The sequence below is a fragment of the Neolamprologus brichardi genome, chromosome 20 (assembly GCF_056152115.1).
Source record: "Neolamprologus brichardi isolate AB-2024 chromosome 20, ASM5615211v1, whole genome shotgun sequence".
Lineage (NCBI taxonomy): Eukaryota > Metazoa > Chordata > Actinopteri > Cichliformes > Cichlidae > Neolamprologus > Neolamprologus brichardi.
Window position 1 is genome coordinate 9,860,214 of NC_142123.1, and position 267,287 is coordinate 10,127,500.

The 267,287-nt window shown below is 39.9% G+C and overlaps 13 protein-coding genes across 29 annotated transcripts in view; 7 read left to right on the forward strand and 6 right to left on the reverse strand.

Annotated features, from left to right (window-relative positions):
• Positions 1 to 49,943: 49,943 nt before the first annotated feature.
• Positions 49,944 to 53,845, reverse strand: LOC102787320 (transmembrane protein 26). The gene is made up of 4 exons (XM_006785743.3): positions 53,785 to 53,845; positions 52,249 to 52,471; positions 51,171 to 51,315; positions 49,944 to 50,678 (listed from the first exon to the last, which is right to left on the reverse strand). Exons 2-4 carry the CDS (start codon positions 52,440 to 52,442, stop codon positions 49,944 to 49,946), a joined length of 1,074 nt encoding a protein of 357 aa, XP_006785806.2. The 5' UTR covers positions 52,443 to 52,471; positions 53,785 to 53,845.
• Positions 53,846 to 57,275: 3,430 nt separating this feature from the next.
• Positions 57,276 to 81,071, reverse strand: gabrd (gamma-aminobutyric acid type A receptor subunit delta). Of its 2 annotated transcripts, XM_006785363.3 has the most exons (9): positions 80,593 to 81,071; positions 66,041 to 66,156; positions 64,038 to 64,105; positions 62,604 to 62,824; positions 62,116 to 62,198; positions 61,742 to 61,879; positions 61,171 to 61,326; positions 59,502 to 59,713; positions 57,276 to 58,339 (listed from the first exon to the last, which is right to left on the reverse strand). In XM_006785363.3, exons 1-9 carry the CDS (start codon positions 80,658 to 80,660, stop codon positions 58,013 to 58,015), a joined length of 1,389 nt encoding a protein of 462 aa, XP_006785426.1. In that variant the 5' UTR covers positions 80,661 to 81,071; the 3' UTR covers positions 57,276 to 58,012. The 2 variants fall into 2 exon arrangements, with proteins under 2 accessions (XP_006785426.1, XP_087689686.1); XM_087833560.1 differs by lacking the exon at positions 80,593 to 81,071 and having other exon boundaries at positions 66,041 to 69,782.
• Positions 81,072 to 83,659: 2,588 nt separating this feature from the next.
• cfap74 (cilia and flagella associated protein 74) lies at positions 83,660 to 138,394 on the forward strand. Of its 6 annotated transcripts, none has more exons than XM_087833855.1 (39): positions 83,660 to 83,766; positions 84,205 to 84,305; positions 84,444 to 84,524; positions 84,812 to 84,970; positions 85,805 to 85,903; positions 85,984 to 86,088; positions 87,074 to 87,247; positions 87,540 to 87,650; positions 88,410 to 88,512; positions 88,905 to 89,062; positions 89,238 to 89,454; positions 89,563 to 89,727; positions 91,728 to 91,886; positions 92,067 to 92,185; positions 100,183 to 100,249; positions 100,799 to 100,888; positions 101,244 to 101,429; positions 101,721 to 101,841; positions 103,220 to 103,323; positions 104,960 to 105,082; positions 105,212 to 105,333; positions 115,463 to 115,591; positions 122,475 to 122,559; positions 125,845 to 126,018; positions 126,526 to 126,659; positions 126,864 to 127,131; positions 128,118 to 128,252; positions 128,449 to 128,582; positions 131,109 to 131,243; positions 132,299 to 132,408; positions 132,511 to 132,566; positions 133,608 to 133,727; positions 133,886 to 134,041; positions 134,643 to 134,781; positions 135,171 to 135,325; positions 135,560 to 135,692; positions 137,311 to 137,447; positions 137,596 to 137,730; positions 138,019 to 138,394. In XM_087833855.1, exons 2-39 carry the CDS (start codon positions 84,214 to 84,216, stop codon positions 138,121 to 138,123), a joined length of 4,995 nt encoding a protein of 1,664 aa, XP_087689981.1. In that variant the 5' UTR covers positions 83,660 to 83,766; positions 84,205 to 84,213; the 3' UTR covers positions 138,124 to 138,394. The 6 variants fall into 6 exon arrangements, with proteins under 6 accessions (XP_087689981.1, XP_087689985.1, XP_087689987.1 ...); XM_087833859.1 differs by having other exon boundaries at positions 137,314 to 137,447; XM_087833861.1 differs by having other exon boundaries at positions 101,244 to 101,408.
• LOC148096911 (uncharacterized) lies at positions 95,983 to 113,543 on the reverse strand. Its single transcript, XM_087833862.1, has 2 exons — positions 112,783 to 113,543; positions 95,983 to 96,071 (listed from the first exon to the last, which is right to left on the reverse strand). The coding sequence occupies exon 1, from the start codon at positions 113,495 to 113,497 to the stop codon at positions 112,802 to 112,804; it is 696 nt and encodes a 231-aa protein (XP_087689988.1). The 5' UTR covers positions 113,498 to 113,543; the 3' UTR covers positions 95,983 to 96,071; positions 112,783 to 112,801.
• Positions 138,395 to 144,348: 5,954 nt separating the features above from the next.
• On the forward strand, positions 144,349 to 174,400 carry gnb1a (guanine nucleotide binding protein (G protein), beta polypeptide 1a). Of its 3 annotated transcripts, none has more exons than XM_006785361.3 (11): positions 144,349 to 144,736; positions 163,026 to 163,132; positions 163,754 to 163,792; positions 163,920 to 164,026; positions 166,883 to 166,946; positions 167,668 to 167,830; positions 168,924 to 168,990; positions 169,336 to 169,537; positions 169,980 to 170,196; positions 171,809 to 171,924; positions 172,075 to 174,400. In XM_006785361.3, exons 2-10 carry the CDS (start codon positions 163,076 to 163,078, stop codon positions 171,913 to 171,915), a joined length of 1,023 nt encoding a protein of 340 aa, XP_006785424.1. In that variant the 5' UTR covers positions 144,349 to 144,736; positions 163,026 to 163,075; the 3' UTR covers positions 171,916 to 171,924; positions 172,075 to 174,400. The 3 variants fall into 3 exon arrangements, with proteins under 3 accessions (XP_006785424.1, XP_006785423.1, XP_006785425.1); XM_006785360.2 differs by lacking the exon at positions 144,349 to 144,736 and adding an exon at positions 161,673 to 161,720; XM_006785362.3 differs by lacking the exon at positions 144,349 to 144,736 and adding an exon at positions 162,308 to 162,455.
• Positions 174,401 to 176,985: 2,585 nt separating this feature from the next.
• nadka (NAD kinase a) lies at positions 176,986 to 192,575 on the forward strand. 5 transcript variants are annotated; one of them, XM_087833847.1, is made up of 12 exons: positions 176,986 to 177,020; positions 178,463 to 178,639; positions 181,543 to 181,626; positions 189,590 to 189,719; positions 189,838 to 189,946; positions 190,053 to 190,138; positions 190,221 to 190,323; positions 190,468 to 190,610; positions 191,083 to 191,182; positions 191,541 to 191,698; positions 191,884 to 191,966; positions 192,358 to 192,575. In XM_087833847.1, the coding sequence occupies exons 1-12, from the start codon at positions 176,986 to 176,988 to the stop codon at positions 192,503 to 192,505; spliced, it is 1,356 nt and encodes a 451-aa protein (XP_087689973.1). In that variant the 3' UTR covers positions 192,506 to 192,575. The 5 variants fall into 5 exon arrangements, with proteins under 5 accessions (XP_087689973.1, XP_087689977.1, XP_087689975.1 ...); XM_087833851.1 differs by lacking the exon at positions 176,986 to 177,020 and adding an exon at positions 177,030 to 177,180; XM_087833849.1 differs by lacking the exon at positions 176,986 to 177,020 and adding an exon at positions 177,030 to 177,168.
• A 3,437-nt stretch (positions 192,576 to 196,012) lies between these two features.
• LOC102777622 (uncharacterized) lies at positions 196,013 to 218,305 on the reverse strand. Its single transcript, XM_006785358.3, has 9 exons — positions 218,166 to 218,305; positions 204,529 to 204,622; positions 204,220 to 204,394; positions 203,158 to 203,303; positions 199,643 to 199,819; positions 199,330 to 199,446; positions 199,101 to 199,187; positions 197,028 to 197,175; positions 196,013 to 196,823 (listed from the first exon to the last, which is right to left on the reverse strand). Exons 1-9 carry the CDS (start codon positions 218,177 to 218,179, stop codon positions 196,804 to 196,806), a joined length of 978 nt encoding a protein of 325 aa, XP_006785421.1. The 5' UTR covers positions 218,180 to 218,305; the 3' UTR covers positions 196,013 to 196,803.
• A 3,413-nt stretch (positions 218,306 to 221,718) lies between these two features.
• LOC102777338 (solute carrier family 35 member E2A) lies at positions 221,719 to 229,402 on the forward strand. 3 transcript variants are annotated; one of them, XM_087833944.1, is made up of 9 exons: positions 221,719 to 221,796; positions 222,607 to 223,082; positions 224,715 to 224,850; positions 225,025 to 225,152; positions 225,335 to 225,455; positions 225,535 to 225,588; positions 225,880 to 225,952; positions 226,056 to 226,201; positions 227,228 to 229,402. In XM_087833944.1, the coding sequence occupies exons 2-9, from the start codon at positions 222,815 to 222,817 to the stop codon at positions 227,454 to 227,456; spliced, it is 1,155 nt and encodes a 384-aa protein (XP_087690070.1). In that variant the 5' UTR covers positions 221,719 to 221,796; positions 222,607 to 222,814; the 3' UTR covers positions 227,457 to 229,402. The 3 variants fall into 3 exon arrangements, with proteins under 3 accessions (XP_087690070.1, XP_087690071.1, XP_087690072.1); XM_087833945.1 differs by lacking the exon at positions 221,719 to 221,796 and adding an exon at positions 221,803 to 222,032; XM_087833946.1 differs by lacking the exon at positions 221,719 to 221,796 and adding an exon at positions 222,052 to 222,304.
• Positions 229,403 to 230,596: 1,194 nt separating this feature from the next.
• Positions 230,597 to 234,600, reverse strand: slc25a45 (solute carrier family 25 member 45). The gene is made up of 6 exons (XM_006785356.3): positions 234,563 to 234,600; positions 234,446 to 234,489; positions 234,286 to 234,357; positions 233,996 to 234,175; positions 231,207 to 231,441; positions 230,597 to 230,892 (listed from the first exon to the last, which is right to left on the reverse strand). Exons 1-6 carry the CDS (start codon positions 234,597 to 234,599, stop codon positions 230,597 to 230,599), a joined length of 864 nt encoding a protein of 287 aa, XP_006785419.2. The 5' UTR covers position 234,600.
• Positions 234,601 to 236,691: 2,091 nt separating this feature from the next.
• Positions 236,692 to 241,624, forward strand: mad2l2 (mitotic arrest deficient 2 like 2). The gene is made up of 8 exons (XM_006785355.3): positions 236,692 to 237,031; positions 237,292 to 237,410; positions 237,509 to 237,580; positions 237,675 to 237,775; positions 237,878 to 237,972; positions 238,888 to 238,961; positions 239,045 to 239,137; positions 239,228 to 241,624. Exons 1-8 carry the CDS (start codon positions 236,992 to 236,994, stop codon positions 239,264 to 239,266), a joined length of 633 nt encoding a protein of 210 aa, XP_006785418.1. The 5' UTR covers positions 236,692 to 236,991; the 3' UTR covers positions 239,267 to 241,624.
• On the reverse strand, positions 241,484 to 242,791 carry smim1 (small integral membrane protein 1). Of its 2 annotated transcripts, none has more exons than XM_087833662.1 (3): positions 242,603 to 242,791; positions 242,254 to 242,431; positions 241,484 to 241,827 (listed from the first exon to the last, which is right to left on the reverse strand). In XM_087833662.1, the coding sequence occupies exons 2-3, from the start codon at positions 242,346 to 242,348 to the stop codon at positions 241,701 to 241,703; spliced, it is 222 nt and encodes a 73-aa protein (XP_087689788.1). In that variant the 5' UTR covers positions 242,349 to 242,431; positions 242,603 to 242,791; the 3' UTR covers positions 241,484 to 241,700. The 2 variants fall into 2 exon arrangements, with proteins under 2 accessions (XP_087689788.1, XP_087689789.1); XM_087833663.1 differs by having other exon boundaries at positions 242,626 to 242,790.
• A 6,552-nt stretch (positions 242,792 to 249,343) lies between these two features.
• On the forward strand, positions 249,344 to 251,808 carry tmem82 (transmembrane protein 82). The gene is made up of 6 exons (XM_006785353.3): positions 249,344 to 249,630; positions 249,737 to 249,806; positions 249,971 to 250,169; positions 250,333 to 250,747; positions 250,934 to 251,121; positions 251,610 to 251,808. Exons 1-6 carry the CDS (start codon positions 249,537 to 249,539, stop codon positions 251,688 to 251,690), a joined length of 1,047 nt encoding a protein of 348 aa, XP_006785416.2. The 5' UTR covers positions 249,344 to 249,536; the 3' UTR covers positions 251,691 to 251,808.
• A 3,400-nt stretch (positions 251,809 to 255,208) lies between these two features.
• spen (spen family transcriptional repressor) overlaps positions 255,209 to 267,287 on the forward strand; it is a 25,254-nt gene continuing 13,175 nt past the window's right edge. Inside the window, exons 1-3 of one of the 2 annotated variants that reach the window (XM_006785352.3) lie at positions 255,209 to 255,663; positions 258,344 to 258,664; positions 264,932 to 265,546. In XM_006785352.3, the coding sequence (XP_006785415.2) occupies positions 255,581 to 255,663; positions 258,344 to 258,664; positions 264,932 to 265,546 (1,019 nt within the window). In that variant the 5' untranslated portion in view covers positions 255,209 to 255,580. The other variant, XM_087833660.1, reaches the window with a different exon arrangement.

Below are 267,287 nucleotides of genomic sequence, written 5' to 3' on the forward strand. Positions count from 1 at the left end.
AGCCAGAGCCAATCATTCACCTCACGGTTCATTAACGGACTGATGAGACTGGGAGCTATGACCTAGCGGGAAGTAAAGACTGAAAGTACAAAACAATGAGTGTAGCTGTGGCTGAGAGCAAGAAAGTGGGATCAGCCAATGGCCCAGTAGGAGCCTGCATGCTGTGACGTCATGGTGAGCAAATTGCTGGCAGTTAGTATTAAAGTGACAGAAAAAAAGAAAAGAATGTTTAAACTGAACCGAAATGCAGCGCTCCCTCTGTCAAGTGAACGATTACTACAAACAGAAAACCTGTATAAGATTTTTATAAAAGTACTAGACTCTAAAAGCACCAGGGGGTTAGATTTAAAAAAAAAAAAAAAAAAAAAAAAACCATTATTCCATGTAGTATAAAAAAGTACAGAAGCTGATGATGACTAATGGCCAAGCCCTTACTACATGTTAACATTTTCCCCCAAAATGATATCTACAAAACAGCAACAACAGGAAATTGAGAAGAGAAAGATAAAGGAAGAAATGGCAGGCCTTAAAGAAGAAAAAATATCTACAATAGATGAACAGTATGTGAAGAGATTTCCTTAAGATATGGAAAAACAACTAGCGCAGATGTGACACAGGACCCGATTTGTACATGTGACCCATCTACTGTTCAAAGAAATCTCATCAGAAAAAGTCTCAGCATAAGGATGGCTGTCAAGAAGACATTCTTAATAACGGAATACAGGGAGAAAGGCTGAGATATTTACACAAGAACTGCACTTACATCAGTGGCAACGGGTCTCATGGAGCGATTAATCCAAATTTTACATTTTTGTATGAAATCTTCTTCAGTATATACAGAGGACATTAAGACATCTACAGTAAGAGATACAGCCATCTGTAAAACACAGTGGAGGCCATGATTTGAGAGTGCATTTGAGCCAGTGGTGTTGGGAATATTGTCAAAACTGATGGAAGCATGAACGCAGATAACTATCATCAGATTTTGATCTGCCATCTGGAAAGCACTTCAGCAGTTTCACTTTTCAGCATCACAATGATTTCACAAACACTGCCAGTGCAGTAAAAGCATACCTGGATAGAAGAACATACAATGGGACACTATCAGTCATGGATTGGCCTGCCCAGAGCCCAGACCTCAACATTAATGAAGCAGCGTGGGATCATCTCGACAGAGAACAGAACAAAAGGCAGCCAACATCCAAAGAAGAGCTTTGAATGTCTTTCAAGAAGCTTGGAGAACTATTCCTGAAGACTACTGAAAGAAGTTAGAAGAAGAGAGTTCAGGCTGTATCAAAGAATAAAGGTGTTTGTACCTAATATCGACTTTCAAGCTTGTTAAGATTGTACAATCTCTGTGTATTTCCATGTACGCTTGAAAATGTTTCAGTTGCTTGCTATTCTACATTTTTCTAGCAAAATTTAAAGAACTGAAGTGCAGGTTTTGATGCATTAAAGGCCAGCCATTCTGGCGAGACTCCAGGAAGTCACAGGTCCTTGAGCAGAAATTAGGCACATAATACCCTAATATGTCAAATGTTAACTCAGGTATGATGGATGTGCCCCGTTTTTTCCCCAGGTTTGTGCTAAGCTAAGCTAATTGGCTGCTCGCTTTAAGAGAGATAAATATGACAGTGCCGGCAATGTTTTCATTTAAAGAAGTGAAAAATGGGGTCAGCATGAGTGTAAGAAACACTAATCATTTTTATCTTGTGAGTTCAGTCAAGTGCGATACATTCCCATTTCCAATATTTTTAAACATGGCCTGAAGGATGACACAATATGAAAGCAATCAATAGATACTGCACCAGGAAACCGGGTGAAAGGAGTCTCTAGGCACTTTGTGACATGCTATATTCTGGATCAATGTGTGATTACTGTCATTAAAAGACTTCAGTACAGGAAGCCTAACATGATTATAGTAGTTTATATTGATTCCAGATTCTATCAAAACACACCGTTGAGCCTTCATTCTGTCCTCCTTCGCTTTAGCCTCCATTCTGGCATCTTTGTGTCAGCTGACTCAATGTTCGATCTTAAAGAGATTCATTTTTGGCCTCTCTGTGACTCTGCATTCATCTTCTCAGTGTGCTCAGCGATGTAAATCTTGCCCTGAAAGACAGCGTGGCTCTGTCCTATAAATCACCCCTCTACTGAGAATTTCGTCGTCTTTTCGCAGTTGTACAAGTAAGAACCTGCCAGGCACGGCCACATTATTGTGTTATGTTGTAAACAGTATTATGTGATGTGGCGTCATATCAGTGACACAGTTCATATTGTCTGTAATGCTATTGTTAGCCACCTGTCATAAGTAACGGATAAAATTTGAACACAATGTGCTTATTTCAGTCGTGTCTCCAAGTGTCTGGCCCTAATTTCTTGCTTTATTCTTAGTTGTGGCTAATTTTGTCTAAACAGCAGAAGTAGGCTAATGACTAAATCGTCAATAATTTACCCCCAAGTTTCTTTCTGCTTCTTTGAAAAAAAGCAGTGTCTGTGATACTCTAAGGAAACATTATGCATTTTTCCAATATTTTGTTTTATGGATTGGCCACGTTTTATATAAATCGACTGCATATTTTCACTCTCACGTGGTTCTCCTGGTTGCTTGTGCTATAAATGCCTGGCATGTACGTGTAATGCAGAGAGAGGGAGAGAGAAAAGCTAAGCTTTAAAACGCCAGGACAGTCAGAGGTTTTTATGTCAGTAATTTCATTGTTGTGTCTTTGTTGCAATCTTTTTGTTTTTTTCTTTTCATGACTACCTGTCACATCCACTTAGAAAGAGGTGAGGTGGGGTGCTTTCTGAACCAAAGTGCCCTTCAGTCTGCTCGACCAAGTACTCCCTGGGAATAAAACCAAAACCACAGGCTTCCACTCCATGAAACAATTCTCGCTGCCACTCCTCAGAGATCTTCCACTACAATCTATTGAATTTCAAAACAGACTGGCAGAGAGACAAAAGCTGAGGCCCTGATGCAACGTGTTTATTCCGGGTAATGAAATCTAGATTGCGACGGGGTCTTTGGCCATTTAATCTATCCCCCTCCCCGTGTGATTGTCTGTGGGCTTGTCTGCACATTTAGGCTCACTTCAAAGGGGTTCATATCGTGAAAGACTGCTGACAGCTGAAGTTGCCTTTTGGGAATTTGGAGATTCCGGGCCTTCTCATACTGACCCGCCACTTGCATTGGCAAACTCAAAGCAAAGACTTACTGACAGGCTATTCTAATACCGGGACAACAGAATGGAATATGTAATGTAATCAGCACCGGTAGCAAAATTGAGTCTAATGATCTCTCATCTTTATTTCACTTGAAAGACCGGTGTGCAAGTGCTTTATCTTGTGACAAAGCACAAGTATGTAACACATGGCTGTCCGTGCAGCAGACATACAACTCCCATGTATCTCAGATCAGGCTAATGCACAAGTGCGAATGAGACGCGGAGCTCTCCAACGAACACGATGTGCGCCGACGGGCTGCAGAAGCCAAATCCAACAGGAGGAGATGATAGGGTAAATCCACACTGTGGTTCTTTTCTGCGCTGCAGTGTGTCTCCGACTGCCTAATGAGGCCTTATTAATTCAGATCAGGGTGAATGATTACCTCATCATTCCCATTCTCCAGAGAGCTTCCACTCCCTCTATACTCTGCCCAGTATTTACAGCATGGTAATACAAAAGGCCGTCTCTAACCACGAGACTTGCATTTGCCATTTTTGAGCCCGAGTCAAACAATATGGGCTACAACACACCTCTAATATGTTCAAGTTATACATGTTCCTGTGGGATGCTGCAATTACTTGGAACTATTTAAAGTCTTCATAAATCACCGGTATCTGCTTTATGTATTCTCTTTTGGAGAGGCTGAAACTCCCACTAGCAGCAGATCTCTGGCAGTAAACACAGAAAACCCTCCCCATCTCTGTGCAGAGACTAGTTGCCTAGCAATGAAGTCTCTGATTTTATGGTCTTTGAGGCTTACATACACAAGAAAATGGCAGAAAAAAAAGGATTAGGTTTAGAGTACTGTAACAGCCAGACTCTCACTCTGATTTGCAATGTTATGTGGACATTATCAGGCCAGTGGTCTTTAGATAATGACCAAAAAAAGGAGTACAGACAAAAATACTGCATGACCAAAATCATAATCCTCAGTGAGTGGCACGCTGTACATTGACACTGCTCCATGGGTGACAGAACCCTCGCAGCCTTTTGACAGAGTTAATGAAATATTACACAAAAGTTAATCTCTGAGGTCAACACAGAGTTTGTTGTTAATTACATTTGCAGTAATCAAATTTAAAGCTTCATGGAGAGGAAAAGGATGGAGGTAATAACACCAGCTCAAATCATTTCCCAGATTACCTCAGTGGATGTTAACATTTCCATGACAATAGGTGTAGATTGATTGATTGATTGATTGGTTTCAGTGTGCTGAAGGATTGGCAGGAAGATTTCATGAGCCAAGCACTGGTTTGTAGTTCAACCATCTCAAAGACCTCACATTTAAATGACCTCTTCTGGTGTGTTTAAAACAAGCTTAAAACTTTCAGCTAACGAGGTGCTGATTTTTAACTTTTAACAAGTCTTAACTTGCTTGTTAAAGATGCCACAATTGGGTAATCATAACAATCTTCCAAATGAAATTGTAAAAAAACAATGCAACCAGTCATGGTGACATAGAGAGGAATATTACTCAATCACTGTTATTACAGACAGTGACCAAAAAACAACATTTTCTAACGTTTTCTGTCAGAGCAGTAGCGGTTTTTCAAAATAAACAGGTTTAAGCTAATTAATTGGTTTATACTGGGAACAGATTATGATAAAATAAATTCTATTGTTATTCTATTAATAAAAGCCTTAATTTTCTATGCTAGCATATGTGTCTGTGTATATGAGCACCAAGAAACAGTTAAATTAAAAGTAACTTTTTTTTTTGCTGCTCTTAAAGAAAAAAGCTATTGATGTTGACTGCTGTGGATTAGCTGTATTTGAATGACCCGTGGTAACATGGTTATAGCTATATAGTTTAAATTTCAACCTTGAAAAGAAAGGCTGAAATGTTGGAAGATATTGAAATAATGTAGTAATTCACTAACTTTACTTTTTTCTGTCAATAATACAGAAAGAATTTTTTAAGAATATTTTTTTAGTTTAGGCAATGGGGAAAGCAAAAAGGGACATTTATAATAACAATAGTTATGACATGGTATCAGTATGCCACAACTGTAAATGCATGCTACTATTCCTTTTGGCTTTTCTGCTGCTCTATACACATAATACCTTTATTAGCTTAAAAAATGTATACCATCATAAATTACAGAGTTTAGGACCCACATCCAGACACAAGGAGACAGGCAATCTAAACAAAAAGCAAGCTTTTGATTTTGGCGGGTGAAAAGTTCATCAGAAAAGCAAATGGAAGCCACCACTGTCTCGAAACACAGAGAGGTGAGTGCAACAGACACTGGGGAAAAGGAAAATCAGGACTTAAATACAGAATAGAATAGCCTTTATTGTCATTGTACAAAGTACAACGAAATTGGAGTGCCACTCCCTTGGTGCAAAATGCAATAATAAATATAAATGTAAAATATAAAAAGTACAATAAAACAACCGAAGTACTCAGACAATAATAAGTACGATATGATAGGATAGCAGCATAATATAATGATAGTATGAATAGCGGCATAATATAGTGACAATGGCAAGTATGGTATAGTTAAGCAGGTTCAATTGTTTTGTGCTTATTTACTACGGTGATAGCTCTGGGAAAGAAGCTATCCCTGAATCTGTTTGTCCTGGTTTTATGTGACCTGTACCGTCGGCCTGACGGTAATAGTTCAAACAGTTGATTACTGGGGTGAGAGTAGTCCTTAATGATATTGCCAGCTCTGCTGAGGTACCAAGAGCTTGCAATGGCCTCCAGACTGGGCAGAGAGCAGCCAATGATCTTCTGGGCTGTGTTGATGACCCTCTGCAGTACTTTCCTGTCTGCAACTGAGCACCCTGCATACCATGTTGTTATGCCGTACGTTAGGATGCTCTCTATGGTGGCTCTATAGAATGTCACCAGCAGCCTCTCCTCCAGGTTGTTCCTCCTGAGCACTCTCAAAACACACAAGGTTGTTAGCGGAAGTGGACAAAGAGAGGTAACGAGACACAGGTGACAATAATCAAAAACAATGAGAGAGGAAGGGAAATAAACTAAACACGAGACACTGGAGACAAAAAGAAAAGGGTTGACTCAGAAGGATAAGATGGGAGAAAAATAATGGTCTCATCTATCCAAAAGACACTGTTCCAGAAGTCTTGTGCTTTATTCAGACAAAACTTTGCAAAACTTAAGCCATCCTGCCATGTTGATTTTAGCAAGCAGACACTTTCAGCTGGCAACACTTCCGAATACGTCTTGTTCAGTCTTGAACTTTAACATTTAACATGCCAACTGAGGCCTGTCGAGACTGAGATGTAACTGTTGGCTTTTTTGCAGTTTCTGTGAGCGTTGCTCGGTCTGACCTTGGGGTTAGTGGGAAAATTGTGATATTGTGTACACCTGAATGCTCTAGTCCAGCAAACTGCCAAAACGTCAACTTTTATAGAAGTGCTCACACTCGCCGATGATCCTTTGATCAAGTGCAGCTGACTGCACCTGTGAGCTTACGAGCAATAGGGGTGTACTTAGTTTTTCACAGGACCGCATATGTATAAACATGCATCTTCACTCTGTATTCACACGTGAAGCTGATGATCATTGCAACAATATCGTGCTGATTCATTAATGAGTCAAAGTTATTTTTGGATCTTAAAAGGCGTTATAATGCCGTCAGCAAAGAGAGAGGTTTGAGAGGAAAACAGTTAACCTAGCATCAATCATATCTTTTGAGTTTTCCCTTCTTCTTGCTGATGATTAAGTAAGCGACACTAGAGCTTAATGCTCACTAAAAGACTATCCTACCGCTTAAGTAAGTTCCTTTGCAGTAACATAAAAAAAGCACGCTGAAGTATCGGAGATGCTTCTCTTCTTTATCTCATCCCAGCCTATCCAGCCTCTGACGGAACGGTGAGTTTGCAACGCCAAATGACTAGAGCAGTACTGTACAGCAGATGATTTGAAAATGCACTTTATGTGACACGTACCAGAAGAGAGCGTGAGAGTGCCTGCTTTGAGAAAAGAGTCTGCTGATGTTCTCCTGCATTTTTAATTAATTTCATCCTTACACTTCACCCCCACTGCATCTCCCACTTGCCAAAGCTCTTTAGCAAGCGAACCTCTGGGAGAGATGCTCCACATAGCATGGCTCCTAAAAAAGCTGGAAGATGACACAGCCCCTTTCAACTGGAACCATATATAATCAGAAGTGTGTGTGTGTGTGTGTGAGACTTGTACTTTTTGTTTTCTCTCTGAGCGCCTAAATGTCTTTACAAAAAGACCAGAAAATAACAGGATAATGTTCAAGTCCTACTTTAAATAGAAATCTTTTAAAATATAATTATCTCTGTATATACATAACCTTGTCTTTGGACAATCATTGGCTTTTGTATGCTTTAGTCCATTAGCTTAGCTAAACACATCTGAATGTGTTCCATTTTTGCAGACTATTTTTTCAAGCGTCAAGAGGCACATTATTCCCTCAAGAAAAATATGTCTCTTTTGTTTACTAGTTAAGAGATTGAGACATGTTTCAGAGCAGATATTGTGCCTCCTTTTCTCCTCCTTATGGTCTATTTTTGTTGGCAGCATATCTCTGGCTCTTTGAGCACAGACTTTTTGGATAATCTTCCAAAGTGTACTGTAAAGTTTTTCAATTGATTTCCTTCCTTCCAGTTGGCCTCGTTTGAAACTTCAGCAGTGTGTATGTATGTTACTCTGTGATTTAGTCACATAGAATTACCAATGGCAACCTTAAGGGGGGTGAATCAAAGGGGTTATTTTTGCTTTTTTAACCAGCAGTGGGGATTTCATCTTCAAAGGTATGTCCTTGCAGTCTAGCTGAAAAAGAAGGTGATGTTTAGAGAAACGGATCAAATTTTTAAATTCAGTATTTTCACATTTTGAGCCAAGTTTGCCGCCAGTATATATAGAAGGTGTTATCATCATACCAATGCGCTGGCTTGGGTTTCAGCTACCTCGAACATTTCATCTCTTTAGGTGGAGACAATGGTGAGAGAAAACTTGGAAGAAAATAGATGAATATTAACTTACGATGTGTGGCAAGAGCAACACTACGCAATTTAGTAGCCATATTCCCAGGATCCCACCGGCCTCCCAGGTAACAAATGGTTTCCTCTCACTTTAAAACATAGAGTTCTGCGCAAAAGTCTTGAGTCACCACTCATTTCTTTATATTTTCCTTCAAAGGAGACAGAATATTTAAAGTGGTCTTGAACAAAAGTTATTCAGTCTTTAAAAGTGTTTTGCTCTTTTTTCACTATTTTTCAGTCATCCTGTGACTATTTTCAGAGGAATATTGCTTTTGTTAAACCACCAAATACTGTCCCGTGAATCATTAAAGTATAAAAAAGGCATCAAACTCAATGGAAGAAACAGTGTTTTATCTACACTTAAAAGACACCTTACCAAAGAATAAAAACTTTTGCAAAAACAAACCAGTTGTTACAATTTCTTTAGTTGAATCAATGAAAAAATCCTAAAGTTAACACAGTGTGACAGGCATAAAAGCATTTTAGCGACAACAAATCAATTCACAAAGACCTATTATTCAAAAGTGTATCTTTAAAATTTTGGAAACTGCTCAAGTGGAGGACAAAATAAGACGTGGAAGTGCTGAAAAACTATCTACAGCACATGAACAGTATAGGAAAATCTTGTCCTTAAAGAACAATTAAGGACAAATCCAGCAAAGACCTCATACAGGATCTGTGAGATGCCTGTGGCATCGTAGTTTATCCATCTACTGTTCACTGAAGCCTCATTAACAGAGAAATGGTCTCAGTTGTGGAGTGTTGAATCCAAATTTTAAAGTTTTGGATGAAATCTTCATCAGTATGTAGGAAGGACATCAGGAGAGCACTGTAAAACACAGTGGAGGCTCTGTCATGGTTTGGAGCTGCGTTTCAACCAGTTGGAGATGTTGTTACAGCTGATGGCATTATGAACAAAGAAAAGCACAATGAGATTTTCAACAATTTTTCCACATGACAGTAATCCCAAACACATGTAATAAAAGCATATCTGTATAAAAAAACACACTGGAACATTATCAGTCATGGATTTGCCACAAATGCTCCATTGAAAATCCAATACCATTTTTGATCCCACATTTATCTTGACATCAAGTAACGCATCCCTTTATGTTAAGATTTTATTTCAGACTACTCGCCTTCAATTTTTATTTGTCCACTAGGTGGCACTACTTTTTAACCATTCAAAGCTTGCAGTTAAATATCACACTTTTTTCTGATTTCTCCAAGAATGCTACTGAAAGGATAAGTGTGTGCCGCTGTTGAGATTGGTCAATGGTGTGTGAGTGTGTGCACAGGCATCTGAGTATGTGTGGACGTGTGTGTGTGCGTAATGTCCACTTTCAAGTATTTTCTCTTAGAAGGCCACATCTCTGCATCATAAAAAACAAAATTGGACTTTATTTTGGCTCTCGCTCAGGTAGTTTATGCTGCTGCCCTGCAGCCATGGTTAGAAGTATGAGCAGTGCTGGAGCAGTCATTTTGGAGATAGCAAGACTTCACAGCACACAGGAGGCTCTGGAAATGATCGTGCACTCCGAGTGTGAAGATGCCGCCTCATCCTCCTCTAAGGACATGAAGGAGGCCTCCGAGGAAAAAACAGACCAGCTAGAGCCTAAACTCTGACTGATTTGAAGGTGAGAGTGGAGGGAAGATGGTTGAAGCAGTGACAGGATGGACTTCTCCATCTCCATATTTTGGCCTCTGACAAAGACTGCAACGCTCTGCTATGTCCCAGCAGCCAGAGGTTTGAGCCTGAGCCTGAGACCTACACACCATGCCACCAGCTATGCACTGCTGCTGATGGATGAAATCCTGCAGCAAATTGTGGCCATGACAAACCTGCATGGGAAACACTGGGGTGCTCATTTTGGATGGTTTACAGTTCAAAAAATCAATCAATTCAAATCTGCAGGGTGCTGCTGCAAGCCCCTCTCATCAGCAAATGTAAGGGCAGTTTGACTTTTGCATGAACAGAATAAAAAGAGCTGGGCGCACCATGTGGGAATTTTATATGCAAAGGCCACAGTGTGTTCATTTGCAACTTCTGCTCCACCGCTGCTGGAGTCCCTCTTTTTTAAAGGGTTAAAATCCCAAAACGATAATATTTAATATATTTATTAATATTTTAATATTTGATATTTAGATTTCAGGCTGAAGTAGTTTTAAAAGACTGTGATTCAAAATGGAAAAAAATATCACTCTATAATATTTTTACAGCAATTTTGGGAAGGTGGCATTTTTACGCTTTAGGGTAAAACGAGTCAGGATTTTTAAGGATCAGCTAAGATATGTTTAGATGATTACTTTTCATTTGTGCTTCCCTGATCCTTGATTTATGACTAAGTTAGTCTGGTTGCCCTAAATCAAACCTTGTCGCAAGGAGAGCAGCTCCAGTGTCCTCTACAGTACAGTTCTCGTTACGTAATACCATTTCTGCTGAATAAAATGAATGTTCAAAATCCATGCCCATTTCACAAACTGATGTGAAACTTAATATTAGAATAAGTTGAGGAGGTTTGGTAGAGTAAATGGGTACCGTAATGGACTGACTAAATTGGGACTGAGGCCTTCACAAGTATCGCAATACAAGGTCAGCTGCATGTTGTGTAAGTGTGTGTGTGTGTGTGTGTGTGTGTGTGTGTGCAGTGTCTTTCCAAGACAAGAGCGCGTATCTGGTCTTCGCACTGCAGTAGATTCTCAAGTGAAGGAAGAATCTCATTTCCTCGTGGCTGAAAGGCTCGGGATGAACTGATGCGCAGAGTTAGCAGCCCGTGTAAAATTGACCGTGAAAGTCGCTCATTTCAGATCAAAGTCAATACAGCCCCTCTTGCCTTGCCTGTTCAATGGCTTCAGTGCATTAGAGGTTGCCAGAAGGCTTAGAAGGGTTCTCTCTCAAAGCCATACCAGTGACCAGTGACACTGAGATAAGGGCTCCTCCTACGTAATGGAGAGGTTGCAGATGGACATATTTTGTACACATCAGCTTCAACCACGTCCCAACGTAGAATGACCGGATGGTTAACTAATGTTAGCCACCACTTAGAGCAAATTAAGCAAGCAGGTAAATGAAGAGTTAATTTTAAATAACAAAACCAAAGATTGTGAGTTCAGGATGTCTCTCTCCAGTGGAATTTTACCTCCGTTTCTCCGTTTTGCTTTGTTTTAAATGAGAGAATAATGAATTATGGTTGAAGTGTGAAAATATTTATGCACAAAATGAGAATAAGATGAAACAAAATCATTCAATTCTGTGGAAGGGAAATGATGCTTGTCCACCAAACTGTTTAGAGCAATATTGTGCTTCCAGAATAGATGCAGACACTGTTGGTGTATTTACTTTGCAGTGTTGTGAGAAATGATGCCGTGCAGAAAAGAACTTTTTTTAAACCTTCTTTGATGCTTTCAGAGTACCGCACATGGTGGCCACAAATGACAACATCCAGTCCCTATGGCAAAAGCAAGCCAACGCTGAATGTGAAAAAAAAAAATCAAAATGAATAATTTGAAAGTGACAAATATTTATCTGCAAATCTACAAAGAAAACGGGCTTATCATTAAAACATAGGATGAGTTCTTTTTAGTCCATTGGATTAAAAAGAAATTTTCTTTTTTTTTTCAATTTGGCAACTGACTAAAAGAATCACAAATATCCCGCAGGGTAACAAAATCGTTTTAGAAAATGACATGAGAGCTGTTAAAATGCATGAGGGTCTCAAAAGCTGCACAAAAGGAGTGCCATTTCAAAAACAGAAATGGCATGGGGAAATGAACGCATAGGGCTGTGCGAAATTGAAAGCATACAATGATCTTGACTAAGACTTCTGCTCTCTTTACGGAACTGGAATCTCTCCAGGTTCCCAGCAGCCGGCTGCATTTGCCTTCCCTCCATGTAAGTTGAGGGTTCTCACAGCTCTTCACAAGCCAAGCAATTAAAACATAGATACACTTAAAGTATGTCCCTTTAAATTGCCTGAAACACTTTTTAAGCTAATGTTCTAAATATCAGGAAATATTTAAATATTAACAACCAGCTGGCTAATTAACTTCAATTTTTAAAAAAACTCCTTTATACCAACGTTCTTGCAACAAACTACAACAAACTACAAAGTACTCCTGACTTCAATGGACCTTGGAGAACCTTTACACCAAAGCATGTCTGTAATACCTCACTGCTTTCTTCTTTTTTTTTTCTGTTCATCGAACTTCCTTCATTTCTGCATCACTGACTCGATCAGCATTTTGTTTGTTTCCACTGTCCAAAATGTTGAACAGGAAGCTAGATTGATTAATAGCATTTCATTTTTCCCAGCATGCAGTGTGAGAAACCCTAGAGTTTTCTGATATATGTCCTCTAATTAGAGCAAGCCAGCTAATGAGCCTCATTTGGGCTCGGAAAACTAATAAAGGAAATCTAACGCAGAGGTGATGCCCTGTGGCAATTAGATAATTTACCAGACAAGCAGTATTTTTGTTTTCAAGAGTGCTTCTTGGGGCGCTTCAATGCCAAAAAAAAAACCATTGTTAAGTGTCTTCATTACCTTGAAATGAATTTGTCCGTTATAGGCATCAATTGATCAAGATTGATCGGGCTAAGGAAACTGATGAAACTCCAGTCGGCGTGCCTGGCTGTAAGAATACCCTTGTTAAAAAGTAAAATGATGACCGTAATAATCTGCTTCACTTACAGGACAGTTAATTTGCTGAATTTACACCAAATTACATGAACAGCTGTTGTCACGTAAATTACACACCGAGAGAAAAATCCATTCTACTTCCGTTGACTGATGGGTTAAGAAATCACCTGTCCACATTCATATGCCGTAGCCTCCAATAGGTAGGTATATGCATTCACCAGCCACCAGTTAATACAAGTATCTAATCAGCCAATCACATGGCAGCAACTGGGTGCATTTAGGAATGTAGGTCAATGTACGGTCAAAACGACCTGGTGAAGTTCAAAACGAGCATCAGAATGGAGAAGAAAGATTTAAGTGACTTTGAACGCCACAATAAACGCTCTTTAAGTATTTCAGAAACTACTCATCTCCTAGGATTTTCTCTCAAAACCACCTCTTGGGAGAAAATGAGCAGCAGTTCTCTAGGTAAAAGATGCCTTTTTGATGTCAGAGTCCAGAGGAGAATGAGCTGACTGCTTCAAGCTCATAGGAAGGCAACAATAACTTAAACATTACAACCAAGGTATGCAGAAGAGTAGTAGTAGTATCAGAAGGCCACACTGTGTGCCACTTCTCTAAGCTAAGAACATGAAACTAAGGCTACAATTTGAACAGGGTCAACAAAACTGGACAAGAAAACATTGGAAACACGTGTCTGGTCTGATGAGTCCCAATTTCTGTGGCAACATTTAAATGGGAGGGTCTGAATTTGGTGGAAACAATTCAGTTCAATTCAATTCAGTTGTATTTATATAGCATCAAATCACAACCTCAAACACATTACCTCACAGCAATAACACAAAGGGATGGATCCATGCTGCCTTCTTGGTGCTGGTGGTGTAATGGTGTGGGTGATGTTTTCTTGGCACAATTTGGAACTTACAGTACCAACTGAGCATTATTTAAATACCAAAGCCCACCTGAGTATTGTTGCTGACTGCATCCACTTTATCCCCGTAAGCCCACAATGTTGCTTCCAGCAGAATAATGTGCCAAGAAAAAAAACTCAGATTATCTCAAACTGATTTCTTAAAAACAACAAGGAGTTCACTATTTTGTCACTGGGTTTCAGTCTAATAGAGCAAGAGATTCACATCATGGATGTGGAGCCCACAGATCTGCAGCAGCTGTGTGATGCTGTCCCATCAATATGGACCAGAATTTGGGTCGAATGTTTCCAGCACCTTGCTGAGTCTGTGCCATGAAGAATTAAGGGTGTTCAACCCAATACTAGCAAACTGCAGCTAATAAAGTGTTGAATAAAAAATGTTATCTTAATGTCTTACATTTTGATTGACACCATGTGATTTAAGGCAGGGAAATATACTTTATCGAATTTAAGCCTCATAAGTGATGCACATTCATACACCTGTCCTGTCAAACTGTTCAAGTTGTGGTGGTGTTCTTTGTGAATGCTTCATAAGTGCTATTTGAGTGCAGTAAAGGGTCAAATCATATGTAGTTAATATTAAAGTCAAACACTGATAATATTTTTCCTTGATTATTTGGTCACATCCATATTTTAGTCAATGTGTGCCCTAACCAAACAGCAGTGGGAGATTCTATCATTGTTTTTCAGACAACAGAAAGGTAGGTATGTGTGCCTGCTGCATGAACTGGTGAATCTATTGAACAGAATATATGAGTATGCAAAATCTGAAGGCAGGGGACTTGTTTGTTTTTTTTACTTGAAGCTTTCTGGTTTAGCTTTGTAGTCCAGGTTTAACAGGCCTATTACATGTGAGCAGGCTATGGCTGCTTGAAGGTAAGATTTCATGTTAAGAGCAATAGAGGAATGCAATGGCCTAAATGCGATCTTGAAGGTACCATAGTTTGAATTTGTTGAGCATGGTGTAAGACACTGACTTATTATCACTCTTGTCACTTAAAGAAGATTTAAGTGGGAACACAGTAAAACAAAACAAAACAATAAAAACCAAATTTTTGAATCACTGTGGAAAAAAAATCTGAGATTTCGAGCAGTTTATAGGTTTGGGATCAAATGCTGCTCTGTTACCACACTTTCTAACTGCTTGTTTCATTCATAACAATTTCAGTTGTCACTGGGCTTCAATTCAAAATTACAATTTTAAATCTTTCCTTCATGCACACATTTGAATTCACTGAACATATTCTGGAATTATCTTTTTCAAATAAAACAGTTGCTTTATTTTATTATATTAAAACAAAGCCACCCACGTGGGGCAACCAGGATTTAAAAAAAGAAGAAGAATTAGAAGAAGAAGAAAGTTTCTATGCTTGGTCCTAATTTGCTGCCAAGTACATTTCACACTGGTGGTGTTACAGATAATAGAACATAGATTAGAAAACTGATTAGTCTTCGGTATTTATTGCTGATGAAATTCAATTAAGAAAATTAGTTTCACTTTAATGGTTCACTTCATGTCTCCTTTATCATTGAACAGTCTGACCTAAATGTATCAAATTTCAAGTTTTGGGGCTTTAACGTTCTGCTTTTAAAAGGCAGCGTTTGTCTATTTTCCAAAAAGAAAAACAGATAAAATGAAAAATGCCTCCTTGGCCTTTTATGCACCACAGTTGTTATACACGCTGTCACATCAGGTTGTTTTAAGTGTGTTACAAAACGACCAATTCTATCTTCTTCCTGTATAAAAAACGAGTTGTGCCAGTCGCGGACACTGAATAAAGCTGAAGGCCACAGGAAGTCTGTGGCAGGGCTGTTGTGGCTCTCCCACTATAAATCCTTGAAGGATTACCATCACAGTTCAGGCAGGTCTGATGTGTGTACACTGTGTGGCACCAGCAGAAAAAGTCCAGGACATCTTGAGTTTAGAGAAGGCTGATGCTAAAGCTTCCTGAACTGATTGCTGCAGGGCTCACTTTTGCTCAGCACCATGGTGGCGAGGGACAACATAATCCTCTCACTGTTGAATGACTCAGTACGTACTTCTAAATGCGTTTGCGTCATAAAAAATAATAGATCAAATGCACAGTCTTCCGTGGTGTTCGGTTTCTTTCGCTCTAGGGCACTATATGCCGGAGAAATGCTGACTTCTTCCAGCGCAGTTTTTTGTTTTGTTCATCTTCAGAGCAAACACAGCAGTTCCATCATTTTTCCACATCTGTTCCTCGCGTTTCAAAACAATATGAAAGCACAAGGGAGGTTGATCACTGGAGTGTGCCGTTATATTATAACAGATAAAGGATGTGAGAAGTCTTGGAAGCTTTTGCAATACAATGAGATATGACCATGAGAGTGCAGTCAGAGTCACACATTAGGATTTAGACTTTATGTTTGTCCAGAGGAATGAAAAAAGGTTTTTTGGTCCCTTTGGGGCACATCTTGCCCCAAAGGCATAAGCTTTGTGAGATATGCAGGGACAAAATGATCAAAACCTCCACAGCTTAAAGGGGAACTCCACAGATTTTACACATCAAAGTTTATTTACAGCACACTGCATATATGCACATTGTAGTATAAAGCCTCATGCGGTTCTAGAGAGAGCTACAGAAAACATGTCAAATCACACCAAGAGGCACTACAATTGCTTGAAGAGGTGTCACGTAAGTCCTAACTTGTAATGTTGGGGTGTGGATTTAGAACGAAGCAAGCATACCCGATGTCTGCTTGGGGCTAGGCTCAAGCTACAATAGCCTGCTATTAGCACAAGATACACAAATCTATACGTGTAAATTAACACAAATTGCTTTATGAATAATGTAAGTGGGGGATTTTTTGTTAGTTTTTTACATTTTCCACTTAAGGCATAACTCGAATTGATCTTGAATTTGAAGCTTAAATTCCAAAAGAACCTGGATACACAATATCTCGCTTAGGGCTATGCTCAGGCTGCATTAGCCTGCTATTAGCATGAGATACTCAAATTGCTTTGTGAATACCCCCTGAGGGGGAGGGGGGGGTCTACATTTTACACTAAAGTCATAATTTATAATAATCTTGGGGCGTAGCTTCAGTAAAAAGCAAACACACCCAACATCAGGCTGGGCCTAGGCTCAAGCTACAATAGCCTGCTATTAGCATAACACACAAATCTATACATGTAAATTAACACAAATTGCTTTATGAATAATGTAAGTGGGGGGTGTTTTGTTAGTTTTTTACATTTTCCACTTAAGGCATAACTCGAATTGATCTTGAATTTGAAGCTTAAATTCCAAAAGAACCGAGGATACCCAATATCTTGCTTAGGGCTATGCTCAGGCTACATTAGCCTCCTATTAGCATGAGATACTCAAATTGCTTTGTGAATACCCCCTGAGGGGGAGGGGGGGGTCTACATTTTACACTAAAGTCATAATTTATAATAATCTTGGGGCGTAGCTTCAGTAAAAAGCAAACACACCCAACATCAGGCTGGGCCTAGGCTCAAGCTACAATAGCCTGCTATTAGCATAACACACAAATCTATACATGTAAATTAACACAAATTGCTTTATGAATAATGTAAGTGGGGGGTGTTTTGTTAGTTTTTTACATTTTACACTTACATTTTAAACTCGAATTGATCTTGAATTTGAAGCTTAAATTCCAAAAGAACCGAGGATACCCAATATCTTGCTTAGGGCTATGCTCAGGCTACATTAGCCTCCTATTAGCATGAGATACTCAAATTGCTTTGTGAATAATCCCTAAGGGGGGGGGGGTCGTCTACATTTTACACTAAAGTCATAATTTATAATAATCTTGGGGCGTGGCTTCAGTAAAAAGCAAACACGCCCAACATCAGGCTGGGCCTAGGCTCAAGCTACAATAGCCTGCTATTAGCATAACACACAAATATATATCTGTAAATTTGGTGAATTACGACAAAGCGCTTTGTGAATAATGTTGCTTTTTTTATTACATTATCATACAGCAGAAATAAATAACAACATCATTCATTTAATGACATGTTTCTGTCTAGGTATAAAATTGAACCTTCTATCTGGATCTTTAGCAATGTAAAAATGTTAAACCCCATGAGCGCATCCTTAAAGCACAGATCAAATGAATTTTCTGCTTCAGCAGTTTACATTTCAAAATCTGGCAACAGCTTTACAGCAAGCCTTTTAACTAACCAGCAGACTCTTGAATATGGCCCTCGTTTCTTGACAGATGTGGGACGATGATTCTTGCTGCCACTTCCCGCCCCACTTTCTTCAATGACAGTTTGTTGAGCAGCTTGAACAGAGTCATTACAATAGTCCACAATGAGGCGTAAATGACTGATTCACAAACACAATAGACAGTAAAATGGAAATATTACTAAGCTGTCAGTTTTTAAGTCAGTTTTTTTAGATTTTTCTTGTCATAATAATCCCTGCTGTACAATACCTCCTGACACCATGTTTGTTTATTTTAGCTCATTACAATAAGACTGAATGCACAATACTGTGCAAAAGTATTGAGTCACCTTTTTTGTTCTTCATATACTACTATGAAAATGCAAAATGCCTCTAGTAATTTATTGCAACGTGCAAGCACACATGGAAATACAGAATATCAGGAAAAGACAGTTTGTAAAATTCAAACAAGCTTAAAAGTCAATATTTGGCCACCACTTGCACACTTTTGGTATGTTTTGGAAGCGCGATGTAAAAGAAATGCAAGCTTATTTAATTAGATAGAACAGTAAATGTGCCATTTAATTCAGCAAAAACGTGAAAAACATGTATGCATTTATGTTAAAATAACAAACATTAAACAATAGTTTCTTTTTAATTTGTTTGTGCATTTATTTATCTTTCTGTGTAATTTTGTATTGGTGTCAGTTCATTCGATATTCTTTGTCTTTCCTGGTTTATTTTGAAAGCAAAGTGTGCTGTCATTGTGGATTTAGATTATGTTTTCCCCCTTATAGACTGTGGGCCACAATGGGATCATGTTTCATTTAGAGCATACTGTGCTGATGACAGCAGATAAATGTAAATTAATCATTTGCTTTGTATCATAATGTAAATGAGTATAGGACTCTCAAGTCAAAGAGATTTATATTTTCTGTATATTAAAAGCTATTTGCCCTTAAAAATCAGTTAAATCTACATTTTCCAAAAAAAAATAACGATTGTGAAAAAACAGCAACACTGTAACTGACTATCAAGGCCAGTGGGCAAAGCTAACACCACACTCGCAGGGTCTTACTTTTTAGCATTTTGTTGCACCATTACACACAAAGTACACAAACATTATGTCATTATTTACTGGCAAAAATGAGCTTTACAAAATCTGTTGATAACAGCGCCAACAGTTATATTTACAGGCAAAGCAAAGGCATCTAATTATAAACAAGTCAAAGGAGCTTGCAAAGAAAAGTGTCTGGACTTCTTTAAGTTACTTGAAGACGTTTCACCTCTCATCTGAGAGGCTTCTTCAGTTCTAAGGTCAAATGGTGGAGAGTCCCAGATATAAACCTGGTGGGAGTGTCCCCCCACAGAGGGACAAAAGGACCCCCTGATGATCCTCTAATCACCTGAGCCAAGGTGTGGAACTGGGTGTGGGTCCCAATCAGCCAGAGTTTCGGGTGAGTTCATTGTGAAACCTGGCCCCACCTTATCATGCGAATTCCTGAGGTCAGATGGCCCAGGGTGTGAGTGGGCGTTAAGGCATCTGGGAAGGGATCTCAAAACTGGATTATAGATGGCAGAGAGTTGGTGTCGTAAACCACCGCCTCTGTTCAAAGATGGTCGCTCACAGTGGACATAGATGGCTTCTTTCACTCGTCTTTCAAACCATCTGTCCTCTCTGTCCAAAATGTGAACATTGGCATCCTCGAAAGAGTGTCCTTTATCCTTAAGATGCAGATGGACAGCTGAGTCTTGTCCTGTGGAGGTGGCTCTTCTGTGTTGTGCCATGCGCTTGTGAAGTTTGGTCTCTCCAATGTAGAGGTCTGGGCATTCCTCGCTGCACTGTACGGCATACACCACATTGTTAAGTCTGTGTTTTGGCGTTTTGTCTTTCGGGTGAACCAGTTTTTGTCTGAGTGTGTTGCTGGGTCTGAAGTACACCGGGATGTCATGCTTGGAGAAAACCCTCCTGAGTTTCTCTGATACACCAGCTACATAGGGGATGACAATGTTGTTGCGTCTGTCCTTCTTATCCTCCCTCGCTGGTGTCTGATCTTCTTTTCTGTGCCTCTTTGCTGACTTTAAGAATGCCCATTTAGGATAGCCCGTGGGGGGACACTCCCACCAGGTTTATATCTGGGACTCTCCACCATTTGACTTTAGAACTGAAGAAGCCTCTCGGATGAGAGGTGAAACGTCTTCAAGTAACTTAAAGAAGTCCAGACGCTTTTCTTTGCAAGCTCCTTTGACTACGATGACCTGGATGACTGAGAACCTTCACAGACATAATTATAAACAACCACTTAGTTTATATATAATAGACCAGTGTGCATTTAGACCTGTTGAATGGTAGCAGAGCAATAAAAACTGGGCCCTGCACTATTAATCAATTCTAAGGTCACTTTCCGTTTTCTTGATTCTCTTACCCTAATGCTGACAATCAGGATAAGCTGGTTGAAGCTGGTTTTCGCCTCACTATGTGGTTTCACCATAGTAAAGTACACATACAGTACAGTTAGAAATCAAAACAGCTGCTGCAAACAAAATACCGATGTGAGTATAAGTGAGAGTGAGAGGAAAAGTGCTGTGCAGTAGTTTAGTATTAAAAGAACTGCATGAATGTGTGAGCGATTGTTTTGCTGCAAAACTGGAGAAGGCCTGATATGTAATAGGCTATTTGAAGGCAGGAGGGAAAAAAAGCCAGCAAAATATTGACTCAGCTGTCCAGGTGACTTGCCTCACACAGCCTTGCAGATGATGAAGCTGGATGTGGTAAAGTCCCAGGCTGGCATAGTTATGTGTGGTATGTGGTCGCGAGGGCGGTTGAAAGTACTGCCAAATACTCAGACAGCGCTGCAGAAGGCTGACGATAGGGAAATGAAACATTCAGTTCACAGGCAGCAGATCTGGTGGACAACTGCACACACACCCAAAACTCACAACATTTGTGGCATATGTCTGATAACTGCTTTTCAGAGTGGCCAGTACAGATAACACTTGTGCGACAGTCATGCTGTTTAATCGGCTTCCTGATGCACCTGTCAGGTGCATCTTAAAAAATACTTTTTGTCCTCAAAATTTGAAAGAAATGGCATATTTCTTTCAAATTTTGTTTCACTGTTTCAACTGTTTCATCTTTTACTTCAACTTAGGAAAAATATGAGTGAAAACAAAAGCACCGTGCTTCTGCATTTCATTTTCATAAACCCAAACACTTGGAGACCTTAGCTTGCATGTCTGGAAGCATATGGGGGAAAATCTGGAGTGTTGCATGCATGTAACAAGCTGTACAACAAATGTCCCCATTTCAGCTTCAACAAAAAAAATAAAAACAAACAACAACAACAACAAACAAAAGCTCTGCGGAGTAGAGTAAACTCGAGTCATGTCGGGTAATTTGTTTTGCAGGCAATACCCCAGCATCCATTTATGATTATTTTAAGGAAAATGAAACATTTGCTCTGATGAAAGCATGTGGAACAAAACACAAAGAAATGTCCAAAATGATGATTTGTGTCCCTGAAAAGACCCTAATTTCATACAGATGTAGAAGCTCATATAGGGTGGTATGAGTAATCTGACATCACAGCTTGACAGGTTGGTTCAGTTTGCGGTGTTGCTGTTGTTATTTAAAAAAAAAAAACACACAAAAAAAGCAAAGTGTTACTTTGTTTATTGCTACACTAATCGTCTCACACACGGATACAAACCGCTGTCCTAAAAAGGACATTCAGGATGTATATGACTTTTTTCTGACTCAATAAAAGAAGAGTTAAGACTTTCTTCAGTGTCATGTCTATTTTAAAGCTAAAATACAACATGAAGTTAACACACAGGAGAAGCTGATGAATGAATAATTCGTAATTATTCATTCATCATCTTCCAGGAATGGTGATGCTGTTTTCCAGAGAACTGCTTGGTCAGTAGGTGGTGATTTCATAACTGTTGATGTCTAATATAGGACATAACCTTCGGAGCAGGCTAGTTCTGAAGCAATAGTTCCCATGTCAGTATACCTTAGTAAGACATGATTCACCTTCCTAGCACCCAGGGTTGACCCTGAAGTTACCTGGATAAGAAAAAAATCCTTCTTTGTAGTAAAGGCCTCTGATCATGCACCACACCAACAATAGAAATACGGCAACAGCTCGCCAGAGCAGAGACAAAAGGTTAAAGAAGAACAAGACGGTACAGAAGGCTAAAGGTATGTAAATCAGCTTTAATCTTGCTGTAGCTGTTTTGACCTTGTACATTTGTCTATAAATGCTCGAGAATTCATTTTATGACGAGTCATAAAAAACAAAGAGCACATTCATTATTTCAGTATAACAAATGGGTCAGGGTCAGGTCAGGTCCCCAGGGCTAAGCATCCGGGATTACCTGGAGAAACAAGCAGGAGTTCTACAGAAGACAGGAAAATTACTATTTTTATTATTGAGTATATAATACAACAGAGAAAGTAACGAAAACCCATTTGCTCACAGACTGATATATTGTATATATTGCAAGATGTGGGAAATGCAGGACTCATTAATGGAGGAGCAAACTCAAAACAGCAGCTTTAATGCTGGAAAACTTCACATCCAAACACAAAGCAAAGCTGGGGCTAATGTGATATAATGAGACACCAGAAGCAAAACAAGATACACTGACATAGGGCACGGACTATCAAAGTAAAAAAGGAAACATGACACATACGCAAGGACAGACTCACAGACAAGGGTTTCACACTGAGATATAACTGACTCTGGAACAGAGGGAACATAGAGAAAAGGGTGGCCAGACATGAGACGTGGGACCAGGACAGGCACAGAGAAAACATGGGGACAGAGACTAAACACAGGCTGAGAAAAATACAAAGGAAGGAAGAACTAAGATCACTAAGCACAAACAAAAGATAACCAAAGCCAGGAATAACAATCATCAAAGAATATTAAATCAAGATCTGAAACACAAATACTGGGTCGCAGACTCAGTACTGTGACATACATGTAGATAAGTAAAGCTATAACTTTAAAAATGTCAGTTTCCTAATAAATATTTTAGTTTATTTTCTACATATGTGCAAGCAAGGTTTCTCTCAAGAACACTGAACTTTGGAAATGTGAAGCAAAAATTAGATTTGCTTTTAAAATACCAATATTTGATATCTAAGGTAAATCTATGGGCGTGCTGTCACAGTTTATGTTTACCAGGACTATGACAAAACTTCCGGTTCATGTGGAATGACAATGCAATTAGTAGCTTGCCAAAAAAAAAAAATGTAATTGTAATTTCTAAACAATTTCTTTTACAGACCAATGAACCTGTGCCTATCTTTACTTCTGAGAAACACTGCCTCTGCCACACATATTACTGACCTGCTGCCAATTAACTTGCTTAGGGACAAAAAGTTATTTTTAGTACCACTGACTTTCCAACCTTTTGTTGCTGGAATCAAATGTAAAAGCAGCTAATATTTTTCTTACAATTTTACACTTTTGCAGTTTAAACAGTATTTTTGTTTCCAATGTTATATTGTCAGTGTGTTTATCCACTTGCCAAATCATTGCAGACTGTTTTCATTCACATTTTAGAGACCATTCCAAATTTTTGGAATTGGGTTTGCTCGATTTCACTGCCTAGCCAGTCAATTCAAGTCTTTACTTGCTTCCTCAGTGTACAGGAGAAAAGGATTTGTATTGATTGGGTAAGCAGAGATATCTAGGTGTAAACAATATATATCAGGTCAGGGTAATTGGGGACAGAGATGGAAATATACTAATGAGTGAAGGGAGAAAGAAGAAAATGAGAGAGAAAGACAGAATTAGGAAATACAGGGGATTAGTAGGAGGGAAGTTAGTGCAGAGGGATGACTGGAAAGTTGGTGGATGCAGAGGCGTGGCAATGTCTGGGAGCAGTGGACTTTTTGACCAGACTGTTTATCACAAACTTGGAGAGTGAGGGGAAGAGAAGTGTACTGGTGCTGGTGTTCAAGAACAAGGGTGATGTACAGAGCTGTAGTAACAACAGAGGAATAAAGCTGATGAGCCACACCATGAAACTGTGTTAAAGGGTTGTTGAAGTTACGTTAAGAACAGAGGTGATGATCAGTGAGCATCGGTATGGCAGAGAAAGAAGAGCACTACAGATGCAATGTTGGATTTGAGAGTGCTGATGGAGAAGTGTAGAGAAGGTGAGGAGGAGTTGCACTTTGATGTTAATCTACAGAAAACAAATGAAGAGGGGAAGTGTGGTGCTGCATGAGGAAGTCAGGAGTGCCAGAGAAGTATGTGAGAGTGGTACAAAAATGTATGACAGCAAGAAAGCTGTGGGATGTCCCGTAGGAGTGACAGATGTGTTCAAGTGAAGGTGGGATTACATAAGGAACCAGCTCTGAGCCACTTCGTTTTTGCATTGGTAATGGACAGGCTGACAGACGAGGTCAGGCAGGAGTCTCTGTGGGCTGTGATGTTTGCAGACACTGATCTGTAGTAAAAGTAGGGTGCAGGTGGATGAGAGCCAGGAGATGTGGAGGTATGTACTGGAGAGAAGAGGAAAGAAAGTCAGTAGAAGCAAGACGGAATCCATGTGTGTGAATGAGAGGGAGACAGGTGGAAAGATTAAAAATAACGAAGGTTGATGAGTTTAAACACCTCGCGTCATTTTTCCAGAGCAAATAAGTGCACAAGAGAGTTGAAGAAGAGAGTGCAGGCAGAGAGGAGTGGGTGTTACAGGTTATTTTTGATGGAAGGATACTAGCTAGGGTGAAAGAGAAGATTCACAACCTGTAGCCAGACCTTTTAGGATGTATGGTTTGTTGACAGCGGCACAAAAAAAAAGACATTAGGCCAAGCTGGAGGTGGCAAAGCTGAAAATGTCACTGGGAGTAACCAGAATGGACAGAATTAGAAATGAGTGCATCAAAGGGGCAGCTCAGGTTGAGCAATGTGGAGACAAAGTTGAAGAGGCAAGGTTGAGATGGTTTTGACATATACATGGTTGTGAATATTTGGCTCTCACCAGGAAAAGAGGAAGGCCACAAGAAGAACTGATGGATGTGGCGAAGGAGGGAATGCAGAGGGTTGGTGTGACAAAGGGGGATGTTAGGGATAGGGTGAGATGGGGCACGCCAGTCTAGCACCTATGAAAGAATAATAATGATTTGATTGACTGCTCAAATGACACAATTAATTCAATCATGAGACATTTATGGCTCTAAGCTGGCTTAAGAACACATTAATGAATTAAACAAATAACAATGGCGTATTGTACAGCAGACAAAATTAATAATCACATGTAATGTATTCATGTATTCACTAATAGGGGATCTCATCATAATTTAGTTAAGATAGCATTACGGTGATTAAACCTTATTACCATAAAAAGTAATCACTAAAGGTCTGATGGATTCCTTTGTAATTAATTGTCCGTGATGTAGCCACTACTCGTGGTGACAGTTGCAGTGTAAACACAGCAGGAGCTCACAGATAAGGTGTTGGAAGACACAAAACACACACGGGACGAACTGAAGGTTGAACACCAGCAGTGAGCTGCACTGACTTTTTGGAAATCCACAGAAATAAAACAGATTACTATTTTAAATCTCGGGAAGCAACCTACACACAGAAAAATCAAGCCTCATAGTGTGTTTTTCTTTCACTGTTGCCAGGCGACCGCAGAATTACTGACGATCTGCTGTCAGTCACATGGCCAGCTGTTATTTATTGTGTTGGGTTGGTGTGATTTGGCTAAGCGAGTATTATATAAAACAGGAGAATGGTTACAAAACAGCTCTCTTTTACGTCCAAGCTGCTGTAGATCCCCCTCAAGGCCCGTTTCAGCATTAATACAACTGGTGCACAGAGAAAAGGAATGACAAAACAAAAACAATGAGTTGAATTTGTTTCAACTCAGGGCGCTCAAGGCTCTCTTCCAAATAATGCAAGCTGCCTAAAGCAAAGAACGGCAAGATGCAGCACAGCCAAGAGCAAGCATAGTGTTTACAAGGCCCAAGGCCAATACACGAGCCACTAGGTGAAGTAAACGGCCTCTATCACTACCACTTCCTGCTACTTCACACCTTCTTTGATTGCAGGTTTACACCTGTGAGTTCAACAATATATCACCATCTCTCAGAAAGGGCATATTCTCCACTAAACATACTGCACCCCTGCACTATCACAAACCACAGCATTTACTGACCAATTCCAATAGCAATGGACAGCAAAAATGATAAGGCAAAATCTCATGTGGGGTGTGCAATCTAAGCTCCATTCAAGACAGTTTTGCCATGTCTGCAAGCCCCTTTGCAAAACTCAGGTCCTTCCTTTTGAATGTCTTCTTTCAGTGATGCCTACTTTGTTTTGTGCTGGGTGCCTTGGTGGTGTCTTTACTCTAAGCCTTCCACTTATACATATATATGTATGTATATATATATATGTATGTATATATATATATGTATATATATATATATATATATATATATATATATATATATATATATATATATACATATATATATATATACATATATATATATACATACATATATATATATATACATACATATATATGTATGTATGTATGTATGTATGTATGTATGTATGTATGTATGTATGTATGTATGTATGTATATATATATATATATATATATATACACACACACACACACACACACACACACACACACATATATATATATATATTAGGGGTGCAACGATACTCGTATCGATATTGAACCGTTGGATACAGTGCTTTCGGTTCGGTACGCATACGTATCGAACAATACAAAATTTTTAATTTATTTCATCAACTTTTCTTCTGACCATTCTGTCTGTGTTGAGCGCTCAGTGGATCTGCGTTTGACTTCTCCGCCTAGGCTGCACTGTCGAGCGCAGATCCACTGAGCAAGACAGAAGTTAAGCTCTCCTTGCAACATGGCAAATTGAACCTCCCCCACCCTCATTCAGATCTGGCCTTTGGAACTATTTTGGTCTTCATTTGAAGCATGACCCTGAAGGTAAGCGCGTCATGGACAAAAGTAAAACAGTATGTCGGATGTGCCACGCAATGCTCAATTACATGGGTGGGAACTACTGCGTTAGCGCAGTTAGCTCGTTAACGTGTTGACGCCCTCCAGGCCCACACACGGGGCGATCCGAGGTAGCTCGTTAACGGAGATTTGCCGTGTTGTGGTGTTAACGTCATTTCAGATTAACGCTGACAGCACTAGTGGGAACACAATGAATATGACTGCACATTTACGCCGACATCATCCTAGTGCAAAGACAAGTGGAAGCAGACAAAAACAACAAGCACGCATGCTACAAACTTTACCCGAGTCATTTAGACAGCCGTTAGCACATGAGTCTCCTTATGGGGACCTGATATGTTTAATATGCTGCTGAGAGTATAGCCCAGAAGAAGCGTATAGTATAGCTTTTATTTTGGAAAGAGCCATTTCTCTGTAATAAACTCAACATTAAATTTAAAAACTCTACTTTTGAGTTAAAATATATATTTATAATTTTAATAAATGACAAATTAAGAAGGCATGAACATTTTTTTGTATCGAAAAAATATCAAACCGTGACACCAAAGTATCGAACCGAACCGTGAATTTTGTGTATCGTTGCACGCCTAATATATATATATATATATATATATATATATATATATATATATATATATATATATATATAGTGTGTGTGTAGATGGAAGGATGTGGAGTACCAAGAACAGAGCTATGCCTGCTATAGCTCTGCAGATGGACTCACAAATCTCTTCTGCCTAAAATAATGCTGACCTAACTGCGATGGGAACATTTTAGCGGCAGTTGGACATATATGCTTCTAAGAAGTAGGTGGAGAGGAAGATGAAGAGTGTATGTAATGCAAGTACATCCATCATTTGGCCACGGACAAGACAAACAAATGCATATGTTTTCTTTCTGCTGTCAGCTCTGTAGTGTAATAATATGTGAGTTTTTCATTTACAGCTTGTTCTACTGCCGCTAACTTGACTCAAATGACAAAGCAGCTTTAAAAATCCATTCTCTTAGAAGCCGTTGTTCTACTCTTCAGAGCTTTTTGTTTTTTCCTGATCTGATTCTTTAACATAGTCAACTTGTTGATTGCAACCTGGGGGAGCACAAAATTATTTTTTGGGTTTATTCTTTGTTTTTTCTTCCTTCTTTTATGAACACGTATTCCTGTGTTAGCCTCAGGCAGTTGTCCTCAAGTTTGCTTGTGTGTCCCTCACATCTCTGTTGCTAAATACGTTTCTTCGTAATCAGCTAATGCTGAAGAACTGCAGGCAAAACGCGAAGTAAAGTCTGCGAATTAGGGCGCCAGACCATTGACGTCCAATGAGGCATTGAAATGTTACCCCACAATTGGCTGTTTGTGACGCGGTTCAAGGAGATTTTGACCTCCTTTCCACAATTTAGCCAATCTGCAGCACGCTGCTTGTGTTCGCGGTGTCAAAATGCACGAAGAGGTAGCTCGTGATGTTCTGTAAGCCAAAGCGAGCGCTATCTAGGGGGTAAAGTGATTTATTCCATCGTGTCAAAGTGAGCTCAAAATCATGATGAAGAGTGAAGAGACAAGGGAGCTGAAATGATATTACTACCCCGTAGGAGCTGTTTGCACACTCAAACTATCCTCCGTTTTACTCTGCTTTAAGCCCAGGTTGTCAGCAGAAAAGTGCTGAAATATATCTGCTTTAAATATTGGCGAATGAATAATTAAAAACCTGAGCTTCACACGTCAAGAGGGGGTGATGTGTACATCGCTTTGAACATGCTGCAGAGAAAATGAATAAATACATAAATTGTGCCTTTGTGTGTGTATGTGCGTGTGTGTGTGTTTGCGTAGCATGCAGGCAAGGAAGCCACAGAATTGGAATTACACAGGGGGATGAAAGCCAGAGGTAATTTTAACATAAAGCATGAACTGTCAGAAAAGCTTTTTAAATCTTCAATAGGACGGCCTGTTTAGGCAGAGCATTTGCGAAAAAGAAAAAAAATAAGATAGATCCAGCCTACCTAACAGAGAGAGCAGCACAAACAAAGTCTTCCACTTCGCTGGGTTTCTTTGATGACTTCACAGATTGCTTTAGATAAGGTGCTAAAGGTAACGTTCATGATGATACAGCGGCGTGAAAGTGTTAGCGGTTCATGGCAATGTGAGCTGTTAAATACAGTTTCATTTTATGGCTTTTAGAGCTTTTCACCATCGAGCTGTAACGGATTGTGTTCATTGTCAGTAGTGTAAAGGATTTGCACCTCAGACTTTTAATGCAGCCTTATTCAGCAGTGGGTTTGAGCTGAGTTTAATAACACATTTGCTCACACATGCAAACATCGACAAAGATCAAGGTGCGGAGTCGCTCTCGTTCATACTTCCAACCAAGAAGCTGCCTTTTATGCCGTGTGTGTGTGTGTGTGTGTGTGTGTGTGTGTGTGTGTGTGTGTGTGTGTGTGTGTGTGTGTGTGTGTGTGTGTGTGTGTGTGTGTGAGAGAGAGAGAGAGAGAGTGAATGCACAGCGATGTCTGTCTCGCATCACTGCGATTTGTTGTAGTCATTTAGTTCTACAGCCGATAGCTCTGTGCTTGCTTCTCCGTCATGGCAACTTGCTCTCTCTAATTGGTCAACTTGGTTGTAGGAAGCTGTCTTTCCATCCTGTCTGCAGGTCAGAGTTTCCTATACAATCGCAAACTCAAAGTGAAGCTTTTATTCCACCTTCACAAAGGGAACAAACTGCATCGTGATGATTTCCCTTTTTTAATATCCGATCGCACGTAAATCAAACGAGATAAAGGAGAAGCATGAGCCACACGTGGAGCTGTGTTATTTAAAGAATCACACCTCAGAAATGTCTTCACTTCCAAAAATTGATTCCAGAATGGGCACTAAACACTTTTTTAACACTGTAGCACACGTATTTAACAGCTCCCAGTGGATTTGTTTCATTTAACCTAGTCTTTGACCCACTTTCAAAGAGCTTAGTGCTGACAACAAAAGAAGGGCAACATGACACTTCATATAAAGTTACTCCACCCAACTAAGAAGCCGCTACTTCTAATTCTTTTTAATTCCTCCTTGTTTGAGCAGCCGTTTGGTGTGTGTGCAACAAAGTCAAGGCCAGGGGACTGTCTTTAACAATGTAACAGGCCTGTCACTCACTCTGTGCACCTGTGTGGTTCCCCTTCACCCAAGGGTCCACCTCCTTCCATTAGGCTGAATAAATGAGGTGCCAATCAGACAGTTCAGGTTTTGACTCCACACAGAGCACAATAAGTGCCTCTGTCTGCCAGCTGGTTATGGTGAAATGTTGTTGGAAGCAGCCAAGGGGATTCACTTCACACTTAATGCATTGTTGAGACAACAAAGAGGCACTCACAGTTGTTGCGAGCAGGGAGTTGGGTGTCTCTGGTTATTTTCAGGGTGAAAGGGCCACAAAACTGAGAGAGACACGCAAAAAGTTACGAGGATTGGGAGGAAGAATGTTCGAAAAAGCCTTGCAATAAGCACAGATCCCTCTGGAAGCATGCAATGCCCATAAGTGCACACTTGAAAAAGCTTCAAATTTGTCCCCCTCGAATGGCTTTTCAGAGCAGTCAGAGGTACTGGAAGTATTCAAGCCTGCTATAAAACACACACCTATAACAGCATATTGTTTCATGTCCTTTGATTAGTGGCAGCTGATGATGATCTTAACACAAGCCAGACACCTATGATGAAATGTCCTAGAAAGCGAATGTGATCAAATGGCAGCTTTTTTCCCCCCATGTATCATGTGATCATCATAAACACAAAATATCACCAAGATTCACAACAAAGCAAGTTGTTTGTTGCTGCCTTACACTACCATCTACTCACAGGTCCCGTGCAATCTCTGAGAAGGATTTGCTTGATACTCACCTGCCTCCAACTCCGGCTACCTGTGGAATCCTAACATGCCACCTCCCATTTAACTGCTGTGCTTGCTATGACAGAAACAAGACATTTTAGCTTCCTCCCCTCATCCTTCCGTTTCTTCTGATTGGCTGCCCCTTTCAAACAGAAGATTTGAGAGAAGGTGGGTGGGGCTTCTCCGCTTAAATCACTATGTTAATTATTGCAATCATTGCATTATTGGATGCACGAATTTACGCATGAAACTAACAGGCTTAGAGCATTTCTGTTTTATTCTTTATAGCTAATTTTCTTCTTCATAACAACTGTAAAAGCTTGACTTTTTTCACCTGGATTCTGCTCAGGCTTAATTTTAAGGGCGTGGTCATTTCAGTTGACTGGTGTGCCAAAACTAAAACCTCGGCCTAATTCAAGACCCTAAGCTAGACATTTAAGCTGTGGTTTTAAGCTGTTTTAATGAAACTATCTAACAAATAACACAGCTTGCTGTAAGGTCCAGCCAGTCTGAAAATTTAGCATTCAAGTTTTGGTTAAATTGCAGCGTTTTAGTAATGTATCACTCAGCTCCAAGAACAAAGTATCAGAGTATATTGACCAAGAACGTTAAGATAGATGGATGCAGTCCATTAACTTTTTGGTTTAAAGCCAGTGGTTGATATCATGGTGTCAGTTATGGCTTAAAGCAGTCTGAAACCTGAGATTTGGTCTCACAGAGATCATTTTGTACATATGCTGGCCATTTAAATATAGCAAGGTTTTGGTGTAAACAAATTTCCGGAAAGAATGTACTATGAAAAGGAAGAAAAATGACTACCAACCTTTTTTCATTATTATTTATTCATTCGTATTTATTTCAAGGTCTGTGGGTCCATCTGTGGGTGGTTTTCTTTATTTTTCTTTTTTTGGGTGCAGCAGTTGCCCCATTCAGAATAGTTTTCTATGAATTTATTGTCTCCTATGGGAGACAATAAATTCATCTTATCTAATCACATGACACTGTTCCAGATCGGACTCACATCTGTCTGTCACATGGAGACACCGATATCTCACGCAAGCTTCTCTTATCTCTGCACTTTCCTCAGGTAATATGAAATATGAAGTCTCTATGCAGAGCAAATAAAAATGTGCTTTTGCATCCATATTATGTCCTTGTTCTGTTATTTGAAAGTAAAGAAGAAGAAAGACACCAAAGATATCAAGTGCAAGCCAAGTAATAAAACGAAATGGAAATGGCAAGACAACCTCGGCATGCAACACAGAACTTTACAGCAAGGTGACAGAGAGAAATCATTTAAGGTACAGGGATGTGCCATTGGCTGCCCTCTGGTCTGCTTGAGTCTTAATTCATGAAAAGCCTCACAGAGTTCCTTCCCTTCCACAAGTGGCTGAGGTTGGCCGCAGAGCATGCGGGAGCAGCAGTGATTAATGTGGTTATAAAACCAGTCGGCTGACTTTTAAGTGTTACATTAGATCATCCACTGAGGGAGCTCCACCATGTGCACTGGAGCGACACAAATCTGGGAGCTATGAGAAGTGCATCAAAAACAAGGCTCTTGTCAAACTTTGATGTACCCACGCTTAGCAAAATGAAGCGCCTCTGTCATCTGACCCAGCTCCGAAAATCCTTACTGCTTCCAAAGTGTTGTGTTATTGAGACATATTTGCTGTCCGTCATACGCTGAAACTGTACGCCTGCTCATTTTACATCAGAGGTTCAGCTTTTCATTTTAAAGAAGCAATAAGTAAGGCTTTTATATTCCCATGACCCAAAGTGGCAGTGATGTATTTGTGATGACTCAATCTCATAGCTTGGCAATCACTAGGAAAGAGACATCACTTTAAAACCTACTTCTTGCCAGATAGTAGAGCAAGAATCAATGTAGCAGCAACTTCAGAATCTTTAATGCATGGCAGCTAATTAGCAAACAAAACCCCAAACAAAGCAAATTCAGTGGACTGAAATGAAACACTTTGACTTGAACGCCTTGACTTCTCTATGCAGGAGCCTGAAAGTGGTTTCAAGTGATTACAAAGGTAACAGTCACATGGGCCTAGAGACTGCACCTGGCAACTACAACCATCTGGCAACCACAAAAACTGTATACTCACTGATTGGCTGAGAGTGGTTGCTGACAGTCACTGTGAAACCAATTGCTAAAGCCTCATTCACACAGGCCTACAGACTGGTCAGTGCCCCCCTGATAATCACCACTCTCCAGGGAAAAGTTTGTTCTGCAACTGGTTGGTTAATGGTTGCTGGGGGTTGCTAGCATGCAACTGGTTGCAAAGAAGTATACAGTGCTGCACTGAAAACGTCCTTGCTATTGCTTTAGGTGGTTGCCACAGTCACAGGTAGTTTGTGTGGAAGATGCTGGCTTGTCGGTGAAGTAAATTGATTGATTGATTGAATCTTTATTTTGAACATGTTAAAAAAGTACAACAACATAGAATTAAAAGAGACAAATAAACAAAGCAAAACAAAAAGAAAACGAGCAACCACAACTACAAATAACTTTCATGTTCAAAAAGGAGCAGGAAGAAGCATAAGCTTATTTAATCCCACCCCTTTTCCACTATCAAGAAATCTATAGACTACAGAAATACCTCCTTGCAATTACATTATATGTCATGTGTTTGTTTTTTTAAATTATTATTCTTTTTCTTTTCTTTTTTATATATATATATATATATATATATATACATATATATATATATGTTTCTATCTATCCATACATACGTATATACAATTAACTACAGCTTGTTTGCAGATGGTGGCACCACCCGTCAGCAGGCATTTTCTGACAACCTAAGCAATCACGGGAGTTTTCTAGTGCCACCTAGTGTCAGTCACAAACCTCGAGCAACCACTCGCTAATCCATCAGGGAATATACATTTTTCTCTAGCAACTGGATGTTGCCAGAGGCTTACCAGTCTTAAAGGCTGTGTGACTGAAGCCTTGGTTGAATTCAGCTCATTTGAACTGACTGTCTTTAGGCTTGTGGGGGTGAAGAACAAATGAGGCAGGGAAGTAAATTCAACAGCTGCGATATGATAGAAAGCATTAAAAACCCATAGAGTCTGTCCACTATTCCCAGTACAATAACCCGCAGTAAATTACCTCCTGAAGCCATTTGTGTACATGCACATGTTGCTAAAATCAGGCATATTCCATAAGAGCAAAGGTCTAAACTGACATCTAAAAAGTGTAGGCAGTTTCATATTGGGGCCCAACCTAAGGCAAGGTTGCACACATGGGAGCAGAGTGGTGCAATGCTTAGCATTGATGCCTTCCAGCAAGAAGGCTACTGCTTAAGTCCCGCTGGATGGCTGGGGCCTTTCTATGCACCTGTGCAGGTCTTTTCCGTGTACTCTGTCTTCCTCCCACTGTGGTGATTTTAAATTGGTGCGGATATGAGACAAAGTGCAATGAATTTAAAAAATATAGGGTGGATGTGGTTTGCACTGTAAAACCCTTGAGTGGTCAGAAAGATCTATATGTCTGTCCAGTCTATACTTGTGTAAGACTCAGGAGATAGTTATCCGAGGCAGGTTCAGATTTCTTTTACTCTACAAGCCACAAACACATGAAGCCTCTCAAAGGCTGGATTTGTCACACACATGCATAGCTAAGTTAAATAAAGGGTATATCCTGTTGATTTAATTGTGGTATGAATTGTTTGTTATTCACACAAATGTTTAAAAAAAAATTATCATTTCTGCTTCGCTGTAACGACAGTTGGCAAACAATGAAGCCGAAACAACAGGGAACTGTTGCATCTGGTCATGCAATTAGGAGCAGGTGCACAGATTCCAATTAGGAGAAATGACACGAGAGTAAGCAAAAAAAAAAAAATCAGACGTGGCAGAAAAATAATTTTCAGGCACTTATTGCACTGGGCTCTACTTAGCACACTGTGCAAAAATGTGCTTTATAAGGCAATCACGTTGCACAAGGTTATAGTCAGATCTACCTCAGGGTTCCTATCAGCCTTTGGGTTTTTCTCAGTACCAAAACTCAGGAAGCCTCATGACCACATCAGTTTATAATGACATGTTTGTGCCCTGAGAGAAGTATGGAAACACCATGTAAAGACAGACCCAACACACTGTCACAACTATGGGTTTTTGTCAGCACTTTCACAGGTGAGGTCTCTCTGTTCGCAGCCGGTCCCAGCACACACCTCGCACTCCATTCTCCAGCTTCACTATAAGAAAAGAGACGTCTCATTAAGCAGATCGTCACCACCTGTGGCCTCACCTGCCTCCCCCGCATCGCCCTCTTGAGCTCACTGCACCACCCCTCCCCTGCAGCTGAGCCAGGGACCACACCTCCACCACACACCTTAAAGTAAGTCTTGGGCTGCAGAAACGCTGAAAACATGATTCTACTCCCCTGGGAGCTGGGTTTGAAATGCAGATAAAAATGTCGCATATGTTGTATCTGCAAGTGTAACAGGGACAGTCTTGTATAGTCACTTTGCATATTTGGTTATGTGCAGCCTGGACAAGCATAATTAAATCTGAGACAATCATTACCAGGGCTATCATTAGAATTAGGCATAGTGACCCAGGGTACTGGGTCATACTGCACTGTAACAATAATAAAACTGAGCTGCTCTGGAAAAGTATGTTTTAATTCCTTAAAAAAAAAAAACTCTATGAAAATATTTTCAAAGGCCTGGGGGTTGTGTTTTTTCAATGTCCATCTAGTCCTTACACACTGTGACTCTTTTGTCTTGGCTCCATTCTGGTCAAAGAAAACAAGAGTTTAAAGTTCTAACTTTCAGCTTTGATTTAAGGATTTTTGCATCCACGTCTAATGAACTGTGTCGAAGCTGCAGACCTTTTCTTCTGTACGAGCCCTAAACCTCTCCCGGATATGAGTTTGCTTAAAGCTGAAGGTCACTACTTTAACCTCATATTCACTGATTCATTTCAAATCCAGTGTGCTTGTGCCAAAACAATGAGAAGCACACTGCATCACTGTCCTAACGTTTTCTGGTTGTGCTGTAGATTTGGAAGAGGTTTGTGAGTTGCGCTTCGTGTTACTTTGGGTTCAGTGGGGTTACTGATTAGACTGAGATTCAATTAATGAAAATGTTCATGCTAATCCCCCCCTCATTGCTTTTGTCTGCCAATTGAGCATGCTGCTGATTATAAATCTGGCAAATCTATAGCAATGCTGATGATTTTGCTAGCATCAAGTTATAATGACATGGTTCCTAAACTTCACCACCTTCCTTTCTTCCTTCTTGTCCCCGAGGCGTTAAGTATACAAATTCAATTATTTGCTCAAAAACAAAAGATCAGGAAAAAGAAATAAATAAAGGAGCAATCTTTTAGCTTGCTGTGGGGCATATATCACGACATGTCCTATAAGGAAACGATTCACTTTGAAAATAAAGCTTAGATTTTGGTTTGCCGTCTCTTGTTCGCTCAGGTCGTATATTCTTGTAAATAGATTGTACCGTGCAGGTTTATTCCCTGTGCAGAAGAGCAGTGACTCACTCATATACCAATGCACTTTGGGTTTCTTTGCTTGTTATCCAATACCAAATAATCTCTTTGAACAAAGTCTCTTATTGCTGTACATATTGGATTCAAGTAGGCCAGTATACTGACAGTGACATATGAGGCCTGGTCGCTTTCCCCAACCATTCCTTTTTATAAGCTAGAGCCGCAGCAGGAGTAGATGCGAGACGAGCCACATTACTGAGTCTATAATGTGGCTTCCATTCCTTTTCCTCTGTGCCTCTGCTCTCCGTTGTTGGCAAGCACACTGGGAATGTTGGAGGATCTGCCTTCAAAGGATTCTGCATAGTGTGTACCTGCATCCCGGTGCATCAAAGTCAGCCCATCAATTATAATTGGAGTAACATATATTAATAAGCATTAACCAGTGCACACTACGGCAACGCCCAGATGATTACCGGTGGTTTTTTCTGCAGCAACACGAGATGTCATGTTAAAGAAATCTGCACACAGAACATGAGTCTTGTCAGATTGTTTGAGATGGGCTTTGATTTTGCTTTTATCCTTGTCGGTCGCTTGTTAAGAGTGAGGCGAGGCTGTTATCATGCAATGGAAATGGAAATCAGGTCTTATGCCACTCTTATGCAATTGCATGGGAGGATGTTTGAGTGGGACATAAAAAGAATAGGCCTTATCAATTCACAGAAAGTGGGTTTCAAGGACAAATCCAATAATACTTTGGCGGCATATTAAGAATAGTATGACGGAATTAATGCAGCCAGATTATTTGGGTCTTACATGACAAGGACTTCAATCCCAATCCCAAGTTATTTTTATTTGTTTGGGTTTTTTTACTTTGACTTATGCAGGATCTATAAAAAATAGTTCCACATTTTGTGAAATATGTACCATGTTTGTTTCAGTCTTGAGGTTCAACAGAAATATAGACAGAAACCTTGAGGGACTAGTCTCGTGTCTTTTTGTCTACAAGGAGAGCAGCACCCCTGTGCAGCATCTCCAGGCCTCTGCACCTCTTACTGGACTGGCAACAAGGACAGACGCAGAACATCGTTCCTACCAAATACCACACTACCTGTATTTGTTTTGTTTAAAGTTAACATCCTTATTGTATTATAATCCACATAACACTCTATAATCGTATTTGTTGAGCTCCTTTATTTTCCTTTCAACCGTTTTCTTCCACTTGCACAATTTCTATCTTTCTTGTGCTCTTTTTTTCAGTCTCTTCTTCATTTGTCTGGATGTGTGTTGTGTGCGATGCTGATCTTGCTCAGGTGTGTGCGTGGTTCACGGTGGACTCATGTAGGCACACTTACCTGCTTGTCTTCTCGCTCCTCACTAAAATCCCATTGGTGTGCCTGTCTGGGACTTGACTGATCCACTCCCGCTCTGTCCCAGTCAGAGACATACAGTGGGGCAAAAAAGTATTTAGTCAGCCACCGATTGTGCAAGTTCCCCCACTTAAAATGATGACAGAGGTCAGTAATTTGCACCAGAGGTACACTTCAACTGTGAGAGACAGAATGTGAAAAAAAAATCCATGAATTCACATGGTAGGATTTGTAAAGAATTTATTCGTAAATCAGGGTGGAAAATAAGTATTTGGTCACCTCAAACAAGGAAAATCCCTGGCTCTCACAGACCTGTAACGTCTTCTGTAAGAAGCTTTTCTGTCCCCCACTCGTTACCTGTATGAATGGCACATGATAATTTCTAAAGAGGCTATATAAAGTGCTAGTGGTTGTGAGTGGTGGTTCAGTCCATGTTATTATTGTGTGTATGAGGGTACAGTTGTCCATTGTGTGTGTGTGTGTGTGTAGGTGGTTGTATCTCCAGTCCATGTGTTAACGTGGATCAGATGTCAGGAGGCAGAGTTCAGGAGTCTGACAGCTGTGGGGAAGAAGCTGTTCCGGTACCTGGTGGTCTTAGTCCGGCGGCTCCTGTAGCGCCTCCCAGAGGGCAGGAGGGTGAAGAGTCCGTGTGATGGGTGACTGGGGTCTTTGATGATTTTCCCAGCCCTTTTCAGACACCGCTTCCTGTAGATGTCCTTTATGGCAGGAAGTGGTGCTCTGGCGATGCGTTGGGCAGTTTCACAACCCTCTGCAACGCCTTCTGGTCCGAGGCAGAGCAGTTCCTGTACCAAACTGTTATACAGTTGGTCAGGATGCTCTCGATGGTGCAGCGATAGAAGTTCACCAAGATGTCTGAGGACAGGCGGTTCTTCCTCAGAGTCCTCAAGAAGAAGAGGCGCTGGTACATCTTATCCTGTATAATCACTGATAGCTTTGTTTCCCCAGGTTTTCTGCTCCAGGCTTTATGCTCACACATAAAAAGTAGGAGTTTGACACGTCATTTAACTCTTCTTCCGCACAAAATAGACTAATCAAGTGCCTCCTACTTCATACAAGAGGAACAGGTTACTGAGAGTTACAAAGGATTTAAAAATATGCAAAATGCAGCACGTGCTGCTGACATGAAACAACATAACTGATTTAAGTTAATATGTTTACTTTACTGCTCAGTGCACTCTCAGTACTGCTATTTTTTTCATAACAGTGGCACCACTGAACACTTAAACAATAAACCTGATGCATTTAAACACGATACACAGGAAGTGCACTTAGATCTGACACATTCACACAATGAAGCTGTAAAATGTTAATAGTCACTGATAAACACTTTTTTTTTAAAAATTGATGAAACTCCAGCAGTATTAAACAGACTTAGCAGCAGTATTTGGACCAGTATATGTTTTTGCATGTTCTTCATCACCATGTAAATCCTGCTGTGACGGTGCAACTCGTGCAGTTTGTGATACTATAACTGCACGTTAGCTGTTAGCTATTCCCATACGGCTTAACAGGTTTGCAAATAAAGTGTAATCCCTCAGATGAGAATCTGTGTTGTACACAGAGAATATCTGTAGGAAAAGAATTAGTGCCAGTGTAAGGCTTTGTGGAGACACTTTTAAACTGAAACTCTTAACATGTGGCAGGCTGTGAGGCAACAATGCTAACCACCGCACCATTGTGTTGCTATATATTTTCAAATCAGCTCAACTATATATGTATAACTGAATTCGATATTAAGTAGTAATCACTTGCCTTGGTGCAGTATCTTAAGTTCAACTCACTATAATATCGCATCTAACACACCAGTTTAAGTTTACATAGCTTGTTTAAGCTAGTAAAGATTACAAATAATATTTTATAGTTCTATTTTTTACATTTTCACTAATAAGGACAAAACTACAAGAAATCAAAATCATGCAGTTGTCTTCCTAATGGAGGCAAATGTGACGATGGGGAGTAGACTACATGAACCCACTATACAATATCTCAAACAGAAGCAATCTTCAGAGTAATCTCATTACTGTCATAGTTTCTTGTAATGTTACTTTAAAAAGGTTTCACCTATTCAAATTTATTTCAATGTCTGGCGTTGTAGACTTGCCAACAGGCAAAAGTCTGTTTCTGATTTTCAAGAAGACTTGGCAAATGTTCTTTCAATTCCTTGAGGGTACAATGAAATAAGAGAACATATTTATGTTTATTTGAGAGCAACAGAAGGAAATTGTGTACTTTTTGTGTGATATAATGCATGATGCAATGTTGTATTTATTCATTGATTGTATTTACAAATGTAAATTTAGTGTCCATTTTCTAACGGTAAAGGGTGACATTAAAAAAAGTGTTAGCTGTCTAAAACGTAATTTCCTTGTCTCTGATTTTTTTGCTCCTCGAGTTTCTGTGGAAGTGAAGTAACTCTGCTGAGAGACTTTTTAATGAGCATGTGCACATTAAGTGTAATTATTAGTTTGTTTCTAATTTGAGGAAGTGAGTGTGTTACATTTGCCTTCCCAACAAATATAACTGTGAGATGTTATTACATAAATTAAATATTTCTTTCCATGTATTGTACTTTGAACTTGATCACATTTTTAATTGTTTAATTAAAAGTTATTTTACTTCATGTTTGATTTTTTTTTTTAAACTAAATTTAATTTTAAAAAATTTCATAAATCCAATTTTTCATGGATCATTTCAGACATTTCCCTCTGATCTTTTCAGATTTATATGACTTGCAACTTCAATCATGAGTAGTTTTGCTTTTGACAATTTTTCACATTTATTCTGGTAGGATATTAAATGCTTTACGTCTTCGTTTAGAGGTCTTTAAGTATAGTTAAATAATCGCGTAAAGCCTACAGTGTATCACATGTAGATTACATCAGTAAACATAGAGTTTAGGCAATGCCAAACTTTTTTTATCCAAGTTGCAATTTGCCTGATACAGTTTATCTCACCATCTACAGGCGCAGGGACACCAGGGGCTGCATGCTACAATAACAAATATCTTAATGAGTAAAATATGTGTTTATTCTCTGAATCAAACCTCTTCCCCTCACCACTAACCCACTTCCTGAAATAGATCGGCTCCATTCACTCTCTGAAGTGTTCCAAAGAGAAAAAGCGCTTCTGGCTGCTCATGTCCTACATAATGTAATTATGTAAACCAAACGAAGAGAAAGAACCCGCACGCCACGCAATCTACCATGCAATCAATGCTACATAATCACTGGGAGGGCTATAAATGTATACCACAGTACGTGTCATGCGCCCGTGTGAGTGTGCTCTTAATACCGATCAAAACGGTTTCTATATGGATAAAAGTATTCGTTTCACAGACGATTGCCTTCTTCAGACCAAAACAGCAATTTTCTGTCCGTTTAACGAGACCGGTGCATCACTCTTTGTGAAATGCCTCTTGAAATCCTTGCTCATCATTCTGTTGTAGCCAGTGGACTGTTGCCATAATATCTCAATCTCACACACACAGACATCCCACTAATGCTCTGTATATTGCAGGCCAGGCACTACAGTTTCTACATGCATGTTTCAGAGTGCGTTACTCATATTAAAATCCAGTTAAGATCTAAATGTGGGCGGCGAATGAAAGGGGCTGAGAGGAACATGGCTTTCTTAGGGAAAAGAGAAACATAATAGTGGTTTTGGGTGGATGAACAGCTTTGCATGTCTTATCTGTATTCCAGCATGTCTGTAACACAGCTCATTGGCTGAGCCATTAAAAAGAGCAGGTTCCTCTCTCACACAGCTGTGATGCCTCCATTGATTATATTGACTCACTTGGGGACGACACTTGTGCCACTGCAGTGTGGTTTCATTTGTAAGTGGGTATAGTATAGTACTCGTTTGCCCCTGTTTTCAAGTGTTGCATTTTTAAAAGGGTGTTAGATTGGATACACGTGCATACAAAACTCCAGCATCATAACCTATTGGTGCCCTTAAAGCCAGGGGCATTTTTTCCTCAGCTAAGCCTGTCAGGTCGATCAAGGCGCACATGAAGTGAAGTGAAAGCATTTTCTCACTGTTGAGCCCTCTTTTTGACACATGTTCACATAACAGATCGTGCCAGAGCCTCACCTCCTTTACACGCACTCATTTTAGTTTTATGTTTTTTCCTTTTTTTAGATGACATGTGAGGAGGGTATCAAATTGATAATTCTGTATTGCATGATGATTCACTGCAGTTTCTCTAATTCCTGCTAATGCTGACTGGAAATATCTAATTTTTGCCTTTTTCCATAGCTAAATGTCATTTCTTCTGATGTGTTTTGTCAGTTTTATGACTTCAGTTTCATTTAAAAGCTATTTAGCTCTGGCTTATTGATGCAGTATGAAAGAATGGGAAAATGGGAAGTGGTATGAATTTAAATAATTTAAAACATACTGGCTGATACAATTTGTTCGAGTCTAATACGTCAGCATTTTGTGGTTGTTTCGCACTCTAGTAATCGGAGGATTTTAGTTGCAACAACAATTTGAGACATCGTCTTCTCACCTTGCAAGATGTCTAGTGGTATTCATGAGATATGGTGACAGAAAACTGTTGACAGCTGTGGCTGAGTTGAGGAAACTGTGAGAGTGTTGTTAACTGGTTTACAGAAATAAGAACTCAACTACCGCATCATCTGACAATGGCAGGACAGGAACGCACTGCTCATTAATAATGAAAGCTCCCAAGCAGAAATCAATAAACATGAGCACAATGGTAGGAAATAAAATGGCATTCTCTCTCTCACACACACACTCACACACAGACACACACACATTATTTCAGCACTTTATTCTACAGTGCGTCTGGAAAGTATTCACCACGCTTCACTTGTTCCACCTTTTCTCATGTTTCACCCTTATTCCAAAATGGATTAAGTCCTTTTTTGCCTCAAACATCTACGCACAATGCGGCATAATGACAAAGTGGGAAAATGTATTACAAATGAAGAAAATTAAACTGTAACATGTACGTTGGTATTCACAGCCTTTGCCATGACACTCAAAATTAAGCTCAGGTCCATCCCGTTTCCACTGATCATCTATCAAATGTTTCTACAACTGTACTGGAGTCCACCTGTGGCAAATTCAGTTAATTGGACGTGATTTGGAAAGGCATACACATGTCTATATGAGGTCCCAGTGCATGTCAGAATACAAACCAAGCCATGAAGTCCTCAGAGACTTCAGGAAGGATAGGTAGAAAAGCATCCATCAAAGCATCCTTCAGAGTGACCATCAGGAAGAACCTGATGGTCACTCTGAAAGAGCTCCAGCATTTTGGTTTGGAGAGAGGAGAACTTTACAGCAGGGGAGCCATTTCTTCTCACTCCAGCAATCAGGTCTGTATCTCAGAGTGACCAGACAGAAGCCACTCCTCACTAAAAGGCACATGACATCCCACCTGGAGTTTGCCAAAAGGCACCTCTTTGGCCTGAATGCCAAGAATCATATCTGAAGGAAACTAGACAGCCCTCATCACCTGGTTAATACCATGCCTACAGTGAAGCATGGTGGTGGCAGCAGGAACTGGGAAACTAGTAAGAGTGAGGGAAAGATGAATGCAGCGATGTACAGAGACATCCCCCATGATAATCTGCTCCAGAGCACCCTAGACCTCCGTCTGGGGTGAAATTCCCTAAATAACCAACCCGCCAACCGGTAGGTTCCCGCGCTACCGCCTCAGCCACCCTCTCCCAATCGGTCACAGTTTTCAGTCTCTTACCCCAGTGTGGAAAACCATGCATGTTTTAGCAAACTTAAATAAAATATAAAACACAGCTCACGGCTAAAGGCCTGCTTCTCTCGTGCGATTTCACTTGCAGATTGAACCTGTCACTGGTCACAAAGCATTTCGCAGGCACTGCTCTGTGTCTGTTGAAACGAATGCTCAGTTGCACCTAATTACTTCAAGAAAGCCAGTGACCTTGTGATGTTCACAGCATTGTCTCACCCAGCTCCAGATAAATTTCTTATCGCACCCAAATAATGCCTGTGGGATTGCATAGCACTTTTATCTACAACAGGAGATTTTCAAACAGGCAGCACACTGTTATTTTCTTTTCCCAGCACAGTTTGCTTCATGTAAACTAAAAAAAAAAAAGAAGAAATCCAAAAACCAAGCCAAATGTTTGCTAGTTGAGGAAGAAAGAGATAACTTTTGACCCACTTAGGGTCTGTCAATTTCATTTTTGTATGTTTTTGTGTGAATCTGCAATGCTCACCCCACATATGAAGAGATTTGCATTGTATTTGTACTTGGTCCAAATGGCAGAATGAAATCTTTCTGTTTAATATTTGCAGAAATTTCTTTTCAGCCTACAACCACTGCTTTATATTCTGCTCTCTGCAGTGGGCACCCACATCCAGGCGCAAGTCTTTAACCGAGAAGAAGTTGTAGGCTGCGTTGGTAGAATATAGTCCAAATGAGTCAGGAGTAGCTAGTCCCCCTTTCGTGGGGGACAGAATTAGGACATCAGCTTCACACTGTGGAGACAGCACGAGGCATATGGCTCACACAAAACTTGAGCTGAATTCAAAAAATGTGTTTGTTCATCGAGTCCTCTCAACTGTCCTAATTATGTCGTCCAGTCAGACAGTCGACTGTATTTCCTTATTAGAGCTGGTGTCCCGACGAGGCCCTGGCTTCTATGACCAGAGGCCATGTTGTAGATTGGAACTGGGTAAAATGGCAGCTCTCCCAACTCAGAGGAACTGGGGAATGGCAAAGGAGGAAGCCAATTAATATTTGAACAATACACCCTCTGTGGCCAGAGATTGACTGACTAAACTGCTAGCTGTCAGAGCAGTTATCTCCAATACCGCCATGTGGCTTGGAATTCACAATGCCCTGTTTAGAAAGGGATTTCACATCCGTTGCTCATTTTTGCATTCTGTACAAAAATGGGTACAGACACAATTAACACTGGGGATAAAAATGAAATGAATATAAATAAGGCTGAGGGACAACACGTCAAAGTTATCACACACCTGAGGAGCAAATGCTCTTTTCTAACTTTTATTTGTCTTTGGATCCGAAAGGCGCCGAAGAGAGCAAAGTCATTAGGAACCCAATGCCCTAACTTTCAATCGAAAGTGTTGCTGTAATAACCATTGCCAAAATGTTACTGTCTGAAATGACGCTCAAAACTGAGCATAAAAGTGTGCTTTACTTGTTTAACAAGGAGGCTTATGAGTACGTTTCAAAATTGTTTTTGCCAACCTGGCAAGAGTTGATTTCTGTATTTGAAGTCCTCCCCTTCAAAGGAGGTTTTTGAGTACATTAAAGTAGATTATAAACCAGTGAGATCTGCAAAGTTAAACCATGGTCATCTCAAGAGGTTTTAGACATGATTGCACAGTGATTATAGAAATCTCAGAGTCCGACTTTTAATAGTTCAGCTGAACCAGATGTTTTCTGTTGTTAAACTAGCCATTCAGTTTTGCAGAGGACTGGAATAGACTCCAGTTCCCTTGGATAAGTGGAAGAGGGTGGATGGATGGATGGATGGATTTTATCAGATTTTACCAGCAATGGTACAAATAAACACTATGAGACAAAAATCAACCTTAGAATAAGCTTAGATTTTATTATACATCTGTCAACCTTTAGATGATTCATGATGAGAGATCACCAGCCCTGCAGCGAATCCCCAGTTTTCCTTGTAAAATCAGGTGGCTTTTCTACCTATCCAATTTCCGTCAGCCTTTGAAAATAATCAACTTCCTGTAATACAAAATGGACCAATTTAATTCCACATGGGCTTAATCACTACCTGCTTTTATACTGGTTAGAATATTGTAAGGTTAATAATGAATGACTGAGTTGAGTACATATTCAAGCTTTAAGCAAAGAGATGTTAAATGATTGTCACGCCATAGCCTAAAGCCATTTTTGTACATGCACTGCAGCCCAACATTTCTACATGGGTACCACATTAGCCTCACATGCAGAGATGCGTGTGAGACCATAAACATCCAGTACAGTTAGAGCCTGCCAGCTCACTATTGCCAGTTCTGTGTTATGTCTGATTGTGCCAATCTGCGATGATATGAGAGCCGTCTGATAACAGTCAGATCTGTTCACAGCAACTGAATCCTGCCTCCTGTGCACTGCCTAAACCTAACTAAAAACTACCAAAGTTACAATATTTGACAATGAAAACTTTCAAATAATGTCTCGATCAGATTCTCCTGAAATATTGTGAACAAGCTTATATTAGCTGCACACATCCTTACCATCCACAGAGACAAGCTGACTGACCAGTCTGATATCGCGGCATGAAAGGGCAACTTCCAATTGGTTCACATTGATGTGCACTGCAGTAGACTAACAATTAGCTGTTCAAAAGATTTGCAAAGCCGTTTGCAAAGACAGGGGCCTTCCATTACTTACTATCACATTAGAATTAGATCGAAACCTTGATCTCTAGTCGGAAATCAGTTGTGTCACAAGGTAGAAAAGGAGTGTGATGCAATGCCATTTCAGTGTGATGTCAGACTAGCTAATCAGTAAACAACACTTATGAAGCTTTAATAGGGTTTTTTGACCTAGCTGTAGTCAGGAGCTGTTATAATGAAGTTATAGCACTGCAAAGCCTCTTAAGAAGGAGATCAGGGATGGTGCGTGATTCAAGAAGTAATTACTGTTTGCATAGTGTTGTTGGTCTCATTCTAATGTTAAAAAAAATAAGGTTAGATATGGAAAAATCACCAGACTTAAACCAGTGATGTAGCAAATCACAAAGTTTTCCATTTCTGGCTGTCATTGTTCTTTATCCAGCAGGTGTTAATTGCCTTATTTAGTGCCTTGTTAGCGTTTTAATTGTAATTTGTGTTTCAGGGTAAATGTAATCTTATTGGTGTCCAGTCAGTGTGGGCCCCACAGACCGCTGATCAATGGTGTGCACTCTCCACAGAAAGCCACGGTGCTGTCAATTACGTTGTTTACCACAGCTTGATGACCAATTTCATTGAATCTAGTGTCTGTTTCTTTGCGCTGGAGAAGTTAAATTGCTTTATTATTACTAGACCATCTGTTCTTAATAATTAACAGCATTAATATGTTAATCTCCACTGGATCGGGAAGGGATGATAAGGCAGAAATGGTGAAGTTACCGATTTGTCATAAATTAGACCTGCATGTTACCTCTGTGCCACACTGCTGATTCAACCTTAAAATCCTACACCATGTGGAAACAAGACAAACATCCCCTGATCCACAAACGGCAAAGTAAAGCTCATTAGTTTCCATCGGCGGCGGTGCACGAGGTGGTGTCAGCCGACTCCTCAGCCACCTGTCAAAAAGTTGTGGGGAGTTCATTTGAAGTTTGCCTTTTGTTTTCACTCTTCCTTGTCTGGTGTAACATTTCAGTGGCATTTTGACGGGTTTATCTGTAGGATTGGAGGCTGATGAGGCAAACCTTGGCGTGTTTGGACTTCCTGATTAGTTGACACAAAACAGGGAGATTGTGGCATGTGGTGAGAAAGCTCGGCGCTGTCATGGGAAATGCACCTGTTCAAGTTGAGTGAATTTCTCTCTGGCTTTGCCTCTGCCTCGCTTGTTCCTCGCTCTGTTTCTCCCTTTTCAGTGGAACTTGTGCAGCCTTCATGTTGTGGTAGACCTATCAATACCGTTTTTTAAGGAAAAATAGAGAAATCCCGATAAAATGGGGTAAAAGGTGTAACAGCTTACCACATTGTGCGCATTGAACTCTCTGCTCATCTTAACCTCGTCCCTGCCTCTGCAGAATAAATAAGTAAAAGCAGGTAGTTGTATTGATTACATGTAGTGTGACACATGCAGGCGCGTGAGTCTGAGCTTATGAGAGCAACAATGCTTTAGTGCTTGAACGCTGGTTGAGTACCTTCGGTGTGAGTAATACGCCCATCACTCCACCAAATGATATGTTGTCAGCAATCAGTCATTTCGCTTTGTCCTCAGAAACATGATCATATAAGTAAGTTTAAAGGACTTAAAGAGAAAATATAAAGCATGCAAAGACCTGATAAAATGATGTAATCAAAAAATTCCACGTGCATCAATCATTTTTCCCATGTGAACAGGACACAGTTAAATGCTTGTAAGGGCTGAATTGGAAAAAAAATACATCCATGTGCAGTGGAGTCGCAGACTTTGAGTTGCCACGCTCGCTTCCTCGCTCTCTATCTATGTAGGGCAGCCCGTGGATCAGCTGACATCCCCATCCTCCCACACACCCACACAATCTTGTTAAAGCATGCAGTTAATCTGAAGAGGAAAAGGACTCTCATCACAACCAAGCTTTCATCACCCTATTGTATTGCCCACATCAAGCTGTCACAGGAATATCGGATTCTCCCCAAACTCAGGTGCTTAGGACGAGCGGCATCCTCCCATTGGCTCTGTGTGATGTCATTTGCCTGGGTGTAACTTCGTAAACCGGGCATTATCTAGTACTAGAAAGCATAAATGACAGAATTAACATCCCAGTGGGAACTTTCTATTATTATTTTCTCTTCTTTTCTCTTAAAAGTCGACTCTGCCTTTGATATTTTGAACCGAATCGCTGCCACAGAGGAAATACGGCAGCGCTCTACAGGAAGTCCTCCAGAGGTGGCCCACAGTCATCGTTTTAGGGAATCTTTCCTCGTAATCTATGCATTGGACAACAGAGGGAGGAAAACACTCAAATGCTCTCTTCCACTCTCCTCCAGCACTTCACGGTTCTGTCGCTCTTTCATCGAGAGCTCGTTGAAAACAAAGAGTCCCAACTCGTCCAGAGCCCCAGCAGCTCCTATCATCACCTTGGAGGCCAGGTGAAGTGCAGCAATTTGATGAAAAACAGATACGGGGCATGTGCTGGAAAGGCCTCTGATTGAATTGCCACTCTATGCCACAGCCGCTCTTCATTCACAACCTGCGCAACACAGTGTTGCAGGCGCAGACTGAGAGGGTCATCACGGCCCTCGTTCCACAGGAGAGGCAATGTCTGAATGGGAGGTTGGGGGGGTGAGAAGGGGAGGGGTGCAGCTGTTTATCCCCCCCTACCCCCACCGTCAACCCCCCACCTTGAAGTGGCTCGAAAACCTTGAGACTCCGGGCTTCAGCTCAAACATTTCACTGTCCTTTTAGGCTCTCAAAGAGCAGTCTCGCTTTTGTGGGCTGTGGAGCAATATCTCAAAAGCACCTTCCATCTCTCTGTATAGAGAGAAGGCGAGAGCAAATCATGTTGAACTCAAACAACTCCCACATAATCACGAGTGTGCTTTTTCAGACATAATAAAAATGCGCCGAGCTCTCAAACAGACTTCCATGGTCTGATTGTGCTCAAGAGGAAAATGAAACCTTGAAAAGTGAAGCAAGCCTCTTCACTCTTTATGAAACGTCTCCACATCGACTGCATTTGACTATTAATTACAAGCCCGCTGCCCGAAGGTGCCTACATCTTTCTAATTCATTTATCACGTGCAGTCCTGCCACCATCGAGCCCTACAGAGAGACTCAAAGAAGACGATATTACACCAAAACCAGACAAATGCCTCCTGCCGCTGCTGCTGATGCTGCTGTCGTGTTGCTGTCTCACTGTTTTGGTTTTTTTCCCTCTGTGTAACTATAGCATGTATGTTAGAGTCAAGTAAACAAAGCAGATGCTTGCTGTGCCTTGGTTGACTTGGCAACACTGCCATCTCATGGCGAGCAGAACAAAACAAACAGCACTGTGCTTTCCTCATATATCTTTATTAGAAAATGCTCATCCACCAGCAAGAAAAGACACATCATCAAATTAAAAACAAATTTATTTCATAGAACATCGAATGCCATGATTACCAACCTTATTTGGTTAAAAACACAAGGACATATCATGATGCAGTCCTACTATTCCATATACTAAGCTCTTGTTTATTGAGACCAGTTTGTCGAAGTGTAAAGTTCCCCGATGTATTTATCTTGTTTCAGCTACCTTGTTATTTGCTTCATACTATTAAAGAGATTGACAGTTCTGTGGAACTGATTTTCTCGAGCAGAGAAAGCTCCCGTGATGGAAAAACCACTTTTATCAAAGGGAGTTGCATAAATTCATCTCTGATCTTTTCAATGGGGACTTACTCTCTTTTCTTGTGCTCTGTATCTAGTCGCTGAACCTCCAGAGAGCTGAGACTGTCTCCAAACGAGGCTGAGATGTAAGAGATGGCAGATGGGTTTAGACTTCATTCTTGGTGAAAGCTATTCCCTCCCTCCTGGGGGCCGGAGTCATGCCTCACGGCATTTTGAGCCTTTCTATACCTGGACACCTTTCTGATCTTCCTCCCTCTCTGTCCCCTTTTTCATGTCTATATGACAGCTCTGCTCTTCGCAACATTCGTCTTTACCCACTTCTTCTTCCACCTCCTCCTCCTCCCTGCTGCCCCCGTGGGCTTGACACTGGAGCACCAGAGCAGTGCATCTCTCCAGCCCAGATACCTGCTGCTCACACTGCACCACAAATATTCTGTAGAGCTCCAAAAGAACGATGAGGATATTCTTGCAGGTGAAGAAAATCATCAGCTGGTTGAGCACCTGCTCTTGCACCATGAGGTAGAACCGGTAGAGCAGGAACGGGCCATCTTGGAGTCCCACTGTGAGCAGCAAGCTCCAGACTTCGCTGGAGCAGCAGGAGGTGAATGAGGGTGGAGCCCCGGAGCAGCAGAAGGGACCACCCTTGCTGTCTTGAGAAGGGCCAGCCTTTGGGGGTCGTGTCTGAGTGAGAACCAGAGGAAACTGCATGAGCGCCCAAGAGAACAGGGCCAAGCCGATGATGACAACTGCCTGGTTGGTTTTGACTTCGGGCTCCTTGAAGGTGTCGAAGATGTCCAGGATGTCAGCACCCAGTCCCACATTCACCATGAGAAGCTGTGAGAGTTGGTCACGTGACATGTCCCCCTTGGGCATTAGCCAGCGACCCAGAACCAAGACTATCAGCATGGTTTGCTCCAGGCCAGCTACCCAGTTCTCTGGGTCCAGATCCTTAATCCCCTGGATAAATAAAACAGTGGAAGTCCAGTCATGTTGAAAGTGTTTGCAAGGGTTCAATGTTAATGAATAATCAAATAAACCAGCCATCTCCGCTCTGTTTTTAATATAAGTCGACTGTTTTGTGTCAAGGTTCATTAAGTTTGTCCTGAAAGCACCCACCCCTTGATATTCTACAATATTCCCAAAACGGGAATATCTTCACGTTTCAAAAGCTGCCACCCAGCCTTGAGTACAGCCATGGGGCAAAAAGCTCCCAAATCCTACATGAAAGAAATTTCACTAAGACCATCTCACAAGGGAAGAGATCTAAGAACTTTTCAAGCAGGAGCCTATCTGGACTTCATCTCTGTGTGTCTATTACACATTTCCTGCAACTAATAGTTTATCCACCCCCTTGCTAGATTTAAATCTTATCTGATATCAGGTGTTGCTTTAATGTGGCTGCGTGGAGGGTTGAGGCAGGCAGGGCAGTTTTGTTGGTGGGACGCCTACCGCCGAGATCGGGATGTGAGCCAGCAAATGAAGCTCATGGCCCGAGGAATTGTTGAAAGGCAGCTTGGACTGTAGCAGGCTTAGCTCCAGAAACCAAATGGACGGGATGACAGTACTGAGGTACAGGAAAACCATGGGGGAGAACCTAAAAGAGGATCACCAAAGGAGAGGGAAAGAGGGGGTTAGGTTATTTATAGAAATTTGCTTCTTCTTTTTTTTGCCACCCACTAAAGAAGAAAGAGTCCCTTTTTCCCCATAGGAAGCATCGAATTTCAGACAGGCAATTATTCTCATCATATATGCAAATCCCACTTGACAGTGCAAAGCCTTCTCCGTGAGGACAGAACTTCAAAGTAAGACTCAGTGAGAAAGAGAGAGGCCCGAAGAAAGCTCGCATCTGACGATGTTCAGTTCGTGAGCTTTTGAATAAGACATAGCTTGGTGTTGAATGAGGTGTGACACTAAATGCTCATATCCATTTGAAGTCAGTTTATGTTTTTTTTTTTCCTTTCTTTCTTTCTTTAAAAAGAAAAAAAAAAAAAAAGCTTGTTGGTCAAAAATGAGTCGAGCCAGAAGGAGACATTTCCTCCGTGAGTGGATAGGAGAGGCTGTGACATTGATGTGATGGTAGGCTCATATTACAGTTCAGTGAAAGACAGCAGTAATACAGCGGAGGAATATGTTTGTCTTTGATGGACAGTGAAAGAGAGAAAGAGCTGCGGATGATAAGAGAGAATTTAGTGGCACAGAATATTGCAGGCCTTTACAAAAGCCGCCTCGGGCAGATGGGTTGTAAAGAGTTTGCAGCTACAAGTTCAGGAGTTATTTACTCCCTAACACCAAACCGGTGTTTATAGGTTTATAAAGTCTGCCTGCATCTCACTCCCCATCCTCCCAAATCTGTTCTGTGCTTTGTACAGTGACCTTGGGTTTTAGAAAGGTGCCCACAAATTAAAATGTATTATTATTATTATTATTATTATTATTTAGGAAGAAGCAGAGGGCTAACATCTGGCTTAAAATTGACTGAGCCTCAGTGTGTTATGCAGAAAGGAAAATCATGTCAAATATGTTTTACCATTTCCACTCTGCATTACGGGTGCATTTCAGAGTGATGGCCATTTCCACACCCAACAGAGCCACGCCTGTCAGCAGCAGCCAATAGAGCGGCTCCTCTTTAACAGCTACAACTCGCCACACCGTCACCACCCCGTGGACAGCAAATATGAAGCGGCTCAGCAAGGCCAGCAAGACATTTAGGAGGCGACACATGGTACACCAGAGACAACCTGCAGAGATCACTTTAGAAGCACAGAAGTGACTTTATTATCATATGTACATTTGAATATTACTAGACAATGAAAATCAAATTTTTTCCGCGCTCCCTTCACACGTTATTTATTACATTTATTATACATCATTAGGTTTTCTGAAGATCACTCTTTGTTATTATGATAATTAAGGGTTTAAATTATTAGCTTAGATTTAGTAACCTGGGGGAAAAAATACTGTAAAAATGATGTTATTAAATTGAGACATAAAATGAAATAAAATTAAAAGAATCACAAAATATACAAAACAGCTACAAGTGAAAAATCAAATCACTTTGATCGAAAGAAAATTTACATTTGTTTATTTACAAAAACCTAAAAGCTTACAAGTTTACAACAGTGAGTCTTTAATGTTGTTTCAAACCTTCTACAGTGTTGTGTTTGCATTATTATTGCATTTTTGAATGCAATTATAGTCCCACATGGTTCCCGCAGAGTAAAGAATGGACTACTTTAAAACAATTTGATTTTTGCAATGAAAAATTTTGCGAAATAAAAGCCACTTAACTACACTCATCATTAACCGCTGCTCATCATCACCCAGTTCGGGCTTCATTATCAGTAACTGTTGCACAATGTGCGCAAACAGCCCTCGCTGTCAGTTAGTTAGCCAGGAGGATGAAAGCCTCTGAGCTTTGGGGGAAATCAAAGCAAGCAGTGATTAGTAAGGAAGAGTTAGACAAACTGATCTGCAGTCAATATTAAAGCACTCCCAGAGGCTTTGCACGAGCTTGCTGGAATTTGATCCCTGAATCGCCATGGATTATCGTGATGACTTGAAAGTGGTACCAAAATGGGAGCACCCTAGTTGTTATAAGTAGTTATAAAGATGCATCATGCCATACCTGCAGGTTTAACTCCAACCCTCTCTCACACCCAGTACCTCCCTTTCACAGGCAAATTGCCAAAAAAAACAACATAATTTCCAAATGTTGGATCCATATATATATATATATATATATATATATATATATATATATATATATATATATATATATATATATATATATATATATACATATACATATATATGTGTATATATATGTATATATATTATGTGACTTCTTAAACAATGTACAGAGTCTCTCACAAACTTTAGTCTTTATCTTGTGGATACAAGCAACACTTGTATGACTGCTTTTAACTTTTAAATGCATTCGCCTCAGTCAGCGTGTTACTGTTGTTGTGTGTGTCCAAAACCGAGCCGTGTGTGTTAGTGTTTTAGAGTTTGAAAAAGAATTCATGCACTATGTATTGTGCAGCTGCATGCAGTACAAACCTACAGGATAAGCCGGGAGTCCTTCTTGAGATCAGTCTCTTCAGTGTATTTTCCAAAAGTTTTAGATGCTGTGCAGTGGAAAGTGACAGTAGCCCAACAGTCACCCACAGTGACCTGCCCTCTGTGTCTGATTTATGCCTTTTAACTGACAGCCACCTCCTAGACCCTGCGGAAGAGTGAACATGTCAGAGGTGTGTATTCCCGCACGTACGTATGTGTGTTCAGTGGGGAGTGACTACTGTTCGAGTCCACTGGAGTATCAGCGAGGAGCAATGTGATCCGCAAGTGTTTGTGTGCATGTGTGTGTCTCCATCCTCTCGGTGCCATCATGTGAGATAAAGCTTCCTGCTCCTTGCGCCCACATCTTCATTGCCATCCGTCATGATGTCATCTCTCCTGGCCCAGAACAAAGTTATCTCCTTGGGAGAAGCCAGCCTGTCGCACTCCCTGTTCGGAGTGCACGCAGCCCTGCCCTGCTCCCACCCATGCCTGCTCTGTAACTACAGCGCTGGTCCTGATAACTGCCCCACTCCATGGCCTCTGTGCACACAAAAACATGGAGCAACAAGAGGAAAAGGAGATGCTGATGGGCCTCTGAACAAGCAACTGCAGGAGTGTGTGGGTATGTTACTGCGGTTGCATCAGAATGAGGATGCTGCGTGGGTGGAAGCTGTCCAGGAACGTCAATCTACTAAACCAGTGAAGCGAAGCGAAGACAGATGACTGACAATCATAACAGAGAGGAGATTGCTCTTCCCTGCCAATGAGGCATTTTTAAACCTGCAGCATTTGGTTGGTTTTGTTTGACTATTTGGGGACTGAGGAAGCTATTGTTTTAACATTAGCACCACTTGGAGTTTCATCATCATCATTAAATCTCACATTTGTTCTCTGTTCAAGCTCTACCATCTCTATCCAAAATATTTGCCTCTGAAGCTGCTGCTGCTGCATTCAGCAGCAGCTCATCAGCTTTATCGGTTGGGTGGTCTGAGTAGGTGCCTTTATATGAGGCTATCACTTTTGACTGAACTTATTTTCCTGCGGCATCTCGGGTGGAAAAAATGAAAAATGCAAAGTTAGTGACTGCATGACCAAAATAATGAGCTGAAAAGAAAAAAAGACAGATCGATTGAGTCATTGGAGTGAATTTAATCATGTTATTTGATATTTATTAATGTAAAAAGACTACTGATGCTACGAGGTGTGTCCCTACTGATTACTACACACAAAAACACAGCTAGACCGTGTGCTCTTGTTCCAAAACTGAGATGAGATGAGTGATATTCACACTTCTCCTGAGGCTTTGCTTATTGCATTGTATGAACATCTATAGTGCTGGTGGTAAGCAGACTGATGGAGTATACAGTGGAGTTGAAAAGAGGAGGTGGCTGCTCAAATGTTTTATTTTCATTTATTTATTTATTTCAAGCATTTATTTTTATCTTTATTTATTTATTTTTATCAGTTATATCCGAGAGCCTCAACTGAGATCGTCATGGAGAAGAAAGTCAGATGAGCACAATGATGGGCACAACTTAATTCTCTTCCCTAGGCTGGAGCCTATCCTAGCTGCCATAGGGCCACACCCTGGACAGGTTGCCGGTCTGTTGCAGGGCTAACATTTAACACATGCCAATCAAAATTTTGCAGAAACATATAAATATAGCCCAGAATCACGCAAAACGTGTAACAAACACGCCAGTCCATCGTGTCAATTTCCCGCTTTGCCTCTCCAAAACGTCAAAGGCACACATGCAGACGTTGCATTACCAGCAGGGGGGAAGTACGTTCAAAGTCCTTAATCATCAGAAGCGATTAAGCTGGTGGCTTTACGTGTAAATGTGTTAATAATGTCTGTTTAAATGCTTTCCTGTGATTATTTTCATGTTGGCTTGAAATAAAATATTTGTACTGCCACTTACTGCATGTGAGTGTCGTTTTCACACTTTAGAAAGGCAACACGTGAAATGGATGTTGTGGACCATCGTGTCTATCACACACTTTGCAGTGATATCGGGTTGGTGTTTACACCACTCTTCAGACTAGGAAGCTACAGTAATGTGCAACAGTGTTGAGCCAACCCTCATTTCCTCTGCAAGGAAAATGGGAAATAGGTGCAGTGTTATTGAAACATGTACAAACATACATGGAAATACAGTATATATGGCAAAAATAAAGTTTATACAATCCTAACGAGCCTTTATTCTCCAACTTAGTCTGAACTCTTGTCATTTCTTAAAGTATCTTCGGGAATAGTTCTCCAGGCTTCTTGAAGGACATTCAAAGCTCTTCTTTGTATGTTGGCTGCCTTTTGGTCTGTTCTTAGTCAATGCTTCAATAATGTTGATGTCCTGCTGTGGGGAGGCCGATCCATGACTGGCAGGCAGTGTGTTAGGGATCATTGTCATGCTGAAAAATGAAGTTGTTGTCAATCAGAAGCTTTCTAAATGGCATGGCAGATCACTGACTGTACTTTTCTGTGGTCATATTTCCATCAGTTTTGATTGCCAACACCACCGGCTGAAATACAGCCCCACATGCTGAATTCCTTCTGCTACGATCTCAGCTATTAGCTCTCTGGGAATCGCTTTGTTGGTTTTGTGTCTGTCAAACTGTGTTACTGTTGGTATTTTTTGTTTTTGCCACAGGCTGCTAGTAATAAAGTCCCAAAAGATACAATTTAAAACTGCTATTTTGCTTGGTTGTCTCTTATCTGTATACACAACATTGGTTCATCCCTTGAGTCAGGTGCCATTTTTGTGCTTGAATGATTCCTAGGTTAGTGTTAAGTGGCTTAAGAAATCAAAAAACTTTCCTCTGACATGGTCAGGTACGGGTGATTGAAAAAGCAGCCAATATCCAAAGAAAAACTTTGAAAGACCTTCAGAAAACTGAAGAACTGTTGCTGTTAATTAAAAAAAAATACTGGAAAGTCTGGCTCCTGAGAAGGAAAATATAAAGAAATGAAGTGTGGCTTGAGACTTTTGCACAGTATTGTAAATCCACATGGTCTGTACTATCTGTGGACACCACACTTTGTTACAACTGATTACAACATTCAGAGTTACTGGCTGATGTGTCCACCTTGAACCTTTCATCAAAGAAGCAAAGCAAACTGATAATTTAATCAAAGAAGCAGTTTCATTCTGATTCAAGAAGCTGAAATGCTCAAACTGGAGGTCACATAATACACTGTATTAATGTAGTGACTGAATAAGAAAACTGAAGAGCTGTGGTGCCTTCTAATCCACGAGTCTCCTGAAATCAATTTCCCAGTTCAGACAAAGGACAGGCACGAGTAGGAAATTATTAATAGAGCAAAGTATAATTGATAAGTTAATTATTCATAACCCCTTAAAATTTTGCATGTTCGGACCTGCCAGATGGGATTTCAAGCAGCTTCGTCTTCTTTTGAATATACCTAACCAACATGGATTTAGCTTTCAAGAGATCATTTGGCGCTTGGAGAGAGAAACACAAACACACACACACAGGTAGTGGAGGAAGTCCTTTAATGGCAAGGAAACAGGCAGAACTGGCAGAGGGAGATAAGACCCTCCAGTCGGTGTCCTAAACGTGAAAATAAACAGAAAAAAATGGGTGGGGGACCAAAGGAGAGGGAGAGAGAGAGGGGATAGCAGTGGCGGGACGGGAGAGGGGGTAATGAGTTCTCAGCCATGCAGAATAGCAGTGCACCTCATCTCGTTATCCTCTAGTCTGGGTGGTGTTTTTGCTTTGTGAGATAACAAGTGGTTCACTGATTGTGGAGTAAGACAGGCTAAGTATGCTTATTTGTATTTGTTTAGAGGAGAGCTTGTGGTCAGTGCGGCTGTTTTGGTGGACGTGAGGTCTGGTGTCTCGTGTTAAGTCGGCTTATATAACAGGTCGATGTGGAAGTGTTTGTTGTTAGTTAAACTGTATTAAATGTGTGCTGTATGTCTTCCACAGGCAACATAGTCCTTCGCCTTTGCAGGACATTGTTTGTGTTTAAATATATTTTAATCCTCTTAAAACTTCTTAAACTTCTACGTACTTCCAGTAATTACCATATTTCCATATTCACAGGCCATTATACTTTATTTTGTCTTTTGTCTGACAAGTTCTCGCCTTTACTGAAGGCTGCAGTATATTTCTGCTGCACCAGTCTGCCAGCATTAAAGTGGCACAGCTCCAGCAGTTTCTTATATACAGCTCTGGATGGCAGCCATTCGCTCAGACCCGCTGCCTCCTCTTCACATGGTGTACGCCACCCAGTAGATCACATTCACCACGGCGAAAGTGAAAGGAAACACGGCCCTGGCATAGATGTCGATGGTATCTGCATCAATGGGCTTGCAGACACACTTGGAACAGCACTTCTTCTTCTCTTCCTCGCGCTCCTCTGGTTGCCTGGATCTTCTCCGCCTCGGCTCCGTCTCCTCCGTTCCACCCTCCCCGGGAATTTCGCTGCTGGAACGCTGGGCTCGACCGTGGCGGTTGGAAATGACCACGCCCTGATTCATGCCGGTGACTGACAGGGAAAACAGAACCATTGCCTGTTTGCCGTTCTTTACAATAGACTGTGGAGAGGAGGAGACAGAGAAGCATCTAAGCATTTACCTGACAGAGCTCCATTCTGGCAAATTTGGCAAAAGTGACAATTCAACCCCTTTGCATTCATGAGGTCTACTACTATAACTTATAACTACTTTATAAGCAAAAGCTCTTAAGTATTTGGTCCATCCTGGTACTTTATATTTTATAACGCTTCATGTTTTTTTAAATAAACACACGACTAACCCTAACTCTGTCAGTGGTTAAGGTAAGGGTTAATTGTGTGGTATTAATGATTATCATCTTTTTTGGCAGTTTTGATTACACCGTACTCACTAGAGCATAAGCGATCAGACCAATGTTGTCAGCTCATTTGCAAAACGATTGTTTCTGCATTTGTAATAGACAATTAATATAAAATAAGTAAAGAAGAGGCACTTCAATCGTTTTTTGAGTGTTGATGTTGCATAGTTTGTCCACCAGAGGGCGCTGAGCTGAGTTGAGCGGAAGGTAAACAAGTAAATAAATAACTAAATAAAACAAAGGTTTGAGAAATCTGTTAATGTTTTGTATGTTTGAAAGAAAATTACATCGGCCATTTTATTGTAATATTATATTTTAAAATACTTTGATATCTGCATCAGTATCAATGTAAAATACCCTATATCAGTCGTGCTCGAGTATTTACCAAGTAATTGCCGAGATTGCCGTATTCAGGTTTGTCATTGCAGTTTCACATCAACTCTTTTTTTGGCTCCTTTTTTTCACAATCACACCACTGCAACATTTAATTTTAATCGCTTCACTGCTCTGACAGGTAATCTGGTACGTTTGATATTTCTGTACTCATAATTTTATAGCAGGTGCGGCCACTGTTATTCTGAAGGTTTACCTCAGTTATGATGGACACCAGCAACTTAAGAAGCTGACAGTATGATGAGAATCACTATTACTTCCTGTGGGGCGATCATCTATTTTCCCATTATGGTCTATAGAGATTCGTGTCCTGCTGAAGGTCAGTGGGATGGATGCTTGTCAGCACCAAGGCCTGATGTCCGGCCTAGGTCTATGTTTAAGAGGTGCACACAATTTAGTAGCAACACCCCCACCCTACCGCCCCGAAGCTCCATATTGAAAGGTCTGCTGACAGGTGTACATGACGGAAATGATCGAATGAGTGATCCTCACCTCGGAGCTGAGCTTGCTGGCCTTGACCTTGGCTTTCTCTTTGAGTCGGTAGTCAGCGTTGTAGTGAGCAAAGGCGTACTCGATGAGGGCCGCAAACACAAACACGTAACAGATCCAGAAGTAGACATCTAACGCCTTGATGGCTGACGCTCGGGGCAAGGACGAGCGAGCGCTTACCATCAGCGTGGTCATGGTTAGAACAGTTGTAATCCCTGTGGACAAGAACAAAAACAAAGCAAAAATTTGACTTCTGTGGATGTGGGGCTCTTGATTAGTGTTCTCAGACTGTAGGTTGGTTGGTCCCCTGCTGTAGTCTAGACAACAATATCTCAACAGTGTAAACTGTCAGTTAGGTGGTTAATCTTAGGTTTCCTAAGGGAACACTATCCCCTTTCTGTTAGTAGCTTTAAACAAAATGAGGAACAGGATTTTCAAAAATATTTGGTGTACATATTCATGTTACTCTCAGAGTGAATGTTGCTCGTGTCCCATCATCTGGTCCAAAGCTTTTCTTTTCTTTTTCTTTTCTTGCTTTAACTAAAATGTTTGCAGCTCATCAGTGATTCTGTTGGCACATTCTGCAGAATTTTAGTCTTGAGAGGACATGAACGTTTGACTTGTCTCATCCTCATGTGTCAAATTCAAGGCCTGGAGGGCCCGATCCCCAAATTTTAATTTAGCCTGCATGCAAATTTAGCATTTTGATATATTTTGGCCCACCAAGTTGTCTAGCTGTTGTCTGCATAGCATGTCCCCCAGTGTGTGCAGCCAAACAGAGGGGCACAACGTCGTTGCACTTGCAAGTTAATAAGCTGCTTAACACTGACTGAAACAGACAGGACCATCGAGGGAGGTGGGACCTGAGAAGCTCTTTAGCTGTATCCATACTACATCAAGAAATATATATCTTCTTCTTTGAGTAAAATCTCAACATGAGCAAGCAGAGGGGATGGTTGAGGCAGGTGGGCAATTTTCAGACGGGAAACTGCAAAGTTCGATTGCGAAATTAAGGTTTACGTGCAGTTTGATTTCATAGCAGAAGGTAAGGCTGCATGGCATATGTAAAATACTTAATCAAAAATCCTTTTTAATTAACAAGATAATAATAATAATAATAATAAATACATTTTATTTATAAAGCGCCTTTCAAGACACCCAAGGATGCTGTACAATAGGATAAAATACATAATGGAACAATGACACAATGAAGGACAATAAAACAAAAGCACAAGATAAAATTAACAAACAGTGGGTTCACAGTGAATATGCAGATTTGAACAGATGGGTTTTGAGTTGAGATTTAAACTGGGGGAGAGAACCAATGTTTCTTATATCTGGGGGGTAGAGATAACATATTCAGGCCTGTGAGGACATCTGTGTGAGACCTGAAGAAATATGTGCAGGAACTGAATTAAAGATTTATTATTTTGCTTTAACATCAGCATGTATTGAGCTATGTTGTATCCTGTGATGGTCATCAATAGGCTGCTATGAGTTACTTGTAACCACAATGCATTCGTTTGAATGTAACCACACACGCAGTAAGACTCTAAGAAAAGAAAACTGTCATTTATGTGGTTTAACCTTTCAGAGGACGAACGAGCACCAACCTTCACTGAAATAACCCCTTTCGAAATGTTCAATTATACTTCATCCAATTAATACTAACCTAAGGATACACGAGCAGGAACTGCTGATTGGCTGATCCAGAAGGACACCCAGGACATTGCAACCAGTAATATCGAAGGCATGTACGACTGGATGATGTAGACTCCTCGATTACGTCTCAGCTGAAAGCGAAGACTGAGCCTCGGAAAGCGGCCCGCTGTGAAGCAGACAACAAGTCAGTTTGTTTCAAACCAAACATGCTAATTATTTATCATAAAGAGGCCATTGTTCTTCACAGGCTCTGACGCTAGGCAACATCTTTTGCCTCGCTTTTGCCCCTAGTGGCACAACTTCAAGATTTAACGCATAAAATGGATGGTGTTGCAGCTGCATCTTCCCAGCAGCTACTGCTCTCATCTCCTAAATCTTCTGCCTGGCTCAGCGGCAAGTCTGCCTTGATGCATTTCGTCTACGAATAGAATACAACCACAGAAGTGCCTCTGGTTGAAAAAAAGAAGTCATGCTTCATGTCATGTAGAGTTCTCCAACACAAGAGGGACCAAAGTCCAAAACCACCACATACGTGTAAAACATAATACAGGCACAAAACAAAAGAAAAAAATGATGCTCACCTGATTTGAAATTCATCATCTCAGTGTCAAAGCGATAGTCCGTGATGGTGAACTGGGAAAGCTCTAATTTGTCCAAACCGTGAATGTGTCTCTGACTCTCCGACCAGTGATACACAATGTCCTCCGAGGAGTAACCATCTAGAAAAACAACAACAACAACAAAGACATTTACCCGTCCGGCCGACACAGATGTGCAGCGCGAGGTTCGCTCAACATTTAGCATTTTCATCCTGTCACAGACACTGTAACCTTTCACAAATGTCACCGTGCTCGCACAATGAAATGTTTCAGCAATAAACTGAAATAACATTTTTAACCCAAAAAGATGAATGTAGGAAGGAAGAAATGAACATTTAAGATCAATCCCAACTCACAGCTTTCCAAATCCAGCATGCATTCCTGTTCGTCCATGGGATACTTGGTAAGGTCCATGTCACACGCCACTGTCGAAGTGATTCTAGGAACAAAACGGCTCGCTTAATCAAACCCTGACATAGATGCTATTACAGTTTCTTCAATTTGTCATTTTTCCAAAAAAACCTAATTTTCTTTGATCTTCTTTTTGCATGTTCATCAATACATCCTTCATTATTTAACTCCTGGTATAAAAATCTGACTCTTTAACGAAAAGTCCATTTAGTTACTATTCATGCATTCTTATTTTTATTTTTTTGCTCAAAACAGCCTGCATCCAAACACAGCGCTAATGACAACTGTTATATTTAACCAAAACAGTGCAGTCTGATCAAAACAATGACGAAAGACAGTGAAAATTTCTGGTCTGCTAAGATGAAACTGCAGAATTATCTTATAATTTTCTGTAGGCAAAAGAAAGAGAAGACAATGATCTGTTTGTTTATACCGGCTACTATATAGAATCACTCCGTTAGGCTGCAGGCGGATCAGCTTGTTCTCTACGGTCACATCGTGAAACCAAGCAGATTTGGCGTTAACGATGAAGGTGTCGGGCAGCCACAGCTTGTCCACAAACCGACTGTCCAGTCCAAGAGTCTTGTTAGTGTGATTGTAGGACAGGCGGTCATCGTGCCAGCTCTGCCGCAGGAACACAGTCATGGTGTATTCCTGTCAGGAACACCACGGAATGCAAAACGGGAGACAGACTGTTAGGAATATTAGGTTCAATTATATTTACTTTGTATTTTTTAAAATATATTTAATTTTTTTTCATTATTCTGGACGGTTTTGGGAATAACTTATTTATATGGGAGAAATCGTTGGTGAGATTGTGTCAAAATATGAAATTATTTAGAAAAGAAAAGTAATTACTCAATAAGAATTTTTAGTAGGAAGAGATTTTGGCCCTTCAATTAATGATGAATGCAACATTTAATTAAAGGGTCCAAACACATTTCTTTTCAGACATAACCCTAAAACTGATATCACCGTTAAAATGCTATGCTGTTAATTATTGTTATAATTGCAAAATTGAAAAAGAATAATAACTCTTTTGTCACTATATTGTAGATTTGAATTAAATATTTCAGCAAAATGTGACACTGAACTTCCTACCAAACAGAAATATAGAAAGAAAAGAAAACACAAAAAGCCATCTTCAAACGCCTGGTGAGCCACACAAATGCAGAAAACACAACCAAAGAGTGAAATACCGCAATTAGCATCAAACAGCATAAACCACCAGAGAGGAGGCTGAAAAAGAAGCAAACAATGCTGGAGCACACATGCCGCACTGGCTGGTGACGTGAGTAACTACTGTGGTGCTTTTTTTACTATTCTGCTTGCATAATTCAGATATTTCTGCAGCAGTTCAGAGTCCGGTTGTGTTTTATGTGTCCTCACAGCATAAAAGCAATAAAGCACTTGGCTTTATTGTCTTACTTTGCAGCCTTTGCCTGAATACTGTGCACTTTGTGTTTGTGCTTTAGTTTCATTGCTCTTTTGGCTACCACACTTTGGACTTTATTTCAGATGTTAAGCAAAAAAAAAACATATTGAATTGAAGTGTTTTAAGATTAAACTCGTTCTTTCATGATAGACATGGCGCCGCTCACGATTACAAGGTTACGCAAAATGATATTTGTGCAAAACATGAATTGCCCCATTGGATTTGATATTTCACTTTACAAAATCCATGAACGTCTGAAATTATCCAACAACTCGCCCGATGTGTCACAAATGTTCACACTGAATGCGTTTAAACCTTCGAGTGGGATATGTCAGGATTATGCAAATAGTAAATCTTTGATCGTTGCGACAGTTGTGAAGTGATGATAGAGAATCTCGGTGCAGAAAGAAGGAGCGAGTGTCTGTTCTTTACCATGTTGGCTTCAGAGATGTGGTCAATGCTGGCTACTTCTATAGCCATGGCCACGTTCACGGGCGGACCTGCAGAGGAAATGGTGAGAAAAAAAAGGGGGAAACCTTTGCCCTCCCCATCTCAAACACCCACCCACGCCACTTCTCTGATTCCCATTCTGGTCCCTCCCATCCTAGCTCCATAACCCATCTGTTTTTCTCCCATCCACCTTCCTCCCACGTCCAAACACTCCTACGGTGCATAGAGATTAAGCATTATCCAGTTTAGCCATGCGAAGTGGCACATCACACAATGGGCATTCATAAACAACACTGGTCTTTCATGGACTTGCACAGAGAGAGCTTCTGCCAACATTCACACGCGCACACACACATACGCTGTAGCGTTCACTCAACAGTTTGCCATATGATTAGCATGGAGCGTGCAGCAGTCATCGAATGCTAGAGGGCAGAAACTACGGGGGGGGCTCAGTGATGCAGAACAGAAAGGCTATTTAAAATATATTAAACATTAAGGAATCATTTCCCATCATTCAACACCTCCCCATGCCATTTTGGGGTAATTTATATTTTCAACACCAAATGCAAGTGAATAGGGAGAGGTTTTCAGTTGTATGCTTATTGTATGTTGATGTAAATGGGAGAGTTTAGAGGGTGATGTGATTCTATTCTCCAGCGCAGGTACAAAGATGACTATAACATTTGTTAAACAGCTATTTTACCAACTCTGGTTAGTAAATATAATAGAAAATATTTCGCTGCATATTAGAATGAAGCACAATGTGTAGCATTACCATAGAAACGTGGCATTGATTTTGTTTGCTACCACCACTTCCAGGAAAATGTTTTACAACATTATCAGTTGAGAAACTTTGCATTTGCAAATAGGCTTTGCACTCTGGAAACCTTGGCAGCACATATTGATGTTTACAGTGGGAAAAGTTGTTACTGTATATTAGTCTCTTGCATTATATAAAAAAAAGACTCCACTTCCACTGCAGAACTAATCCTCCCTTACCGTTAAAATGATGTGCAAAACACGATGGACAATGAGAGAGATTGGAAACATTCAGACACTTTGGTTCATAATATGGTTTTCAACTTTCAAATCAGGTTTTGTGTAGTTATCAATTTTTCTAATATTCAGTGTTCAAGTGAGGCGATAACAAGATCCATAAATTTTTTGTAAAGAAAAAAAAAACATGCAAAAAAACCAATCTGTCTGTCACGTCTTTTCTTTACATCTTGTGCATCACTATCCTTACAAATTATATTTATCTTGCAGAAGCATTTTTCATAATTATCATATATTTAAGGCCCTGTTATTGCTCCATATTAATAGCATGGGGTGGGATTTGAATGAAAGAAACTGCCCCGAAATAACAGACATGATTCCCCAGTGGTCACAACAGCCTTCCATTTAGCTTCCATTTTCAACACATTAAAATGTGACATAAATAGAAATGCAGTGACCACACGATGTTGCATTATGATTCTCTGCATCATGCACAGGGTGGCATGTGTGTGGCGATAGCGGCACTCTTGCCCCACATTTTCACCTTTCCTCAGCTGAGTTAAGCTGTGAGATTGAGAAATCTATTGCTGTGGTCGTTGAATGTTTCACATTTGGCAGCCATTCTTAGCAAATTCTCCAGAGCAGCACACAATGTTTGTGCCACCGCTCCGCTCCGGCGTGTCCTTGAAGGGCAACACCCTTCATAATCCCTCCTGCAAAGCCTCTCTTTAATAAATGTTTTTTGTGCGTGTCCTTAACAAACTGTTCACCTGTCAGCATATGTATTTGTATGAGGTAAGCAGAGCCTTGTTTTAATGTCGTACAGGAAAAGCCAAACCAACGGCGCCTCTCAGGATAATGGAATTGAAAGATGAAGTGCAATCCATGCTCCTGTACTTAGGACTTCGGTTGGGTGATGCTAAGGATGGCTGTAAATGTGAGGCGGTGAAATGTAACCCAACACCACAAGCAGTAGATCTCATACTCACCTCCTATCCCAGGGCGAAAATTTCTGGCATAGCCCTTCATTAAATCATCCAGATTAGGTAACCAGGATATTTCAATGTCTGTACCTACATAGTCCCCAACGTCACTCAGCATGGCCCTAAAGAAAACAAACACAGCAGCCTTCAGTGGTTGTCCTGTCACACGTCCACAGGAAAAGCCTGGCAGAACTTCAGATAGAGTTAGTAGCATACGTAAAAGTACATCTCAAAATTTGACACAATAACCACTTTTTCAAACATATATAAGATTCATTATTTAAATCGTTAATTTTTCCTATTACGGAGTTCCACAGGATTCTGTGCTAGGACCAAGTCTATTTGGATTACACATGATTCCCTTAGTCAGTATTATAAGAAGGCATAGTATACATTTTCATCGCTATGCAGATGATACCCAGGTTTGTCTATCCATGAAGCTAGATGACACACACCAATTAGCTAAACTGTGGAAATATCTTAAAGACATAAGAGCTTGGACTACTTCTAAAAAGAAATTCAGTTATTGTACATGGTATCTAACCAGATACTCAATCTGAATGGCTTTACCTTGGCTTCCAGGAACACTGTGAGAAATTGTGGAGTCAATTTTGACCACGATACATCTTTCAATGCACATATTACACAAATATGCTATTTATCTGGATGATTGTAATTCATTATTATTGTTTTTTCCTAAAAACAAACCCCTCAAAAGCCTTCAGTTGATCCAAAATGTTGACGCAAGGGTACCGAAAGGGACTAGAAATATTGAGCAAATTTCTTCCGAATTGGCTTCTCTTCATTGGCTGCCTGTTAAATCCATAATTAAATTTAAAATCCTTCTTCTCACTTACCAGGTCTTAAATAATCAGTCTCCATCTTTTCTTAAAGACCTCATGATACCATATCATCCCAAAAGAGCACTTCACTCTCAGACTGCGGACGTACTTGGATATTTCAAAGTAGAATGGGAGGCTTTCAGGCCCCTCTTCTGTAGAGCCAGCTCCCAGGTTGGATTCAGGAGAGACACACCATCTCTACTTTTAAGATTAGGCTTAATACTTTCCATCTTAAAAAAGCATATAGTTAGAGCTGGATCAGAAGACCCTGACCAACCCTTAGTTACGCTGCAATAGGCCTATACTGCTGAGGGCTTCCCACGAGGCACAGAATGTTTCTTCCTTACTCACCTTTTTTCTTTCGCTATGTATTTATACACCACCTTGCAAATAATCATTATTTATTATTAATCTCTGACTATCTTCCAAAGCGTGTTGTTTGGTCATGGCAGATCGCTGACCCTCGCTAAGCCTGGTTCTTCCTGTTAAGAGGGAGTTTTTCCTTCCCACTGTCACTAAGTACTTGCTCTTAAGGCGTCATCTGATTGTTGGGGTTGGCTCTCTGTTATTTTAGGGTATTTACCTTCGAATATCAAACGCCTTGAGGCGACTGTTGTTATAAATTAACTGAAGTGAATTTCATTTGATTAAAGTAATTTAGACTCAGGTCACACTTGTATCAGTGTTGGTAACAGAGAACATTAGGGATCTTTGTGTCTAGTGAAGTGTACCCACACTTGACTATACTGTGGAAAAATCTCGAGCAACCTTTCATCTCTTTAAAGTTTGTTAAAAAAAGGAACATAGGTGCACTTAAAATGTACACGGAAATATAGTATATAAGGTAAAAACTGAATTTGTGCAATTCTAATGCTTGAAAGTTAATACTTGGTATGACCACTTTTATTCTTCAACACAGCCTTGGACAGGCGTTCTTATAATTTCTTTAGCTAGTATTCAGGAATAGTTCTCCAGGCTTCCTGAAGGGCGTTCTGAGCTCTTCTTTATATGTTGGCTGCCATTACCGTGGAAGTCTTTGTCAATCAGATCCTTTCCAGATGGTACTGGTGGTGGATCCCTAACACCACCGGTTAAAATGGAACCTTAGTCCACAACACAGTTTCCACCATGTTAGGTTTTTGCTAGATTTTTTCCTGTTTCTTAAGAAAATGGATTTCAGATAGTGGTATTCTACTGTATATAGATTTTAGACGTGCAACTTCTTCTTTTATCCTTCACTTGTCTAGTTGTCTAGTAAATTTTTAACAACACACTCCACTCTATGCTGAAATATGCCAGGTTTTCATGTAATAGCTCTTTGGGAATCAGCTTTTTAGTGCAAAAATACAACTTTGTGCCTTTTGAACTGTGTTAGTTTATCAAAAAACTGGGAGCAAATTATATATTTTGCATAATCCTGCTACTAGCAAGAAAATTGCCTCTTTGCTAAATTTTATGCTCGAATGATTCATGGGTGAGTTTTAAGTGGCTTAACAAACAATAAGAAAGTTCCTCTGAAAATGCTCAGGTCAAGAACTGGACTGAAAATGAGTCAGAAAGCAGACAGTGCAAAAAAAATGTGATTAAAAGACCTTCAGACTGAAGAAGAAGCCTGAAGAATTGTTGCTCAAGACCAGTTTAAAAATGACTAGAAAGTCTGGCTCTTTGACAGCAAATTATAAAGAAGTGAGGCATGATTCAAGAATTCTGCACAGTATTGTAAATGTCTAATTGTATCTGTGATCTATTGCCACTGTGATCTTTGTGTTTCTTTGTGCATCTCTGTGTGTGCCTGTAATATGTGAGAGACTTTCCCCTGCCATTCATACAAAGGCTTCTTGAGGAGGAGCCCTCTCTTCTGAATTGACGACAGTATAAAATGATGAAAGCCTCCCTGTTATGGCAAAACATAGATCAAATGTCACTCTCATAAACAATTATGCTGAGCAACTCATACAGAGCACGAGATTTATGTCCAGTCATAATCAGCAGTTCAGTTTTGTGTTTGTAAATGTCACCAGGTCCATCACAGCAGAAGTGACCAGGTTGTGCATCCAGACATGAAGCTGAAATGTTCAGAATCTGTAATCGAGGCCGGCCAGTATACAATTTGTAGTACCAGTACCTATATGGGGTGATTTATAAGCCAATATTCCGATATATAGCCCAATATTTTTTATTCTTTCAGACACACAAACCACAAAGAGTTTTCCGTAATATCACACTTGTAGTCATTTGTTTACTCGTTTACCTTCTGCCAGATTCTGCTCTGATCAGCTGGTTGTTGTTTTTCTGGTGTTTCAAACACCGTGTTGCCAAAAGGGAAGCTCCAGAGCATCCTTTGGTGGACAAACTGTGCAATGCTCCTAAAATGGTTGAAGGGTGTCTCTCCGTACTCCTGTTTACTTTTTCATTTTAATTTATCTCATCTTATCTTATTTAATTTAAGATTTTTGCAGCTGATCAAACACACACATCCGCACATGTGCAATAAGACTAAGTGCAATGCTCTTTTTCTGACAAAGTTGTATTTTTACTCAGTTATATATAGCATTTGTATTCTATTTTTATCCTATTGTATATATATTATTTTATATTATTTTATTTTATTCTATTGTATATAGTATTTTATTTTATTCTATTGTATATAGTATTTTATTTTATTCTATTCTATTCTGTACAGTTGTGTACAGTATCTTATTCTTATTGTATTCCAGTGTTCTCTCATTTTTGCTATATACCTTGGCACTGTCCACTTTCTGCTGTGACAAAACAAATTTCCCAAGTGTGGGACTAATAAAGGTTATCTTATCTTATCTTATCAGCCGTTATAAATTGGCAAATACCAAATGTTGGCCGATAATGCTGATACATTAGTCAGGCTTTACTTTTCAATAGAGATGGCACAATACCACTTTTTTATGTCCGATACCGATATCATAAATTTGGATATCTGCCGATACCGATATAAATCCGATGTAGCGTATTTTATAATGAATAAAACATGTGTTTTTTAATATCTTGCTGCATTTTCTATAAGTTGATACTCAAGTTTTAAAAAAACAAGCAAAACTAAAGCTATTCTGTTATACCTGTATGCAAAAAATACACTGCACCCAAAATATTTCATAGATCATCTAATAAACTTAAACCTGAACATGCTTCCTATTCTGGTATTTTAAAGAGTACAACCTAACTAATAGGGTTGCCAACTCCCAGCCAAAACAAAAGGGGAACCACCCCCCACCCTCCACCTAATAATGCTTAATTAACGTAATCGACTTTAATTTAATGCACGTGTTAAAAAAAATTAAATGCACAGAAATCAATTATTTTTCTACAATAATTAGATTCAACATCTTTCTTCAACAGAATTGCAGACTGCACAGACGGTATCTTCCCAAAGGAAAAAGTAGTATAGCTTACTAGGGTATATATTAGACTTAATAGTTACTATATACAATAATGGATTTCTATACATTTTACATCAGATGAAAACTTTGGTTGTAAGATTCAGATAATTACTTATTAAAAGCTAGACATGAGAATAAGAAAGAAAAGTATTTCTTTGTGGCCCCCTTTCCCTGTTAATGCCCTACCTGCCCCCCTGGCTAAACCTTGCTAGACCCGCCCCTGCACAGTTACCATTCTAACAACAGCTTATCAAGCTTAAAGGTACTGCTGTTGTGTATCCGCTGGTTTCCTCTTTCTGGTGCAAAGTGGGCCAAAAACAAACAAGAGAGACGGGAGTCGTGACAGAAAAGCCAATCAGCTGATCACTGATCAGTTTCATGATTGAAGTAGCAACAGGAGAGGGAGGGGGAGAGAGAGGCAGTCGCTCCATATATCGGTTGTTAAGCTTAACGTGGGAATGCTTTACAAACACTCAGAGATGAACTTACACACTTGCTTTACTTCTCTGGGATAACTTTCTCTGAGATGAAATGCCGGTTTGGTAGCGAGGCTCCAAATGCTGAACCAGACCACCGACAGGTCTCGCACGTCACAGCCGCTCTATCACGTGATGCATACTCCTCCGACGTGCTAAGGTTATGAGCCGAGTTACGGCGTGTAGCAAGTTTTGTGAGGCGCTTTTGTGATATTTAATGGATCGGATTACATTTTTTATTTCTCTCCAATATCCAATCCAGTAATTTAGGTCAGTGTCGGACCGATACCGATACGTAATATCGGATCGGTCCATCTCTACTTTTCAACTGTATAAAATTGGAGGGAAAATATTTGATGTAACAAAAGGTCCCCAAAAAAAGAGCAACGTGAGCTCAAATTGTTAATCGTTTGCAGATGTTTACACATTTACATGACATAGAGTAACAGGGTAATAGTCAAGCTCCAGCAGCTACCACCAGCTAAAAAGAGAACTCTCTTTTTAGCTGACTAAAGCAAACAATACATTTGCATTCTAGAAAGGAAAAGAAAGAGGAAAAAGAGAGAAGGAAAAGGCTAAGGGAGTTGAAAATGAAGTCATCCATGCCGGCTACACCTTCTACTTTTAATTTAGTGCTTTTATAAAAGACTGATGCTGCTTTAAATACAGTGTTTATTTATGAAAATGAAGGAACCTTCACTTTAATTATCATTTTTAGTCCTATAACTTGTCAGCATGTGCTTTTAAAAAAGATGGAGCGCAAAAACATGACATGTATTAATCACATGTTTTCCAAAACTCTCTTGCATCCTTGAATTATCCATCGCTGATTTAGGAAATCACATTTTCTTAAGATTCAAACATTAAGAAAAAATGTGTGCGTGCAATTTTTTGGTCATTTATTTTCACCCAAAGCAACTCGTCCTTCGTTTGTTTGTTTTCTTTGTTTCCTCTTTGCATGAAAATGATTAAATCCTGAATGTCAAAGATGCTGAATGTCAGCGCAAAATTACATCTCTCAGGGGCTTCCTTTCAAAAAGTTTTTTTAAAAAAAGTCTGTGCTTGTTTCAGCATTCAAAAGCCACGCTGATTAAAGCCTGGCTGACATATTTTTCCTCAGTCGTGTTTCCACAGCGTGCTTTTGTCCACAAGGAGTCTGACAGCAGATCCAAATCTAACAGCGTAGCCTCAGATTCCACACAGCGCATAATAAACAACATGCTGCGCCTCACTCCACGAACCTCCAAATCGCTGTATTTCACTGAAAATAGGCTCTCATTACACTGTGGACTTTTATTCTGAACAACATACCTTTGTGCATGCATTGTTTTGCATTCAGTTCAAACTGCCCCCATGCACTGCCACCTCTGTGTATGTGCCAGGAGTGGAATAACAGCAACATTTAAAGCTATTGTCTGTTTTAAGGATCCGGAAATCATTGAGTGCTGCCTGAGGGCAGAAAGGTAACACTGTGAGCAGCAACAGCAGGAGCCTCTGTGAAGGATTTCACAAACGTAGCACAGCTGAGATACCACCAGGTGGCAGTTTTGTATTCTGAAACACTCATACACAGATCCATACACATATATTTAGAGGGGAGTTTAAAAATGAGAAGTCCATGTTGAAACGAGGCATGGCTTGTTAGACATCACCATGAAAAACACACATGGAGATGAATCAAATGTTAGAAGCAAAGCTATCGTGCAAAATTGAAGGTGCTGACTGTTTTTGCTCTTTCTGACATTCAAAGGCCGGTGGTGGTGGTATCGACAAGGAAATGGACCGCATGGGGGGATTCGTGGAAGGTGTTCAGATCGTTCGACAATGAAAAGCCGCGAGCTGACCTTTGAAATCGGGCTGACATTTGAAGAAAGTCGACGTGCCAGAGAGCACAGCATTATTCCACGCTGCCGTACGGAAACTATTCACCAAAATGTAACGGCTGGTTAACTGAATATGAAATAAAATAAATAAATAAAAGTGCAACATTTCTGCCATGCCATTAACATTTTCTCAGTGGATCTATTTTGCAGAGGCAGATGTATTTTTAGTCTGGCAATCACTGTCATGACTAAAAAAAAATGGGAGCACTGAGTGAATTAATTAATCACTAAGTGACTCCTGGATTTCTGCGCTAATTGGGAGTTTCTAAATCTGGAAATAAAGAGTGTTTCTTTCAAGTCATTTGTTAACACACCAAGGTCAAACAGACCTCTGTCTGGAGAGGAGGAGAAAGCGGGTGGAAATGTATATCACACAAATCCTATAGTAGAACTCTATTTATTGCAATTTAACACTCATTTTACAGTTGTTAACTGTTTTAGGATTTAAAGATTTAAGGCCCTGGTGCCTTTATTCTCTGCAGTTCCCACACAGCTGTGAATATTTAGTGTGAAGGAGTTGTATGTAATAACTAAGACTCTTTTCTGTCATAGTGTAGTTGTTGCACAGCATCTTTTTTTTAAATTTTCTCCCTCTTTATATGATGGGGGCTGCTCGTGTGCAGCGCTGCTTCGATTTACTCTAAAACACATGCGAAGAAATGTTAATCCAAGGGTCCAAAATCCCGACTAAAAGCTTTTATCGACTCAATTAATCTGGCTTTACTGACTTACATATATAAATTTTCACATTTGCCACAGATTATTGCTTTTAATGCAAGCTGTTCTCTTAACACCAAATGTTCTCCTTCTCTACAAACATATCAGTTTGCTTAAGGAGGAAAAAAACAACTTCACTTCTTCTCCAAAGAAAAATCAAATGTATTCTGTTGAAAGACGCACCGGTCTGAACATTTGATTGCTTTCTTGGATTTACGAAACATTTGCGCCTCTTCATTTTCCCACCCCTCCATCCGTGACAAGCAGTTGAGAGGGTGTGCATTTGCAGACGCTCCTAATCCTTCTATATTTCGCTTTCATTAAACGTCTCTCTCAGGGCTCGGATCTGCCGTCTGTTTGTGAGCTAACATTAAACAGTTGGGGAGAGGAAAAACAAAGAGAAGCGTCTTCACTCAAATTTATGGTGTCTTTTTGCGAATGTAAAGCACAGCACACACCAACAACCCTAATCAGTATCGTATAATCGCTCAAATCGATATCTGGACTACCTATCAGCGCCCTGATCTAACTGTTTCTATTAGTTCTGTGGTGAAATGAATCAAACTGGGATAAATCTTAAATAAAACATGAATAAATAGATAGTTAAATCACTGAACAGCTGCTTCACATTTATAGGTGAGGGTTTCTAACGGTGTTCGCACTGCATTAGCAGTCATAATTAAGGGTTTGCGCTGCGCCGCCATGCGGCAAACAGATGTTTTATTGACCAGATTTGCACTCAAATAATGTTTGTCAGTCTTAATTGCATTCCAGAGCGCTCCATTTCCTTCTGCACATCCATTTTTTTAATACAAGTATCAATAGATAATGTAGAATGCATTCAAAAGAAAGAGTCCCAAATTTAAAAACAAACTTGGATTTGCTTTCTCTCTTTTTTTTCTTGTTAAAAGTATTCAAGTTTCTCCCAACATTTGTGTTTTTAAACATTAAAGTTTCTAATGTCTAAGAATATATATTTTTATACTAATAATAATTTGTGTTAGCGAGTGTGGATGTGTTAAATAGCTGCAGCAGTAATGGGTGGCATTGTTTATTTATCACTGCGAGCATTTTGAAAGCTTAAAAATTATTCTATCATTAAAACTATTTCTTCATTATGATGGTAAAAAGCAACATTTATCCCCATTAGACTGAGTTGGGCTTGGTGGGGGGGGGCGGGGGGGGGGGGGGGGATTGTTGTGATAACTGGGGGCTAAATTAGGGTTTGGCAGGTGGAGGAAACCCTGAGATCAGGTGTAGTCATGCAGCACAGGGAAAAGAATTACGTAATTATAAGTCACAAAGCCGTCTTTCTGCAAGGCTGTGATTGGCTGACCTGTGCGGCTATGCCAGTGTCACTGCTTTTTGTGGAATTAGCCAACTGAAGCAAGATGTAAACAGTTGTTTCGTGAGCTATATGGCTAAAGTGCCTGCTATGTTCATGCAACCTTTGAATAAAACAAAATAAAATTAGTATACTTGACAAAAAACATAGTTCAGCAACACGTCGTGTATAGATCGTTCCTTTAACCCTCAATGATTAGGACAAATTACTGCTTTATCTTTCACTTTATCTATTTCCTGTATGATAGTCTAGAATTGAAGTTTATCCAAACTAAAAAACAGGGAAAGGAATAGAAAAAAAAGAAAAAGATCATTTATGGTAGACTAAATTTATGTCTGAAACAAAAAAAGATAAGGTGCTGTTTCTAAATCTGTGAGCCTTGCACCCTTTCCATTTCTTCTCATTGATACCAAGACATGTGTTGCTCTCCTCCCTCTGCAGGAAGCTCAAAGGTCAGCTGCAAAACAGCTGGGAGGGATTCGATGTCTTGCTCAAGGGCACTTCATATGTATGAATCCTGATACTCTAGTTACATAATGGTGTCTCTAAACACAGGGCTTCTGTCTCTGCCTCTGATAAAAAATAAAATAAAAAAAACTGTGATGGAGTCTGTGGGATGATCATGCTGTACAGTGCTGCTGTTAGAGAGGTCCTTATCTGAACGGAAAATGCTGCAGGACTCTCGTTCAGGTCAGTGAATATCCTGCGCTATTTTAAAGAGCCCGAAGACCCGGAACATCTCCAAACTCGGATAGTTTGTCACGGACTAGCTTTCGTCACACATCACGTTGCCGACACATCACACCTCCGCTGGATAAAATAAAGCAAATCATTTTGACATTTGCTTTGAATATAATGATCATAGAAGGAACTGCAGGAAATGCACAAGAAATGCACTGGTTTCCAAAGCACTCACATTACAGTTTGAGTGTAACCAGTGCAAAATACCCAACGCAGAACTGCTGCATCACAGCCTTGTCTATTCTCATGGGGATTAGATACTGCTGGTATTTATCATTAGGTTAATTTCATTGCGTTTAACATACTTATCAAAGTGACATGCAAACTGCAAAATAAATTCATGTGTAATTATCTAGAAATTAATGAAATCAGCAAAACTTTCCTAAACTGTTTCCTTTTCCCATTTACGTGTGATACGTCAACATAAATTGAGTAGGCGGCTTCTAGCTGAGGAGCTGAGGTGTGCCTGCATCACCCTGTAGCCAGCTCACAGTCAGGCTTCGGAGCCAGCTCATGCAGCCGGGGGAACATGATCAAAACACAGCGTTACTGGAAAATGCAGTCTCCGGACGGTGGGGGGATTTATCCGCTGAGTCAGCCTCTCATGCGGATTAGTCAGGACAAGGGCTTCACCTGAGTGCAGGTTTAAGGACAAGTGTGACAAGCCAGAAAAGATGATAAAATGTGGAGTTTAAATCCTCCTGCATGAAGCAGGGGCAGCCACCTGCTCCTAAACTACACGTCCGCATGAAAACAAAGGTGGGGAGTGACCTCCTGTGCATGTCCTCCTGAAAATGGTAAATAATGACACTAAGATTCTCTTCCCAGGTGTGCTCTAAGCTAAACTGCTCGACTAGCAGTTAAAATACAATATGATTAGCTGCCTCGTGGGGCCAGGTCGACCTGCAGCAAGACCCCAAGAATAGGATGGACCCACACGCCTTACAATCTGTGCATTTTAGTCCATAAATGCCACACTTGGGCTCTTAAAGAGTGCTTTAGACTCAGCTTTGCTCTGTCAGTAATCCAACACTTTTCCCCAGGGGGTTAGTCAGCCTGCAGGTGAGTCTTTTGTTCTATTTGTGTTCAGTTTTTAATGCATTTCGTTTACAACAAAGGCCCTATTTAAAGGAGGCCTTATATACTTAATAGACTGGAGCTCAGGAGGTAGAACAGGTCATCTGCTAATCACAAAGTTGTCGGTTTGATCCCTGGCTGATCCAGTCTGGATGCCAAAGTATCCTCAGGCAAGATACCAAACCCCAAGTTTCTCTCTGATGCGTTCAGAGTGTGAATGTTAGAAAGAGAAGCATTCAGATATAGAAAAAAGTGCATGCGTATGAATGAGTGAACAATGTGTGTTGTGTAAATCACTTTAAGTGCTTAAGTAAAGTAGAAAAGCACTGCAGGAAAACCAATCCATTTACCATTTGCTCATAACTTGGAGTTTACTAAAATGGCTTTGTATTTACAACTCAAACTAATCCTTACATCAAATCCTTATCAACCATTTTAGCTCACTTCCTACTCTCTTTAAGCTAACTTTTATACAATTGGCTGCCCCTCGTGAAGAGTAGGTTTGAACAGCATGTCAGCGGGTCTTCTGCGCTCACAGCCAGCCACACCGTATTAAGGATATCCCTCTATGAGGACATTAAACTCTGAGAAGTAGAAAATCTGAGAAGTATCAAGCCTAAACTTTGAGTTCACAGGGATTATGTGTGCATTACTTCATTATTTAATATGACAATCCACCACAATTACCAGTATAAATAAGAGAGGAGAAAATGTAATGCATAATAGGACTGTTTAAATCTCTTTTGGTCCTCATTTCTTTCAAAGATTAGCTTTGCTGGACTTAATCAGTATTTTTTTTCTCCCCCGTACTCTTATTGTCACATTTCTTGGTCTTTGAGATATCGCTGTTGTAGCGCGCAATCTGTGAATGTCCTTTCAACCTCCAGTCAGCTGGTGATAACCACACACCGACATGCATGAAAGTATTATGTGTAATCTGGCTGTGCAGGCACCTGTGTCAGTATGTTCAGCTATCTTTAGTAGCACCTGCGTGTCACGGGAGTCGGGTCTGGTTAGAGTTTTGATTTATGTTCCTGTCTTTGTGACCAGATAGCAGCCTCGCTGTTGACTTATCTCCTGCAATCAGAGCTGAATGAAATCTAATTATAATAACACTGCAGACTCGACACTTTATATAGCTGCTGCGTCACAATAAATTCTTACAACTGGTAAACCACTGGAAGTCACGTTAATCATGTATATGGATTTTTTTTGTCAGTGTCAGTTCTGAAAAAATGACCTAGCTGACCTTTCAAGGTTTCGTTTCTTTTTAAAAACATGATCTTTGGCCCTTGTAATGGAAATCCACTGTGGACTGTGACAGCAGCAAGAACACGGGTGGAATTAATGACTAGACATACATATAACAGAGCTACCATTATTATATTAGTCACACCTTTGCTGGTACAAAAAAGACTAAAACACATTAATCCTTTTTCATAGTGACAAAAGCTAATGAAAAGGCTTAGTCTGTGTTTGAATCAACTCAACCAGTGTAGTGCGGTAAATTAACTCCCTGCCATCTTGTATGAATGTCAGTTCTGTACCGTTCCCTTAAAGTTTCCCACACTGGAAGAAAGCAATGCATCGCCCATTATGACAGGTTCACTGCATTTCGCTAACAAGCCCGATCCAATCAAAAAATCAAAAATCTGCAATTTGTAGACATGAAAATTTAAACTGTCATACAACACTTGCAGAAAATTATACAGCCGATCATTTGCAATATTCGTGCACTGAGGCAGAGGTGAATGAGGTGGGGATTAGCGTTAGTCGCTTTCTTAACTCACTCTGTATTCCAGGTGTCGTGCCAAAAAGTGACTCCTGATGTTTCGGTGTGGTTTTTATGTCTAATATATTTGCTTGTATTGGTAAATATCTGTAGACAACATGACTGACAAAATGAGTTAAATATAAAATAAAGAAGGAAAGAAAAAAAATGAGCTGTTTTGCAGCTTTGTGACTGTGTGTTATTCCAGCGCTTTTTGGTGCCTTAAAGTATGCTTATAGAACTGAAGTGTTGTGTTTCTTCCTATTTCTGCTGCCCTCTTTGTCAAATCTCTCTTGAAAACAACACTTTTAATATCAGTGACACTTTCACCTGCAGAAATAAAAGACGTGTAAAAAAGACATGTCCCTTTAGTGAAGTGCAGCTTCTACATTGTGACAGCAATGTTCTCCCTGGCTTAAAGTGACTTCATATTATTAATGAGAGATATGTTTGAGATATGTGTGAGAGAGTACAGGCCAACAACTTATTTGCAATGGTTTAAATACTACCAGGCACTTTTTTTGAAATACCCGAAGACCTAAATCTTTAAAAACAAGTTGTACATTATAGTTTTACTTTTCTAAAACGACTAAGATCATCCCTGAAAAGCTTAAGCATGATAGATTTTAAAAGCATTTGCTGGGCAGTACTTTCAGGGATGGATTAACACATATCTGGCACTCTATTTAACAGTTACCATTTCAAGACAATTTTTATCTCGGGCTACTGATGACCAAAGGATGATGCTTTTCTCTACTACGCAATAGCATGTTTTCTAGCCCACTCCTCTGTTACAGACATTATACAGTCCATTTAGATGCAGATTGTACTCTGTAAAGTGAAGGGTAAGTGACACTTCAGCTGTAAAGAAAAAACTGTGAAATTCATGCAACACCAAAGGCGGTGAGGTGCAACTTAGCTAAGCAACTTTTGTGAAATGGATAAACGAGGAGCTAAAAAAAGAGAATCAGGGTGATTCTGTGCAGAGCAGGAGCGAGGAAAGAAAGCGGCGTGCAGGTTTCCTCTGCAAAATGTGTGTGTGTATGTGCATCAGTGTGTGTGTGAGAGAGAGAGAAAGAGAGAGAGAGAGATGACACATAATGAGGTGCAAGAAAAAGCCTACACTCTGCATTGTACTGAGAACAAAATAATAATAACAGCAGTGACTGGAGGCAAGAAAATCCAATTACAATAGCTATTACTCCCTCTACTGGTGAACAGCCAAGAGGGACAATAGAGGTGATTTTCCCCAATTTCCCTCAAAGCTTAGGGAGCTTCACCCTTTGCCCTTTTCAGTGTGAAAGCAAGTACTGAAACTGAAGCTCTGTAGTAGATGTTGATTATCCCGCGAACTGAATGCCTATGAATGTAGGCCTCTGTCGAAAACAAAGCACTGTAAACTAGTTTAGACAGACCTGACCTGCTCCTGGGTGAGAAGATAATTTATCCTCAGAGTCAGCACAATGGCCCTGATAAATCTTTTCAAATGGCTGAAATCTGAACCGCTGCTGAATAGGACTGGATCACTCTTAAGATATTTTTTTTTACCTTATAATACACAACCTGGAATAATCCTACTTCAGAGACGCATTCACGACTGAAGCTCCCAGCAGCACCTACACCTTTTTTTTATTTAACCTCCCAAATTGAGCACCTTAGTGATATTCTATTTAAATGTACTGTGTTTACTACAGTATGAGGCCTGCGTCATGGGATCATCTGATGTATTTGATCCCTTACGTGGCAGATAATGTCACCCCCTGGAGGTTCGTGACATTATCTGACACACGCGCGCGCACGCAAACGCTTCCACTCAGCTGGTATTCATCACCAGGGGAGGGGGAATAGAAAACAATCACCTCTTACTATGCATATGCATTATGCAAATGGTGTCATCAGGTTCATGCAAGCGGGGAAGAAAGCAGACTTCAGATTGTGGGTGTCTATAAGTAGTTTTATGTAAGCCTGTAGAAGTCCGTTTATCCACGAGTGAACGTGAACGTGAGTTTTGCTAGCGCTGAGTCGTGGGAGGCGGTTGCACAACAAGCAGGACTTCAACTGACGCGAGACTTTAAATCAATAAGAAGAGCAGTTTATTGCTCGTAAACAGATGAATATCACAGTGCCTTTCCTTGTTTTGTCGTTCTAGTTTGTTGCTTTCTTATTATTATTAACACCGTTTATGATTTGACGGCTAACTTCTTCCGGAATATTCATAGCGCTCCGCAGTGGGAAGCACATAAGACACCTGCAAGAAGTTTAAAAAAACAAACAAAAGCACAGCTGATCTCACCTGGTGAAAATATCTCCTCCGACGAAGAGCAGAGCGAGACTCGAAAACAGGAAAGTTGGGATCTCCATTCCACACGCTGTTAGATTAATATATGCGTAATGCTAAGAGAAAAGTTCCCCCGCAATGTAATTCGACGACAAAGCCCACAAGAGGTTTTTTTTTTTTGTTAGCTTTTTTTGTTTGTTTTTTAGTTATTATTATTTTAGTGCGCTCTCCTCCAGATCCAGCGCCGCGGAGAAGAAAGTAAAGTGTGGTGCTGAAGGTGAAGGTGATGGTGACCCCATGGTCGTGAGCTCCCCGATTCCTCCGCGTCCAGGAGCGCACAAGAGAAAAGCGCGCTTATGAAAAAGATGAAGACAAAACTCCGGGTCCGACCGAAACAAGGAGCCGATCCACCGCCTGACATCCACCAACAGCGCAGAAAGCGAGTGAGAGAGAAAAGGATGGAGAGAGGCAGAGGGAGAGAAAGAGAGGGAGGGTGGGAGGGAGACTCGCTAATCTGTCGATCCCTCCGTCGCTTGGCCTCTAAACGTCAGATTGAATCTGGACACAGAAGGCGGGGGTGGGTGGGTGGTGGCAGGAATGGCATCATAAGCAAAGGACTTCAATATATTATGTAATGTTTGACACATTTGACTCATCTCCATTAGGTAATTAGTGGCTCACACAAAGTTGTGATTCTTTCTGTTGGAATAAGATCAAACTGGGAGGGGGGCTGCCCAAAGTGTGCGCAGAGGTCCTTTCTTTGGTGGGCAGAGTGGAGGTGGACAATAGTGTCGCTAGTATTGTTACCGAGTCGATACTAGCGCGATAGGACCGATATTTTGTTATTGTTTTTTCTTTTCTAAGTTCAGTATGAAGCCCACTCAACTGTCTTAAATAAATTATGAACCTCAAACACGCACTATGAAAAATGTCTGAAACTTTTTGTGTTGACTGTCACGTCTATTTTAGCCTGCAGCACATAAGCTGAACTAACATGCTTTAGAGACAGATACTTTAACATTCCAGGTCTCCAAAAAAAAATGAGTTTTAAAAAATGAGCTCACAAATCATGACCCATGCTCTCCTCCACACAAGCTGCCTTTATAGCTTAAATATATTGGTATAGGCAATAGACTCTGTATGTACTTGGTATCGGACCAACACCAAAATTTGGGGCCTTCCATCAATTTGCTCAGCATATTGAATTTATGGTGAGTATTGCCTCTCTAACTGGGAAATTTAAAAATAAAAGACATATTTTATGTATAGGAGTGACAAAAACAAAATGCATGTACTAATGCATAAAATAACAACTGTTTAGTTTAATCTTGTAATGTCCTCCTTCGCGGTGTAAATGTAATCACAGACTGTGTTTGTTGTGTTGCAAACCCAGCTGTTAAAAGCCTTATAGAGTGGATCTGGAATATGCCCTCCAAAACCTGGTTGCATGTGTTGCTAGGTTTTTGTGAAATAGGCCTACAGTATGTACACTTTTACATCCACGCCTCCACCCCAGACTGTTATATAATTCTTTTCTAAAGCACATGCAGATCAGACTGTTTCTCAGGGATCAAACATTTTCTGGTGTATGAGATCAAAGGCCACAGTTTCACGAGATTTAGCCTCTAAAGGAACTGAATAGAGATTAGATAAGACATCAGTACAGTAAGTTGACAGAAAAGTCATATTAGAGAATACAGGGATGGGAGGGATGAGGATTCCTACACTGGCACTCATGTCTTGCTCCTCCTCTACTTTCCTGTCATACCTACTTTCGAGTAACAAATTTCTAAAAATCCCTGGAAAACACTCATTATGTCTCATTAAGCAAAGCAGCATCTGCGAATATGGTCAGGCAATGCACATTCGAATCTGATGCAGTAATCCTCACCATGCAGACAAAACAGAGACAATGCTGTTTAAGAGGATAATATATACATCAAATACAAGTTAATGAAGTTGAACTAGTCATTAGTCTCTTTCTGAATCTGGTTGATACATTTTTCCTGAAGTGTGGTTGTTTTTGTTCTGTGAGTCCACTTTTCCAAAGTTTTGTAACTCAATTATTTTTCAAGCTCTTTCCATTAGGTGGGTGCTTATATTTATTGTCAACCGCACCATAAAGGTCAACATGGCCAGGGGCTGTAGATTCACTCCACCCTCCTGGCCACCCCTTCTCTTGGAGTTGGACTGTAAGGGCTTTTGATGTGGAAAATGTTAGACTGTCGTACACACTACAGTACATTTAACAGGACTGCATTTGTTGGATTCACTCATCCACAAACTCCTTCTTTTTCCTGTTAGGCTCCTTTTTTCACCATCATGTATTCTCTCTCTTATCTTTCTGTTTTTCTCCAGCTGAGCCCTCCTTAATATTGGCCGAGCTCCTTTTTCTACTGAAGTCACTTTTCTTCCCTTTATCTCAAAAAACAAAACAAAAAAACCCTCCCCCCATTCATCACAGTCACGCATCCTCACACTATTTATTTACCAGGCCTCCTATGGTAATACAACTTATTCCTCTAGGCCTGTCACATGACTTCAGTGTGATATACAGTAAGAACACACATTTCTCCCTCCTCTTGTGATTTCCACTTCAAAATTATGATGAGCTCGATGAAAGCTTAATAATGGCAAAAAGAAAAAGAAGCCTTGTGATGGTGCAATAACCCACCAATCTACTAGAAAATGCACGCCTGTTTCCCGTGGGGTTGTGCATGCTTGACAAAAGACTTTGCATAACACAGACTTATCATTCTCTCTAAATCAGCTGAGATGTTTTGTGCTCTCTGGCTTCTTGACTGTTGTCAGGCCAGAGAGAAAAAGACGGTGAATGGCAATATGCAATGTTGTAAGAAAGAAAGTCATTTTAGTTATTAAAACCTTTACATTTTTACATTTAGTGTTGAATTAAAGTCTTATAATGTCTGTAACAGTTTGTCATGTCATTACCGTACAACGACAGACTTTTTTTTGGATCATTTCGACAGGTAAATCGATTTTTGATGCTGTCGGTACTATTTTGCCACCAACGGTTAATTTCTGTCGCACCTGGAAGGTTTCAGCGGGCAGTACGACTCCACCCCTCGCGTCACGTTTCCTTGGAAACACCAGCAAACATGGCTGCTTTGAGAAAAAGTGATGTTGAGAAGCCGTTTTTATAAGAGGAGGAAAGACGAGCTACAAAAGGTAACCGTTTTTTTTTTTTAATGTTTTGTTTTTATCGCAAGAGTGACACAGAGCAAACACTGTATTATTATTATTATTTGCTTTAGCTGGCCCCACTTTCTTGCTTTTCAAGCTAGCTCAACTCGAATAAAATACACATCAGTTTTCTTTTAGGATTATTCTTATTGAATGTTGTGGTGCTTGGGACAAATGTCACACTGGCACTACGGAAATATAACCTAACCCTACTAAACCGCCAAAAAGAGCCGCTTAAAACTACCTTTAAATTTCAGCAATAGTGACCAGTTTTTAATATTAATTTATTTTCCTGTTGCGTGAAAGAACTGGCTCTCAGTCATTGAATGACTTCACCTGGATTTAACAGATTTGCTATGTCTATTTCTGTATGCCGTTATCATTAAGGCTTGCTCGGTAATGTAGTCCTGTGCCCTTCATAAGTAAGGTGACATGGAGGTAGAAGACAGGAGAAGCCCCGCAGAGGTGGAGCCTGACAGGTGTGGACAGCTGGATGTCCACCTCAGTCCAGGTGAGGACAGTAATACCAGATCCTGCTGCTTCATGTAGCTTTCAGGAAAAAAAGCCTTTAAGTCTCACAGATATACATTACTTTATCCATAACTACACCTATATAAAACAGTCATTTTTTAGCTTGAGACTGAGATATGCTGGTTTATTTCAGATGATCCAAATGATGAAACCTTTAAAGCCGAAGAGTCAGATGTGCCTGCTGATTTGGACTGGTTAGAAGAATTGTCTGAGTGGGTGTCTGCTATTTTTTTTTTTTTTTTTTTTTGAGAACTATTGGGCAGTTAAATCCAAATGGCAGTGTGTCTTGTATTCAAAACCACGGTGCTTGTTTCAGTCAGATATTGTTATACAAAGCAATAAAGTTCAATTTCTGTTTTTTATTTCAGCATCTGTTGAAAGTCTGTTACATCATATACTTCCATACATGAAAGACAGTCTGTGAATAATAGTGTGTGTATCTAAGAGTTTGCATCACATAAGGAGCCTTTTCTAAATGTAATTCTGCATCTGCCCCAAGAGAGGATGATGGTGTTGACGATGGTGACCTTGCGGCTATGGCTGACGGTTGTAAGAAGAGGAGTTATGCCGAGACAGCACGGATGTTCAAGCTGAGACGAAACCTCGACCAGCTGGACTGCTTTCACCGACAGAAGGAGCATGACGTGCTGAAAGCCAGGTCTGAACCTGGCACCGACAGACCTCTAGAGCTACAGAAGCTCCTTACCTACATTTTGTGAGCCTTTCTAGACTCCACACAAACCAGTACCAGTAGAAAAGCTTTTTTTATGAGAATTTAAAAAAATACACAGGCTTTTGCCCAGTCTTTTCAAAAATGTTCCCCTGTTTTATTCCATTTTTTTCTGCTCCTGCCCTTTTCACACAAGGCCAATCATATCTGTTCCAACTGATTCGGCAATTTGTAGGAAATGATTTCAGCCGAGGACAGAACATTTCTTATAATGTCCTTTCTCCCCACTTTCCTTCCGTCTTTTTATTTGTCTAGACCATGAGCCATTGAGCACCTGATGAACTGTGATGCAGTTCCATGGAAAATGTCTGTCATCTTCCTTTAGCACAGAGCATCAGCGGTCAGCGTGGAGTTATACTTCAGCCACAGTAAACGTGTGTTTAATGGGAACCTAAATGCACCTATCTTTCAACCTGTCTGCAGGCCTTGTCATACCACGTGCCACAATTTTCTTTTTATGACGGTCTTTTGCCACAGCCGCAGATTGTTGTGTTGCACACCATTAGACTGCAAAAGGAACATTGGGCAATTCAAAGCTGTTACAGTGTGTGTCCACTCTCAGCTTTCTAATATCTTCATTTGATTACCTTGTTAGGACACAGAATTACCTCCCTGTTGTTGCAGTGGCCTCAAGGAAATCCATTAGCCAGTGCTCTGAACGCATCCTATTTTAAGTGCCTTGAAAATGTTCACGTTTTTGGTGTTTCTCTATGTCAGCACTGCAGCTTGTCTTCTTTATCCTGTGTTTTTTTTTTTCTCCAGAGAAAAGCTAAAACTCTGTCAACAGAATATTCAAAGTTTGTTGGAGCAGAGGGATAACTTGGAGAGAGAGATAGAACAACAGAAAGTAACAGACAACAGGTGAGTTTAAAATAAACCAACTGGTCTTTGGTACTTTTATTTTGACTCATTTTTTTTGTCTTTCTGTTTAAAATTGTCAGCGTGGCTTTGTTTCGACTGCGAGCCCGGCATAAGCACCTATGTCAAAAGCTGCACAGTGAGGAGGAGCTCGAGGGCCACATCAACATTGAGCTGAAGCAACTAGAGTGAGTCCAAGAAGAAAACAGGTCTTGATCTAAGAGGCATTAGTACTGCTAGAAAAGGCCAGCAGCCTTATTTGCCGCAATTATACCACTGCTTTGACACTGAGAGCAAACACAGAGGGTGGGAGATAATTTTGTTGCAAGAACAGTGTATTTCTGTTTTGGGTTTTTTTGCAGTTGTCAGCATGTAACCAAACTGATTTGCTGTGTTTGGGTGTCTGATAAAGCTTCAAACTCAAAAATGTATTTTTCTAACTGGTCTTCATGGATTGTATTTCAGCACTTCAGTGGTATCCTAGAAAAAACACCCACAGCTCTGCAGCCCCTTGTGTTTTTTTTAGTGCACTTTTTAGTCATAAAGCCTGGTTACTCAATACAGTAATAAAGGCTGTAATCAATTTTGCTGTGTAAAAAATCTGTAAGGAATCCTTTCTCATTCTGCTGTTAGGAAGTGTGGGTTTTTCTAGAGGGAAATAACATACTGTAATGGTTTCAGTGCAGGTTTAGAAGCTTTTTAAACAATCATACAGCCAGGTTTAAGCTGGCCTCTTATTTGAACGACATTTATAAGATAAATAAAAATAACAGTTTAGAAATAGGATAGAATAGGAATAGTTTGGGTGTTTCACAGTGCAGTGCAAATCTCTGAGTGGTCAAGCTGACTATAAGCTTACAGCTTGTAATGAGAGTATTTCAGTCAGTTAAAAAAATGTCAGTACAAAATGTCTCAGAACAGTGTGAAACTGTTAAAGTCAAAACTTTGTATGGAAAGTGTCACCTCTTGGTGAAACTGCAATTGAAAGAAAAGGGCGTGTTTATATTTTAAGTAGAAGGATCTGGGATTTTTAATTGCATGTGTTTTCAGGGCTGACAGCTGGCTGATATTGAGGTGGTAATATTCATCGTATTGACTCTACAGATACTTAGTGTTTTTAGAGTTCTCCCATTCATTTTATTCCATCTGCATGCATTTGTCCTTGCTCCTCAGACTGGAGCTGAGTGAGGTGGAAGTTGAGCTTGGCAGATGCTCCTTGCTCCGGCAGGAGGTGCAGGAAGAGGAGCAGCTCTTCCAGGTTCTTAAAGCCCAGAAGGCAGCAACGAGGCTGCAGCAGGAGAGGGAAGCCAGCCAAAACCTGCAACTCAAGATGAAGAATCTGAGGGAGTATGGAAAACAGCCATATTTACCCTTCTAAAAGCTTTGCTTTTTCCCCTGATTTGTTGTCCTTATTATGCATAGAAAATTCAAAACAATTTGTCATTATGTGAATAACTAAGAGTGATGTGTTGCACATAACCTGAGTGAAATGACTCTTGTAGGCACATTTTGTTCCTTTATATTTAAAGCATGTGATTATTTTCATCCCATGGCTATTTTTCAGCTTCTATCACAAGCCAAAAATAGCCATGTGATGATAACACTCTGCGTGTAAGTGTCTGTGATTCTCTTCTGATAGTAAACAGGCAGCCATGCTAAAGAAAGAGAAGACTGAATGTCAGAGGAAAATCGAAGAGGGCCGAGAGAGCCGCAAAATAGCTGCCAAGTACTTGAAACAGACTGTAAAAAGGTAATCAGCTTTCAAACCAATAAACAGTGTCAGAGGGGTAAAACAAAGATGTGAATTATCTCAGAGGACTCATTGGAGAGCTGGCACGTCCTATTGATCATTCGCACATCCTGGCAAATTGCATTACAAGCAGAGTAGACATGACACTTGAAAGAGCTCAGATTCATACATCATTGATCTAGCTGAAAGTGATCTGAGAAGACAAAAAATCTATTCAAATCTTTTTCTAAAAATCACTAATTACTCAAGCCATTAGAGTCTGTTCTGGTGTATAATAATCTTGCATGATATTTCACAAATGTAAATTTTAGCACAATCTACACTTCAATTGAACCCATTGTGGAAATGTAGTGAGACCATCATAGGTCCTATTGTGTATTAGCTGGTGCCTAGAAAGCCAAAAACTATAAAAACTCCAATAAGCCAATAGTTGGCCTTGTGGAAATGCCATTTATACATTATGAACACACAATTTTATTAAAGGTTGTAAAAACTACACATACAATTGTATGTAAGCTTACCAAATATGTATTTGTCTGTGGCTGAAGATAATCTGAAAATATTTGCTGTTACTTCCAAGTTTATTCCACCTATAAGTTGACTTGAATTCTGTCCTTTTGTACTACTTACGATGTCACCAGTGTAAATTTGGCTCAACCTCGGGTTTTTAATGCCAGGCAATAATAGCACATTTGCTGTTTTCTCTCTGTGCTGTATTTGACATTTTGCGTGCTTAGTTGGTGTCCCCATTTCATTCAGGATGAATCAGCAGGAGGCTGAAAGGGAGCGGCAGAACCAGGAGTTACTGGAAAAGAGGTTACAGGCTGTAAAGTCATTGAAAACTAACATAGAAGCAACCCAAGTAAGCAAAAGAACAGCATAACATTGTGGTTGTTTCATTAATGATGAGATAAAAAAGCCTATGTGTTATTATTTTTTTATATCACTACTGTGCTTTTTGGTTACTATAACATCATTTTAAGTACCTAAATTAACATTTGCATTATGAATTATTTAGCAATGAAGCTATGAAGTCATAGTGATCCAACTAGGCTCACTTTGAATTGTGTGTGGATATATGCTTTGTTTTTGTTTATTGCTGTATTTTCTGATTAAACATATGATTCAAGGCAAATTGTGTGTCTAAAGAGAAAATGTCTCTATGTCTGATGTCTCTGCCTTCAAACAGTCAGTTCAGTCCTAAAGCTGCATGTGGTTAAGTATAGCTTTATTAGTCTGCCATTGTTTCCTTAGGAGAATTTACAGGTCCAGCAAAGCAGAGCCAGAGCTAATGCCCAGAAGAAGGAGCAGCTACAAAGACAACTGAGAGAATCCCTGCAGGCCCAAGGAATCAACAGTATCAAACATATGTACCAGCAGAAACAACAGCAGGAAACAAAACGTAAAGAAGGGTATGTCCTCTCCTCTACTTTCCTCTCCTATCCTCTCCTATCCTCTCCTCTCCCACACGCATGTCCTCCACTCCCACTCCATGCAGCAACGTGTGGGTGTTTTCTCTCACTGTGTGCTGAGGAATGCATGACCTCATTTCAGAATAATGCAGTGTTGTCGATTTACCCTTCTCAGGGAATTTCAGGAGAGCCAGAAGTCAAAAAGAGTGGAGATTGTTTCAAAAATCCTTCAGGAAGAACAGCTGACGAATAGGAGGCAGAGGAAGCCGGCACTGCTACTGCCCAAACCCTCAGCCACTGAGAAGTTCCTATCTCTGAGGAGGGCAAGTGAGAAGCTCCCGTACTACCTGGATTCTGTTCCCCCATCAGCTGCTGAGGAGAAAGCCACAATCGTGAGGGGGAATCTAAGATCTGAGATGCCCACTATGAAATGATTGCTTGGAGGGCATTTTGAGCAATTTATAATGAATCGTTTGTGTGTGTTTGTATTTGTCCAACAGTTCAGAGATTTCAGTGACACCAGCAGCTCCTCGTCATCGTCAGCTTGCTCCGATGTTGAGGACCTGGAGGGGACTGAGGAAAACGAGGAGAAAGTGAATCACCAGATCCCAACTGACAGCCTGGCTGAGCCTGAATTCTCCGGGCTGTGGGACCAACACATCAAGGTTGACTAAAACAACAGGCGACCGAAAGCAAACCTATGCAACCTGCTAAATTTAAATGGCCATAAATCACGTACCATTCAGCAGGCACATTAATATCCTAAAGATTGCACTCGAGACTCCTGCTGGTTGGAGCATGTGCATTAGACTGGAATGGGAATAACTCAGCATGGTCACAGTGAAGCTTGTTTTAGGCAGGTGAAAAGAGACGCCATACACATACACATAAACTCTGTACAAAGAGTCAGCAGTCAGGCCTCAGTGCTGAGGGAACAAGGTAGAGCTCTGTTTTTGAAAACTTGTATTATTTATTTGGCAATAAATAGCAGATAGTACTAATGGCATTAATAATGATTCTGAAAGCATTGATGTGATTAGTCACATCAGAGAGAGCACTGTTTACATTTTAGAAATCGACAGCTAGCCAATTTTTTTCCCATTTCTACATAAGCAATTGCAAGGCTTTCCATCCATCATACTCTAGGTCCATGTGTTTAGACAACAACTACAGCTTAGCCAATATTTTAATATAGAGATCATTTATTTCAATATATATATATATATATATATATATATATATAAAATAAGTCAAATTGAGTTGTGTTGATCATATCAGCATTGGCCTACAGTGACAATTTTGAGATCGTTCCATGGGAGTTGACGTTAAAGGTGAAAGTTTCTACACTAGCTCACTGACATGAAGATGAGAAGCCTCTGTGTCTAATCTGGCGCCCCAGCGCTCTCGAAATGTGGGGCGATGGACATCACTTCTCATTGTGCCGGTGCCTGTGAGCCCAGAGCGAGCGTAGCGTTGCAGCTCAGAGGTCTGAGCGAGTGACAAGCCAAGTGGAAGTGATCTCTCCTCCTAAAATACAGATCAGACTGACACCCCCATCAAAGGGTTCTTTTCAACACAGCCAGCACAACAGCAGAGCAGAGCGATACAATAAAGCTAATGAGATGATTCATGAGGGGGAGAACAATGATTAAATGTCAACACGTCACTTTGTAACAAAGTTATAAAAGTGCTCTACAGTGCAGAATAAAGCATGAACGGAATAAAAATACAAAACGCTGAATAAGGCAGCCTCGTAAACCACATCAATACCACTAGTATCAAATCCACTATCTTGATCCATAATGATATCTATCCGTTTTCTACCAATTATCTAATTCAGTGTCAGGGGGTTGGGGGAGAAGTGTATTATTTATGACATAAAGCTCACACACTATTTTTAGACAACTGTGATAACATGTAGTAAGTATGACTCTTGAAAATCAAGTTTTGGTCAGATATCCTTTATTAATCCTGACAGAGCAACTCATTCCCTCCATTTAATCCATCCTTACTAGGAGCAGTGGGCAGTGTCTCTGCAGCCAGTGCTCCAGCTGTAAGCATATGGTCAAGGGCACAGTGACAGGAGAATTAACTTAGCATGTTTTTGATGGCGAGAGAAACTGGAGCCAGAGTGCTGTGTACATGCCTGTGCCCTAAGGTGAAGGTATTTTAAAATAACCTCGTGCCCAAGTTAATTTCTGACACTAGAAAAACATGTTTGCTATTGAATAACAAAAACACCTTAAGAAAACTTTTTGGATGATGAAGTTACCTGTTGTTTTATTACCATAGAAACTCCTACATGTTCTATTCCAGGAATGTCAAACTCATTTTACATATTACAAGTGGACGGTACCATGAAACTCCTCTATCTGTTGGTGTAAATGAGTTTAACTCCACATTTAATCCTTCAGATCATTTAAAATAAGAAAAAGGAGAGCAATTTCAACAGTAGTTTCCCAGTTTTTCTGCGTGGCAGAGAAATGAAGGAAAATCTGTCAGGATGATTCTGGGTTTAAATTATAAGAAATTATGATCCAGAAAAATGATCTCACTTTTTTTTAATTTTTTTTTTTTACTGTGGATCCATTTGGCTGCAATCTTTGAGTATCTTGTAGTAGATTATTACAAATTAGCAGTTGTTGCTTTGCTTGTGTGGTTACAGAAAATGCCCAATGAGAATACTACACTGGTGCAAACACAACTGAGGCAAGAAAAACCTCCAATAGCGAGTGGAAAGCTCAATATGACTGCTAAAAGAAATCGTGGAAAAGAGTTAAAAGGGCCTCCATTCATTAGTAAACCAGAGGTCATCCTCTTCAAGGTATGAGGGTTTTTTTTCAGTCCCAAAACACAAAAATGTATGTCTTTATTTTATTGTAGAATCTTTACCTTAAAATATAAAGTGCTATAAGGTAACTGCTGTTGTGATTTGGCACTATATAAGTAAAACTGAACTGAACTGAATTATTGTATTGTATTATTGTGTTTTGGTCTATTTTAGGACTTTGATGTGGGAAAAATGTACAAGAAGAAAATTGTCCTGACTAATATCAGCTACGCAGTTATTAACTGCAAGTTTCTCGGGGTCTCCCCTCACTTGAAGAACTTTTTCACCATCAAGTAAGTTTTGTGTTTTATGTTTTTGTTGTTGCTAAAGTATTAATTATAACAGCTATAACAGTAAACAAAGAAAGACCTAAAGTATTTGTTTTAGGCAACAATTTTAGGAAAATCTTTCTAAAATTCTCAATAGGCAATATTACCATATTGAGGTTGATTCAGGAAGAGCCAATTACTCCAGTTCTACGAATCATGACAGACAAAGTAAATGTCTCTGAAGGGAAAACCAACATAACATAGCACCAAGCAGCCCACTAGAACCTACTGAATCCCAGCTGAGGACAAAGTAGATATATTTATCTCATAGAGATAAGAGAGACACCAGGAGGGAGAAAACTGCATTAACGCAGCGGTGTTGCTTCATGGTTGTGCTCGTTTGCGGGTTAAAGTATTGAAGTGGTCGGGAAATCTGGTTTCAGACATACATCTGATAGTGTGGCACCAGAAACGGATAAAATTCCAGAAATCAAACATTAAAGGTCTGTTGTGATAAACTCCCATATGTATTAAACCGTTTCAGTTGTCACATTGAAACATCTGGTCGCGCATCACCATTTAGCAACCACTTCTTGTCATTTTTTTTAAATATGATGTGGAGTGGTCGTGAAAGAAAAGCCTATCCTCCCACATATGGATGCCAGCTTGGATCACCACGCTCACAGCTCCTCTTATGAGGCTCAGCTACATGAGTCAGTCCATGTCTCTTCTATCTCCTCTCTATCAGCATGCCAGCAGCCCACAGGCCGAGCAGAGATGCATTGTTCTCCAGGTCACTCACTGTGTATCACTTTCCCATCAGCTCTCCCATGGCTTGATGTGGTTTCTTCATCTCTTTTCTTTCTGCCTGACTGAGTTGAAGAGTCTCGCAGGCTACAGCAGGGTCAGCTTGAACACTACTGATGCCGTTCTCGAGCTTTAGTGCAGGACCACTTGTCTGAACGTATCACCTTCTACATGCGAGTTCTCAATTGCAAACTCACATGTACAAAATGCACTTAAATACCAAATGGGTAAATGCACGCAGACTGTATACAACGCATAACACCCACTTCTTTTCTAGTATCTTCCTTTTATTTGAGAGAAGTAAAGTTGGTCGTCCCTTTGATTTTATTGATTTTACTTGTAGGTGCACATATTAGTTTCACATTAGCTTCACATTTGCAGACATCAGATTAGTTCTACACCACTAAAATAATAAACGCTGCGCCTGCTTTTCGTTCATTTTAATCACAACAAAATAAAAATAAGAATGTGTGAAAATTTTGAATTCATAAATTGTAACACAAAGCTCTAGTCAATTCAGTACATTCAGGCTTGCTGTTAATACAGCCTTACAAGGTCGGATATGCTCTATTACTCATTGTGGCTAACCTCCCATTAACCATCATGATACTACATGTCATGCTGTTGGATGACCATCCCCCAAATCCTGGACATTTTAATCACTTGATGGCTCATTAAATTTGTTACAGGAAGACAGCTGAAAATCTGAAATAACCAGATGGTAGGCAATCCGCATAGCAACCTATTGTATAAAGTGAGGAAAATGTATTCAGGCATATGCAGAGCAATAATAATATGAGCTCTCAAGGTTTAAAAAATAGCAGTTACTTCACAGCTGTTTGGTGTTGTTTTTGTGGTTTTACAAATAAAAGAATGCTATGTAGTTATTGTTACATACTCGGAAAGCCTTGGATCAGGAGTTGATGGTTGGTGTTTGCAAAATAATCTTTGAATTAGAAAAATGTAAATGCTCTTTATATTTTTCTAATTCCAAAACTATATTTAAAAAATTCAACTAAATAAAATAAGTTTACATTATATTTGGGATTTGTAGGCGACGGGGTAGAAAGTGAGTAAAAGTATATCATGGCCAGAGTTTCAGCAAAACAATAAAAATACTTGGAGTGAGGCTCTGTATGAATTAATTCATTCAAATGTTAACCCTAAACCTACAATTCAGGAATAAAATACATTATTATTATTAGATTACTTTCTCTTTGGCAATTTAATAATACATGCTCAAAAGGTACCTTACCTGTGAAGACATAAATGTTATCATACACTGATCATCCGTAACATTATCACCACAGACAGGTAACGTGAGTAACACTGATCATCTCTTCATCATGGCACATATTATTTGGTGAAATATATTTTGTCCAGCAAATGAACACTTTGTCCTCAAAGTTGATGTGTTAGAAGCAGGAAAAATGGACCAGTTTAAGGATTTGACAAGGGCCAAATTGTGCTGGATAAATGACTGGGTCAGAGCATCTCTAAAACTACTCTTGTGGGGTGTTTCTGCACTGCAGTGGTCAGTATCTAGCAAAAGTGGTCCAAGGAAGAAACAGTGGTGAGTGAGTGACAGGGTCATGAGAGGCCAAGGCTCGCTGATGTAAATGGGTAGTGGGCTCGTGTGGTCCGATCTAACAGACAAGCTACTGAAGTTCTGTGGTTCTGATAGAGAAGTGTCAGAATAGACAGTGCATCACAGTTTGTTGTCTATGGGCTGTATAGCTATGGAACAGTCAGGGTGTCCAGTCAGACAAGTCCAAAAATGTTCTTGTCTTAGTTTTTATGACGTTATAATAAAAATTTTACTACAGCACTGTTGGTTACATCATACTGCAGTCACAGTAGTGATATCAAATGGTTGAAATGATTGTTAAATTTAATATCAAGTTTAGAAGGTACTACTGTAAATTGTAAGCACCCTGTCACTGTATTTATCAGAATCACAAACTGCACCAGGATCATAAGCAAAACAGCCTAGAAAAAAAATGCTAAGTGGTGTCAGAAATCCTCGGTTTTACAAACTGAGTCACGCTCAAACATCCTGACGAATGAATGCACCTGTTATACACCCTCCCTGTATTTTTCAGTGCCTGTTGTGTGTAATTATTCACACACGAAACCACACAGTATTGAGATCAGTCGTGACAACTGAAAAATCATCACTGCTTGCCCAGCTAAAAACATTAGCACAGCTAGAGAGAGAACCAGGAACCAGGAACACACTAGACTTTTTCACACCAGCCCATGGTTCCCTGTACGCCCCCTGAATTTCTAAAATTGGCTTCATTTCCCCCGACACCCCCTGCCCAGCGTAGGTGCGTTTGTGCCACAATGGGCTCTGCTGTATCTTTTCACTACTGGTGCAAAAACCACAACAGCCTGGGCTTGCCACATTTGGTGAAAAGCCAGTGCATAGAAGTTGTGTTTTTGCAGTTAGTGCCACATCCTAGCATGTTACTGCAAATGACTGGCTTAGAGGAAGACACCCCTCTGTGGCGTGTATGTTCCTGAGATCAGTTGTGAGAGAAAGCCGTGGACTGTAGTAGAAATGGTGGTACTCGGCAAATACTGAGGGTGTGATCACACCTACGGTTTGTTTCATTTGGTTCAGTCGTTTGAAAGTTTGTTACTGACAAAACTATTCACAGTGGCGACAAAGTAAAAGAGGACCCTTTAAGCCCAACTGCAATTACATTTAATGTCGAGATTTCCTTAAATCCTGATAAACCCAGTCTGATGAAAACACTGAAAACCATATCAAACCTAAACTGAAATTTGGTCTATTTAAACCAAAAACTGCCATAAATACAGAGACAACATTATCACTTGCACTGCTAATTAATAACCAGTTCAAAAAGTACTGCTTTATATGTCATTTGACCTTTTTTTCCCAATTTAGACTCAAACTGTTTTTAAAAACCTGAAGTCTCATTTACACTGCATTGTAATGGATTTAACTGTACTATTGTTTAACTGTATATTATGCTTTTGTCTTGGTTGCTTGTTGTCTTGTTCTCTCCTTTTTTCTGAAGCAAAGTTTGCTTTCATGCTGTTTAGGAGGCACATGTGCATCTTTGTCTTCTATCTTCTGTGGAAAAAACAAAAAGAAAAACAAAAATATGAGAAAGTCCAGATGAGCCAAATTGGGCTTTCCCATGCATTAAAACATTAGCATTTTTCTCTTGTGCCTATTACCATACAGCAGCATACAATCAGAGGTATCATTCAGAGTGAGAGGGAAAGTTATTACACAGTAAAAATAGGATCCTACCGCAGTAAGATCAAATTCAGCACAGTCCTGGTCCAACCAGGCTTAAATTTTATTCACATTTTCTAAGAAAGAAAAAAAAAGATGATCCAAGAAAAAAAATCCTGGCTGTCTGAGAAAAGCCCTTAATAAATGAACTTTACTAAATATATGTGATATGTTCTCTTTGGTATAGTCAGTGTTATTCTCTTGCATTTTGTTTCTATAAAATATGGTCCTTTGTGGCTTCGGTTTGATTTCATTTGTTTTTCGTTACTATATTTGCATTTAACAGTAGCTCTCAACATAACGCATATGACTGACATTACCCATATGGAAAAGAAATAATAAAAATTTATCAAAGACTTGCATAAGATGTTGCCTACTTCATATAGTGAATAATGTAAGGCTTATATGATTTACTCATGAAAGTGGCCACTTTCTCATTACTTTCATATATTGTTTTAGGAAGTATCCAAAACATACAAGTTTCATTTATATAATTTTTCAAGTGATCTTATATCTGTTTTCACTCTTGTATGCTTTTCATACAAGTTTCACACAAGACAGATGCAAACTTTATAAGATTTATATATATCTTTTCCATATGGGTAACACTCGCTAACAGGCTGCAGCCTGAGACACAACACAGCAAGACTAACATAGAATCCTGTTAACGAGTAATTAATCAGTCCTGCTGTCAACGCAGGCTAGCGAAAGCATATTTTTACTTTAGCCTAGTTTTCTGTCTTTTACACGCACAGTATATACATGTATAGGAGCAGCTGCGGTTCTAAGACCTGTGCATAATCAGCAGTACTTACTTTTGAGCAAATACTAATAAGGTCTAAACTAACCTGCTGATGGTAAGCAAGCAAGTAGTAGAAATGTCTAATTTGCAGAAGTTAAGGTTTGTTTTGGTCATAGTATTTAATTGTGGCCTGGGGATGGCACTGGAAAAGTTACTGAATCGGAGAGCCAACTCATTAGAGACATCCTGCTGTGACAAAAAATGTCTGTGGACTTAATGGAAAATCATCCAATGGTTCTGGGGACAGTTTATCCAGACTCGGAAGCAAAAACTAATCCTACACCCACTGTCACCCATGAATGCCAAATGTATGGTGAGAATGGGTGTGAAAAGTCACAAAAGTCAGTAGGTTTTATCTTCCAAGGATGCTTAAACGTTTCTATGCCAGAACAAAGTTTATAGAATGCCGTCAGTGTCAGTCGAGCATTAACGTGGAGTCTTTCTTATATTTAAACTCAAACTTCGAGTTTCACCTGCTCTTCTAAAGGGCTCTATCATCCGTTTGATTTCTGTAAAAGATTTTTTCACACTGTATAATTGAAGATCCTTTGACAGCCTTATGTATTATGCTTGTATCCAATTGAAACCATCAAGTTGACAAAGTTAGTTTCGTCTTCTCAACTGCCTGAAAACTGTCAAAGTTCATTTCAGTGACTGACATGAGAAAACCACACTGCACTTAACTGAGTCTGTTGTTTTATTAATCGCCCTCTTGGTAGTCTGTCTGTGTCTGTCCATTCAAAAACATCCAAATATGAGCATCAGTCAGCGCTGCAGTTAGACTTAAGTTCTGTGACAGGCCCATATTTATTTCAGCCATCTGCCTGAGTGTCTTTTCAAGCAGCTTCACTTTGGTTTTTGATAGATTAAAAAAGTATAACCTGCCTAAAGATTTAGATAGTCAGCCTTAAAAAGTTGCTGCTTTTATATGTTGTCTAAAACTGTGAAAAGATTTGTGCATTATTGTACTTTGTAGCCACCTGATGTAAAGAGAACCAGATCTCACTTCAGAACAATTAGCACGAGAGAAAGATTATTCAAGTACTATTGACACACAGTTTTCATGCTTCTCAGTAAATTGCTTTCAGAAGTGGTTGAGTGTGACTATGAGGGTGTTTTAGCTATGCTGAACTGAATTATGGACAGAGAGTCCTTATTGATTTACTATAGTAGACGCCAATGAGGACAAAAATGTATAATTTAACTGAGAGTATAGTTAGTACTACTGTATAACAAAGCTTCACCACCTCAGTCCTCTTCAGTAGATATTACAGGATAAAAACTGTACAGTATGGCCTCATTTGAAGCGATTTATATAGGGCTGTAGCAGGCTTTTTCAAAGACCGCCTCATTCAGAATTTAATCCCAAGTGAACTGTTCTATTTTCCTTCATATCCCTTCATACCAGCTGTCTTGAAGCTAGGAAGAATAGCACCAATAAAGTAGGAAATCTGACCAGGGAAAAAAAGATGAATGTGCAATGTGACATTTACTACCAGATTTACTCAGGTGGAGTTCTTTCATAGATTTCCAGATCACAGTGGTGAGCTGGATGGCAGCTTCAGCCAGGCTGCTCCAAGTTTTTTACCTGGCAACTGGACCAACAACTTCAAACAACTGCCTTAAGCTAAACTGAATGTCCCTTTGCTCACTGGAGTTGATGATAGTGCACATTATTATACTGTGGTTATAGGTTGTTTGCTGTTTAACTGTTTTTTTTTTGTGTGTAGTATTTTTGACATGTGTGTGTGTGAGACAGTCAATCCTACAAACGAAAAACACAGATGTTCTCTTTTTAGTTCATCAAATAGAAGCCGAAGGGCTTGAATGCTTATGTTTCTTATTCACAAAGCAATGCAACAACCAAAACAACATGAACATATTTTACAAAAACAAAACATCAAAACAGTAACGGCACATGAAACTTGCTATAAAAACTAGAAGCTCAACATAAGCTTATTTCCATATTCTTTTCTTATTGTTTTGGGTCTGTATTCCTCGCGTCAACAGAAAGAAAGCTGTCATATTCATTCTGCTTTTTAACAGAGCTTAAAAAAATGGATGTGAGGCAGAGCGAGAAAAACTTGTATGAATCTCTTCAGAGACTCAGCTCTTCTCTTTTCAGACAAAGACGTTAACTTGGCACCAAGGTGCTCTCATCTACAAACAAAAATCCAGCTACGTCTTTAAATGTAGATTAAAGTTTACTATCACAGCAACAGGATCATAGTATTTTTCAAGCCCAACAACAATTCGTTTAGGATCTGGTATATATTCTGTAACTGTAGCTGACTCCTAATTATGCTCATAGTTGTGCGGTTCCAACTTCTTGTTTATTTATTGAATTTTGAGAATTCGCCTTGGTTCCCTGGCCGCCTGCCTGCTATATTTATATTGATCGTGCCTCTTCTCGTGTCTCTCAAAGGGCAGCAAGTTATCAAGCTCCTCGGGGCAGCATTAGGGTTTGTGCGAACATGTGCTGTGAGATACACATGTTGGTTTGAAATAGCTCACAGTCATGTTTGTTTCTTATTTGGAAATAGAATTTTTACTTACTTGTATGAATTCCCCTGCAATATAATAAAGATTAACTGCTATATTTTGTCTAACTATGGATTCCACTTTACATGGCTTTCATATAGAATAACATTTTTGTTTCACTTTGTTTTCTTTGGCTTGTCAAGTGAGCATCAGGTTTACTTTTGACATTAGCTTATTCGTTATAGTTTAGTATTTTATTTAGAGCTGCTAATCGTTTGTTGAAAACAGCAAATTTGCTGTACTATATTATTGCTGTCATACTCAGCCAGTCACAACAGATGGCTGCCCCTACCTGAGCCTTGTTCTGCTGGAGGTTTCTTCCTGTTAAAAGGGAGTTTTTCTCTCTCACTGTTGCCAAGTCCTTGCTCAAAGGGAGTCATTTGATTGTTGGGGTATCCTCTGTATCATTGTAGGGTTTTTACCTTCAAGGCAAATGCTGTTATACTTTAAATTTTGTTGCTAATCATACACTTCTTTATACCCCTACCAGAGCTTTGCATTAAACAGTAATATCCAATATCATGTTGTAATGTGATTCACTTTTTAAGCTGTGATCAAGAAATGAAAATAATCTTTAACTTTCTGGCATTTGTGTTTCAGCTTCCAGCCTCCTACTTTGTTATCCACCGGGATGTCATTTGACATGCAGGCTATTTTCCAGCCAATGGTTTGTAGCATCACCACTGCCTTTAAACATCTATACTTATTTTTTTCTTTAATCTTTATTTTCATCAAAAACTATTTCAGTGGTTATCACCTGTTGTTTGTTTTTAACTTTTTAAAGCATACTTACTGTACAAATACTCAAGAGTAGGGATGAAATGAAGTATTTCTCTGAAGATTAATTGTGTAGTATCTTCCCTGTTTTATCACATGGAATAACTTAAACACAACATGCTAAATAATTAGCCTTTTACAGCAGGTGGATATTTTTTGCTGGTCAAAGAAGCTTCTTCCCGATTTGCCATACACGTAATAGCGTGAGGTTGTTAATTATCCTTCTCTGTTTTCTGTAAGTGTCTTTCTTAAAAGGTTGTGTTCTTCCTTCAAGATGAGTCATCTTATTTAAGATTTGGTTCCACATCCTTTGCAGCAAACAACTCATACAACTCCTCCACTGCCCCACTCTTTGTTTTAGCATCAAGTTTTCTGCCGCTTGATCAAACATGAAGCCTTTGTTTTTGCTTACCACAAAATCATTATCTAATCTCTGCAGATCAACGAGGACTTGGAAGGAGAGCTCCAGTTTGCATCAGTTCTGGGTCCCTTCTTTGTGCCCATCAGATGCACTGTAAAGAAGTGTATTGTGAGTAGTGAGCTATAGCCAAAGTTTTTGGTAATTACAGATAACTGCTAATTCTGATTTCATAAGCTTGTGTCTTGTGTGTATTTTGTGATGTAAATTTCTTGTCCAGTCTTGCTGTAGCTTTTTACCCTTATAAATTTAGCTCTAATAATTATTTAGGGAAATGAATTTGTGGCTAAACGAATCACACTGCATGGTCACACCACAGAAAAAAACACTGACTGCCTTTTTATTTTTGCTCACTGTCTTATTTAATCAGCTTTTTGTGAAATAATGTATGTAAAACTATGTACTTTGCCTGGCAGCTGTTCACTGACATTGCTAATTACAGGATGTGACTATACTCTTTCTCTAGCTGAAGGTTGACAGCCAGTTCATTGACTTTGGTTCGCACGTTGTGGGCCAGACTATTTCACGGACCATCACACTGACCAACAAGGGTGCACTGGCCACGCATTTCAGCCTGGACAGCTCCACGTGTCTCAGTCCAGAAACGAGCTACGTCCAGATGCCACCACAGGTCTCTACCAACACATTTGAGGTCAGCTGTTTATGTGGACTGTAAGAGCTAATGTTTCTTGGATACATTAAAGGAGAAACTCCAATACAGCTAATAAAAAAAGTACATTGTTCTTGCTTTTTTTCCATATATATTATACTGCTATTTTGTCTGTAGATTGAACAAACAAAAGATTTTGAACCACTGAAAAAAAAATGGCATTCATTATTTTCACATGAGAGAATTCCAAAGCTTCTGTCTCAGGATGCCCATACCAGATATTATGGGTAAAAATAAATGAATATATTTGCCTGTTTGTTTGTCTGAAAAAAGGCATCCAGTCAAAACACAGCAACTAACAACCAGAACAGCCCTGAATCCATTGATGCTGAAGATGTCCAATCAAAGCTACAGAGTCAGGAGCTCTCTGCAGGAGAACAGCAAGAACAATCAGGTAAAATATGGACACACACATGACATGATTATCCATCACAGTTTGTGTCCTGAACTAGAAAAACTGAAATCTAAACTACAATACATAATAGCATGAATTCAAAACTGGGCACTCTGTCTTTCTTTTCCCAAATGATTGTCAGTGTGTTTTCCTCATGACAAGCACAGGACATGCTAAAATACCAGAATAGCAGTTTTTGATTCTTTGAGTAAAAAGTGCCCCAACGTTGACTGGAGAGACTATAATGATTTTAGTTAATTTGGTTAATTTGTGCTCTAGTCCTGCTTTTTGGTGATAAAACTTCCCTAGTGTTATAATCAGCTCATTTCTTTTGTCTAATGCATTTGTTTATGATCTTATTATTATTATGTCCTTACATACAAAGTATTCTGACTCTGATTATTAGCCACAGCGTTAGGCTAATTTGTGTTTAGTACTGTTTTCGCCAGGTATTTGCATGCTAACGCGCTAAACTAAGATGGTGAACAAGGTTAAATCAGTATATTGTATTCTGTCATTAGCATGCTGTGCAAACACAGCACCACCTTGGTGAGTGATTATAATATGTGGGAGACAGAGAGGCAGTGTTACCCTGAAACAGTCTCTGGAAGGAAAATGAGGACTGACAACATCTCCTCGTGGTAGATGATTTCTTTTTTTCCTCTGTCTCTCTATTCCTGTTAGGACATTGAGTCCTTGTAAGAACGAAAATAAAAGAACACACACACACAAAGTGGAGGGTTCACCTTGCTCTTACAGCTGGTGGCAACAAGGCATCTTCTCTTTCGTGTTCTCGCGGATCTGAAGTCTACATCACTGCACTCAGCACTTCCTGCTGCTGATGCTTTGATAAGCTGCTCAGTCTTTTGCCTCTGCTTTGCTGGCTTTGGAAATTCTGTGTTGAAGTGGCTCCGACTCTGTTTCTTTATTTTATCTCTATTGTCGAGAAAGGCTCTTGGATGTTGGACCAATTTTGAGGCTGTTGATGTTCCTTTCTGAAGCTGACTGTAGTACATTTTGTCCAATATGTTTTCTGTGTCACAGATTAGTAAATAAAGGTCAGATTGCAGATTGGCATAAAAATGTTCCACACGTGTCCAAGAGGAAAAACAGTGTTATTTGTCAGAGGGCCTATTTGTCTGGATTTAAATGATATTTCTAATTTTCCTCCAGCGTACACTAAAAATACTGCTACAATGAGGCCAAGTATTACTTTTTCTTACTTATCACTTATTACTCTGCTCTTTCATCAACCAATTACAGGTTCACCATTATTGTTTTAGTGTTAGTCCATACAAGGTGCCCACTTAAAGTAACTGCTCAACAATAAAACTTTGAGATGACTTGCCTTTGTGACTTTTATCTGTGTGTATGGCAGTGTCAGAGGGTGTGAAAACTGTTCCTGGAGCTTGTCTTTCATCTGATTTGGACACTCAGACAGACCAGACCCCCTCAGACTCCAGTGACATAAAACTAAAAGATGTAAGTATTCGGTCCTACTTCAAAAACTTGCTCATTTCCTATGTTAATGCCACTGTTTTTAGATTGATGAGTAATGTTTAATGGTAAGATTAAAACAAAAACCAAGTTGTAGCCCTAGCTGCTCTTGTTTATACATCTGATGTAACACAGTAGTAATGTTAGACAGTATGAACATCAAAGAGCTTTTAACCTTTAAAAATCATCAGGACCCATTATTCTAAAGCAGGGGTCCACAATCCCAGTCCACGAGGGCCGGTGTCCCTGCAAGTTTTAGATGTGTCCTTGATCCATCACAGCTGATTTAAATAGATAAATTACCTTCTCAACATGTCTTGAAGTTCTCCAGAGGCCTGGTAATGAACTAATCATGTGATTCAGGTGTGTTGACCCAGGGTGAGATCTAAAACCTGCAGGGACACTGGCCCTCGTGGACTGGGAATGGGGACCCCTGTTAAAGTATCCTTTTATCTATTAAATATCCAGAAATAGCATAGACTGGAAAATGCATAGACTTCTGTTAAGTAAGGTAACTATACAGAGTTTTGCAAAGTCATACCCCAAAAGCTCATTACGAGGTCGCAAGAAGCCCGGTCTTTTGTGCTGAAACACATTTTGCCTGGGCTAGTTACAGCTATACATTAATATTTATAGTCTGGTATACAAGTGTTGCTAGTATTAGTACTGTTATGTAATCTAGCTTTGGTGTTTCTGTGGTTTCATAGAAAAAACCCTCAGCTATTCTATGATATAGCTTTTCAATATGTTGTTTTTTGAGATTCAGTAAACAACATATTGAATATTTGACTGCTCTTAGGAAGATAGAACAAGACTTGAGGATAGTCTTGTAGGAAGAAAGTCAGCATGTCTGTTCTAATAGCGACAGGCTGAATTAAATTAAAGTATTGAGTCAAGGGCGAGGGCTGTGAGTCAGTCAAAAATGGTCCATCTTCTTTGGAGCATGAACCTTCTTCTTGTCAAATCATAAAGGGACTGCATTTTTATAGCTGAGGTGCCAGAAATCTGCCCAGATTCTGAAAGATTTTGAGTGGAAAGTCGACATTTTGTCACTATTGTGTGTCGTTGAAAGACTCTGCTTCTCTGTTTTGTTTTTAGCAATGATGCTGTGTGTGCCTTGTGGCCCATGTGAAATTCTAGACTTTTTCAGGGTTCATTACATCTCTCCGGTGGGGGGTTAATGGTGCATCACCTCTCCCTCTGCTATTATTGCGACTGTGTGTGTTGCGTGCGCCTGCATGCCCTCGGCTCGATCGTTGTCATTTTGACTGATATTTTCACATTGTGTGGTTGAAGGCTGGTGTCTTAAATGGCAGATTATCCATCAAACTATCATGATGCCACAGTACCAAGGCACTTGCTGCATCAGTGGTTTATTACTCCTTTTCGTTTATTACGCTCTCACCACCTTGACAGTTTGCCTTCACTGTATGTACATGAGTGTATGCCTGCATACCTTTTAATGTTACATAACTGCACCACAGCTTTCACTTTCTCCTTCATGTACAGGAATACCTTTGTGTCATCAGGTAAAACTAAACTTTTGTCAGTATAAAGATGTGTAACTACACATTTCATGTAAGAGAAGTGCAGTATCAACAGTATGTCTGTCCATGTTCAGGTACGTGGGGGAGAGATCGAGCCATTTGAAAGTGTCAAACTGGAAATTATTTTCACTCCAACCATTCCAGGAGAGACCAGACTGGACTTCTCCTTTAAATTCTCTGATAAAACCAGCAAACCAGTAAGAAACAGCTTGTTTTTAGTCTTGTGAATTACTTAGGGAGCACACACATTTTTAGGTTACAAAGCCATAGAGTAAATGAATCAAATGATATGTTTAGTGCACGTGACTGAGGACTCATTCAAACAGATACCCATCCATGTGAGAGGTGTGGCAGTCAGCATGCCTGTATGGGTACTTCAGCCCAACATTGACCTAAAGATCTGCATGTTTGACCGCCTTTATCAAGACACCATCATGGTCCAAAGCAGGTAAGTCCCAGAGCCTGAGATGGTTGTAATCCTTCTCATCTGGTCAAGCTGATGTCCAGCTGTTTCACATTTAGAAGGAGCTCGTTACTTTGTTTCAGAAGATCTACACATCAACCTCTTATGCACAAGTGACAGTTTATTACAGTTTGTTGAATGCTTACACAATGTAGTGGTCTTTAACACTAAGTATTGGAACAAAGTGTATAAAACCATTCGTTATCACTAGTTTCCAAGGTGATTTGCATCTGAAGTTAAAACAGTGACCAATTCAGAATTCATTAGATTTACATTACATCTTACTTCTACGTGTATTTTAAAAAAAAAAAAGCACAAAAAAAACAACACATTTTTTGTTTTTTGTTTGCAAAAAAAAAAAAAAACTTAGCTACAACTTGCCCCACTCTTGTAAGAATTAACAAGGAAATGTAGTAGTTATATAACTGAATACATTTTTTAAAGGATAATAATATTCAGTTAAGTATAGGACATCTCAAATAGTTTTGTATCTGAGACATTTAATGTTTATAGAAAACTAAAGCACCCTTGTATCCATATCTTTGTAATAATCATCAGCGTTATGTGTTGTATTGCTAACAAGGCATGCTATTCTGCATGACCAATGACAGCTAGAGTCTCAAGAAAATTTAAGTGTAACAGAGTTGTGAAGCTGACCTCAGCGTGGGATAAACAATGGCTTTTACCCTTCAGTCATAAAAGGCTGGTGTGTGTGTGTGTGTGTGTGTGTGTGTGTAATACTAGTTTAAGTCATTTTAATTACATGAGACTAAAGCCTAAACACTGTGTGAACAGTGTATAACAATAATATGACAGATTTAGACATGCAATGGTAATATGACAATATAAGGTACCTGTCTCTGGGTAAAGTGCAATATGAAACAACTTAGTACCATGTTTGTATGCATGTCAGTTAAGAGTGTTATTATAATAGCCACTTTTGTAGACATTTAACCAACGCAACATTATGCAACAGGTGGCCTGTTAAAGCGTCTTCATCACAATAAAATGTCTAATTTGGTAGAAAGACTATATAGATAGCCATGACAGCATATGGCAGAGAAACAGATTATGCTCTGTTCCAGTATGTGATGCTTGTTTAACATTACGGTGGCATTTAATACATAGAGGGAAAGATCTGTGTTTCTTTCTTTAGACGTTTTTCAAATATATGCCCAGACTGATAAAAAAAAAAGCAAGTGGAATTTATCTTTTTGAAAGTCAGTGGATGCACTAAAAGTATATGAGAACATATAAGCACATAGCTGTCTTTGTAAGAGCTGTGCAAAGTCAGTGTGATGTGAACCAATGCTTTTCTCTGTACTGCAGCGTATTACTGTGAAAATTGCCTAATGCACAGCCAGTAGACATGTGTTTCTAGGAAACAAGTCATGCAAAAAGAAGTACACTGCCCGGGTTTACAAAAACAACATAACTTCAGTAAATTCATAAACACCAAATCCTAAAAAGTGGTTGTCCCCTCGGTGTTTTACAAAATACATACAAGAGTGAGGCCAGCAGGGTAATGATTTTTACTAAATAACCCTTTCATCCACCCAGCCCATATAAGTCTCTTAACTGTTGCCTATATTGTTAGAATATTATTTTAACTGAAGGAATGAAATGCATCTTAAAGTTTTTATTTTTAACAAGATATACGAAACCCTCAACCTAGAAATGAGTGGTGCATGTCATATTCCCATTTTATTTGTTGCTATGCTCAGAAACATCCTTGAAATAGAGTTTGGAAAGTGGCGTGGACTGCTGATGTAGCATGCTGGCTTATCTGCTGAATGCACTACTAAAACTGCCTCATATACTCAGTCTCTGCCAAAACAGACATTTTCACAGCAAAACGGCTCAAGGAAATCCCTTAAAATTGACAGGGCCCGCTTACTTTTCAATCCAACATCAAACTCTCCGCCTAACTACGCTTACAGCCAAGTAGCGCTTTGAGACATTTAACAATTCAATGCGTGGATGAAATATAATAGAGATGAATTAACAGATAAATGTTCCTAAACAAAGCATGGCATCGCCACAGTCCTCTTTGACCGATACTGTAGCATAGAACAGAAGTAAATCCTCTTTGATTATGGATGTGATGCATTATGATGAGCACACGAGGTTAGGAATACACCAGGGGCAGTAACATTTGCAGCAGTGAGGTCCATCACCTAGCCAGTCATTGTGTCACATCATGTGGGGGAGGTAGTGCATGTGTGGGGGTGGGGGATTTGTGACAACTGCCATCTGGTGCACTGGCACACCAGCACATGTGACAACATGACGATGACAGTGTCAGTGTGAAGTGCAGCTTTTAAAGTTAAAAAAAAAATGCTAATGCTTGCACCAGCAAACCGTGCAATATGTCACTCTGCCTCCAAGACAATAATTTGAACACAAAATAGCTTGGCAGGCTTTTGGGGGGAAAACAATAGGAGAGCTGCTGCTTTCATCATGGAATTTGTCACTTTTTTTTTCTTTAAGTAGTTAGTAGATATCCCACAAGTCCTCCCAAGTTTGTGACAGATTTTTTAAGAGAAAAGCACAAAGCATAATTGAATATGTCCATCTTGTCTGTGAGCCAGTGATTGGAATATCACTCCTACTAATTGAAAGTATTTTTTTAGGAAGCTTTAAAATGTGCAGTGTTTGACTTTGGCTTGTGAGCCGGTGATTGGAATACTCTGAACACAGTTGGCAGGGTGTTTTCTTTTTTAATATTTCAAACACTCAGCCCGGACTTTCAAATACTCCTTTGCTGGCACCAGATGGGGAGTTGAGCGTTCCTGCCCAAACCCAGCCACAAAAACACAACCACCCTGCTTCTTTATTTCACAAAGCCTTCTGTCCTTGATTTTTCTCCCTTTTCTATATTTCTAATGCGCCAACTGTACCTTATCTTAGTCTCAGTCTGAGACCTGTTTAGTTTGGCCTGAGGAATGAGATCAAGTTAACCTTTTTTCTTTACTTTTTACGTGAAAATAGCAACATACAGTAAATACTTATAAAGAAAACAGTTCTTCTGGCAGGTTAGTTTTATTTATATATATTATGTGGGATAAAAGGAGACAGTGCCGCATTATGGGGACAGTTGCCTAGAGCGCTTGCCATGAAGACTTGGTCTCCCATGGGGCTTTGGGGTACATGTGGAGTATGCAAGCACAGCCACCTGTCTCTTTTAAGAAAAGGCAGAGCCACTGCTGCAGCCGTGGGCACTCGGAGTCCAGGCACTTGGTTATTCAGCACTCTATGTAGACTCAGCATGAGTAACCTCTCTGCAACATGACCTGATATCATTCCCACTAAACCTTGATGATTGTAATGAGTAGCATTATTATGTGGCGCTAATAAAAGAAAGTTTAACTTTTTAGGACTATTTTTACGGAGCCCCCAAAGGGTCACAGTGGGAGTTTTTTTTACAGACGTTTCATAGCCTGCTGGAGCTTCTGTGAATCACTCAGGCAGTAAAAGGTTGTGTTTTTATGTTGCCTCTCTTTGCTGCATTATTCTTGATAAGAGACATGAGCTCTTTTGTCCATTTGCCTAACCTAGCATTTACTTAATGTTTTTGGCACTGAAGAGTAGAAACTGATGTTAAATATAGTGAAAGAACGTGAAAAAAGTTACTAGCTAGATTCATTTATATAATAACTGCCTAAAACTAGCCCAGGCAGGCATCCAACTGCAAGTAGTTCCAGTGATTTTTATTTAATTTGTTATAAAGAATGGATTATTGTTAAACCCACAGCACATGCATGAGACCACCTGCATAAACTAAACCAAACCCAGAGGAAATATCATATCTATAGTTATATGTTATATATTGATTGATTGATTGAATCTTTATTTTGAACATGTTAAAAAAGTACAACAACATAGAATTAAAAGAGACAAATAAACAAAGCAAAACAAAAAGAAAACGAGCAACCACAACTACAAATAACTTTTATGTTCAAAAAGGAGCAGGAAGAAGCATAAGCTTATTTAATCCCACCCCTTTTCCACTATCTAGTAATCTATAGACTACAGAAATACCTCCTTGCAATTACATTATATGTCATGTGCATTTATTTATTTATTTTTTAATTATTATTCTTTTTTTTTTCTTTTTTTAAAAAAAATATATATACATATATGTTTCTAACTATCCATACATACGTATAGACACATACGCACATATACACATTTTCAATAACCCCATTAACACCTCAAAGGATACACAACCTACAAATATATATATATACCCATACCAACATACCCGTGCACCCGTACACACATGAAAATATTAGACAAGAACACCCTATCAAATCTCTACCTCTTCCCTGTACCCTGTAAAAACCATCTCCTTAAACCGCTTTTTAAACTGCGCCATGCTCGGACATTGCTTTATATCTTTACTTAGTCTGTTCCACAGCTTCACTCCACACACAGAGATGCAAAAACTTTTTAATGTTGTACGGATACGAGGATGTTTTAAATTTAATTCCCCCCTCAAATTGTATCCCCGTTCCCTTTTAGAAAACATTTTTAGAATATTGTCAGGAAGCAGGTTATTTATTGCTTTATATATAATTTGTGCAGTGAGAAAATGAACCAGATCTGTGAATTTTAGAATTTTTGATTTTAAGAATAGTGGATTTGTATGATCTCTGTAACCAGTTTTATGGATTATCCTTATGGCCCATTTTTGTAATATAAAGATTGATGATAGTGAACATTTGTAAGTATTGCCCCACACCTCTGCACAGTAACTCAAATACGGTGCAATCGGGGAACAATAGAGAATGTGGAGTGATTTGTGGTCCAGAATGTGTTCTACTTTACTCAAGATTGAGACACTTCTTGAAATTTTGTTATGTATATGATTTATATGAGACTTCCAGTTTAATTTATCATCTATAATCACACCAAGAAACTTATGTTCAAGTACTCTTTCAATTTCCACACCACCTATATATATCTGCACTTGTGCATTTTTAAGGGAATTCCCAAATAAGATTATTTTTGTTTTACTTAGATTTAGCGATAGTTTGTTCCTGTTAAACCATTTTTTAATTTTGCACATTTCTGAAGTAATTGTATCCAGCAGCTCCTTTAGATTCCCTCCAGAACAAAAAATATTTGTGTCATCTGCAAATAATGCTAATTTTAATATATCAGATGCCTTACAAATTTCATTTATATAAATAATAAATAATTTTGGACCCAGTACAGAGCCTTGTGGAACACCACAAGCAATGTCCAAGCATGATGAGGAATGGACACCCAGCTTCACAAATTGTTTCCTGTCACTTAAATAATTTTTCACCCATTGCAGTACAACCCCCCTGATCCCGTACCGTTCCAGTTTATTAATTAATATGTCATGATTGATTGTGTTGAATGCTTTCTTGAGATCCAGAAATACTCCAGCTGCATACTGTTTCTGATCTATAGCATTCGTAATCTCCTCAATTGATTCGATTAATGCCAGAGATGTTGATCTTTTTGATCTGAATCCATATTGACTGTCAGAGAGTAATTTATATTTATCTAAGAATTTGTCTAATCGTTTATTAAACAGGTTTTCTAGGATTTTGGAGAATTGTGGGAGTAAAGAAACAGGCCTGTAATTTGTGAAGTGGCATCTATCCCCAGTTTTATACAGCGGCACAACTTTAGCTATTTTCATTTTGTTTGGCACTTTTCCCGTCTGAAATGATAAGTTGCAAATATATGTTAGAGGTCCTACAATTCCTACAATGACCTTCTTGACGATTTTCATGTCAATATCATTATAATCAGTTTATGTTTTATATTTACACATGTGTACAATGTCAATTATTTCTTTTTCCTCCACTGATGTGAGGAACATTGAGTTAGGGTTCCTATCAATCAGGTTTTCACTACAGTCTACTGATGGCAGTGACTCAGGAATTTGTTCTGCCAGTTTTGGTCCAATATTTACAAAATAATGATTAAAGCTGTTGACCTTATCAGCAGTGTTTTCCATAATATTGCCATTGTCGATAAAGTATTGAGGATAACTTTGCTGTCCAGATTTATTTTTAATGATACCATTTAAAACATCCCATATTCCCTTCATATTATGTTTATTGTTGTTCAATATTTTACTATAATACTCCTTTCTACATACACGTATAATATTGGTCAACTTATTTTTGTATTTTTTATATTTATTTTCAGCATCTTTTGTTCGTTGTTTTAGGAATTCCCTATAGAGTGTATTTTTCTTTTTACATGCATTTTGTAAACCCTTAGTGATCCATGGTCTATCTGAATATTTGTGCTTTCTGTTGTATTTTATTGTTGGACAGTTTTTATCGTACAATTCCATGAATATTCTTAAAAATATGCCATATGCAATATCAATATCAGTTTCTTTGTACACATTGTCCCAGTCCTGATTTAATAGATCATTCTTAAGTGCATTCATAGTTTCTTCTGTCCTTACACGTCTGTATCTCAGTAGTTCTTCATGCTGATTTTTCTTATAATTAGTGTCATAAACTGCAAAAACTGGTAGGTGATCACTGATGTCATTAATTAATATTCCGCTCACAATGTTATTTTCCATATTGTTAGTGAAAATATTGTCAAGTAAGGTGGCACAATGTGGTGTAATTCTGCTAGGCCTGGTTATTTTAGGATGTAAACTCAAACTGTACATAGTGTTTAGGAATTCGTCGGTCATTTTATGCTTTTTCGGATTCAACAGGTCAATATTAAAATCACCACAGATAAACATAACTTTTTGATTTGTTTTAGAGAACATTTCCTCTATGAAGTCATTAAATACTTGAATACTAGAGCCAGGTGTTCTATATATACAGCTAATTATTACATTTTTCTCTTTTTCCTTATAAATTTCAATTGTTATACATTCTAATAAATTATCAATTACAGTTGTCATGCTTTCTACCACCTTGTAATTTAGGTTTTTATCCACATACACAGCTACTCCCCCTCCACTCTTGTTCCTTCTATTTACAAAATTCACTTCATATCCCTCCAGTCCAAAGTCCAGTCCTTTCTCTGCATTGATCCATGTTTCAGAAATGGCAATAATTCCAAATGGATTTGTCAACTCATTTAGATATTCCTTTATATTGTTGAAGTTGGCATACAGACTTCTGCTATTAAAATGGATTATTGATAATTTATTTTCCGTGTTGATGGTGTGCTTAAACTGTTCATCAGTGAAGTAGCAGCAGTTACTGCTGATGTTGTAGAAGAAGTTATTTTCCGGGTCTATATCCTTTTCTAAGTCTAGAACATTATGGTCTGTGTATCGAAATGTTTTCAGTTCCAGATTATCATAAAGAGAATTCCAATGAGTTATATTGATATTGTTGTCGGATGCAGATGAAGTTCTTTTGGACTGTGCCATGTGTTGTGTTGTGTGTCACGTCACATGTGTATTCATACCTCCAGAGTAAGTTGAACCTCAGTATTTGTCCAGCTCCTCCATATTTCTGATGACCAACACTTTGGCTTGTTCCGGTGTTCCATTGAGTTTAATGAATACTTTGCAGTTGGTGGTCCATGTATTTTGAATTTTTCCCTGTTTCTTCAAGTAACGTGCTTTCCTGGCAATGTCCGCATTTCTTTTTATCAGATGTTCATTCATGAATCCATCGGATCCTTTCAGTTTCTTTCCTTGTTTTAACAGTGCTGTTTTGTGTTTTCTGTTTGCAAATCTCACAATGATGGCTGGTTTGTCACTTTCATTTTTTCGGGGTAGAGGGTGGCAAGCCTCAATGTTGTTATAATCCACTTCCACACCTTTGGACCGTAGAAAGGTAACCACTTGATGCTCCGTGGAGTTGACATCTTCCTCTCCTGGCCCTCCTACATTGTCGGCGGCGACCGCCCGGGCGTATGACCGGGGTTTGATGCGAAGCCCCGTGATGATGACATCGTTCATCCGGGTGTACTGCTCCAAATCCGCCACTCTGTTCTCCAGGTACGCCAGCCGCCGATCCTTCTCGGCGTTCTGGATGCGGAGAGCCTTAACTTCCTCGACCAGGTCCAGGATGGCTTTCTGCTGTAGTTTGACAGTAGAAATCTCCTCTGTCATAAACTCCAGCGACTTCTTAATATCGTCACCTTCCTCGGCTGACAGAACTTTTTTCGGGCCCATGCTTGTAGCGTTGCCGTGACGACCGGCTAGCTAGTCGATGCTAGCGTCCTTCCTCTCTCTCGCCGCTACGGTTCAAAAACATCAACTTCTGAGTTTTCGAGAGGTCCCAAATGACGAGCCACCACTTCTGGACGGTTTCCCACACACGCTCTCTAAGTTTAGTATCCGCGGAGAGCTGCCGTTTTCAGGATATATGTTACGTTTGTCAACGTTTCTGCTCAGAGGACCTATTTAACACTATTTTCACTTTATCTTCACTCTGGTGATGTTGTTTGATAGTGTGGAGGTTAGGTCTGTGCGTCAAGTTCTTTCACGCAAAAAGGGAATGCCGTTTTGTTATGGACCTTCCTTCACTTCTTCAAACTGTTGTACATATTTAAAATTGATCATGTGCATCTTAAAGTTGGTGTTATGTAATTGTTTTGAGGATTTACTTGAAGCCAAATAACCTTTACTTCTTTTTTGCCTAAAATATCACTGCATTACACAGTATTAATACTTCTGTGGACTTCCACTAAGCATTGCTTCAAAAATGAACTGGTCACTGCCTGCCAGTAAAATCAAGACAGGTTGAGTTAAATGCCCATGTTAATTAAAATGCCTAATTACCCTAAATTGTTATGTATCCATGATTATGCCTCTGCCAGCAATTTGAAGGCTGTCATTTAGCTGGCATAAAGATAGCAACTTAATATCCCCCAAGTGTCCCTGTGAGTCCTTGCCTCGGGGAAACAACCATCTGGCTGACCTTCCTATTCAAAGTGGGCCAGTTCTTTTGAGAGGAGAATCAAATAATGACGGGTCCCTCAGTCTATTTGGCCACAGCTCGCTAAAGGCTCACCTTTGTGTCTTTTGAAGATGAAAGCAAGCACAACAAAATGTTATGTATACATGTGTCACCTCCAGCAAACTGTGTTTTTAGCTTGACTGTACTGTCATTGTTTTTTGAAGGTGTGGGCTGTATTGGATGTGTTGGAGAAATTCCCAAGGTGACGAGCCATTTATATCACAAGCCTCAGCTATAACTGAGGCTTGCAGCCACGGGCACAACCATCTGTTGAAGCTTGTGGAAATTAGGTCACTTAAATTATACTGATTTGGGGTAGATTTCTCCATAAAAGACATTTTCTGTGGGTGTCACTGAGACCAAATTCTTTCAGTAGCTACCTGCTGAGTCCTCAAAGGATAGCAGGTTTAAACAGGGTTTCATCATACTTTTGGTTATTACACTTGAAAGAGCTAAAAAAAAAAAAAAAAAAAAAAGGGACTTATTTGGAGGCATATTTGTCTGAGGAATCCAAAAACTAGAAGTTATAAAATTACCTGACAAACTTTACATTAACAGACTATACAATACAATCTGGATTCCTTATTATGATCAGCCCAGCCTAGTCTTTAACTTCAGTTTTAATTCATCTGACACCAAAATCATACAGGATATCTCAGTGCAATTCACTCCATTTTTTAGAGAAAAACCCAACAATTCCCCTTTGAGCAACCACTTGGTGACAGTGTGAAGACAAAAAGAATCTAACTTTTAACTAAAAAATGAATTAACCTCAAACAGAAGAAGTTTTAGGGCGAAATGTATAATATATGTACATTTCATTGCCATACAATAAGTAAGCTACCCTTCATTTAACAATTAACTTGAGAAAGTTAATGAGAAACAGGGAGTGTTGGGGAGGACTGAACCAATAAGCTCAACTCACTTCTGCTCATTATTAATTTTACCTCTTTATGAGCTTTTTAATGTGGTCCTCCACAACAGCCCCTGCTTCTTATGTGGACACTCAGACAGTTAATTGTCCATCCTGAGTATTTAACATCTGAGATCCACTTCAGATAATGTGGAACGGCCATCTTTACCTTTATGTCAGTAAAATAAAGTATTCTTGTATATTGTTGCCTGTGTTTTATATATCATGGATTATGTATTTATATGTATATTTTTTTGCATGGCAGAGCCAGCACAGCTTTGAAACTGACCTTTGAGGTATGTCAGGACATGAGGAAGCACATGGAGATCCTACCAAAGACCGGCTTCATCCAGGCTCAATCAAGCTTTAGTGCCCAACTGAAGTTCATCCCAAGGTAAGGAAGGACACACAGAGGATGCAATGATAATGGAACCACTGGAGCAGTGATAATCTTATTTTAGAATAACCTTGTTAAGATTCTATCAGCCTTCTATGAAAGTGCAAACTGTTTCACCCCAAAGAGAAGTTGTAATATATTTTTCATCCTGGCTTACAGTTTTGTGTAATCTGCTTCTTAAAAAGGGTAAACAGTTTTTCTGTGGAAGAACTGCTGTAGATTATGTACGCTGCACACTTAATGTTTTTAAAAAAAGCAGGTGATTATAGTAAAGAAGAAATCGATACACTGTTATGACAGGACAGTTCATGTTCATTTTAAAAGCTTCTAAGAACAAAAACTACAACTGTTAACTTAGCTAACTTATCATATTAGCCTACTGTTGGTGTTAGCTATTTTGCACATACAAAAACAGTTCAACAAAACTCAACATGCATATCAATTTCTGTGAACCAGATAAATCTTATTACTTAATACTGCTTTACCTGTTTAGCTGATATCCTTCTACTTATGCCCACTGACTAGGGATTATAGAAAGCTAGATCACAGGTTGTTGAAGTGAACAATGTTAACAGTGCTCTCTTGCTCTCCAGGCTGCAAAGTGGGAAATAAACTACCTGTTTTCTCTCACTCTGTTTTATCAACTACTATCCATGTACCTTGGGCAACTTAGCTTCCATCTGTGCCTCGCAGTCAGTGCTATAGTGGATTAATGTGCACTACAATTATTAAGTATAACACAGCCCACCATCTCAACCCTCATTTGCCAGCTTAAGCCGCCTGGGTTAATAGCTTTTGTGGCGGAAAACAATGAGCAAAATAGTTAAAGAAGCTGTGATGAGCACTCACTGCGTCGATTTTACACAAAAATTTATGCTAGCTTTCTTTTTGTCTATAAATCGTGTTTCCCTGTGTTGTGACTGGCTACAGAAATCTGTTGTAATATCGTTACTAGTTTACTACAACGCTTTTATGACACAATTCCCTTTTCCAAAGCAAGTAAGCGGAGGAGTCTTACAGAGTTACAAAAGGCAACAATCTGAAGCCTGTCAGCAGCCAGCAGGTCTAAAAGAGTTTCTACAACACACCTGCCCTCTAATCACAGGGGCATGAAGGCTTGTGATAATGGTTTCTAATGACTTTGAAGGATGTGGTAATTCTTTCAAGAACAATACAGGCTCTATATTTAGATGGAGAGGCAGGAGCTGAACTGTGGTTTGAATGCTAGGAGAGCGGACAAGGGGACCCTCAGGGCAAATATGAGAGGCGTGCGGTAAAAACTCTGTGTGGGTGTCAGTATTCTTCTGCCCACACTCCTTTTTTTTCTCGTTTCACAGTTCAACAGCCTTGCGTATTGATAACTGAAAAGACATTTGTGTATGCATAAATAAATAAATAACAGGAGGTCATTTTCGTTGCAGATGACAAAAGTTAAGGGCATGCAGTGGTCATCGTACAGTAGGGTGGCAGTAGAGGAAAGTGGGAAAATGTCAGTAATCTGGCTTAGCGAATCAGCAGAGGTTTTAATGCGAGGATTAGAGTCCAGCTTTACTTGTGCTGCTGCTGAGATGGTGCATCCTTCATGAGCACTAACACAACTACAGCTTCACCCCCTCCCTACTCTCTGTATCACACTTCATCACTCCATCTCTCTCTCTCTCTCTGTCTCTCTCTCCTGCTTCTGTGGCGTCTTCTCCCACTCGCTCACACATACTTCTCTTTTTCCTGGCCTATCACCTCTGTGCTTAATTATACTTCTTTCTCTTTGGGTTTTTCTCTCTCTCTGCAGTCCTCTGTTTCTGTGCTCTTTCACTTCTCCAGCTCTAACTCTGCATTTATTCTGCCTCTTTTTGTTAGTATCAAGCTCCTCTCATCCCTCAATGCATTCACGATTCACCACTGCTTATATGATGGTCCTGAATCTGCTTATATAACCTAAGACACCAGACATAGATCCCTGTGCTCTGAGTGGACAACACTGTTTTCACTGTTCTCTTAGTGGTAAATCTTGTTTATTTGTAGATTGTAGATCTATTATTAGAATATTAAGCTCAGCACGGTAAATTCTGAGAACAGAATATCACTAAGTGTAAGTCTGGCATTAAATAGTTTTGCTGTGTTGCTTCATTTTTCAGTCTAACATCGTGTGTTTATTATCCTTATTTTCTCTCAGGTAATTATGTCACAGTCTGACACAGACTGTATATTAACAAGATAATATAGATCCTGTTTAGAATCAGTTCTAAATGTGATTATTTATTATTTTTGTCAAGAAAAAAGGTATATGATCACAGATCAAGACAAAATGAATACACCTTTTACTGAATGTACACTTGTATTATGTCATTGATAGGTAGCAGATAGCTAATGGTATGTACATTTTTTAAGATTTTGCTGCATGGCCAAAACCTGACTGCCAGCTGTATACAAGGCATGTTGTATCGTTTTTTGTAGCAAGAGTGTGGTGCAATTGGAAGCGGCAGTTTCAACCAAGTGGCCTCAGTTAGTTGTTTTTTTACAGATCTAACAAGGACATGTTTGGTATAATGTGCAAGTAGATTGCAAGTTGAGTGAAGTACAAAAACAATTTGTGGCTCTAACCCTAAGTGTCACGGTCTGCTAGCCAGACCGTGGGGATATGGGGAAAGAGGACCCAGGCGCAGAGCTCTGTGTGCAAACAGTGCGTTTATTTACATTGAGAGCTGTAAACACAATAAATCCCAGTTGCTCCCTTGACTCCCGTGTGTGTGTGTGTGCTCCCCTCCGACGTCTGTGCTCGTGCTCCCTGCTGTTGTGTTCTCGCACACCCCGTGCGTGCTGCCGTTCTGGTCCACTCTTCCACCTGCGGGAAAACCACAGAAACAGCCGTCAACACCAACCCTGGCAGGCATACACGAACTGCACCGTCGTACGCTGACACACACTAACTTGAGAAGACAACTCAATGATCCCACGCCGGTGGGAGCTCCAACACTCTCCTAAGTAGCTCCCCCTACGAGCCCTGATCACCAACAGGTGTGTGGCAGGTGTGGCCAGTCCTCCTGCAGGGCCACACCCATCAGGCCTGCATGTGGCTGTCCTCCATCCTCCAGCCACACCCGCAGACACACATGTACACACCCACACCCTGCCTATACATATAATGAGTGGAACACAGAATAACACAGCATAGTGCACAAAAACACACATCCCCAAATAATAACAATAATAATAATAATGATAATAACATACAACAGTCAAAACTGCTCACGGACCCCCGAGTCCTCCAGAGCTGGGTCCGTGAGTTTCATTCCAAGTAGCAAAAAAAGCACCTTAAAAAGTCTTAAATCTAATATGTAGGAACCCTACTTATGATCAGATCAATCAAAAATCTTAATGAGGTGTTGTGAGACATATTTGGACACATCTCTTTTTGTAGTGTGAACTGTACTGTGCCATGATGTGTTGCCAACAAGGACATATCAGGAAAATATCCCGTTTTTTTTTTTTTGCCATGTGTCACAAAAAGACCTTGTCCTGACAATCTCAGCAGTTGGAATATATGTTTATTAGTGCTTAGCCCTTACTAAACAAATCTGGAGCTTGACCAGTGACAGATGGACGAAGGGCTGTGCGTGGAGGCCCTTTGAACTTTCACTGGAAGTGACATAGACAGACTGAACACGAGTAGTCAGTTGGACACCTTGGACACACGTGGTAGACGCAGGTGGAAACAGAGATATGTCTCACTTCCACTTGTGAGCTAAATGCATGAAATACAATTTTAAACTGAGTGTTTAAGGGTTTTGTATGTATCTTCAAAACACCAGTGAGTTTTATTAAACGATGATCTGGGTTTTTAAAAGATTAGCAGGGGTTTATGTCTCTCAAAGACATAAACCCGTTCTGTAGGTAAGTATGGTCTCAAAAGGTAGATTTTAATTCTCCTTTAAGATACCCCAAGGACCCAAACAGTGTCCTTCATCCACAGCAGAAACTCACATGATTGGATGGAAAACAAGTATGTTTCCAGCATGTCATCAAGCTGTGTCCCTGTATGTGTCATCTCTGTCATGGTTGGATCTCGCCTCCCAATCTGTTGATTTTTGGTAGGTTTGCTTTTGTGTTATGCAGTGGCGGTGTGTCATTTAAGATGGCATTGCCAATTCCTTCAGCCAGGGATTATCATTGGATTTCCAAGTCCTCATTAGAAGCACTGCTTTCACTCACTGTCTAATCCGCGCACACACTCACACACTGTTAAATCTGGATTCACAAATGACTCATAGCTTTCATTCTTTATACAGGTGTTTCCTTCTTGCCTCCCCTCCTCAGGCTTTTGGGAGAGGGTGAGCACATTCTTGCTTCCTGCTCCGAGGGATTGTGCTTAGCCTGCCCACATCATTCAGCATCTCTTCTTGCTTCAGCCCTCGCTGCCTGTCTTCCTCCACCTTTATTTGTCACATCTAGCCCACTCACTCTTTTGCCTCACATTCTTCCATGTGCAGCATAATCCCCTCTGTACTGTACTAAATCTAATGGTTCACATGTTTGTGATCCCGCTCGATGAAGAGGAATGCTGCTCGTTTGAATTCAGATGGACGCTGACGGAATCAGAGTGATTGCCATTTTGTTTCGTGACATTTGTGCCGCCCGATATTCGGTTCGTGTTAGCTCATTTCTGTTCGGCGGAGGGTTGTTTAGTCTTTTTACTTTGTCATTTACTGCCAGCACAAAAGCTACAATCACAATTGCTTTGAATTTGAGAGTTTCCCTGTCTTTTACATATTGTACTTTATTGTAACATACTAAATTTGTCTTGAAACCTTACACGCCGCACCGTTATAAGATGCATTAGCATGCCATGTGAGCTGGCTCTTTTGGTCCTAAATTTTGGCTTCTTCTAAACTCTGTCCCACAGAAAAGGAAAGCACATTCTTAGGTTGTGCCTGTGGAGAATTTCAATCTAACCCAGGGAAATTTGTTTCCCTGTTTTTGCTGATGACGTGATCATTTGAACAGGACTACTCGAATTAGTGGTTTTAGGTGTAATCTCTGAAGAGCAGGCAATGTCTCCAACCCTGGCAGTTCCAGCTGATAAAAGGGAGATTACAAGGATAAATTACTGCAGATTAGACTGAATGGTTCTGCCAGCACTTTAACTGCTAACGCACGACTCTCATCAGAAACGTTCACACTGCAGTGGGTTTCAAGATAACAAGCAAACAAAATAACTTCCGTAACTTATTTCTTTCCCATCATTATGTTTTTTTACTTAATGGTCATTTACTGTAATTCTCGTCCGCCCGTTTTTGCACAGTGAAAAATCCTTAAGCCTCTTAATCTGTAATCCCTTTCATAATCACTTTTTTTAATGGTGAAGAGAAGTCTAAATACGAGTGCAGACTGAAGAGGAATGTATATATTTTCTATGTGAATACATTATTTTTACTCAAGCGAAAGGAAGCGCTGTGTTGTAAGCTCATAAAGTCCCCTGAAAAACAGGCTTCCTTCTGTGTTTTTCCTCCTCACTGTTATAGATTAAAGCTGGTCATTAGAAAAAACACCTGCTGGATTGAACAGGTTATTTCAGTAGTTTCACTTGAAATACTCTGGTTATTTGCATTGCGGCTCGGTAGTTAGAACAACCATTTGAGTTTTACTGCATCTACTAATCTCTGAAGTACCATAAAGGCTATAGAGGAGAATTACTTTTGGACTGTGGATAATCTGGCTGCAGAGAGGAAGAGCACACAAGTAAATCTGTTTAGGACACTGACAAATCTGAAAGCCTATCCATCGACAAAATTCTCCCGAGCATATGGGCCTGGCGACGCCCCACCAGGCTTTTCCACTCTGCCCTGCCAAGCTAATTCAAGAGTGACTCTCCAGCAGCGATTCTATTAGCAGGCAGAACAAGAGTGCTTCCTTAAATACTCCCTCTGCACTCATTGGTCAACCTATGCAGGGGGAAAAAAAGGACTTTGTAATTGCAGAGATTTAATTTTGATGGGTGAGGAGGTGACCTTTGTGGGTTTTGAGTCATGAATGGGGTTGTCGTAGAGCAGTTTCTGGGACGTACGAAATACAAACCTTTCCTCGAACTTGAAGCTGACAGATTTGCTGAAGGCGAGGGTGGTTGTAGTGCTTTGAAAAGACACACTAGCATCTGGGGAGCCTTAAAACCAATGACATTTACAGCATTAGCTCTCAAGCCTTCAACCGGCATTAAGAGTGTAAAGAGGAAAAGACAGAGGGAGGCAGTTGAAAGGAGAGAAAGGGAGGGAAAGCGAGGAATAGCAGAGAAGAAAATTGAAGGATGTTAGGAGAAGGAGACAGGAGGTGGTGGGTGGATCTAAGACACAAACAGCATTTGACATTTGACCACTTTTCTTTTTTTTTACATGCTAATGAATTCTGCATACGTGCATATATGCAGTTTTTTACTGGTGCTAGCACGAGAGCAGCTCTTGACACTGAGGGATATTGAGGGACTGGAGTTTTACATAAGCCTGTGCATGACTACTGGTCCTCTTTGAATCATACTTACGTCTCCCATCACCATGGCTACAACCTACAGTAGTGTGGAGGCGCGCTCTGCATCTCTCTCCTGCTTTCCCCGGCGTGCCGATCCTACAGTCGTGGGTTAAAGTAAAGTAATGGGTCTTCAGGGTCTGAATCTTTCTCTTTCTTTCTTCACCGGCTTGTGGCTTTCGACAGATGGCATTTTTTGTATTTTAACAAAACAAATAAAAACGCATCAAAATCACTGTTGCGATTACCTGTTTGTTTTCAGCCTCTACTTGATGTCTTTGCTCTTTTCTGCTTGTAAACATGAAGATAAAGCTGTTTTTATGACAAATGGCGACTTCCTCACGCCTTCCTTTTTGCTTTCTCACAGACGCTCCCTGTCCAAAGATGCAAAGTTTTTTGACAGTGACACAGGAGTCCTGGAGGTTCCAATGACAGTGCAAGTAGCAGGCCAGGTTTGTGTCATGTTACGCACTATACACGTAAACTGCAGATAAGAGCAATGTGATCCTGAAAGCAGTGGGCTTGAACGTGTAGTGCAGTGCTAGTGTCCTACTTTGTCCTAAACAGAAGCGCAGCTAGCGAAGGTTGTAACCTATTTTGCTTGTAACAAGCTAAAATTATCTCCCGCCCCCAAGGCCCAGTTATTCCATGGACACTAATAAGCCAAGCATAAAGGTTATCCCATATAGTTTTGCTGAAACTGTCTGCAGTAGCACAAAAATGGTAAAGTAGGTTTCAGATGTATTTGTTATCCCCTTCTTTTATTATGGAGCACCTGTTGTGCGCAAAATTTGACTACCTTAAAACCTCTTGCCCACCAGCCAAGGCAGTTGTCATCTTTCTTGATTTCATCACATACATATAGAGCAGTACACATGTTGATGTAGTACTCTGATACTTTAGGTCAGGGGTGTCAAACATAAGGCCCGGCAGCTAGAACTGGCCCAGCAAAGAATCCAATCCAGCCCATTGCAGTGCTTTGGGAAATGTGAAGGAGGGGAGACCTCCCATATGGTAATTGATCCAAAAACATTGTAATTAAGTAAAAGTAAATAAGCAAATGACAGAAAACTTTTTTCATTATCTAAAAGAGAAATTTCTGTATATATTTACAGTGATTTCAGAGTAAAATAAAAAAGAAAGCTTTTTGTTAATTAACTTAGGCAAAAACATGCCAGTGCTTTTTCTGTCATTTTAAACATTTATTTCTTGCAGTTTAAGTCATGCTGACAGATTTCTTTTACTGACTACATCATCTACAAAAACTGACACAAACCATTGAAATTACACTTCTTTTTCTTATATTAGATATCTCACTGATTAAACACGTAGTTAAACATCTTTCAACTTACAGAAAAAAAGTTGGTCCAACCCACTTAAGACCAAAGCAAGCTGTATGTGGCCCACAGTGTAAAATGAGTTTAACATTTCTGCTTCAGGTTCTGCTCTGGCAGCGTGTTTGAACAAATTAATGTTGTTTCTGGGAAATATAGTTGGTTTAGTACATGATTCTACATACTAAGACGGGGATCTCAAACTTAAATGAGCTGTGGGCCACTGCTGGCCCTGTCATCTTACTGAAGGGCCACTTTAGTGTCCATGTAGCACAAAACAAGAAAACACCCACAAATATTTCCGAACATATAGTGTTTTGTTTGTTTATTTTTTCATTTCAAATATTGTATAATAAGACAAAACTGCAAATGTGAACACATTTTTTTTCTCACTCTTAACCAACTGAAGCCTTTCATTGAACTACCAAATAAACACATTGGTACTCTCTTTCTGGCCAGACACGTGGCAGCACTTAAAAACGCAAAATAAAAACGCTAACACAGCCAATCCCTCAACATGTTTGTACTCTCTGCTCATATTTCCTTCATGTTAAATAAGTTTTTGCTTTTTAATGAACTTATTTCTAAGAACTTCAACAACAAACAAATCCACCCTAACAAAAAAAGAAACTTCATGGGCCAAATTGAATTCGATTTTTTTACATCAATATATGGGCCGCAAGTAGGGGTGACGTGGGATGCAAGTGGCCCACGGGCCGCGAGTTTGAGACTCCTGTACTAAGATATCATGAGTGATGCTCGCTACAGACAAGATGCCAGCATCTTATCTATTGCTTGTTTTTTGTAACTTAGTGTGATGCATAAGTGAGACTCAGGTGTCTGTGATTTTGATTTTAAAATCACTTATCTGGCTTTCCTGTGTCTGGTATTTGACTGGATCTCTCGGCCTGTGTTGTCACTCTTTTGGGGGATTGTACTAAGACATTAGTTCATAAATGTATCATTATATATTCACATTAATGCAGCTACTGTTTACAAGGATATAAGTGGAAATTCAAGAGGAAATGAAACTGCAGCTGAATTCCTTCATATCATCAGACAGTGTTTATTAAAAACACAGAGCAGCTGCTTAGACATTCGTGCTGTGCTTTTGCCAGCTTTTTTTCAGTAAATCTAAATCTGGACAGTCTTCTTGCCAAATTGTCACCTTCCTCTACCTCCCCAGCCAGCGACTATTCACTGACTTTACTGGGACGTGGAGAGGAGAGGGCTGGGGCATGGAAGGGGTGTAGCTCTGACGAGAAGCCAAAGAGCGGGCCAGGATGTTCCTGTGATGCACCAAAGCTGTTGCCCCCAGCCCCTAGTCATGAGCTCCTGGCATTACACCATGAAAACACACACACATTCATACATACACCAACTGGTCACCAGACATCACAGCAGCCTGGAAATCAATGGTGCAGTAAACAAGCTCATCTGCTTTATACTGCTGGGGGGAAAAATCCTCAAAACCTGACAAAATTTAACAAAATTGCCTCTTGTCTAGTACAATTCACATGAAGTGAACTTAAATGCTGTCAGAGAATAAGGCTAACGAAGCTAATGAGCTCCAGAACTTAGTTTTTTGCATCGAGGAGCTCCAAACTCATACACATTGATTTGTTCACAAAAACGTGACACCAAATTTTATTTTGAGTGGATCTCAAACACATCACCCTGCCTCCATGAATACTCATTGGAGCATGAAATGTGTATTAATCCACTGCTTAAAATAGTCTCGAACAAATGTTCTGTTTTACTGCTGCCTGAGAAATATTTCCTGTAAAAGCTACAGAGCTCAGCTGTTCATGAAAGAGAAATAAAGACATGACCAGACCTCAAAAATTATAGACTAGGACTTACTAATTGTAAAAAATGTACTTAGGTCGGTGCTTTGTAAAGCCGACTCTGAGCCACAGCCCTGTTTTGGATTGCACACACACACACACACACGCACACAAACATAGACGCAGTTCTATCAGTGCTGGGTAATGAAAAATGACCGAATGCACAAAAATTGCTCGATTCTAGCCATGACTGATGTTAAACATCAATTTGATTCTTTCGATAATTCAACTGCATCTGTCTGTTAATTCACAGACTTGAGAAGTCTTTGTAAATTAAAGCAACATCAGTCTGTAATACGCCCATGTTTATTACTCAGAATATGATAATGTATAATTAAGATTTAAAATGTGATACCAGAACAGTTTTCAGAACAGCCCGTGGAGTTGTATTATATAAGCCAAATTTTTCTGGGGCAGGTTAGCGTTATTATGATAAAGTGAAATTAAAAGAAATTTCATGTTGTACTTAAAAAAGAAAGACAGATTTACCTTCACTGATAAAAAGTTGTTGTCTGTCTGGAGAACAAAGATGTAAAGATGCTTCATGTTTGTGCAGGTGCAGCCCACCCATTTCACCGTCCACGCCATTGTGACCTCCTCAGACCTGCAGTTTGACCACACCGAGGTGGACTTTGGCTACTGTTCCATTTACCAGTCAGTCAAGAGCAGCATTCGCCTCACCAATCTGTCCCTTTTACCCCAAGACTTTGGCTTCTTGGGTGTGCCTGAGGTACTGCATGAATGATGTGAAAACCTTTTCTTCTATTAAGTGTTAATGTGTTCGTGAGGTAGAGTTGCGTGGATCCAGATACAAGCATTGCTATCTTTGCAGATAATGTTATGTTTATGGAAGAATCATATTTAGTCCACATCCCACTTTCACTGTTTGTTCCATTCCACAGGGTTCCTCCTATTATTAAAATTTGTTAGGTTTGCATAAACAGTAACTTTATATAGCTCTTATAGTGTAAAGAGAGTGAACAGTAAACAGAGAGGCTGTTATCCTACATTGTTTCCTCATAATCCCCCGTGCTTAAGTAGACAATGTGCATCCTGTGCATGGATTGGCAGATTTTGCTGCCACCAATAAAAGCTACAACAGACAGAGGGATAATTACTTAATGTAAATGCTTTAAATGGCTACAGCAACCATAACCAGCATCAGAGTCTAAGTTAAATTTCATGAAAACATCCTGAGTTATAACTTTAAAGCTTTTGTTTTTTTCTCTAAATCAAGTTTATTGAGGTTCAGCCCAATGATGGATTTGGTACTCTGCTCCCACAAGAAACCCTGGAGGTTGATCTGATTTTTAGTGCCCAAACTGCCAAAGAGTACGTCTTTCAGCTCTGCTGCAAGTCTGGAATTAACAGGTTAGTTTTAAATCCTACACTGTGTGTAAATGAAGGACATTTACTCTTTATGGCATCATTGTGTCTGCTTAAACATTCAGTCTTTTGTACTTATCTGTTGATAGGACATTTTAATCACTGCCTTTACTGAATGTTGTGATCCCGTTTATTCAATTAAATCCAATACCTACTGATCCATAGCAAAAACATTCATTTTGTCATCAGAGATTTTCTGCTGTCTTGCCGAGCAGTGGGTGTCCACCCACCACTGGAGCTCTCCCATTTTCTGGTTCAGTTTGGAGCCACAGCAGTAGGTGACCAGTCCACTGCCATGCTGTTCCTGAGCAACCATCAAACGGGCCGTGACCAAAATAGACAACCAGTCTCTCCAGGGGTCAAGGCGCCTGTAATGCCCCGTTTGTTCTCCTTTGCCCTGCCAGAGGACTCAGACATCGGCATCAGTCCGTCTGCAGGACGCCTTCTTCCTGGAGAGGTGCGGTATAACACGTCTTATTAAGTTTACACTTATGTTAAAGGAACACACCACTGGTTTTATACATAGAAGGTTGCTAGTGTGAAGAAGACTTCAGATTTATAACAGTTAGACAGTCTATTTAAATCTACATAGTAGCTTATTCTAGAGTTAGCTGAAACTAATTATTAACTGAATAATTTCATGTTGTAATATCTGTAAAATAATACAATGTGGGCCATCTGTTTTTTTTGTCCTCACCACTTAAGAGTACACATCATCCAACTGTTCTTTTTCTTTTTTGGGGGGGGTGGTTATATTTGCACACCAAAATCTCACATCAGCCCCAAAAACAGATTAATCTCCTTCTGAATGCATTTATAAACCTGAATGGACAAAACCTTTTGTTTCTATAAAGAAATTAAACATTAGAGAAAGCGGTTAGTTTTCATTTACTACATCTTGGTTAAAAATGATCTTAATAAGCACAGAGCTAAGGAACCAAACCATCTGTGCTCAGAGGGAATTATAAGTGTAATGATGCTCTCTGCTGGACACCTGATGGAAGTGAACAAGCACTATTTATAGATATAAATGGGAAAAAAAAAGCTCAATGAAAACCACTTCTATTGGTTCTGACAGTCTAATTTTAAGTCTTATTTTCCAGATGACCACTTACCTCCAGACTCCAGTATTTTTTTTATTTAAACTTTATTTTCCAAGCAAGATATTAAGAATAATATATTTACAGTGACAACTTCACAAGTGCTAGAAGGCACAGAGATCCAGGGTAATATATCAGTCCGCTTGAATTGTTACAAACCAGTAACCCCAAAACAGGACACTGCTGAAAGCTAATTTCAACCTTAATATGAAGCAGAGGTTTGAAGTTAAAAAGTGATATGGTGTAGGAACACTGTAGCGTGAAAGAAACACACAGAAATATCCTGTGTTATCGTCTAAATCTGAGCAATTTCAGACATATTACCGTCTATCCTCTACCCCAGAGATGTCTTGTCCAGGTGACGTTCAAACCCAGACTGTTGGACCAGGAGATCAAAGAAGAGGCGCTCCGTCGTCTTCATCGAGCCAAGTTGCTCTATGAGAGTGAGCTCGAGGGAAACAGACTCGCTGAACAGGAGGTACAGCTTCACACCCACCTTCCCACTCCAGCCACTGTCCGCTAGTGCCAGGGTTTTTAAATGTGAACACATCTTAAGTGACTAAATGTTTTTTTTTACTTTCATAATCACACAGAACATTTTTTTTACAAGATGTAGTCCCTTCAGTCACCTACCTTAGTATGAACCCATCACTCGTGTTCATGTGCATTGTAAGGCAAAACTGGAGATCCCACTGGAACCTAGTAAGGGGAAAAAGGCATCGGTGAATCCAAAAAACAGCAAGGTGTCCAATGAAGCAGAGAAAGGAAAGCAAAGTGAACCACCAGATCCTGGCAACATTGTACCAGGGTAGGTTTCTACAGATTATTTACCCAATCTAATCAAACAGATCCAGTTTGCTGGACTGCGAATAAAAAATGTTTCTCTAATTGCACTTCCTTTTAAAAGGCTAAATCTAATGAATACCTTCTGAGATCCAACAACACTAGAATATCAACTACTTACAAAGCTTTTCTTTTTCTTTTTGTTGTTGTTGGTTTTTTCTTCTTATTCCAGTGACTAATTGATTTCAGCAGCATTCCCATTTCTTTTCATTCACGGTGATCACAAAATATATTCATTTACAAAATTCATGAACCACTCATCATTTCCTTACAAGGAGTCAGAATTTCTTGTAATTTTTTAAAGTGGACTTGAGCAGTAGTTCTCCAGGCTTTATAAAGGTGTTTCAAAGGTTGTCTTCAGATTTTGGTTGGTTATTCACTCATTTTCTGTCCAGTCCAAGTGAATGCACTTGTGTTTGTTAAGCCACTTAACACTGACTTATGAATCATTCAAGGATAAAAAAGCCACTGAACCATTGTTGTGTCTACACAAAGGACTAGTTTTAAATTCTATCTTTAGGCACTTTGTTACTAGCAGCAAAACACGTAATTTTTTCTCGTTTCTGTTGCTGAAGCTGTAAAAAAAGCCAAAGATAACACAGTTTGACAGACATAAAAGTCTGTTCTTGCACCAACAAGGTCCGAAAAATCTGCATATCTCTACTTCATTTGTGTTGAATATTTTTAAAAATGAGGGAATTGGACAACTGGGGGGGAAAAAACTGTCTAAATCAGACCAAGGAAGCATCTGTAAGTCATGTCCTTAAGAAACAGGGAGAAAAATCCATCAAAGACCTGACACAGGACTTGAGAGATGCATCTGGCCCTTCAGCTGATTCGTCTACTGTTCACCCAAACCTCATCAAAAATGGTCTCAGTGGAAGGTCAGCTGTCAAGATGTAATTCTTAAGGGAGGGAAACAGGGGGAATAGGTTGCACAAGAACTGCACTGAGAATCAGGGGCAACAGATCATATGGAGTGATAAATCCAAATTTTAAATTTTTAATCCAAATATTCATCAGTATATATGAAGGATAACAGGAGAGCAGTACAACAGTAAGTGTCTACAGCCATCTGTAAAACATGTTGGAGGCTCCGTCATGGTTTGGGGCTGCATTTTAGTCTGTGATGTTTGAGCTCTTGTCAAAAACACGCTGCCAATGGAGTAAAAGGATACACAGATAGAAAAACACACAATATAACACTATCAGTCATGGATTGGTCTCCCCAGAGCCCAGACCTCAACATTATTGAAGCAGTGTGAAATGATCTTGACAGAGAACAGAACAAAAAGCAGCCAACATCCAAAGAAGAGCTTTGAATAATAATAATAATAATAATAATAATAATAATAATAATAATAATAATAATAATGCATTTTATTTGAGGGCACCTTTCAGAGGGGTTGAGGAGCTGTGGATAGATGGAAGGTCATTGACGGCAGATGAAAAAACAGCTGCGTTAATATTACTAATTTTCCTAAAAGTGATATTACGAGAGATACAGGTTTTGGAAGCGGTTATGTTTGCATCAAAAGAAATAAACATATGATCAGACTGGGGAAACAATGTGGCTTTACAATGGGTGGGGGTAATGCCAGAACAACAGACCAAATTCAGGATATGACCTTTAGAATGGGTAGGAAATTTTATGTACTGTAGAAGCCCAAAACTTTCCAGGCAGGAGGTAAAATCTCTGAAAAGAGGGATTTTATCATTGTCCATATGAATATTGAAGTCACCAGCAATGATCAGATTTGGAGAAAGTACAAAGAAATGAGTGAGAAGAGCAGAAAATTCATTTAAAAACTCCTTATATGGCTTAGGTGGCCGATAAACAGTACATATGATGGTGGGGGTAGATCCAGGGAGCTGTAGTGCAATGTATTCAAATGAATGGGAGGGAGGGGCAGAGACAGGGAGTACTTCCCAGTGCTTCCGGTGAATTATCGCGAGACCTCCGCCCCTCCCCGAGATGCGAGGTTGACAGGTGTAAACCAACTCAGACGGAGTGGAGTCATTGAGAGAAACAAAGTCATTGGGCTGTTGCCATGCCAAAGAAAGTCCAACTTACGATCACAGAGGAGATCGTGTACGAGATGTCCCTTACCAGTGAGAGAGCGGATGTTTAATAGACCAAACTTGATGCTGGAGTTACCATGCCTGACAGTAGGCTTAGTTGATCTAGCCAGGTGGGCCAGCACACTGTGGTCAACAGCCCAGTCAGTCTTGCAGGAAGGATGACGAGTTTTTGACCAGATGGAAAATATTGAGTTAGTGTCACTGATGTTGAATCTCCTTCAAGCCTGGAGAACTATCCCTGAAGATACTTAAATAAACTACAAGGTTTCCTAAGAGAGTTCAGGCTGTGTTCAAGAATAAACGAGGACATACCAACTATTGACTTTAAGGTTTGTTGGAATTGTACAAAATAAGTGCTAGCAACAAGGAGTCTTTTTATATGTTTAATTGTTACTCTTTTCCTTTTAAGGTCAAGTTGGTACGAGGAGGCCAAGGCCTCTCTACTATACTCCTTCAGGAAACGTTATAGAGAGTACACCATTCCCTGCTTTGTGTCAGACGGAGACCCTCCAGAGGACGACAAACTAGTCCAGCCAGCATGGAGGTCAATAATCAGCTTCCATATACACGTGTACAGCACACTGTAGGCCCCGTCATGTTAGGTTTTTGTCATGTAGAAGTGGGCAGATCCATCCAAATATAGATATCAGATTGATACTAGAGCAATAGGATCGATTCTTTGTTTTTATCCTGTAAGTTCAGTATGTAGCCCACTGAAATGTGTTATGTGTTGGGGGTTTTTTCTAATTAAATGACATACCACCTCTTCAAAAACCTAGTTTCGAAATGCATGAAAATGTTTAAAGTTGTGTTTATTTGTATTAACCATTTATTGTGGAAAGAAAAAATTATTTAGTGGTCATTGAAAAATCTGCAGATTGATGATGATTGGTCTCATAAATCATCACACACTGGTCTCCACTATATAATTTGCCTTTATAGGTTAAAAGTATCAGTATCTGTGTTGGTATTAGCAATCCTGACCCCGGTATTTTACTTGGGTTTGATTCTGCTCCCCCCACCTGTAATGACAACCATAACAACAGTTAGGCTCCCAGTTTACCTCTGTTTCTTCCTATTTCTGTGACGGTAACATTACCTTGAGATAACTGTGTTTTCATGTGGAGTTTTTGATAAGTTGAATAACTAAAATTATTTGACATCCGACTTCAAGCACAAGACCTGACAAAATGTGGTTGTTGACCTGTGGAGCATTTACTACTTTTCTTTTTATACAAATAAGTGTGCGTAACTAAATGCCTCTAGAGTTTTAATAGTCTATTAAGGGAGCATGTATGTCCAAGAAATAGAAGATTTCTTCAGCTGGTATAAATCTCAGAAATAGTTCAAAAAAGGTGCATTTCAAAAAAGTTAATACTCCAATCACAAAAACTTTGCTAATGGCCCCATCTCAGTTTTCTAGGTTGGTTTTGTGTTAGAATAATTATATTACAAGAAGGTATTCAGCTTCTATGGTGAAGATCATATTACACTTCTACATCTCTTAAGTCGTTTAAGTTTCACTTTAATTTTAAAAAAAACAAAAAAAACAACAACATATATGGATCTGCATTCATCAGATGTCCTTTACCTCCACAGTCCCTTCAATACGCTCTACTTGAAGCTTCAGTGTCCTGCTGTACAACCCCCTCTAGTGGTGATATCCAACAATGGCTGCAATATCATAAACTTCCATCAGGTGACAGTGGGTGAGTCGTTTATAAAAAATGTATAGTTACATTAAAAACGCTTAAATAATGCTGGATTTTTATTCTTATCTACCTTGTTGTATTTGTGTCTTCCATCTGTAGGAGAAAGAGTGATTAAAAGGTTTACAGTTCAGAACATTTCACAGGAATCTTTGGATGTATCCTTTGTTTTTGTTTTTTACAAAACTATTGATTACCTTGCTGACAGCTTTAAACATTTGTGATACTTGTGATATTCATAATACATATGTCATATGTATGTGGTTTTTTCCCTTTTCTGAATTTATCTGTGTGAAGGATTTTTCAGTAATGTGTATTATGTGCACACTGTGTTGCTTTATACACAGCAGAATTCAGATATTTGGTGTTTAAGTTCCATTTTGACTTTCAGAACTAAATAATTGTGCATGAAAGAGTCAGGTCACCCAAATTAGACAAATAAAGCACATTTTCTTTGTTATCTCCAGAAGAATTTATCATCACAGACAGGTGGTGATTTGAGGATATCAAAATCTGGAGAAAGGTGCATTTCATGGCCCATCTCTCAAACTCTCAGACACCATGGTATCGCACTGATTACAAGGTTTATAGACTGTGGTTTGGAGAAAACTATTTATAGTGCGCACTGTGACATTTGCCAGCAGCATCATAAATGAAATTTTGTTCACCATCATTGCATTAGGATGGAAGCAGGCTGTTGGTGTGTCTCTGGCGTTGAAGATGCTAACTATTAATCTCAACATCCACATTTCTAGTCTGGCTTTGGGGCTTTTGTTTCACTTCATTTCCTGTCTTAGTTTCACCATAATTTCTGTTTGTCTCTACTTTCTGCTAGAGACAAACAGATCTTATTTAGCTCGTGCTAAATAAAAAAGAAATTGCAAAAATCTGGAAAAGTCCTATCAGGGATGACATGTGAACAACAACAAGTTGAAGAAAAAGATGTTATGTGTTCAAATGGATCACCACCGATAGCACAGATTATGCGAATACTTCACCACCAACACTCTACAGTGAAACCTGAGATTATTCCATCATTTCAGATGTACCTGGACATTTAATCCAGTTCACCTTATGAATGCCATCTCTTTACATGTTTTACTTTCATGTCCACAAATCAAAGATTACAAAAAACAAAATCAATGCACTGCTTCTACTACTATAATATTCACCGTAGCTTTTCTTTAACCCTTTATAAGCTGAGCTCGTCGGTGTTCGACGTGTACAGTCCCTTTTCCCTGCTCAATGCTCTTAGATCCATAAGACCTGGAGAAAAACACACTCTGATTCTTGCCTTCAGTCCAACTTTGGGAAAAAAGGTGGGTTAACTATGTAAATGTTATAATTTAGCTTTGTTTTTTGTTACAAGTGACAAGCCGACCATCTGTGTTAATACACTGAGTCTTCTTTGTACCTGTTTATGTAAAATTAATCAAGTATAATGATGAACACACTCATCTAACCTGTACTGTTCCAGTGCTGTGACATGCTGGAGGTGCGGTGCCAGAAAATGACCCTGGAAATGACTCTTCTCGGGGAGGGAATAGTCCCTGCTGTCACCTCCTCCCACAATGGAGATGTTCTTGACTTTGGCTATGTGCTGGAGAAGGAGACTGCCTCACAAGTCGTGAAGGTGTGTGAAAGTTAATACAAACAAAAAAACAAAACAAAAAAACAACCAAAAAACTGTCGCTAGTTACTTTTGAATACTAATTTCTTAGTGGACTGAAAAAAACTCACTTGGTTAACTTTGATGTAATTTTATTTAAGTACATTAACTTAAACATATTTTATGATTCATGTAAACACTAAGTGGAACGAGTAAAAATGGTAAAAGGGGCAATTTTCATGTGTTAATCATAGTCAGGAGACTCACAGGTTTTATGGTTATAGTCATGGATGCGTTAGTATAACTCTGAGCCATTTGAAAACACTCACAGCTAAAGCTGATGCTAAATACGTGTTGGGTGTTTTCTATTTCTCTTTCAAATGGGTCGTTCCATATAGATCTCTCCTTAACCCTCCTGTACCTCCTTTTTCTCCTGGTCTCCCATCCCTTCTTTGCACTTCACTTCCTCTCAGATTGTTCCCGTATTTGTTGGACTATTTTATTTTCATCATCACGTCACCATTAAGAAAAACAAAGGCAGCACCATGCAAGATATTTTTAGACTACAGAGTAATGAGGGAAAAACAGCCTCGGTCACTGGCATTAAATCTCGTTCTCCCTGTAGTTGCAGAACAGCTCAGCGGTGCCAGTGAGCTTCAGGGTGATGCTCGCTAGTCTCTCTCCCTTCAGACCTCAGGGTGGAGCTGACCGGGTGGCCTTTCTGCTAGACAGATATGCAAACTCCCATGTCCACCCTGCTGTGGGTAAGATTTGTTTGGAGCTCCAGAAGTGAAAACAGATTGCAGCTTGTATTTTTAACACTTTGTCCGTATTTCACTGCTCATGTAGACGTGAATTTAGTTGACTACACATACTACTAAACTTGACCTGAACTTTAATACAGTATTACCTACTAGAAGTATTGTATAAGAGAGCACAAGTGTGCACCAAATAGCCCAATAGTTTAAATTTCTACAGTTTCATAAATTAAACCTAGCAGTTTTTGCATAATCCCACTGACAGACAAACACATATAAAACTGTAATAATGCTGTAAATGTTAGAATATTTGCTTAAAAAAACAGGAGGGTAATGTGCTCCAACAGTTCAATTCTTTCATACTGACCAAGCAACGTGTTTTCTGACTTGTGCAGGGACTCAGAACTACAGTGGGTTGAGTGTGTTCAGTGTGGTGCCAGTAGAGGGCAGCATTCCTCCAGGGCAGAGCCAAGAATTCACGGTCACCTTTCAGCCTGACCACCCGTCTGTCAACTACTCTGACAAACTCACCATAGAGCTCATGAATAAGGTCAGAGGGGCGCACACGTGTACAGATTTACACGCGCTTTCAGCTGTGAATGCATGCGTGCTCTCACCCTGTCCTTGTCCTCAATCACTGCTTATAAAAACTGATCGCTTGGCCAAGGCTAAAACACTGTTCCTAATGCATTCATATTATTTAGATGTCCTTACTGCAGCCTGGACGTCCTCTCTGGTCTTGATGATATAACAACCTTAACCCTGTGCCATTTCTGTCTCTCAGAGTAAAGTGTGTGTGATGGAGCTGAAGGGTGCAGCATCTTCACATAGCATGTATCTGTGTGGCGGAGACCCGCTGACAGCGCCTGTTGAATCCCTGCTCCCCCCAGTCATAACCAGTGAACCTCAGCTCACAGGTGGCATGATTCAATTTCATTGTTTTCTCTCCAATATGCTCTTAAATACTGGGAAAATCTTACACTGACACTGTAAAGATGACTGATATCTTGCATACACTTTTCGTGATTTACGCGAGCAAGGCCAGCGTATGTGATGAAGTAATTTATGCTAATCATAGCTTGCTGACAGCCCGTGCGCTTGTCACCAGCAGTCAGATCATATTTTACCACCGAATCCACGTGTGAAATAGTCGCACCTTCTCAGTGAGGTAGTAGTAAACTGTACTGAATCCAAGAGGTGTTGGGGCATTCAAATGCTGCTCCAAACGCCTCACTGACACTGAGCAAAAATTGACTTGATGAAATGTGCATATTCTAAATGTCTTGAATAAGGAAGTAGCAATTTACCATGGTGTAATTTATACAGTTTCATCGTTTCCAGCTGTGTTTTTAAATAATTTTCACACATATGCTATTTGTTTTCTTTCTTTTTTTTCTTCTTTTTAAGTAAGCAAGTAAGGTTTATTTATTAAGCGCTTTTCGTACACAGGCAGTCACAAAGCGCTGTACACAAAGGTTAAAATAAAGAAAACATTAAGTAATAAAATAGACAATATAAACAATGCAAATTCAAAACAATTCAGAAGTGTTGATTAACAGAAGGCCCATTTAAACAATAGTTTTTGACTGCTTTTTAAAGTCAACCAAACGTAGTTGTGGAGGTAAACTGTTCCACAGCCGTGGTGCCACGGACTGAAAGGCTCTGTCCCCTTTCGTCTTCAGTCGTGTACGGAGAACAACCAACAAACTCTGAGCCTGTGAGCGAAGACAACGAGCAGCTGTGTATTTTATAAGAAGCTTGGATAAATAATCTGGGGCCTGGCCATTTAGTGCTTTATATGTTAAAACAAGAATTTTAAAACGAATTCTAAAATCTATTGGGAGCCAATGTAAAGAATATAAAATGGGAGTAATGTGAGCACGCTCACACAGCATGTTTTTACTTTTTAAAGAGTGCAAGAGGTTTTATATTTTAAATTTTGTCATCTTTCTGTGCAGCAGAAATACAGTATGTGCCAAAAGCGTGTGAACTTGCAGTGTGGTTTCTTCGGTTTTTGCATATTTGTCACACTTAAATGTCACAGATTGATTTCAGCATCAGTCAAAGATAACCTGAGAAAATACAAAATGCAGTTTTTAAACAATGATTTAGGGAAACATTTTATCCAATCATACCTGGCCTTGTGTAAAAAAAAAAAAAAGTAATTGCCCCCTAAACCTAATAATTGGTTGTGCCACCTTTAGCAGCAAGAACTCCAATCAAGTGTTTGTGACAACTGATAGTGTATCTTTTACATCGCTGTGGAGGAACTTTTATTGGAGGGTTTTTCAGCATGAGCGGCTTGTTTAAGTTCATACCAAAGGATCTCAACCTCAACCTGATTTAAGTCCAGATATGCGTAGGCCACTCCAAAAGTTTAATTTTGTTTAGTTTTTTTTAACCACACAGAGGTGATTCAAGACAGAGAAGTTTATGAGTTAATTCTCCCTGATGGTTGTGTGATCATTAAAGAGATGTAAGAAAATCCATGACTTGTAGTTAAAGAACTAAAGCCTCCAAAATGCCTCTCTTTAGCAGAGTCAGAGGTGACAGAGAGCCCCACCATTCCTGTGTTGGTGACCCTGAAGGCCAGGTGTAGCTCAGGTGCCATCACACCTGCAGTCAGGGAGCTGCAAGTGGGCTGTATCCGCTCCACACAAACCATTAAGAAGGTAACGTGCTGATGTTCAAGCATCCTGAAGCTTTCAGAAACAAAACCGACTGCTGCCACTGGTTTCATTGTTTAACACGGGGATTGAATTTACATTAGCACAGCATTCACTATCATGGTTTAAAGAGACATTTCTCTGTTTTTACCAGGGTGGTGAGTTTTACTGGGATAATGTGGCATCCCTGCAACAGCAGGGCTTTAATGTGGAGCCGAGCAAAGGCAACATGGACACAGGCCAGCGACGCGCCATCAGGATCACGTGGACACCCCACACTGGATACAAAGTAAGTTGTCTTTGGTGATCTGTGTTGCTGTTGATCACAAAAAAGTCATAAAAGTTCACTTCCAAGGAACTCAATATGTAGTTGAATAGTATTGCAAAGTTAAAGCATGGTTGTGAAAAATGGGTTCCAAAATGTGGAGGGAATATTGTTGATTTCAGCACGAGAAAAAAGTGTTATTTAAGACTTTCAGCAGAATTAGGTTTAAAATGTCTTCCTGTGTGAAACACAATGTGTATATACTTGTATGTATATACTGTCTGACAACATGTTTACGCCTGTGTGTTTCAGCCTTATGAGGTGGTGCAGATGTGCGTGCCTCTCACTTTAAAGGGCGACGGGATGAATGTTTACAGAGTCACCCTGATGGCTTTGGTCTCCACGACCGCCGATTGACCTCTAAAGGACTTGGATGATGGCCAGCAGGAATTTTGCTCACACATACTCTGACTAACCACAAATACACATATTCTGTGTGTGTGCAGAGCCAGCATTAACAAATAATGAGATCATTTGTTTGAACATTGTGGTTTTGTTTGAACATTAACTTGAGCGATTTCATTTTGCGTTGAAATGGATGTAGAGGACTGAACCAGTACTGACTAGATTATTGCAATTTCCACTTTCAAATGTTGTCATATTAGAAAATAAAAACACAGTTCTCGGTTTTTTGTTGAGTTTTTGTGTTAAGAATCTCATATAACTTCCAAAAATAGAAAGTCTAATAAAATATAGACATAAAAAAGAAAGTACACCGCCCTCTTCCAAGGTTTTACATATTAGAGCATATTAATAATCTTCTGTTTCTTAGTAGGTCTTAAAATGGGGTAAATACAAACAGCAGATGACACATTGTACTTCACACATATTCATTATTTATTAGCACAGCTTAGCTTTGCAAAACTACATCTGAACAACCACAAGACTTGTGACCCTTGGCACCTTTCAGTCGTAAACTCCTGTCTATACCAGGTCATACAGAAAATTATAACTTCATGCTGTTGTGTTGTTGTTGATCTGAAGTTGTACTTAATTCATTTTAGACCCTGAAAAGGAACAGATTATTTTTTTATTCTGTCCTGATACATAAAACCTTAGAATGAATTAAAGTGTGTAGGTAATGCTTCAATAAGCATGGATGTGTACTTATCATTAATTTTTTTAAAAGGAATTTTATTAATTTTCATTTTCAAACGATGGTGTTGCGTAAACAGAATATCTAATATAATATTTAAGGTTGTATTTTTTACTCACATTCCATGACTAATTTTGACAGACAAGCTAACAATCAAAAAAAAGGAACAAAACGGAAGAAGTTGTTTTGAAAACTTTAACTGTTTCTTCTGATTATACTACATCAATGTAAATATGGACATTCCAGATGTACAGTATATATTTGAGAGAATGATATCTGTATGAGGGAAAGTTTTTTTGTCCACTTGCTTTTGCTTTTTCTGTTATGTGTATATTTTTCCGTCCACAGCAACAACATTACATGTTACAGCCCCGTGTATCTTTGTCCTGGACAGCTACAACTGAAATTCTTCTTAATATAACATGGAAGCAAAACTATCTAAAACAAAGTGCAATAGAGCATAAAATGTTGCAGAGATATACTGTATCTAAACTATTGCTTTACACCTGAGTATACACCTGTTTTCACCACTAGGGGGTGTATGTAACACCCAGTAAGCAGCTGTGTTAAAACCGACATGGTAAAGGGTGTGTCAGCAGATGTAAGCCAGCAGATGTTCAATAACACTGCTGGTATTACACCCATGAAGTGAAAGGAGGCCAAGTTCACACCGAGGTCACACAAGGAGCATATTTGGGAAAGTGGATCTAAATGGGAACACATTAATAAATATGAATGATGAAATAGGATGAAAATGATACTAAGAACTGGGCATGTGAACTGTACTTGAAGAGTTAACTGATTAACAGTGGTTGTAACAATAAAAGTGAATGTAGCATTGCTATTATTTGCCAAGTATATAGCGGCATCAATCCAAAAATACAGGATATGATGAAAAGTGTTCTCTCAATCATCCAAATCATTGAATTCAGGTGCTCTATGGTCACAGCTGTATAAAATCAAGCACCTAGGCATGCAGACTGCTTCTACAAACATCGGTGAAAGAATCAGTCACTCTCAGGAGCTCAGTGAACTCCAGCACACTGATAGGATGCTGCCTGTGCTGTATCGTATCCAGTCATGAAATTTCCTCGATACTAAATATTCCACAATCAACTTTTAGTGGTATCATAACAACGTGGAAGTGATTGAGAACACCACCTCAGCCATGAAATGGTAATGGGGTCAGTGGATACTGAGGCTCATAGTGTGCAAAGATCGTCAGCTTTCTGCAGTCAGTCACTACAGACCTCCAAACTTAACGTGGCCTTCAGAGTAGCTCAAAAGCAGCGCACACAGAATGTGATTTCATGACTGATCAGCTCCTGCCTTATATCACCACACCAAGACATTTGTTGTTACTGTTACCGCACAACTTTGCGGTAACAGTTTGGGGATGGCCCTTCCTGTTCCAACATGGCTGCGCACCAGTGCACAAAAGCAAGGTCCATGAAGACATGGATGAGCGAGTTTGGTGTGGAAGTACTTGACTGGCCTTCACCCAACCCCACAGATCACCTTTAGGATCAATTAAACCTTGTGGAAAGCCTTCCCAAAAGAATTGAAGCTGTAATAGCTGCAAAGGGTGCAGATATTTATATATGCAACAGAATATCAAATATAAATATATTAGATGGTGGGTTTTGTCAATTTTGAGGCACAAAATTAAAACATGTCATGATAAAAAAGAATGTAGACCGAAGAAAACCTGAATCTTCGACCAACTTTAAACTTAATGACAGGCGGTTCTATTTTCTGGAAGAGGAGGAGCAAGTTAACTCATTTTGCATCTCCTTTATCAGGATGGCTGGTCAGTCAAAGACGATCAGATTACAGGTTTGATTTACTGCAGAGCACCAACTCCCACCAGCTCTTCTAATAGAATAACATCTTCATGCAGTTAAATTGTCAATGTTTAAGTCGGCTCTTTGGCAATGTGTTTTAAACATTTATCCACCAACAGTTTATCAAGTACTTGTAGCCAAATATTTTAACCATTCATTCATTATTTTGGGGAAATTGTCCAAGTAATTATCCATCTTAATAGTAATATGTGTCTTTGTGCGGGTGAATGCCGTGCCTGAGCACACAAGTAATAATATCAGTGTTGATATTAGTGCACTAGCTGTGATTTGCTCACCGATTCTTTAATTATTAAATGCTGTGTATATCAGACCTAATCCCTAGCAGGTGCCTGGTTTGTCCTGCGGCTGGGCTAGTAGATTGCACAAACCCTGCAAACATTTTCTCCACTTTAGACTTCACAGACTTCATTTGTGAAATATACACAAACACTTACTGTATGCATCCATGGGATTTCAAAATCAGTGCTAGTTGAGACAAAGGTAAACGGGCTCAGTGCAGTATGAATAATCAGCACTCACATCGGTCAGTTGCTCTGTTACAGTCAAGTCAAGCTCTCTCTTGACAAACTACACAGGATGTTGTACAATGTGAAGTGCAGGCCCTTTGTATGTGAACAGCAGATGTCAGTAATGCCTCACAGTGGACCAATAGGATTTGCCCTCTCTGAGAGATACATGCTGTAAGCATTTATCAGAGATTGTAAGAGATTATGCTAAATCAGATTACTGTACCCCAACCTGCCTATAAAAAGCAAGGTCATTATGAGCTTAGCCTCATGTAATGTCACCCGTTTTATGAAATGCATGAGATCATATTAGGCAATATTTGTGTTGTTATTTTGCCTCTTTTTCTAAGCTGATTTCTCCTATGATCTCTTGTTAATACTGTGGGATAGTGCTACTTACAGTCCCTGCTCTGCTAACGGTTGGAGTTCATGTGGTCCGTCTTTGTCTGTTAATGAATGTGACTTTTTGTTTTTAATCAAATCAGAAGCAGGACAGATCACTCTGTCCTTAATTACAAATTAGACTACATTAAAACACCACAGAAGTTATTTGTAACCACTTTAACAAGTGTTTCTAATGGGCTTTAAAGGCAAATTCATGCCTTCATAATACACTAAAATGTCTATTATTTGTCAATCCTTACACTTATCAGCACTGTTTATCATGTCCAATTTATCCCAATTAAATTAGAATTAGTTTTGAAACAGAAAGCACATCCAGCTTTGGACTGTTCGCCTCATCAAAAGGCTGAATGCAGACAATAAGCTTTCTCCCCTGGGTGCTCTCAAGCACTACTAAAGAAGCTTCACAACACATATATGCAGAGACAGGCAGGGGTGTATCCAGGGGCAACTAAATCTCAGCAGCATTAACTTGGGTAGATGAGTCCCAGTGGAAACCCACACCCTGAACACTACCTGACAGACAGTCCTAACTGCCAATGCGTTTTATTACATAAAAAGAAATCTAAACGAAGATATCAAATGCATAACCATAAGATAACAATTTATACCAATATCGCCCTTTTGTACACCTATGCACTTGAAGGAAAGCTTTTGGTGGGTTTTAAATCACATCTCTATGCAATACTGCATGGCTACTTTGGTGAAATTGTGAAATTAATGTGTGCTCAGAGAACAGAAAGTGTACACACAGAACAGCAGGCCTGTCCCGCCACCACAGGTTTTAGGGTTTACAAAAGTGAGATGGAATCAAATACACGCACTTGTGGAAATTCACATTTTTAAAGAGCATATTTACAGATTGTTTTAATAGACACAACTACTCTTATAACATTTCTAACTCCATCAGCTCATTCATACAAAAGAGTCTGTTTTTATGTAAAAGTACACATCAGTGTTTCAGAATGAATGTGACACATGCACACATTTGTCCAGCTCACATTTTAATTAAACTGAATTTAAACTGAACTTAATGTGCATTTGAAAAGACAACACTAAACAGATCTGGCACAAACAGAGAGAGTAGCTCTCTCTAGGGAACATTTCTCTTACAAGCCAAGTAGCAGTAGCTGTTGTCTTCCCCTATCCGACCGAGCCCGTGCACACTTTGTTGTCTCAGAGGACGACAAAGTGTTCCACGTCTCCAAGTAACGCCTTAACCCGCTGAGCATTAACCCCCTCTTCTGAGCACTCTACCTAGACTACTGGTGATAACGATCAAGTCATCTCTGCGCTGCACTGACGGCCCACCCATAAGCACTGAGTAGAGAAAGCAAACCCCTAATGATTTCAGTTTATATAATTGTGGTGAAGTTAATACCCAGAGAATATAATTTGTCAACAAGATTTTTTCCAGGACCAGCTTATACTAACCATAAGACATTACTGATAGATTAGCAGAAGAGAACATATTACTTGATACTTAGTTTTTGTTAAACACACACAAAAAAATACAGGGTCAAATGTACATGTTAAACATATATAAACATCAGATGTTGGTGTAGCAAAATCGTGATATGTACTTAGTCACGCACGCTAGCAGGAAAGTAAACATAACATTTGCCTGTTTTGGATTGCAAATGAAAGCGTGTTGTTCCTTTGAAACACTAGCTGCTTTACTGGCATGAAGGTCAGATTTCAATGGAATTTGATAACATTTTCATATTGCAAATACATGACACTTTTGGATATGCATCCGGTCTAATAAAATGCCAGTGGCACATTTATTTGAACTTTTTACATTGCTCATTGTGTATAACAACATAGCAGTGAATACAATAGTCACTAATGTTATTGCTAAAATGTATCCGTTAATTTGTGGTCAGTTTTCAGTATAAAGCAACTAATAATCTGTACAAGTTTGTATTCCAAAGTGACAGATCCTCTGGTACAAGCATGGCCTGGTGTGTAGTTGGTTGTTAGCCCTGCCAGATAAACACTGCTGTATTGCTGTTAATGCCTAATCGCCTTAAGTTAGCATTTACGTTATTACCAGTAAGACCAGTAAGAATAAATGCAACCCATTATTATTATTATTATTATTATTATTATTATAAGTGTAACTGGTCTTTTAGCCATTATATATCCATCATGCTATATTTTGTTTTCTACTTCAACAACACATCAGTTATTATGAAAGGTATATATAATTACATAATTTTCAACCATCATTTGTTCGCCAATAAATGTAACATTATTTGTATTGTTTTTAGCTTTTAGAAAATAAGCCCTTTAGACATCATCTGAAGCCTGGCTAATCTTTCAGTCATTTCTTTTAGTTAACTTTCTCTTTTGCTTCCAACTGTATTGTTTTAAATATGTTACTTTTCTCCAAAGTACTTTCGTTTCTCTTTATGTACACTCTTTAGTTGCCCCACAACTTTCCATGTACCTTTCAGCAGCTGCATTCTCTTGGGGTGAAAATCACTATTCAGCCTTGCCTTGGTTTCGAAAACTCTCATTCACTTTTCCAATTTTATCTTAAGTTTTCACATTAATCGAGTTTTAGAATTAAAAGCAGTGTTTTAGCAGATAAATTTCCCTCTAGGTACGTTGGAGATACCAAAGATGGCAGCATTTCCTGATCTGAAGTGGTCGCCGACCCCTCCGCCGTGCGTTGTGACGCTGCCGTAACGTGGGGTTTCCCAGACCTGAATGCAGGGTTACCGCGCCCATCTCTGCTGTTTGATGGCCGGAGGAAGAAGCGACTGAGATCCTGGCGTGAAGGAAGAAAAAGAGGGACGACGACGGTGGGAAAGACGAGAAGGGATTTTTTTGCTTTGAGTTGGAATTTGTGTTGAGACTGAGGAACGTTAAACCGGGACTCTGACACGCCTTGTCTGGGTGAACACCGTCTTGTCTCTGCGCCTCTGTGCCGGTGTGTCTCCCCCCTCGGCGGGTCAAAAACTGGGTTCGGGGAGTGCCGCTCCTCGGTGGCTAAACAAGCTAAATCTGAGCGCCTGGGCGGAGAGAGGAGAGGCAAGAGTTTGCTGTTTCCAGTCAATGTGATATAAACAACGGATACCCTCGATTGAAAGCGGGTAAGGAACTGTATTGATATTTGAAAATGCGCTTCAGGAAATACAGTAAGTCTGCAGTTCACTAGCTGCCAAGCAGGGACGGAGAACGAAAAGGGTTAAACTGGGTTGAGTGGCTCCTTCGTTAGAGTTAGCTGTAGCTAGCTAGACGTTTCTGCCAAGACGGTGAGTGGGGGTCACTGGTTAAGTTTCTCAAACAAAGTGTCGTTTAACCAAATAATATATATCTAATGGCTTTGTCCGGCAATGTTGGAGTTAATGGCCAATGCTAACCTTAATTAGCAGGGTGAATTGTGACAGCTCGTTAAGTTAGCCCGCACCCCTCTCCAACGTCCGGGTATCTTTCGCTCTCGTTGAAGAAATTAGCTACCTGCGTTAACCTGCTTCAGCTTTACTTAAGTAGCAATTTCCCCCCCAGCAATCGGGATGTAAAATTTATCAGTTGTTACCAGCATTTTTAAGCTCTTAAGGGGCCCTTTTCCCCCACATATTTCCTCTATAGGGTAGCCTGGGATTACCTGATAGGCTAATTGGTGGCACACTTGCTACTATCAGTTTATTGTTGATGAACCCTCGGCCAGCTGTTTAAGAAGAAACACAATGCTACTTCTCAAACTTACACAACTGAAACGGGCGTGAGCAGATTTTGGATTTACCACTACTCATACTGCAAATTCGTAGCATCATGAAACTGACAACGAAGGGAGTCTAAAAATGGCTACTCCACCAACAGAATCACTACCACCCCCACTATTCCGTAGCCAGTCCATACAAGTTAGCCAGCAGTGGCCACAGCCTACGTTTGCAGCCTGGTATGGATCATCTGGGTGTGTGAATTACGAATATGGCAGCGACTACATGCCTGTATCCATAATGAATTTCAACACTGGTGCTGTTGCTGATTTATGATTTTTAAGCACATTAGTTGTATTTTAGCGGCAGCATTTACTGTTATTTACATAATGTAACAAAATTCCTACTTAAACACATTTACTTGCAAAGCTATGTTAAAACGGGGTAGTTGAACCAAAAGCATTTATGTGAGTGAATCGAAACTAAACCGCCGGAGATGATGGCAACTGTATGGCACAGATATGTTAACAAATCCCACGTTTAATCAGCAGTCAGCCACCCAGTTCTTCAGCTTGGCCTTTCGTTATAATGCTCAGCGCGTTAAAGTAATATGAATTTGCATCGATTACCAAGCCGTAGGGCCGCTGTATGGTCGCGAGGAAAAGGGCAGGCACGGCTGATCTGATTGTGGCCATAGCCATTTTAGTTTCATGAGGGTTAACCCAGCGTCAGTTTGCGAACACAGTTAGGTTGATTTTAGACTTCTTCTTTTAACGGCGTGGAAACAAGATTGACGAGATCCAATTAGACAATCTGTTTATCTCAATCACGGCTCCGTTGCAGTGCAAGTTGTTAGCAGCTACAGTAACCGTGCCCAGTCGGGCCGCGCCGCTCCATAGTATCTCAAGCTCTAGCCCGGAAAACGGGCATGCTTCCTCAAAGGTGAAGCAGCATATCCCAGTCGGCACAATGCCGTAGGGGGTTAAGATAGAAATGAATTGGAACAGTTGTATTTAGCGGCGGGAAATGTTTCGTAAGCGGGTTCAGCGGCGAGGTTGGACGTGCTGTCGCAGGAAGCTGTGCTGTGCGCCTCCGACAGCACCGAGACGAGCTATATGAAGCCTGGCGCTTATACGGACTTTGGAGGCCAGCAGTATTTAGATACTACATTAGAAAAATCCGTGACCGCACGTAGACGATTTTCAACCGTTTTAGGAAAATTGGTGGTGTTTCTTAAGAGAGCTAGCCGTTTTTAATGGTTCACAAAGATGAATTCATTTTGCCAGTGTGCCCCCTCCCTCCGCCTCCTCGAATGAATGGGTTCCTGTATTCAGGGCCCAAGCAGCTGCAATGAACAAGATGGCGTTCAAAGCCTTTTTCATCACCGCTTTTTCTCAGACAGAGAGAGGCAGCTGCCGAGCATCGGATGGGTTTAGGCTTGGCAAGCTAGATCTCATTGATTATCCTCATCCTAAAAATGTGCAGAATGTATTTGCATTAAAACGTTTTCATGCTCATAGCATTCCTGGTCAGATTAATCCAGTATGTGCACCTCACTTACAGGACAACATGGTGGGGAAGGGGTGTTGTACATCTTGACTGTGAACCTGAACATCAGGGGATCTGAAAATTACACTATATCTTTAAATACTGTATATGAAATGTATTTTTTATTTAGATTTTAATATTATGCTTATTTTCTTAGATTTTTTTTAACCACACCTTAGGGAATGGGATGTTTCTTCTCAATCCTCACAGCTGCTTAGAGATGTGATAGAACAGATTACAGAATTTAAAGAATGAAAGATGTAATGGCTTCTTTAGATTTTTAAGTTAGTTCTTTCACATTTTGTTATTGTTGCAGTAACATGTATTCTGCTTATTTCCAAAACTTTACTTATTCTCTTTCTGTGTGCCTGTATATCAGACACATTTTGTGTATTTGTTTTTAATCATGCCTATTCATTTATTAGTCATAATTAGATTTATTTTAACACTGATCCAAAACTTCCAGTTCCAATCTCTTCATACTAATCACATCATACCTCACAACTGATTTGATGGAAGTTAAGTTTGGGAGAAATCTATGGCATTATTTGTTTTTGTATGAAGTGGTCTGGTTTTCCAGGCTTTTGGCCAGACCTGTAATAAACTACAAATAAAAGAGGAAGTTTATGCAGAACAGTATACTGTGAATAGTTAAGGTTTTATCTGTAGCACTTTTGGGTTAAGCGCAACCTGTATGCACGCCCAAAAGCATCCAGTTAACAAACCAAGCATAAAACATTGTTCTATTTATTGTTAATCAGCTCACATGACCTGGATGTGACCCACTCTATATTGGCACCCTGAATATATCCAGCACTGGTTTTCTTTGGCCCTGTTGGAAAGCAAGAGAAAAAGCTGCATGAATTTCTCCAGCATTTTATTGATGACTTTGCCTTGAAACAAGTCATATACGACAGGCCTGCCTAAAAGCATTAATTGCAGAATTGTCTGTTTGAGACTGAGTTTGTGCACAGTGTAGCTTGTCAGTAGCTTAGCTGTGAGTGAGTAGCACCACAAGATAATGACCATGTGTTTAAAACCTGAATAATTATCCCGTTGGCCTGGGATTTGGGTGGATGGGTGGGGGGATTGTCATCCAGTTTATTTATTTTCCCTCATTTAATCTGGGAGTACTGTATGAATGGGATTAAATTCTTAGATATGTGGATTTCAGTCTTTGGGATTATGTGGCTTTGGTTAGTGATAGTGCTGATTTATTTATTTATTTTCACATCAGGCATGATCCTGCTTTTCACTGTCCACTTTAAAAAGCAGATGTGCTGAGGGGCCAAATAAATATGGGTGTACATGCCTAGCCAAGTTTTAAATACACTTTACTATTTTGTACCTTATACAGTAAGTTTAATAATTCATCAGTTTATTATGCTCACTGTCCTGTAATTAGAGCACACATTATCCACCTTCCCTCTATAAGAACTTTAGATGGCACAAAGTGATTGATACTTTCACAGGATTACCCCCATACCCTCTCTTTGATAAAATACCTTTTTCATTCAAGTGTTGGATACCTGAACTCTCAAGATGTGTTGTATGTTTGTGACAGCCTTGGCTGTAACGTAACTTCTGACCAGACCAAAATGATGCAAGTTTTATATACTTGTGGCTCCAAGAGACCAAAAAGCAAGAGTGGTTGGATCCAACGTGGTGGTGGTTTTGTCTCACTGACCATTATGGTATATTATGATTTCTTAGTTAGTGACAGTCTCCACATCTTTGGTTTGCATCTGGTAGTTTGAAGTTTTGTTTTGTTGTTGTTGTTGTTATTGTTTTCAGGTAAATTGAAATGGAATTAAACTGATCAGAGTCAATCAAGAGTTTTTTTTGTTTTGTTTTGTTAGTTTTTTTTTTTTTTCTTTTACTCAATGAAAAGACGCATGAACTCACAGATTAGTATAGCATTAATGGTGCTGGACTGTGGGAAGAACCCAGAGCCCCTGGAGTAAACCCACACAAGACCAGGGAAAACATGCAAACTTAAACCTGCTTCAGATGAGCTGGTTCAATCCAGAACTTGTAGCAGTGAGTGTGGACACCATGACAACATAACTTTTCTATTGAGGTTCCAAATAGATCTGTAGTATGAATATATACCAGTCCCCATCCAGTGCCACAGAACATGTTTAATAATAGTTCTTTAATTACATTTATGGTTGGTAATCAATACATTTAGTCAGTAAAGCCCTATCACATCTAGACTGAAATAAAAGGCCTGCATTGAAATTAAATTGCCTTGGTTCAGTAGTTAGAGTTATGCATATCAGCCCCAAGTTTTTTGCATGTTAATAAACACAAGATAATTTTATATCCTGTTAATATAGGATATATAATGCTTTTGAGCAATTCCCTGGTTGTTGTAGCTGATGGGTAACCGCTGATGTTCAGGAGTTTTGGTGGTGGTGAACTCTTCGGACTTTGTAATGGCTTTTTCACTGTTTTCCAGTGGACTTCAAGTACCCTGGTCCTGTTTAGCATGGCCATTGCAAGTGTTATTCAAGTAGTCACAGTACTGCTGCAAAACTGAAACTTTGTTTCCTAATTTCTGTACAAATTTATGATAGTTTTTTAAAATAAAAAAACTGAGAAAAACTGCCCTTTTTGTTATAGAGTTATGGAGTTATAAGTATACAACTACTGTAGCCTGATCCAACTTCAGATGTTTTCCGACAGCCACACAAGTATTACTACAAAAAGGCTTTGTTGTGCAAATGCAAATTCAGGTATACTACAATGCTTGATAGAAAGCGTAGGATACATTATGTAAAGTTTGAGTTTCGGATTCAAGACAAGAAGGAAATAATGCATTATTTGCACTTAATTGAAGATGCAATTTTTGGGTAAATAATTATTTCCGGTATACCAAACTGACTCCACAACTACATAAGTACACAGTGAACCCTGGATTTCCTGTTGCATTACAACCCTACTTTTCTATCTACCTATATCTGACTTAAAACTTCACGGTGCCTGTATATTCATCTCAATTTCTTCAAAATAAAAAGGAATCTTGACACGTTTAACGGGGCCTGTGTAAAATGTTTCCTTTAAGGGAAACTGGTAGCATGCCATTTAACTGTTGGTTACAAGCCACAACAAATCAGTTTTCTGCGAGGCATTTTGGGGTTCTGGTTTCTAACACAGACAGTTTCATGTAAGAGTTGATGGAAAAATACTCAGAACAGTATGGGCATGGAACTTGAGTTATCCATTTGTACTATGCCAAGCTCCTGAATATGTATTTCTCTTCATCCACAATAGTGACTTTATCAGCGACATTATTTGTGAATATTAATTTTGAAAGACCATTAGTCGCAGTCTCTGCAGTATGCCCTCCATTACTATACTCATAGGTCTTGTTGGTTGAGCAATCTAAATCCTTTCTTCTTCTTTGTGTAATACAGCTCCTGAAAGCAGCTCAAGCGCAGTTTCATCAGGGTGTGTTGATCATCCATAAGCAAATGTGCAGCTAAAGACTGTGATGGAATCGCTGTGCTAGTACAGTTTTGTTCTAACAATATCTTTCAGAAGATAATAAGTTTCTTAGCATCCACTGGTGGAAGTTATCTAACTATTAATTGCATGCACACCACACATGTGTTTCAGCCATATACACATGAGCACAGATGCAGGCATACATTAACACTAAGTGTTAATAGAAGTCTCAAGGCTACAATGTACAACTTCCAAATTCAAATTTTAGAGCTATTCACAAAGATTATGAAACTTGGCACTGAGTGCAAATGCCAGCACACCCACAACAACAGCAGGGCTTTCCCTCTTTACCACAGCAAGGTTTATAGTGAGGTAGCCCAACAGTAGAATCAAAAACATCTGCATTAAAAGTTACTCAAATAGTTCAAAGAGGAAAATTTTAGCCTTTTCTAGTTGCAGGATTTTTTCATCAGCCATTAAAGCCTTTTTGAAACTTGGGCCTTTTACCCGCATGTCATCTGGAGGAACCTAGGTTTATATTCAGTTTCTGAGCCAATTTTCCTGTCTAAAAAGTCCCTGCTCAAGTTGTAGTACTTGGTAATGGCCCAGGAAGTAAGTAGTCGTTGATTGTTTATACACAAAACCCAGATCTGTTCTGTGCTACTCGCCCTGCTAGTACAGCTGCTTGCCAGGTATTTTCAGTGAGCTATGCATCTAAATGTATTGCCATAATTAATGTGACTGATGCATAGCAGAGAAAACTGTCAACATGTAGAAAATGTTTGCGTTAAGAACTGCGATGGCAACATGAAGCAAATTCCATGTCATCCAGAGTCCAGTTTGCTGTTTTATGTACAGAAACAGGTCACAGGTAATCCAGTGCCTTATCTAATGTAGCACTTGTAACTTATATCAAACATCTGTTTTGTTTTTTTTGTTTTTTCTTGTTTGGGTTTTTTTGCCCATCATTGGAAACTACTGGACACTCAGTTATAATTTAAAAGGCAATTTAAAAAAAGACATACATTTTAGGACTGCAAACTGAACATTTTTGTGTTTGCTACCTTTAGTGGCAATGCAGGCCAGCTCTCTCAAAAGTGTCACTACCCTAAAGTGGCAGCTACAGTGGTTTACACCAGGATGTTGCGTTTCCTGAACACAATCACAACTTAAATGCAAAATGATTTGCTTTTCTTGAGTCATGGTTTAAAAATAAATAAATAAATCAAAGGCATATTGGAGTTGGTTTTAATGCCTTACATTGTTATAGGTTATACAATTTAAAGTATTCTATTCAGTTCAGATCTTCCTCTCAGAAGACTCATACATTTTTGTTAACAGAATCATTGACACAGGCTGCAATCTGCTAACCTCACTAACAAAACTGTAAAATTTCAAACATAACAAAGTTATTATTATTTAAGTTATATTGAACATGATCTGTTATATAACATTCACCAATTGGATAAAAGAACATTTAAAAGTTTATTTGGTACTGTAATTGATTTATCAGTAAAGATTGTTTTAAGCAGTGGCAAGAACAGATTACTTATGAAAGGTGTGCAGTAACAAATAAAGATTTGTTTCTCAATCTGTGTCTTGGCAAACATTCTTAGTCTTTTTTTTTTTTTTTATAGCTCCAAGCACTCCCAAGTGTCAATATTACAGAGAAAATTCTTCCTAAGCCTTTCCCACTGTTTAGATTTGTGTATAGTTTGACTGTAGGTGCTGTTATGCTTACAAAACTTGTCACCGCTGGCCCAAAGGTCTTAGCCACTGTTTTGAATATTCAAAGTAAGTGGCACCAGAGCCGCTTGGTGACCCACGCACTGGCCATCACTGTCATCCCTTACACCGTAACCCTCCCACAAGCCCATAACAAACTCTGGCCGTCTTTTGCATGTGGATTTCACCGCCTGATCTGGTTTGAATAGAGACCATCTCTGTGTCTATTTACATTCTCACCCTTATATTTGACTGCAAAGGGAAAATGTGACCAAACCTGAATCCCGAGATGACTGGGAAAGACAGCTACTATTAGTGAGTGTTCTTCCTCTTCAAAGCAAGAAAGGCCACAGTCACTTGAGCAAGAGTGGGGTAGCTGTCATGTGACTCTTCACACACTTGTTCCTCTCTTGGAAGCTTGGGGAGAAAACACAGGGGGAGGGGTGTGATTATTAATGCAATCAAAGGAGTGTATTTTATGCTTTAAATAAAGTCATGCTTTTGGCTTTGGGCTAGCCTGACTTTCCCTCCCTTTCCTTTTTTTCTCCCTTTACAGTTTTAATTAACTATTAACTCATTTATATCCAAGTATGAAAAGATGGTTGTGCAGCTTTGTAGCAAGTAAATGTTAAAATGCATGAACTTTCTTGACATATACAATCTTATCTTTTTAACGGGCATATTATTTTCTCTTGATGCTATCGTCAGAAAAAATGCTGAGCATTAGGAATAGCTTTTTTTTTTTTTTTTTTTTTTTAAAAGGTTGAGCCTCATGTTTGATTTTCTGTTTTCTTGTTAGTAATAATCAGTTATATTGCAGAGCAGCTTATGTGCATTAAGTTTTTGTTTTGTTTTTGGCTAGGTTTGCCTTTTGAGAGCATCTTGTTCTGAAATGTGGTCTGAAAAATGCCTGCTATTTCTACCAACAATGTTTTCTGTCTAGCAAAAGAGCACACAGCATCATGGAATGTTTCACTAATCAATCAATTAAACACTACTGTCAGTCGCATTGATGTTATGTCCCCTATCATCAGACATTACCAGCACAGGCCAACCACATTGACGGTGCATGCATACGAAATCGTGTCCAGTAAAAGGGATGGTCCACACAGCATATATAAAGAACACTCAAATGTAGGGCTGGGTAATTGGTTGAGTTTTATTGTTATAAATTTTTCATTGTAATTGTGCAAATAAGATGAATCATTGTAAAAGGAAATATGTTTTCTTATGCGTTGCGATTTTTCTTTTCTTTTTTTAATTTAGGCGTCCCTTTCCCTTTTCAGCACTGCACCCTAAAACCCTAAAACCACAAACCTCCAGTAAACGGTGGATTGTTCACTCAGTAAGGTTAGGGTTACCCCACTGATGTTTTTTTTTGCAATAGTAACTTTACCAACAGACATTGACAACTAGCCAATTATGCTAAAGTTTTCTCTGCTGATTCAAACTAAAAAAATAAAAAATAGTTCCTTTACCATTTTTTACAAATTATAACAGACATCATAGTTATTGTTGTTGGGTTTTTTTTCCAGACTTTTATTTTGTGAAATTTCAATTAGATTTTGTCCAAGATCTTAAAAAAAGTGTAGGATATTAGACAAACCTTTTTTCTACAAATGAAATAAGGTTAGGCATTTTATTCAACATCACTCTGTAATTACACCTCCACAGCGTTTGTTTGCTGTGGGGTTGTTATGTGGTGATGAGCTTTTTCTTCCAGTTCAGACATTGCTGATCATGCTGGAGTTGGAGCCAATAATTGAACATTAGTCTAAACTATTACAATGCAAAAAGGTGTGTTTATAAAATTTCATTCATATCCAAATTAACTTAAAAATCTCCAAGTGTTCTTGAGGATTAACACTTTGACTGCTGCATTCAGGCTGGAAAAAAAGCAGTAGATGGGGCTAGTATTTAGTTTCAACTATTCAACTAACTTAACTGTGTTTTGTTTTTGTTGTTGGGGGGGGGGGGGGGGGGGGGGGTTGCTTTAAAATAATTAATTACTAGGTAAGCTATGTTATGTTGTTGGACATAGCATCCTGAGATGTGGAGTGCTTATGGATTTCCATCTCATGTCATAGAAATGTATCAAAACATCTGTTTTTGGCAGCTGTGCAGAGTCACACATGTTCATCCCCCTGTGATTGATAGTATTCTTCTTATGTCTACATGCCAGAAATCCAGGAAATGGAAAATTGAGTTCCACCCAAAATGGGTTGGTAGTGCAGTGGTCATTTTTATCTTATAGAGATTAAGCTGGATAGAAAATTTGTCTGTAAGATGTTTGTTCACACCTCCAGAGCCTTCACTTCTCCAGATTGGTCACAGTGTAGTGCTCATGCAGAACATAAATTCCATAAAGTGTTGGTTTTTTGATTGCATTGATTAGTACACTTTGAATAACAGAAGCAAGGAAATGGTGCATTGTGCCATTGACAGTATTTTGGGGGGGGGGGTTGCTTAAAATAATTGATATCTAAAATTGGCTTTAGTGGACTTGCCACATATTATAATTCTAAAGCATACATAGAGAAATATCTTGTTTGTGGGGATATCAGTCTGTGTACGTCCAGTATGAGTGTTTCAGAGGGGAAAAAGTATGGATAATAGTGAATAGTTGAATTTGTGGTACATTTCCAAAACTGTTGGGGTAACTGAAGTCTGTGTACTGTACTTTTTTCTTTTCTTTTCAATAAATCTTTCAGTTTATTTTTGCACCTCCACTTGCTCACTTAATCAGAACTGTGCCATCTTATACATACTCATTTGTAGCCTCAGGACTTTACTCTACATTCATTGGAGCAAAATGGGTTATGAGGCCCAAGGCTATTCATATTTAGTTCAGCCATTCTTGAGACTCAGAAAGATTTGTAACCCACCTTCTCAAACAGTGATTTAAGGACTAATCCCCATCTTGTCAACCTTTCCCCATCATCTAATTTATATCATTAGTGGCACAGTATAAAGTGAAAGTGCAGAAATATCCACAGTTAATCTTGCATGTTAATTTTAGTTACGTAAACATAAAAAGTGGTTATGCTCCCCTTTTCTTTTTTTTTCTAGTACCAAGTCCTGTGTTGGTGGTGGGTTTCACTATAACTGTTTAAGCATTTTATTCACTTTACTTTATTTTGGGGTTTTCTCCTCTTTCTCCTAGTGACTCTGCTGATGTTATCAGCGGTTTATGTTTGTATTCAACTTCAAACATCCTACATGACCTTCTGACTTATTTTCAAGTATGTTCAAAAAATGGTAATGGCAAAGAAAACATTAACAACTTAAAAACTAAGGCACTTAAGATGCTTAACAGTTTGTGTTAACCAAGGAGTGTCCCTATATTGGTAAAAGTAAAATGAATGGTCATAAAAATGCAAAAATCTCACTTTAGTTTTTTCCAAGTCAAATTATCAAATGTGATGTCAGTACAGTTATATACATTTTATTAAATCCTTGAAAGTTGAATGTGGCATATAAATTACACCAGTGCAGTAATAACAGAAATGGTCTTAAAAATAATATGGTATTGAAACTCTGGTATTTCGTGTCACCGGTGTGAAAACCATTTCATAGTGCATTCATTCATACTGATGATGGCTAGTCAGGGAAGGGGAAGGAATCACTTCCTGCTCCACAGTGCTGTAGCTGCCTTGTAAACAAGCCGCTCAGAGCTGAATGGTGTGTTGGAAAATGACAAAGTGGATGAGATTGGTGGAGCTTTTAAAAAATGTCCAGGAGCTATTCCCTTATGTCTTGTGTTACTGCATCATCACCCCCCTTGTCCTTTCTTCCTTTGTGACCTGGTTGTGTTTCAGTTACGTTTACAATGGATCACTACCTCACAGCACTTAGACAGACCCTCGCCCACCAGTAAGACTTAAAAATCATGCACTTACTGTATCTTTTGCCTGTTTTTATACTGGAACAAATTGAACTATAACATATTTAAATATAGAAAGTTTTACAGTTATATACGTATTTGAATTGGTATTCCTAAAGTTTTGTTTTTTGGTTATCCAAATGAAACAGAAATGTTCTAGAAATAGTCAAGATGTACTGTGATGGTAGTCAGTTGCGACAATCCTCAAATATTTTTCAGTAGACATACCAGTCACACAAATGTTTGACTGTTGTGGAACGTTAAAATTCTCAGTTTTGCTTTTACTTTCATTCTGATGTGGCCCAATGCCTTTAACATGATTAGTCTTGAAGCATGTCTCATTTATTATGCTCATCTCCTACAGTGTAACCAGTTGTGATGGCTTAACTTGATGTAAAACAGCAAAGGTTTAGGATGTTTTAAATGCTGTAAAGTTTAAAGAATAGACACAGGAAGAAATAAGGTAGCTCCTCTCCACATAGTTTTCTAAAAGCCGTTGCTGTTCCTAAAAGTGCATTCCCCAGGTTTTAGGGAAACCATCTGCCCTTTTTGAACCCAGATAAAACTTTTTTTTCCTTCCAGATATAAATGTTGAAATCAGAGAGGAATCTAATCACATTTTTGGGGAGAGTAGGTTTGGTATGATATGCATATACATTTGTATTTTCAGGAACTTTCAGATTTTATTTTCACACTTGTGCAGAAACAACGGTGACATTTTTTTTTACACAGCCTGCGTTTTTAAACCAGGTGTGATTTTTAGCAATGTAAAACTATCCGCACACACAATGATGCAAAGCACGTAACTGGAAATAGGTTGTTGGCGTAATGCTGCATGTGTTTTCATGCAAACACTTCAGTCTGTTTGACTGTAGTGTAACATTGTCACCCAGTAAGAATAAAACTGCAGCAAAGAAATGTCTTAATGCTCTCAGCTACACATTCTACTGTGAACACAAATGTTGTAAAATTACAACGTTCATTAGTATTTGTCAAATACCACTTACATGTATTGGGTATTGGACTAATTAATCTTTCTGTCCAGTTCACGCTAAACATGTTGGATATTGTGCTGAGGACCTGGCGTTGGATTTGAGGATTTGGGCGTTGTTACTGTGAATTGAAGTTCACTCGGCTTAAATCCTTTGAACAGGTTTGGGAGCCAGTCTTTTAAATGCTTGCTAAAAATATTTCCTTTCCTCGTTTGAAGTACTGGATAATATTGTTTGCATATTGCCTTTTTGAATCAGTTGTCATACTTTCATCACCCCACCACCCCCCTCCAAAGTAAAGTCCCTCCATAGACTCTGACTTATCAATGAGTAGAGCTATCTTGGCAGCTGCATTAGCAGGATTCTTCCATGTATAGTTTTTGCCCCTCTATGCTTGTGTGGTTTCTCCTCCAACAGCTTAGGACAGACTTGGAACACTTGTAGCCATACGTCTTCAGTTCTGGTAGACTTGTTGCCTATATGCTGCCTACAGTACCAAAGGAAATGAGTACAAACACGTTTTGAGAATTTTGATATTGAATGGTGACCTCCTTATTCACAACTACCATACCTGCATGGGAAGTGTTTGCAAAATGTGTGAATTATAGCTGCAGCATGCACCACCATTACTAAATTCTCTTTTTGTAGGAAACATTGTACTAAAATTCAAACATAATTATTTAAAAAGGGGAAAAATAAATGGACCACGCACAATTCAGTCCTTGGTTGGCACATTTCCTTTGCGATTTTAAGCATTAGACTCAGCGGATGCTAAAATAATCAAACCTTTTTCTTTTTTATAAAAATCTTTATAACACATATTAACTTGTATCTATTTGTTTAGTCCTGCATGTGGGATGTTTAGTGGCCATTTGTAAATTATGGTTACAAAAAATATCCAGGTTACACTATTCTAAAATAGGCAGTGTACTGGAAGGTCTTGTAGTGCCAGTTAACATAACATTAAATGTAATGGCTGTTACAGTAATAACTCTGTGACATCACATGGAAGGGTCCATGGGCTGCCAAGCTAAGAGTAAATACAGAAACTGACATGATGGTTACAAGTGACCTGCCCCACTGCATCCTCAGAGCCTAGCCTTTTGCATTAAGTCGGTCTTGATTATTTGTTTACCAGCATAGGCCAGGTCTAATCTAAGTCAGACTGACCTAATTGTGTGTGAAGTGCTAGCCTGTCCTCTGGTGTTGTAGCTCTCAACACACTGCCTCCTGCTGGATCTCCACCCTCCCCTCGGTCTCTTTGATCTGCTTCTTTTTCTTCTTCGATTTTGTATTCACCTTTAGCGTAATGCTGCCAGTTATTATTTCCAGGGTAACCTGTTTCCATAGCCTGGTTCAAAAACATAAATGGACAATGGCAAACACGATTGTAATAGAAGAAACCACCGAGCAAGTGTATTTGTAAGTGTGTGTGTGCTGTCGCCACATCCGCTAAATGTTTTGACAAAGGGAAGAGAGAGACGAGCACAGCTAGGGAAACACCCTTAAAAAGGAAACGCCTGCTTAGAGAATCTATGCATTTGTATCAAGGTGGAGGCTGCATGCTGACACAGATGATCAGTAGCTAAGGCACTGCAACAGCTAGACAGCTACCAACTGACTTGCAAGCAAGAGCAGCCCCCATCCATACCGTGCTGCAGCTCATACGGTTTGTTTCTACTAGCAGCAAATCTGCCTCAACCTAAGAGGCACATTAAAGGTCAAGAATTTAAAAACAAAAAACCTTGAGACAAGTTGGCAGGAACAATAAGACAAGTGAGATGGGAGCAGCCCCGAAGAAAGAAAAGGGTGGGGCAGCTGGTATCGAGGCAGGAGGGTGTAAATTATTTAGCCCACCACCCTGCCTTTGTGCCTAATACATGGCTTTTTGTCTTGGGCTCCCAGCTGGGCAAGAGTTAGAAATGTAAAAAATCTTTTTTTTTTTTTATATTTGGAATACCTGTTTATTCATTTTTAAGAAATTAGAAGAGGTATTTTGTTGCACCAGTGTACAGGCTTTCCACATTGTTTCTATTTATTTGTTTATATGTGCATTAGTCTTTATTTATAAGATTCACTTGTCTTTTTTGGCATTTTATTTGTGAATGAAAGTATGAGGTATATAGGAATATATCTGGCTTTTGGAAAGATTAAAAAAAAAAAACCAAAAAAAAAAAACCCAGTGCTGGATAGGTATAATCTTTCTTTGTTAGTCCTGGATGCCATGAAGCATATTGGGCCTTGCTCCCCTTTACCAAGCGGTTAATTAGCAGCTACCCTCCCAATTGTCCTCTGCTTGTTCACTCTCATTAGTTTAATCTGGCTCTGTCCTCCTGTTTGCCTCTCTTGTCTATATCCCCTTGTGCACGAGGACACTGTCATCACACGTTATCTTGTCTACCCCAAAATCTGCTGCCTCACCTCACACTAGACCATTTTGTGTATGTCCCTTCACCTGTGCTGCCTTTTTTTATTATGTCTTAATTAAGACATACACTTGATAATTTATCAGATGTTTTGATTAGTTTTCTCTGTATTTAGTGTTACGTGTCATTGGCATAAATTATACTAGCAACTTTTTTTCATTTTTTTCCTTAGTATTGCCATAGTCACTTCCAAAAAATCACAAAGGGAAAAATGTTCAAGAGTAAAAAGATGATGGCCTTTTTTAATGAGGTACGTCTTGTATTTAAAATTTAACTCATTTAAATTTGAGCAAACTCAAATTTGCTCTCTGAAATCCACAAATTTGTTCCTTCGCATGAAATATTTTTGAATTTTTTTGAGATATAGGCTCATCAACTAAAAGGGGGGGGGGGGGGATCAGATATTATACTGTTTAATGAAACACCAGCGGAGATGACATCTGATAAAAACCTATAAATCTGTATGCTGTGAAAATGGATGCTGTATTTGTGATCATTGTGTATGGGAAGAAGAAATACCAATGAAGTCTCTGTGTATGGAGTCAAATTACACTTCCTCTCTCCTTGTCAATGTGTTGTGCTCGAGATGTCGGAGCTGATAGGAGTGGCTGGAAAATGTGAAGTCTGCTTCTCTCCTCCTCTTTCTACTCCTCCTCCCCCACCACCTCTCTAAAAATAGCTGGCAGAAAGAGAAGGCAGTGAAGTCGAGGCTCTATCTGTTGGGCTGCCAGTGGTTTCAACACTCCCACCACCAGCAAAAGGGGGAAAGAGTCCTCTGAATCACACATTTTTTATGCTAATTCTAATCTCCAGTAGTGCTTGATATTATGTTTTTGCCAATAGACTTCTATAAATTTCTACCATTTGAATAAATTTAGCATTTCAGAGGCTGTTATTTTGGAGCTCAGACACCAAAATTTTAATTCATTCATACAGAAAATTTTCAAGGATCAAACCGTGAAATGTTCATGACACGCTACATTGATCCCCTGACCTCTGCCAACTCCACGTGTTTCACTTGCTAAAGACAGAAAGCCCCTAAAAACAAAGAAAGAAATGACAATAGCTGTAGGTCTCACATGAGAGCAACATCAGGACTAAACTCAAGCTTTTGCACATTTGAATGGTTCTAGCATATTATACAGCTCTGTTTTACACATACAGGCATATTATTTATGCAATATGTTATCTGTAGTCTAAAACGGTATACTGTGTAGATTACATGGATTTATTTAAATCTGAACCTGTAGGTTCCTTTTTTAGATTGCAGAAATCTAATATCGCTGTAATGATTATGAAAAAAGGCTAATATGTTTACATTGTCTGTGTTCCCATTTAAAAATGTGCAGGAACAAAGTTAAGTTTATTCAGAAACTGCTTAAAATACTTACCATATGTGTTAAAGATTGACAAAGAGCTCCAGAGTTCCCCCCGGATTGTCCTCTGTCTTACACTCATTTAAAATCTGGACAATTATTGTAGCTAGAATAGATGTTGTGGATGATTTGGAAGCAAGAAGGCTCGTGTGAACAGCCAACAATGTTTCACACAGCAGACTCACCCCAAAAGTTCCTAGGCCATGGGAAAGCAGTGGAGCTAGTATGTTTTGTTTTTTTGTTTTTTTTCGGGGGGGGGGGGCAGGATCTGTGGCTCATTGTATTGATTTACAACAATGGTGTTTGACTGTTGTAAAAGAACAAAGGAAGAACACTTTTGTACGCACACAAAAACTTTTAGAACATTAAGAGTCATAAAAGGACGATCCAACAGCAGTGATTGAATCTCAAATCCTTTCTTTTAAACTCAGTGCCCACCATGTTTTACTGCAATAGCTGTTAAAGGGAATTGGATCTTTCATGAGGTTTTATGGAAATGACTAAAATGAGAATAAATAAATGGAAGGATTTTTTTTTTTTAATTCAGAGGCTTTATAGGAAGGTTAATCGCAGCTGTACTGACTTTTCTTCAGCTGTGTTGCCAGTTGTGCATCCACTAACCATAACCTAGACTTTATCAACCAGTGGGATGCATCCTTGGTCTCCCTCACGCTTTTCAAATGCTTGTCTTACAGTTTAGTTGTGCTCAGGTTGCAAAATCTGAACTTGCAATATCTTTGCAAAAAGTCCACTGGTAGTTTTAGTTTCTTTACCCGTGATTACTTAAAGGGTTAGTGCAGAGAAGACAAGAATTAGCCTGTGATATTACCATGAGACCTTTTTATCAAGATTAGGGGGCTAAGAGGACTTGCTTAGATGCAGACCCATTTACAGCACTAGCCAATCAGGTGACAGGTAGCTACTAAGATGTCAGGCGCCTGAAGGGTAAAGTGTTCATTCAGAAGGTCTCGACACTCTTTAGGACAAAGGACCGAAACCCAGATAAACAGGAAGGTAAGATGTGTTTGCAGTGCAGATGGTAGTGTTCGTTAGCTCGTTTGACACACCAGGGAGTAATGATGCTTACGTTGTTGTCTTTAAATATTTAATTTTATAAAATCTTGAGTTTGTGTTTTTGAAGTGAAGATAGGAGAAACCCTAATGAAGACAATCACTTCATTTGTTTGAAATGTGTTATATTGAAATATAATACATTTCAATGAGATGGGGTCTTTTTTTGTTTGTTTTCCTCCCCACTAAGCAGGTGAATTGGTCAGCTGATTTGTGTTGGCACCTAAATTTTTATTGGTGCTGAAAGTAGCAATGATTGTATCACTTCAGTTAATCTTCTGTCAGTGTAGAATTTCTGAGCTAGGGTTCATTGTTGTTATAGTATTTTTCTTTGAAGTCGAATTTGTCATCTTTCTGTGGATAGTGAAAGTGTCTGTGTTAACCAGAGGATTGGGGTCAGCAAGATAGCCACTGCTTTTAGGATCATCAGCAGGTTTTGTCTTAACCGGATTTGGCTGAGGAGCTGAATCAACTGTGTCCCAGGATTACAGGGATGACATTGGAGGAGAGTTTAGAGTCCCGAGGCCAGAACGTTGACAGCTTTGTCAGTCCCAGCCCATCATCTCAGCACCTTGGGGTTTCAGTAGTGCAGTGAAACTGCTGCTTTCTTGGTCTGTCTTGTTCCTTTCTTGATATCTGGACTCTTGATCCTTGCTCCGTTTTGGCAGTCAGTAGGGGGTATGTGTTTGGCCTGCATGGCCTAGTGTTTTTTCTGTTTGTTTGTTTGTTTTAATGTATTTTTGCCTTGATTCTGAAGAAATGGTTATCAGCTGCTCATTGTGGCCAGATGTTTGCCCAAGGGTTTGCTGTCGTTTGGGAGGGGAGAGAGAACAAATTCAACATCATCCTCAAAATTGTTATCTTAAGCCTTAAGTAGCTGCCTAGTGCTTGTTGCTAGGTAACAGTTTCAAGCTGGCGAGGACAAGTCTTGAGCTGTCTAGAAAGCGATTCCCTGAGACTTTGTCTGGGCCTCACAGATTGGATTTAAAAGATACTGTGTGATCCCCGGCTTTTCTGTAACTAACAAAATGATAACATGTCCATAAATACATTACAGAAGACAAAACATCATTCCATTTTGGCCAGAATCACATGTAAATTTTGTGTACTAGTCAAAGTAATTTGTCAGCACCATATGTTTAATTCACATGTACTGTATTACAGCTGACTGCATTACTACTTTTTTTTTTTTTTTAGAAAGCAGCATGCGAAATGTATGTTGAGCATCTCGTTGCTTGTCTCCTTCAGATCAGCAAGAGTCTAGGCGGCGGAGCGAAGCGCACCATTAGCTGAGGAAAATGAGTGAACTGGATCAGTTACGCCAGGAGGCTGAGCAGCTCAAGAACCAGATCAGAGTAAGTCCTTCAGTCCCCGAAGTAACCTGCATTTGTTTTCTTTAAGTAGATTTATAAATCCAAATAACATTTGTCAGTGACCTCCAGGTTTCACACTAGTAGTGATAATAGGATATGTACTTCTTAGTTTGTCCTATTAAAGTGCTTCAATACATTTTTACAGGCTTTATCACCTGTAGCAGTACTGTAACGCATATTGTCACATGATCAAAATCAATGTAAGCACCACTAACACTAGCAAACAAAAATAGCTGTGGGATGACAATATTTCTGCAGTGAGTCTCTCTACTACATTTTACATGACTGCTGTGGGCAAGACGTTAAAGCTGCCTGCTAACGCTTGCTCAGGTTCCTCAGTAGCATCATTGCAGTGGGATGCCACTGAGCAGGAATCCAACTTGATTTACATTAATCTCACTTGTATTGCACCATTGTTTCTTATTTACTATTACTAAATGGATGTCGTCATTCCAGTGCATTTAAGATGTCGGACATTTATAGTGTAGTTAATTTTTTTAAAGAGTGCTTTAAAAGTAAGGAACCCCCAGACATGAAAGCATGCCATTTGCACATAAAATATTTTACTAATATTAAACTAATTTTACTGTCTGCTTTTTTCAGGATGCCAGGAAAGCGTGTGCAGATGCTACCCTGTCTCAGGTAAGAGCTATAGTTGTTATGATGTTGACTTGACATAATTTATGGTTTGGTTGGAAGGTTTTTAATACTTTGACTAATACATGATGGTCTCAAGGTGACTTTCTCTCTCATCTTGATCCTTTTTTAGATCACAGCTAACATTGACCCTGTTGGCCGAATTCAGATGCGCACTAGACGGACACTGAGGGGGCATCTGGCTAAAATCTATGCCATGCACTGGGGCTCTGACTCGAGGTAATCTCATTCAACTCCATTCTGTCCATTAACTAAATATTTTATCCCATCAGCCCAACCCCCACTGCCTAAATGCAGGAAATGGATATAAAAGCTTGCTTGGCTGTCTTTGTGCTGCTTACTTCCTCCTGAGGGTCCTCTTCAAACCGTGGCATTCCACAGTAACTCACCCCACTCTGAATCCCAAAGCAAGTCTTTTGCAGTCTGTTATATTAACATGTACTCACTGTTGTAAAATTTTAACAGTGGTGTACTGTACTGGTGCACATGCACAATATTAACACACTCATTGCCATGAATGGTTATTTCAGGTGCATCACTGTATCTTGGAGTGCTTCTACTGTGCTGTGCTTGTGTTTGTGTGCACTGGGGGTGTGGTATGTGGGTAGGGAAAATACTCAAAATGGAGTCAGTCTTTGTTAAAAACAAGTGTTGAGCCTCATAGCCATGGCAGATGAAGCAATAGTCCTCACTTCAGAAAGTGTATTCCCCAGAGCTGTACACACCTCTCACCTCAGCAATCAACAAGTTAATCACTGTGGCGCTGCCGTGCGTCAGTCCACAGAGAGACCACTGCAAAGTGCTCATTCATCTCATCACCCTGCTGGTCGTATAAGTAAGAAAAAAAAAAAAAATCTAACACGGTGTTTCCACTGTAAGAGCTTACTATTTGTTGAATCTCAATGGTTTATCCTCAAGAGGTGTTTGTGGGATTTTACCCAATCAAAGATGTTTTGAGCTGCAGTCTAGGCTAGAGTTGGTTCTTCATGTGCCAGACTAGGGTGAATTTTCTAGTTTGAGAAAGAAAGCCTTCCCTTACTTTCATTTACCAGCCAATAATGTGTAATTTTTCAGCATGCAGTCCTCAGTGTATTATGAATCTGTTATAAAACATCAACTGTCTGTAAGAGACAAAGTTTAATATAAGGGATATGATGCTAAATCCCAGAAATAGCATGAATATTTTTTTTCAAAAGCCTAAATGCATCTCAAAAATGTAAGTTTTTTTTCTCTTCAAAATATTAAGGTATTAGACGTTCTTAGAATAACACCTCAGTTATTAATTTAGAGCTAATTCATCCCCGTATATTTTTTCTTTCTTTTTGTCAGTGCATGTGAGAACACAAAGCACTGGTTTCATGTTGAAAATAAAGTAATTTGTTAAACAACTTTAAAGTAGAAGTTTGTACTGACTTCAACAAAGCAATTTGCGTTTTTTTTTTTTAATGAAATATCCTGAGTACTCAAATGTGACTAACTCGTCCCACGAGACGATCCTCAAACACATTACCTAAACACATGTTGGATCATTTTGTTGTTTTATGTAAAACATCTGTATTAGCCATCTATATTAGGCTCTTTCTTATTGCTGCTCATTGCATTTTCAGACCTCCTGTTGTATCATATCAGACAACTGTACCACAAAAGTGTATCTTATGAGAATGAGGTATGGGTGCATGACTGGGAAGCCATGAAAACGAAGTTGTTCGTAAAGAGTACTAAAAAATTGCCAAACACGTGCACTTTGCTGCGTGTGCTTGTCTGCCAGTCGACATGTACTCAGACCCGAAGAACTATGAGCTTCACAATTGGTAACTTTTAAATAGTTTCAGTGTTTTCTTTAAAAAACCACGTTTTCGCTTTTGAAAATATTGGTGGCTTCTTCTCAACCCTCAGAACTCTGCCCTAACTTGAAAGCAGCTCAAAGTCTTGTGTTGCAGTCTGCTAACACACTCTGTCACAGCCTGATATGAAGCTAGTATAGTTTACTCTTTAACATTTTTTCCCAGATCAAATGTGGTCATTTTTAAGACCAAGAAGCTGGTAATGATTTTTTTCCTGGACTTGAATTCCCAGCACAAACCTTTCGGTCCCAGACTTATTATCTGCTGGTGTGCGTATGTGAGCGTGTTCCTGCCAGCACAGTAGTTAAGATTTCCATATTCCCAGCAGTCATTGGTGTGTTCACTCTTTTTCCTGGTCCTGTGTGCATTGGGACCATCGCTGTGGTTACTCCTGTTGGGTTCACCCAGATAGCAGAGCAGTCACAGAGGTACTGAGGAGCTTTCTCTTGAAAGCAAAAAGTGAAATATATCTCAGTGGGGTTTTTGTTTTTGTTTTAAAGATGCTCCTCTAAACATACTTGAAAGTATTGGTGTAATTCAGCTGCTAGATCAGTCCAGTTGGGATTAGCACCATCCATTCTGCATGTAAAATTATGTAAATGTATTTATCACAAGTTTTTTTCATTTGTTTCGTTGCTTATGGATATATTTTTATCTGTCTAGAAAATGTCTATTCACTTACTTGCTCAACACTTAGCTTCCATGATGGTTCTTGAACAAGCCCCCCCCCCGAATCTCACCACCCACATAATTTACACAGTAAATTGAATCATGTGACCTGCATTGGTTTCTATCTTGTCCTGTTTGCTCACAGGAAAATGACAGCACTGGCAACACTACTAAACATGGTTAAGTGATAGCTTTCCTATTGTGTTGGCTCTGAAAGGATGGCTCATTGTTACCCCTAATTCCTAAAGCGCAACAAAATATGGATGCAATAAATTGGAAACGCCTTAAAAAAGTAAATCTAAACGATCTGTCTAAATACCATCTGAAATGTTCCGTTCTATCATTTCAAACCCCTTTAATATAGAATAAAAATGTTCAAGTAAGACAAGCCACATCCTCGCATACCGTGTGTTAAGCAGTGTTTTTGTATTGTGAAGGTCACGGATAAACATTTTCTGGGTAAAACTGTACTCTATATATATATATACATATGCATCACACTCTGCTAGTTCAAATTGATGACAGTCTTTCCCTTTATTAATCTCTTCTTTCTTTTCACCAGGCTTTTGGTCAGTGCTTCCCAGGATGGCAAACTCATTATTTGGGACAGCTACACCACAAACAAGGTAACTGAAACAATTTAAATGGTCAGCAATTTGGGGTGCTTTTTTAAGTTCCTGGTGTTTAACCAGTGAAATGTACAAAGAAAGACACACATCCTCTCTTACGTTGGTATGGGAAGTTTTTTTTTTTTCCTTGTGGTTTGATCAGTGAGCAATACGTTCTAATAATATTTTAAAACTGATAACACCAAAACACCGTGAAATGATGAGATGATGTCATAAAATGTCACGTAGTTGGTTAGCTTGTTCTAAAACCAGAAAGCTAAAACAAAACTTCTGTTGACCCAGAGCTAACCATCCTTTAATCTTGAGTTGTAAACACAGACGGGCAGAAGATTTTAGATGTCAGCAGTACATATAAAACACAGAAAAACACAAAGTGGGGCCAAGAGATCTGATGAGGTCGGGGTAGTCTAAACATAAGATGTGTACAGTCATCCTTCACCAAATTTCCAAATGAACTATTGTCTTTTCCCTTTCATCCAAGATCAAGTCAGAATAGAAATAATGATAACTCCCAGACTTCCATTTGCAAAATGTTAAGTTCATTGTAATACAATTCACAAGTGTTTTGTGTCAAGTAATGCTATTTATAGTGAATACTGTGCCCTTGAAAGGTTAAGTTAATACTGCAGACAGACTTTGTCACATGCCTGCCCCTTCTCCCTCTCTTCCATCTGTCACTGCATACTATCTAATATTAAATCTTGCTCCTCTCCTTCAGGTCCATGCCATCCCGTTGCGCTCCTCCTGGGTGATGACGTGCGCCTATGCCCCTTCTGGGAACTATGTTGCCTGTGGTGGCCTGGACAACATCTGCTCCATCTACAACCTGAAGACCCGTGAAGGAAATGTGCGCGTAAGCCGCGAGCTGGCCGGACACACAGGTAGGCAGGATGCTTCCATTAGCTTGTACCCATATACCCGTCAGTCCCAGGATGTTGGGAAAAGTCTCCCGTTCAGTCTGAAGCACAAATCCCTCAAGGGTTATGTCAGAAAGGGCATCTGGCGTAAAAATCTGACAAATGAAACATGTGGCCGTACCTGCTGCAGCAACCCCTTGTGAAAGAGTGCAGCCCAAAGTAGCTTTGATTTGTCAGCGTTCTGCAATCTCTGACAGGGGCAGTATAGGTCATGGCAGGACTCAAGTCACTTGATTTTTAAGACTGCATTTCTCATTTAGGTTTCAATTTGGCCCTCCGTTTGAGTAGATGGAAGTTCATATTTCTTACTTTTTTCTTTCTTTTTTTTCTCTTTTTTTTAAAACTTTTTGTTGCTTGGGCTTAAATGTGGTTGTGAGACTGGTAGTTTCATCTTGTGCGTCTGATTCTGTTGGTGTGTGGTCATGGTAACATGCTTTTGAATATTTGGCAAGTCTTTTGTCAAAGCAAGACTTTGCAGCCATATAGGATGTAGCCATACAAGTGTGTGTATGTATATATTTATAAAAGATCCCCCACCAAAAAACAAGTCCTTCTATAAACAACCAGTCGGTTATAAGCCATTATGTTGTGGATGTTTTTTCAGATCCAAAAGATACCAGTCATATTGTGCATCTGTCTCCCATTGTGTCATATACCAGCTCAAGCTACTGAAAGTGTTGAGCTCTTGGGCGCGGAGCATTCATCTGATCAGTGTCACATGATGCAGGAAGTGTGTCAGCATTTTAGTTCCAGTTCCTTTGCTATTGGGAGGGGTTTATAAACTCTGCCAGCTAGTAAAGGAAGAATTATGGAAGCAAGTCATGAACCAGGAGATGCCCTACAGCTTTTTCTCTTTTCTTTTTTTTATCTGGTTGTGAATTAGTCAATTCATCTCCCCCACATCCAGCTCACATAACATTCTCTGAGGGTGGGATGATGATTTGGGATGAGATTTCTTTCTCTGTGCATAGTATAAGGGGAGGAAACTTGTCTTATAGCTCTGCAAAATTAAATATCATATTATAGTTTTTGATTCCGTTTCTTTCGCTCCTCTCAGGTTACCTGTCCTGCTGTCGCTTCCTGGATGACAACCAGATTGTCACCAGCTCTGGAGACACCACCTGGTGAGTTGGGATATTGCAACCACTGCGATCAGTTCAATCAAGTACACTTTTTTTTTTTTCTTCTTTTAAACAGTTGGGTCAGAATTTCAACCTGTCAAGAGCTTCAATATTTTACTGGTTTCAGGGCCATCACATTGGCCTGTAAGTTCTTTAGGTTGTCTACAATATTTATGGAAATAAAAGTGTTCCTAATTTCATGCACTCATGTAGTGCTTTCTGCTAGAGAGCTACTGTTTAAATACAAGGTGGCTAATTAGTACATCTTTCTGGGCTAGATTCTGCTCATAGGTCAACAGTCACTCTGCAGAGTAAATGACAGTAAATCATCTTTGCGTTTTCTTGCAGTGCTCTGTGGGACATTGAGACTGGCCAGCAGACAACTACATTTGCTGGTCACACCGGCGATGTCATGAGTCTCTCGCTGGCGCCCGACACCAGGCTGTTTGTGTCTGGAGCCTGTGATGCCTCGGCCAAGCTCTGGGATATCAGAGAAGGAATGTGCCGACAGACCTTCACTGGCCACGAGTCGGACATCAACGCCATCTGCGTAAGGACACAAACAGAAACCTTATATACTAGTCATGTCAGGGTGTCAAGTCTTAAAGCCACTCAGCGGATTACAGAGTCAGATCTGTCAGCAAGTCTTGGGTTCTTGAGCAAGTCGAGTAAAATGACTGGATGACTTGGCTCTGTTTGTGTTGACCTTTTTGCTAAGTTTAACTTTAAAGCTCTTTCTAAAAAGGCTGAGGCAGCAATTTGAAAACAATTAACGCTAACTGTTGAGACTTTGTTTTAAATGAACGATCTTGATTTCATAGTACATAGTACTGCAAGTAGTATTCAGTAAGCTTTGCTCTAAAAGTGATGACTAGACACACTAAAAAAAGATTTGGTATGTGATATCAGCCCTTAAGTGTAGATAATTAGCTTCACTCTGAAAAATCGCACAAAAGTAAGAATACTTTAGATTCTCCTGCCCTTTGTTACAGTTCTTCCCTAATGGCAACGCATTTGCCACGGGCTCAGATGACGCTACCTGCCGGCTGTTTGACCTGCGTGCTGACCAGGAGCTGATGGTTTACTCACATGATAATATCATCTGCGGCATCACCTCTGTCGCATTCTCTAAGAGTGGCCGCCTACTGCTGGCTGGCTATGACGATTTCAACTGCAACGTCTGGGACACTTTGAAGGCCGACCGTGCAGGTAGGCACCATACGGAGCAAAAGACTGGAGCTGTGTGAATGTGATTATACTTCATTGACAAATGTGAACACAGCATTTCATTAATTTTTTTCTATAATTTGAAATCTTCACATTATGAAGCCTCTAAGGAAAAAACAAAACCTAAAATTATTATTGCTGATGATTTGATTCACTGCTGATGCTGACTCGCCAATATGCCATGAAGTCAATATTTCCACATGTGCTGCATTAGAGTGGCAGAAGGGTAGGGTCAGGACTCCTCGTTCACAATATGAAGGTACCTGTTGCTTCAGTTTCAGAAATATTTGCAATTAAAATTTTCTGATGTTGAGCATTATTCTATGAAAGTAGCCGGCATGCTAACAGCACTTTTGCAACTTTGCTGGTGTGGCCAGTACCTGCACAAACTTGTCAGTTGGTCTTTTACAGTTAGTTCTTGTTGAAGAGTCAGTAATCACCATTGTATTGACATATTCACCGTATGTAGCAATAAAGTCATTTAAATAGTTTTAAGTTGTTATTATCACTAGATCAGGCTGTGTGGCAAACAGAAGATTTTTGTCTTGGCGTCATAAATATTTGTAGTTTGTTGAAGTTACTGCAACTGTTAGTGAAAACACTGATAGGAGTATGTTTGTTCTTTTGTTGTGTTGCATTAAAAGTAGCGTTTGTCTTACAGCTTATACAGCTGCATCTATTCTGAGGGTTTTAGTTCTGTCAACATGGCGGTGAAGAGTTCACTGTGTGGTAGTTGTCAGGGAATGATGGATATGTTCAAGCCACCAAATAACCTTATAGCCTGCAGACACTGTTGAGGAGCTTCTATAAGGGGAGACACTATCATAAGTGCCGTTCTGGGAAACTAGGAAGAGAGTGTATTAAAATGCCTATTAAAAATTACTTTGAGTATTAAACCTAACACTATTGGTGCAAATCAGAGACGCGTCAGCAGAAACGCACTGCTCCTGCGCAAAGCTTTACTTGTGAAGGTAGATGCTAATCTGGTCTAATTGCACTTGCACATTGTCCCTGTGAAACCTGATGAGTTTAAGCAGAGTGGGAATAAATATTTTGTAGCCAAATGTGCACCGTGTAACATGTTTTAGTTATTAGTGTATCGTATGTCTTGGTTAAGCATGTTTGGCTTTATGTGAATACTGTAAAGTAATATTTCCCCATTAAATATCTGAAGCCAAACTGTAGCCAAAGGCCAATAGTAAGCAGGTGAGAGAGGAGAATCATCCCCTGTTCGAGTAGTGAAGAGCCCCCATGGAGGCATGAATACTTGATCTATTGACTGCATAGTGGAATCAGAAGCCAACATCTTAGCAGACAATTTTTCTTTTTTAAATATTTCGATCCACTGGTGTATGGAGTATTGATTATCAGTATATTGGGTCAGCATCAGCCTTTACTAACTGGTTTATAGCCTACTCTGCACTTTATGGTTTAAAACAAGTTTCATCTTGCCCTCTTTCACCTTTTTCTAAAGTGTTTCATCACGTAATCAGTTTCCAAACCTGCATCTTTATTCTCGAGTCTATGTTAGCCTGCAGTACCCGTCAGACAGAGCAGATTTGGTGCTTTGTCTCATCCTCTGCTGTCTTGGCAGGTGTCCTGGCCGGTCATGATAACCGGGTGAGCTGCTTGGGTGTGACTGACGATGGCATGGCAGTGGCAACAGGGTCCTGGGACAGCTTCCTCAAGATCTGGAACTAGAGTCTGAAGGTAGGTGTTAGCACCAGCGCCTCAGAGTTCATATTTACTGCCATCTGGGGGTTTAGATTGAAACTGCAGGCACCGGCTTAAATGATTTTAGTTTTGTGCACAGTCAGTAACTTTGCAGAGTAATAACGATAAAATGTTTGTTTTTTCCAGATGGCATCCGGACTCCAAAGTTGAGTGGAAGACCATTCCAACATCACGATGTTCAATTTTATTGCATATCCAATCTTTTCGAAAACACACCATGATACTGACTCCAAACACCCCCTCCAAAAAACTATCAAGGGCAAAAATTCTCTCTCTCTCTCTGTCTCCTTCTCATTTAAAAGAGCACAATTGTCTGTCACTCATTAAGCTACAAAAAAAGAAAAAAAAAAGCTTGGGGAATTTAGTGCTTTCAGAGTGGAACTGAGGGGAAAATTGTGCATTCCTCCTACGACCATGGTCTGGTATTGTTATAACTGAAAATACAAAAACCCCACCACCGCTGCCACCATCACCACCACCATCACCAAGCGAAATGTGTCCTGCGTCCTCATTATGCACAGGTCTGAGTGAAGGTTATTACATGGCAGTGATCTAACTCTTGATAGCTTTTTGACCATGTTTATTTTTGTTTCTTTGTTTTGTTTTTCTGTTTAGTTGAAGAGGTAGATCAGTGAACTGTCAGTTAATGTTTAAAATGAGGATCAAAGCTTTTATTTCCTAGTCTTTACACATTTTTAGAGAATGTTTTTAAGTTGGGAAAAATAAAAGAATCTCCAGATCGCGTCATTTTAAATCCAGCTTTATCCCACCGGAGAACAAAGCGAGAGAATTCAGCTTCAACAGGGAGTCCTCAAAGCCACTTCTGGCCCTTCTGTATATTTAGCCCCGTAATACTTTTACTGTCTTTTGTTTGGGTTTTTTTTTTTTTTAATTTGTTTGTTTGTTTGTCCCACACCACACCCCATTGTAGTCCACAAATCTGTTTGCACAAAAATTAAACTTTGCATATATACTGTCTAAAGGAAAAAAGTTAATTAACCAAGCACATGCTGTTTATGATGACGAATGCTCGTTTTTAAAACGGAAAACAACAACAACAACAAAAAAAGAAACCCAAACATTTTAACCATTCTTACACCTTTTTGTCTGGCAACAATGTAGAATAAAGATTAACCCATCAGATCATAATCCACCCTGCCCCTCGTTTTGTTTTGGTTTGTTTTCTGTTTATGCCCTCCCCTCCTTATCCTTTGTTTTTCCCCTGGTTTCTGTTGCCCGTGGTTGGGACCGGTGATGTGATTTGGTCAGGTAGAGAGTACCTCCACTTTAGCCCGGTTGCAATCCGGACGTTTTCTCTTTTAACAGAGGTGCCCATTCCGTGCTTGGAAATGCAGTTACTACTCTGTGAATGACATGTTGTATAAATCAATGTTTGAAAATAATGATATTGAAACTTTTTAAGTTAAAAACGAAAAAAAAAAATTTTGGTTGTCTGCCATGGGTGGGTTATCTCTTAGAATCGCATGCTGTAGAATTGCTTAAAAGGTGCATATGAAATTAAGTCCTTTTGATGTTTTTCTTTGAGAAAATAACCTGTTGAATATATCAATACGATGGTATTTATATTTTTCTTTTTCCTTTTTTCCTTTTTTTTTTTTTTTTTCTTTCTCCTCCTTTTTGTTTTTGGCTACTCCGTGCATACACGATTCAACTAAAATGTCAAAGCTATGCACTCGAGAAGCAAACCCTGCGACATTAATGGTTACTTGGTCCATACTTGGGAGGGATTCCACAAAAATTAAAGTAATGTAAGTGTTTAAATTGTACACACATACATACGTACATTCATTCACGTAAACATACACAATCTCCAATGGAACAAAATAAAATTTTCATTCCTTCTGTAGCAAACGAAATTCCATTTACAAAGGAAAACATTTTATAACAGGTTTTTTCTGTCCTTTAATAAAAAAAAAACGGGAAAAAAAAATCTTGCAGCATCTGAATGGCAGAAGTTTCTGTTGTTCCCTTCTTGTAAACAAACGCTCTTTCTTTAGCAGTAGTGACATTTTTTCCATTCTGTTTTTTCTCTGCGACATTCTGTACAAAAAAAATGTGCTGTAATTGTGCGTTAGGCCTGGAGTTGGCAAAAAATAAAACAAAATAAAAAAAAATATTACAAATTAATTAAATTCCCTTTCCTTTTTCTCTCTTTCTCTATCAAATAACTGTAGAGCTCTGCACCCCCACTGTTCCCTTTTCACCTTTTGTATTTAATTTTAAAGTCAGTCAGTGTACAACCGAAAGCTGGATGCAAGATAGAAACTATATTAAAATGTACTGTTATTTAAGATGTAATAAAAAGCAGTTTGAGATGACCTACTGTGTTGAGTGTGATTCACTTAGAGCATTTCCCACTGAAGCTAGAATGTTGCAGACTGTTTGGTTTCCTTGTAATTATGTTCAAGTCAATAAACAATTTCTTATCCACTGCTGAATCAGCCTGCCTCTTCTGTACAGTCATTAACGCACTCACTTTCCATTTTTTGTTCATCAGCACTTACAATGAGTGTGAAGGCACCTTCTTGTAGTGCCACTCTGAGTTTGAGTGTGAAGACTAAAAATGAAATTGCATACTGTGACTATTCCCAGCTTGAGTAACAGCAGCATACGTGTCCACGCTTGCTGAAAACATCAGCGTAATTATACACGCCGATCTTAAGTGGCGTGCCTTGCTAAAGAGCATTTCCCTCAGTGTTAGCAGTTTGCATATTACTTACTCGGTATATTCTCACACTTGCTGATCCCTGCTTCACCGATGGATGATCCGAGTCCCTTCTAATGATGTACATGCTTTGGTTATAATCCTTGACGTTTACTGCCCTCTACTGGGCAGACATCTGAAATACAAATACAGATTACTTTGTGTGGATGTGGCAGAGACTGCGTGACCATGAGCAAGTAGTTTTCCTTCTAGATGGTCAGCACATCTGTAACAACTCCAAAGAAATTACCGAGTCTGGTCTTTCTGATGACATGTTGAACTTGATAAACAAGTGGCAAAAAACAAATACTACATCAAAATGTACTGATTAAGCCTGTGATCAGCTGAAGTGTGTTGCTGCTGAGGTTTACTGCTCTTTGTGGATTTACACAGCTGAATTCAAGCAAATGTTTCACGAGCTGTCTTGGCTGATTTCCATGGTATACTGTTTATACTGTCTTTTTACTACACAGCACACAGTTGGTATAAAGATTCAGTAAATGAATCGAAGCTTAATCACTTACATCTAATTCATCTCTGCTACACTTGATGTACCCTTGATGTAATCTCTGACCATGAACACTACAGTCACTGTGGTGTTCAGTCCAAAGCAGTGCTTTACTTTAAATTCACTGAGCAGTTCTTACCTTTAAATCTAACATTTCTTCCACCTCCCATCCTGTCTTTTTTATCTTTCTCCATCTCTGAGGTTTCTTTGCTTCTTTCTTTTTCTCCCTGGGAAATGCAGCAGCTGAACCTTTAGCTGACAACACACCTTGAGTCAAACTGCATACAAATGGCTTGTGTGTGTGCTGACATCTGTCCAGCTGTTAGAAATGTTGCATTTGAATTTGACCTGCCACAGCATGTGTCTCTGTAGTGCGAACTAGATCCTGAAGTACGACACAGGCTCCACTTTAGCCACTGGTAAGTATAGTGCTGTGAATGATGCATAAATTATATGTTGTTGTTTTTTTGTATTTTATCTCTACATATGTGATAAGCTCCGGTGATGGCTACACCAACAGCATTGTCTTTTCTGTGTTATTGTTCCCTCCATTTAGGCTCAATGATGTTTGATGGAAATAAAAACTTCCCTCAAACATGTTAAACCTAAGTAACATAAAGTAATGTGAATTCTAGTATTTGTACTCCGTTATTTCCCACTTCTGTAAAGTTGTACTGATTGACTGAAGCACACTGAAGTGTGTAACAATTGCCACAGTATTCTTTATTTTTTGTTTTTGTGCAAAAGTCTTGAGCCACACCTCATTTCTTCATATTTTTCTAAGAAAATGGGAAATGGGTGCAGCGATTTTTGAAACATGTTTCAAACAGACACGGAAATAAGGCAAAACCGGAGTTTGTACAATTCTAATGAGCTTGGAAGTCAATATTATACGTTTTTGTAATTTCTTTAAGTAATTTTCAGGAATAGGCTGAATTCTATGGGATTCTTGAAGGACATTCAAAGCTGTGGTTTGGATGTTGGCTTGCTTTTGTTCTGTTCTGTATCAAGTCTTTTCTCCCCGTTTCACTTCCTTAAAAATGGATTCTTAACAGCCACCCTTCCACCAAGACTATTTTTCCTTTGCCAGATTGGATTTTTCTATTTGTTAAAGACACAACTTTCAGACACTGTTCATTTGTTGAAGAATTATCATTTCTCTCCCACTTGTCAACTTTCTTCTGTTCTTTTAAAGACACCATGCACACCATGCTGCATGTTAACTTTTCAGATAATAGCTAATTGAGAATCACCTGGTACATCCCCCAAGTAAGGTAGCTTTTTTTTTTTTTTTTTTATTGCTGAATGACTATATGAATGTTAAATGTCTAAAAAACAAAACATAAAATCAGCATCTGTCAAAATATTGAGGTACGCGGACTGGAAAATGAGTAAAAAAGTAATGCCCAAAGAAAAACCTTGAAAGACCAGAACCATTGCTAAAGGCCATTTTCAAAAATGACAGGGAGAGTCTAGTCTAAGCAAAATATAAAAGAAATGAGGGATGTTTTTTTTTTCCTGCACAGTCAGTTTAATGGAAAGAAACAGAATAAAGCGGAATAAAGGTTATTTTGCGGTTTAATCATTATGACGGGTGATAGAAATTTAAGCCTGGAGGCTTTAGTGGAATCATTAATCCAAAATAATCCCTTAATTCATGCAGCAGCTATATCTTTATGTCTTTGCCGTATAATTTTTTTTTTTTTTTACCTACAATGTAGTTACTTAATAGTTTGCTCCTGTGATATAATCTGAATGCTGTATATATAATCTGTGGTGCTGCAGCCTGGAGAGGTAGTCCAATATGACGTCGGCGCAGAGGGAGCCCGTGATTGGCTGGTCAGTATGAGGAAGTTGCGAGGCGATTGTTGATTCCTGAGAAGTGAGATGGTGTAACTATATTATTATCAAAGCGAATAATAATGGCGAAGTTCTGATCCTGCGGGATTTTGCCGCGCGCCAGATTTGCGTCGTCTCCCGTGACGGTGTGAGTAAAAAGGTAGCCGTGCAGCTGGATGATGTGACGCTCTGTGATCAGGACGGCTAACTGCTAGCTTAGCTTGGGAACTAGCTCAGTTGCCTAACCGGGGATATATCTGTGGTCGCCACCATTCATCCGTTTACATAGTCAGGCAAGTCGGTGGAGGTCCTTTTGTAGACCACACGGGACAGTTCGACTATTAGAAAAGTGATAAATCACAAAGAGAGCAAAGGCGAGGCTGTTAAGCGCAAGATAAACATTAACCTGTGTAAGCTAGGTTGCATCTTTTTCTCTAGCTGGCTGACGGTAAGGAAAAAACTTTAGCCAATATAAATTAGTTGAGGCTTAATTTTGGCATAACTTGAAGTTTTTACTGTTTGGACAGAAACTTTTATTTCAATTTAATATCGACTTAGAAAAGAGTGCATAGTAACCCTTATGTAATTTGGTGAACGCCGGTTAATGGGAGATGTAATATGTAAGATCGATAGAAATAAAATAAAATGAATAGAAATATTTGAGCGCGTCAGTGGATTTTATGTGACCCGAGCTGTAGACTCGCTCGTGTTTTCTTTATGTATATAATAGGTGGAATGATGTTCTGTAAATTTTTGCCTCTTTTGGACCATCAGTACAAAAGCTGGTTTTATTACATGAAGTTTGGCGCATGCAGCCAATACACTGAGCCGTGGTTGTTTCTGCCAGCTGAGCTGATTAATGGTTGCTAGGGTGTTAATGAACAGAGTGAGCAGATCAGGACAAACTCATTGCTGTTGATACACCTCATGGGAAGAGTGTGATTGAGGGGAGAGGGCGCAAATTAAAAAATTTGGCATTTAGAAATTGAAGAACAAATATATTTTATATGTGCAACTTTGCCAGCTCTTTCACTAGGTAAATATTACTAGCTATAGTCTATTTTTAAGTTCTTATGCTATAGTCCCTGTATCTGTTAAGGCTGCGATTAAATGTTATTTCAGCAGCTCTTTTGTGTGATCATTTTCTTTGGGTGTCAGTGGGGATGAATACATAAATTGGCACATTTCTTTTGATTCTGAGCCGATTGTGAGAAACACACATACTGTTGTATTTTCCCACATTCAAAATAACGTGAACAAAAGGCTTTGAAAATCATCTTCGACCAGCCTCACACAGTTGTGCGTCATCTCCCAGCATTTATTGTCACTTAGTTTTCATTCCTTTGTCGCAGTTTATATCCTGTATATTATACAGATCATATATCAGGTGTCACGCAAAGTGTGACACCTGATACTCACGAAAGATTGCTGTGTCATGTCAGTTTACCTCCAGCCTGGCTGTGTGAGATGGAGGGCGGAAAGGACGTGCGAGTGGAATCAGCCCCATACTCCTGCTCCACCTGTGATGGAGGGGAGGTGCCTGCCCGCAACCTGACTCGAAGAAACAGAAAAGTCCGCAGCTTGAGCACTTCCTCAGCCAGCACCTCCTTTGAATACAGGTAAAGCAGTTGTCCACACATGAAACTTGATTTTATCTTTTTTTTAAGGTGGTAATGAGCCATGTTTAAAGTGCAAAGTCAGAAGAACAGTATTACTTATAACTTCAACCCCTCATTTGTGTCTTTCCTTAGGGTTATGGTCGTGTGAGTGAAAAATTGCTGATTCACTGGTCAAAACCTCCTGCTTATCAGACACGTGACCCTGGTGCAGACTAACCTTTAAGCAAACAAACCACCAATATGCTTTAAGTTGTTGTTCAGTTGGTCAGCTCACTTTCATACAGAGCGTTGCTATAAAGGTCAAGATATTAATTCATTGCTGCTCACTAAATTTGCAGTAACTCTGTCACACACATACACAGATACAAACAGCCATGAAGAGGCCCGCTACATGTAACGATGCCAAGTGTTCAGCCTGAAACATCCAGATGTTTGTTTTTTTTTTTTAAATGGTCCATGTTGCCATGACTATAATCCAGTAATACAATCAGTTGACCTGATTGGTTAACCTGATTGCATTACTGCGCTACCACCTTGTAAGCAGATTGGAAAATGTTGAGACGCAATCACAGTTGCAGCAGCTAAGACTTTTGTGAAATGGATTTGTGTGGGTACCTGACTTCACGGAAATAGGATGTTTAAAACCTCTTTGGTTTGCTAACTGTTCGTGTTGCAAGGTTGTTTTTTTTTCAGAAGCATTAAGATTTAGGAGGAATTTATCCTAATTTGGAAAGGACCCTTTTCATTGTAGTGATATTTGTGGGTTGTAAAAAGCAAAAAGTGAAGTGGACCTCCTTGGCTGAAAAGTAACTAATGTGAGTTTAGTTAAAAGCTTACAATAAGACCAGAGCTTACGATAAGCTGATCACAGTTTGATATCTGTGTATTATTTTACTAATACAACGCAATACAATATCTTCTGTTGGAGTGGTTTTAAAAAAATGTTGTGACTCCACCTGCACTGTGATCCAGTGCTGGACTGAAATATTGATACATTCTCAGATTGCTCGAGAAGTTACGCAGAAGTAAAGCTTACGTACACAGCTGGTTGCTTGGGGACGTTGTAGGCTCTGGTAACCTAGGTGACCGTCTAATGCAAGGATGTCAAACTCATTTTACATCGTGGGTCAGATACAGCTCATTTAGATCTCAAGTGGGCCGGACCAGTGAAACTGCCCTTTAACTAAACATTTAGTCAGAGGTCAAGTACAGTTTTAGCAGCAAGTCTCAGTTCTGGTTAATTCACAGAATCTTTTTGGACCCACTATATAAAAAAAAAAAAAGATTTCTATAATAGAGAACCTTTCTATTATTTAATTGTTTATCTAACACTTAACTAGTTTGGTGTGGTATGAGTGGTCATGTGGAGGTCTTTGTCAGTAGGAAAAGCTGTAAAGCATTTTCCAAAGCCTTCCAGGCCAATTCTGTCCCCCTGGCCTTATGTTTGGTCACATGTCAATCAACGATATACTTAAGTCTCATTGGTAGTCTCTTCAGTCTCTCACCTGAGACTGACCTGAGCAGTCTTTTTGCCCATAGTTGCTTGAAGTCACTAAATGCCATTTACTTTTTATGCTGTCTGGTTGCTACCACCACAAATCCAGTGTGCACACAGCTTTACTCTGTTTCTGTACTTTAGTGTCAGAGCTTCATCTTTTTAGTTCTCTTCTCTTTTTTCCTTTGCCCATTTGGTGAATGTAAAAGTCTTAAAGTTGCATTACTTTTTGTTTTTTCTCCACTGAAGGGGAAAAATGACCCTAAAACAAGCTCACAACCACTTATCGTTGATCGAACTGCTATCACTTTAAAACACTTGCCTTTTCTCCACATCATCCCATTGGACTCCAGTTTTTTGGCGTTCTGACAAATACCAAAGCAGTGAGTGAAACAAGAGCAGCAGACTCCGTAGAGTTGCAGACTTGGTGATAACTGTCAGTGTTTTTGTCAGCGTGAGCAGCGTCTCTGGCGTTGCGCGTTAGTTTCTTTACATGTTTGTATGAAAATATCGTTCAGTGCAGCTTTAAGAGCGCGTAAACGGCAGATGGTGCATTCGCAGAGTGAGACGGCTAAGAGGATTTGTTGACTGAGTGATTCAGCATGAAGGCTGCGTTTGCACCGTCAGTGAACGCCACCGCTGACCTTTTGACCCTACACTCCAGTCACAATGCGTTAACAAAGCCTAATACAGACAGGTGCTTAAGATTTTCCTTTTTCCCACTGCGCAGAAAGCAGATTTCTGTGAGCTCCAGAGTAAGTAAGTGGATAAGTAAGGCTTATAAAACAGCTTGTCGGGCTTAATTTCACCAATGCACTGTTAACACTGCACCTACGACAAACAGACGCCCCAAAAAAGTCTAAATCTGAACAAAGAACATTTCAAGCACTGGGCTGTAGCGCCACAGTTTACACTTTCACCTATCAAGTGAAAGGTTACCAGATCGACGCAGTGACACAAATAGAGACTCTAGCGGTGTGTCGAAGCTAAGTAGACACAAAATAAGCAAATATCGGCTGATTTGTGAATTCTGTAAATTCTGAACTTCCACTTCTGTTTTGTAGACGTCTCCAACAGCCTTTGTTTCGCTTCCCCTTTTTTTTTCTTTTTTTGTCTTGAAAACTGAAATTAAAAGTGTAATTTATTTGGTGAAAACTTAAAGAGTTGGTAACTTGGGAATTTCTAGAGACTAGCATCGGCATCAAAGGGTGAGTGACATTGTCTGGTCTTGAGCTCAGCTTCCAGTTTCCTGTAAACGAGCAGATGACAGTAGAAGAGGTTGTGGGGCCAACTTATGCGCAGTTCGAACAAGATGAGATCATTTTAAAATGCCTTGGAGTCTTCATTTGCGTTCTTGCCCAACTGCTTGCCGTGTTTACATGTGAATGTTTTTTATCCTCTCTTTTAGGAGGACTCAATCACTTCATGGACCAAGCCCTGTGACAACATTCGGCCCCAAGGCATGCATGCTCCAGAACCCACATGCAGTAATGTAAGTCAAACAGCGAGAGTTTTTTATTGTTGTTCACCTTTGGAAGTCATTCCTAAGCTTTAGTTTCAGTGTGAGTCATTGTATAGTGAACAGTAGTGAGTTTAGTGTGTCTTTGCATCACTAAAACCCACCTGTACAACAAAGCATCATGTCACTGCTTTGAAATCCGGTTGGGCCTGTAAAGGGTTTTGGAGCAGAGAAAAGACCAGTGTTGCTAATGTCCTTATTTGCAATAGCCAATAAGGACATGAGTGGTCAACTTTTGAACCAGTTCTTTTACCTTCAGTTATGCAATCCTGTAGTTAACTTTGACGCCAATCTAGCATGTCAGTCTTCCAGTTTTGTGTAGTTTTCGTAGCACAATGGGTCTAAATTCTGCAGTCAAATTAGCGTTACAGGCTATAAAGGAGCTTTTTAGCATCACGGTGAGACTTGTGCCATCTGAACTTTTGCAAGTCCTTTCAGATCTGGATGATTTTAAGGCCTAGCTAAAGCTAGCAGCAGAGTCTGTTTTTCTGGCCTTTTTTGGAGAGGAACAAAGAAAAATAATCTGAAATAAGTGATTGTCACTAAGGAAGTGCTGTGGGCTCAGTATTGGTAATAAAAGCAACACCATAGTGTCATAAAGTACACATTCATTTCAGATCTCTTTTCTTTTTTTAAATGACCCATATAGATCTACTCTACACTTAAAAAAAGCAAATTTTTCTGTTTATTTTTAAAAAACAAAAAGCAGAAATGCATTTCTGTTCAGTTAAAAAAATAATAAATAAATGAAAGAGTAGAACTGTTTTTAATCCTTTAAGAGAGATTTAACACAAGCAAGGCAGGGCCAATACAGCTGACTGCTAATACACAGTCACTTTAGATTTCCATGTTTAGAGTCAGGTTTTACTTTAAATCTAGAATAAAGCCTGAGCTGAGTTTGATGCTCTGAGGCTGTTTTCATGCTGATCTTCAAAAGCAGGTAAATTCCTCAGAGCTCAGGTCGTTGAACGCGTGCACATGCAGCACATACTCCAACGTGCCGAATATTTTTTTTTTTTTTTAGCCAACGCCTTTAACAATGATTAGCTGAATGTTCGGACACCACACCACCATGTGCATACTAACTAATGAGTAACTTGATCAGCCGTCCACATTGTGCAGGACACGCCAGTATGAGGAAACAAGTGTAGAAAAAATGCAAACCATACTGTTAAGCATGTGTAGGCGTCATGACTGACATACTCCATTGTTTTTGAACTCCAGTGCAATTTTGCTGTAAAACTAGTTAACACAGCTTAAAAATCATTATCATACACTTCTTTAAAATAATCAGTTTATGAGAACAAGTCTTTCATGTAAATGTGCCAATTTCCTCTTTTGTAACTTCCAAGTGTAAACGCAGCATGTTGCACATCGTTTGGTACTTCACGTCTAGTCTTTATCAGCCGGTTTCAGTGCTTAAAGTGGAACCTTGAATCCAAAATGAGCTTTATCATTACACTAACATCAATCTTCGTTGTTGTGTTGGCGTTTATTAATTTGTCATCAGTGATTTCATTCTAAACAGGGCTTGGTTATTAGTGTTTGGGTGCTTCGTGATAATCACACATCACGTTGGATCACATCAGCGCATCTGCTTTCCTTTTTTTTGAATCCGTCTGACAAATCTGTCAGAGGCACGTTGGGTTTAGTGTGCTGTGAAATGCAGATTTAGAAAAGCAAAACGTGCGGACTAGCTGCAGGTTTGAGAGATTCTTTTTTTTTTTTTTTTTTTTTTTTTTTTTTTTCTTTTTTAAATTATTTTATTTTATTTTATTTTAACCTCAGATCAGTCCATGCTTGATTTGAGGTTTAAGGTCATGTGCCTTGACTACTTAAGAGTGTTTGATTGTTTGGCCTCATAAATTTCTTGGTTGCCGTGTCTGGATGATAAGTGAGTGTCCTGCTGCGCATCTACCTTTAAACATAACATGTAGCATCGAAGAACGCTGTGTTGCGTTGTTAAATAGAAAGAAGGGAACGTGAAGGTTCGAATAATGACTTTTACAACTGTTTATTGATCCCTTAGATTGAGCATATCAACAATGATTTCTGTTCAGTTCTTCTCATGTGGCTGAAAACAGCCTCACTGTTCTTTGTCCTGTGTGTTGAGCACAATACCCAGAATAAGAGAAGAGTTATGGGTCACTTTTACATTGCTGAACTTTATAATTGCTTGGCTATGTGACTCTTTCACTATGTTTAAGCTGTTACCATTTGACCGTTGTGTCGTTCTGAGCCTCCATAAACGTTAAAAATGATTTTAATTGACTATTTAGTAATACAACTTGCAACAGCATGCTTTTCTTTTTTTTCTTATGTTCCTGTGGTAATGGCTGGTTTCATGGACACAAGCACAAACTGTAATTTAAAAAAAAAAAAAAAGGCAGCCAGAGTGTAAGTGTCTTAAACCTGCATTCTACCTGAAGGTCAAAAAATGGTCATAGCTGTGGCTGCAAAAAGCTTTGTGGTCCTATAGACGTCTATGGGAAAACATAACGCTTTCCTAACGAGTTCATGGGCTCGGTCACTTGTATAACGTCCCACTCAATTTAAAAAATAAAAAATAAAAAAAAGAAGAGGAAGTCTGTTCGTTGGAAATCTTTGTCATTATGTTTCAAAATAGTGTTATCTACACACTCACTGGCCAAAAGGTGATCAGTCACAAACCATTAGCGAATAAGCGTAGGAGCTTTGTGGTCATTCCTACCCCTTTTTGTCACATCCTGTTGTTTGCAACCAAAGATGAAGGCGGCAGGACCGATCATGTCAAGGCTTCAGATTGGGTGATGTCGCCGTGGTTACGTCCATCTTTTCTGCTGTCAGTCTCTTGGTCAGTTTTTCTGTTGATACATTTTTTTAAAAGCCAAAGTTTCCTCAAATCTTGGATGCTCACAAATTTGCAAAGGAATCACCTTTTCAACTTTCATGTACAGGAATCCAGTAGTTTCTCTGCATAGAAGATTGCATGCAATCCAACATATTTTGATAATGTTGTTCAAGGCGTCAGCACTACTTGTGTCTTACAGTCTCTGGCATCACTTGTACAATATTTGATTGTACCCTAGATCACTCATCGTGCTGCAGTTATGAAAGAGTCTTGACATTCAAACTGTTGATCTCTTGACTCGATCAGTCACATAAGTGTCTGCGTTTGTTCAGGCAGATTAGCTCCCTTAAAGCTGCTCGACAGGTTAAAAGTAGCAAAACCAGACTATCTTTATTCCAAAGGCTGCACTGTAGTTATTTTCAGGATAACCTGGTTTCACATATTCAGTGTTTACAAGTGTAATGTTTGCACCTACTGTGGACCCTCAGCTGCTGTGACCAGTAGGTGCTATGCTTTAGGGCAGTAGGAAGAAGGAAATGTGATTAAAGGTAAAGTAGCACCAGTTTAGACCTTTCTAACTGGAAACTCGCGTCTTAGATCACTCTCTGTGGAAGGGTGTGGCTGTGAGAGTGCTCAAAGCAGATGGATGCAGCCTTGTTTCACTCACTGTCGGCTTGTTTCGGGGAACTGCAGACACATGTGGCCACATTGATACCCGACACCCTAAATCAGCCTGAAAACTTCACAGTGCATTGTTCTGAAGACCAGCCATGTTACTCCCTTTGTTCTGTGTTGTGCCTCATTGCTTTGTTGACTTCCACTTGAAAGACGAGAGCTGAGGCAACTGTAGTCAAATCCGAAGTACCGCTGAATGCACACAGTGCTTATGTCATGCCTACATGTGCTAAAACATAATCAGAACTTATGTTAATTTTTTCCCACTAAGTAGAGATTTAATTGAACCAAATTAAACCTGGCCTAGTACGTTTAATTCCTTGTGATCAAAACTACTTAATTATCCAGTGTTGAGACAACGCCGGTCTCTGCGATTCTTTTGGTCCTGGTAGAGATCACGCTGAGATGTTTCCATGTTTTACACAATCCTTTTATTACCCATTATTCTTACAGATGCATCTGGAGATCAGCACACTGCATTTCTATGCAGTCCTATGCTAAAGGCTGATCTAAAGAATTCCACACAACAGTTACAGTTATAACCTCTGGTCTCCTCCCCCCTAAAGTAAACACCCCCACAATGGAAATACACTAGTACAGTGGCCAAGGGTGCTGACACCCTGACCCCCATCTCCTTTTAAGGTAGTGTCTGTTTGCCCTTTGTCTGCTCCTCAGCCTCAGTAACTCTTGCTTCATGCCCTGGGGGTGGGGTTTGATTGTCCTTCTGCCCTGCACCTCAGTTCTTTGTTCCCATCCCAGGCCTATTTTCTATTTTGTATCCTTACACCCATTACCACAATATTATAATGCTGCAAGCAATCACAACTATATTCTCTTTAACGTTGATGTACATTAAGGAATCTATTCTCAACACCAGAGTGGCCGAATGGTAGTGACAATATGTTTAATATATTATTTTGAGGTAAAGCCCAATGAGATGCACCAAGTGTGATCAGTTCACACAAGCAGAGATAAGAAGTCCATGCTTCTCATACAGAGTGTGCATTACTAGCATACCAGTGAACGGTGTAGTGATTTACACATTTGTGATTGTGGGAGGAGACACAAATCCATTTAGGGTTGTCAGGAAGAGCATCTGGTGCAAAAATGGGCCAAATCAAACGTGCAGAGAATAAGAAGAGTTCAAAATGGTTTTTTGTTTGTTTGCTTTATAGAAATTTACTGTAATGTTAGTGATCATCCTCCATCGTCCACTAAAACCTTTCTAAAGGACTCCCAGAAATGCCCCCAAAATATTTTACAGCGGGTACTATTCATACACTTTGACTCAGCTCAGGCTTTTCTAATTATATCAATGCACACTGATGTGAAAATGTCAGCGGGGAGACTAAGGACAGCTAATGTCTGAAGGCAACTTCTTATTTGGTTTGTGCCTTATTTGTGTTTCCTGTTACAGTCACACTGTAGGTTCCCATTATATCATTGTGTGAAATGTGATTTTTATGCTATAATGTTTATCCTCTCAATAAAGCCCATATTGTTTAAGTGTCTCTCTGCTTACCGTAGAGCATGAGGAAGTTCAAATAGATCCTGGTGTAATGCCATAACCCAGAATTGCATAATTTCCTAACAAAAGCTCTGTTGATGTGTTTGATTGTTTCCTTTCTTAAGCTGATAGATCACATTAGTCATCTGTCATGCCCATTGGTCTAAGAGGCCTTTTATTGCATTGTACCAGGTCTATGAGCTCTGAGTTGTACCAGCGTGGTTTCAGTGTTTGAGATAATCACACCTGCCTGACAAGGAAGGTCCTTCCCAGAAATGGGCGGGTTCAGTACAGCAGAGTGGGCGGAGTCTGCGATGAAGTCAACTTTAAGAAGAGTGAGAGGTCTGATTCAGCAGCAGAATGCAACAGGAAGGTTTAGTGTTAAGTCCTCGCTGGGCCAAATATAGCCACAGAGGATCCATCAGCAGGGGTGGCGTGGCTGCTTGTTGTTGTTAGTTGTTTTCAGCGCATGGAGACACTTCCAGCCTCTCAGACTGCCGGTGGCTGACTCGCGACTGGACTTCAGGAAGCAAACTGATTCAGCTGCTATGATGTGCAGCTTTCAAGGAAGTAGTTAGAAGCGGAATGAACTGTTTTGTCAGAACGGGCCACGACGACAGAGCCCCGTTCTCCAGCTGAGTCATCCTGAAGCAGCATCTCCGTTACATGTGTACAGTTATGAAGTTCAACCAGTGTGTACTGCAGGACGCTCCCGCGAGCCACAGCGAGAACAGGGTCTGGAAATGGTGAGAAGGCTTTCTAGCATCTTCTGTGTCTTTCTCAACAGAGAGAACATGTTCAATAGGTGAAATATTAACTGGCATGCCACCGCTGCCAGACAGATGTTCAGAGAGTTGCACTGCAGTGACCTGCAGTGTGTGTAATATTAAACTGCTTCTTAAGTTTAGACAGAGAATTCCACTTTTTTTGCGGCCCGGTAACAGAAATAAACATTTAAAAGTTGTTGTTTACGTGTGCCGGGCTTACTGATTGAAAGGGGAAGGTCAGGCTGAGCGTGCTTTGAGGTGGTCAGAGGAGAAACTGTCCATGAATGGATCACAGCTTGTCGCTGCTTCAAATGCTAATGATGTTTTGCTTTTGTCTCATGTGATTGTGTTTGAAAGCAGGCCTGCACTGCTCAGTTTTAGATGTTGGGACACGTGTGTGTTCGGGTCAGTCAGAGCCAAATCATTCGAAATGTTTTACTACATGTAACTAGTCTTCTTGTTTTAAAGAATGTACCAGCCCTCACAGCCTTTGTAAGTAATCTGTGATTGTTCTAATTTTGAATTTGGGGGTATTTTGTCTTTACGTCATTTTAGGGTTTTTTTAAAGAAAGGGGAACTGAATGTGTCACTGCTTTTTCATCTGTTATGGTGGGAGTTTCGTAGGTGTGTTTGCTGTGGGGGTTTTTGGTTTTTTTTTTTTTTAAATTTAAACACTGGTCACTGTTTTATCATATGGGGTTAGTAGGAGTGTGTTGCTTTAACAGTGTGGCAGCTGTTTTAGAAGCATGTAATATGTCCTCGGGTGAGGATTAAAGCTTTAAGGATGTTGAGTCAATCTATTGCGTTGATTCCTGTGACATTGATTCAGAAGAAGTGAAAAAGCGGGTCAGTGTGGTTGTTGCTGCAACTTCCAAACTTTTAGTATTAAAAAAAAAAAATAGTAGGCCATGTGCATTTGCTGTTGACAGAAAGCTGGAAACTATATGTAGAGATGTAAGGTCTCAACACACTCACGGAGGGAAGAACCGTTACAGGCTGATGGAACAGCTTCAGCACCACAGATATGATTTGGTACTTTGTCTGATTCCTGTGGTCACCCACACATTCAGTGCTGATTTCACAGAAATACTCATGTAGGTTAATGGATTACTTACTAATTATTCATTTTTGTATGTGTTTGCATGTCCAACTGTATCCATGAATGCGCTGAAGTCTTGTCATGAGTAGTTTTGGAAGTTTTTGCACCAGGATAGCCGCATGATTTTATTTCATTCTTGAGGTCTATGCTCGCTCCACAGCTGAAATTGAAATGTTGAAGTTTCATTGATAACAGATAAGGGAGAAGTTGTTCTGTGAAAATCTATTTCTCTCGGTAATTTAGCCACCTGACTGTAACGAGGCTCAACACCCCACAAAAAGTCATGCTGATGCTAAGCTAATTAATGTTCATTTTGTTTCAAAGCTAATGCTCAGTCGGTGCATAATACTCCTATTGTATCATGCATTTTAAGCGGCTTTAGTGGTTTGATCCAAACGTATATTAAAGGATTTACTGAAATGTGTTGATGCGGTTTGATTAAAATCAATAAGGAAGGATTTTAAAAAGCTCTTATATGAAAGTGTGTAAAAAAAAAAAAAAAAAAAAGAGAGAATGTTTGACTGTGCAGTTATGCTACTGGTGACGGAGCCTGAATAATTTCTGTCTTCTCACTCCTGTAACTCTTATGCTTCTTGCATAGGGACTGCTTGTACAGAAACTAGAATCAGCTGATTGTAGAGTCATTAAGTTCCTAATATGTATGGCAGAGCTGTAACTAACTCAGGTCAGCAGACTTATCTCTTTTTAACCTGTGAGAGTTTCAGATTTTCATCCGTCCTGTTAGTTTCTACTTTAATGTTTTAATCAGATGTTTGGTTGTTTTTTTTCTTGCATGTTTTGCAGTTTTGTAAGGATTTTAATAACCGAGATGATCATGGGGTTGAGTCAGAACCCTGCAGACAGATTCGCAAGTGTGTGGCAGCAGAGCTAGACAGTAAGCCGACGTGTCTAATTGGATAGGTTCTGAGCGGCCTTAGTGGCGATGAACAAGAGGAATTTTCAGTTAGCTGATAAAAGATGTGTTGACTAAGATCTCGAAGCTCACGTCCCAGGCCCTTTACGTTTATGTCTTTGTTCTGACCTGTTTCTTTGTTCAGGCACATTCAGGATCCCGCCAGCCAGAGGCTGACGTGGAACAAACCACCAAAAAGTGTCCTTGTCATCAAGAAGATCCGAGATGCCAGTCTGCTACAGCCTTTCAAAGAGCTCTGCAGGTTCCTCACCGAGGTAACCACAAACCGAAGGGCGGGGGGGCAGCGTTTGTTGGTGGGAAGCTGCTGAGTGTTAATGTTATACCGCATGTCCAGTACAAATAACAGGCTCTCGATTGTCGTGTGTCATTTAGGTGAAAAGCATGATTGTTTACGTGGAAAAGAAAGTCCTGGAGGATCCAGCCATTTCAGGTGATGAAAACTTTGCGGCCGTTACAAAGAAATTCTGCACTTTCAGAGAAGGTAGGGACACCAGTCATCTCTGGTCCAGTTACATGAAGTGTGTATGTAACTTTTCTTTTTTTAAAAATAAGAGATTTAAATGAGTTGTTGTCTTCATATCTCTTAGATCTCGACGACATCTCCAACCGTGTAGACTTTATCATCTGTCTCGGTGGAGATGGAACTTTGCTGTACGCATCTTCGCTCTTCCAGGTATTCAGCCGGTCGCCCGCGCCGCCACTCTGTGCGTTTTTGCTTTTGCTGCTGTAAACATAACCGTCTCCTCCCATCGTAGGAGAGCGTTCCACCAGTCATGTCCTTCCACCTGGGTTCCCTGGGCTTTCTGACCCCATTCAAATTTGAAAACTACCAGTCTCAGGTCAACCAAATTATTGAAGGTTAGGAAACATTCATTAGTCTTTCAGCCTCCATGTTCGTATGACCAACTTGTACAAATCTTTCCATTCTTTTTGCGTAACTGAAGGTTTTTTGTGTGTGTTATTTTCCGTAAAGGAAGCTTAAAGCATTTGTACTGATTGCAGGTAACGCTGCCATTGTCTTAAGAAGTCGCTTGAAAGTGCGGGTGCTGAAAGAGAACTGGGAAAAGAAGGCCAGGGTGGACGAAAAGGGGATCATTTTGACCAACGGGGACATTGAAAGTAGCCGCAAAGCCATGCAGTATCAGGTAATGTGTCCACCTCGCATTGGGACATAGACATTCAAACTGTTCCTGCTGCAGAATGCAGATTCACCGACGATTGTCCCCCTGTAGGTTAGAGCTTCTGGTTCTCCAATAAAAGTTTTTGTCACATAACTGCAGGGTCCAGCTCCCCTCGCAGTCTCAGCCCGCGCTAAAAATAGGTCAAAACGGCTCTCTAATGCAGTTTGCTCGTCCTGACTCGACCGTCTTCAAAGAAGGCGCCTGCAGGCTGTTAACCTGCTGTTTAAAGAGCAGCAGGAGCAAACTGAGTCATTAGCGAAATGTAGCTCTGACCGCGCGTATCAGGTTAATGGCTTCTGACAAATATTTGTACTGGCACAAATCCAACAATGTGGTGCGAGTGGGTGACATCATATCAACAGACATGGGGGTTGTGGCAAATTGAAAATCGTTTGATGTGTGAATTGTTCTTTTTCTCCCTCCCACAAATCTGCAGGTACTGAATGAGGTGGTGGTGGACCGAGGACCCTCCTCCTATCTCTCTAACGTAGACCTGTTCCTGGATGGACACCTCATTACTACAGTGCAGGGAGATGGTGAGTGGCATGAGAGCGCGGAGACTTCGATGCCGTCCAGAATCAGGGCGCGCTGACAGTGAAATCAGATCAGTGCTGCTTGCTGATAAGGCTAACAACAGTTTTGCTTCACTATGTGCTTATTAATGCACTGAGCCATCAAAAGAGTGTAAAGAAGGGCAAAGTTCAGCCTGCATCTCTGACTGACCGTCACCTCTTAGTAATTCTTGTGTAGAAGAAGAAGAACTTTGTGCAGAAGCTTCTAGACATTTTTCTTCCTAAAATAAAAAAGTAGCCAAACCTTTGCAGGGACTCTTGGATATCCTGTTAAGTACCTGAGCTTCAGTGAAAATGTGCTTTTGCATCTCTGTCCACTCAGGTGTGATAGTCTCCACACCTACAGGCAGCACAGCGTACGCAGTGGCAGCAGGAGCTTCCATGATCCATCCCAACGTCCCGGCCATCATGATCACCCCCATCTGCCCGCACTCTCTCTCCTTCAGGCCAATCGTGGTGCCGGCCGGGGTGGAGCTCAAGGTACTGGCGAACTTGCCAAAAAAGCTCATTCATCACGTGCATTTGCTATTATTTATTTGTTTTAACAAGAAACAGGCAAGTCTTACAAGTAGATCTCGTTTGAATCTGAGCGGTAACGCCACGCACACAAAAGATGAAGCATGTTCTTTCTGTGACTTCTGCATTTTTTCTGCGTTGTCTCTCAGATAATGCTCTCATGTGATGCCAGAAACACAGCATGGGTGTCGTTTGATGGACGAAAGAGACAAGAGATCTGCCACGGGGACAGGTTAGTCTGCATGCCGAGGCCATGATATAGACATAGACACACACTTGATAAGTTTAACGCCCCTGCAGCTGCCTCAACACTTAAAGGCTTTGTTGTGTAACCTTATCAACCTGCCTTAATGGGCTTGAATCCCTGAGTGTCTCCTGAGTCCAATCCAGCTTCTTCCTTTATGTAACTCAGCAAAAACATAATCAGCTTTCTGGTTATTGGAAGAGAGCTGCCAGGATTCCTCAGCAAATGCCTGCTGTTTTCTTTTTATAAGGAAGTTTGAAGACAACACCTCTTTTGTTAAGACTGCAAACAATGAACTTTCTTTCCTTGTTCAGCCCTTAAAAAGTACAACTCCTTTCGTTTATTTATTATTTTTTTCCCATTTCAATTCTTGCTCCAGTATTACCATCACCACTTCCTGCTTCCCTGTTCCATCGATCTGCTTCCGGGACCCGGTTAATGACTGGTTCGAGAGCCTGGCCCAGTGCTTACACTGGAACGTGAGGAAGAAGCAGAACTACCTCAGCTCAGAGGATGAGGAATTCTGAGGCCTTCTTCGGGGTCTCCTTAAAGTCTTGGTTTTAGCTTGACCGTTCTCTGTGCCATTTTTTTCTTTTTTCTTTTACAGATAGAAGGTCTCACCAAACTCCCTTCAAAAAAATAAAAAATCTGTTATAATAGTTTTCAGTAAAACGAGGTTGCTACAGCCCCTCATTTCATCCACATTCACAGCAACAGTTTTAGTTCCCCCACCCCCTCACGAAGACAGCTTTCTTTTGATTGGCTGCACTTTGTAAACAGAAGGTTAGGGATTGTCTGTTCCCACTGACATCATAAATACCCAAAACTAGAAGGAAAAAAATGACCGAGCATTTAGAGCAGTTTGACGCTCTACCAGTGTACCACTGTGCATATATGATAGAAAATAAGGACAAGCATACAAGGTCCCTTTAATTAAAAAAACAAACAAAACTAATACTAAGTCCTACTTTCTAAAATACTGCTTCATCATTCTTGTTTTTTGGTAAACATTTTATTCACGACAGTAAAAAGCTAAATTCCTGTAACTACTGCAATTGGCTGAAATGTGGACGCTGCAACATGCCCTTAAAATTCAAAATATGACTTTAATAAATAAAAAATAAATGAGCATTTTTAAAAGCATTAGTTAAAGAAAATTAAACCAAATAAATATTTATTTTCTTTGTGAACTTTGAAGCATTAATACAATTTCCCAAATGTTCCCACTGGACGTTCGGTGTGTAAAACGATGGATTTTTGAATGGAGTTTGGTTCCACTATTACTCCAGGATCTGAATGCTGTGAAAACCTCTCCTTTCTTGAAGTTAAAACTTCAGCTTGTTAACAAAGTGTTTTGACTAAAAATGAAAAGGAAACGCAACACTTGAAGTGATCTTGTGCTGAAACTTAAAAAGGTCAGTTGTGGTTATCAGATGGTGGTTATCAGATGTGTCGTAGCACTTTTTAATCAGATGGCAGGGTAAAAGCTAGCTCTCTCAGTGGGGGTGATGGCAGAGTTGCACCTTCCAGGAAAGATCCAACTCTGGTAAAAAAAAAAAAAATATGGATGTAATGCTATTAATGAAAGGCAAATGTTGTTTTTAGAGTTTTTTAGTTGCATCTCATGAAGGAGCAGATTTAAAGTACATCTACCTAGCAACAGCAACACAACATTACAGACTGTGCCTTAAACACTGGTATCATTCATGTAAAGAAATAATATTTTTCAAGGTTTACACCACACTTAAAAAAAAAAAAATTTAAAATCACACATTTGCACAGATTTGTGTTTTTGTGCATTCTCATTGTTACCACATTGTGACTGTTTGTCTGCGCTGTTCACAGCACTTGATTGTCACTCGTTTGTGTCATTTATTACATTGTGTAATATCTCTACTATCAACCACGGGGTGAACACTAGAAGGCGGTATCCATTCCAGGCTAAGAGATCACAGATGTGGAAGTCTTCGTATTTCATACTTTGTATTTTTAAAGTCTGCTTTTTAAAATGTGCTTTAAGCCATAGTATATTTTATAGACCAATGTCTGTGGGCTGTGGGTGGTTTAATGGGCTGTGCGTGAGACTTTGGATCTGTTCTTATCAGTTTACCCCTGTGCTGCCTTTCGTGATTACTTTGAGGTGGCCTGCCTTACATGTCTGTTCGGGCTTAGTGCCCTGAAGTTAATATATATGTGTTGTGAATTGGCTCAACAAACTGTGTCAGGGTGAAAAGATGACTAGCTTTCATCTGTAACGCTAAACAAAAACCACCCGAGCACTAACAGCTAATTATTCCTTAAACCTTTGAGTATGTATATAAATGTAATGTTTGAATAAGATGTATTTTGTAAAGTCCATGTGTTTATTAACGGTTTCTAATGTATTACTAATGGATAATAAATCTATTTAGTACTTTCTTTTTCTTTTTTTACATTCTTTGGTTGTAAATTCTGTTTCACTGATGAAGACCAATCTGCTTTTAGTAGTTCTGCTCATCCAACTGAATTTCTAGCACGGTGTCATTGGACAGAAGTACAAACTGAGTTAAACATCTCTTGAATTGCATTCCAGGACAAAGTGAAAAATCTCATTTCTGACGTGGACGGTGGCAGAATTATTTCAAATGTCGGTCTGAACTGTTTAATCTCAGTTTAAAAACACACACGCGAAGTTCAGTAAGATAACCAGGCTTTGACGACTCTTCTGTGAAGCATTGTCAACTCTCAAAGTGCTTTTCATTTTTGTAAATGGGAATTTTGTATGAGTACACTTGTTAATGTTTCTAATATGGAGTCTGATATTTTTCCCAAAACATTTAATAAACAGGTTTAACCAACAACGGTCTGATCATGTGCTTCGACAAATGAAACCAGTTATATGATAAAATCACGGGCATTTGCACAGAGTTACTTTAAGTACAGTCCTGAGTCGCATCCTCCTCTTCGGGAATAGTTCTCCAGGCTTCTTGAAGATGAGGATGCGATTCAGGTGGTGTACAGTGGACCAAAATCTGATGGTACTCGAGATCCCCAACACCATGGAGTGAAGTGCAGGCTTCAGTGAGAAGTAGATGGATCAGCTGACTTCCCCCCTCTTTCTCAAGGACGTAACTTTCAGATAATGTTCACCTGCTGTAGATCAGTATTATTATTATTATTATTATTATTATTATTATTTTTTTAATCCTGCCACTTTTTTGTCCTTCGTCCTGTCCAGTTTCCTCAAAATGTTTAAGTACACACTTCACATCACGCCAGGTTATAGGTTTTCACCCGATAGCTCTCTGTAAATCACCTTTTTTATTTCAGAAATATTTTTAATGCTTGTCTCGTGTTTTGTGACGTTTCCAGCAACAAAGAGCCTAAAGAAACCATTTAAAATAGCTTCTTTTCCCAGTTGCCTGTTATGTGCAGACACAACACCAGTTCATCCTTTGATAAGGTGTTTTTTATGCTTGAATGATTCATGATGATTCAGTTTTAAGTGGCTTAACATACACAAAAACATTCCTCTGAAAATCCTCGTGTAAAAGGTGACTGAAAAGACCACTTTAAAACGTTACGTTGACGTCAGCCTGTTATTGTGAAGTCAAATGTTGTTGTACTTCTCTCCATGCCCTTTCATATGATACATGGTTTCTTGGGCAGTGACAATTATGGTCAAGGTCAAATACAAGGCCTGGTATATTGTTGTGAAGTTTGAAAACAATCCACTAAGAATTGTGGGTAATATAAAGTTATTAGTGGTTTTCACTTTTGGTCTGACCTTGAACTTGACCCTAAATTAAATCAGCTCGAGCTGTTATTGGTATGTACCATCACACAAAATTTGAAAATGATATATTGAAAACTGGGCGATACACTGCTAACGAACAGACGGACAAACAGAAGGATTACACACTCCCTCCCTTTGGAGGAGAAGTACAACAACGTCTGGCTCACTGAAAGCAAAATATGAGGAGTGGATCGAGACTTGCACAGAGCTGCATGTCCCAAAAAGATCAGTAAATCAAAAAGTCAAAGTTTTTGTTAAAATACTTTATTAAGAACTTTGAATGAAAAAAACAAGAGCGCATTAAAGTGCAGCAGACAGTTTAAAAAATATGTCAATAAAAACACGGCTAGTCGTGGTGGTCGACTGCACGAGTTAATTTACACATTTCTAATTTTAAAAAGCAAACTTAAATCAGTCAATAGAACTGTGAATACAATTTACAGGAAGAAATCACATTTTTTAAAAAGTGGAGGATGTTGGCAACGCTACAAAACTCGATTTAGGTGTTAAAATGCATATTGGTGTAAAAACGATTATATGAAGCTAGTTTACAAACGCATGTTGACAGGATACCAGAACAATCTACCTGCGTGGCGACATTCAAAGGAAATGTTTTAGTCATGCCACAGAGAGCGACAGAGCGTACGCTCAGCAGGGGTAAAAATGATGGAGCTCATAGACTCAGTGAGCCATGCTTAGCTAATACACATAATGCACTAATATAAAAGTGTTGGCACAACCTGGATAGTGAGGACTTTTAAATACAGAGAGCCGCATCGCACGTCATGATGCATGCACGTATTCAGGTACAGACTGATCATATCAGATGCAAACAAAGCCTGAGAATTCATTTAAATGCTGTAAACAGGGACGTCGTTGAAGCCAGAAACACATTAACATTCTTACAGTATACAGAACATGGAAAAATAAAACAATGCTGAGTGATGATTTTGGCACACTTGATGCTGAATACAAATGTGAGCTTCGCGGTCAGCAGCACGGTGCTTTAAGCCCACAGCGTGCAGCTGTTTCCTTGGTCTTGATGTTTTATCACCTGTTATGTGCAAACACTGCGAAGAGCAATAAAAAAAAGGATTCAGTATTCTGATGCTCAAGTTTGGCAGATTCAGGAAAACTCTGGTTTTCTTACAATCAACATCTCGAACAAACAAATTCAAGATATTTAGGAACAAACAGAAACTGCTAACTCGGTGTTCTGCAGATGCAGTGTTGTGCTCAAAGTAACTCTTAAGGTACTGAAGCAGTAAACTCACTTCTCTCCCTCAGGCCTTGTCCAAAGCTGTGTACCAGTCTGATGAGGCCCCAGAATAAAACCACTTTGATCACCAGTGAAATCAAAGCCCCGGTTATAGCAGCTGCCTCCACTGTGTACGTAGTGTCCTGGAACCATTTCTCTGCCACCTGCGATTAAAGCAAAATCATTGTTTCCCCGCAGGCGTCTGTATCTGAGCCAGCCAAAGAAGGGAACGCCAACATGCGGCGTCATCCTCACATCACAGAGGCGCTGTCCTCTGTGATGTGAGCAGCAATCGTGTCAGAAAGTGATTTTTGGGGGGTTTAATGGAAATACTGAAAAACACTGGAAAGTAACTATTCAAGTGCTACGCTAACTGCATTTATTACTGCACCTAAGTTACTCCCTGATGAGCAAACGCCCAACTTCACAGCATAAATAAACGGATTTGAAGTCTTGGAATAAAAAAGGTTTATACGGTCTATAGCTGTTTCCACTGTGTTGCTGTGCAGGACTCACTGTGAAAGGAATTATCTGCTTTTCACATTTCGTAGTGACAGAAAGACTGTATAAGATGTCACCTGTTATGCTAGCCATGTTAGCATCCCATTGAATAATACAGTGCACTCCGCTACCCAAGCTTTACATCTACTCTCATCCAATGATTGTCATGTCCACATTTGAACCTTGAGGCTTCAAAAAGGTAGCCAAGAAACTAACAGGTGACATCAGTGGCTCTGCCATCTGATATATACAGTCTATGAAACTACGAGGACTTTTACACCCCAGTGCCAACAAATTTTGGATAGTGTGTAAAATGTAAATTTAAAAAAATCCAGTGATTTGCAAATCTCGTAATCCCATAATAGAAAAATCATATTTGATGTTTGAACTGAGAAAATGTCCCACTTCTCATTTTGAATTTGACAGCACAGTGCAGCATCCCCTCTTCTTTTAACAACACCTGATATTTTGTCCGGGAACAGAGGAGATCAGCTGCTGGAGTTTTTTCCCATTTCTGTCTGATATAGGATCCTAGCTGCTCCACAGTTGTGGGTCTTCTTTGTTGTATTTTTTATTTCATCGCGTACCAAACTGGGGAACAACCTGGACTGCAGGGAAGTCACTACCACACCCAGACTCTTCTACTATGCTGAAATATCCAAGGCTGAAAAATCTCTTGCCTTGATGGGAGCATAAGTCCATTTTAAATGAGCTTTGGAGAGGAGAAGATAGTGGCCCTTCTGGATCAAGTTCATATTTGTGGATGTGTTGACAGATTTCTGTAATTGCTCCTGAGCCCCTGCAGTGATTTCCATGCTAGCATCGCACCTGTTTCTAATGCAGTGCTGCCTGACGGACGGAGATTTAGTCTTTGTCCCTTGCGCACAGAGATTTCTCCAAATTCTTTGAATATTTTGATGATTTTATGTTCTGTAGATGTGAGATGTTCCAAGTCTTTACAATTTTACATAGCAGAAGATTATTCTGAAATTGTTTAATAACTTGTAGATACAATTTTTTTGCACATCTTTACTCCTGAGAAAAGCTGCCTCGCTAAGAATATCTTTTTATACCCAATCAAGTTACTGACCTGTTGAAAATGAACCTAATTAGTTTCAAAATGTTCCTCCAGCTGTTTCTTTTTAGTGCCACTTACTTTTACAGACTTTTGCTGTCCAGGTCCAAACTTTCCTGTTTTATTGTAAATAAAGTTCATGAGATTTGCAAGGCATTGGATTTGGTTTTTATTTACCACATTGTCCCAAAAAACTCATCACCGAGTCACACTGGCAGAATTTTCTATTATAAATTCTCACAGATATGATAAAATGTGTATTGATCCTCAATAGAAAGATAGCCCCCAACAAAGACACCGGTCATATTTGAAGTGCGAGTTGTGTGACGTACTTTGGGACAATCATTCCTAAGCCATTTATGCAGGATTATTATTAGGAAGACTCACTTCATAAAGCACACTCACACAAACGGAAAAACAAAATGTGTAGTTAGATAAAATATCTGAAGGGAACAGCTGGCCATTAACTTTTTATAATTATTTGAACATATCTGGAGGGAAATCTCAGCCTACCGTGTACATCAGATACACAAAGAATGCCACCTGAGGAACGTTCTGCACCATAAAGATCCAAACCAAAACTTTCTTTTCCTTTAAAACCTAAAAAACAAAAACAAGTGGTTACAATTGGCTGCTCTTGAGCTTGTGACTGTTTAAAGTGCATCTATGTTTCTTTTCTTTTTTGGTTTATTGTCACTTGTGACTCTCTGCTGTGACCAGAGGATGTATAAAAAGGTCTCACCGCAACAGCGCCCACAACTGTAGTCAGGATGGCCCAGAACACTCCGACACCCACGATTATGTTGTTGGCACCAGTCGCGGCGAGGCTCGTTGTTAAGATCAGGACACACAGGCACAACTGAAAAGGTCACACCAACAGCACAACGTCACGAAGCCGCTCATCAGCTCTGTTAAAAACAAACTCGCCTCACTGTAGGATGCTGAACACCAAGGAAAAAAAGCATATGACGAGGAGCACGTGCAGGATGACATGCTGCACGTGTGAAATGCCAAAAATTTCTACTGTAAAAAACAAAAGGAGAACGTGCGTGTACCTGAGCCTGCAGGTCAAAGGTCACCATGGAGAAACACAGGTTTAGCAGGAAATACTGCTCTTGAAGGCACTCCAAGGCTCCGCCCACACGGAACGCCATCATGTTCGGTCTCCGGATGAGCAGCGTGGTGCAAAAGATGTGCACGACGCCCAGGGTGACGATGCACACGAAACGCACCTGCCACACAAACAGATCGCCGCTGTTCACTCAGTTTGTGCTTCAGGTTTGTGCACGGTGAAAAATTAAAGGCTCTGCAGTTATTACATCAAATTATTCTCTATCATTCATATCAGTCACCCGCCAGTAAAAAAGATGGTTCAGTTTGCAGAAATGTGGCATTATTCAGTAACTCAACACTCAGCTGCATGTACAGTAGACTGTCCGTGATATGAACTGCTCTTGTTGGGGCTTTGCATGCTTTTAAACAGAACACTGCAAACACCAACACACAGCAATAACCATCAACATGTAGTCTCAACATTCACTCATTGGATCACTCATTCACACATACAGTCACAGCGACATCAAGTGGTGGAACTGAGAATCATCTAAACGGGAAGTAATCGTTCACGATGCCTGCTGACATGTTTCCTTTGGGTTTTCCTTTTTTGTTTATTTTGTTTCCTTTCGTGTCTTAACAGCAGCAGCAGGAAGCAACGATGACACTATTCAGAGCTGACGCATACACAGTCGGGTCCAGAAGGATTTTGGATGACGGCACAAATTCGATTTCCTTTTTCTTTTGTACACCATGGCAGTGGATTTTAAATCAACCTATCAAGCATGTTTGAAGTACAGACTTTCAGCTTTAATTGAAGGAGTCAAAACTACCTGGAAAATTAAACTGAGCAGATAAAAGCTCTGGAGTTCATTCCAAGTGTTTAACTTGTGTTTGGTGAATTTCCCTGTGGAAATCTCTCAATATGGGGCCTGAAAGCATGTTGATACGACCAAAATCTCATATCCCGATAAAATACATTTCTCATCCCGAGAACAATATATATCACAAAATAGGGCTTTTTCTGTAAATTCTGTGAATCTCTGGCAGCCCCACTTTTGTCAAGTGTTTTCAGCTGGGCGTTATGTACCTGGAGTCGAGTGCTTTTGACCGATGCATGAAACTGCTGCGGGGAAAAGCCTGTTGTAACGTTTGAGTCTAAAGTTTATTTAGAGCATCTGACGGCTATTTTTTGCTTCTCATCCATAAGCTCTCTTCACACTCTTTCTCGTGATTCTTGCGTAGCTAGTAGACGAGGTTTGTCGTGGTTGAGTCTGTGCTGGGTACTGGTTTGCGGCATAATTTGCATAGTACAGTTTTCTGGTCCGTGTCATACTTTCATAACCAAACCATGTCCGTGCTACAGGGGTAGCCCCTCATTTAGGAATAAGGTCCTCGATTTGTTTTGTACAGTCCTTCTGTTTGGAGCTAACGTATTCTGCCTCGTTTTTACTGGCTATACTAGGGCTGTGCGATATGACCAAAATCTCATATCCCGATATAAGAATTCTATCGTCCCGATAACGATATAAATCACAAAAATGTAACATTTTCTGTAAATTCTGTGAATCTCGGGCAGCTCGACTTGCGGGAAGTGTTTCCAGCTGCGCGTCATGTAGCTGGAGTCGAGTGTTTTAACCGATGCATGAAACGATACATTTTTAGACATAAGTTGTAACAGCCGCTGTTTTCTTTGAGTATTTATTACACGGCGTGCTGCGGGGAAAAGCCTGTTCTAACATTTGAGTTTAAGGTTTATTTTTTAGCACCTGACGGCTCTTTTTTACTTCTCATCCGTAAATAATCTGCTCTTTCACATGATTCAGTTTATTTTGAAAAGTCTCAACAGGATCTTGAGCTTTATTGTGAAAGGTTTATATGGAACATAAACAAGCGGACACGAGATGCTGTTACCCTGGTTGTTGCTAACCACAACGCATAAAAACAGGCGCTTGTCTATCCATAGTGTGGTTATATTAAATATAAGAGAAAGAGAGGACTTTAAGAAATTAATATAAACACTACAGTGACCATCAAAACGGTGAAAAAATATTGCTGTAAACAGTTTATTTTGCGACTCCATGAAACAAACAATAGCGTAAAATGAAACATAGACATTTTTATATCATCATCCGATATATATCGTTATATCGAACAGCCCTAGGCTATACTGGTATTCTCTGTGCCCTAATGAAAAAATATTGCCGTAAACGGTGTATTTTGCAACACTACAAAACAATACTGTATAATTTGAAGCGACAGATGTTTCCATATCGTCATCCGATATATCTCATCATATCGCACAGGCCTAGTTGATAGGAGCAGAAGGAGGACATCACTAGGCTGAAAAATCAAAGGAAGCTTTCAGAAAGACAGCAAACACGTTTGGTGTGTCCTAATCAACAATCGGGCTAACTCTGAGCAACCACCGAAGACAACTAGAATGGATGATCGCAAATTTTTCCTTAGAGTTTAAAAATAATGTCATAACCTCAAAGCAAGCCAAGAACACGCTCAAGAAGATATCACTGTGAAAGGTGCAAACCACTGGTTACACTCAAGAACAAGAAAGTGAGATTAGACGTTGCCAGAAAACATCTGAAAGACACTTTGGACAGATGAAAATATGATGGGAAGAGAAAAGTGTGGAGAAGGAGAGAAACCACTTATGATCTGAAGCGTACCACATTATCCGTCAAACATAGCGTGGGCATGTATTTCTGTTTATTGATGACTGCTGACAGAAGGAGTACGATTAATGGAGAAGTGTACAGGGCTGTGCTCTCTGCTCAGATTCAACCAAATGCTGCAAAACTGCAAAATCAACCCAAGAGTTTCTCAAGGAAAAGAAACGAGACATTATTGAATGACAAGTCAGTCACCTGATCTCAACCCAGCGTGCTCGGCTGGAAAAGCTCTCTCCGAGCACGTTTTCGGTTACTGAAAACAAAACTGAAGGCAAAGAGACTCACAGCAACTAGCAATGGGAGGGAGCTGCAGTGAAGACTGGGAAGAACATCTGCATTTGGTGATGCTCGTGGGTTCTAGCCTTCAGGAAGTCAAAAGACATAAAACATATATATCTCAAATTATGTTTGTTTGTCCAATCACTGCTGGGCCTCTTAAAATAGAAAACTGTATAAAACTGGCTGCAATTTCTTACAGTTAATTAAATATTTTATGAAAAGAAAGCTGAATGAAGTCTGCACTTCAATCACAGGCATGTTGACTGTTTGATTTAAAATCCACTGTGGTGGTGTACAGAGCGAAAACTACAACAACTCTCCTTTTTGCAGCCATCGGTCAGTCACGCAGGACTTATGGAATATCTTGAAGTTTAATATACTTCTGTCGTGCTAAAGATGTTTTACTGTGTTTTTTTTTTTTTTTACATTTTCTCATATTGCTCATATTAACATTAGTATCTTTTCTGGTTTTGTTCTGCAAATCCAAATCAGTCAAAGTTCTATTTGCTTTTTGCACGAGAAATATTCACGATTCCCTCCAAACTCCTCACCAGCAGCTCCTCTTGGCCTTTCGTACCCAGCACGGAGAAGTTGACCACCGACCGAATCATCACTACCAGCACGCTGAGCACGAACGCCACCAGCTCCTGTCGGTTCTCCTGCAGCACGCCGCGGATAATGTAGTAGATGCAGAACACTGCAGGGGGCAGACAACAGGCAGAGCTCACATGCAAGACAAGCACTTTGAATAAAGATGAAGTATTTGTACTGTGTGTGCACACCGTTTCTCAATCATATAGCTTAAGGATATAAGTACACAATACAAAGTTTTTAATGAAGCTCTCTGTGTAAAAATGTTAATGATCATGAAAATCAGTTACTTTGCTACTCTGTTCATCAAACATCTCCTCAGAGGTAACATTTATTCTGCACTAAGCTCCACAATTTATTTGCTAATCATTGCATTTTGCTTTTATTTCGGTTTTACACAGCATCCCAGTGTTTGTTGGAAATGACGCTTCGAAAGCGGCTTTAACCTCCTAAGACCCAAACTCTTCCATGGCATGCATTTTTAATTTCTCTTTGATATTTGTGCTGATTGGGACCTGATGAAAGTAAAAACAAAGAATTACCTTATTTTTGTTTCTAAGAAAAATGAGAGCCACATATGAGGATATTCGTTTAAAATTTCGATAGAACAGTAGCAGTATAATGTCCTCGTAAGTGGATATCAGGCCCTTGTAGAGCAAGATTTAGTATTTTGGTCTAAATAACCCAAAATATGATGTCCACATATGTGGACGAAAGGTCATAGGAGGTTAAGCAAAAGTCACCATTTCCTCAAATCTCTACAGGGCAGGTAGAGAGTGCAGCTCAAGTCATTTTTATGGGAAATGCTTCAGCGAGCTGTAAACCTGAGCTATGAGGAAATAAAGCTAGCTCAGTTGACATAAATCATCACTGAACACATAAGCCACTGGAACCAGCTCCTTCCACTCAAGTTTTCATCATATGATTGCAACAGAAGAACTTCTGCTTTTTAAAAGGAGGTGGTGGGGGTGGTGATGAATGCTGCAAATGTCTTTTTTTGTTCTTGCCCTCAACAAACTCACCTATTCCAACTAGCTGGATCAGCGACACAGTGAAGTTGTCCTCATCGGACACGTCCGTGTCCGTGTGCTGCTTGTAGAGGCTGGACACGGTGAGGCCGAGCAGCGCCAGCAGAGACAGTATGGCGAAGCAGAAATAGACCTGCAGCAGGCGCGGCAGCTCCGACCAGCGCTTTATCTACAACAGCATGGAAAGGACAAAGAATGTGAAACAACCTGTGATAGCCACAACAACAAAAAAATCACAATCAAAGCACGACAGGAACGAAAACACGTGCTTCACTTCCCAGCACGGCAGCGCCAGTATCTCACCGGGCCACATGGTGTCAGGATCAGTTCCTGGTGTCTCGGCCTCAGGTTCGGAGACGGAAGGTCCGAGCCATGTGGCTGGTTGCCCAACAGAGGACTGAGAAGTGAAACAAATTTTACATAACTGCAGAAGATCATATTCATTCAGGTCACTAAACCTAAACTTAAAAAAGCACTGCTCACTGATAAAAAAAGAAACTCTAAATAAGCCGGGATCCTTCTTGCTGTTACATGCTGCACATTCAAATACAGAAAACATCCCACAGAGGAGGACAAAGATAACAGATATTTATGACAGCAAACATTTGAATGTGTCACTGGTTTCGATAACAACATTAATGCTTGCTCGGTGTCACAGTGAAAGCTGTGTCTACTTGTGCATTTCCTCCTATGAAATATCAAAGGTTTTCTTATCAGAGGACCGGATCATAAAATAAATATGTTTGCGGCACCTTACTTCAGCAAATGCTGAGGTCTATAAAAATGGACCCCAGGAGACGACAAACACACCCCACGTTACATGCGGTGTCCTCCTAAGGTGTGCTCACTGGTAAATTATGAGCAGAGAATCCAAAATATCAGAAAATCAGCTGTTCTTACACTGATACACAAAATTGATGAACATCGAGTTCTTGACAATTGTAGGCGTTCTGCCTGTTCTCTCTAATGTGGCTGAAAAACTAGTAGCCGATCAATTTGTCACTTCTTTAAACAGCACTTCTTCAGCTTTGCACCCAGTGCAGTTTGGTTTTTGAAAACAAGACGATAACTAAATAGAAACGAATGCACGAGGACAAAAGCTATGATGAAATGTATTGACACTTTCATCAATGAATAAAAATGAGATGAAAATATTCTGGAGAGATGAGATCCAGTCAGAACGAATTAAGTTGTTAGAAAAGTGGGATGAGTATGAAAGTTCTCCAATCAGAAGTAATCTCTGTGCGTAATAAGGTCAGACACACACATTCGATCTGCCCCCGGAAAACAGCACTGTTAGCTCCCATGCTCACTGTTTCACATGAAAACACAACAAAATGTCACTGTTTGCGAGGAATAGAAGAGTAGACATATTGACACATTTAGCATTTGATCTCAAGAAAAATATTACACATTGTAAACTGTGTGGAGCAACAGTCGCTGAAAAACTTCTCATATGAGAAGACTAGACTACATAATCAACAATCAAGCTCTTTGTTTAACTGTAGGTGTTCCTCAAGGCTCATTTCTAGATCCTCTTTTTTTCTTTTTGGTATATTAGTGATTTTCAATCTGCTTGTTGCAAACTAGTAGCACGTGAAAATGTGTATTAGATATGCTGATCTACCGTGTCTATTTCAAGCTTTGCCTCTCCAAACGAGAAATGGACACAGATGCAGAAGCCGCAGTAAGTTGCACTGAGTTGCCGTACCAGCACAGGGAGACATTTTATTGCAAGCCAACATGAAAATAATGACGGGAAAGCGCTAAAGCAGACATCACTAACACATTTACATGTACATATTATCTGCCTATTGTTACGGATTCAAATATTGGGAATGGATACAGGAGGAAAACCAAAATAACAACACTGGTCCGGCCGGGTCAAGTCAAACAATGATTTAATGAACACACGCGTGGGAGATGGACACCATACAACAGACAGCATCAGATCTCAAAATGGTGGAGCATTGATCAAACTCTTATAGCCTCTAGTGGCCCCCACCTAATCATCAGAGCCTAAACATTCTCATTCTTTCTCTCACACAGCGCCTAAGCTACGACCTTGGCTCCCTGTTTATCTGCTCCTGATGAGATGGGGCAGCATGCCCTGCTCTCTTCCAATCAGACAAATGAGACGATGACTTTCTGTGAACAGTATTTCCTATAACTCAGCAGTATAATGCATCATAAAACAATATCATTCATTCACAATAAATCAACAGTCTAATGTAATGCAGATCAGTTTACCAAATGTAATAATTATCACCTTCTTCTAATTCAGGAGCATAATGCAAACTGAAACTACATAATAATTCACAATCTTTAATTAGGGGTCTAACATGGCATAAAATAATATCATAATCCGACAATTCCCCCTGTTGAGCTCTTTAGACATAAAGAGCTCACTTACACCCTGCAATCCAGTGTTGCCGGGTTCATTTCTCCTTACTCCTCAGGCCTTTTGTCCCCCTGTTGGGTGAACCATATGTGAGATGACCTCTGTATTTACGCAGTTCAGATGCAAGAAAAACTTTTATTACAACAACAATAGTAGGTACAGATGATACTCCCATTACTCCCCAGTTCTCCCACAGCTTTATTTCGGTGCTACCTTATACCCTCCAAACGTACTCAGACTAGAACCTCTGTCCGAGGAGCTTTTAACCTTTATTTTATTGCTGTAGGCACCAGTGTCTCCCAGTCGGGTGATTCTCTGCTCTTGTTTCCTTCAACCTCAGGGGTTAGACAACCCTTCAGTCGTTGCACAGATCAGGGGATTATTCTGCCCCGATTTCAAACAATGATCTGTGTATTCTGGGATCACAGCTGTGTTCCCCAGGAAAAGGAACAGAAAGGTGTTCTCCTTATGACCAACAGCCTCTCGAACGTCGTTGGTGTGGTGTTCCTGGATTTCCGTCAACCCCTTCATGATTATTGCTGTGTTTATGGGATCCATCCTTTTGAGGTGACTAACTGGAGCCCAAAATGCCATGACACTTGAACCCAGTTGGTGTTTCAGCAGTCACCGTGTCTGTCTCTGCTGTGAAGGATCCTCGTATATCTGTGACCTCGTCTGGTGTCTGTTCCTTTCTCTGTAAGAGACAGAAAACCAAAACACCTCTCTTCCTAGCTCTAACAATCTAATGTTGCTGTGTAGTGATCTTTTGGTGATTCAGAATTTGTTTAGAATATTCAGAATGTCCCAAGGACTTATCCTAATTTAGTGTATGTGTGTGTAAGCGTGTTTGCATGTAACCCGCTGCACTCAAGGCATTTCTTACACTTTATCAGTCCGGACTATCGCCGAACGAAGCTTATGACCTTCAAAAGACCGAGTGCCAACTCCTTATAAGCACATTTGCAAGATATGTATAAAAATGATTAAAACCACTCATTCTCATAAAAAACATCAAAGACAAAGCAGCCATTTCTAATTCTAACATGTGTCCATTCAATGAAGCTAGAAAATTAAAAGAAAAGGTTAGTGACCTCATATCTTAGAAAGTGTCAGACTTTCTCCTATCCAGTGTCGTTGCTCCAGTCTTGTTATCCTGTGTTAGGGAATGAAATCAATTTAATTGTCATGTTAGATCTGTTCAACACCTGGCTCCGCCCAGAGCCTGCGTCTTCACAATTGTCTACAAACAAAACCTGTATTATTATGAACTTCACTTCAACATGAGCTTGTTGACTACTTTTGACACCTGTAGATAGAAGATTAACATGGGGTTATAACAATCACTGTAATACAAATGTTAATATGTCAATAGCTTCAATAAATGTTCAATGCAATGCTTGTTATATGATTCTGATGTAACAATAATGCTGATGCTAAAATAACAGTAAAACACACCCCTTTTTATCCCTCACTGACCACAGCAGGGGTATCTATGTTTTAATTCAGCCATGAAGCTCACCTGATTCATCACTGAGCCCCACCGGCACTGGCATTTGACAGGGTGGCGCTGCATATTCTTCCTTTAATGTCACTATTTTCAATCTGTTAATTAGAGTGCTTAAACATGAAGTAGACTACGTCCACAACAAGTCAATACAACTGTGAATGTGGCCAATTATCAATCTATTACCAATCAATAACAAAAAATAGCTTTCATTTTATGCATGCTTTTAGTCAACCACTCACCCAGAGGATCTCCAATCCCAGAAAATTCCTTCTCCTCATTTAATAAGTCTGTCCTCCTTCCATGCCCTGGTAACTGGTCCATCCAGAGCTGTATCATTATGAAATATACATACAACAAGCCAAACCACACTTTGGTCACACCAACCCTTTTCCGCCCTGAAGATGTCCAACGCCATCTTAGTCTGGACTGTCAAAGATGACTTTAACGCTGACTGTTCCGACAATCCATTTTATAACATTTCCTGGTCAGATTAGCCAATCCCTGCACACTGGAATAAACATAATCAACATGATCAACATTTTCCTGCGTGTTTTTTCACCATTTTATTGATTCCAATGCTCCATCCTTATGTGGTTTGTTGCATTATGTTTATCTAGAACTCCACTCTGTGTCTAAATGTTTGAAGAATTTTTCATGTTTGGGGTCAAGTTTTAAGAATTTGACCATACGTGAAATTAATGGTGTTATTGTAACATGGTAGACTAGTGTGCCTGTGTTAATTCAGCTCCATATTATTGTGTAAAGTTGCACTGGGTTGGGAGTGGTTTTTTGTGTGTGTCACATTTTGGTTAGCCAATGGCTGGAATGGGGTTGGACTAATTAGAGGCAGGTGTACTTGATTGCAATGATACACTGGTCTACTTATAGCTCACACTACAAACACTGCTGTGTCATTTTGTCTCTCTGTGCATGTATGTAATGTGATAATCTGATATGTTTGGGATGGATGGGTTTTGCACTATGAATTTTATACTTAAAGTGTCATTTTGTCTCTCTGTTCAGGCCACGGCCTATTATATGCCACAGCCTAAAGGCAGCAGAGTTTCAGAGGCTGGAGTGATCACTGGCTATATGCTTACAGGGTAGTGGGTCTCCAAGGACAACTTCTACCCCTGTTAAAGGCAACATGTGGAGTGCAACTGGCCATGTGGCATAGCTGGCTCTGGCCTTGGGACTGTGTGTTTTTATTTGCTTCATGAATGGGACACTGGACTGTTTTATCTTTTATCTCTTGATATTTTGTCACTAAATTATCTTTTTGAATTTTATTGACTGTCATCGTTTTGCCCACTACTGAGGCGGTTGGTCAGACCTAAAATCTTTCTTTGGGTGTGTTACATTATCACCCCCATCGGGGCTTACCTTTCCCACTTCTGATGATATTCCTCCCTATTCTTTGCAAGTACCCGCTTTTGGTGGCGAGAAACTGTTGGTGTGGTCAAGTGGGCGCTGTAAAAACAAAAGCTCAGGACAGAACAGTTATCAGCCATGTACTTCATACAAAATTAGCATATATTGAATTTCATATTGATCCTCTGAGTGTAATGGTACATTTTAATTTTAATTTATCAAAGCTAAACACAATAATTTTTCTTTATTTTGCTCTTGTTCTTGTGCAGCACCACATGCCCCTGTCGGTTCTATCTTACTTTTCTAAATTATTGACTATTTCAATGGAGAACCTATCTGACGTGGACCAAGGTTTGTCATTACATATCTCTATTTTGAATGTGACTAGTCTATCATTCCCCTGTTGGTATCAATAGAGTTTTTTCTTGCTTTTTCTATCAAAATTGATTGACTTTTTACAGTGGCCCGCTATGGTTAATAATAACATGTTCAGTCATGAGTGAAATCAAAGCTTCTCTTCACTTTAGCATTTAACATTCCCAACAATATAATGTGCTGCATTAATCGAAACACAGCTAATAAAACACAATTTTCTTAATGTAAACATCAGTAGCTCAAAATTAGCAACCGAAAGCAACCAAAAGGTTAAGTCTGCAGTTCACACTCATGTGAAGCTACAGCCTCCCCCCCTAGTCTCTGTCCTCCTATTCCTGCAAAAACAAAACAAAGCGAGACAAAACATCCACCCTTCTTTTACAGGCTGGGTGAATTGTTTGTGGACATTTACTAATCCTAAAGTCGGTACCGTTTTTGTCTCAGTGTCAAGTCAGTTTAAACATTTAGTCGTCAGTCCATCACAGTCCAGTCACATGCATACATTCACACACATTCATACCAGATATTGCTGATAATGGAGTCTCACGTGCAACCTATTCGAGGCTCCATCACCAGCAAGATGACGTCATCATTTTTAAAGGAAAACAGTTCCTTGTTTTTTTTGGACTGGATTGACTCGCTGCAATCCTTTTAGGCTCAGGACTTCTCATGTGATCAGTGTCCCATATAAGTGAATTTCTCCAGAGCCCATTATAATCATGGAGAAAAATACTTTGCGACTGTTTCTAGTAATCATGTTTTATAGCGCTTTAAAGTTCAATCTCTCAGGCCTGGATTAAAGAGCTGATTTGTTAAATCAGGAACTCACAAAATACCAAAATATCACCACCGGTGGATCACTCCTCTCAGATGTTCTTATTTCAGTGCACTGTAACAAAAGCAAAGACAAACGTAACCAATATAATACTCATATAATAACAAATACTGGGGCCCGTTAGAAACCTGTCCAAGCATAAAACCATCTTTCTCTCTCTTAGAGAAAGAAAACAATCCAAACCTCACTGATAAAATCAACCTAGTGTTAAGCAAAACCCAAAATCAACCAAAACTTCACCAGAAAGTTTTTCTCCGTCCCCGGACAATATTGTGTAGGAATACAGGTACCGTAACTTCTTTTTGCACTGACAAAAACATGTTAGACTTATTTGATTCAATAGTGGACACCAGTTGCACACAAATGTTTTGCTTTGGTAGAAACTTAAACAACTGAGTTAAATCAACACAACCTTTTCATATTCCGTAAACCTGTGCATTTTGAGTTCATATTACACGATTAAGACATGTTCAGATGGAGTAAGTTAAGCTCCTGGAATATTTTAATCCTTCACAATTCTGTCATTTTTTCAACACTATTCTCTAACTTTTATCCAAATTCTACTTGGTCCCTTAAATACTACATGTTGTCTTCATATTGCCTACGGTTCAACAAAGTCTAAATTCTGATCACCATAAAAATTGAATGGGTCTACACCAACTACCATCCTCCTATCTTTATCCTAATTGCACGAGGGCTGGGAAATAACTCTAAAGTGATAGGTTACGAGGCAGGGTGCACCCCGAACCGGTCACCAGTCTATCACCTAGAAACAAACAACCATTTACACTTACATTCACGGATAATTTAGAGTCATCAATTAACCTAGCTCTAACAGCTGCATGACTTTTCACTGTGGCAGGAAACCAGAATACCCAGAGAGAAATCACTGCAAACTAGCCAGACTGTGGACTTGCACCCAGGACCTTCTTACTGTGGAGCAACAGCACTCACCAGCATGCCAACAATGTAGGAAATACAGGGAAGCTATGATTTCCTGTTGAATTTTATACAGATCTTTAAAGCCTGAGGCAATTGTGTTAAATACACGTGGGATGCTTACGTAAATCCAAGGGCTGGCCCCCTTTTCTTCTTTTTATTTTATATTTTATTATTGTTATTATTTTTATTTTTATTATTATTATTATTTATTTTTTTTAGTGTGTTCCTCCTTCAATTAAATCTCAATCACAAAAATGTGGTGCTCCGAAGTAAGGCTCACACCGTTAATTCATAATTTTCACTCTGTACCACTGCTCCTTATCAGGCTGTGTGAAACACAGTAAACAATTCAGTTGAGGCCTTGAGCCATAAACAGACATCACTCACAGACATTGTTTTCATAACCAAACTGCTCTAGACCCTGTCCCCTAAATCTACACAAATGCCCTCTGGGTGACATGAAATGCATTTAACCAATTAACAATCAATGGCTTCTTGTTGTTGTAACAAATTCTGTATTTGGACGTTTGTGTGCAGCATTTTGCGTATCAGCATAGCATTTGTTAGTAAAGCATTCTTCATTGCAGCAGCGTGTGTGTATCACTCTTCATTGCACAAACATGTATGTGTGTATGTGAGTGTGTGTGTGGATCACTTCTCAATGGATTGAATCAGCATTTTGATTTGTGTGCGTGTGTGTGTGTCATTTCTCAGTCAATCAACGAGTGCATATGTGTTCATATGTGTGTTTCTCTTGCTTCTGAGTCAGTGTATGTAAATGTGTGTGTTTGTGTGTGTGTTTGTGTTCATCACTTTCCTGTTCTGGTGTTCTGGGTAAACCATGGCCTGAAGCGTGCTCTGGGGTCCTGCTCTCCTCCTTTTCAGTCCGTTTGGGTCCATTGGTGCTGCTGCCCAAAGTTCTCTCCATACTGGTTCTGACCCCAATTGAGGCAGTCCTTTTCTCCAGTGTCCTGCATCTTCTCCTTGTCCAGCTCCTCCTTAACTTGACCCCTTTTGCTTCTGTAGGTCTTTCAGGGTTTGCTCCTGCTGTTGGAGCTTCTCGTCAGGTTTGACAACCTCCTGCTCCAGCAAGCTCCGGGCTGATTTCAAGTCCTGTATCTGGGACTCCAAGCCTGACTGATGGGTTCGATTAGCAGCCAGCTCCTCCTGAGGCATGCTCAGTTTCTGCTCTGATGTCTTGAGCTCTCACTGAGGGCAGAAACCTCAGAGTCTTTTCCGTACACGTCAGATTGAAGTTTATTGATGTTTTCCTTGCTTTGCTCCACGACCTTCTGCAGCCCTGCTGTTCGGCTCTTCTCAGAGGTCAGCTCCTGGCTGAGCCTCGACACCTGTGCCTTCAGCTTATGTTCTTCTGCTGCTTTTGTCCAATCTGAGGTGCCTTCTGACCTCAGTTACTCCTCGTGTCTCTGGCACGCCCTTTTTGCTGCCCGATCCTCCATGTTGGTCCATCACTTTCCTGCACAGTTTTAATGCAGAGTTGTTAAGGTCAGCATTCTTTTGCTCGGCCTCACTTTTCATCCGGGCTTAATAGGCGTCTCGTCACAGCTCTGTCAGCTGAAGCTGTCTGGAAATCTCCCCCGTGTAGTGAAACGGGCCTTGGATTTAACGTTCTCCGTCTCCGCTGCATGAGATCTCTTTCCTGCAGCACTGTTGACATTCTCAGGCTGTTGTTGTGAGTCCAGCTGCTGTAGCATTTGGTCAGGGTCACATCAAAGATGGTAGAAGGGAGAGCAAAGATGGTAGAGGGGAGAGCAGGAGTCCAGGTCAGCCTCGGCTTTCCGGGCCGACAAAGCAGCCTGTAATTAAGCATAAAGAGAAAAAACAAAAACAAAACAAAAACAGACGAACAGGAAAATGATGTTGTTTGAAAATAATGTTGTTTTGGCTGTGTTATTCAGAGAGGGGCCAGGCCCTGTGTCAGCCTTCTCCCCCCCCTTTTTTTGTTTTTTCTCACTATATAATCAAGTCATAACCCACCAAGTTGACAGGACAACACAGGTACCTGTTAAAATTCTTAAGATCATGTTTAATAATTCAAAAAGGAATTTTATTTCATTCAGTAATCACTTGTATTAATCAATCACAGGAAAACATGTCACAATTTGACTCTTTTAACCACTAAATTTGTTGTTTCATCACTGGTTTGTGATTTACCAGTGTCTGTCTTTTTGAAGTCAAGTTGTTGTCCTGCAACCCAGAGAGTTTATTTGTTAGTAGTGGATAGACTTTATCATTTAACATCAGGTGTATATTAAGTTTTGCTGCTTTAACCTTGCTGGAAAATCTTCACGTGTTCATGAGTGTAAGCTGTTTCTTCATTGCGTGTATGTGCGTTTGTGGGTGGGTTATTTTAACTTTTTTCTCAAACAAGACATTTCTCTAATTGTGTGTGTTTTTAATTTTGTTTCCCAAATTTTGATTTCCCACCTTAAATAACAGCATTCCATGTCTTCAGCCAGGAATTAGAGCTTGCTTGTGAGATTCAGGGACACATGGTGCCAAAAACAATTCAGTGAAAAACTTGCCTGAAAATTTCCAGTGATGGTAACCGATAACTGGAGGAGAAGATGTCCTTTAAGCTTCTTTTTCGGGTGGGGACAAAGTGAGAGGTCGAGCTGTTAAATTTTGAGCCAGAGCTTGGCCTGTGTGTCGTCCCAATTTTATTAATCTATCCTTTTGCTGCTGTACTCAGGTCTCCTGGTTGAGAGAAATCCACCTGTATTAAGAGACTAAAACATTCATTTACTATTTTTCTGAAAACATCCACTTACTATTTCTTTTCTGAAAACATTCACTTACTCTTTCTTTTCTGAAAACATTCACTTACTCTTTCTTTTCTGAAAACATTCACTTACTCCATCTTTTCTGAAAACATTCACTTACTCCATCTGCCTAGATTTTACTCTCTCTCTCTCTTGGTGCATAGTTCACACAGTCAGGCAGTTGCCTTTTATGGGCATGCAGATTTCCGGTCACTTACCCTCAGCAGCTGTGAAGCCGTCTCTCCCATATCAAAACTCAGCCAAACATTAAACATTCACCGTAGTGATTTAAAACTTTATTTGTAATATTATAATCAGCAAAATCAGCGTTTTAATTACAGGCATGTATCATTATTTGCAAATTATACTTATAAAACTCAATAACACGCTAAACAGGAAGTCCTCTGTGGGCTTCACAGCAGCCACCTCATTTGCATGTTCACACACTATCTAAAAATAGCTCGCAGCGCTGCAGCGCGCTGTCGTCACACACAGCCTCGTTTCACACTCAACTCTATATTATATTACAAAGACGTCTTATATTTACAATCACTCTCAGGCCTGAAAGTTTTAGCGCCTACACAATTTTGACAAATTTAAGATAACGGGTCCAACCGAAGAAAGTCCAACTTTTTTGTAATCAATTAACCAGTATCAGACTCTAACTGTATCTGGCCTCATCTCTAAAATCCCTAAGTCAATTTACAGTGCCCAAAAAAGCGCAGATAAGGAGACTCTAACTCCTAGTTATTCTGGAGTGCCCCAAGCTCCACAGTGACCAACTGAACTAACCCTGTTCGCCGACAGGTCAAGGTCGCGCGTCCGCGGCCAGGAGGGAGCGTAACCTCCGGGCTATGCGCCTCTTAGTGGACTCCAACCACCGTTCTAACAAAATTTAAAATACTTTTAAACAACAGACAACACCCAAAAACAAGAGTATGACTGAGGCAGATGCAACGTTATGGACAATGGAGACTCTAACTCGCAACATGACCAACACAGATGCAATCTTTAGACCAATGGAGACTCTAACTCACAAAATGACCAATTCCCTATCCAACTACCTGAGACTCTAACTCAGTATTATTTTCCTTTACCTTGGGACTCTAACCCAGTATTATTACCTTTACCTGAGACTCTAACTCAGTATTTTTACCTTTACCTGAGACTCTAACTCAGTATTTTTACTTATAAGCTTGTTTCAAGTTTCAAAACTCATGAGATTTTTCATCAAAATCAAAACAGACACTCACCGGCAACTTTTACTGAATAGACATTTAATTTCATCGTCCAATTCAGCACACTTCGGATAAAATCAACAGGCCTGTGCCTACCTCTTTTATAAAGGCGCCTGTCCACTCAGTTCGATTGCCGGATAATGTCTGCCCGTCCGACCACCTCGGACCGTCCAAGCCTCCAAAACTTCCATCCCAATACCACAGGACGAGCCCCCAAAACTGTTACGGATTCAAATATTGGGAATGGATACAGGAGGAAAACCAAAATAACAACACTGGTCCGGCCGGGTCAAGTCAAACAATGATTTAATGAACACACGCGTGGGAGATGGACACCATACAACAGACAGCATCAGATCTCAAAATGGTGGAGCATTGATCAAACTCTTATAGCCTCTAGTGGCCCCCACCTAATCATCAGAGCCTAAACATTCTCATTCTTTCTCTCACACAGCGCCTAAGCTACGACCTTGGCTCCCTGTTTATCTGCTCCTGATGAGATGGGGCAGCATGCCCTGCTCTCTTCCAATCAGACAAATGAGACGATGACTTTCTGTGAACAGTATTTCCTATAACTCAGCAGTATAATGCATCATAAAACAATATCATTCATTCACAATAAATCAACAGTCTAATGTAATGCAGATCAGTTTACCAAATGTAATAATTATCACCTTCTTCTAATTCAGGAGCATAATGCAAACTGAAACTACATAATAATTCACAATCTTTAATTAGGGGTCTAACATGGCATAAAATAATATCATAATCCGACACTATCTTAATAGTTTCTTAATAGCCCAGTATTAATAGTTACTTGATAGTCTAGCCTAATAGTTTCTGGCAATTAAGGACCCTGGTATGAAGTACACTTACACTTCCTTCCTTAGTAACAACTTCTTGGCTTTAAATGTATTATCTCCCACTGTGGGTACTGCAACTTGTGCATGCATGTGCTTTTCACATTTGTGAGAAGAAAATTTGAAATGGACACAGTGGACCGGCGTGTCTATAACATGCTTTGTCGTGATATTGATTGGCTTGTTCTGGAGCTAATGCTCTTTGCTGATGATGTTGTTATATATGCATACAGTAATAATGAAACTGAAATGTTCTACCAAACTTCCGTGATTTCTTAATTGATATTAATTATTGTATTACTACACGGTCACAGTCTGGCTTTAATACTTTAAAACTATTACAGTCTTTATATAACAGAAGATTGGAAATATTTATTAAAATAGCATTATTGTTATCACTACTGTTTAATTTTACAGAAGCACAGTTTACTTGGCTTTGAAAATCTTGTTTAACACATGAATATTTGTCTTATTTATAAATTTTCACATAATTTGGATCCTCCACCTTTTAGTCATTACCATACTATTAGGGTAAATAGAAACCAAACTACACAGAATACATACGATATTTTTAAATATCAGTTAAAAACCGGAATTGCCAGCACTGAGGTGGTTTTATCTTGTTTCGCTTTAATACATCTGACTAGCTTTTCTCCTTTTACATTTCAGTTTACATTCCTGCATCCCCAGCAGGGCCTTGAGGTCATGTCATCAGGGCCAACTGGTTGTGCATCATACCAGGCTGAAAACTATACGAGGCAGAGCTTTTGCAGCAGTGGCCCCCAGACTCTGGAAGTCTCTCCCTCTGAGCTTCAGATCTGTAAACTCAAGGGTCGCTTTCAAAATGCAGCGAAATTTTTTTTTAGATTTGTATTTGGTTTTATCTTGAAAGGTGCTGAAGAAATATTTTATATTTAAGTACATGTACTTACATTGTCCCAATTAAAAATATACAGATAAAAATGCAGAAGTCCTTATTGTTACTGCTTATATAGATGCTTAAACAGTTAATACAAAGACAGATATTTCCCAGCCAGGTGAAATTACTCCGTTAGGTTGGGAAACTGCCAAATCTAGAAACACCATCCTGTAGACAGTTGATCATAACCTCGTGACTTACCAATAATTTCTACAGTTGAGGATTGCAAAACTAGTAATTTACCTTCACACTGAACATGAATCGTGCCCCTTAGTTGGGGCAACTAAAAAGACTGAGTGCAAAATACGTTTTAAGCATTAATGTGTCTTTCCTGTTTTGTTCCTCTGGTCGTTTATCTTTGTTTTATTTGGCTTGCATAAATATGACTTTATTCATATTTCTACAGAGGTTACAGTTGTCCGTAACCTCAGGTTCAGTCCTCCACATACAGAAGACTTGTTGAACCATAAATCCTCTACATTAGCTCAGGCTCCGTATAAAGCTTGTCAGATGAAGGCTCGCAGTTATAAATAACAATAAATAACCCGTTTATTGATGTTAACGGGTGTGTCCGGTTATAGCGAGATAATAAGGTGTACATCTACCAGCTGTCTGATTACATTTTATCACGACGCAAAAGCTCGGTGACTAACAGAGAGAGAAAGAAAAAGTAACTTTTACAGTTAAATGTACGAATTAAGCTGCTCACCTTATCTCGTCCATTTCCTGGCGGACTACAGCGCAGCAGCTTACATTCCCGAAACCTTTTCAGTTCGTCTCCACCTCCAGCCCACACAACTTCAGTTTCACATTTTGCAATGTAAACAACGGGAGCAGTAGCCTGGGCAAATTCTTCTTCTACTGCTTCATTTGTTGCAGCGCGAAAGTGCTGCTGCCCCCTCGTGGACACAAAGAGGTTTGCACAGATTGATATTCACATTTTCACATTTTATGAATTAAATATATATTTTAATAATTTATATACTCTGCCAGTCAAAAGCTTGGACACATCTTCTCATTAAATGCTTTTTCTTTATTTTCATGACTATTTACATTGCAGATTCTTATTGAAGGCATCAAAATCCTGAGTGCTGTCTAAAAACTGGACGCAGACGGTCCAGAAAATCAGAAGCTGTTTCGGCTTCTTTTTGTTTCACCTCTCCTATTTTTCCATAGTCAGCCCTCGGGGCCAACCGTACTCTAATTCTCTCATATAAATTTGCTAGGGCATTGTTTAGGTCTGTGCTTCCTGGTGCGTATGCTGCTCCCCCGGCGTTTGAGCCGGTATAATCTCCTCTAACTGTTCCTATTTTTAATCCTAATAAATCTTGCACTACTTGAAGCATTTCATGACCATTTAAATACCATTGCCTTCTGATCATTTCTACAGCGTCCCTCCATGGTATAAAACCTTCATTCAGTGGAGGAACGTCTTTCAGGACATTTCGTCTGTCTATTTGTGACCACGGACGGAAAATATGTATGGTTGGGCACTCATCTTGCTCTTTTTGTCCTTCTGTCCCTATTATTAGGCCAAATCTGGGGTTTGCCACTGCTACCATTGGGTAAATACCAGTGGCTGGCGGGTCGAGTATGTCTCCCCAGATGTTGGTCCCTTCTGCTTGTTGCTTTTCATTAGAAGTGGTTTTCTAAGACTTAGTCTAAGTCTTGCCCAGTCAAGATACCAATGTTCCCTGTGGCGTGGGTGTGGTCTCTGGCCAGCTGCAGAGGAGGGGTGACACAGTGAGCTCCCGGGGCGGCGCAGGGGCGGGGTCGACAGGTGTGCTGGGTTCCGACATTGATTGTGTGTCTTTTTATGTTGACAGTGACAGTCGGAGGTGGAGCGGACGTGACAGCTGCAGAGAGCGGGAGTGGCTGTGAATAAACCCACATCTCTAAATAAAAAGTTTTGCTGTCAAAATAATCGCCCCAGCGTATGTTTATCGGGTCAAACGCTACATTCCCATTTTGGACAGAGAACACAGATGTGAATGGCCATTGTCAGTGACCATCTTTGAACAGAGGGGGTGGCTTACGACACCAACTGTCTGCCATCTATAATCCAGATTTGAGATCCCTCGCCAGATGCCTTAACACCCACTCACAACCTGGGCCATTTGACCTAAGTAAATAACATCATAGGGTGGGGCTAGGTTTCACCCAAAACCTTGGCTGATTGTGACCCACACCCATTTTCACACCTTCGCTCATGTGATTAGGCATAGGATCAATCAGGGGTCCATGACCTTTTTAGAGACACTACCAATAGGATTTAAAAATCTTGGACTCTCCATCAATTGCTCTTAGAACTGAAGATGTTTCTCGTATGAGAGGTGAAACGTCTTCAAGGAAACTCAAAGAAGTCCAGACACTTTTCTTTCCAAGCTCCTTAGACTACAATGACCTGAATGTCTGAGAACCTTCACAGACATATTGCCTTGCACTTTGGGAGCAACACCCTTCAATTAGTGCAGGAGCATGAAAGGGAATTAGTAGTAGTTTCTTAGCAGCTATTTGACCATAAAGGCCTGATTCATGCAGTCTCCTCTGAACAGTGGATGTAGAGATGTGTCTCTACTCTGACTCTGTGTGGCATTTATCTGGGCTCTAAATCTGAGGTGCTGTTAACATGCGATTTTTCTAAGGCTGGTGACTCAGATGAATTTATCCTCAGCAGCGGAGGTGACTCTTGGTCTTCCTTTCCTGGGGTGGTCCTCATGTGACCCAGTTTCATTGTAGAGCTTGATGGTTTTTGTGACTGCACTTGGGGACACATTCAAAGTTTTAGTAATTTTCTGGACTGACTGATCGTCAGTTCTTAAAGTAATGATGAACTGGTAAGCACATCCAGCAAGAGACTACGACCTCTAACTCATGATTCACTGGAGTGGCCTAGTGTGTGCAAGAAAAGATTTCCCTCACTTTTACATCACCAACAACTTAGACTGTTTGAATGAACAAGGTGGGGTTCACGGTTTCATGTTGGATACCATATCCTGTTTGTCAGCTCCAACCCATCAGCTCATTCAGTTCTAAGCTAAAAACCACCAAAACCACCAAAACTATGAAAACTACACATGCCACTGGGCTAGAGTACTACTGATCTTACCACAGCCACGTGTGTTAAAATATAAATCTACTTATGTGATATGCTGATATCCATTAAATAAGTAGTTGAAGTCATCTCCAGGTCTGATATTAAAGCTGTAAACACCATATATAAGAATCAATTCATGACAAAAAGCACTTTGAGAGCACAAACATCCGCTAATGGAGCTCACTCTCTGTGCAGTATTTACTTTATAGTAGCATGTCAGATGTTTACTTTAATTACAGACATTATGGAGGAGCAGGTAATGGGCTATAGATATTGATTTGTAAATAAATGGAAATAAATATCTTATTGTGTAATGTTATACTACAGTATATTTTTAACTAACTGGGCAGCTCATTCTTTTTCTTGGTAATAATTCCTTCAAAGGTAAAACACACTTTGGGTTGAACTTGAAAGAAAGGCAGATGTGTAATATAAAAGTGAGTGGTCAAATGTAACATGATATTTGGATGCCAAATATAATGTTGTCATTAAAATCAAAGGCAGCAGAATTTCAAGTACAGTTTTAAAGATAAAAGGCATTTTATGAAAGTTTGACCTTATTTGAGCTTGAATGAGAGGTCAGGGGTCAAATGTGACTTGATATTTTACCTCTTTATATGGAAATTTCTTTATGTTGACACCACACATTTGTTTCCTACACACTGTTTATTTCTAAATATGCCGATTTCTCTGTCTTTATTGTCCATCCTGAGCCATCTTGGTAACAGTGCTAGGCATTATTTGTTTATTGTTTATTTGGTTATTAATACGTCTGTATTAATCGTCACCAATGAAATCAGAAAATTAAAAAATATGTTGTTCTCAACATTTTACAAACTTCACCACGTGTGCTGTTGCAGAAGTCATTTCTCTTGTGCCGACGGAAAGCTTAGAGAATGTATAATTTTTTGATAAGTGTCAAGTTTGACGTGAGCCCCACCGGAAACACGCTAATGGCAGTATGAAATTAAATGCACGATTTAATTAATTAATTAATTTTTCTCCAGAAAAACCCAGGATTTCTTAAAGACTATAAATAGGTTTGAAAAAGACGTTTAGAGAGATATTTATAATGAGACAAACTTGAACTCATGACCCTCTGAAAGACCGCTGCGTTCGCCGCTGCAGATTTTATTTTGAAACTTCCGATCTGTGGCTATTTCGATGTAACTTGACGCATGCGCATTGTTCGCAACCATGTTTCGAAGCCAGGTGCACAGCTGTACGTAACCTAGAAACAAAGGTAAATTCTCTGTAACAGCGGGAAGGGTGTTGCGATGTGGGTGTTGTCCGGTGTGGATGAGAGCGCGGTGTCCTCTGTGGGTGACGCCGCCGTGTTATATTCAGTGCAGCAGCAACAACCAGCAACGGCTGCTAGCTAACCTCAACTTCCTCCTGTGATAAGTCCGTTGCCTCGCTGAACCGCTGGCTTCTCAGTATTTGTCTGTACAAGCCTAGGCAGTCAGGTTACAGAGAGAGGTAAGAGCTGGGTCTTCCTCGTGACGTGATATTTTTGAGTAGTTTTATCTCGTCACTGCGAGTTTCTGCGGGAAGAAGCTAGTAGCCCCCCCAACCTTGTACGTGTCAACCTTGTTTGTGTGTCGTTGGCGGTCCTTGAAGCCTCGCTGTAACTCAGTGTTATCATCGGTTTAAGTGAACTTTGATCTGGTTTCATTCACCGTCTGTCCTCAGTCCTAGTCCTAGCCACATGTACAGCTGCTCCTTTCAATTGCAGGACTTTAGCGCTGAAGGTTAGTCGTGCAAAAATTAATAACATAACAAGCTGATTATGTTCATGTTTTCGCCAACGGAGGATACAGTAGATACGCGTTATATGCAGTGAATGGGCTTTATGTAACATAACACAGCTTACCGTGTTGAACAGTTTATGAAGTAATTTCACTGTGCACTTGTGTTTCTATGTAAACTATTGGAGCAGTGTGGGATAAATGTGCTTTGTTTGGTTTTTAAAGTAGGGCACAGCATTACAGAGCAGGGTGATTTATTTAAAGATGTTTTCCCTTCCCTGTGATCTTTCCTTTTTGTCCCCCAGTATCTGCAGCAGAGGACTAGTAAGGAAACACCAAAACAGGAAGTGATTTCCAATAGTCACAGCAAGACTGAGAGGTAGTTTGCTGGACCTTTCAGAGGATGGACTAAGAACCAAAAAACAAACAAGCAAACAAACCCTAAAAAACTGAGCCACATTAAGAGTCCCCCTTTTGGTGGGGCCCGCGGGGGGCCCTCTGGCAGCAGGAATAATGCCGGGCAGCAAGCAGCCACTCTGGTGCCTCTTGTCGCCGTTACGTAGCCGCCAGGAGCGAGTGGTGCTGACCCGCAGTGAGAGCCTCCCGGGGGAGCAGGTGCTGAAGATCACGGTAACGGAGACTACGGTGATCGAGGCAGAGTCCGGGGTGTCCAACTGGCGCTCCATGACCTATCTGGGTCTCTGGTACTTCTTCAGCTTCTGCACCTTGTTTCTGAACAAATATATACTGTCGCTGCTGGAAGGAGAGCCCAGCATGCTCGGTAAGAAGTAGTAAAATCATTCTGCTGCTTATAACTGATTAACTGCAATAATCACAAGATAAGAAACATGCAACTCAGTCATGAATCTTAAGATTAATGAAAAGCCATTGTGATTCAGATTGATGAAGGGCAACTTTCACATAAAACTCAAGAACGGCTTGCTGAGACAATACTTATTGTTTTAGATTGTAAAACTACTAGTGCAGCTGTGGGTAGGTGGTTTGGTGCTTTCAAGGAGATTTTAATTTACCAGTAATGAGGACCTGTGTGCAGTGGCGGTCCTAGCCTGTTTGGCGCCCTGGGCGAGCACTCCCTCTGGCGTCCCCCTCACCCCTACCCCACCCCTGGCTTTGAACTTTTCTTGTCCATCTTGGTTTTAATTTTGCACTCCAGTATGAACACCCATCCCCCAACCCGAGGATCACCACAACATAACCTAATAACCTAACCTACACCTTAGTTCACAGATTCGCTTTGTCTAGGGTTTATTTCTGGGATTTCACACAACCCAGGATTCAAATCATGAATACATGATGGACTTGGATTTACAACATTATGAATGAAATGTGCTCTATTTGGAAGCAGCCGGGCCCCTCCCCTTTCGACGGGTTGTGTGTGAGACTTTAAATCATCAAACTCTAAATTATAAATGTTAAATTGTTATTGATCCCTTTACCCCGAGTCCTAAAGTGTATATTTATTTTCTTACTCTTCTTATATTTATTGTTTGTTTACTTGCACTGCTGTAACTTGAGCCTCGTCGTATCGTCTCTCTATTTACTGTACTGTCTGTGGCGGAGATGACAATAAAGTTTACTTTGATTTCAGCAGCGAGCCAGCGCACCGAGGGCTCTCGCGCTCACTTTTCGCGTATAGAATTTCGAAAAAACATCGGTGCAAATTATAAGTCTGTATCATGATGTCTGGTGTTTTCGTGTTTGTTGGTTTGTTTTTATTTTGTGTTATTTTGCGAGCTGGTTATTAGATGCTGCTCCACCCAGTCAGAGAATCCCCCGCCGCCCCGCCCTCTCCTCCCTGTGCCGCAAGCAGCAGGCGCACCTCGCAAACGGAGGGCGCCCTTACTCCCAGCAAATGGGCGGTAGAAAACCGATCGGTGCCTATGCCATTCCCAATATGCGCTGGCATGATGTCGGGGCAGCATGAGTACGAGCAATTTTTTTTATTTATTTATTTTTTGCCAATGCCCGTGATGCCACCCCGGGCAACCGCCCGTATCAAAAACCGCTCCTGCCTGTGTGTGCCAACTGTATGTTAATGTGCATACCATTTTTGTTTGTTCAACTATGAACCGCACCTGAGCTGTTATACAGGTCGATACAACATGCTAAAGCAACATGCAGAACAGCACAGCCAAGTGAAAGGTAGTGTGACAAGATGACAGAAGTGAAATTGCAGTGACACAAATGATCCGGTGATCTGAAGTTTAGTTTAAATAGACAACTGTTTATCCCACATCAGTCTGATGTCAGCATTTTTGGCATGAATGTCTGATCATAGTCAGACAGGAAACATATTCATTACGGCAGTATTTTGAAGTGTTTTGTCCCACATGAAAATTAATGTCTGCCTTCGTTTTTTTTGTGTGTTTTTTAACTGCCATTTTCTTGCTAGGTGCTGTTCAGATGCTCTCCACCACTGTCATAGGCTGCTTAAAGATGTTTGTCCCCTGCTGTCTGTACCAGCACAAGTCCAGAAACGAGTACCCCTCCAACTTCATCATGATTATGCTGTTTGTCGGACTTATGAGGTGAGTTTGTTTGCTATCCTGTAAATATGCAGATTAACAGATCGAATGCATGCATTTGAAAGGAAAACAGATCTCACTGAGAATTTTGTTTTTTATAATTGCAGCTTGATAAGAAATTACTCTTGACTGTTGTTGCAAGTTCAGCACAGACGCCATCATTGTCTCCACTTGCAGGTTCACCACGGTGGTTCTGGGCTTGGTGAGCCTGAAGAATGTTGCCGTGTCATTCGCTGAAACAGTGAAGAGCTCGGCGCCCATTTTCACAGTCATCATGTCAAGACTGATCCTCGGGGAGTACACGGGTAAAGTTCACGTTGCTGTGCTGGCTTCAGGGCGTGTCTTTCATGTGCGAAGGAACGGTGAACGCCTTATTGGTGTTGGCGTGCCTGGGTGTAGTCAGACCAGTTAGGCAGCTGCAGCTCTGGTTGCTGGTTTAGTTTAGATAAACACGGTGATTCATTTCACCTATCCCTTTTGTGTGCAGGGCTGTGGGTGAATCTGTCCCTGTTCCCAGTCATGGCCGGCCTGGGCCTCTGCACAGCCACCGAGATCAGCTTCAACATGCTCGGCTTCTCCGCTGCTCTCTCCACCAACATCATGGACTGGTACTGCAGCACACAGCACAGCTTTTCCACCAGCGGTGTATTCCCTACTTTGCCCTAACTCTTGTCTCTCTGATCTCAGCTTACAGAATGTATTCTCCAAAAAACTGCTAAGTGGAGACACGTACAAATTCAGGTAAAATCAGGCTTTAATTTAAACAGGTAGTCTCACTGAGAGCGAGGTCTGTCTTTCAAGAGAGACCTGCGTACAAAAAGCATATATACAAATAGAGACAAACAGCTAGATAATAACAGGGCACATTGTACATGATCATAACTGAAGAAAAACAAGTGCAAAATGGATAATTAAACCCTTTAGAAGACTTCAGTGAAATCATTTAATGCAGCTTTTTGACTCTAAGCTGTAAAAGGCTGATGGGGTGAACACACAGCTCTTTCTTTTTTTAACTTGGTTGTCTTATTTCAGCCCTCCCGAGCTGCAGTTCTACACCAGTGCGGCAGCAGTCATCATGCTCATACCTGCCTGGCTGTTTCTTTTGGTGAGGCAAAACAGAAGTTCTTAATTTCCAGACTTGTTAGGCACTACAATACTTAAGAAAACAAGCGGGTAACGTTCTTGATGGTTTTCTGTTTAATTTCCAGGACATCCCAACGGTTGGGAAGAGCGGACAGAGCTTGATCTTTAGTCAGGACATCATCCTGTTGCTGCTTTTCGATGGTTGCCTGTTCCACCTGCAGAGCGTCACTGCCTATGCGCTCATGGGAAGGATTTCTCCTGTTACTTTCAGGTAGGACACAAAGTCAGAAGCACTTTATCCTGCATGCCATGAGTTTCTTGGAGGCCATAGTTCCTGCTACAGTTAATTAATTGATGTTTTGAACCGCCCATGCTTAGCGTAGTAGATAACCACTTGTTGCGTCTGCAGATTTTCAAGTCACACCAGTATCATCTTATCTTATCATCTCACCGGCACTGACTAAAGTCTGTTCTCTGCTATAATAACTTCTGCTGACTTTGACTGCACACTGTACAGCATCGATTTGCACCTCAGTGCTGTCTGTTTACAATAGACAAACCAATCCATTAGTGAGCGTATCTGAATCTACAAAGTCCAGCGTGTTTGGCTCCCTATCCCACCTGACAGATGGGATGTGTGCCGCAGATTCCAAAATAGCTTCAGTGAAACCACAAAATGCTTAAACTTTACCGTGCTCTGCACAAGAACACAAGAGACAGCAGCAGAGATGCTGAGGCGGAGCGTGCCCAGCATGGGAATGCTCTTAAGGAGCTCGTGCACACAACACTTCCCAATTTAGACCTTTTAGATTCTGTAGCTGGAAGTTATTAAAGTGGGCCTACTATACCCATTTCCAGCTCCATATATTTTTCCTTGGGCTTGAGTTGATTAATTTGGATATGCTTCACTGTTCACAGCGGGCCTTTGTGCAGGTATTTATTTCCATCTCTCTAAGGCGTCAACTGATTTAGCCCTTTTCTTTTGATTGGTTGTGCCCCACTGACGGCAGTTTGGTGAGGCTTGGAGAACATGTTAGGGATCGCTCCTTTCTTTGACATCAAGAGCCGAAAGAAGAAAAAAAAATGAGAGAAGGAGCTTTTAAAGCAATCTGACATGTCATGAGGATAACTTATATGTACGCTGAAATTAAGATTGGAGACTGTTTAATCTGAGAATTCACCGTTCTAACATTTATATGCAGATCCTAAGGATGAACATATAAAAGTCATATTAAGAAGTTTAAACTGGATGAATTTGTTGTTAACCCCAGTAATAATCATCCTCATTCTTCCTCAGTGTTGCCAGTACTGTTAAGCACGCCCTGTCTGTGTGGCTGAGCATCATTGTGTTCAGCAACCAGGTAACCATCCTCAGCGCCACCGGGACCGTCCTCGTGTTCATCGGGGTCTTCTTGTACAACAAAGCCAGGCAGTTCCAAAGAGCAACCTTACAGGCCATGGCTGCTGAGCAGAACCACAAACCCCTTCTCCACGACCAGGACTTCAAAGCCTCTCAGTCTCACTGAGTAGCCCGCTCTTAAAGCTGCAGTGCTGCTTGAAATGAACTGGAAGCATCAACAGTTCACTCCGTTTCAAGAGCTTCTGTCTTTCAGGGTTCCTTCAGTGTCACTGTTAAAGTAAACCATTTGATGGCTTGATGAGCTGTGGGTGTGTGACCGAGCTGTCAGCCATCAGTCATCCTGTGGAACATTCTCACCAGTATTTCTTTGTACCTGACCGGATGACCACTTTAAGCCTTTTTGATCCTTTCTTTGTCTTTTATTGGTCAGTAAAAGGAAGCTCAGGGTGTTTTTCCTACATTTGCATTCCATTACAGGCTAGTTTATCTCTCATCTGTGGTATAGCAGCTACTAAACGCATGGGAACTGCAAAGCTCGGACGCTGTAAGATTTAAAATTTTGTAGTGATGTTAATCTTCATTGTATAATCCAGTGTAAAATGTATCTTAATAGCGTCTGAGTGTAGGATGTATGAAGGGCTCCAGTGCCCGAGGTAGGAGGCCTTTTTTGAGGCTTGTCCAGCCAAAGCTTAAGACTGCTTTACACGTTAGTAATCCATGTGTAAAACACTTGGATGCCACATTATTGCATTCTGAGAATGCTCATCCTCTATAACGTTATAGCTTTTTTCACTTTTTTCACTTTTTTTTTGTGTGTACACATAAAGCTGACATGACCACTGATCCACGCTGGGATGGCAGCCCTGTTAATCTAATCAGGAAAAGAGGAGTGAAAGAAGGAATAAATGGACAAGCGGCTGTTTTTATACATTTATAATCTTTTTTAAAAACAGTTTATTACAACTTGGGTTTTATTTCTGTAGTTCTTGCCAGTGGCCATGAAGCTTTGTGTCCAGCAGAGCGCCAGCGGTATTTTCATTAATTTTTTTAAAATAAACTGTAAAATCAGCACTTGAGGCGTTACTGTGAGTGTAACTATGTTCCTCGATGACTTGGTTAACAGATGTTTATGCATCTTCTTGTTATTTTTGGTGATTTGTTAAACAGAAATGAATTTTAAACTGAAATAAAGGAAACACTACTTAATAAAAGAACCACAGCTGCGGTAGTTTTCCAGAACCTCTTTAGTGGGCACCATATTTTGTGTGTGTCTGCTAATCATCTGCCGTAAACATGGCAAACTTCTTGGTTCAGCTCTGCTTGCTGCAGTTGTAAACACTCGGTTCTCTTATGTGGTGACAGAAACTTGTAAATGCTCACTTTTGATTGTTCCTCAAACTAAAGGAATTATTTACCATATGTGGAAAACAGCTGATGCTTTCCAGGCGTTTTGTTTTTCTTTGTGGATCTTTTCCTGTAGAACTTACTCCACATTTTGCATTTAAAAAAAAACACAAACGATAAAAATAAAACCCAAGTTGCAGTAAAAACAAAAGTCATCCTGTGCTTGTCACTGAAAATTTACACAATCTAAGTTCCCCCTTCTGTCCTCGCTGCTTCTAATTTCAGCATCCGACCTGAAAGTGGAAGTTCCTCCACCCGTATGTAGAAAGTCGTTCTGACCGTACCCAGGACATGTCTGTCTTATTCATTTTAAGTTTGACCGTTTTTGCTGTGCCTCGAGAAGCAGCTTTTCTTCTTCTCTTACATGTTTGTGGCCACAGTTTAACCACAAGAGCTAACTGACTTGAACTTTTTGTCTTTACATTGAAAAAATTTTTTTTCTCCCGTGTGGGCTCTGATTGAACATTCAGACGTTAAGAATTGATCTTTTTGTACTAACCTTCCACTTTGAGTCTTTGAAATGCTACTTCAGGAGGCAATTTTCAACATGCAGATGCTTTTTTTTTTCAGTCTGTTGACCAGGTTCAAAGTGTTGAGGTAATGACGAGCTGTGTTTGGAACTGTGTAAATCAAAGGTGTAAATTTTTTTCCAGAGGATGTAAAAATGTTTGATGGACACTGTGCAGAAGATTAAAGTATTTTCTTTCACTATGCCGCGTGTTTAATAGTATCATGTGCTGTTAATTTACACACAGTGTACACGTATCCTGATTATGGTAATGCACTCACCAGCCACTTTATTAGGAACGCCCAACTCCTTTGAGTGGATAGGCAGGCTGCAGTAACTCTAATAATTTAAAACCAATGTATGCAGAAGAGCATCTTTGAATGCACAACAGGTCTAACGTTGAAGTAGATGGGCTACAGAAGCAGAAGACCATAGTTGGGGCCACTCCTGGCTACAATTTGCACTTGCTCACCAAATCTGGACGTTAGAAAACTGGAACATTCGGATGACAGATCCAGAATTAGGCATGGACACAGAAGCTTGAGTATTGCTGATCATGTCCATCCCTTTATGACCACAGCGTACCCTTCTTTTGATGGTTGCTTCCAGCAGGATAAAGTAATATTACAGTCTCAAACTGGTTTCTTAAACACGATGATGAGTTCACTGCACTTAAATGGTCTCCATAGTTACCAGATCTCAATCCAACAGAGCATCTTTGAGATGTGGGGAAACGGGAGATTGAAATCAGGGATGTGCAGGTGCGTGATGCTATCACATCAATCTGGAGCAAAATCCATTAGAGTTTCCAGCACGTTGCCCAATCCGGTATGTAAAGTGTACATGTCGTATATCCACTTTTTGCACGTGTGCACAAGATTTCTTCTTGAAAGAGTTATTTTAACACCGAGAAATATGTTGACAGAGCACTAAAGCATCGTCTCCTAAAGTAATAATGAAATCTTTCCTCGCCAATATTTACTTTTCTTGCCATTGCCTTTTCTGCTCTCGGGCCAATCCTTGAAGCAAACGGCACTGTACTTGTGGACTCAACGTTTTTATACAACATCTGTCACTCACCGAAAAAACAAACTCAAAAGGTCTTTTTTTATGGAGTCATTTCAAGTCATCGCTTTTATTGTGATATGCTGTTAATGCAGAAATGTTGACTGTAGCAGTTTTGATCTAAAGTGTGTATACTCGTGTAGCAGGAGGCTCACTGGCAGCAGCTAATCTTTCCTAACCAGTAGGTTGAATTTAAAGTGTTCCCAGGTTTCTGATGCTTTGACTTCTTCTACAGGCAGTTTAAAAACAGCATTTAGTAACTGAGAACATTCTTTATACTGAAATAGTCTCAAAGATATTTTATCCTTGAAGTCAGTGTCTCCATCCCTTTACTGTGAAGAGTGACTGGCTGGTGGTGGATAGAAAATCTTCATCAGGCTCTCGTAGCTGAGGAATGTGACAGCGTTGACCGGAAATGCTCTCAGGCTGTTCAGCAGGAGGCCTTTGAAAAACACCCTCACTCCTTCTTCCCTCACGCTCACTCTCATGCAGTGCAGGACGCCGCTGTACTCCCGCCCGCCGGCCCCCGACATCTGGAGCCGAGCTTTCACGACGTCCATGGGCGTGGCGAAGGACCAGGTCACCACACCTGCGAATCCACCTGCCATCAATATCGCAAAGGTGCCTGAGGACAGAGAGGCAGAACTAAGACAATACTGAGGAGTTTTCTAAACAAATTGTTTTCATTAAACTATTTGCCAAAAAATGTGCCAACGCTTTTCAAAGCAGACTCTCTCGTAGAGCCAAATATGAGGTTGATATAGTAAAATTGGATTCATGCGCAACAAACTGAAAGCCTTAAAGATTTAAATGACTAATTCCAGGTGAGCAGCTTTTGTGAGATGAAGTCCTTTTAAAATCTGTCAGAATACAAGAAACTATCCCACTATGATATCCAGTATTATGTTATGATTGTGACTTTGTAAGTTACTCTCTGACCTGGCTCTTTGCCATCTTGAGTGAGAGCCTTACGAGTGACCTCGTAAGGTAAGAAGTAGAGCCCATAGCAGGGGACGTCCCTCAGAGTGAGGGCCAGGCCTCCTCTGTACAGACCCCTGAGCCCCTCCTCCCTCACGATGACAGCGACGCAGTGCACGGGTCCGCGATATCGTGTTGACGTCGATTGACCCTGAAGACGCACCTTGACCAGGTCAATGGGTGCACAAACCGACACCTGAAAACAGATTTATGGGCTCAAAATGTGGTCATAAATATTTTGTACTTGTAAATCAGGATTTGTATGTGTAAAAAAAATTTGTGTATGTGTAAAAAAGATTTGTATGTGTAAAAAGAATTTGTGTGTGCGTAAAAAAGATTTGTATGTGTAAAAAGAATTTGTGTGTGCGTAAAAAAGATTTGTATGTGTAAAAAGAATTTGTGTGTGTAAAAAAGATTTGTATGTGTAAAAAAGATTTGTATGTGTAAAAAAGATTTGTATGTGTAAAAAAGATTTGTATGTGTAAAAAGAATTTGTGTGTGCGTAAAAAAGATTTGTATGTGTAAAAAGAATTTGTGTGTGCGTAAAAAAGATTTGTATGTGTAAAAAAGATTTGTATGTGTAAAAAAGATTTGTATGTGTAAAAAGAATTTGTGTGTGCGTAAAAAAGATTTGTATGTGTAAAAAAGATTTGTATGTGTAAAAAGAATTTGTGTGTGCGTAAAAAAGAATTGTATGTGTAAAAAAGATTTGTATGTGTAAAAAAGATTTGTATGTGTAAAAAGAATTTGTGTGTGCGTAAAAAAGATTTGTATGTGTAAAAAGAATTTGTGTGTGCGTAAAAAAGATTTGTATGTGTAAAAAGAATTTGTGTGTGCGTAAAAAAGATTTGTATGTGTAAAAAGAATTTGTGTGTGTAAAAAAGATTTGTATGTGTAAAAAAGATTTGTATGTGTAAAAAAGATTTGTATGTGTAAAAAGAATTTGTGTGTGCGTAAAAAAGATTTGTATGTGTAAAAAGAATTTGTGTGTGCGTAAAAAAGATTTGTATGTGTAAAAAGAATTTGTGTGTGCGTAAAAAAGATTTGTATGTGTAAAAAAGATTTGTATGTGTAAAAAAGATTTGTATGTGTAAAAAGAATTTGTGTGTGCGTAAAAAAGAATTGTATGTGTAAAAAAGATTTGTATGTGTAAAAAAGATTTGTATGTGTAAAAAGAATTTGTGTGTGTAAAAAAGATTTGTATGTGTAAAAAAGATTTGTATGTGTAAAAAAGATTTGTATGTGCGTAAAAAAGAATTGTATGTGTAAAAAAGATTTGTATGTGTAAAAAAGATTTGTGTGTGGACTTAGCCAAAAAAAAACCCTGCAAGTTACAAGTACGAATTTTGACCCTATTTTTCTTCCTTTCATCTGATTGGTCCTGATTGCCTCAAAGATTCAGTCCACCAAAAACAAACAAACAAAAACAACTTCTTAATGGTTTTTAATGTTTTTATATCCCTGGAAATAAAATAGGCCAGTGTGGCTGGTGCAACATAAAATACACAACTACTGCTGAAAGTCTGTATTAAAGTAGAAGTACTGTTAACAGATCCATATTACTTGGTGCATCAGGTTTTTTTTTAGAGGAGAAGATTAAAGTAGCGTAAAGCCCAGTCATGGTCTGCAGAGTAAATAAATCTCAGTTATGAAACATGAGCTGGTTTTTAATTTCCCTAAATCTCTTTTCTGATTCTGAGCTGCAGTCAGTGAACACTCGGAGGCCCCCTTGTGGTCAGATGTAACATTGCATGAACAAAACTTGAATTTCTGTGAAAGCAGTGATAATCCTGCTGTTTCAGCATTTACTTTGGCAAGAGCACCAGCTTTAATGCAGTTTTTTGTCTATTTGTTTGTTTTTTCTTTTGTTCTCTGCAGAATTACACCACCTAACACTGCTGTTTTCCCCTCTGTTGAATTTCTGTTGAATAAATGATGACACAGTGTAATATGTCATGTGTTGTTGTTCTGAAGTGCTATTTAACTCATTTTAAGACTTGCTAATGAAAATATTTTTTTAAATGTCCTGATATGTCAAAAATTGTATTTCCACAATATTTCCTCAAAATGTACTTTTATTAGTTTATTACTACTTCCCTTCTTCAGATGCATAGCTGACTGTTTTTGTTCTAACCTACATGCACGGTTTTATGACTATATGCCGCAACTTTAAATGGTTACATTCCAGTTGATTTCAGTCCCTCTGAATTTGTGCACGGTACTGTAGAGGATGCCACCACTGCAACAAGTCTGTTCCACGATCAGCTGTAAGTGTTATTAATCCAGAGTGGAAGCATTTAGGAAAGAGTGTGTAGAAGTTGCCACACTCTGACTCAATAACAGCAGCGCTCCAAACCTCACTGGCTTTAACATCAGCACAAAAAACTGTGTATGGAAGCTTCGTGGCCTTGGTTTCTGTGGCTCAACAGCTGCTATAGGTGTAACGTCAAGGTGATCCAATACTTTGAACAGATAGGATATCTTACATAACTGCAGTGCTATCACACTGCCAAAGCCTGTCCTAATGCAGTCACACTGATGCAGTGATGGCTGATAAAGTACTTCAAACGGACTTGGTCGAGATTCTTCTGTAGGTATGTTTGTATCTCGTGGCTTGCAGCTAGAATGTTGGTGTGAGCAGTGATTTTTGCAACGTGTGTGGTCTCCCGCAGCTCTAACAGATGAAGCTTTGTGCATACACAGTTGCACGGCAGTGACATGTGCAACCATAGAACATCAGGTGATCTTACCTGCACCAGGCCTGAGAAGCAGCCAGCAGTGAAGACCTGTGCAGCAGAGGCCGGTTTGCCTCGACTGCGCTGAGACTTAGTGAGGTAACCTAAAGCATTACTGTAACAGCCAAAGACAATGGAGTTGGAGATGCCAGTGGTCAGCACAGGAAATGCCATGCCCTTAAAGAATCCATGGAGCTGATGTGATTAAAGCATAAAGGATCAGTGCTGTCTTATCCCAGTGGAGCATTACACTACTTCACGTCAGTATTTCTTGCAAAACAATGTAGGAAAAATGTGGTACCCACCCCTTCATGAGAGTATGTTTTAATCACACAGTGAAATATCCCTTTATACACAGACTGGGCTTGGAGACGTACCTACAAATGTAAGAAGAGATGTAAAATAAAAAATAAGAAACAATTTGTGCATTAAGTCATATTTATTGGTTTCAAAGTGTCATGCAACCTTCACAGTGTCTAACGGATGTCCTACTGCAAGTCCCAGTGCACCTACAACAACCAACAACAACATTTTATTTCTCCACAATCAGCTGCTGTTCTCTTAAAAACAGGATTTTCCTACCTGAAATGCTCCCAGCTACAAATTCCAAGAGAGGCATGACTTTTACAGTTTCAAATCTGCAAGAAAACCACAGTGTTTCAAAACTCATAAAGATAAAACCTAAAGATGCAGCTTTACAGCTGTCATAACTGAAACCGATTGGTCTGACAGTCAAGGGGGTTAATGTGTGACTTGTTTTGGAAATGGTACTCTATGGGTGTTGTATCAAAATCAAAGTCCAAGGTGAAAATCCCACAACAAATTTTTTCATGGCTCAGAAAAAGGAATTTTCAGGAGTGATTGAGAGCACAAACATATGGATTCTGGCCTGAGTTAAGGCAGTATGGCATTTCACACACATTCCTCACAATCTATTGGTATTTCCGATAATCTGATAAACAAAAACTTTTATTATGCTTCAGTGAATGAACATAAAAGATGGTTTTGAGGGTTGCCAAAACAATAAATGGTAACCAAACCTTATAATTTAGCCACGTTTAATCTTTGTGGATTGGTTAAAATACAATAGCGTGTTCAGGAGGACAGTTTGCTTTCCAGTTCTTTTTTCTTCTTCTTTTGCATGGTGTTTTTTAATATCCAGTTCTAGAAAAAATAAAATAAAATAACAGCACCTTGCCTACCTTTAGAGCTGTAACATCCTACGAATAAATTTGGTCACAACTCATGTCATTCTTCGCTCTGCGGTCAGAGAATCTCAAGTCCATAGACATAAAAGCCCACTTGTGTCACATGAGGATTTGGCCGCTTCCCAAGATCGCTTTAAATGTGCAACAGAGAGTGAAGAGGACTACCCCTCTGTTGGTCTTCCTTGGTCTCTTGTGTTCTGAGGGCCTCTGGATGTCTGGAGTTTTGATCTCCTTCATACCTGCTTCACGCCCTGGTGGACACCCTCTAGCAGATCATTACATGAAGGAACCTTTTAATACAAGCGCGTTCATGCTCACAGGTGTACACACGGGTGCTCACACACACAAACTACACCCTTTTTGGCTCCTACCTTAAAGCACACTGCGCTGTCGATATTACGTGCTGCACAATAATGTTTAACACTTAGTATTTACTGTTATATTCCCATAGATCATCATGATGTTGTTTATCCCTTGTTAAATGCTTGTTTTCTTTTTTCTTTCTCAACAGGTGATATATGTATTTTTGTCTGCTTATTTTGTTGGTTTTTGTTTTTTGCCCTTTATCCCCGTCCCTCTTCTCCGCTGTTTTTTTCCCCCTCTTTCTTTCTCCTTTTTCTTTTCCTCATTCAAGTCTGTCCCGTATCTAGCAAGTGAAAATAAAAAATAAAATAAACAATAAAAGGTAAATCAAATAGACCATTGCGGCAAGGCTGGGATGGTCCATTTGGTAAAGTAAATCCGTTGGACATCTTTCTTTGCCTTTAGACAATAATTCTGATGGCTCTTTTAAAAGAGCCAAACGGGACAGGCAAAAAAAAAAAGAAAAAAAAGAGAGAGTGAAGAGGACTTTTGATGTAAGTTAGCATTTGAATTCCAACAACCAAAAATGTAAAAAGAGAAAGAATAAGAAAAATAAACAGATTGTTGTGATTGTCTAAATAACCAGGAATAACATTAGTCACCCTTAGTTAGGCTGCATATGATTTACTGTTTTAATTCAATATGTTTCATGCGTAATTGGTATGTTTTCATATTTATGAGCAGTGGGACACCTCGGGATGGCATAACCTTGCCGAGGAGACAGAATATCTGCATTCGGCAAGGCTGATAATTAAGGATATTTTCATTCATGAAGCTGTCATAGCAAGTATAAAACCATAATTAAAAAAATTAAAACCAACTTTTAAAAAATTTTCTAATTATCTAATAATTGGTAATTATCAAAAAAAATTGTGAACTCAATTAATTAGTGGAATAAAGCCTATTATCAATTATAATATAATATAATAAAATATAATATAATATAAGACAAAAATAAATGTTTCAGTGCTTTTCGCCAATCACCTCGCGGTATTATTATTATTATTAATATTATTATTATGTAATAACTGTTGCGGAAAAAAGGTGGAAAATAAAAATAAAACCAACGGGCCAAACACGTCATCACAAGTGGACGGCAGAGTACGCAATTGTAAACAACGAGTGACGTCACCTCGGCGGGCGACAAAGCTTCGTGTACAAAAAAAAAAAAGAAATGCCGCGGTTCGGGTCGGCAGGTTGCTAATGTCTCCGGGGTGTCTTCATGTGGACCGTTGCGGGTTTTTTAAAACACGTGTAAAATTCTGTAAAAACCGAACTTCTTATCTCTTCGGTTGTCAGGTACAGCAGCAACAAAAAACGACATATTGAACCATTAAAATCAATACGAGGACCAGTAAGACTGCTTCTTTACACAAGTTAGCAAGTCGTACAGAAAATTAAGCATTTAAATGTAATTTTGCTGAACCAGGGGAGTAAAACATGACAACTCTAACGAGGCAAGATCTCAATTTTGGGCAAGGTAAGGCCATTAAAGGAATATATGTACCAGGTCTGGTCAACTCGGAGTACTGTTAATTTTCCAATAAGTAGTTGTCCTTGCAAAGTTATGGGCATATGGAACCTACATAAACCATGCTGTCACTGTCTGCCTGGGTTTTACTATGAATTAAAGTGAGCTAAGTAAGCGACACTATATTGCTGAATGTTTGCATTGGGTTTGGCGGGACTTTGTCACATTAGCAAGAACACGAGAGGTTTTATTGTTCGCATGTTTTCCAGTGGTTGCTGACATTCTGTGTGAATTCCTGGAGGTCGCTATTCATCTCATCCTGTATGTCCGTGAGGTTTATCCCTCTGGGATATTTCAGAAGCGAAAGAAGTACAACGTACCTGTGCAGGTACTGTTTTATGTGTTATTACTATTTGTTTGCAGCTGTTAGGTGTGTGCATATTAGCTTATCTAATACAGGACTTCTGTTGGTGTGTTTTATTCCAGATGTCATGTCACCCAGAGCTGAATCAGTATATCCAAGATACACTACACTGTATAAAGCCACTCATTGAAAAGGTAAGCTATGTCCTGAAAGTGACGGGTCAGTGTCACACAAAGTGTCATCTCATTTCTCTTCTTACTGCTCTGATATCCTTCATTCGCCTCTTAGAACGATGCAGAGAAGGTGGTTGTGGTCATCATGGACAAAGAGCATCATCCAGTAGAGAGATTTGTTTTCGAGATTTCCCAGCCACCACTGCTCTCCATCAGGTTGCCCTCCACATTTTAATGTTAACTAACAAGAAGCATCCTTCCATTGAAATACATTTTTACGGTGACACTGGTCACTGACTGTTGTTTGTGTTTTCACAGCTCAGACACGTTGCTGTCACACGTGGAGCAGCTGCTGAGGGCGTTCATCCTGAAGATCAGCGTGTGTGATGCTGTTTTAAATAGTAATCCACCAGGTAATGTAATCGAGGCTCACCGGAAGAGAAGACAATTACATACATGCTTATAACTTTTTATACTCGGCAAAAGTTTTGGAAAGATTTTTAAATGATATCCTTTAAGTCACATGATTCAGCACAAAGTCTTGCCTAAGCAGCTTAAGAGGATTATCTTCATTCCTGGGGTAAATATTTGTTCACCTTTGGAAGATAGGAGGTGCATAAATCGATTTACCCATTAGCAAATGATTTACATTTATTTAAGTCTGTGCTCACTTTTCTTCATCGCAAACACCACATACTCCTTTAAAGGCTTACAGACACAAACTAACTCATTCACTTGGCACACATAAACATGAGAACACACCAAATCTACCTCAGGAGAGAAAAAACTGTCAGAACTCTTATTAATGTCAGAAAGCCTTCCAAGAAGACAGAGTAAAGGTCAATTTAGATTGTATATATACCTTATTTTATTTGACTTTGCCCTTTGACTGTACTTGAGATTATTTATATATTTTTGGATTTTAGATAACATTTTCTTTAAAAAAATTAAAAATTAAAAAAAATAAAAAATGTAAAAATTACATTTAAACGTGACACGTAAATACAGTCAAAGGTTTAGTTTTCTTGTTTGTTTTTCGACAGCTGTTGTATGCAGTTTAAATTTAAAACATTACAATTTCTAAAATGGAAACCAATTGGGGTTTCATTTTGAAATACCTGTAGAGTTTTCTATATTTATTATTGCTAATTAATAAGACAAAAGTATTTCTTATCAGATTAATTGATGGAATAATCAAGCCTTTGTCAGAAATCTATGCCAATTAAACTGGAAGTCCAGAGAAAGGTGACATTATAGTGCACATAACGTGGTATGGGCTCATAGATTTGACTGGTTGAACTGTTTTACTTTTCTTTTCTTTGTCACAGGGTGTTCGTTTACAGTACTAGTACATACCAGAGATGCTGCTACTCGCAATATGGAGAAGGTTCAAGTAATCAAGGTGAGGTGTTTAAATGCACTTACACAGAAACACAGAATTGTTATTTACATGTGTTGCTCACATTAATGTGTTTGCCTCTGCAGGATTTTCCATGGATAGTCGCTGATGAGCAAGAAGTCCACATGCAGGAGCCTAGACTCATTCCACTAAAGACTATGACTTCTGATATAGTAAAGGTAAGCAGAAGCATCCCATTCACTGATTCATTTAATGGTGAATTATTGTCAGCCGCATGTCCACATTGTTTGGTTGTTTGCCTTTAACAGATGCAGCTGTATGTGGAAGAGAGAGCCCAGAAAACATAGATGCTTTCTTAGCAGGAACCATGCTGCAGGAGATAATCTGTGACACCAGGGAATCCCAGGCAGAATCTTCAACACAGCCTATCAGTGCTGAATTGATGAGTTGTTGAGGAACACATGGGGAGAGAGTGATGTTCCCTGTGAAATGTATTTTTATGAGATCCATTAACTTTAATGGACCGTTAAAGGTTGGACTCGCACACTGGGTTGATAGAAGTCCTTTATCATCAGCGTGGGCCATTTTCTCATTCCACATAAATGCGTGATTATGGTTCTGTTTGTGAAATCCTGGGCCGTTGGTTAAAATGTATATATTTTTAATTTATTTCCCGTTATGTGCCAGGAAAGTCTTTCAGCTCTTCATCACACTCCACTGCTAAATATCATCCTATTTGCTGATAGCAGTCAACAAGTCTGATATTGTCATGAATGTGGTCAGTGTAGCTGTGCATCCTTGCTGATACGTAATGTGTTTTGTTGTTTTTTGAATGGAGATTTTTAGGGTAACCGGATGGAAATGTCCTTGTAACTCTATGAAATTCAAAGCATATGGAAATCAGGAAAATAGTGTAATATGTACCATTAACACCAGTCTGTAAACTGAGATGACAGTTGTATTGTTAGTGCAATAATATTACTCTGTTTCTTTGTAGGCAGATTTATTTGCTAAAACTCCCACAGACAGCCTGTCCTTATAACTCCACATGGAGGTCCTCTGTCAGTCTGTCTCACTCTGTTTATTGTACGGTGTCTTAACTCTGTGTAATGTCCTGCCGAGCAGTTTCTTGCATGGTGTCTACAGCAGCATCTGTCAGGAAAGCCTTCCTGGAGTTTCTGTGAAGTTAAAGGATTTCGTTGTGTGCATTTGCAACCAGGGGTAGCATTCTCTTCTATTGTTGGATGGCAAATAGAAAGTTATAATGGAGCATTTGATTTTTTTTTTCTGTTCACAGAAGTTTGTTTTAATATGTGAAAGTTTATTAAACTCTAAAAAAAAAAACCAAAAATGAACTGTAATGTAAATAAAGGTCTTGGTATAAGAATTCAAGGACCCAAACACATGACAGGAGGAAGAGTAACATCTGAAATCTGAATCTTTTAACAAGTTGAAGTCATACAAACAGGTGGTTAATTCCACCAAGGGGCAAAAAACAAACCAAGTGCTACAGGAGGAAATCTAACAAGAACCAATAATGTGCGAGAAATAAACTAACACAGGGAAAATGGGGAAAACAGTTCGTCTTTGTACAACCGAGCTGTCGGCTTTCAATCTGCCGTTTGGGAAATGATGCACAGGAGGTCTAAATACGACGGAGACCGATTAGCTACATGAAGTGCTCACAAAGTAGTTCTGGCACAAGAATATGAGTTTTCCTGTCTGACAGCAGATCATTTATCGTCTGCATAACAATAGCTAGAATACCACATTAACACAAGATCTTCAGCCTTGCATGCAACTGAACTGTTTACAGTGCTTTACAGTGTAAATGGTATTGTTTGCACAATGATTCATAGGCATTAACTTTCATGTCAGTTTAGCCCTTAATAAACTTAAAGCTTAAACTTAATTTGTATCGTTTGTAGGATTGTGTCATATGAAACCAAAAGACACTTCATAGATTTAAAATATTAAAATGATCTGATACCACACAAACACGACAGGCTCTCTAAAGTTCAGTTCATTAAGAAAACACAGGTTGTGTTCTTTTATGATAAACAGAGATAACTTAGATTGAGTTGAGGTTTAAAAATAGATCACTTTTTAGCATAAAAGTAAAAAAGTAGGTTTTTAAACATCAATTTTGTCTTTATTGCTTAGTGATGTACTGGAGTGTGTGTGTGGAGTAGATGTGTTAAATACAAATGTATTAAAGGAAGCTGAGATCCAAAACTGTTGATCAGAACAATTGGGAAAAAATTGAACAAAAGCAGAAGGTCTGGATGAGTTTGAGTGTCACTAAAAGACCAGCAGTAGCAAACATTAAACTTACTCAGTCATCCATTAACTTCCGAGTTGCTGCAGATTCAGGAAAAGTCCCCCCCCACAGTGGCTGACCTTCAAATGACTATAACTATTGCTCACCCTCAGTCTAAACCAAGGTGATCTAAGACTCCTGCAGCCCACAGAAATACCACAGTCAGTAGATCCAAAGGTATCTCCTGCCCAAAGGATTTTATCTCGAGTTGTCAGTTTGGACAAAAAAAAAAACCAGCCTGATGTTTTTGGAGAAGGATATGAATTAATATTTTACGCTTCATAGAACATCATATAATGATATAACTCCATTTTCATGTGCTGTAGTATCAGTATGAACCATGAATTTGTATATTTTCTGATCACAATAAATCCGATTCAGTCACAGCTCATTCTGCATATGAAGTTTATGCTTTTTTGGTGTGTTTTAAATCTCTTTTCTCTCCTGACCTCCTGGTTCCCCTACGGGCATCGATGGATGTAGTACCCCGTCACATATCCCAGGATGTAAACTGCCACCAGTGCAGTTACGGCTCCTGCTGCTTTTACTACTATTCCAGTGCTGCCGACACACATGCTGTTGCAGATCCTGTGAGTGGGAAAGAAAGGGGGCAGGTTTATTTGGTACCTGTGGTTTGGTACCTATGGTGGATGTAAGCTTAATTTTAATGGATTAATAACATGACCCCGCTCTACACCTTTAAAACAAAGTTATACCACAGTTCATTCAGAACTTGGAGCGATCCCATTTACAGACACACAAACTGTCAAAAACACAAGTTCCCTGGAGGAAGTAACTACATATCATTTAAACTATAAAAAATAGGTTGCAGCAAGTTTAATTGAGATGGATACATGGATAAAACCTATTACAACCTTTCTCCTACACTTGATTTAAACTGTATGGTCAATGTCAAACTCATAAAACCTGGATTCTTTCTATTAAACACATTTAACCTTTGTCAACTTAGTCCTCATGTGGTGTCAAGCCCAGCTGCTATTCTCTAAGTCTCACCTCCTCAGTGAGGACTGTGAAGCCTCTACATTCATGTTGATGTTGTCCTCGTTCCAGCGGTCGTACTGCACGCTGCCGGAACCGTTGGAATCCATGAGGACAGTTTTTCTTCGTCTCAGGGGCTGATCTGCTGGAATCACCGCTCACTCGCTGCTTCAGTGTTGAGCTTCACTGCGCTCTGAAACAGCGAGTTTGGACAGTTGTGTCTTCGTAACAAAATACTAACACTTTTAGGGTATCTTAAAGTCAATCAAACATCCCGGACTGAAATAATCCAGTTCAAAAAGCAGTGACTGAAGGATTACAAATTCCATTCATATCCTCACAGTCTTACAAAAGTCTTGCTCACCTGTAGGAGTCACAAACACTCACCGGCCTGCTTAGGAATCTCTGCTCTCCGGCACTGGTAAATCAGCAACTGAGACGAAGAGCTGTGCCTCAGCCTGTCATAAGTCCTTTGCTCCTAATCCATCTGTTGTTTTTGACCCTGTTAAATGACTCTTTCTCAGTGATAAAGGCCAGCTCAATGTGGTTTGTTAGTCTCCTGTTTCATCAGAGCATGTGCAGATAGTGCACTGCTTAGCAAAGATAGTTGATTTTGTAGAGTTTAATGGTTTGGGCTGAACACAACAGCATGCAGGTTTACTTCTTGGCTTCACTGAAAAGGCAAAATGCAGTACTGTAGTACAGTCCGAGTACTGTTTCAGACACAGGGGCCACATAATTCAATGATCCCTGCGACTTACTTTTATTACAGTACATACAAGGTAATACCTCAAAAGAAGCAAGGGGATTTTGTTTTTACTTACCTTGAAGTGTCATATTTTAAGCTGAGAAGTTGAGTTAATGAGAATAATGTGAACAAAGTTGTTAAGTTGATTTAACCAGTCTGGTTAACAAACATTCAAATCATTTGATCCTTGAAGTCGGAAGGAAGAAGAATCGCGGTAGAAGACTTCAGCACTGTGGATTGACAATCTGCAAGGATATAATGGATCCTAATAAGACTACAGCTTGCACTAGTGTTGTTTCACTCTGCTTTAGACATTCTGCAGGTAGAGGTAGAGACTCATTCATCATTAACTTGAATGCTGTACACTGCTGCCCACTTATGGACATGCACTGAGCTTGCCTGCAGCCTATTTCTCCTTTCCCTATGTGATACATCTCCCACAAACCTAAAAATAATAAGCAATATTGTACTTCTTTAGATTTTCTTTCTAAAGACCCAGACTTTCAGATATTTTTAACTGGTCTTAAGCAATAGTTCTCCAGGGTTTCTGACGGTCTTTCAAAGTCTTTCTTTAAATATTGCCTGTGTTTTCACTCGTTTTTTAGTCCAGTCCTTGTAGCTCAACATTTTAAGAGAAATATTTGTTTTTGTTAACACTGACCTTGAAATTAAAAAAAAAAAAAAAAGGCACCAAAAAGACACCTAACTCAAGGGATGAACCTGAGTTGTGTCTACACATAACAGACAACTTAGCAAGGAACAATGTTACATTGTATCTTAGGCCCCCAAAAGGTTGATTCTGTTCATCTGGACGTAACGTTTTCAGTGGGAGAAACGTTTCGTCGCTCATCCAAGTGTCTTCTTCAGTCTCAGCTGACTGCAGGTTTCTCCAGCAAAAAGAACATTTGCATAATGACTGAAACCAGCCTACTGAATGAACAATGGGCTGTGAGGTCAGTTCCTTGATCATTAATATGAAAATTGTCATGACCATTGACCAACAACCACTCAGACCAGTGATCCTGTCACGGTTTGGCATGGCAGACCGTGGGGGTGTAGGGAAGGAGGAGCCAGGCGTGGTGCTCTGTGTGTAAACAGTGCGTTTATTTACAGTGTATGAAACTAAACAACAATAAATCCCCGTGCTTTCCCCAGACTCCCGTGTCATGTCTTCTCCCAGTGTTTGTGCTCTCCGCTCCCGTGTCTCAGCACTCCCCGTGCTGGCTGGCACTCCACACCTCTCCTGGGGACACAATAGAAGCAGCTGTCAGGACACGCATAACCACGGGCATACACACACTAACTAAGCTCAACAGGATAACTAACGTGGAGTCTCATGCAATGATCCTGCGTCGGATGGGAGCTCCAAGATTCTCCTAAGTAGCTCCCCCGACGAGGCCTGATCAGCAGCAGGTGTGTGGCTTCGGGTGTGGCCAGTCCGCCAGCAGGGCCACACCCACCAGGCCTGAAGCCGCCCGCAGAAACACATATACACACATGCGCAAACAGGGAGAAGGACAGCAACACCAAATATACATACAATAATAATATAATTCATAACTGCTCAGGGTCCTGGGTCACTCCGACCCAGGACCCTGACAGATCCTCCCTGTCCAGGATGTGTCCATCCTCATCACTGAAAGAGTGTCAACTGGCTTGTAGGTATGAACAGACTGCAGTCCTGGCCCGACGAGTTAGCTCTCCTGTCTTGTGCCATCCGCTTAGCGGCTAAGTGGTATGAGGGGGGAGTCAGGTAGGCTCTTTATGTGAAAAGGGAAAGACCATCTCTGAATCGAGGAGGGGGCCTAAGGGTACATCTTTCACCATCTTACAATGCTGTGATTGCAGCCATTCCCCAACTCTCTGTGAATGGTACTCCTGGCCATTGATCAGTGGTTGTTGGTCAATGGTCATGAGAATTTGCCTCACAGTCCACTGCTGATTCAGTGGGCCAGTTTTAGTTATTGTGCAAATGTACTGTTGATAAGATTTGGGGAAACCTGCAGTCAGCTGAGACTGAAGAAGTCACTTGGATGAGTACCGAAACGTTTCTCCCACTGAAAACGCTACATCCAGATGAACAGAACCAACTTTTTGCAATTTCCTTACCTGGATGATTGAGCATGCATCAAGACATTCAATTCAATTCAATTCAATTTTATTTATATAGCGCCAAATCACAACAAATGTCGCCTCAAGGCGCTTCATAGATACAGAGAAAAACCCAACAATCATATGACCCCCTATGAGCAAGCACTTTGGCGACAGTGGGAAGGAAAAACTCCCTTTTAACAGGAAGAAACCTCCGGCAGAACCAGGCTCAGGGAGGGGCGGCCATCTGCTGCGACCGGTTGGGGTGAGAGAAGGAAGACAGGATAAAAGACATGCTGTGGAAGAGAGACAGAGATTAATAACAGATATGATTCAATACAGAGAGGTCTATTAACACATAGTGAGCGAGAAAGGTGACTGGAAAGGAAAAACTCAATGCATCATGGGAATCCCCCGGCAGCCTACATCTATTGCAGCATAACTAAGGGAGGATTCAGGGTCACCTGGTCCAGCCCTAACTATATGCTTTAGCAAAAAGGAAAGTTTTAAGCCTAATCTTAAAAGTAGAGATAATGTCTGTCTCCCGAATCCAAACTGGAAGCTGGTTCCACAGAAGAGGGGCCTGAAAACTGAAGGCTCTCCCTCCCATTCTACTTTTAAATACTCTAGGAACAACAAGTAGGCCTGCAGAGCGGGAGCGAAGTGCTCTAATAGGGTAATATGGTACTACAAGGTCATTAAGATAAGATGGGGCCTGATTATTTAAGACCTTGTATGTGAGGAGCAGGATTTTGAATTCAATTCTGGATTTAACAGGAAGCCAATGAAGGGAAGCCAAAACAGGAGAAATATGCTCTCTCTTTCTAGTCCCTGTCAGTACTCTTGCTGCAGCATTTTGGATTAACTGAAGGCTTTTCAGTGAGTTTTTTGGACATCCCGATAATAATGAATTGCAGTAGTCCAGCCTGGAAGTAATAAATGCATGAACTAGTTTTTCAGCGTCACTCTGAGACAGGATATCTTTGGCACTTGGTTACTACAAGACTGTGACGAAAACACGCAATTTGTTCCAGTTTCTTTCACTGAGTCTAAATATCAAAGATGACACAGTTTAGCAGGGATACAATAGTAATTTTTGCAATGACAAGGTGATTCATGGTGAGTAGCGTGCCCTTAAAAAAGACCTGACATAAGACCTGAGGGATGGATCTGGCCCTTCAGCTGATCCATCCACTGTTCACTGAAGCTTCAAAGGAAATGGTGTCAGTGGAAGGGTGGCTGTCAGGAAGCCATTCTTAAGGAATCACTCTCATTATAGAAGGAGGAGGTCAGAAGAGAGGTACAACAAGTGAATGTCAACAGCCATATGTATAACACTGTGGAGGCTCTGTCATGGTTTAGGGACACCTTTTAGCCAGTCTTGTCAAAACTGATGAAATTATGAACACAGAAACACAGATTTTGATTTTGAGCCACCATACACGACCATTTGGAAAGTGTGTGATTTGGATCATTGCCATAAAGTCATTGCCAAACACACTGCCAATGCAGTAAAAGCATAACTGAATAAACACACTGAATAACACACAAACAGTGGAACACTGACGGTCATGGGTTGGCCCCCAGCATTAATCAAGCAGAGTGGGATCATGTTGACAGAGAACAGAACAAAAGCCAGCCAACATCCAAAGAAGAGCTTTGGATGTCCTTAAACAGGGGTCCCCAATCCCAGTCCACGAGGGCCGGTGTCCCTGCAGGTTTTAGATCTCACCCTGGGTCAACTCACCTGAATCACACGATTAGTTCATTACCAGGCCTCGGAGAACTTCAGGACATGTCGAGAAGGTAATTTATCCATTCAATCAGCTGTGATGGATCAAGGGCACATCTAAAACCTGCAGGGACACCGGCCCTCGTGGACTGGGATTGGGGACCCTTGTCCTTAAAGAAACCTGGAAAACTATTCCTGAAAACTACTTAAAGACATGACAAGAAAGCTGCCGAAGAGAGATCAGAAAAAATAACGGTGTTCATACCAAACACTGACTGTCAAGTCTGTACTGTACAAACTGTTATACTGTATTTCTGTTAGGGTCCTGGGTTTTTGACTGAGTGTTTTGAGTTTCCTGTGTTTTTTGTCACTTAAGTCTAGTTTCTTGTGTTCCGTGCTTTGTGTTTCCCTCTGTGTATTATTTATCATCTCTAGCCTTTTGGTTCTTAGAGTTCTCTGCCTTATGGTTTTTGTCTCTGTGTTTCTTAGTTGCTCTGTCTCCACCGTGTCTCAGTGTTATACTTCCTGTTTTACTTTGAAGGTCTGTGTCTCATGTGAGTGTACCCTGCTTTGCTTCCTTGTCTCATCAGTTCTGATTTCTCCCAGCTGTGCTCTCCTTCTGTGACTCATTCAGCCCTGTGTTTCTCTTGCTGTGTCCCAATTCGGGGTATGCACGCTTGAAGTACGCATTTTAAGTGCGGTTACGTCACCGCCACGCGACGACGGCTGTCCCAATTCGAAGTGTACTTGAAATGCATACTCCAAATGCGCCGTTGATTTCCCCAAATATCAAGCGTGGTCCGGTGCACGCTTCGTGGTCCCATATATCCCACAATTCATAGCGCGGCGGTGGGTGTGGATAATTTTGCCGCAAAATACGGCAGAAGGGAGCGGCCGAAAAGTGAACTGTCAAAAGTAAGTACTGAATATGACGTCACTTATTCATGTGCGAATGTTTAATAACGAAGAACATTAAAACATTGCTGTTGGCCACATGTCGGCAAAGTTATGTGACACTAGTGATGTTTGTACTTTCAGCATTAACTTGGTTTTAAAGCCTCTACTTCTAAATATACATATAGTCGACCTTAATCTTACAGAGAATCTGATGATTTTATGGATAATTAAAGTCAGTCATATATCCACAAACACAACAAGCTGACAGTCAGTGATATAGATTATATATATATATATATATATATATATATATATATATAATCTGACAATACTATAATATTGGCCATATTATATTTACATTACCATAGTGAGATGACTTTAGTCTCATGAACAACATTAACTAATTATTATTTACTAGCTAATCTTAAATGACTGTTCAGTACAGAAATGAAGCCCTTGAATCATGTTTTACAGTCCTGTGGTTTCAGCCTCAGATACTCAACTAATCAAAGTGATGTCATGACAAAAATGATTGACCAACAAAACAATTTTCTCCTTCATTTCTGTCAAACAAAGCTGTATGTAACGTGTCTCGCGGTTAGTATCATGGTTGCTAGGCAACCTGAACAGCGCGACGAAGCATATACCGTCCCAATTCACAAGCCTCTCACTTCCGCACTTCTCGTACTTATAGTACGCACCGTACGTAGTACGCGTAGTGTGCGTACTTTCTGTGTCGGTGTCCTGTCGTTCCTCATGGATGTGTTTCCCTGTGTGCTTTCCCCGTGAGTTTAGCTTATTCTTTCCCGGTTTAGTTTTTGTGTTGCATGCATTTTCCTTTCCAGCCAATTAAGCTGTGATTTCGTGTCTGAGAGCCTGCATTTTGGGTCCAACTCCTGCCTGCACACAGCCGACACCTGACGATTTTTCCAATAACACATGAGGTGACTTAAAACTTTTGCACACTACTGTATATTTTGCTTCAAACAACTGTTTCTTGATGAGATAATAAAATAATATTTGTAGAAACGTGACACTTGAACTTGTGCTTGCAGCTATATTTGAGCTCCATCTTCCCCCAACTTTAAATCTACCATTACACACCTCATCCCACACACTTGGTATAACTCAGGGGTAGGCAACTCCAGGCCTCGAGTGCCGGTGTCCTGCAGGTTTTAGATCGCACCCTGGGTCAACACACCTGAATCAAATGATTACTTCATTACCAGGCCTCTGGAGAACTTCAAGAAATGCTGAGGAGTCATTTAGCCCTTTAAATCAGCTGTGATGGATCATGGACACATCTAAAACCTCCAGGACACCAGCACTCGAGGCCTGGAGTTGCCTACCCATAACTCTTTAGGTAATTACTGTGCACACTCTAATTTCTTTTCACATATTATTATAATATTGCTGTTTAATAATATTGCAAGTCTACAACTGTTTCTTGAGTTTAATGCCATCAGAATAATCCCACGCTGTTACGTGCGGATCACCACAGAACTCAGCTAATGCTTGCGACTATATTTCAGAGAGAGTGTAAATTCCCATGGTGCAATAACCTCCACTATCTTGCCATGACTCAGGCCCGAGGGCGCCTCTGCTCCACTGACACTCAGTTGAACTTTGGTACAGGACACAGAACAGGCTTCTGGGTGAGCAAAGCACAACGCTGGGGCAACAGAAAGAAAACGGAAGCGCTGAGCTGATACTTCCCAACACTGTAACGCGATCTAAGAACATAAAAGATGAATCTTGAGAGTGCAGATGCTTAAAGTAGCTTACTTTTATAAACATTCAAGGTGATTTTTCCTCCCTTGAGGTGGTACTATGTTATCTTTCATCACATGGCTTCTTCCAACTTCCTACTTCTTACCAGGGTGGCTGACTCTAGATATAAATCCACTGGAAAGTTTACTCCAAGGTGAGTTCCTCATCCTTCAGCACGGCTGCGGGCCATTTATTAAAAGAGTAAATGTCTGACGTTTGTTATTACTTGTGCTCGAAATTCACGGCTATCTGACCTGCAGGGCTGGTAGGAGCATGTGGGATCTCTGTGCTGTGCTCCCTGTTGAGAGTGCATTTATTCTTGGAGGAGAGGTGAGAGAGGTCGTCTCTTGTGTACAGACTTATGTGGTGTTTTGCTGAAGAATTTCCCATTTTCACTTTTAAAAATAATTGATTTTAAAGGGATTTCATCGTCCACACAGTTTATTTTTGTGTCTTTGATGTGACTTTTTTTTCCTCCTCCCTACAACTTGGAGCTGGAGTACAAAAAATGGTGAAGACACATCAACTCAGAAGACATCCGGTCATTCGATAAGGACAAAACCTGGACTTACTGGGCTGCTTCAGTTTCTCTTTGTAACTGGGATACTGTGTGTAGTGGGCTCCCGTGTGGCCTCACTGGTGGTACTAGAATTCTGTCTTCGAGCTGTCTCTGGATTGGTTACTGCTGGACCAGTAAGAAACCAATTATGTGATAAAAATATATATGAATATGCCTCAGCTGTATAAGGTGATTTTTTTTTTGTGGCTTTGCTGAGTTAGTGTCAGGATGACTCGAGACAGCCATCGCCGTCTGCTTTGATTCATTCATCACTCGTGCTCCTCTTTTTTCCCCCAGGAGTCGGGGAAATTTCTGCAGCAGCTGTTAGTTCAAAGCCAGTTCTCTCTGGGTTGCGCCCTAACCTGCAGTTTGCACTTTCTACACGAGGGGGCGGCGCAGCGCTGGCTATGCTTGCTCCTGGCAGCAGCACTCAGCTGGTTTCTGGCTAGGCAGGCCACAAACCTGCTGCACCATGTCATAGCTCTGTATAAACTCCACAGCTCACAGGGCTACTGCGGCATTTGCATCAGCCTCCTCACATCAGGCAGCTCCCTGCTGCCCATGCTGTGCAGGACCATCATCATTACCTTCTCTGTGGCTGTGCTGGCTGCTGTTTCAACCATCAACCAACATTTCCTCTCTGCAACAGAAGCCCTTAGGTTTTGGACACCACTTACTATCTGCTATACGCTGTTGGTGGTGTACATGCAGGGTGAGAAACATTTAAAGACATAAGCCCTTACAAAGCGATATGCCAGTAGCATCACTTAGTGCTTCTCAATTCACCTGACTAATCACTACAGCATCTGTGGCTAATCTAAGACATTTTTTTTTTAGTTTGTTTAAATTGAAATCAAATACTTCTCCCTAATTGTCCTCTAATGTCATGGTTCTGTAGAAGAGCAACACCGTCTGCCTAGTGGCCAGGCCGTCCTCAACGCAGTGGTGGTGCGTCTCGGGGGTTTGATGGTCCTGATGCTGACTGTTGGACGCTGGGCAGACGTGTTCCACATCCTAATATGTTTCCTGGGAGAGGCTAGCTGTCTGCTCCCCACCAAGGATCTGCTGGATGCAGCATCCACACAGGTCAGTGAGTCTCCCTGGGAGCGGCACACGGGGCCAAAAGCACTTTGTTCCCACTGAGGCCTCCCAAAACTGGAGCAGAATATCAATATGTTCATTATATGAGTCTCAAGATGACACTCCAACTTGTATCCCGGGTGGAGAAGGTTTAAGACCCCCAAGACAGATTCAGGTCAACGTGATCTCTGACTCAGAATACTGAGTCTACTTTTCCTTTCACTGAGCTGACCTATTTAAAGTTACGGGGTTTAAACAAAGTATAATGCAAAATAAAACAAATGTAAAAAACCTTGCATTTGAATAGACTTTTAAGGTGAGTCGGGTCTGTTTTGCTATTAAAATGTAGCTCATGTGATGATTGAGAATCATGCATATCAAGAAATCGTGGCTACATCATTCACTAAGCTATATGTCTGGCTGTAGCTTAACAGCAGACATCATGTCTTCAGTCACCCATGTTTCTAGCATCATATTTTGCTGTGTTCACACAGGATGAAGAGGATTATACAGAGTACAGAAGGAGGGAGCGTCAGCAAAAACCACGAGCCTTCAAGAAGGAGCATCAGAGATAGGCACTCTGGGATTTTAAAGCCTGCACGTCTCTTTAATGGCACCATTTAGTGGAAATCATATCAAGGCAACGTTGCTTTGTACCTACGATGTAGTATGCATTTTGTATTAAATATTTGACACAACTCATCATGTAAGGAATGTTTACAGTCTTTTCACATTTTCTAAAAGAACAATTTCATGGTTATCAACAACTATTCAATAGGCAGCCTTTCAACAAGTCCTGGAGTTCATTTTACTTCTTAGGATGCTAAGGATGTGTTCTTAAGCTTGTTTTCTTCCTGCTGGTTAGTCATACTGTTTCAACAGTAATGGTTGTCTGGGTCTGTGTGACCTCTTGGGAAGATTTACCGTTTGAGATCATTTCCAATAGAGCAGATTAAGGTCAAAGTATTATTTTTTTATTCAGTAGATTTCGCATTTCCCAGCATTTTCAGTTGATAAGCAATACAAAACCCAAACTAAATGGTATTTTTTATATTTCACCAATGCTGAACCCCTTTCTTTTATTCTTGCAGTATGAGGTAGGTATTCAAGAGAAACAGAAGTAATAATAAAGCTGCACAAAATAGGAAATTATTCCATTTATTGAAAAAAAACCGCGACAGAAAATGTAAATTTAGACTCCTATATCACGTCGTCGTTTTTAACCATTAAAGCAGTCGCTGTTACAGCAGGTAAATGCACTCTCAACAGAGGACCTAACATTACTAAGTGCAGTACTGACATGACTACAAACATCCAATAACTGCATACCACACAGCCTGGGCAGTGGGTAAGCTTATTCGTTTATTGTTTTGTTGTTTGTTCACTTATTTCCCCGCGACAGGCCCGCAAACACCATTGTGCTCTGCTAGTGTTCAAAGGCTGTGTGCTTGAAAAGAAAAGGCAAAATGGCTGACGACAACGTTAGTGCTCCAAAGACACACAAAATGGCGTTAGACAAAGAAAAAGCTAGTTTACTTGGATTATGCGTCGACCTTAGCTCCATTTTGTTGGACAAACACACTGTTAAACAGCTAGCAAGCCGTATTAATTCACACTGTTGTTGTAATGGCACCAAATTCGCTTTATTAGGCTACATTCAAAGGGGCTTTTTATGAGGAAGTTTGAGATACCGCCCTTCCAGTCTGTGCTACATTGTCTCAATAACAGTAGCCAAGGTTAAAGCCTGACTTCGTGTGACAATTTAACACCCATATCGAATTAAATCCACAATGTGTCGCCGGTGTTATGCCCATTAGATCTGTCTTTATTGAGAGCTGTGGACAGACAGAAACATATTCCATGAGAGGGTTTTTGTTATGTCAGTCCCGTCATCCCGTGTCAAAAAAAATTACAGGGGGAAACATTAGCCTGACGGTCCAGTTTCCACGATAATCCACGTCTGAAAATCACTGAAGATGAAATTTAGTTTTTTGGTGTCTAGTCGATCCACCAAAATGAGAAATTGTACTCCCAGAGGTTTATTAGACTTTTAATGGAGTAAAGTTCCACATCAGGACGCTTTCAGTAGACATAGGGAGGACGCTCTGAGCACCCGAGTACGGTGAAAATGCCCATAGAACTGACTGAGCGCCGTTGTAACCTCCTCTGGAGATTTCCAGATTGTTCTGTCTTCATCTGATAGGCACAGTGGACGCATGCGCAAAGCTGTTTCGCGTGTCCCCTGTTACTGCATTTTAACGCAGGCGCACTTCTCCCTTTAAGTATTCTTAATATAGTAACAAAAGCAGAATAATGCCCCGCTGTAGTTGCAGCTTTTTTCAAACCAAACGAGCCAGTGATCATTTTCCACAGGCAAAAAATTACAAATAAAATTAAAAAAATAAAACAATTCAGCTCCAAGGCAGATTTGGGCACAACACAATGTGGAGAAAATAGTTGTTCATCTACCATTTTACTTAAATGTTGACGCCCCTCTTGATTATGTGGACATCATTATTTGGTCTGTTATTTATCAGTCATGGTGGTCATTCAGAGAAAGTGTGCATGTTTTATAATGGGCATAGTCGGTCAAAGAAAAATACACACACACACACACATACAGTTTGTATTTTCCCTTACAAGAGGGCTTATCGCCACTGTACTCTTGGACTTTTGGACAGGGGCCTGATTGTTTTGTGTTACTTATTAGCTTAAAGTAGAGCTCAGACCAGGTCAAAGTACTTGACTTAACAGCTCCCTGTGCCTTTTGTAACCCAGTAGTAGAAGCAGTTAAATGTGTCAAAGCATCTTTTTTTTTTGTTGCTCTGACAGACTGCAGGTGCAACATGCAGAAGGCATATGTGTCAATTCAAAGTTTAAAGGTTTCAAACACATTCAAACTACCTCAGTGTGGTAAAGTTTCTTACTGTAATCTTAGCCGTGTTGTCCCGAGTTTGCTGGATTGCTTTTCTGGACGATCCGGCTTGGGAATTCTGAATTTTGGGGATTTTATTTATTGTGTCACTGCCTCAGCTTTTCTTTTTTTTACTGATCTAGCAGTACGTTGATCTTTTCCATACAAAAGAACAGTTTCCCACATAAGTTTCGTATCTGTCAAAATATGAAACTCATGAAAATCCACCTAAACTTCCTGTAATTTCACTTGACACACTGACAAGCAAACTATTTTCTGTGATACATAAGTTATGAATTATGTGGTTTCCCCTATTTTCCTGCAACAGTGCTTTATATCAGCTTATGTGGAAACATTTTTGTTTCAGTTTTCACACACTTAAGTGCAAAACTAAAGGGATAAACAGAAAGTGTATTGAACCCAACTGAACGAGACAAAAAGGCCCTCATGTGGTGTTTTGTTCTGTTCCAGATAGCAGTCTACTCTAAAACATCCCACCAGTGTTGGGAAGACATAGCATATTATTCACACTAATTCAAGTTAAGGAGAAAAAAAAATCTCTTAAACTTAACTTCAGGGAGTTAATAAGTTGGTCACAGTTTAACTTGCAGCACATTCTTGTTAGATTATTAGCATGCAGAGTAGCCCACAGCTGTCCTTCAGTTTCCTGTTTCCTGTGTGCAAGTTTCCGCTTCAAGTGTCAAAAACTTCAACACAACCTGTGCTTAGAATGAGAGTGCATCTAGTATCCTGATTCTTATGAATGACTGGACTGCAGCTACTGCTGTTTCTGCTGATTTGTTGTGCAGACAAACAGAGCAGTGATCTGAAGTCCCAGCAGTTGGATATGGTAAATGAGTGCCAACCAGCTAGGTGACAGGGAGCAACACTGAAGGCTTTGGTAACTTTTTAACATGTGAGCTGATGGCTCACTTTACAATTATGGGTTTTTTTTTTGCCTGTGCTTTGATAACAACTGAACTATTACAACGTTGAAACATAAAAATACCAGACTTGGGCTCACTGTGCTGTGCGCAGGATGATTCACCTTGCCACACTTAACTGCCACTGATGGGATCCTCTTGTGAAGCTGCAGATGTCAAAGCACCACCATTCAACCAGGGGTTTTCTCACGCATGCGCAGGGGTGAAAGACCGTCTCATCGGGGAGGGAAAAAAAGAAGTTCACACACAAAGCCACGCCTGCGCGGTGTGCCTCTCATTACAAGCGAAGTTGCTGCATCTTTTTAGGAAGCTACATGCTTTCTTTCGACACCCAAAGGTCGCATGGTGTCAGGGACGCGCCTAGTCACGGGAACAGACCGGAGCGCGTTCATGAGGGGCAAGATCGCGCTTTAACACTGAAGAGTATCAAACAGCGTGCGGGGATACAGCCTAATGGTTTACATTGGGCCACAACGAGCAGTCAATGATTTGCGCCAAGCATCTTTTTTCTTGTCCGCCGTTTATTTTGCAGAGCTTTTGTATTTTGCACGGGGAGAAACGGACATAGCAAACTCATCTGTATGATCGGGGAGCAGGAGCACACAGTATGGTCCGGGAAACCAGACATTTATGGGTGGGAAATTTACCCGAAAATGTACGAGAGGAGAAAATTATTGAGCACTTCAAGCGGTGAGTAGAAACACAAATGAGCGGCGTGTGTGTATGCGTGTGTGTGTTTGTGCGCGTTTTGTAATGTTAAGAGCGGTGCACGTCCAGCATCTCTCTCTCTGTTGTGTCACATTTTAGAGAAGTCGGGATGAAGCAGGAGGTTTCCCTGTAGCAAAGTCCCATTTGGCAACTGTGCTGTCAGTCCCCCCCTCTCTCTCTCCATACACACAATCCGAGCAGCAACAACAACACACGGTGCTCCTGCGTTTGAGCTGAGACGAAAAAGCAAAATCTGCTAGCACGCCTCAGCCACCCCAAGCCAAGCAGCCAGCGGACATATGGTTTTGCCATTTTGACACGCTTATTAACTTGTCGAGCTAGGTGATAACTTTACTCACCCCTCTTACGTCTTCCTGGTGCGCATTGCCAGCAGGCTGACTTTTAAGCAGGCTGACTTTTAAGCAGTCTACCTTTCCACCGGGTGACCGTAAAGAAGGGGCTTTTTCTTGTTTATTGTTTTTGTGGTGCACAGTCAGTGTAAACAAAGTTCAGTCTACCCGGAGAGCCCCGTGCTTTTATACGTGCCCGCATCTCCGGCAGACACCATAAAGTCTCTGTGTTTGCTTCTGCTGTCTGACTCGACTCTGAGTTTGTCAGGTCACTGCTTCCAGTCAGACCTGCACACACGCACACAGACACACACACCGCGGTGTATTAGCACGCTGTGCACCCATCTATGAGAGCGTGTCGTTTGCTCCGTTCCTACATCTTAACACAAGTCTGTAGAAGCCGAAAGGTGACGCCGTCACGCCGCCGTCCACGCTGCAACATCGCCGCGGCAAACTGGCTGTGATTGACCGGGCTCGGCTGTGCCGCGGAGCAGATGTGCAGTGCTGTAACGCTGTAGTGTTTACAGAAAATGGTTGTTAAAACGGCGCTGACTCGCACAGCCTGCAGCGTGATCTGATTTCAGGGGAGATCAGACAGCATATCCATGTATACACACGCACACACATGTATATTTGTAATGCAGCCTGCCATAATCGCACTGAGCTCCATTGCTACTTTTGGTTAAGAGCGAGCCACCGAAGACTGTCTGTGTGCCTTTAGCTCTTTGTTATCTTCCTCGGGCTGAATAATGATTTAAATACGTTTTCTTTCTATTTTTTTTCCTGCGTGTGGCTTTCACGGTTGTCTGCGCGCTCTCGCCTCTCTCCTCTCTCGGCTGTCAAGGAAATAGCAGCCCGCGTCTCCGTTCATATGCTGGAAACCAGACTGCCCCAAAAACACCAGTTTGCCCATATGAGACCTTTTTTTATTGTTGTTTTGGATTTTTAATTATTATCACTGTGTGGGCGTCGCCATACCGGATGAAAGCTGCTAAATGGCAACATTAATCCTTAATAACCACAGTGTAACCGAAAGCCATACTCGTCCCACAGCACCCCCCACCTCCCCCACCCTCATCCAAACCTACAGCTGGATGAAATATAAAAACAGATGATATGCATTTGGTGCTTTGCCCTCTCGCGGTCTTATTATTTGCAGTGGGTTGATGCGGAGACTCGGCTACAAATATGGCTCGTATCTAATACGTGCAGCCTCCGAGAGCAGCAGTAAAAATGAGCTACCTATATACACCGTTTTATTTACATAACCCCCTGTTTGAAGTACAACGTAACGTTATGTTTGGGGGGGATGGCGACTGGCAGCATCTCTTTCTTTTTTGTGCAGTAGGGGGAACGGTGCTGGCGAGCCCTTTTTTTCTTTTTTTTTTCAGCTCGCTACCTCAGCGCCAGCGTTAACCCAGAGGTAGCGAGGGTATGCAGGTGCATGACAGCCCAATGTGTGATAGAAGTCATTGAAGATGGGGGACGACAGAATGAGTAAGCAGTGTGAACAGCTTTTCTAAAATGGCGTCGGGGGCTGTTCGGTGTTGGGAACTGGCATGCCAATAAATTTTGTGATCACCCTACTGTCTGTCTTGGACAGCAGAAAATCACACTGCTAAAAGACCCATTTTTTTGGTGGTGGTGGTGGGGGGGCTATAGAAGATGATAACAGCTTCTTAACTCTCCAGTGGGAGAATTTTTCTGTAACAGGCTTCTCATCCCAAAATTGAATCCTCAGTTGATCAGGTGCTTTGTCATTTTCAAGACTGAAAAGGGTGTATTCAGCAATTATAACTCCCATTAAACCTTAAAAATAAAAATAGGCTATAATATACAATATATATGTATGTATACACACACACACACACACACACACACACACACACACACACACATATATATATATAATCAGTAAATTGATGAGGAATTTCTTAAAGAAACCCCATCGCTGTATAAACGGCTCAAACCTGTGTTTTTCAGTAGCTGTGTCTTCATGGCAGCACCTTTTGCTCGGAAAACGTGCTAATTTTAGAAAATCTATGCATTTATTAACACGCAATGTGGCAGGGTTTCAAGTCCAGTTGCTGGGTTACTGTTGCCGTGTTAGAAAGTACCACAGTAGGGAAAGTAAGAGTAGCAAAATTGCCTCATCTCCCTCGTTGCCACAGACATTTGTGCACATGTACGCACAGTCAATTTCAGGACTGTGCAGAACCCTGTGTGATTTTCAACATTCCTAAAAAGTTATGCAACACATTTGCAGCTGCAAACCTGGTGGTAACCATGCTTTTAATCTATTCTGACTTTAGATATGGACGAGTGGAGAGTGTCAAGGTCCTGCCCAAGCGGGGATCAGAAGGTGGAGTCGCGGCCTTTGTGGATTTTGTGGACATTAAAAGTGCTCAGAAAGCTCACAATGCTGTCAACAAGATGGGGGACAGAGACCTGCGCACTGATTACAATGAACCAGGAACAATTCCTAGTGCGGCGAGGGGGCTGGACGATAGTCTGTCCTTAAGCTCTCGCGGCCGGGATGTATCAGGATTCACAAGGGCGGCAGGGGGGGCCGTGTATGGGCCCCCCACGTCGCTTCACAGCAGAGATGGACGCTATGAACGCAGACTAGACGGGTAAGTGGACAAAGTTTCTCTGAAGGCAGGGGGAACCGTAGTTTCTGGTAAACACCTTACCTCCAACCATCTTTCACCATCTGTTCATTTACCTGTTTGGGGGTTAAAGAGGAGAAAATGAGCTTGTGTTCGACAATGAAATCTAATAGGAATCCCTTCTAAGTTCCTCAGAGCGCAGCCAGCGCTCCTGGATTCCTACTTACAGGTAGACACTTAAGATATTTTTGTTAAAACGAGGGCACGTTTGCAAGTGTATCTGATAGTTGAATGATAGTCAGTAGTTTAAATGGCTGTTGGGGATTATCTTTGTGACCTTTAAGCATCTCTGTGAGGTGGAAATATCATTTGAGGAAAATACGGGGCAAAGATTGGATATCGTAAAATTTCCCAGGATTATTGGCGATTTCTGGAAAGAGAGAGAGAGAGAGAAAGATAGAGAATACAGAGTGGGGGAAAGAGAGAAAAAGAGAGAGTGGTCCAGCAGCCATCCCCGGGATTCCCCTAATCTGGAGTTACGTGCCCTTGTCGGAGGATTAATATCACCCCTTTTTCATCATGTAACCAAACATCCAAGAGCACACATTACATGTATAGAACACCATTGTTTGGATTAGTCTAATTTGGCTTTAAGTTATAATGCCCACCTCACTGAGGTGTGCACTTCTGTCGCGGGCTGGAGTCATGTGGAGGATCTACAGAGGATATTTATTCCCCACTGTTGGATTAACTCTGGCCCAGTACTTAAAGGATATGCGGTCATTCTAAAGGTATGGGTTGCTTTCTTGGTTCTTTTTTTTTCATTTTGTTTGGGATTATGTCTAAAATCAGGGCATTACAAATTGAGTGCTGGGAGACCTCTACTGGTGATCCGACTCAGTAGAATCAACAGAAACAAGTGAGCAAAAGACTTTTATTCCCGCCTTATTTTTGTGGAGATGATTTTTTTTTCTTTTTAAACTTTCCAACAACTGAGACTTGCAGACTCGATGAGCAAAGCGAACATTTGGATCATACAATGCAAAGAGGACTGCTGGAAATTGTGACTGGAAAATTGCTACCATCCATGCTATTGGAGATAACCTACGTCACATTTCTGGATTACCTCCTTCTTTCCTAAATGTGGAACTATAATTAAACTTTGGATACAATTACACCGTGTCAGCAGCTATGCACCTATGAACAGTGTTTGATATTGACTCTGTCCAGGCTGGGACAGCATGCACTCTCTTCTGCTTGAAAGCGAAAAGGCAGACATAAACATCCAACAGTGTTTTGAACTGTTATGCATGTTGTTCACCGTTGGGATGAGTATGGTGCTACTATGAACAAGAACTTGGATTACTCATGTGACATCTTCCTCATTCCTAACTTTTTGTGGCCATATTTCCTTCCCTCTACAAAAGGAATTTGACTACTTTGTTGCTGTGAACGGTGTTGGCCAAAGTGGAATGTGCAGGACTTAATGCAAAAGACGCAAGACTTAATTTTTCACATCAACCATTGCTGTTGGGGAATCACTGGTCAACTAAAGGTGGATTCCTGGATATCATGTATTTATTGCATTGAACTGAAATACAACACAGGTTTTGTTTTTTTCACTCCTGTTTGGATGGATATTTAGACTCGGACATTTTCCAGCACACAAAGCATCCTAACATGGATCTCTACAAGGCCAAAGTTGTCCTCATTGTTTTACCTAAACAGACACTACCACTCATTTGTGCTCATGAGGTCCCGTGTGCTGAAGACGAGGATTACGTATTCTGTTGTGAACTAGTTTTCTTCATTTTTTTTCCCCTTCTCCACTCAACATTTTTGCCCAGTTTTTGCTCACAAAGTTCTATCTCCCAAAATTGTATTTGGAATAATAGGTCAAGTTACCACTCTCTCAAAAGGTTGGTATGTCCTGCCCTGTGCATTTTAGCTGTCCTCTCTAACCCCCTAGTTTGAACCCCTGTCTCTCTCCATTTTCCACACTAACCAAAATAGCTGGTGCATTATTACTGCCTGTGAGTTTGAACCTTACCTGTATTGCTTTCTTTGCTCTGCCTCTCACCTGACCTGACCCCACCTTCAACTCCTTCCCCCAGCCCTCTCTCCTCTTTAGAATCCACAACGCAGCTGATATTTATAACGAATGATCATTGTAAAGATGTTTTTCAATATAAAATATTAATATTTTAACATAAGAAAAACTACAGAATCTTTTAAAATGCTCAAAATTCAAGTATTTGTCACATACCTATGATTAAAGAAATATGCAGTGAAGTGTGGGGGTGGGATTCTCCTAATGGCTAAATGCAGTAAAATAGAAGGAAAAGAAATAAAAAGTGATGTAGATCAAATCAATTTTTCGTGTTTTTCACTAATTCAAGTTTTGTTACAGTCACACTTTAAGATTTTAGTTTGTTTATACATTTATTGCTTAATTAATTTTGCTTTGATTCATTTGATTTAATTATTTGCCTGGGCCCTGAATGTGCACGTAAGCATGTTCAGTCCATGAACCATGATGCTTATATTACCTTGTTTGTCAGAAATCTTTTTAGTTTTCATTTCTGACCAGTTGCTAGTAAATATTAGTTAATATAAAATCAATTTTACTTAAAAACCCCCAAAACAACATATTTATATATTACAATTCTGCTGATTTAATTTTGGTTCTTATTAAAATGTTGGTAGAGTGACAAGGGAAAGAAAATTGTAGTCATTTGTCAGCTCTGGATCATTTTAAATGAATATCTGAATTTTTGTCAGCTTTAAAACAAGAGTCGAAATCCTAAATATAATTTTAAACTCTAGAAACAGTACAGTGGCAAAAATATTTTAAGTAACTGTTTTACAAAAATGACCTACAATCCTTCCTGAAACACATTTCATATTATTTTTATGTAGGATATTCCTTTTGTAATGTTTGTTAGATTTTCTGGCTTTTCTCTGCCATTTATACTATAGAAGCTTTACAATTTAACAAAAGAGATGTATGTAATGTTTCTATGTAATCGTGAAACTCACCGAGTGGTGAAGTGACTTCCAGTTATTGGATTACCAGAAGAAATATTCCTATTTTGTTGTTTTATTTTCAAAATTTTCTTTTTAATTAAATTAAACATTTAGATATTGCTAAACCCTAGCCCTGTAGTTTGTGTTCTAGCTTGCAAGACAAAGAGATTCTCAACAATTAGATTCAATTTGTTGTTTGTACTGCAAAATGGAGACTTAACAATTAACCTCTTATACTGATTTTAAATGGATATGCATGCGTTGCTCCCATATGACGGAGCCTCCATACAAGGCAGCGTTTTGTCATGCTGCTGGCATGTCTCCTCATAATTATGCTATTCACGTGTCCCAAAACAGGTGCTTAGCATGCTCCGCAGTAGATAATAATCAAACACTGATGGAAATTCTGTCAAAAAAGTCTAACAGAATTATTTTTAAGCTCGATGAATAATGTAAAACCCGATTTGTGTAGAGTGAAATTGAAGAGAAATTGAAAGGTATCTGTTGAGCAGTGAGCCTTGTGCCAGCAAATTAGCATTTTCGAGAGCACGTAGGGGTCAAGGTAATCCGTCATTTTCACAGCCGACATCGTTATAGCATAGATGTTATTCATGAATCCAGCACACAGATGATTAAATCAAATAAGCTGAAAGAGTATTTTCTCCTAACCTGCTCTACTCTTATGTATATGCAACGAAATACAGACGTGGTGTCCGTCTCCTAAACTTAAATTACCCTCAAGATTTTTCAGCAGTGTGAACACTGCATACAGTCTTTTCTTGAGTCTTACGACCCTTAGTGAAAAGACTTAATGGATGACCTCCTGGTTACTACCTGGTTATGTCAAAGGTTTAACACTGATGAATATTTCCAGGTTTGCCACTTTATGGTGCACAGAAGATTTTAAAATGGGTTATGAATTTAATACAAAGGGTTAGGCTTAAGTGGATGCTTGCCTTAAATATAGCAATAAAGTATGAGCATAAATATTTTGAACACAGATGTAATGGCCAGATTTGGGAACAAAAACAAAAAAGAAAAACCTAATCTAATCTTCAGCATCATTTACCAAATGACAGTGAGGAGGAAAGATGCTTGTGTCATATGTTTTAAGAGGAATTGCAGAAGCCTTCTGTAACACCAGGTCTAATCCATTTGCCGTCTCAGTTAGATGCAGGCAGCATGTGATTGAGATGCAGGCAGACGATTTCACTACAGTTGTGGATAAAGAAATCCAGATCATTAGGTCAGCTGTTTGGTTTGAATCACCAGATTTCATTAAACTGACATTTTTTATTTGTGCAAGAATTTCCACTAATTAAATGATCCAAATCAAGTGATAGAAGACTTGCAGTGGAATCACCACTTTAAAGCTGTAGAGCACAAACACTGAAAAACTGTAAATGTAAAACCATTAAACGTGTGATGACACATAAGGAACCAGTTGCAAAGCAAAACTCATTCATGACCGTTTCATAACCCTGACACTGCTTAATTACCTTTAATATGAAGCTCTTTTTTTTGACCATGCAGTTCAACTACGGGCAAATAAAAAAGCAAGGAAATGTTTACATAAACACATTTTTAGACAAATAGACAAAAGCATAAAAAAAATCTGCTGGGCCAAACCTTTCAAAAGATTTGCATTTAGGAAATTTAAAAAGTCAGTCTGTGGAATAAAATGAGATAATGTTTTTGTTTTTGTTTTTTTCAAGTCTTATTAACATTTGTATAGTTTGCACATGAGGCTTTTTTTTCTTTCAGACAGTGAGTTGTGCAGTGTGGAGATTGGCAGGAAATGTTAGGGGAGGAGAGAAGAAGGTAGTGCAGGTTCTGGAAAGCACCAGAACTATGGGACCTTTGTCAATGCACAAAATCAACCTCAAGATGTTTCAGTTTTATGATATGGATGTTTGCCAGCACAAGGTTTTTTGTTGTTTTATTCCCCTCTCTCTTTTTTTCAGCCTTATGAACAGACTGTGCACATATACAGCAAATACAGTTACTAGTATTATTTAGTTACTATTACACTAGCTTTATGAAGCTTTGACTAGACATATATTTGATTAGTTATTTGATTAGTTATACCTTTGTTACACAGATATAAATATAATGTTTTTGCAGTAAATTAAATAAGACTTCACAGTTTTTTCCTCTCTAAAGTCTGACTCTATAATCTAACTATTTTTCCATCCTCTGATTTTAACTTGCTAGAAGAATAAACGCCGTGTTTTTTTATCTACAGAAGCACCTTAATGAAGTTTTGTAACTGTTGTCATATTAAACCACATTCTGCCCTGTGTCGGAACATCATGGCTAATTTGCTGATTATAATTTGATCTGAATTCAAACGGTGGTAATTGCCGCCCTGTCCCGCTCATTATGGCGAGTTTGGTAATACGACTGTTGTAATGACACAGCAGTCGTATTACCAAATTAATTTCTGATTGCTTTATTCAGAAAGCGAGTGTTCGGGTCTGAACAGAATGTCCTTTCAGGGCCGTTTCTAATGTGCGTCTTCACAAAAGATGCTACTGAGGAGATTCAGTTTTCAGAGGAACAAGTGGTGTCAAATTGTGTAACGATATAAACAAAAGGCTCGTCAAAAGTCACTTCGAAAACTTTTATCCAGGCTTGACTAATAAAGCGCCTTTAGAAGTGGCTTCTGTTATAGTGTGCAGACCAGTAGGACTTTACAGCCTATAATGACATAATCTGCCACTCCTGTTATTACGGTAGCTCTGATATATAATATAGATTTCTGTTCTGTTATAAACCAGATGCGTGCCTTTTGCTGAAAATGTTGGTGTGCTATGTTGATTTACTGATATATCTAAAAAAGAATGAACATAAAGCTTATATTAACACCTTGGAGTTGACAGAAATGCACGAAAAACAGTCCGATAGCAGCATTCTTGTTCTAGAAAGAGGATTTCTAGTGTAGCTTTGGTCGCAGAAGAATCTGATACAGTTCATCTGAAAGCCATAAATGGTTTGGCCATGAAAACATGTCAGACTTGATGCTCAGTTTTCTCAAGCTGTTACTTTAATCCTCTTGGTATAGTGCTTTCTTTAAGATGGGGGGAAAAACTAGCTTGGCCCTTCTCAAAACACTTTGCCCAATCTTTCCATGTGTCTAATTATTGACAAACGCACCAGACACACCTGTTAATTTTTGTTTGTCCACTGTCTGATGCTAGCAGCTATCTTTTTATGCCCAAAGTGTAACTGTAATATAACTTGTTGTTTCTTCATGTTTGTTAGGACCGCTGAAAGTCGGGATCGGGGGTACGATCACAGTGCCTATGGACTTCACGAGCGTACTGGTAGCAGTTTTGACCGTCAGCGGCATTATGAAACAGACTATTACCGTGACGCGAGGGAGAGAACTCTAAGCACAGCTGGGAGCGGGTCTGGTACCTCCAGCGGAAGTGGTACAACTGTGCCGCCAGGAGTCGGTGGAACTATAGTTAGTGCCGTTTCTGGGAACACCGGAACAAGTGGATCTTCAGGGGCCACAACGGGAGGAAGCGGAGGGTCTACTTCCAGCGGGGTTGGCTTCTACCGCTCCCACAGCAGGAGCCCTTGTCGATTTGAGACACCCGAGCCTCGCTACGAGTCTCGAGCCCGGGAACCTTTTACTTTGGCCAGTGTGGTTCACAGGGACCTGTATCGGGAGGACAGGGGTCGGCGTGGGGAACGTTCCTACCGCCACAGTCGTAGCCGGTCTCCACATTCGACGCATTCACGAAATCCCTCTCCTCAGAGACTGGTGAGTCAGGCCACTCGTCCTCCACGCTCCCACAGTGGGTCAGGCTCTCGCAGCCGTTCCTCCAGTTCAGACTCAGTCAGCAGTACCAGCAGCAGTACGAGTGGCAGGTGAGTGAAGCTTAATCTTTCTGTCAAGATTTCTACTTATGTGCTGTTGTTTACCTTTGTGCATCCCAGTCTGTGGCCTTCTGGATCCAAACTGGTCTCTGCACTTGGAAATGAACTCATATTTCCGTCATTATCTGTGTTCAATAAAAAAGCGGTTTCCTCAGCTTATGTTTTTATCATCTGTTTGGATGGATGGATTGCGCAATATTTTTCACACCCACACCAAACAAACTCAGACTTGTGCAAGATGTGTGCATTTAACTTCTGTCATTCGTTAGCATAGGGTCTTTATAGAACAGGTGACACCTATTTATGTGGGAGCTGTGTTTACTTTGCCTTTATGTCGCTTTCTTAACTAGCATGTGTATGTGTGGACAGACAGACACAGTGTTGTGGCCAAACCTGTAAAGTTAGGCTCGTTATTTCTGTTTTAGAGACTGTGTCGTATCTAGAGGCTCCGCCCAGCAGGAGATACAATGGGTGGAAGGTGAGAATTGCAGAGAAGTGTCTGCACAATAGAAAAAAATACATTTCACAGACATGGCATGACGGGGAATATTACTCCACACTTGATTGTCCCCCTCCCTCGTTGGTTTTTAAAACTTTGCCCGTGTTTTATTTGCTGATAGGAGCCAAAGAAGCTTGGAAAATGACCTTTGATACCTTTAGTGACACAATTTTTACGTAGTTAAGATTTGACCTGAACTGCTTTACATAAACTGGATTAAATTGAGATGCATTTTATTTCTTCTAGGAAGGCTTTACCTTTACAGCTAGCTTGCCTTCAATAGAGTCTGGTTTCAGTATGGATCCATGTGTTATTCATGTCCTTTATACTTTACATGCTAAACTTATCATAAATCTTTTTTAAAGATACATTTGGCAAAATATAGTACTCATTTTGTCCAAAATAAAACCAAAACACAAGTTTAAAAATAAAGTAAGGTTTAGGTAGTTTGATCTCACACACCCTCTCACACAACCTAACCATAGGTCGAATTATTATTTCTCATACAAAAGCTTAGACTCATACCATAATGGCACAGGATATGTGGACTTTCTATGTTTCCTGGTATGCTGTGTGTGCATTTTTGTGATTGTGATGTCAGTTTCATTTTTGTGCACTGCCGTATGTGGCTTTATTTGTGGTAACCGTATTTTCATCCAAGTTTCTATAAATTTACAAGTAAATCAAATGGAGAAGAATCCTGCCGTTTTAAGCATGTCTGCCCAAGAGGATTTACTCCACCGCATAAATAAACATACTGGAGAGGGGTTAACGGCATCACCTTTGGACACAGCAGAGTCCACAGCTTTTAACGACATGTAGCGACACATGTGGTTTGATGAGGAAGTTCTATGGGGAAATTTCAGGAGACGGCTGCTATATTTTTCTCACTGCCTACCTCTGTGTATGGGTAATGGCTCCCCCCCCTCCGTGAGATCCAGTTGGAACTGGAAATTTCTGGCCAATGCTGGCTGCCTGCCCACTCCCACAGGCCAGGCTCCGTCAGCAGCTCTTCCGGGAGTGTCTGAGCACAGGAGGAGAAAGTGAGAAGGAAACAAACAGCAGAGGGCCTAGAAAGCTGAGACAGACATGGGAATCATTTGAAATAAAAGGTGGATGAGGCAGCCATGAATTTTGCGACTCATGTACAAATGTTTTTGTACTCGTAACTCGATGCAGCATCTAAATGTGAAACTGCGAGGAGAGGGGCGTGTTTTTTCTCATCATTTGGGA

What these genes read in the sequence shown, in the direction of transcription:
- LOC102787320 (XM_006785743.3), bottom strand. Translation starts at nt 52,442, where the DNA reads ATGTGTCGCCTCCTAAATGTCTTGCTGGCCTTGCTGAGCCGCTTCATA. An exon ending in CGTAATGCAGAGTGGAAATG is followed by an intron (nt 51,316 to 52,248) that starts GTAAAACATATT and finishes ATCCTCTTTTAG; the next exon opens with GTTCTCCCCCATGGTTTTCC. An exon ending in CTCACATCCCGATCTCGGCG is followed by an intron (nt 50,679 to 51,170) that starts GTAGGCGTCCCA and finishes TTATTTATCCAG; the next exon opens with GGGATTAAGGATCTGGACCC.
- gabrd (XM_087833560.1), bottom strand. Translation starts at nt 66,248, where the DNA reads ATGCTACTAACTCTATCTGAAGTTCTGCCAGGCTTTTCCTGTGGACGT. An exon ending in GATGATGAATTTCAAATCAG is followed by an intron (nt 61,327 to 61,741) that starts GTGAGCATCATT and finishes TCTGCTTCACAG; the next exon opens with CGGGCCGCTTTCCGAGGCTC. An exon ending in TCCTGCTCGTGTATCCTTAG is followed by an intron (nt 59,714 to 61,170) that starts GTTAGTATTAAT and finishes TCTTGTCCACAG; the next exon opens with GGATTACAACTGTTCTAACC.
- cfap74 (XM_087833855.1), top strand. Translation starts at nt 84,214, where the DNA reads ATGGAGGTAGAAGACAGGAGAAGCCCCGCAGAGGTGGAGCCTGACAGG. An exon ending in CCTGGCAACATTGTACCAGG is followed by an intron (nt 128,583 to 131,108) that starts GTAGGTTTCTAC and finishes TTTCCTTTTAAG; the next exon opens with GTCAAGTTGGTACGAGGAGG. An exon ending in CTAGTCCAGCCAGCATGGAG is followed by an intron (nt 131,244 to 132,298) that starts GTCAATAATCAG and finishes TTACCTCCACAG; the next exon opens with TCCCTTCAATACGCTCTACT.
- LOC148096911 (XM_087833862.1), bottom strand. Translation starts at nt 113,497, where the DNA reads ATGGGCCCGAAAAAAGTTCTGTCAGCCGAGGAAGGTGACGATATTAAG.
- gnb1a (XM_006785361.3), top strand. Translation starts at nt 163,076, where the DNA reads ATGAGTGAACTGGATCAGTTACGCCAGGAGGCTGAGCAGCTCAAGAAC. An exon ending in CGAGCTGGCCGGACACACAG is followed by an intron (nt 167,831 to 168,923) that starts GTAGGCAGGATG and finishes CGCTCCTCTCAG; the next exon opens with GTTACCTGTCCTGCTGTCGC. An exon ending in AGCTCTGGAGACACCACCTG is followed by an intron (nt 168,991 to 169,335) that starts GTGAGTTGGGAT and finishes GTTTTCTTGCAG; the next exon opens with TGCTCTGTGGGACATTGAGA.
- nadka (XM_087833847.1), top strand. Translation starts at nt 176,986, where the DNA reads ATGACGTCGGCGCAGAGGGAGCCCGTGATTGGCTG. An exon ending in AGCACCTCCTTTGAATACAG is followed by an intron (nt 178,640 to 181,542) that starts GTAAAGCAGTTG and finishes CCTCTCTTTTAG; the next exon opens with GAGGACTCAATCACTTCATG. An exon ending in ACGCATCTTCGCTCTTCCAG is followed by an intron (nt 190,139 to 190,220) that starts GTATTCAGCCGG and finishes CTCCCATCGTAG; the next exon opens with GAGAGCGTTCCACCAGTCAT.
- LOC102777622 (XM_006785358.3), bottom strand. An exon ending in CCTTTGACCTGCAGGCTCAG is followed by an intron (nt 199,447 to 199,642) that starts GTACACGCACGT and finishes TGACCTTTTCAG; the next exon opens with TTGTGCCTGTGTGTCCTGAT. An exon ending in CAGTTGTGGGCGCTGTTGCG is followed by an intron (nt 199,188 to 199,329) that starts GTGAGACCTTTT and finishes TTTGTTTTTTAG; the next exon opens with GTTTTAAAGGAAAAGAAAGT.
- LOC102777338 (XM_087833944.1), top strand. Translation starts at nt 222,815, where the DNA reads ATGCCGGGCAGCAAGCAGCCACTCTGGTGCCTCTTGTCGCCGTTACGT. An exon ending in AGGAGAGCCCAGCATGCTCG is followed by an intron (nt 223,083 to 224,714) that starts GTAAGAAGTAGT and finishes TTTTCTTGCTAG; the next exon opens with GTGCTGTTCAGATGCTCTCC. An exon ending in GGAGACACGTACAAATTCAG is followed by an intron (nt 225,589 to 225,879) that starts GTAAAATCAGGC and finishes GTCTTATTTCAG; the next exon opens with CCCTCCCGAGCTGCAGTTCT.
- slc25a45 (XM_006785356.3), bottom strand. Translation starts at nt 234,599, where the DNA reads ATGCCTCTCTTGGAATTTGTAGCTGGGAGCATTTCAG. An exon ending in TGTAGCTGGGAGCATTTCAG is followed by an intron (nt 234,490 to 234,562) that starts GTAGGAAAATCC and finishes TGGTTGTTGTAG; the next exon opens with GTGCACTGGGACTTGCAGTA. An exon ending in AAACATACTCTCATGAAGGG is followed by an intron (nt 234,176 to 234,285) that starts GTGGGTACCACA and finishes TAATCACATCAG; the next exon opens with CTCCATGGATTCTTTAAGGG.
- mad2l2 (XM_006785355.3), top strand. Translation starts at nt 236,992, where the DNA reads ATGACAACTCTAACGAGGCAAGATCTCAATTTTGGGCAAG. An exon ending in AGTACAACGTACCTGTGCAG is followed by an intron (nt 237,411 to 237,508) that starts GTACTGTTTTAT and finishes GTTTTATTCCAG; the next exon opens with ATGTCATGTCACCCAGAGCT. An exon ending in CCACCACTGCTCTCCATCAG is followed by an intron (nt 237,776 to 237,877) that starts GTTGCCCTCCAC and finishes GTGTTTTCACAG; the next exon opens with CTCAGACACGTTGCTGTCAC.
- smim1 (XM_087833662.1), bottom strand. Translation starts at nt 242,348, where the DNA reads ATGGATTCCAACGGTTCCGGCAGCGTGCAGTACGACCGCTGGAACGAG. An exon ending in TCACAGTCCTCACTGAGGAG is followed by an intron (nt 241,828 to 242,253) that starts GTGAGACTTAGA and finishes TCCCACTCACAG; the next exon opens with GATCTGCAACAGCATGTGTG.
- tmem82 (XM_006785353.3), top strand. Translation starts at nt 249,537, where the DNA reads ATGTTATCTTTCATCACATGGCTTCTTCCAACTTCCTACTTCTTACCA. An exon ending in ACTGGAAAGTTTACTCCAAG is followed by an intron (nt 249,631 to 249,736) that starts GTGAGTTCCTCA and finishes TCTGACCTGCAG; the next exon opens with GGCTGGTAGGAGCATGTGGG. An exon ending in GATTGGTTACTGCTGGACCA is followed by an intron (nt 250,170 to 250,332) that starts GTAAGAAACCAA and finishes TTTTTCCCCCAG; the next exon opens with GAGTCGGGGAAATTTCTGCA.